Genomic DNA, 222,192 nt, shown 5'->3' with positions numbered 1-222,192 from the left:
CTCTTTGAGACTTCTAAAAAATTCTGTAATTTCTCCAGTGAGATGGAGAATTACTTGCTAAAGAGCACGGGACGGTAAAGAATCTGCCTGCAATGCGGGAAACGCAGGTTCGATCCCTGTGTTGGGAAGATCCCCGGAGAAGGAAATGGTTACCCACTCCGGTACTCTTGCCTGGGAAATTCTGTGGACAGAGCAGCCTGGTGGCTGCAGTCCATGGGGTCACAAAGGGCGGGACACGACCGAGCGACTAGAGCTTCTCAAGAGCACGGGAAGAGGAAGAAGGCGGCCGTAGAGACGTCAGTAGCTTTACCTGGTGTGACTCCACACCTGTTCGTCTCCTATCCATAAAGAGTGTCTCTTGGGTTCTCAGGTTTGGGTGCTGAAGAGTTTCCTGAGACCCTCAGCAGGGCCCTCTTCATCCAGACTCTCGGCAACGAGCTAGCAATTCCCCCTCCACTGGCGTCACCTTCTGGCCTCCAGGAGATTTCTTTGGCTTGGAGGCCAGGTCACATATAATAGAAATAAGTAAGTGTCACCCTGTTTTCCTTAATGTCGACCTTCTGTGCTATCATTCTGTTTTCGCTTCTGTAAGAACACTACCTGTTTATTCTGGGGCCCCTGGATCTTGTTGAAAGAAAAGAAAGAAAGGGAAGTCGCTCAGTCGTGTCCGACTCTTTGCGACCCCATGGACTATAGCCTACCAGGCTCCTCTGTCCATTGGATCTTGTTACTCAAATCGAAGTTGCAGTCATTTGGGTACCACTTCTCAATTTTCGCCTCATCTTCATATCACCTCTGTTACAATAAACAATCTTTTTTGAACTAATTCCCAATTCTCACTTATTTAAAATGGAAGCATGTCATCACCATGAATGAAAAGCCAGTATCACTGGCTGTAAATAGGGAGTAACTATTACAGGGCAATGGAAACACAGCAAAGACAGCAAGTTCTAGCTAGATACCCTTGTCTGAGGTCTGTGTTTTTCTAGTTAGAAAGAGAGATTAGTAAAATGAGAAATAAGTTAAAGGCCATTGGCATCAAATCAAGACTGCCTTCTTGATGTAATCACAAATGAAACCTAGCTCCAAATGGACCGCCTTTCATTACACTATTTGAAATAATTAAATGACTCTCCATGTATCACCTAGACTTACCTCCTGTTCCCCCGGGAACAGAAGATCCCCCCTGGCCTTTGGGAAATCCCACTCCAATTCAAGGATCAATGATCTGGTCCCTTGGGAGTAAGACACCAACACCTAAGAAAATGTGTTTCCGGCTCAAGGCCGGAGGCAGTGTACGTTGGCTCTCCACATTTCAGCAATTTCAGTGCAGAATTTTAGCGTTTGGCAGGCACACTTCACGGTTTGTGGTTTGAGGTTTTGAGAGTTTCTTTGCTTCATTAAAAGTGGGGCTTTTTCTGTGTTTTTGCTTTGCTTTGCTGTTCGTTGCTTCCGGATTTGGGTGTGTGTGTGTGAGCAGGAAGGGAGTGAAATGTCTTGGCTAACTTTAACTGGATCTGTTTGTGACGTGCATGCCTCTACGGCCTCTCCCAGCTGTGCACGGGTTGGCACAGGTCCACACAGTTGGATCTCAGACTCGATCCTCAGACTCAGTCAAGGCCTCCGTAGTGGCCTCATTCGGAGGGTTCAATATGGGACACCCGGAAGTAGCACGAGAAACTGTCTCAACGCTCTCACCCCATCACAGGATTTCCTTCCTAGCTGCGAACTCCAGGTGTGTGTGGCTTCCCAACCTCCTCGCTGAGAACAGCGGCAACATATCCATTCCAGCGGTGGCTGGCCGACTTCTGAGAGTATGGATGTCAGACTGCCTGACTCTGTCGGCCTCTGCACCCACAGAGAGCCCCTTAAATGTCCCGAGTCTGTGTCACACAAGGAGGTTCTGACAGAGCCAAAAACAGAATCGAGATGATGACAACGTCACTTTTTGTTTTTGTAAAGAGGTTCTTCCCAGGTGGTGCAGTGGTTAAGAATCCACCTGCCCACGCAGGAGGTCCAGGAGACGTGGGTTTGATCCCTGGGTTGGGAAGATCCCCTGGAGAAGGAAATTGCAACCCACTCTAGTGTTCTTGCCTGGAAATGTCCACGGACAGCAGAACCTGGCGGGGTACAGCCCATGGGGTCATAAAGGGTGTGAGGTGGTGAGACTGGAGATTCCCAGTTCTTACAAAGTCAAAGATGATGCAGCTCACACTGTGTGAAAATGGGCTCGCTAAGTCTTGAGGGCTTACACAAGCCAGGCTCTCCGCCGCCGCTGTGCTCAGTCCTCCCGAGCCCCGTCTAAGGGTAAGAGGCCCACACGGCAGGATGCCACGGACGCAGGCCCACAAGACAACAGGCTGAGCGGGGGAGCCCCATTCCAGCACCGAGTACCAGCAAGCCTGGTGGAAGGCCATTCCTAGGGGAAACAATCCTATTTCCAAGCTTATGCTTCTGTCACTCTTCCCAGCCTTGGCAGAGACTTGACTTTCTCCCGGATGCCCTGTCCTTCCCAGCCCTGTCATGCACGGACCTGCTTTCCCTACCCGTCCATCTCTCAGGGCAGGAGGGGGAGCTGCGCCCAGAGCCCTGTCCACCATCTGACTCCTCCTCAACATGCTTCCTCCTGTGACCCCAACCATCCGCCCACTGTGTGTACGCTCAGTCGCTCGGTTGTGCGACTCTGTGACCCGATGGACTGTAGCCCGCCAGGCCCCTCTGTCTGTGGGATTTCCCAGCAAGAGCGCTGGAGCGGGCTGCCACTTCCTCCCCCAGGGCGTCTTCCCCACCCAGGGATTGAACCCGAGTCTCCCGTGTCTCCTGCGTCAGCCGCCTGCGGACCCTCTCGCGTCGCTGCCTCGACAGGTGAGCCCCGCCCACCCACTTTACTTGGCGTTTCCAGCCACTGATTTTCAACTTTCCTCCCCACTCTATCTGGCATCATCGCTACCTCTGAACAGTTGCCGTTGTTTCCAAACTTCGACTTGTTCTTGCTTACCGTCCTCTGCCCTAATGGCTGCACGTTAGAGCTGCACATTGCAAGATTGGTTCTACCTTATAATCATTCGGGAGCTTATAGAAGAACAATAGTAAAGTCCAGGCTTCAGAGCAACTAACTTACACTTTCCAGGGATGGCAATGCATTATATATATTTTAAGCATGCCAGCTGACTCCAGTGTGCAGCCAAGCCTGGGAAGGGCTGTCTCGCTCGGCCCTGTCAGCTCCGGCTGCTGGTCTCCAGCCCGGGCTCCCAGGTGAGCAGTTCAGGGCCGGCTGCACTGCCCTCTCAACCAGGTTGTCGCCCAGCTGCCCGTCTCCAAACCCTGCCTGAGCCGCCTGGGCTAGTCAGCGATCACCCAAGCTGTCCCATGGCATCTATTTTCTACAGTGACTGTTCCAAACTGTTTCCACTATCCTTAAATCCCAAATCCATCTCATCCCATCTCCCCTGCCCCTCAGCACAGGGCTGGACTGTCTGAATTGTCTGTCGGAAATTTTTGCTACGTGTGCACGATTGTACGGTTTTTAGCTATTTACAGGTGGGGTCAGCTCACGGAGCCTATTCCTGCTTTACTGAGATTATATCCACAATTAGCGAGCCTTTTTATACCTACTCTGTATTTTTAAAAACTTATCTATTTTTAATTGAAAGATGACTGCTGTATGGAATTTTGCTGTCTTCTGCCAAATGCCAACATGAGCCGGCCACGGTGCGCCTACTCTTTAGAGGCATGCTTCCTGCTTTCCCTCCCATTCACTTAACAGACGTTCACTGAAAGCCTCTGTTGGGCTCAGCCCATGTGAGATGCCAGGGATGCTGAGATGAGAGGCCCGAGATGCCCTCAGGTCCACAAGCTGGTCCAGGCCTGCCTCTAGCCCCAGTCCCCTCTGCCTGCCACCGTGAAGGACGTGTCACCTCCTCCCATCAAAGGCGACCCTCGCAGAGAGCTCAGGCTCCAAACCCCGTCCACTCTCAGAGAGATTTTCTTCGTTGGTTCTCCAACCTCTCCTCCGTCCGAGGCCAGTGGCGGCCGGGAGGAGATACCCCACGTCCGTGGTCAGGGGCGGCCGGGAGAAGCCACCTCATGCCCGAGGCCAGGGGCAGTGACCCTGAGGAGCCATCCCGAGCCTGAGGCCAGGGCCGGCGGCCGGGAGGAGCAACCTGAGGAGCGGTGGCTGAGCAGGCACGGGAGGGCCCAGGGGAGCTATCCCACGTTGAAGGTCAGAAACGGTGGCAGTAAGGAGATACCCTTCGTCCAAGGTAAGGAGCAGCGGCTGTGCTTTGCTGGAGCAGCGGTGAAGAGATACCCCACGCCAAGGTAAGAGAAACCCAAGTAAGATGGTAGGTGTTGCAAGAGGGCATCAGAGGGCAGACGCACTGAAACCATACTCACAGAAAACTAGTCAATCTAATCACACTAGGACCACAGCCTTGGCTAACTCAGTGAAACCAAGCCATGCCTGCGGGGCAACCCAAGATGGGCGGGTCATGGTGGAGAGGTCTGACAGAATGTGGTCCACTGGAGAAGGGAATGGCAAGCCTCTTCAGTATTCTTGCCTTGAGAACCCCATGAACAGTATGAAAAGGCAAAATGATAGGATACTGAAAGAGGAACTCCCTAGTTCAGTAGGTGCCCAATATGCTACTGGAGATCAGTGGAGAAATAACTCCAGGAAGAATGAAGGGATGGAGCCAAAGCAAAAACAATACCCAGTTGTGAGTGTGACTGGTGATAGAAGCAAGATCTGATGCTGTAAAGAGCAATATTGCATAGGAACCTGGAATGTCAGGTCCATGAATCAAGGCAAATTGGAAGTGGTCAAACAAGAGATGGCAAGAGTGAACGTCAACATTCACGAACTAAATCAACGAACTAAAATGGACTGGAATGGGTGAATTTAACTCAGATGACCATTATATCTACTACTGTGGGCAGGAATCCCCCAGAAGAAATGGAGTAGCCATCATGGTCAACAAAAGAGTCTGAAATGCAGTATTTGGATGCAATCTCAAAAACAACAGAATGATTTCTGTTCGTCTCCAAGGCAAACCATTCAATATCACAGTTATCCAAGTCTCTGCCCCAACCAGTAACGCTGAAGAAGCTGAAGTTGAACGGTTTTATGAAGACTTACAAGACCTTTTAGAACTAACACCCAAAAAAGATGTCCTTTTCATTATAGGGGTCTGGAATGCAAAAGTAGGAAGTCAAGAAACGCCTGGAGTAACAGGTAAATTTGGCCTTGGAATGCGGAATGAAGCAGGGCAAAGACTAATAGAGTTTTGCCAAGAAAATGCACTGGTCATAGCAAACACCCTCTTCCAACAACACAAGAGAAGACTCTACACATGGACATCACCAGATGGTCGACACAAAAATCAGATTGATTATATTCTCTGCAGCCAAAGATGGAAAAGCTCTGTACAGTCAACAAAAATAAGACCAGGAGCTGACTGTGGCTCAGATCATGAACTCCTTATTACCAAATTCAGACTTAAATTGAAAAAAGTAGGAGAAACCGCTAGACCATTCAGGTATGACCTAAATCAAATCCCATATGATTATACAGTGGAAGTGAGAAATAGATTTAAGGGCCTAGATCTGATAGACAGAGTGCCTGATGAACTACAGAATGAGGTTCGTGACATTGTACAGGAGACAGGGATCAAGACCATCCCCATGGAAAAGAAATGCAAAAAAGCAAAATGGCTGTCTGGGGAGGCCTTACGAATAGCGGTGAAAAGCAAAGGAGAAAAGGAAAGATATAAGCATCTGAATGCAGAGTTCCAGAGAATAGCAAGAAGAGATAAGAAAGCCTTCTTCAGTGGTCAATACAAAGAAATAGAGGAAAACAACAAAATGGGAAAGACACGAGATCTCTTCAAGAAAATTAGAGATACCAAGGGAACATTTCATGCAGAGATGGGCTCAATAAAGGACAGAAATGGTCTGGACCTAACAGAAGCAGAAGATATTAAGAAGAGGTGGCAAGAATACACAGAAGAACTGTACAAAAAAGATCTTCACGACCCAGATAATCACGATGGTGTGATCACTAATCTAGAGCCAGACATCCTGGAATGTGAAGTCAAGTGGGCCTTAGAAAGCATCACTATGAACAAAGCTAGTGGAGGTGATAGAATTCCAGTTGAGCTGCTTCAAATCCTGAAAGATGATGCTGTGAAAGTGCTGCACTCAATATGCCAACAAGTTTGGAAAACTCAGCAGTGGCCACAGGACTGGAAAAGGTCAGTTTTCATTCCAATTCCAAAGAAAGGCAATGCCAAAGAATACTCAAACTACCACACAATTGCACTCATCTCACATGCTAGTAAAGTAATGCTCAAAATTCTCCAAGCCAGGCTTCAGCAATACGTAAACTGTGGACTCCCTGATGTTCAAGCTGGTTTTAGAAAAGGCAGAGGAACCAAAGATCAAATTGCCAACATCCGCTGGATCATGGAAAAAGCAAGAGAGTTCCAGAATAACATCTATTTCTGCTTTATTGACTATGCCAAAGCCTTTGTGTGGATCACAATAAACTGGAAAATTCGGAAAGAGATGGGAATACCAGACCACTTGACCTGCCTCTTGAGAAATCTGTATGCAGGTCAGGAAGCAGCAGTTAGAACTGGACACGGAACAACAGACTGGCTCCAAATAGGAAAAGGAGGAGTACGTCAAGGCTGTATATTGTCACCCTGCTTATTTAACTTCTATGCAGAGAACATCATGAGAAACACTGGACTGGAAGAAATATAAGCTGGAATCAAGATTGCCAGGAGAAATATCAATCACCTCGGATATGCAGATGACACCACCTTTATGGCAGAAAGTGAAGAGGAGCTAAAAAGCCTCTTGATGAAAGTGAAAGAGTAGAGTGAAAAAGTTGGCTTAAAGCTCAACATTCAGAAAACGAAGATCATGGCATTCTGTCCTATCACTTCATGGGAAATAGATGGGGAAACAGTGGAAACAGTGTCAGACTTTATTTTTTTGGGCTGCAAAATCACTGCAGATGGTGATTGCAGGCATGAAATTAAAAGACGCTTACTTCTTGGAAGAAAAGTTATGAGCAACCTAGATAGTATATTCAAAAGCAGAGACATTACCCTGCCGACTAAGGTCCGTCTAGTCAAGGCTATGATTTTTCCTGTGGTCATGTATGGAGGTGAGAGTTGGACTGTGAAGAAGGCTGAGCACTGAAGAATTGATGCTTTTGAACTGTAGTGTTGGAGAAGACTCTTGAGAGTCCCTTGCACTACAAGGAGATCCAACCTGTCCATCCTAAAGGAGATCAGCCCTGGGATTTCTTTGGAAGGAATGATGCTAAAGCTGAAACTCCAGTACTTTGGCCACCTCATGCAAAGAGTTGACTCATTGGAAAAGACTCTGATGCTGGGAGGGATTGGGGGCAGGAGGAGAAGGGGACGACTGAGGATGAGATGGCTGGATGGCATCACCAACTCGATGGAGGTGAGTCTGAGTGTCTCCGGGAGTTGGTGATGGACAGGGAGGCCTGGTGTGCTGCGATTCATGGGATCGCAAATAGTCGGACACGACTGAGCGACTGAACTGAACTGAACTAAAGTGATCCTCTCCTCCATGACCATCCCACCACCATCCAAACACGTTCCAGTACTTTTCACCTTAAAATACAACTGAATAGAAAATTAACAATAGAAATATCATAGTCATAACTGCTGTAAGCAATGTCTACCAAAAGATGCTAAAATCAGTGGGCAGAGGTTTAAAGAGAAACTGGGTATTTGCTTAGTCTAAAAGGATCCCACTCGCCTTTCCAATATTTATTAATTACAGCGGGAAAAGAAGAACTTCAGAGGAATCTGGCAAACACCACCCTTCACCCGGTGTTCAAGGGTGACATCACAAGCAATAAGAATATGAAGTTCTTGTACCCCTGACTGGGCTTCCTTGGTGGCTCAGATGGTAAAGAATCTGTCAGCAACGCAGGAAACTCAAGTCCAATCCCTGGGTACCCCTGATATGATGAATTGACACAGCATGTTCCATCTCGGTGGGACTCTTGCCAAATATGCGCAACCTCAACTCAACTATAAATAAAACATCAGATAAATCCAAACGGAAGGTCATACTGCAAAAGTACATAACCAGTAGTTTTCAGAACAGTCAAGGTCATGAAAGGCAAGAAAAGACTAAAGAGTCCCGTGGACGGCAAGGAGATCCAGCCAGTCCATCCTAAAGGAAATCAGTCCTGAATGTTCATTGGAAGGACCGATTCTGAAGCTGAAACTCCAATACTTTGGCCAGTTGATGCGAAGAACCGACTCACTGGAAAAGACCCTGATGCTGGGAAAGACTGAAGGTGGGAGGAAAAGGGGATGACAGAGGATGAGATGGCTGGATGGCATCACCGACTCGATGGACATGAGCTTGAGTAAACTCTGGGAGTTGGTGGTGGACAGGGAGGCTTGGCGTGCTGTTGTCCATGGGGTCGCAGGGAGCCGGACACGGCTGAGCGACTGAACTGAACTGAACAGAGTGGAGACTAAAGGGTCAGGGTTAGTGTAGGAAAATGGACTGGCTTCTGGCCCACTGACATTTAAATGTCACACAATCTCCCTATATCATGGCAGTCCCTCTTACTTTAATGCCTTTTCAATCATTAACAAACATGGAAACCATTTTTATGAAAAAAGTGAAATCTGTAGCGTCTATAGTGTATTTAGCAATATTGTACCAATGTTGATTTCTCAGTTTTGATGACTGGATTATAGTATGCAACATATTAACCTCAGGAAAACCTAGGCGGAGGATATGTGGAAACTTTGTAATATATTTATTTTTTTGCAAAGAAGTGACAGTGAAAGTCGCTCAGTAGCGTCCGACTCTTTGTGACCCCATGGACTATACAGTCCATGGAATTCTCCAGGCCAGAACACAGGAGTGCTGTTCCCTTCTCCAGGGGATCTTCCACCCCAGGGATTGAACCCAGGTGTCCTGCACTGCAGGCCCCCGAGAATAACTGGAGTGGGCAGCCTATTCCTTCTCCAGTGGATCTTCCTGACAAGTGATTTGCAATGTAAAAATTATCTGAAACTAAAAAGTGAAAAAAACCCAGATGAACCCCCTGGGTGCTTCCAGCTAGGGCCTTCCTTTCTTACTCCCTTCAGAAGCGGATTCCTGGAGAAACACGTTTGCGCGCAGTTTCTCTCCTTTGCCTCCCACCTGCTTTACCAAAACTGCATAAGAAATGGTCACCAGTGGCACTCAAGCGGCACATTTATGAACTCTTCCCCAGATTTTGTCTTATGTGACCGCTCAGGGCATGGAACCCACCTGACCGCTTCCTCCTTCTTGAAACACCTTGGCTTCCAAGATAGAAAACTTTCCGGGTTTTTCTTCTGCACTTCCAACTCGCCCTTTCCAACGTCATTGTTGAAATTCCTAGACTTCAGTCCTGGGCTTCTCTTCTCTTCCCTTCACATTCTCTCCCCCTTAATCTCATTGATGCCTCTGGCCTCAAATACCATCTATAGGTCAGTGATTCCTAAATTCCTACCTCTACCCTAGACCTCTCTGCAGAGATCCAGACTCATCCAGACACATAGCTACGTACTATAGGCATTGAATGTCTCAAAATTAAACTTTTTTAAATTAGAATTCTTTCTTTTTAAAATTGCGGTAAAATACACCTGACATAAAATTCACCATTCTAACTACTTCAGGTGTGCAGTTCAGTTGCATCAAGTCCACCCACGGTCGTGTGACCATCCCTACCATCCGTCTCCAGAACTCTTCATCTTACGAAACCGAAGCTCTGTACCCATCCAACAATAACGTCCTACTCCTCCCACCCCTGCCTGTAACCGCCAGCCCACTTTCTGTCTCAGCACTTCAGACAAGCACAGTCATACAGAATTCGTTCTTTCGTGGCTGGCTTACTTCACTTAGCATAATATCTTCAGGGTTCATACATGTTGTAGCGTGTGTCAGAATTTCCTTATTTTTCATTCAGTTCAGTTCAGTTCAGTCGCTCAGCCGTGTCTGACTCCTTGTGACCCCATGAATCGCAGCACGCCAGGCCTCCCTGTCCATCACCAACTCCCGGAGTTCACTCAAACTCACGTCCATCGAGTTGGTGATACCATCCAGCCATCTCATCCTCTGTCGTCCCCTTCTCCTCCTGCCCCCAATCCCTCCCAGCATCAAAGTCTTTTCCAATGAGTCAGCTCTTTGCATGAGGTGGCCAAAGTACTGGAGTTTCAGCTTTAGCATCATTCCTTCCAATGAACATCCAGGACTGATCTTAACTAATTTTTCTTTGCAGTATGGTTGCTTTCTAAATTAAACTCAGTATTTCCTCTGTGCTGTGCCCTTCCTTCAGCTCACCCCTCATTCCACAGTGCCACCTTTCTCTCCCATCCACGCAGTTGCACCTGCTAGAAACTTTGATGTCATTTCAGACATCCCTTCTACCCTCGTCAATGAAATCAACCCTCCATGAAGTCTAAGATATGCATCTGGACGCCTTCCCTTTCTTCTCCCTATCTATAGCACTGGCTATCACCTTTCACCCTGACTACTGTGATAACTTCCTAACTGGTCTCCCTGTATCCCTCCTGCTCCTTCCAGCCCACTCTCCAAATACTAACCGCACAGTACCTTGTGGAAATACTTCCTCAACTCCATCATTCCCGCTTTTGACTTCACATGGGAAAAACTCCCAAACTATTAATAGGCTTGCCACAGACTTAACCACCAAGTCTCTTTCTGCCTCCCTCACCCCATCTCCTGCTTACCCTGTTAAGGGAGCCCCATCTGCTTTCTCTCAAGCTCTAGAACACAACTGCTCCTTGCAAGTCTCAGAACTTGCATCTGCATCTTCCTTTGAATCCTCTCCCCGCAGCGATTCCCTTCTGCAATTGTCAGGGTAGGCTGGCTTCTGCTTTGGTAGCAAACAACCCCGTCATCTCAATAGGTGGTGCCTAAAAAGATTTCCTTATTGCTCACATCTCAGTCTGATGGAGGTCAGGACGGCTCTTCTTCACATGGAGACTCGGGTTCGGGGCTGGTCTAAACTGTGGAATGCCCACAATTCAGTTGCTGCGTAAAGAGAACAGAGCATGGATGACTACAGACGGGGCCAGGCCTGGAATGGCACATCACGCCTGCCCACACCCCACTGGCAGGATCATAGGCACATGACCCCAGCCCGGCTGCAAAGGGAAAAATACATTTTTCCTGTGTGTCCAGGAAGAGGAAATGAGATTGGTGAGCATCAGGCCAGGCTCTGCCACATCCTGGTTAAAATCTACTCATCTTTAAAGAATCAGTTTAAAAGACACTTCCTTATAGAGGCCTCCAAGCTCCGAGCTCCTCTGACTTAAATAGGTGCCCCAGTGTACCCTATTGTGGCACGCTAGTTTCCCTTTATAGCGTGACTGAGTCGGGAAGTTCACACCCCTCTACGTGGGCATTCTGTGCTCCTTTCCATTCTGAGACTCTCTGCTCCATAAGAGCAGAGACTGCACCTGCCTGGCTCCGCTTGTGTCTCTAGCCTCCATCACAGAACTTGGTTTGTAATCGGCATAAAAGTTGCTGAGTGAACAAATGAACAGTTGCACACAGTCATTTCCTGGCTCCAAAGAGCATACTACTTGTGGAAAAGAAAGACGAGTAAGTAGACAGTCGCGGTTTAGTGGGAGGAGTGTTCCATGCAGGTGAGCCCAGGAGCTGAGGGAGCCACTCAAACGAGCTCCTGTGGCGTCTTGGCTTCTTTCGGTGGCACTTTAAGCCAGGAGTCTGCAAACTATGGCCTGCAGGCAAATCTGATTTCCTATGTTTTTTTTTTAATGGGCCAAGAGCCAAGAATTATTTTTATATTTTTGGATGTTTGAAAAGAATTAAAAGATTATATAATCATGTGAAAATTATGTTAGATTTAATTAGTGTCCATAAAGTTTTATTGGAACACAGTCACATCCACTAGTGTGCTTGTTTATGCTGCTTTCACACTGAAAGAGCAGAGATGAACAGCTGTGAAAGAGACTGCGCCAGCAAAGCCTAACATAACTACCTACTATCTGGCTCTTTATAGAAAAAGTTTGCTGATCTCCCCCTAATCCAATCCTGCTTGGTTTAAACGTCCACTTTTATGTGAACCCTATCTAGGTGTCCATCTTTAATTCCCTCCTTTTCCCATTCTCAGGCCCACGGCCGGAAATCCTGGTGAGCGCTAACCTTGCCGCAGTATTCTTGCTGTGCCACGTTTTTCCTCCTCCCTCAGGCTGTCTTCTCACTACGACCGAAGCTAACGTCCAAGAGAAGAGCTCTGACACCACAGGTACTCTTTGGGGCTCCTCATCCTGTCCTAAACAAAATGTGCACTGCCTAGTATTGTAGTCAAGATTCTCCCTTATTGTGCCAAGGCTTATCTTTTCAACTATGTTCCTAACATCATATCTCCACCCAGCATTAGCAATCATAACTCACCCTTGTCTTCTCTACTTCCAAGCCGAGCTCACAGTTACTATCTCTGTATGAGATATCTGCAGCTGGTGCTTCTGTTTCATCCTTTGAGTCGGTTATCTCAAGTGCCTCAGTGCCCTAAAACCCTTCCTCAGTTCCTTCACTGAGAACAATTATTGGCATCTGTGCAATTCTCTAGGGTTGTATAAATGTTTTATTTCAAATCCTGCTTTAAAGTTTCCTGTATATACACAAAGATTGTTTCTCATGTTCTACTGAAAGCTGCTAAGGGACAGGATTTGTATTCTATCTTATTAATTTACGTAGTCTTTTGGTGCCTGAAAAGAAAAAGTATTAGTTGCTCAATCGTGTTGGGGACTCTGTGCAACCCCACGGCTGTGGCCCGCCAGACTCCTCTGTCCGTGGCATTCCCATGCAGGGATACTGGAGTGGGTTGCCATGCTCTTCTCCCGGGGGATCCTCCTGACCCAGGGAATGAACCCAGGTCTCCTGCATAGCAGACAGATTCTTTACCGTTTGAACCAGTACAAAATGAAAATGTTTATCCACTGCAAAAGTCCTCAAGGAGAGCTGGGATTGTGAATTTTTGAAATGTCTAAGAACTACCTGTTCTCAAGCACGAACTCCACTTTACTTTGTTCAGAACTTACTAGGACGAGCAACATCTTTTAGAGACACACCGAGGCCCAGCAGGCGCAAACCTTGGAACGCTTGAGGCCTTGAGGTTCGAACACCTGCAAACACGTGCGTGAGAAGCGCTTTCTTCCAGGCTCCTCCTCTGTCCATGGTGATTGACGGACCAAACTGTCCAATCAGCCCTCCCCGCCTCTTTCAGCAACAGCCAATCACAGGCCCCGAGCGCCTCCAGACTACGAGACTGTTTACTAACATCGGAGCTGGGGGATAAGGGGCGTGGCCGTCCTGGGAATGTCGGGGACGGGAAGGCTCCGACTGCGCGTGCGCAGCAGCGCGGGTGGGCGGAGCAAAAGCCGGCCTCACCAATCGGATCGCACGCGCTCCTCCCTCGCCTGCCGCCCGCGAGCAACAACAGTTCGAGCCGCGGGGCGGGGCGGCTCGCCTCGCGTCAGACAGCGCTGCCCAACGGGGCCCGGCGCTGGCGGCGGCGCGCGCCCCGCGCCCAATCGGCGACGGCGACTCGCAAGGCCGCCGACCCTGCTGGCTGTGGGCGGGGCGGCTCCGGGGGAGGCGGGGAGCGGGGCGGAGTGGCTGCGCGGGACTCGCGGCGCCCGCCGAGGGGAGGCGGCGGGAGCGGGAAAGCGGCTCGCCCCGGCGTCCGGGCTGCCGAGCGGCCGCGCCCCGGCTCCGGGGGCCGCGGCGGGAGCTGAGGCGCCGGGCGTCCCGGAGCAGCCCGCGCGCTCGGGCGAGGGGAAGATGGAGGAGAAGGGCGGCAGCGGCGGGGACGCCGGCGGAGAGCAGCTCCGCGTCGTCAAGCACGAGCTGCGGACGGGTGAGCGGCCCGCCCCCTGCCGGCCGGGCCCGGCGCGGGGCTGCGCGGGGCGGGGCGGGGCGCCCGGCGGGCGGCGGGCGCGGGGGGCCCGGGCGGCGGGCGCGGGGGGCCCGGCGGCGGGCGCGGGGGGCCCGGGGAGCGCGCCCGGAGCCCCCGGGGAGCGCGCGGCGCGCCGGCCTGGGCCCGCGGCGCTGACTGGCCCAGGGGTGCTCGCGCCCCGTCCCGCCCGGGGACGCACCTGCCCCTCGCGCGTCTGGGAGGCGCGCCTTCCTCGCTGCGGGGGGAGCGACGCTTGGCTCGGAGCGCGGCTCCCCCGCTCTCGCCTCCCTGGAGGGGCCCCTGAGGTGCGGGCTCCTGGGCCCGGGGAAGGGGCGGCTGTGCCCCGGCCGCGTGCAGTCCAGCCGCAGCGCTGCAGGCGCTGAGGGCTTTACGAGGCGGCACAGTGAAGTACCGGACGTGGCCTGGAATCTCTGTCAAAGGTCTTCTGAGGAGGCTCAGTAAATTCAAAGCTCCGGGTAAACCCGGCTGATTAGCCCCCTTACGGCGCTCACGCGCTGATTTTGGGGTCTCTCCAGTCGACTCAGGCTTTATACTTGTTACTTTAGTCCTCGTGGGTCTGGGTTGTTCCTTATGGGAAACGCTTCTTCCGACTAATCGGTGTAGATTGGGTTCATATTTGTGGAGTCCAGTCCCCTGTTAGAGATCCTTTTTCATTTCTGAACAGATAATACATTTTAACGAGTTGCTCATTATTTACTAATAAGTATTTCTGTGAGGGTTAAGAATTTCGATTCAGCTTCTTTGGCATCTTGGGATATTCTTTTATTGTGTGGGGACAGAGCTTACGTAGCAGGTTTCAGGTGTGTGCCTAGCACACCTTGGTATAGTTTTGAACAGATTGCAAAGTTATATCTGTCGCTTGTTCTTTTAGTTTTTGTTGTTGCTGGTTAGCATTCCATTGAGCGCCAGTGTGGTGACTTAAGAGGGATGTCAATTGCATGCTTACTTATTTCAACATTAACATTGGCTTAAAACTTTTTTTTTTTTTTTTGGTCAATATGAGTTTGTTATGTATCTTGAGCCAGTTACTCCATAATTTTTTGGAGTTCCTAATGTAACTTGTGTGGGCTTGTTTGGTTTTCCTGTCTCGGTTTAATAGACAACTGATGTTTTCACAGGGCTATTCAATACTTTATTCCATAAGTTTTTTACTTTATTCTTTTCTGTTAACATCTGATTTGTGCCAGGCTCAGTGTCAGGCGCTTTCTGGTGTGGAGATTTTGAATTTCTTTTTCTTTTCTTACGTAACGATTCACTGATTCATATATGTAGCCTCATGCTGTGCAGCAGAAGCTGCTTGCGGCCCTGTGTCCTCATGGCCGTGTGACCACGGAGCGATAAGCAGCTTTTTGCTGACTGGCCAAGGAGCAAGCTGCTTGATTAGTAGTCGACCAACTGCTCAGTTTCTGGGTTTTGCAAACAATGCTAGTTTTGTAGAAAACAATGAGTACTGCTTTATTTTCCCTCCTCTACTAACTCTGAATCATCAGCTTCAAGCTTGCATTTTTAGAGGTTTTTCTGATGGCTGGTGAAATTGTACTGAATTCATTAGTACTGTTAACTGTCAAAGGAACAGAACAGTCACTTTGATTTATTGCTGAACATTGAAACAACTGACCAGATACAGTGGTCAAAAACACTTAAAATACAGCTTGAGAGGTTCAGTCATCCTCAGGCAGCCGGGCTCCTGTCAGCACACGGGGCTGTAAGAGGCGCTGCAGTCGCTTGGTCTGACGTGGTCCCTGGCTTCTCAAGATGTGGACAAGCATGTAGTCCTCTCAGGTCGGCAGCCGGTGACTCCTCGGCCGCGCTCGACACTGCGCTGTCTGCTGTAGGATGAACAGAAAGGCCACACACGTGACGTGGGAAGGGACGGAAGGGGTCCCAGTGGTGTGGGCCGAGCAGCGCAGCGGGCCTGGGTGTGGAAGTGAGGCCGGCCCTCTGGGACTGTGGACTGCAGCCCGCCAGGCTCCTCTGTCCATGGGATTGTCCAGGCGAGAATACTGAGAGCGGGTTGCCATTTCCTCCTCCAGGGGGTCTTTGTGATCCAGGGATCAAGCTCAAGTCTCTTGCGACTCCTGCACCGCAGGCAGATTCTGGACTTTGTTCTGAAGCCGAGCTCTGCCGGTTACTAGCCGTGTAGACTTGGGGAGGTCGCTTCACTCTTTCGGACTCACTCATCTCACCTGCAGAATAGAAGACTGAAGGAGACTCTGTTGGAGAAGTGCTAAGCAGTTTGCTTGGCACATAATAGGCCCTCAGGAGCTGTTGGTTTGTGTACGTCCGAAGATCACCCAATAACAGCGTCTTTTCTTGGAGCGTGCGGGTTGCTCGAGTTCAGGGTCCTCATTCGGCGCCCGCCCTGTGCTGTGCTGCTCAGCTGTCATCTCTTTCCGTGTATGTCTTGCCTTCTGAAGCCGAGTGTAAACCCCCGCGATCCCCACTGCTTGGCAGTCCGTGTGTCTCTTCAACAGCATTTAACACACAGAGCTGTAATAGTTAACTTGTCTGTGCTGGACTGTAAGGTGCTACCATGTCCTTTGTCCATTTTCAGCCCCTGGCATATAGTAAGTACTCAAATGTTGGGTGAATTCACTGAATGCATGAAAATCCAGGACAAAATCTGTTTATTGTAGTCCCAATATCTTGTAGATGTTAGGTGGTTGGTTAATGGATGCCAGCAACCATGGAAGCTAAAAATGAAGAGAAAGGGATTGATTAGATCAGTTAAATGCACATTTCCTGACACTCTGTTTTCTAGGCTAAATGGTACTAATGACACACAAAAATGAGAAGGTATCTTGGCCTCTGCTGGTCGGGGAGGAGGCAGGTAAACCAGTAGTTAGCGCATATTGTCACACTGTGAGAGACGGGCGCACAGAGCATACAGACAGCAAAGACGAGGGTTAGGGCGTTTAGGTTTCAAATAATCAAATCTAACTGTCGGGCAGCAGCAGCAAAACAGGGTTCATTATTGGAAGGATATTGGGTTATCTCATTTGTTCCGCATTTCGTTACCGCTTATGTACTGAGTTCCACGTTGTATTCTGGGGTTACAGGACACGTGTGGTCTCCCCCTGAAATGACAGGGTTGCGTCAGACATCGCTGGAGGCAGGGACTGGTGCGTCTCTGTTGTCTCCATCCTGAGTCTTCGCTTGTCTCTGTAACGGCCCCCTTCACTGCTGCTCGCCTTTTTCCACGTGGGCAGGAGCTCAGCTGTTGATGGACTCTAAGCTTTAGGTCTTACAGCTCTAGGTACTGGATCAGGTTCAGGCATGCAGATCTTGGGGAAGGACTTCAGTAGCCTGGCTTTGGTCAGCTCAGGCAGGGAGTGGCGTCCTGTTCTGCTAGCATGAGAGCTACCCCGGGGAACACATGGACGGGGTGAGACTAAACTCCTACCAGAGGACGGACTGGTGGGTACACATCTCCGTAGAGTCCGCCATTAGGAGAGAGAGCCTCACGCTGAGGAGAGGGTCAGGAAAGGGCTGTTAGTTATCTCTTGCTGTGCAATAAATGACCCCCAAACTTAGTGGCTTAAAGCACCGTGGTTCCTGCGGCTCAGGAATTCGGGAGCCGCTTAGCCTGGTGGTGTTGACTCAGGGTCTCTCTCGGGGTTGTAGTCAAGGTTTTGGCCAGGACCGCGTCCACCTGAAGACTTGTCTGGGTCAGGAGATGCCCTTTCAAGACAGCTCACTCGCATGTTGTGGGCAGGACGCTTCAGGGCCTCAGTCCGTGGCCCTCTCCGTGTGGCTGCCTGCGTGTCCTGCTGGCGTGACAGCCGGCTCCCCGGGACAGGTGATCGCAGGGAAGGGGTGTGGACGCTGCCGTGCTTCCCTGCTGTCGTTGAACAGCTTTTTTTGAGATACAATTTACATACTATGAAGTCTACTTGTTTTTAGTGTACAATTCAGCCATTTCAAGTATATTTATAGTTATACAACCGTCACCACAATCTAATTTTAGAACTTTCCATCACTCTAGAAAGAAACTTCTTACCCTTTTTTCGGTCACTCCACATTCTCACCGGGCACTCCTCAGTCCTGGGCATCTGCTAAGTCTGCTTTCTGTCTGTGTATTTGCCTAGGGACATGTTACATTCCGGAACTTCGTAAACTGTGATCTTTTTCATTCTGAATGTGTGCTTGCTCACATCTGCCTGTGCGGGTCTCGGCAGCTGCTGCCTCCCTCCTCTAGTCGCAGAGAGCATGGCTTCTGGTCGTGGAGCTCCGGCTCTGGGAACGAGGGCTCAGAGGCTGCGGCTCCCAGGCTCTAAAGGATAAGCTCAGGGGTTGTGGCAGATTGGCTTGTTGCCTTGTGGCTACAGGACCTTCCTGGACCAGGGATCGAGCTGTGTCCTCTGCGCTGGCAGGCAGAGTCTTCGCCACCGGGTCGCCAGGGAAGCCCGGTGTGTGATCTTTCATGGCTGGTTTCTTTCACTAAACGTGATGTTTTCCAGATCCATCAGTTTCTAGTGTGTGTCAGCACTTCGTTTTTTAAATTGACAGATAATGTTCCATTGTATGGATATACCCTGTATGTTTGTCCATTCATCAGTCGACATTTGGGTTGTTCCGACCTTTTGGCCATTGTGAATGCTGCTGCTGTGTGCATTTGTGTGCAGAGTTTTGTGTGGACCCGAGTGTTCTTTTCTCTTGGGTAGATGTTAAGAGTACACTTAGTGGATCACGTGGTGAGTCTGTGTCAACCTTTCAAGTTTTCAGCGTGGCAGCACTGCTGTCTAGTCCCGCCAGCAGGGTGCACAGGTGTTCTTGCCTGGAGAGTCCCAGGGACGGGGGTGCCGGGGGGCTGCACCTGTGGGGTCACGCAGAGTCGGACACGACTGAAGCGGCTCAGCAGCAGCACTGCTGTTTAGCCCGCCAGCAGGGTGCACAGGTTCCAGTTTCTCCACGTCCTTGCCGTCACTTGCTTTTCTTTTTGCTTATAGCCAGTCTCGTGAGTATGAAGCGGTGTCTCCCTGTAGTCTTGGTTTGTGTTTCCTAATGACTAGCGACAGTAGGCATTGTTTCATGTGCTCATGAGTGCTCTGTGTATGTTTGGAGAGATGTCTGTCCAGATCCTTTGCCCATTTTTAAATTGGTTAATTTATTATTGAGATATGAATTCTCTATGTCTTGTAGACATAGATCCCTTATTAGTATAGTTTGAAATATTTCCTCCCAGTTTATAGGAGAAAATTATCTTTTTTTTGTGTGTGATAACCTTAGAAGAAGTACAGTCTCTTAATTTTGGTGAAATCAACTTTTTTACTTTGTTTCTTGTGCTTTTGGTGTTGTATCTAAAAACTCTCTGACTAATTTAAGGTTACAAAGGGTCTTTATGATTTTAGCTATTACGGTTAGAGTTCTGATCTATTTGTTGGAAGGCTGTTCTTTCCCGTTTTATTTTCTCGGCGCCCTTGTCAAAAATTAATCAACTGGCAATGTATGGATTTCTTTTTGGACTCTCTATTCAGATCAGACGATTGTTTGTGTCTGTTCTTAAGCCATCACCACGCTGTCTTGACGACTATGACTGTTTTGTAAGTTTTGAAATTGAAAACGGTCAGTTTTCCAACCTTGTTCTTTTTCAGAATTATTTCGGCTATTTTGGGTCCCTTGAGTTTCCATATGAATTTTAGAACTAGCTTGTGAGTTTCCATAAGGAAGCCAACAGTAATTCTGGTAGGGATTGCCTGGAACCTGTAGATCAATTTTGGGAGTATTGCTACTTTAGCCAGAGAAGGCAATGGCACCCCACTCCAGTATTCTTGCCTGGAGAATCCCATGGATGGAGGAGCCTGGTGGGCTGTGGTCCATGGGGTCGCTAAGAGTCGGACATGACTGAGTGACTTCACTTTCACTTTTCACTTTCAAGCGTTGGAGAAGGAAATGGCAACCCACTCCAGTGTTCTTGCCTGGAGAATCCCAGGGACGGTGGAGCCTGGTGGGCTGCCGTCTATGGGGTCGCACAGAGTCGGACACGACTGACACTACTTAGCTGCAGCAGCAGCCACCTTAGCATATTAAATCTTGTGATCCATGAACGTGAAATGTTTTTCCATTCATTTACATCTTCTTTCATTGTTTTTTTTAACAACATTTTGTTTTCAGAATGTATATTTACACTTTTGTTAAATTTATTCCCACATACTTTATTTTTTTTTGGTGCTACTTTAAAAATTATTTCCTTAGTTTAAGTTTTGGATTGTTCACTGAAAACATATACAACTTACTTTTATTAGTCTTGTATCCTGCAGCCCTGCTAAACTAGAATATTAGCTTTGGTCTTTCACTGTTAAGTGTGAAGTTAGCTGTGGGATTTTCATAGATGCTTTTTGTCAGATTGAGGAAATTTTCTTCTTTTCCTGGTTTGGGTGTGTGTTTCCTCTTTCCCAAGGTAGCTTTAAAACAAGTTTTTTTAAATGAATTTTTACTGGAGTGTAGTTGCTTTACAGCGTTGTGTTTGGGTGTTTTAATCATGAAAAGGCGTCTTTTTTTGCATTTATGGAGATAATCGTGTTTCTGTTTTGTTTTGTTGATGAGGTGTATTATATTAATTTTGGGGTGTTAAGCCAACCTTGTATTCCTGGGATAAATCCCACTTGGGCAATGTGTATAATTCTTTTTATGTACCACACTGGATTCAGTGTGCTAGTGTTTTGTAGAGAGTTTTTGTGTCTATATTCACAAGAGGCATTTGTCTGTGTGTGTGTGAGAGAGAGAGAGAGAGTGGACAGTGTCCCTCTGGCTCCCCCAGAATGTGTGTGATCGATTTCTGCCGCCCGTTAAAGGCTCCAGCCATTTGGTTGCTGCCATTCTTACTTAGCGCCTCTGAGTAAAGGCGAAGAGAGGTCGAGTAAAGGTGCTCTGTGGAATTTCTATGGAAACCTTGGTGTAGACAAAAGTCAGGAGTGGTGATTTACTTTAAAAGATAATTCTGTTTTGCCAGAGGACCCATGATTGAATCCCATTGAAAAATAATTCTCTGATGCTCTTTAAATATGATCCCATTTATAATGATTTAATTTATACTTAGCTTTTTAGGAACATAATGCTTATCTACAACAAGATACTTTGGCTGACAGTCTTGGTTACCTGTGAGAACAGTGCGGCGCTCCTTTCTGTATCACGCGTGTGTAGGCATGCACTGTGTCTGTGTGTCCATACGTTTTTTACAGTGCTTCCCCCACTTTGTTTTTTAGCTCCCTCACCTTAAGACGGGCAGGTATAACTTGTGCTCTATCTTTAGCTTTATAGGGATTCATTGGGAAGGTCAAAAGCATAAATAGGATATTGATAGTACCTGATTCCCTGGAGCTTAGACCTTAAAAGAAAATCTGTTCTTAAGTTTCTAGCACAAGTTTTAGAGATTAAGAAAATGATCTATTTGGGCAAAGGAAGTGGAATCTCAGCCCTTAAGTCTGGGGGGATTCCAGTGTATTTTGTATTTGCGGCCCATAGTCAGGGAAAACCTTCTTAGGTGGCAAGTCAGCTGTTGTATAAGACCTACCATTAATCTCTATACTGCAAAGCAGAAAAGAATCCTGAAACCTCAGATTCCTGGAGACACAAGTGATCTGGTGGGCAGGATTGAATTCCTCCCCTGAAAAAGAAGCTGATGCTTGGTGAAAATTCCTCCGGGGGACATCTGGCATAGTAACATCATGTGTTGACTGAAGCGTCACAATTAAACACGCTTTTGAGAGATGTCAACCCTAAGCTGCAGTGGGAGGGAGGGGTTGGCGCAGCTTTCTCCTTGGAGCTCCTGGAACGATTTCCAGGCTTCGGTGCGCCTCAGGGGTGGGAGCGCCCCTGCCGTGCTCGTGTTCCAGGGAAGGTGATTGAGTCTGAAGGAGAAGCCTGCCCTCGCTGTGTTTGTCTGCCGCAGCGCCCCTCCGGGTTCAGCTGTAGCTGTTCTCCCAGAAGTCACAGACGTTCTCTGGACTTTATCCTACCCAGAGTTGTGAGTAAGCTGGCGCGCTCGCTTTTTTTTTTTTTAATACGCAGTAGGCGTCCTGCCCTGTGGCAGCCGGAATTAGGCAGGTAAAGTTCCCAGATTTTAGCCCAGGGCTCGGAACTGCGACTTGTAAATTTCACACTCAGGGTTTGGTGTGGGTGTGTCTCTTTTTATATAATTAGTGTGTTCCTGACAAAAGATTGTGTAAATAATATTTTTATGTATCAAATTCTTTGGAAGATAGGTGAACTTAGTATTTAAAATAATTCTATGACTAACTCTTGAAGTTAAAGAAAAAACTTTTGAGTTTTCCACTTGTGGCTTTGCTGTACCTATGTAAATTTGGTCTTACAATGTTATTTTTCTGACACCATCCCTGCAATGTGTAAATCGCCAGTATCTGCAGACAAGTAAATTGATGGGGTCTTGTGTGGTAGACTGAGTTAATACACCTCCTCCCCCTAACCTGTAAATATGTCTCCTCACACGGCAGACCTTGCGTACTTAAGGGTGGGGAGTTATGGCACCGGCGCAGTGTAAGCAGAGGTCCTTGCAGGGGAAGTAGGTGGACCCCAGAGGAGGCGTTAGGAGAGTGGAAACGGGCGGCGAGAAGGAGGTGCGGCCGTGGCCGCGGAGCTGGGGCGACGCTCCTGCTGGAGGGGCCCCGAGCCCCGGAGCCGCGGCGCGCACGGCGGAGGCCCGCCAGGCCCCTGGCCTGCCCAAGAGGAGGGCAGCGCTCTGTCGCTTGGCTGCTCTGTGGAACCAGCTTGAGACTTCTGAGCTCTAGAACTGTAATAAGCCACATTTATGTTGTTCATAAACCATGAAGTTTATGTAATCTTTCACAGCAGCAATAGGAAACCAACACATCTTGCTTAAGACTGAACGAGCCAGGAGATGATTGTGCCCCAGGCTTGGGCAACTGCGTAGGATACCAGTGGGAGGCAGTCAGTCATTCAAACAACCAGCCATTCCGTAGAAACTGGTAACGAGGGTCTACTTCTTAGAAGAAATAGGATGGTGTCCCCTCCAGGGGATCCCCAAGAAGACCTTCCTTTCTGATCTTAGTACCCAGCCTGGCTGAGCGGCTGCAGCCAGCGGTTCTGGTTTGCATAGGAGTGCTGTGAAGTGGACCCCCCGGGGCAGGTCTCTTATCAAGTTGGTGGCTAGGAAGCCCCACGTCTCAGGGCTGCATCACATACAGCTCTGGCCTAGCGTGCATCTTGCGGCCTCTTCCTGGCGTCATCTTCTGCCCTCAATCTTCCTTCCTTCCTTACACTTTAGTTAATTTCGATGACTGTCCTAAGTCTTTTCTAGACCAGAGCAGGAGTTAGGTAAGTGTTTCATTAAATAGATGCATTCATATACAAAGCATGAGTAATGCGGACAACGTGGAAAGACGTGTGACTTTCTATCCAGTATCTTGTTTCTTAAATCTTTGTGGCGGTGTTCGTGCTATTTTTATCTTTCTCCTAAGAAGGAAAAAGTAGGTCTCTGATTAATTAATGGCATTTTAGAGTTTTTAAAAAGTATGTAGTGAGAAATCAGTAAAATTGAGGCATACTTTAAAAAACAAATCTTATTGGCAAAATGATGGAGGTTGTACACAGGGCTCTCTTTTCTATGTTAGTGGAATATCCCCTCAGTAATGGGAAAATTCAGGCCACTAAAGCAGTCTGTCCTCTAACCACATCAATACTGGATTGGAATGACATGTTTTTCCTTCAGAAAAAAACTATTTGAAACATGTAATAAGGAAATGTAATTCGTGCCTAAATGAACGGTGTTGCAGTGAAAGGGTGTGAACCCTGAATCTCAGCAGTAGATTTGCGTTCGCCCTTTCCACGTGAGTGTGCCCCTGTTTTTCCTTTATACCAGTGTCCTTTGTTTGTAAGGAAACATCGTAATTGGCTAGAGTAGGACAGATCTAACAGGTACACACAAATCAAACACGTAACCCTGATGTAATTTCTTTGTGTATAAATTGGGCAAAACAGCCACAGTTTTATTCATCCATTAAGGACTTGTTGATTCTTGTGTGTCTGGCACCGTAACAGGTGCTGGATTTTTGCAGGGAACAAATTAGACACGGCTCCTCCCCTTGTCGAACACATCTAAGAGAAAGACCTTCCCTTGTAACCGTACAGTTGACCCTAGGATTGCAGTTGTAATAAGCCATGAGGTCGTGCAGACGCTGTGAGAGAGTGTGAGGGTGGCCGGCCTCCGGAGGAGGGGGGCGTGTGCTGCCGCGGGGCGGCGGGCGGGCAGCGAGGCGCTCCTGCCAGAGGCGGCGGCAGATGGTCCTGGCGCAGGGAGCGCCTGCAGCCCGGGTACCGGGCGGAAGGCCTTTGCGGGCCGAGCTTGCGCCCGAGCGGGAGGGCTGCAGGGGCGCCCTGAGAAGGCGGCCGAGCTGGTGCGTGGGCGCTGTGGGTTGTTCAGGCGTCACCCTGAGTGCAGGGTGAAGCTGCTAAAGGGTTTTTCAGAGATTAGTTTTGCACTGTTAAAAAAATGGCTTCCTCACGTGAGGAACATGGTAGGAAAGAGTGTCTGAGGGGAGACCGGTTCGGAGGCTTTTGCGGAAGTTAGGTGTAAATACAAGTTGGGATTGGGTAATGATTAGAAATTAGGAATTGTGAAAGTATTTGAGATATATTTAGCAGAATATAACAGCGGGACTTGGTGTGGTAGTGATACGAGATTTTCAGGCTGGAACAAACGTATGTTTGAAGGTGCGGCTTGCTCAGACGGTGTATTGATTTTCAGCTGCTGCATGACAAGTCACCACAAGCTTAGTGGCTTCTAACAGCACTTGTTCCTTAGCTTACAGTTCGGTAGGCCCGTGGCTAACGTCAAGATGGTAGGCAGATGGGACTTCCTGGTGATGCAGGGGGCACAGGTCCAGTCCCTGGTTCAGGGGCTGAGATCCCACAGGCCTTGCTGCCAAAAATACCAAAACAGAACAGAAGCAATAGTGTAACGAATTCAGTAAAGACTTCAGAAATGGTCCACATCAGAAATCGTAAAAGAAAAAGATGGTAGCCAGCCGGAGTTCTTGTCTGGAGGCTCTGGGAAGAAATGTGCTTGGAAGCTCGTTGCCGTGGCCAGCAGACTTTCCCGACGTCTGCAGTCTGCGGCCGCAGCGTCCTCAGTGGCGCCAGTGGGGCCTCTCTCGGCCGCAGAGGCCTCCTGCACCCACTTACCCGGCCCCCCGCCTTCGGGCCTCGGAGCTGGCGACAGGCTTCCCCGGCTCTGGCGTGCTGACGTCCAGATCTTCTGTCATCGCTAGGCTTTGTGTAATTAGGTCAGACCTGCCTGAACCATCTTCCCATCGTGAGATCAGCTGATTTGGGACCTTAAGTGCATGAGCAGCGAAATCCCTGTCTCCCAAGAATGGCGTCTCCTCGTGCTCAGGTGCTCAGTGGAGGGGCCGCACAGAGGCTACAGAGGCCACCTGACGGAGGGACGCCGCGTTGGGATTCTTCCTTAGAGCTCACAGAAGGTGAGCCAGGGGTGATGCCCGTGGGGTGGGCAGAAAGGATAGAACCCAGATGTGTACAGATCAAAGCTTGAGATGCCTCTGACATACTCTAGTAGACACGCGTGGTGATAGCAGGCGTGGGTAATGAAAGCTTGCTGTGTGCTGCCGACCTGGTACTTTTATCAACTCATTTAGTCCACGCGGTAACCTTACGAAGTCAGTACCTTTTTTATTATTCCCATTTGACAGATGGGAAACTGAGTCTTAGAGAGCTCGTCGACTTGCTCAGAGTTGCCCAGGAAGTAAGTGGGAAGATTAGTTTTGGAGCCTGAGGGGTCTGGTCCCCTGGCTCACCTGAACTGTTGTGCTTCCATTCATCAGGGCTGTGGGCCTGGAGCCCAGCGAAGGCGTCTGGGCTGCAGGTGACAGTTCCAGCGCCACTGGCCTGTAGATGGCTTTGGAAGCCCAGTTGTGGATGAGATCGTCTCAGGAAAGCTTGTAGAGTGGAGAGAAGAGAGGGGACTCAGAGCTGAGCCTGAACAACTCTAGAATTCAGACGGTGTGTAGGAGAGGAGAAGCTAAGAAGGGATGCAGAGGAGGGACGGCCGGGAGCGGGTCGGGGTGGCAGAGACCTCGGAGAGCTCTGGTGCTGGGGAAGGCAAGGAGAGAAGGTGCTTCGAGGGGCCTGTCAGAGCCGACTGATGACCTTATCGAGAGCAGTTTCAGTGGAGGTTTGAGGGGGAGGCCAGATTGCAATGGACTGAGGAGTGGAAGGAAGTGAATACTTAGAAAAGTTATTTTTCTACATGTACAACACTGCTTTGTTCATTGATTTAACTTGCATTTGGCAGCGCGGGCTGGGCTCAGCAGCCGTGAGGCACAGGCTCCATTTCTCCGCCACGCGTGGGCTCTGCCCGGGCCGGGGGCACACCTGTGTCCCCTGCATTGGCACGCGGATTCTTATCCGCTGTGCCGCCAGGGAAGTCTGCAAGTAGAAATGGAAGAGAGGCTTGGCTCCAGAGGGGATGAGAGAGAGACTTAGCCAGAGGGGAATGCGGGGTTCCGCTGGGGCAGGGGCAGCTTTTTTTTGTTATTTTAAGAGGAGTGATGCTAGAATACGTTTAGTGTGAATCCATTATAGGGAGAGGGAGGGAGAAAGAAAGAAAGCTATTGAAAATACTCAAAAAGAGGGGATAACTGAAGGCATGAAAAGAGAAGGCCCGTTACTTCTCTTTTTTTTTTGATAACAATTTCTTTCTTTTTTGGCGATGCTGGGTCTCAGTCGCAGCACACGGGGCCTTCGGTTTCCATATGTGGGCTCTAGTTCCCTGACCAGGGATCGACCCTGTGCCCCCTGCTCTGGGAGCACAGAGTCTTAGCCACTGAGCCACCAGGGAGGCGCCCTCATCGCTTCTGTTACGATGAGAAGCGGGAGAGGATCAGATTCTTTTGTAGATTTGGTGGCAGGAAGATATGGGAGTTTCCAGGCCGTGCTTTTTCCCCCCCCTTCTCTATGAGTTGTGAAGAAGGGCAGTTCTTTATTCAAGAAGAGAAAAATAGTTTTATTGTTTTAAAAATTGTTCTTCTGGTCTTTAAAAATTCTTAGATATGGAGGAACATGCAAACAGTAGACAGAACTCACACGCCTCAGACGAGCGTTTATAGGAGAGCTTTGTGAAGGGCACACGAAGAGGCTTCGGATGCAGCCGCTGCCGCGCTCCTGCGCTCTCCACGGAGGCCGTTCCCTGGACGTGGCTTCTGGGTCGTGCCAAAATTCTTCGTAAGCATAATGCTCTTTTTCTTATTTCTGAAGTGTTACATTTAGTTCCCTTCTTCTGAGTTAAACTTGTTTGGTACCGTGTATTGGGGGAAAGGCTGCTTGTTACTTGTTTACAAGCCTTTGTTTTCGTATTGACTCAGTTTTCACATGGGCCCCGTCATGTGATTCCAGGATCAGTTGGATAAGTAAACACTGCTGTTTCAGACACTGAGCGCGCAGTGAGTCTTAAGGGCCAGTGACCCGGGCAGTAAGAGGAAAGTGGGCAGCGCTGTTCTGAAGCACACAGACAGTGAATGTAGCTGGGATCTGCCTCCTGCAGAATGTCGTCCAGAGAGATGGTCGGAGGCCCAACCGCAAACCTAAACAGCTTCAGAGCGGCTTACCACCTGGCACTTCAAAGGAACCGAGCGTGCTGGCTGCTCCGCGTGGCCGCCGTTCTCACGTCGTCCCCAGGATCAGACTGCTGGACTCTGCAGATGAAGGCTCAGTGTGTTTAGGTTTCAGAGTTTTGGGCGCGCTGGACGCCCCCAGAATTAGAGTTCACCTTGTAAACTGCTGTATAAATGATTTATTTCCCCTTGACAAAAAGGGAAAAAAAACCGAAATAGCAGAGAACGAGTTTTTTCTCACTGCATACAATTGTCACCTTTTGACTGAAGCTAAATTAGTCCCAGAAGCTTATGTTTTTGCAGCGTTGAGTAAGAAAAGGCAAGGCTTTACAGGAAAAGTTCTTTTACGACTTCGTTGGTCTGGTCGCAGTAAAATAGATGCTAAATCTGTGCTTCTCAGTTGGTGGATCAAGAACAGACCCAGGCGTGTTAAATAAGCGTGACTGAGTCATGTGGCGCTCTCACACCTCTGTTTGAGATATTCCATTTCCGCAGAGAACCTGCCCCATTTTCTCCACTTTCCCTGGTCCTTAGGCTCCTCTTCCCGCATAGCTGAACCATCTTATCAGGGGAAAAAAATTCCTCTGTGGCCCTCTAGTTTTTTCTGTCTTCCCCTTTCCCACCAGAGGTTGAAAGAGCAGTCTATACCAGCTGTTGCTGCGGCTTCATCGCCTGTTTAGTCTTTGACGCCCCCCAGAAGCGTGCTCTCTGCAGTTACTCGTGTCCCCCTGTTCTAATCTGGGAAGAGCCTCCATTTAATCCTCCTCGGCCCCATTAGGGCTGGCGGCGCACGAGTGTGGGCTTGGTGTGGCCTTGCTCTCCCCGGGCCGCCCGTCCCTGACCGCCTCGCCGCCCTCTCCCCTTGGCCTCCTCTGCTTGCCCTTTAGATGTTGGTAGTCTGCCGTCAGCCCTCTTTCCTCTCACTCTGCACGGTCTTTCCGGGAAATAAGTATCACGCCTGGAACTACCATCCGAATCTCTCTCTTCCACTTGGATCTCTTTCTGGGATTCCTTACCAGTTACTCTCAACTACCCGCCGAGCAGGAGGCAGCTGGGCACCCCTCGGGGCCCACTCATGCTCAGCTCGAAGGCTGCCTCTTCTTCCAGCTGGCCGTGGGCTCAGTCGCCTGGCAGCGGTGAGTGTGTCCGTGTTCCCGCGGTGGTGAGCGTGTCCGTGTCCCCACGGTGGTGAGCGTGTTTCTGTCCCTACGGTGGTGAGCGTGTCCGTGTCCCCGTGGTGGTGAGCGTGTTTGTGTCCCCGTGGTGGTGAGCGTGTCCGTGTCCGTGTCCCCACGGTGGTGAGCGTGTTTCTGTCCCTACGGTGGTGAGCGTGTCAGTGTCCGTGTCCCCGTGGTGGTGAGCGTGTCAGGACGGTCGGCTTGCCTTGTCCTGCCCCTTCCCAGTCTCAGCCTCTTGGGTCCGTTTCTTCTCCTTCCGATGTCGTGGCCTGTTTACACGTCCTTTGTGGATGCTCTCCTTTCTGGAGGTGCTTAGGGTCAGACACCCCCTCCAGTGCTCTTGCCTGGAGAATCCCAGGGACGGGGGAGCCTGGTGGGCTGCCGTCTATGGGGTTGCACAGAGTCGGACACGACTGAAGCGACTTAGCAGCAGCAGCAGAGTCAGACAAGTGCAGCTGTTGTGTTGGGGGGTTTGTGTCTAGCCAGCCATCCGTCTACCTACCTGTTCATCCGTCCATCCGCCCAGCCAGTCCCCGAATGGTAAAGGTAAGTGCTCAGCTCAGCTCAAGTCGGTGGTGGAGCTGGAGTTCTGAGTCCATCTGAAGCCAGAGCAGGTCTCTTCTCCCTTGATGCACCGCCTTTCCCCTCTGAAGATGCCGTCAGCTCGTCTCAGGGGGCTTGTCCGGCCTCGTCCTCCGGGAGCTGGCCCCCCTGCCAGCGCGCAGAGGTGGTTGAGAGACCCCCGTCTACGGTGTGCCGGGAGCGCGCCCGGCCCTTAGAGAGACCCCCGTCTGCAGGGTGCCGGGAGCCCGCCCCTCTGCAGTGAGCCCTCCTTCCCCTGTACCTCAGTCTGGGGGCGCTCCCCTCATGGTCTTTTACGGGAAGGGTCTCCTTTTTGCTGTTTTTCTGAGGTCGGCCGCCTCTTGGTGCCTTGGGTCCTTTTTTGGTTGTCTGTTTGCTCATCTCTGGCCTTAGTCTTGTGTTTCTGCTTCAGGACTTTGTTTTTTCCGCTCGTCTCTCGAGCACTTGTGTGAAGGTTTTAATTAGGTTTGGAGTGTTGTGTCGCTGTTTTCTTCAGCTTTTGGCTTTCCTTTCGGAGGGGGACGGGTTCGTCAGTGGCAGTGCTTTTATTAGCAGTTTCTGATTTTGTTTTTAACAGTAGTTTTCTGTGTCCGTGGCCTGCTTTCTGCGTTTGTGCGTGTCTGTTCACCCCTTCTTGGAGAATTCCGCAGTGCTGTCCTCCGCGCTTGTTGGGAGGTGCTGGGGCGGGGAGGGCCTGTTCTCTGCTGGGACGCTCGCCTTCCCTCCTCTCGGCCCTTGCCCTTGGCTGCCAGTTCCCTGGGCACCGCCCCTTCCCCAGCTGGTCTGCCTCAGGAGCTGTGCGCGCCTGGTTTCGGTCGGATCCACTGGCTCTCGAGCCTCTTTCCGAGCCGGCCCTTTCAAGTACCGAGTCCTGACTGTGTGCAGTACTCCAGCCTTGTCCTTGGGCCTTCCTGGGCGCGATTCTGCTCTGTCTACCCTCTGCCCTTTCTCAGTGGCTCTCAAGTACCCCCCCACCTCTGAACCTGCAGTCTCTGTGGGGTGGGTCTGGTTTTCAGCCACAGGCCGCTGGGAGTCTGTAGAATTCTGCCTCGTGGTACTGCTCCAGGTGTGGGTCATGTATGGCTTCCCTGCGTCTTTGCTGATTTTATGGTGGTGTGTATCTTGTCTGTTTTCTATTGTGGGCCTGTTTTTAAAGTCTCTGTTGACTTCGTTACAGTGTTGCTTCCATTTTGTGTCTTGGCGTTTTGGCTGCCAGACCTGTGGGCTCCTAGCTCCACAGCCAAGGATCGAACCAGCACCGCTTGCGCTGGAAGGCCTAGTCTTAGCCGCTGGACCGCGAGGGAAGGCCCTATTTTGTCTTTTTTGTTTATTTACTTTTGAGGGTGAATGAGGAAATTTGAAATCTGGGGCCTTCATTGTCCCCTAAACCCGGAAGTTCCTCTGTTCTTTAGGCTCAGCTCAGGCTCCACCGCCGTCTCTTCTCTGGAGCTCCCGGTCCCCATGCTCGGCACTCGCTGCTTCCGTGCCTTCCTGACCTTTTGCCTCTCTCTGATTGCATGTGCTTTACTGCACTGGAGTCAGACGCTTGCCTCCCCTCCCCCGTCAAATTGTGACTGTCTCTTCAGGGCAAACTTTGTGTTTCTTTCTGGCGATCCGCAGTGGCACCCACCGACTGGATTGATTCACTTAGAATAGAAGCACAGTCAGTGGATGGAAGTCCGCTCTATCCTCTGTGAATAATGTGACTATTTCTGGATCGTAGTGACCTTCAGTTTTAAAAGAAGAGAAAAACTATTGAGTAATGATCAGGTTTATGTTATGATCAGTTCAGTCGCTCAGTCATGTCCGACTCTGTGACCCCGTGGACTACAGCTCGCCAGGCCTCCCTGTCCATCACCAGCTTCCAGAGGTTGCTCACACTCATGTCCATCGAGTCAGTGATGGCACCCTACCTTCTCATCCTCTGTCGTCATAATACTAAAGTTTAAGATAATAAGATTACTGCTTTTTCCCACAGAGCTTAGAATGTTAATTGACTTTTGCAAATAGAAATATCTTTAATAAATATCTTTTCTAATATTGCTGAATAGTTAAAAGTCTAGAATCTGAAATGATTCATGGTTTTTTTTAAAAAAAAATCTGTGAAAAGATTCTGCAAAATTACTGGGTTTAAAATTTTTTTAATTTATGAAACTATGATAGTACATTTATAGGAGGCTTGGAAAATACAGAACAAGATTCCATATAGTTCAACTATATATTACAATTATTTCTTTAAGTTTGTAAGTTAAGATTTTTAGTTGGAGTTTCAATATCAAACTCTGAAAAATTAGTAGAATGAATATACAGAGAAGTAGAAGAATATAGTTGACCCCAAGTTACAGTTTTTAATGGATCATTTTAAGGTTCAAGTGACTTTCTACCTTTTTGCTATACAAGACGTGTTTAGGTACCATGTGGCTGAACTTCCACATACCAGTGGAAAAGACAAAATTGGATTCTTACGTGCACAGTGCTGAGTTACCTGATTGAGTTTGGAAATAGGAGTGCCAAAATTCATCCTCTGCTCAGTTTTTGCTAGTTTTTAGCACCGTATAAAGATCTTGCTTTTGCTTAAAAAAAATGGTTTGTTTTTAATTGAGGGATAATTTCTCTGTGCTTTTTTTGAATTGGCTTTGAAATAAAGAATTTGACAATATGGGTGTACATCCTTAAGAAAACTAGGTATGTGAAAATGAAGACCCTTCACCTAATAGTTAAGTATTTTATTGATACAAATTTGTTCTTTTTTCCTGCCCAACTGTAAACATTTTTATAATGAGGGCTGTTTCTTCTCAGACCAAGAGATCCACTTAACCCATTTGTTCTACATTTGGTATTATGGGCCATGATTATTAGATACAAAAATCAAGTAAGATTTTGAAGATTAAAAAAGAGATCTGTAGGACTGCATTGCAGGATTTCCAAACAACCCCTGTCTCATTCAGAATTCTCTATAGAGAGGTGGTGTTGTAAACAGGCATTAGTCAGCATGGGACTGCATCAGTTCACTCGTGTACAGGTCAGAAGGGAAATTTGCCTCTCTAGATGAGTTTGTTCAGAAAATGGATTTGTTATTTTTTACATTCTGAAACTAGAAAGGAAAAAAGACGAAGGGAACATAATGGACGGTCATCTGATACTTGTGTGCCATAAGGAGTAGCATTCTTTCTAGCGGTTTCTAATCGCGAGATCACTTTCTTTAGTTCCTCTAATTGTGTGATAACTCTTGAATTGTGCTAGTCTGTATTTTGACTGTGTGTTTGCTCTTTTCAAAAGAAACGGTATACAAGCCACATGGCACTAGAGCTCTGGAGGAATTTCTTTGGAAACATTCTGGTTGCAGGTGGACATTACAAGAAGACATTTGACCCTACTATTCTCAGCAGTGTTCCCTGTAAGCCATTCAAAAGATTGTGAGCACAGATACGGAGAACAAACCAGTGGTTCCCAGTGGAGAGAGGGACGGGGAGGGGCAGGAGATGGGTATCAGCTTAAGAGGTACAAACTGCTGTGTGTAAAATAAATAAGCTGCAGGGACGTATTGTGCAGCACAGGAAACTATTAACAGTATTTAATAATAAGTGTATGTGGAGTATAATCTGGAAAATTTTAGAATCACTGTGTTGTACACTCTGAATCAATTATGCCTTAATTTAAAAATGTAAATAAATGAATATCCATCTTATTAAAAACTTTTTAAAGATTTGTGAGCGGACCACTTTGATCCTGAGGCTGGTCCTGAGGCTTCTGTGCTCTGACTCAGCTGTGGTCGCTGGGTGGCATGAGTTCGGTGGGTGCTCTTCCTGTGTGCTCTGCTAAACCGCCAGCGACCCTGTGTGTGCCGCAGGCTGAGAGGAGACCAGGGTCAGGGGCTTCACGCCACTTCACACGGCTTGCAAGTGGCAAAACCGGGTGTGAACCTAGATATTTGCCCTCCAGCAGCTGCCCTGCCTAAGCCTTTGTTTCTTTGTGGCTGATTTTTCACGCGTCCTGAGAAGAACGTGCCTTGATGTACTGGTTTCTTTATTTCCCATTGCGGGGGTGGAGGGACAAGGGTGAGGACGGTGAGGGTTGCTTTCAGGAACTGTCCGATTCTGTAGTTGTGAGAGAGGCCAGCTTTAAAAGACGGGTCTTTCTGGTGTGTGTGCAGAGCAGACACCCGTGAGCCTGCCCACTGGGGCTGTCTGATCTCACTGTTTTGTGATGCTGGGTTCGTACCTTTTTTTCTGTTTCTGCTGCGTGTATTGTCTGTTTACTTGCCTGCTCAGCTGTGCCAGGTCTTAGCTGAGGCGCGAGGGAGCTCTGTCCTCCTCGGGGCGTGAAGGGTCTTCAGTGCCGCGTGCGGGGCTTCCGCCTAGCCGCACACACTCTGGCACGCGGCGTGTTGGCGCTCCTGCCTCACCGGGACCGCACTCCGGCTCCCGGCCCCGGGAGCCTGGGGCTCAGCCCCTCGACCACTAGGAAGCCCCCGTGTCCGTCTTTTTCTAGAAGCTGTTACTAGTTCAGTTGAACCTTATGGAACCGTGATCCTGAATGCAGGCTTTGTCATCCCAGTTGTGGTTTATGCTTTCACAACATAAGCATGTGTGCGTAAGTCACAGCACGCGATGATACTTTGCGTGTCTCTCTCTGCGTGTGTGTGTGCGCTCTCTCTCTGTCGTGATCCCACTTTGCGATCCCACGGGCCATAGCCCACCAGGCTCCTCTGTCCATGGGATTTTCCCAGCAAGGATACTGGAGTGGGCTGCCGTTTCCTCTTCCAGGGGTCTCTTTACATAAACACGACATCATGTAATACACACGTCCTTAGGAAACACACGCAGGCCTGTTATGTGTCTCCTTCGCTGCTGCATTAAAACTGAGCGCTGTTTGCTTGGCCGTCTGTAACTTCTGTCAGTTTAACTTCGTTGCTCCTTGGTGTTCCCTTGTATGACTGTATCATGGTTTCCTGTGCATTGTCCTGTGAATGGATGCTCAGGGCTTTATTTTCCGTCATGCAGGGGGCTGTGTGTGGCATGTTCACGCACCCACTCCCACGTGTGCAGGAGTCTCTCTATAGTGTATACCTAGGGTTAGAGTCGCCGCTCTGTGGGTGTGCACAGCTTTCATTTCACTCAGCGTTGCCAAACTGCTCTCCAGACCGACTGTGCTGGCTCACGTTCCCACCAGCGGGGCGCGAGAGCTCATCTCGCGGGTCGCCTCTTGGCTTTACATCTTTAAGCTGGTCTGATGGGGGAGAAGGCGTCTCTTTTTGCAGAGTCATTTCCCTGAACACTGATAGGCTTGATAGGGCTCTTGAAAAATGTAGATGAAAATGAGGCAAAACAAAAATATAGGAGACTTGTCGACCATTTGGTTTCCCTCTTTTGTGAAACTGCCCTGTCATCTACCCCTCACTTACTTTTTTTTTTAATTGGGTTGCTTTTCTGTGTTTGAAAGGAGCCCATTCCTGTGATTACACGCCCTGTGTCCCTAACTTCTTAGACAGTATTTTGGATATAATTTAGCCCTTTTAAAAATGCCTGTGAACAGCATTGCTGTGCTGTCTAGATGGCCGTGCGGAAGGTGTGTGAGACTGCGGGTGATGGGTCCTCAGTGGCTGGACTGCTGTGCCTTTTAGAATTGCCGTTTACTTGCGAAAGTACTTCCCTGTTCTCCTCGCTGCTTCTCTTCTCTCGTCTCCCTCTCGGTGCTCCCGGTGCCTCTCGTTGCTTCTCTGCTGTCTGGTTTTAGATAAAATGATCTGGGTGAGGCTCCCAGAATTGTGTGTCTCATGGGGAGTGGATGTGCTGTGACGAGCTGCTTTCCTCAGATCTGGGGAGCCCCTGAGGTTAGTCCCAGTTGTATGTGGACTTGGACTTGGACCCTGGGTGAGCACATTTGCTGAACAGTGACTTCTGGGTTAGTGTGAACATGGCTCCATCCCAGCAGAAATGATGAGCGTTTGAGACTGGCAGGTATTACTGTAAATCCACATGAAAATTATCTTTTAAAATTCTAGATTACAAGTTTTCAAGAGTAAAATTTTTTTTCTTTTGGGTTTCTCAGTGTTGCTAGAACATGAAATGTTTCAGACGTTTATGTGTTTGATCGGGCCTCCACTGTGGTTAACATTGCTTGCCAACTTTTTAATGTTCCCACTGGCTAATCTGAAACATTCTTTTATCCCCCTGTTGCTTTGGCATTAACTTCTGTGAGGACAGAGACTCTGTCTGTTCTTCACAACTGTATCTGATCACTTAGAGTAGTCTGGGACACGGTAGACACGCAGATTTTTGAGGGAATGCCCAGTGGGGTGGATTCCACTGTCCCTACTTTTTCAGTAGCAAGCCCAGCTAGTTGACTTAGAAAGATGAATAGGATTATTTTATATTTGTTTCAGTTACTTTCTTTCTGCCTCAAATCATGTACCTGCTTTTCTGTCTTGTCTGTTTCTTTCGTACTGTGTTAAAGGGTGAATCTGATCCAGAGTGTACCCCATGTGGTGAAAACGATTATCTAAACTATGGAATAGACTAGAAAATTAAACAGTGTGTGTAAAGCATCAGGAATAATGCTGCAACAGTCCTCTGAGAATCTCTGGCTCTCTATCACAGACACTGGGTTGGCCACAAAGTCTGTTTGGGCTTTCACAAGATGTCGCAGGAAGACCTGAACAAACGTTCCAGCCAGCTCAGCACCGTGTCTCCCCAGGGCGGCAAGCCCGGGAGCTTATGTGGCTGGGAGTAGAGGATAGGTCTTTTTAGCTCAGGAGCACGTGCTCTCCTCGAACACTCTGTGCTGCCCTCCACGTCTGCTTGTAGCTCCTCTCTTCAGCTTGAAGTCGCCGATTGACACTGTTGCGTTGGGTTCGGGTGGACAGCGCAGTGCTTCAGTGGTTTCTACAGCTTAGTTCCTTTACGGGTGACTGACTCTGAGACGCCAGGACACCGTTCCCTGTGCTCTGTCCTTCTGAGTCTAAGGCGTTTCAGCCGTGCCGGACTCTGTGCGGCCCCGTGGGCCGCAGCCCAGCGGGCTCCCCCGCCGCCGGGGCTCCCCAGGCCGGAGCCCTGAGCGGGGCCGCTGCCCTGACCTTGCTGCCCGTCTGCCTCACACACAGTAGTTGTGTCTGTCGCTGTTGGTGGTGTTTAGTCCGTCACTAAGCACGTCTGACTCTTCGAGGCCTCCTGGACTGTAGCCCACAGCTCCTCTGACCGCGGGGTGTCCCAGGCAAGGACTCTGGAGGGGTTGCCATGTCCTTCCCCAGGGCGCCTTCCTGACCCAGGGGTCAAGCCTGGGTCTCCCTCACTGGCAGGCGCATGTTTTGCTGCTGAGCCACCAGGGAAGCCTGTGCCAGTTGGTCCCATACCCGTAACTTGTCCCTCCTTCCTGCCCTCGCTCCTCCGGTGGCGACGAGTTGGTTTTCCGCATCTGCAGAGTCTGTTTCTGTTTCGTGTGGTAGTGTTTTAATGTGGAAGGGACATTTTCGTGAAAACTCGCTCAGTTCTGCAGGGCCCATGGCAGCCAGCGGAAGCCGTCCTGCGTGTTTCGGCTGGACGTGATCTCTCCTTCCTCTGACGGCCCCACATTTTGACGGCAGTGCGTTTCACTGGGTGTTTTGGTTCTCCTTTGGCAAAGTTTACTCTGTTGGATAGTAAGCTCTGGGGGAGCTGTTGTCTCCGTCTTGGTTTCCTAGTGCCTGTCATAATTAGCATGAGAGGACTGGTCCCCAAGTCCTCTTATAATAACTGGTGGGAGAAGACTCAGCGTCAGTGGTTTCAGAAAAGGAGGTGGAGGAGACAGCATGTAGCGAGGGCTGCCCGCGCCCCGGGGCGTCCAGGCTCCTGCTGGCCGCTCGGCAGGCCGCAGCCTGTGACCTCTGGCCTCACTGCCGACAGCTGACGTCGACTGTGCAGACTCAGACAGGAATGTGGGGCAAGAGGGACGGACGTTCTGTCTGCGAGGTGTTTGCTTCCTGTGTAGGATTTGAAATCCTCCTCAGGAGACGTTGTTGTATGTTTCTGGCTTTGGCTGCGCAGTTTCACGCGGCCACCCTTCTGCAGGGCGGCTGTGAGACTGGATGTGCGTTCTCAGCCTCTCAAGGCGCGGGAAGTGGTGATTGAGAACGGCGGTGAGCGACCGGTATGCAGCATCTGCCATAAAGAGGACTTGATGAACACTCTATTTATTTAAAAAACTTTATCAAAGGTGACCCACACATGTGCTTAGCGAGCACTGTGCAGCGCGGTCCGCGGCCTGGCCCCCGCCCGCCGCTCCCTCTCTGCTTCCTGCCTTCCTCTGTTACAGCAGGTCTGCCAAAATGGCACTGCACGGCCCTTCAGTCAGCAGTCTCAGAGCTCCTTGTTTTATTTGTTCATCTGTTTAGCAGGCTTCCCTGGTGGCTCAGGTGGTAGAGAATTTGCCTGCAGTGAAGGAGACCCGCATCCTATCCCTGGGTCAGGAAGATCCCCTGGATAAGGAAATGACAGCCCCCTCCAGTATTCTTACCTAAAGAATCCTGTGGACAGAGGAGCCTGGTGGGCTAGTCCGTGGGTTGGCAAAGAGTCGGACCCGGCTAAGCGACGTACACTTTCCCTCCCACTTAATGGAGTCACAGTTCTGGCTGAACCCATATGCAGTCTTTAGTTGCTGTCTAAACAGTCATAGCTGAGCCAGGAATTTGTTTCCTTCTTTGTATAATTTTTTCCCCAGAGTTAACTTACCCCGGTCTTTCCATTCAGTTACTTTTCTTTGAGTCTCTCAGTGCCCCACCTGTTCCAGCAGCTCTGTGAATTCCTTTTCTGTGTGATTTTCTGTAGATGAGACAGCCCTTCTTCCTGGAGACCTTCCTGCTGAGCCCTCTGTCCTCATCCCCGTGGACTAGTTTCTCTCAGCTGCTGTGTGATTGTCACTGTGGGACTTTCCTTCACTGTCATCTCGAGAATGATGCGCTTAGTCCTGTTTTCCCCCAGATCTTGTGGCTTCACCTTAAAGATTTTTTTGATCTACAAACGTCTTGATTGTGTTCTCGTATGTGTGACAACGTTACTAGTTTACCTTATGGTTTGGGAGCATCTTTTTATTTTGGAAGGCCAGGATGTAGGCGCGTTTTCCCTGCCGTGCGTTTGGGATCCGCAGGTGGTTTCTTCCCAGTGGCCCAGGGCGGCAGCGAGTGCACTGTGCCCTTCCTCTCTGTGTTGCTGTTGCTTACTTGCTGAGTCGTGTCTGACTCTTTCGAGCCTCCATGGACTGTAGCCTGCCAGGCTCCTCGTCCATGGAATTCTCCTGGCAGGAATACTGGCGTGGGCTGCCACTTCCTTCTCCAGGGAATGCTTGTGACCCTGCATTGTGGGTGGATTCTTTACCGCCGAGCCACCCCAGGGAAGCCCTGTGTGGCATCACCCTGAGTGGTTCACGCTCATTGTCTTGTTTAGTCAGTACGATATCTCGTTTGGACCAAACACTGCGTTTCCTAAGGATTCTGAATTTTTTACCTCTCTTCATCCCCAGAGCAGATCCTGTAGGGCCAGTACTGTTAATGTCCTCACTTTACAGACGGCGGTACAGGGGTTCACAGAGGGAAGTTAGGCAGCTTGTCTGAGAATGCACAGCTGGAGATGGTGCCCAAACCCTAACCTACACAGTGAAGTTCTAGGTCACTGCTGTTCTAGACAGCTCTACGCAGTGCCTACGTGTAATTAGAACTGGTTAGATATTTGTAGGATAAACATTTTAAAGTATACTCTGGGTTTTCATTTTTTTAATTAAAATGTATTTTAAAAGATATACTTTCTTGCTTAGCTGTTGACTACTTCTTTTCTTTGTGAAATTTTAATATTTTTTATTTTCCCATTTTTTCAGAGTCAATTTCAATATAATAAAGGAGGACAGCTTCATAAAGTGGAAACCTACTTTTTAAAAGCTAGTATGTTTTCACCCACATTTTAATGGTTATAGAAAATGGAAGGCAATAATAAAGCAAATAATGGGAAGGCAAAATTGAATTTTTAATGTCATTTCCCATGAGGAACATATGGGTGTCCAATTTTTTATTCTTGTAATATTCCTTTAAAAGGTCCTCTTACAGGCATACAACAAAGAACAAGTAAGTCTTTTCTACAGTTAATCTTTCGCTATGGATGTCCTTGAATTTTTTAAAAAGGATTATGCTTGTCAGTGTACTGTTGTTCAGATACTGTAGCTACTTTAAAGCTTGCCTTTTTATCTTCCAGGTGTATAGCCAAGTTAGAGAACTATGACAAGTGCAAATTGAATGAATATCCTGCTCTGTATTTACCACCCCATCAGCTGTGCTGATGTTTTCGTGCTAAGTAAGAAGGTAAATTAACAACATCTAAATATATGTTTGGACTTCCCTGATGGCTCAGCCTTGTAAAAAGTCCACCTGCAGTGCGGGAGACCTGACTTACAGAAACATCTGAGTCTATAAATGTAAGCCTAAGTGTGCACGTATTTGTTGCTCCTTTTATTAAAATCCAGGCTTTCCTGGTGGCTTAGATGGTAATCTGCCTGCAGTGTGCGAGACCAGATCTGATCCCTGGGTCAGGAAGACCCACTGCAAGAGGGAATGGCTGCCCACCCCAGTATTTTTGCCTGAAGAATTCCATGGACAGAGGAGCGTGATGGGCTACAGTCCATGGGGTCGCAGAGAGTCAAACATGATTGACTGACTTAACACTTTCACTTACTAAAATCTGGGGAGATTCTGATTCTGTTCATAAGGATATTAATGGACACAGTCATCTTCCATAATTTAAAGTCGGCAATAACTTGCTTTGGCCACAGCTAAATTTGTTTGATGAGAGCTCTAATTAAGGCATTTTCAGTTCAGTTCAGTTCAGTCGCTCAGTCGTGTCCGACTCTTTGTGACCCCATGAATCGCAGCACGCCGGGCCTCCCTGTCCATCACCAACTCCCGGAGTTCACTCAGACTCACGTCCATCGAGTCGGTGATGCCATCCAGCCATCTCATCCTCTGTCGTCCCCTTCTCCTCCTGCCCCCAATCCCTCCCAGCATCAGAGTCTTTTCCAGTGAGTCAACTCTTCACATGAGGTGGCCAAAGTACTGGAGTTTCAGCTTTAGCATCATTCCTTCCAAAAGAACACCCAGGGCTGATCTCCTTCAGAATGGACTGGTTGGCTCTCCTTGCAGTCCAAGGGACTCTCAATAGTCTTCTCCAACACCACGGCTCAAAAGCATCAATTCTTCGGTGCTCAGCTTTCTTCACAGTCCAACTCTCACATCCAGTTGCTGTCATTTAGCCAACCAAAATATTGCATATATTTGACAGGTCTTATTTGGATTTACTACATGTCATTTGAATTTCTTAGAATGTGATTTCTTTGATTTTAATATTGAGTCAGTCTAGTTTTCACATGCTAAGAAGTATATTTGCTTATTGCAGTTAGCAGAAATATTTAGAAATATTTCAGGTTTAAGATGAAGCTTCTGTTATACAGATTTCTGGTTCTCCTCTGGCACAAGGTAGGTCCATTTGTGCTTGGGTAGAATCATTTGACTAGTTTTGGCCAACAAAATTGATCAGCGGTTCTGTGTAAGGCATTTAACTTGTGCATTTAACTGCCAGTGTGACGCCCTTCCAACACTTTACCCCACTGCTTCCTCAGCTCTTGGTGCTTTAGGCAGCGGCTTCTCTGTGATGCTGGGCACCGTGGTGAAGAAGACGTGGAACAGAACCCTGGGAGACCACAGTGGCCGTGCGGGGTAAGAGAGAGACTCTTGCTTTCAGCCGCTAGGGTGATGCGTTGCTGTGACAAAACTCAGATGACTGAGTGGTGAAGTTCACCTTAGGGAAAGTCTCGCATGAGACCTCTGAAGATTCTAGGGCTGTGAAGCAGCAAGGAATCCATCGCTTTTTAAGAGGAAAAGGGCAGTGGCATTTAACTTTCCATTGCTGGTCAGGTGGAGCTGGGGTTGAAGGGTTTTAAACTTAGGTAACATCCTCTGAGAGACTTGCAGGCCAAGCTGGAAACTGTGTTTGCCTTGAGGATTTTTTGTTGTTATTTTTGGAAACTCCAGAAATGATACTTTAACAGTGAACAAGAATAGATGTTCTCTGTCTGGTAGTGACAGTTGCCTGATTCCAAATCTCCATATACCGCGCCCCCCCCCCCCGCCAACCCCCATATCAGTAAGAAGCTCAAATAAAACCGCCTGTGACCGCACCTCCAACTTTGCTGGGAGAGGGAGGAGCCGTCATCTTCAGGTTACGGCACAGTAGGGTGGGAAAAGGCAGCGAGTCCCCGTGGAGGTCCTGTTGCCGCAGTCCCGTGGGGGATGGAGTGGGGGAAGGTCGTCTTGAGAGGCTCTTGAAAGAGAAAGACAGCGGCACAGAAAGCAGACAAAACGCAGGCGAAAGGTAACCTCAGAAAGAGAAGGCGTCAGCAGCACGTGCAGAAATGCTGCTCCCCACCGGGACTTGGTAGGCCCTGGCTCTGGCTTAGGAGAAGGGCGTGAAAGTGAGCAGGATCAGAAGGGCAGTGGTGAAGAAGCTTTGCTTCTAGAGGAGAGTAAATGCGGAAAGGTTAGTCGCCTTGGGAATGTGGCCGGTGAAGAGAGAAAAGAAGCGGAGAAGGTTACAGACCTCGCAGAAGCAAGAGTCGCCCGTAGTCCCTCCCCATCGTCCATGAAGCAAGGTGGCCTCCCTAAACTGATGGAGAAAGCCCGTGCCTCAAATACACAGGAGCAGGAAAGAGGAATACAGAGCTTCTATGAAAATAAAGCAAAATGCAAATTACATGTTCCAGGTGGTGCAGAGTCTCCCGTGCATCCACATTATGCAGAAGAGAAGCTGGCATGAGCACTCCCAACTGAGGCAGTGTCTTTAGCAAAGCGCCAGGGCGACTTCCCTGCTGGTCCAGCGGCTAACATTCCTGCTTCCGCTGCAGGGGGCTAGCTTCAGCCCTCGATTGGGGGAACTAAGATCCCACATGCCCCACAGCACAGCCAAAAGAAAGAAAAAAAGCCTTGGTAATGTTGAAAAAATACCTTGAATCAAATATTCAAAAATTAAGAAAGAAACGGACCAGAAAACAGAAGGAAGTGCAGTGAGAGCTGATTGAACTCAAAGGAGAAAGAAAAAGGCAGACTCGCGTCGGAGACGAAGACTAACCAGGTCCCAAAGGAGAATAGAGATTGAACTCAGGGGGAGAGAAAGAAAAAGACAGACTCGCGTCGGAGACGAAGACTAACCAAGTCCTGAAGGAGAATAGAGATTGAACTCAGGGGGAGAATGGAGGAAAAGACAGACTCGTGTCAGAAACGAAGACTAAATAACCAGGTCCTGAAGGGAGAATAGATCAAAATGAAAATCTAACAAGTATTAAAGGAAAGCAAGGAAGCAACGTTTTCAAGTTAGACACAGCAAGAAAAAGAGGCCTGAGAGAGAGTAGTTGAAGTGAAAGACAAAGTTGTAACATGTACAGCTGGCGTTCTTACAGATAAAACTAACTCATCCAAGAAATGCGATTCCAAAAATAAAAGAAGACTTGAGTCTACACATGGAAATGACCACTGGGTACTGGGAAAAGCTAGTCCGCTCTGAGACATGTCTATTACACTTTAAAGATGCATGCTCAGAGCTTCAGCCCAAAAGATGAGCTAAATCGTACACTGGTAGGAATATTAGCTCATGTCAGACTTCTCAAAAGTGGCATGAAGGCAACACTGGAGCAATTTCTTTTTACTTTTAAAGGAGCTTAAGGAAAGAAGGTGTGAATCAAGAATTACATTCAGCTTTAAGATTAAAACTGTAAAAAAGGTTTGAGTTTTCAAGAACTCAGAAAGTACCTTACATAGGGAGTCTTCCTGAGGAATGTGCTGGACAGTGAGTTCATCTAAAGAGGTGGAAAAAGCTCTGACTAATGAGCACTCACTGTTCAGTTACAGAGCTGAGACTGAGTCAAAGAGGGGAGCCGCAGATAGGACGGCTCGAGAGCCTTGAACCCTATTGTCTGTGTAAGTGCTTGTAATCTCTGCTGCACAAGCAGGCTTAGGCTGTAAGCGTGTATACGCGCGTGCTCCCAGTTTTGGATTCCGTTTCAGCTTTACTTGAGGTCACAGTAGAAGTGCAGTTCTTTGAGCTGTAGCAGAACTCAGAACCCCTCGCACCACGGACACGCTCACCAGTGAGCTGTAGCACACGGAAGCGGAGCTCAGAACCCCTCACACCATGGAAGTGTTCGCCAATCCCAGCCGTTACTTCCGGTCGTAAAAGGTGATAGGAAATTGGTCTAGGACCTGATTCCTTAAATCCTTAGCCTCTTTTCTGCTTCAGCCGCCACCAGTATCCTGTAGTTGCTGACATCCTGATATTTACTGGAGGACACAGGGAGCTGAGTTCACAGGTTGTTTGAGGACACGTGGCTTAGTGACGGCATGTCAGTCATCTGGGGACGTGGGCAGTACTGATGTGCTTCACATTCCGTCTGCTCCACACTGTAACATTTGGGCTTCATCATTCGGAGTTAGATCGTTACTCTGGTACTTCCTGTAAGTTGACTGTATGCTTTTTGGTTGATTTGTGGTGACTTAAACTAGCTTTTCAACTGTGGTGTTCGAGAAGACTCATGAGAGTCCCTTGGACTGCAAGGAGATCCAACCAGTCCATCCTGAAGGAAATCAGTCCTGGGTGTTCTTTGGAAGGACTGATGCCAAAGCTGAAACTCACCGTACTTTGGCCACTTAATGCGAAGAACAGAGGTCACAGAAGTCTTTACTTGAGGTCACAGTAAAAATACAGTTCTTTGAGCTGTAGCTGCTGCTGCTGCTGCTGCTAAGTCGCTTCAGTCGTGTCCGACTCTGTGCAACCCCATAGACGGCAGCCCACCAGGCTCACCCGTCCCTGGGATTCTCCAGGCAAGAATACTGGAGTGGGTTGCCATTTCCGTCTCCAATGCATGAAAGTGAAAAGTCAAAGTGAATTCGCTCAGTCGTGTCCGACTTTTATCGACCCCATGGACTGCAGCCTACCAGGCTCCTCCATCCATGGGATTTTCCAGGCAAGAGTGCTGGAGTGGGTGCCATTGCTCAGAACCCCTCGCACCACGGACACGTTCACCAGTGAGCTGTAGCACACGGAAGCGGAGCTCAGAACCCCTCACACCATGGAAATGTTCGCCAATCCCAGCTTTTACTTCCAGTCGTGAAAGACCCTGATGCTGGGAAAGATTGAAGGCAGGAGGAGAAGGGGACAACAGAGGGTAAAATGGCTGGATGGCATCACTGACTCAGTGGACATGAGTTTGAGCAAGCTTTGGGACTTGGTGATGGACAGGGAGGCCTGGCGTGCTTCGGTTCATGGGGTCGCACAGAGTCGGACCCAACTGAGCCACTGAACTGACTGACTGAAGCTAGTAAATAAGAAATAAGCTCAAATAATTTCACGTACAAATAATTCTTGCAGGCAGAGATTGTAAGGAAATGATCATACACCAGTTGAATGAAGAATCCCTGACAATATTTTGAAACATACATGTCACAAACGTGTAAAACATGTCTTTGTACAGTATAAGTTCTTATACAGTGCAAGTACTTGCATAGCAGATTTAAGTATGTGTGTGTGTATCTATCTATATAAAATGACATGAGCATTTATTTCCTGGTTCTGCCCATGGAAGAGCCTAGAAGGCAAGATGGGCCGGTAGCAGTGAGCACAGCTGACACCCAGTGTTGGTTTCTGATGCCATTTGCACTAAAAGGAGTCAAGGCGACTTCAGAGAAAGCGAGGAAGTGCTTGGAAAGGAAGGAAAGAAAAGGAAGGAGCTGAGTCTGAAGGGCAGAGAAGCCAGCCTGCAGCTGTTTCCACTGACCAAATACGGGTCAGCAGGGCAAGGATGAATTTTAAGTCATTGAAAAACCAGTAATCCATGGAGAGTCTGGTGATAGATAGGATGAAGGGAGGATTCTTTTCAGTCTGGTGCTGACTGGTCAGTGTGGAAGGAGTGGAAGGGTGAAAAGTTATTATTTTGTGATGATGATCGTGCGCAGGCCGGGGAGCAACGTGAGAACTGGGCGTGGAACAACAGCCTGGTTCCAGATAGGAAAAGGAGTGCGTCAAGGCTGTATACTGTCACCCTGCTTATTTAACTTCTATGCAGAGTACATCATGAGAAACGCTGGGCTGGAAGAAGCACAAGCTGGAATCAAGATTGCCGGGAGAAATATCAATAACCTCAGATATGCAGATGACACCACCCTTATGGCAGAAAGTGAAGAGGAACTCAAAAGCCTCTTGATGAAAGTGAAAGAGGAGAGTGAAAAAGTTGGCTTAAAGCTCAACATTCAGAAAACGAAGATCATGGCACCCGATTCCATCATTTCATGGCAAATAGATGGGGAAACAGTGTCAGACTTTTAATTTTTTGGGCTCCAAAATCACTGCAGATGGTGATTGCAGCCATGAAATTAAAAGACTCTTGCTCCTTGGAAAAAAAGCTAAGACCAACCTAGACAGCATATTAAAAAGCAGAAACATTACTTTGCCAACAAAGGTCCGTCTAGTCAAGGCCTTGGTTTTTCCATTGGTCATGTGTGGATGTGAGAGTTGGACTGAAGAAGGCTGAGCGCCGAAGAATTGATGCTTTTGAACTGTGGTGTTGGAGAAGACTCTTGAGAGTCCCTTGGACTGCAAGGAGATCCAACCAGTCCATTCTGAAGGAGATCAGTCCTGTGTGTTCATTGGAGGGACTGATGTTGAAGCAGAAACCCCAATACTTTGGCCATGTGATGCAAAGAGCTGACTCACTTGAAAAGACCCTGATACTGGGAAAGATTGAGGGCAGCAGAAGGGGATGACAGAGCATGAGATGGATGGCATCACCGACTTGATGGACGTATGTTTGAGTGAACTCCGGGAGTTGGTGATGGACAGGGAAGCCTGGTGTGCTGCCGTCATGGGGTCTCAAAGAGCAGACATGACTGAGAAGCTGAGCTGAGCTGAACCGAGGGCACCTTAATGGCCCCAGCTGTTGCCTGCATGATGGAGAAGCTGGACAGTTCTTTGACTAAGTGAGCAGACAGACATCGCCGGTGAGCAACCGGCCGACCTCGCGCGCTTCTGGTCGTGACGCCTGAGACGCACACGCGATCTGAGAGGGGTTCAGGCTGTCACATGGAACTTGAATCACGAGGAAGTGTCGGTCAGACAGAAAGTTCTGTTTAAACAAGCACCTCTGTTCTTCAAAAAAAGTCAGTTATAAAAGACAAAGGTTGAGGACATCTTCAAGATTAAATGAGATTAAAGAGATAAATACAACATGTGATTGTATACTGGACTTTGTATGCAAGAAAAAATGCTGTGAAAGGATGTGTTAGGGTTCTCCAAAAACCAGAACCAATGGAATATGTGTACACAGAGAAGGAGACTCTTCAGGAGTAACCGGCTCACGCGACGTGGGGCCAGTCTGGAGTCTGCAGCCTAGGCCAGCAGGCTTGGGATCCAGAAGAGGCTCTGTTCCCGTCAGAGAATCCTCTCTTCCTTACGGGAGGCTGGTCTTTCTTGTTCTATTTGGGCTTTCAATTGATTGAATAAGACCCATCCACGTTATGGAGGGCAGTCTGCTTTACTCACAACCCATGGATTTAAATGTTGAAAACATCATCATAGAGACACCCAGAATAACATCTGAATGGCCAAATATCTGGACATCAGTATGCATCCCTTAAACCATACTTAAACCCCAGATAAAAACAATAGTAAGGTCATACTTGCAGCTGCTACTTTACACTGTCCTGTGTGCAGTGTGAAACACATTCAGCCTTTCCTCAGAAGAGGATTCGAAGTCCCCGCGTGGTGGTGGTTCTGCTCCTTGACATCCTGTCACTTAAATACTGTGAAATAAATTTAATACATCACGTTACACAAAGGGGTTAAGAGAGGGAAGAGAATAAAGATGCTTGTTTTATACACACACTCTTCCCCACAAACATATTATTAATAAGGTAAGAAAACAAGGAAGAAACAGCACGTTACTAATCACAGAGCAGAGCGAGGCTGGCGAGCACAGCCTTCGCGTGTGCAGTGGTCGCGTGGCCTCATCGCCGCTGCCGCCAGCAGTGTCCCAGGAAGGCACCGCAGCGCTCCGTGGCTGGCTGCATGGCCTGGAGCCGTCGGTAGAGAGGCCTGAGCCTCGCCTTCTCTGTCTGCCGGTCTTAGGGGGCTCCCTGCGGGCCAGCGCTGCAGGCTGAGAGAGGGCGGTGGAGCAGGAGGGGCTCGGGCGTGCGAGCCACCTCTGCACAGAGCGTAGCAGTGCCTTCAGCACCTACTCAGTCCCAGGCGCACGCTTGTCACTTCCTTCTGATGATGGAGCGCTGCTGTGCGCTCGTGCCTTTATGGAGAGCAAGCTGCTTTACCCAGAGTCCACCGATTTAAATAGTAATCTTATCCCACAGCACCATCACGGAAAGACTTGGAATAGTGTTTGACTTAATATCTGGGCACTCTGTGGTCCAGGCAAGTTGACGCGTAAAATTAGCCATCATAAAGGACATCAAACACATCAGAACAGGGACCACGCGTCCATGCTCAGTCACCCAGTCGTGTCTGACTCTATGACCCCATGGACTGACTGCAGCCCGACAGGCGCCCCTGTTCGCGGGATTCTCGAGGCAAGGATACTGGGATGGGGAGCCGTTTCCTGCTCCAGGGCATCTTCCCAACCCAGGGATTGAACCCATGTCTCCGGCATTAGCAGGTGTTCTTCACCCCTGAGCCATCTGGAAGCCCAAAGGGACCGTAGCTTATTTTATCAATATCAAGCTTTCTGAATTTGGTAACTGTGCTGAGGTCACTTAGCAGGATTTTTAGGAAAAGCACTCTGAACTACTAGGGTTTCCCTGGGGGCTCAGACCGTGGAGAGTCTGCCTGCAGTGTGGGAGACCTGGATTTTATCCTTGGGTTTGGAAGAGCCCTTGGAGGAGGGCATGGCAACCCGCTCCAGTGTTCTTGCGTGGAGAATCCTGTGGACAGGGGAGCCTGGTGGGCCACAGCCCATGGGGTCACAAAGAGCTGGACATGAGTGAGTGACTAACACTTACACTTTTCATCCTGGACTACTCAAATGTAGGGTGCACGCTGTGTGCAGACGACTCTGAAGTAGATCATACAAGAATAAGGGGTGTGTGTGTGTGTGTGTGCGTGTGCGTATGGGTGAGACAGGAGACAGATGTGGCAGAATGTTAAAGATGAGTGATCATGAATATGGGAGTTGGCTGTTTCTGCAGCTTTGGATTTTGAAGCCACTTTAAAGTAAAAAGAAAAATGTAAATGATAGGGTACGTTATTAAGAGGCCAGTCTGTACCTTTTTCACGGCAACACAATTATGCTCAGACCCTTGTCATAACTGCTCAACTTGGCGTCAGGAAAATGGGATACACACCTCATCCTTGAGACAAAAAGAGGGGGTACAGGGGCGCACCTGCTCTCGAGATTTGGTGTCTGTGAGTCCCTCTAGAGCTGCCCGGGACCTTTCTTCCAAATCACAGATGTGGGGTCGGAGCGTGGCTGCTTTGAAGAAAACAGTGAAAGCTGAAATGGAGGGAGGATGGGCCAAGGCAGGATGACTTTAGCTTCTTTGATCTCCAGCGTTCGTGGCATTAAATTATATAGTTCACCATGAATTAAAATTAACGTTTTTAGAAGGTGGGATTGTGCTTGAAAAACGAGTTGGCGGCAACCCTGTGAAAGTCTATAGCTGCGAGCAGATTCCTGCCGTCTGATGTGTGGCTCTCGGCTGCCGCAATTTGAGTGCTGATGAAAACGAGATTGGTACTCTTAGCAGCATGTAGTCTGGAAAACAGAAAAAGGAAAGGGTGTTGATAAAGTCCTTTGTCACAATAGAGTTAAATGCAGAGGTGACAGTACACTTCGCCAAAGATGGAGAAGCTCTAACCGTCAGCAGAAACAAGACCCGGAGCCGACTGTGGCTCAGATCATGAGCTCCTTATCGCCAAATTCAGACTTAAATTGAAGACAGTAGGGGAAACCACTAGATCATTTAGATATGACCCGAATCAAATCCCTTACGATTATACAGTGGAAGTGAGAAATAGATTCAGGGGATTAGGTCTGATAGACAGAGTGCCTGAATAACTATGGACGGAGGTTCATGACATTGTACAGGAGGCAGGGATCAAGACCATCCCCAAGAAAAAGAAATGCAAAAAGGGAAAATGGCTGTCTGGGGAGGCCTTACAAATAGCTGAGAAAAGAAGAGAAGCTAAAAGCAAAGGAGAAAAGGAAAGATATACCCATTTGAATGCAGAGTTCCAGAGAATAGCAAGGAGAGATAAGAAAGCCTTCCTCAGTGATCAGTACAAAGAAATAGAGGAAAAGAACAGAATGGGAAAGACTAGAGATCTCTTCAAGAAAATGAGAGATACCAAGGGAACATTTCATGCAAAGATGGGCTCGATAAAGGACAGAAATGGTCTGGACCTAACAGAAGCAGAAGATATTAAGAAGAGGTGGCAAGAATACAAAGGAGAACTGTACAAAAAAGATCTTCATGACCCAGATAATCATGATGGTGTGATCACTCACCTAGAGCCAGACATCCTGGAATGTGAAGTCAAGTGGGCCTTAGAAAGCATCACTACAAACAAAGCTAGTGGAGGGGCTGGAATTCCTGTTGAGCTATTTCAAATCCTAAAAGATGATGCTGTGAAAGTGCTGCACTCAATATGCCAGCAAATTGGGAAAACTCAGCAGTGGCCACAGGACTGGAAAAGGTCAGTTTTCATTCCAATCCCAAATAAAGGCAATGCCAAAGAATGTTCAAACTACCGCACAATTGCACTCATCTCACACGCTAGTAAAGTAATGCTCAAAATTCTCCAAGCCAGGCTTCAGCAATAGGTGAACCGTGAACTTCCAGATGTTCAAGCTGGTTTTAGAAAAGGCACAGGAACCAGAGATCAAATTGCCAACATCTGTTGGATCATCAGAAAAGCAAGAGAGTTCCAGAAAAACATCGATTTCTGCTTTATTGACTATGCCAAAGCCTTTGAATGTGTGGATCACAATAAACTCAGGAAAATTCTTGAAGTGATGGGAACACCAGACCACCTGACCTGCCTTCTGAGAAACCTGTATGCAGGTCGGGAAGCAACAGTTAGAACTGGACATGGAAGAACAGACTGGTTCCAAATAGGAAAAGGAGTCCGTCAAGGCTGTATATTGTCACCCTACTGATTTAACTTCTATGCAAAGTACATCATGAGAAATGCTAGGCTGGATGAAGCACAAGCTGAAATCGAGATTGCTGGGAGAAATATCAATAATTTCAGATATGCAGATGACACCACCCTTATGGCAGAAAGTGAAGAAGAACTAAAGAGCTTCTTGATGAAAGTGAAAGAGGAGAGTGAAAAAGTTGGCTTAAAGCTCAACATTCGGAAAACGAAGATCATGGCATCCGGTCCCATCACTTCATGGCAGATAGGTGGGGTAACAGTAGCAGACTTTATTTGGTTCCAAATATTTGGTTCCAGCTTATTGGTTCCAGAATCACTGCAGATGGTGACTGCAGCCATGAAATTAAAAGACGCTTACTCCTTGGAAGGAAAATTATGACCAACCTAGACAGCATATTAAAAAGCAGAGATGTTACTTTGTCAACAAAGGTCCATCTAGTCAAGGCCATGGTTTTCCCTGTGGTCATGTATGGATGTGAGAGTTGGAGTATAAAGAAAGCTGAGCGCTGAAGAATTGGTGCTTTTGACCTGTGGTGTTGGAGAAGACTCTTGAGAGTCCCTTGGACTGCAAGGAGATCCAACCAGTCCATCCTGAAGGAAATCAGTCCTGGGTGTTCTTTGGAAGGACTGATAATAAAACTGAAACTGCAGTACTTTGGCCACCTGATGCGAAGAGCTGACTCATTTGAAAGACCCTGATGCTGGGAAAGATTGAAGGCGGGAGGAGAAGGGGATGACCGAGGATGAGATGGCTGGATGGCATCACCGACTCAGTGGACGTGGGTTTGGGTGGACTCCGGGAGCTGGTGATGGACAGGGAGGCCTGGCGTGCTGCGGTGCTTGGGGTCTGCAGGTCCCCAGGCAGGCCGTGTTCTCCGCCTTCGGGTAGGCTGTGTGCTGCCCTTCCGTGCCTGGCCTCCGCGGACACTGAGCGGGGCCGGTGCCCCGTCGTGCCCCTCTCCCTGCCCCTTACTGCTCCGCCTGCCCGAGTGGCCGCCCTGAACCCCGTGCCCCTTGATTTCAGAGTGGGTGTGCTCGCCAGGGCTTCATGCAGGATCGGCTCCAAGGAAGCCTTCAGAGTGTTTCTTCAGTTAGCAGACGGTGAGGTACCCTGGAGGAGGGCATGGCAACCCGCTCCAGTGTTCTTGCCTGAAGAATCCCAGGGACAGAACAGCCTGGCATGGGGTCACAAAGAGCCGGACACGACTGAAGCAACATAGGCCGCATGCTCGCACAGAGACCGGCGCCTACGTGGCAGCCTGTGAATAAGCAGGAGGAGCCAGGCCTTACGGCCGCAGCGGGCACCGGCGCCCCTGGCATGGCAGCGAGTGCCCTGAGGTCACCTTCTGCCCGGGCCCCCCAGGGCTGTGAGTCCGGGTGTTACCCGGCACTGAGGGGCTCAGAGTGGAGGAAGCTGCTTGGTAAGAAACAAGGGACCAGATCTGCTGGTTTTGTTCCTGATGAGGAAGGAGGGAGGAAAGGAGGGAAGTGAGAAAGCTGATGTGAGACCAGGGGATGGGCGAGGTGACGGCCTCCCGAGGGGTGGAGGGAGGGATCGGGGGTGCTCGCGGTTCCAGTTCCTGCCTGTTGCTGCCGTGCTTGCTGCCCTCTGGCTTCGCCGACGCCTTCGCTCAAGTCTCCTGTGCTAAGGAAGGCTTTTTCTGTGTGTTTGGGTTTTGCTTTTGTCTTTCATTCCCTGGTGGCTCAGATGGTAAAGTGTCTGCCCACCACGCGGGAGACCCGGCTTCAGTCCCTGGGTCAGGAAGGTCTGGAGAAGGAAATGGCAACCCACTCCCGTATTCTTGCCCGGAGAATCCCATGGATGGAGGAGCCTGGTGGGCTACAGTCCAGGGGGTCGCAAAGAGTCGGACACGACTGAGCCGCTTCACTTTCACCTTTGTCTTTCATCAGGTGCAGAGAAGGACCCAAACCTTGTTTGGCTGGTTGCAGTACAGAACCGCGATGGCCCTCAGTGGCTTGGCGGGAGCTGAGGGCGTCTGCTGAGGACCTCATGGAGCCCTGGGCTGGGGGTGTCTGACTGGCACAGGTTGAGGGTCTGCAGGACTCGGCCTGTCAGTCTAGATTCTCAGGAGCTGACAGGCCTCTGCTGGTAACGGGGATCCGCCCTACCAGCAAAGGAGCAGAAATGAACACACAGTGCGGCTGGCTAGGGCCAGGGTGTGGGATCTCAGGCGGCCCGTCCCTGAGCCTTTCTCGGTCACGGCTCCTAACAAAAGAAAGTTTTAAAAAGAGGAAGGTGCCCACAATGTCGTGGTGTGATCTTGCTCACACCGGCACTTGGAAATTGGAGGTTAATGTTGATGTCTTTACTACTGAAGGTGCTGGAAAGGGGAAGCTGAAACTAATTAATGAGGAATAGGGAATTTGGGCCAGGTCTGAAAGTCTTGTCTTCACCTAAAACAGGAACTTTTTCATTAACTTGTTAGTTTTTGTTTCCCCATTTTTTTTTAATTGAGTTAATGTCTCAAGGAAAAAAAATCAGTTAAGTATCTGAAAATTGGCAAAATTTCATGTTGACCGTGTGGAAGTTGTAGAGGTTGGTGTTACTCTGTAGGTCACAGGCTTATGACGAGTTACAGCTGCATTATTTGTTTCGTCTGCGATAGACGGGACGTTTCTCTGCTTCCTTTCGCATTCAAAACTAAACCTCAGCTAAGTATTGCTTTTTGTAATAGTTCTCCTTTTCTTCTGACATGAGAAAAAGTCAGAAAGCCACTGACAGGGGTCTGCTGCTGAGTCTTGTACGTATGGCTGTTAATTAAGTGTTCCTTGCTGGTGGCAGATAGGGTTCAATGTTGGATCGTTAACGCTGCTGTGTTTTCTCTTCATTCTTCGATTTCGTGCATCTCGTTGTAGTTTTCATCACAGAAGACTGATGCAAACCCCGGTGACACTTCACCAGCTTACAGTGGGCAACACAGGTCAACCAGTGCGTGACATACCTCTGTGTCCTTAATTAGTGCGTTTTTGTTTGGGGGTAAAGGTATCGAGTGAAGATTGGTTTGCTTGGGGGAGCATGGAATTAGGAGAAAAGGGGAATGGTTGTGTGTTCTGATAGCTAGACGGAACAGCGCGAGAGCACAGCACAGCCACCTGAGGATAGGGGTGTCCCTCCTGGGAGCCGGGGTCCCAAGCGGTCGGCGAGGCTGCTCGCGGGGCGTGCTGCGGCCCCGCCCGGCCTGGCCCCGGCCTCGGCGCTCCTTCTGCCCAGCCCCCGTGCGCTCGGCCTTTGCTGCCCTCCTCTTACGCTGTAGCTCTTCTGAGTGCCGTGTGCTGGCTTCAGCTGTGCCCACTGTTGTGCCGCCCCAGGGACTGCAGCTTGCCAGGCGCTGCCCGTGGCATCTTCCCAGCAAGCACACTGGGCTGGGCTGCCGACCCGGGGACTGAACCTGCCTCTCTCACCTCTCCTGCGTTGCAGGTGGACTCTTGCCTCTGAGCCAGTGGAAGAAGCCTTCGGATCCTCTGCTCTGCGGTAGACCTCACTCCGTTGTCTGCTGTGCGTTTTAGCTGATTTCCGAGGCGTTTGATTCGTTTCGGGGCACTGCTTCTCTGGCGGAGGCCATTTGCGCCCGTTAGGCCACGCAGAACCCTTTTTCCAGCCGCAGCGCCGTGACATGCCCTTGTCTCCACCTCTGCCCTTCAGTCCTCCTCTCTGGCCCTTTCTGACCAGCATCCCGTTGTTTATCACTTTCTGAGGGATCTGCTCGCTGAAGCACCCCCCAGCCTTTCTCGTGTTCCCTTTGTCCATGGGCTTTCTCATTCATCTGCCTTCCAGGCTGGAAAAAAGTTTCATGGGGTTCTTTCCCATTTCCTCAGTTCCTTCCCTTTAATCTCCAGTTCTTGAATAAAACTACCTGTATCCATTACTTTTCAGAATATTATTTTGTTTCTCCACCCCCAGCTTTGTACCTTGACCTCCCTGTGTAGTTTGGAGGCTCGATTTATTTAATTTACTCATACAACTTTCATTTCTTCATACAGCGGCAACTCAGGATCACAGGGAAGAGGTTCGCTGGGCTGGGTATTTGGGATGTGGGAGGTGCCGAGAAGTGTGGAACTTCCTAGAACTCTCAGGGAAGATGCCGTCCCAGCCTCTGTGTGTGTGCTTCAGCCCAGAAGCTCTCTGACCCCCAGGCCCTGTCGTTTAGGGGTCTTCAGGGATGTTTCTTCACAGGCGTGCTGGATTGAATAATGGCCGCTGGTGATTAACTCACTGTCCAGCCCCTCTTCCCGCCCCTGGGGTGGGAAGGCGGAGGGTGGGTCCAGAGTCCCTGGTGTCTGGCACCGCCCCCTCCCTCAGTAACTGACAAGACTCTTAGCACTCTCAGCAGCTTCCTAAGCTATTAGGACTAAGACCAAATATATGCATTTATCAGTGTATCACAGAGTGACTACCCTGCCGGCCAGTCTTCAGCTGGCGTTTGTCTTCCCTTGGATTCTACACTTTATTCGTTTTCTAGCCCTTTCTCTCCTTGCGTCCTAACTCTTGGTCGTCATCAAAACTTGCCCTCTTTTTGTGATCTCCTGAGGGTTTTCTTCTTAAAACTTTAGCCTTTGTCCCCTTCTAAAAACCTTGGGTGTTGTAGGGGAGGAAAGAAGAATGCTTTTTTCTTTACTCTTCTGAATTCTCAACTTGTATTCCTGTAACAGAAGACAGTTAGCAACAGAGAAGCATACAAATTGATTTCATGTAAGTTTTATGTTACTTGGTGGCCTTCATGAGGAAATAAAGTCTTAGAGAAATGGTTAAACCTGAGCTTTTTAATGTTAGGTTTAATGAAAAATGGAACCTCATGGGAAAAGGGTGTGGGTCGTGAACTGGGGGAAGCTTGGCAGATCTGTCTGTTCCGATTCCTCTCCGTGTCCCTGACTTGAAAGGGAAGGATGCTCCTTTCCTCTGGGTGAGCGGGGAGGGCGCCTTGGCACGGGAGGGGCTGTGGCTGACTTCAGGGGAAGGTCAGAGAGTCCTTGCTTGCGCTGTTTCTCAGATCCCTTCAGCTTAAAATACTCACTCTACCAAGGTACTGTGCTTTGGGGCAGCATGTCCTGAACCCCATCCACGTGCGGTCTGTGCGGAGCTGCACTTCCTTGCCTAGAGCTCCCCGCATGATAGCCCTTGGGATGGTGTGCCGCCACTTCAGAATCAGTGCTGAAGCCCCAAGCCTCCCCTCCGGCTTTCCCTTCCAGCTTCCCCTTCCAGCAAGACGCTGTCAGCAGCTGCCATTTGCCACGGTTTCCTGTGCCCAGATGTGGGGTCGCTGGGGGGAGATGGCGTGGCTCAGTCAGCTCATCTGAAAGTGGGGGTCCTGTCCTGGTTGCTTCTGTAGTTTCAGCTCCCAAGTCAGGTGTTCAGCAGATGCTTCCTGCAGTATTTCAGTGATTCTACACACACACACACTCACAGACTCACACACACACACACTGCATACTTGTGCTTGCCTGGGCCGGGTCTCCCTTGCTGCGGCTTCTCTCTAGTTTGGGCGTGTGAGCGTCTCGCTGCTCTGGTCTGTCTGGTTGTGCGCCACGAGCACAGGGGCCCGGGGGCTTCGGGAGCTGTGGCTCCCGGGCTGGGCTGCTCTGCGGCAGGGGCGCTCCCGGACCGGGAGCTGAACCCGCGTCTCCTGCGCTGGCAGGCGGGTGCTTGGCCGCTGAGCCGCCAGGGAAGCCCTGTCTCGGTGAGTCTTGGGTTCACTGTTCCCCTTCCTTTCAGGTTCTGTCCGTGCTTGGACTCGGTCCTCTCAGCACTCATCTAGTCTGTCGCAGCGGCCTTCCAGCTTTTCGCATTCGCTCCCCTTGCTGTATCCACACGGCAGCATGCTGCTGCTGGGGTAGTTCTCCTGGAGCCGTACTCCGGTCTCGTCAGGAGCTGCTGTTACTTACGGATTCAGTAGTTTTGGTTCAATTGAAGCTAGTCTGGCATTCTAGGTTTGGAACCAGCGCGTTTCTCGTATCTATTTTATGTCATGCTTTTACTGGTTTTCCCGCGTGTTTCTTACAGCTGATATTCTCTGGTGGGAAAATACTTATTCCTACTTATGCTTTTGTTCCATCCCTTCTTCTGGTCCGGAATCTCCCAGCCATTCTCTCGTCTTGGCTAGTTTAAATCCTGTACTTGTTGGCTGCAGACCTAACACTTGGTTCAGGTATTAGGAGGCACTTGGTAAATGTTTCTTAAATGAGGGAATCAGTTCAGTTCAGTCGCTCAGTCGTGTCCGACTCTTTGTGACCCCATGAATCGCAGCACACCAGGCCTCCCCGTCCATCACCAACTCCCGGAGTTCACTCAGACTCCCTTCCATCGAGTCAGTGATGCCATCCAGCCATCTCATCCTCGAGGACCAGTAATTCTCAATAAGGCTGTCTGGTAGCTTCACATGATGCTGATATTCCCTTTAATGTCCACAGACTCCGTAGTCTTTTCTATTAAACTCCATTTTCAGAGCTTATTGCGAATTTAATAAGTAACTAATTCACTGAATAAAATCTAGTATATGAGTGTCTTAGTCATAGACCAAGAAACCTACTTCAAATGGCTTCAGAAGCATTATCCTCTTTATTTCTACTTTAATTGTAAAAGTGCTGTTAAATTAAGCCTTTCACGTTAGCATAAGTGAATCATTGGATCTAATAAAATGATTTCAGCACATCCTCTGTGCAATTACATGTGTGCAGCTTAGCAGAAACTATGGCAACAGAATAAAATGTGTTGTTACTGATTCTTTTCCTCCGTGAGAGTGGGATGTTCCAAGTTAAATATCTCACAACCTAAAAAAAATATATATATATATAGATTATGTGCTTTACAAATTACATTTGATAATAGAATTGCCTAGAAAGTTAAGAAGCATTTATCAATCGTTTGTTTGTGGCTAAAATCCTAGAAAAACATGCCAAAGATTAACGATAGTTATCTTTGAGTGGTGGGGCTGTGGAGATTTTCAGGGTCTCTTTAGAAAGCCTGTTTATACTATTTGTCGTCTTAAATTTTGAACATGGATTGTTTTATAGTAAAAAACAAAAATGCTCTTTGAATTTGGGAGAAAAGACAATGATCTTTTTAGTCTAAATTTATTATTTTAAAAGTTTTGTCAGTCATGTTTTCCCACCGTGCACACATCTACATTAATATTTAGGAGAAGCTGGAGGGATCCACTTACAGCGTAAAGAATCAAGTATTTTATATTCATTGTATAATACAAGATTTTTCCTTTAAGAAGTGTTCATCAGACTTTTCTAAAGAGAGTTTTTGTATTAAGTGAAATTTATCAGAGTTGCAGCAAACATATTTTTGAAAAATCCATTGACTTCTTGTAAAGGGTTTAGTTAAGTTTAGTCTTAACAGTGACTTCCTGACCAGTAAGAGCACAGCATAGGGTGACAGCACTGGTCAGGGGGGAAGGGCTCTCTCTATGAATTCGCCAGCTCACCTTCGCTGTGCCCTGCAGGGCCCTTCGTTGTGGTGCAGATTCCTTGGCTGCGGCACAGGCAGGCGGGCTCTTAGTGCCCCACTGGGACTGAGCCTGTGTCCCCTGCATTCATAAGGCAGATTCTTAGCCCCTGAGCCTCCAGGGAAGTCCCAGGAAGGGACGGATCTTCAGTGGGAGAGTTCCTAATATTTTAATAAGAAAAAAAATTTGTTAAAATTGCTTTGTAAAGCATTAAAAATTATTCACACCTGTCCTTTCTAAATGATTGATATTGAATTAGTATAAAAAATCTTCAAATTCTTTTGATGAGCGGAGACTACCTTAACTAATAAAAGAGGCCTAAAGTAGGCCTTGAAAAGTTTAGAAATGTTTATTGTTTTAGTTGACTTTTGCTAATATTTAATAACTCATATGATGTGGGCATCAAAATGGACCGCAAGGAGATCAAACCAGTCAATCCTAAAGGAAACCAGTCCTGAATATTCATTGGAAGGATTGATGCTGAAGCTGAAACTCCAATACTTTTGGCCCCCTGCTGAGAAGAACTGACTCATTGGAAAAGACCCTGATGCTGGGAAAGATTGAAGGCAGGAGGAGAAGGGGACGACAGAGGATGAGATGTTTGGATGGCATCACCGACTCGATGGACATGAGTTTGAGCAGGCTCCGGGAGTTGGTGATGGACAGGGAGGCCTAGCGTGCTGCGGTTCATGGGGTCACAGAGTCAGACACGACTGAGCGACTGAACTGAGCTGAATGAGCAATGATACGATCATACTGTGTACCAACTAAGTAGCTCTAGACGACATTTTTAAAGTTTGTTGATATTGTTTGTTATTTGGGTATTTGTGAAGAGTTTCCATAGGCATTGTTTCTGTGGGAGTTCATTCTTTTATATAGGATTCAGGCGCTGAGGATGAGATTTTGGTGCAATTAAGCTGTTACAGCTGGAAATCCAGAAGTGCCCAAAGTCTGCGCAGCCATATCACTCTTAATTCCTCAAGAGTCATGAGGGAGCTGTCTGCAAGGAACAGCAGCTGGTGGGACTCTGCACCGCATTGTCTGTAAAAGCTGAGCAAGCTTCCGATAGGCCAGTGCAGAGCTCTTCTTAAAGCGGCATCGGCGCATGTAGTTTACCTAAGTGAGAACTCCTACGTCCCTCCCAAACCTGTCTAACCGTAATCTTGGGACCAGCATGTTGAGCTGTGTGACCTGCAGGTTAGAAAGAACACACAATAAGTGAACACTAGGTCCCAAGGGAACCTCCACATCCACTTACTAACCATTCTGTACAGTGAAAGGAGGCATGCAAGAGAATGGCCTTCTCAAGAGGTCAGGCCAGGCCAGAAGTTTGAGCCAAAAAAGAAAAAGAACAGGCCTTGGGTGGAGACTGTTCTTAACACAGAGACTCCGCTTGCTACTGACTGTCCCCAGTCAGAGTTTAGACTCTTCAGTAACGAGTAACTTCTTTCTATCTTTGGGAAGAGCTAGACAGAAGCAGGCCTGGCGCAGGGGGAGGAAGCGCCGTCTCCTTCCGCACGTGAGGACAGGCAGCAGACACTTCTGTCTCTCAGGCACAGGTCTGCTTCCGGCCCCATCTGGTCCCAGACATCCGGGCGGCTGCAGGTCACCTGACATGTCACTGTGGACTTTGCTGAGGCAGGTAGAGGACTCAGAAGCACAGGCTCCTCTAAGGGGCTGCTGTGCAGTGTGCCTCTAGGATGAAGTAAAACGCGTAAATATTTAAGTCTTGTTCTAATGACATTAGTAGCATTGCTGGGAAGGTTGGGCTCTTGCTCTTAGGTTGGCAGTTTAATTAAGAGAGACGTAGTTTATTTTTAGACTTTCATGCTCAAAGACTTCTGATTACAGTGAAAAATAATGCCGGAGAAATGAGAACCATTTAGACTCCTAGACTCAGTGCTTGGATATCTGTTTGCCACTGCTTGGGTTCTTACAGCATCGTATTTTTGTTTGCTTTTATGTGTTTTGTCATTAACACAATGAAAAAAATCTTTTTAATTAACAGTATTCCCCAGCGCCTAAACGTGATAGAGTCCCCTGTAGATTTGCTTCCATATGTGTGTCTAACAGATACGATGTAAAAGAAAGACTCATATGGATATTAAGTTCATGATCCCTGAGATGGGCCTATATTGTATCACCTTTAAGATTTTATTTGCTCTTTGAAGTTAATTTCCAGGGGTAGTAGTTGAAGTGAAAAGCAGAAACTGCTATTTTATTTGAATGTTGACTTAGGAAGACCATTATTTCTTGTAATATCAAAATAAGACCACCTTCTAGAGAATTAACTTTGCAGAAAGTAGCTGTGAACACTGGACTTAATAGAAGAAAGCAATGTTTAAGGCCCTTGAGAGTGGACAGAAGCAGGCCCTCAGGGAGAGCACACGGTGGGAGGAGGCGGGGAAGGCCGCATCGCCGTTCCACTAAGTTTAGCTTCAGGGTGAGCACAGGTCATGTTCTTTGGACTCTGATGAAGAAACAATGGTCTCTGGTCAGAGAAACTGGGAAACTAAGGTCAGAGAACCTTGGCCACTGAAGATAGTGGAGGAATCCCTAAAAGAAAGAGAGCAGCCTCAGAGGAGGGAGAGTCCTCAAATTTTGTGTACGAAAATTTGTGCATTTACTTCGAACCATGCATGAAAACGACAGTCTCAGAACAGCTTGACTTAAAAAACAAATCTGAAGTGGCCTAGAGCTGCCTTCTAAGAAACTGATTTGTAATTCAAGTCAGTCCAGGCAAAACCAAGATATTTGCTGGCTAAAACAAAAGAAACTCTTGCTGGAGAGAAATAACAATCTTAGAGTTTTCACTAGTTAGCATTTAAGGATTAATGTTGAGAGTACAATAAAAAATTATCCTACATAGGAGGGATCAAGGAAATGGATTATATCCCAGGAGGAAATAAAAACAGCTGAATTCCAGCCTGAGATGCACGAGATATTGGCAGTAGCAGACAAGAATTTTAAAACGTCTCTTAAAATATCCTCAGTGAAATAAAGCAGCATGTTCTCTGCGAGTGAAAAAATAAAAAATCTTATCTGATAAATAGAAACAATGAAAAAGAACCACATGGAATTTCTAGAAATGATGAGTCCAGTGTCTGAAATGTAAGAGTCTGTCGGATGGGTTTAACAGTTGAATAGAGATGTTGGAAGGAAGTGTAAGTGGACTTGAAGGTAGAACAGTGGGGATTAATGTGAAGAGCAGAGAAAACATTAGAAGAAAATGAATAGAGTCTCAGGGACCTCTTAGTATCAAACAATCAAACATATGTGCAGTCGGAATCTTAAGAAAGTGAGGAGAGAGGGAATGGGATAAAACAAACATTTGAAAAATTAAGGCAAAAACTTCTCAAATTGGATGAAAAACAGAAACTCGGAGATCTAAGATACTTGGTGAGTGCCAGGCCAGGTGACCCCAAAGAAGGCCACAGCCTGTCTGGAAGCGACCTGAATGTCCATCAGCGGGAGAGTGGGTAAAGAAGGCCCACCGTGTTTACAGTGGGGTATTGCTCAGTCACGGGAAAGAATGGGATGATGCCATTTGCAGCAACGTGATGGACCTAGAGGTGTTTTCAGGCAGAGAAGTGCAAATATTATATGATATCACTTGTCTGTGAAATCTAAGACAAGGGTACAAGTAAACTTACTTATACAACAGGAACAGTTATAGGTGTAGAAAAACATCTTACGGTCACTAGGGGCAAGAGGGGGAGGGATAAATGGGGAGTTCGGGATTGACATTCACAGACCACTGTATGTAAAATGGATAACTGATAAGGACCTGTCGGTTAGCACAGGGAACTCTGCTCAGCGCTCTGTAATGACCGTTACGGGGAAAGAATCTTAGAAAAGGGCTCGGCTCAGTTCAGTCGCTCCGTCAGGTCCGACTCTGTGTGACCCCATGGACTGCAGCGCGCCAGGCCCCCCTGTCCATCACCAGCTCCCGGAGCTTTGTCAAACTCACGTCCATCACGTCAGTGACGCCATCCAACCTTCTCATCCTCCGTCGTCCCCTTCTCCTCCCACCGTCAGTCTTTGCCAGCATCAGGGTCTTTTCCAATGAGTCAGTTCTTCGCATCAGGTGGACAAAGTATTGGAGCTTCAGCATCAGTCCTTCTAATGAATATTCAGGACTAATTTCCTGGAGGATGGACTGGTTGGATCTCCTTGCTGTCCACAGGACTTAAGAGTCTTCTCCAACACCCCAGTTCAAAAGCATCAATTCTTCGGCTCTCAGCTTTTTTTACAGTCCAGCTCTCACATTCATACATGACTACTGGAAAAACCATAGCTTTGACTAGAAGATGGACCTTTGTTAGCAAAGTAATGTCTCTGCTTTTTAATATGCTGTCTGGGTTGGTCTTAGCTTTTCTTCCAAGGAGCAAGCATCTTTTAATTTCATGGCTGCAGTCACCATCTGCAGGGATTTTGGAGCACAAAAAAATAAAGTCTCTCACTGTTTCCATTGTTTCCCCATCTGTTTGCTAACAAGTGATGGGACCGGATGCCATGATCTTTTTTATGTTGTGATTTAAGCCAACTTTTTCACTCTCTTCTTTCACTTTCATGAAGAGCCTCTTTAGTTCTTCACTTTCTGCCATAAGGGTGGCGTCATCTGCATATCTGAGGTTATTGATATTTCTTCCAGCAGTCTTGATTCCAGCTTGTGCTTCTTCCAGTCCAGTGTTTCTCATGATGTACTCTGCCTATAAGTTAAATAAGCTGGGTGACAATATACAGCCTTGACGTACTCCTTTCCCAATTTGGAAGCAGTCCATTGTTCCATGTCCACTTCTAACTGTTGTTTCTTGACCTGCATACAGATTTCTCAGGAGGTAGAAGAGAGTAGATATATGTATTTGTGTATCTGATTCACTTTTGGGTACAGCAGAAAGTAGCACAGCATTGCGAATCAGCTATACGCCAATAAAAATCAAAATAACAGCAAGAAAAGGACACAGCATGGCAACACTGTTGAAAGCCAAAGGTAAGCACTGTTGAGAGCAGCGAGGGAGAAATCGCACGTTTCAGACAGAGGAGCGATGCCCCGTGTGATGACTCACTTTTACTCTATGAACCAGGAGAGTGGAAGGACGTGTGAAGTGCTGGAAGCAAAGGGAAAAGAGCCTGCCATGCAGAGTTCTCTATCAGAGGGAAATACCCGCCAGGAATGAGGGTGGTTCTGATGGTGAGGGCACCACCTTGTGAGCACACTGAAAGCCACTGGATTATATTCTTGTAAAGGGTGAATTTATGACATGTTAATTATGTCTCAATAAAAATTTAAACCAAGGTAAAAGCATGTCTCTTTCAGATAAAGTAAAACTCAGAAAATTCATCACTGGCCCTACAAGACAAGGCAAAGGATGTTCTTCAAGGCTGAAGAAAAGTGGTACCAGGTGGAATTTTGAATCCTTGAAAAAGAAACGTCATCAGAAACTATAAGTATCTGGAGAAGCGCAGAAGTCTCTCGTTATTCTTTATTTCTTTATAAATTATATAAGCGAAACTCATAACATTGTGAAGTTTATAACACGCGTGGAAGATATTATAGATCCCATACAATGTGTAGTGGCTGTAGCAGGAAGGATGCTGCAGAGCTTTTGTATTTCATGTGAAATGGCACTGTTTCCAATTGTCAGAGAAGTGTGAATAGTCAGAGAGGTGCATATTGTACTCCTCAGAGCAGCGACTGTGCAAATAGTGCAGAGAAGGGAAGGTGAGATGTGAGTGTGGAAATGGAAATGAAATTCTAAAAAAATTCAAATAATTTTTCAAAAGTCAGGAAAATACAAAAATGGAACCATACAACAGAAGTGACAAGTTAAAAATTAATAATAAAGTGATAGACCCAAACCCAACCATATCAATAATTATATTAGATTGCTAATAGATTAAACTATTAACCCAGTAGTTTAGCTGAAAATAAGTGTTATAGATTAAACACTCTCGTTAAAATCCTAGCAGGCTTTTTGGGGTAGAAATTGAAACCCTAATTCTAAAATTTATAAGAGAACACAGGACAGTCTTGAAAATTGTCTAGACTGGAGGTTGTATCGCCTGATTCAAGTCTCATGGTAACTGAGGCAGCGAGCCTCTAGCATAAGACTGCACATAGAGCGCTGGAGCAGAATAGGGTCCTGAAATAAATCCACACTTAAATGGCAAATTGGTTTTTAACAAATGAACCAACATAAATCAATAGTAACGAAAAAAAAGGTTTGTTTGTTTTTTTTAAAAATGGTACCAGAACAACTAGACATCTATATGAGGAAAAATGAGTCTTGAACTTTACCCCACACTAACAAGAAAATTGACTCAAATTGGATCATAGGCTTAGATGCAAGAGCTAGAACTATTAAATTTCCAGAAGAACATTTCAAAGAGCATCTGTGTGACGCTGAGCGGGCAGCAAGAGTCCAGGAAGCATAGGCTGCAAAAGAGAAAAGTCACAGCTTCATCAGAAAGCTTAAAACTCACTCTTTAAAAAGACGCAGTTGAATAAAAAGCCAAACTATAGAGTGGAGAATGCCTTTGCAAAACATGTGTCTGTCAAAGCACTTCTACTTAAAATATGTGGAGAACTCTTACAACTCAACAGTTAGACAAATAGTGCTGCAAAAAATGGGCAAAGGATGTGGACCGTTCACAGACACAAAACTGTAAATGACCAGTCTATCCATGAAGAGATATTCAACATGTCATGAAGAAAATGCAAATTAAAAGCATGTTGAGAGTGTGGAAAATTTGAAAAAAATCAATGTTAACAGCAACAACAAAAACCCTCCTGATACACAAGCAGTTACAGTCTTATTACAGTTTTAGGACACAGGATTAATATACTTCATCTGCTTCCTACCAGCAATAAACACGTCGGATTTGAAATTTAAAACAATACCATTTAAATTTGCACACACACACCCCAAAATGAAATACTTAGGTATAAATCTAACAAAGCATGTATGAGATCTGTGTGAGGAAAACTGCACGGCTCTGTTGAAGGCACTGAAGAAGAGCTAGACAGATGGAGAGATGGTCTGTGCTCATGGATAGTAAGACTCAGTATTGGTGAGATGTCAGGTCTTCCCAACTTGGTCTACAGATTCAGCGCAGTTGCTATCAAAATGCAAGCGCACGTTATTTTGTGTAGATCAGCAAGCTGATTCTAAAGCTCCCGTGGTCAGGCAGGAGGCGCAGAATGGCCAACATGGTGTTAAAGGAGAAGGGCGGTTGAGAGACTGGCACCACACTGCTCTCAGACTCACGGTCAGGCTTACAGGCAGCAAGACAGCGTGCCACTGAGGATGGAGTCGGCAGATAGAGCAGGGGAGCAGGCTGGAGAGCCCGGAGGTGGACCTGGACCGATAGAGTCAGGGGGTCTGCGACAGCGGGGCAAAGACAGCACGGTGGAGCTGTCTCGGTCCTGGCAGCGGGTGATGCTGGAGCAGCCGGACACCCCCGTGTGAGACCCGGACCTGGTGAGCTAGCTTGCATCCTCCACAGAAGTTAGCTCACAGTGTGTTACAGACTGCCGGGGTCCAGCCCCGGTGGATCCAGGGTGATTCGAAGGTGGGGACGGAGTCGACGTCTTTGGAAAAATACATATTTAATCACAGATATAGAGAGATTAGAAATGGATAGTGTAGTAGGAAGATTAGTGGAGAAAAGGAGGCTGAATAACTTGGATTACGTGGAATAGCATCCATGCTCCAGATGGGAATTCAGCCAGAAAAACGGGAGCAAGAAAGATGCGACATGGGGGAATCAGTCTTTCCGGAAACTGATCCGATTTCTTTATTTTGGGGTTTGCTTATATACCTTTTGTTACACACAGGGATGAATACAGAGTCACGTGGGAGTCAGCAGTCCTGACCTTTGTCAAAATCAGGTGCTTCACATAAATGTATAAAAAAAAGGTCTTAGGGATATTACATCATCTTCTGGCCATGAGTGAGACCTGCTGACATTTAATGATCCTTTCTTTCTGATAACCAAAAAACTTATTTCTTCCAAGGGTGTTTTTTCTTAAACCAGGCACCATCCTCCAAATAAAGCTGCATTCCTATAGGGTGAGGGTGTAGTGAGCTACAATCAAGAAAGGAATTTATTTAACTCAAGGTTAACATGATTAGTCTTAAAGGTTAATACTTATTTTTCCTATATGCTTAAAGGTTAATACTTATTTCTCCTATATGTTAGTTATATTCATTATAAGGGTAGGGAACATGGAGATTTAGCAGCAAACATCAGCCCGACAAATGAAAATCCTTTCACCAATGCTCCCCTTAAGATCTATTTAGTCTTACGATATGATAAAGTTACATTCTTACATAGCAAGGACACAGTGATTTATAACAAAGTACAGTGATCTATTACAAAAGAGAAAATCCATTAACTCAAAAAGTCTAGTATTGCTAACATCAAAAACTACCATATTTCCTTTGCTATATTCCAAATACATTGATTAATATATTCCCAGGTGCCTAAGGATATGGAGGCCTGGCGGCAGTCATTGACTCAACAAGAAGAAAAAGTCCTATGCTAATTAAGACTCTCAAAATACTCCAAAACTCTGTGTTGTTTACGGTTGAGAGGTGGTAAACATGTGGCAGGAGTACGGATAATCCTGTCACACAAGCTAGTCTGTCAGCAGAGAGGTTTGACCTGAGACATCCTTGTCCCACCCAGAGCAGGGAATTAGTAGCAATTATTGACACAACAAATGAAGAACCCTTCACCAATATAATTCCTAACCAACACACTATACTAATAATTTCCAACTCCCCAAAATAATTTGCCTTTAGTAAGTCTAAAACATCTCGTGCCTCTCAGGTTGGGAGGCTGTAAACAATCACATGTGGCCGGACGAACCTGCACAGGTGGGCAAGATAACCTTCAGAGGAGTCCGTAAGCTGAAACACTCTTGTCACGCCCAAGAATTTTTATCGCCTTGGAGCTGCACGTTTGCTCCTTCTCAGAGAGAAACGGTTATGGGGGAGAGCCCCCCGTAAAGTCAGAGGTGTAGGTGAGAGCATAAAACAGACTCTGGTTTGGGGGTTAGATGCTCGGGAACGGGGTTTCCTGAGGCTTGATCACGCCTTTGCAAATGCCAAGCCTCCTTCCTCATGACCTTTGCCATGGGCGGAATTCCTCATGCTGGCACCCAGCAACAGACCTCAGAGTGAAACACAAAACTTTCTAGTCCTAGAAGATAGCAGAGAGAGACAGCCTAGATGGCCTCGGGTGTGGTGATGGCTTTTAAGGTGCGACTCCAAAGGCATGATCCGTGAGCAAGAATTGACAAGTGGGACGTTATTGAAATTGTTAAAATTCAAAAATTCTGCTCTGTAAAAGTCAGTGTCAGGAGATTGAGAAGACAAGTCACACACTGGAAGAAAATACCTAGAAAATACATTATCTGATAAGTGACTTATCTGAAATATACAGAAGCTTCTCACAACTCAATAAGAAAATAACCTGATTTTTAACAGTGGGCCAGTAACCTTGACAGACATCGCTCTGATGAAAATACACCCGTGGCAAATAAGCGTATGAAAAGTTATGTGTCATCAAGGAAATGCCGGTTAAAACAACAGTGAGATGGCCATCGAACAAGTAGAATGACCAAACCTCAGAGCACCGAGGAAACCAAGTGTCAGTGAAGACGTGGGGCAACGGGGACTCTCATCTGCTGTTGGCGTGCGTGCAGAGTTGCTACAGCAACTTGGGAAGACTGTCTGGGCATTACCTTGGATATGAAATACGCGTCTTGCCCGTGGGGCGAGCCGTCTCCTGCCGAGGGCGGTGTTTCTCGGGTGGCCCTGGCGTTGCTGATGGAGCTGCCTGTTCCTCTCTAGCATCGCGTCGGCTCGTCGTAACAGGCGGAAGCACCTACGCTTGTGGTAGGGTGTATTCACCTGTGTCAGCTTCGTGGTCTGAAGCGTTGGCTGTAAAACAGATTCTTCACTAAACCGAGTCTTTTGTCACTAAAGTGTTCTGAAGTGTGTACCTTGGTGTTCAAAAGAAACACTCGTTAAAGCAGCTTTTCATCTTCTGCGATCTACTCTTGAAACCTTTCAGCCCCTGTGGTTCCAGACTGCATGTGCCAGGCCTCTGGAAATGAAGTGTGTTACACTGAACCACCTTGATGGGAGTCCTTGTCCATACGTCAAAGTGAAAGTGTCAGTCACTCAGTCGTGTCTGACTCTTCGTGACCCCGTGGGGTGTAGTCTCCCAGGCTCCTCTGCCCACGGGATTCTCCAGGCGAGAATATTGGAGTGGGTTGCCATTCTCTTCTCCAGGGGATCTTCCTGACCCAGGGATTGAATCCAGGTCTCCTGCATTGCAGGCAGATTCTTTACCATCTGAACCACCGGGGTTGTCCATACATAGGGCTTGTTTTCAAAGAACAGTGTTTAGGGCAGCAGAATGATAAGCCTGTCCAGGCATGTCGCACAGCCCTTGTAAAAGTAACTCGAGCGAGTATTGTGAACGGAAATGTGATGCTCAAGTCACATTCTGCTTTAAAGTTGTAACAAATTCAGATGAATTAAAAAGAAAACTTGAAGGTAAGCTTAAGCACGACCCAGCAGCTGTGCTCTTAGGCATTTACCCGAAGGAGCTGAAGCCTGGTGTCTGCCAGAAGCCTGCACAGAGGGTGCTCGGGGCAGAGCCTCCTCTGGACGCTGCGACGCACTGCAGTGGCGGGAGCGTTTGTCCAAAGCCTCGGAGCGAAGGCGCACCAAGAGTGAGCCCCAGTGTGAGCTGCGAGCGTTGGGCAAAAGCCCTACTGCAGGCACATCTGCTTGGGCCCCAGTGGGGGCTAAGACAGGGCAGAGTAAAGCGTTTTGAGGGGCTTGCTCTCTGGCCGTTACAGTGAATCCTTGACCTGGGTGAGCTCCACTGGGCCACGGGGACTCTCCTCTAGAGCAGATGCTCCCTCCAAGCTTGTTCACTGGAATCTGAGCATTCTCAGTTAACGACAGGCCAGGAAAGATAAATTCCCAGAGAAACTTAAGGTGGATAAAGTGTGTTGTTATAAGCCTAGGGCTAAATGCTTTTCAAGCCCAGCATTGTTGAGTTTTTCTAGATCCTGGGGTTTGAAGTGTGAGGGAGGGAAGACCCTCTCCCAAGTTCCACCTTAGCTCACCAGGCACACAAAGAGTAAATAAACTTGTCAGCAACTAAGGCCAGGAGAGGAGATTCTGAAGAGAATTCTAAAAAGAAGAAAGCAGAGCTGACTGACCTCACCTCGTGGGGAACCTGGACCCCAGCGACCACTCAGGCACAGAGGCGTCCTGCTGCCCATTCATCATGAGCTCTGCCAGTTCCCTTTCCCCCAGGACTGGAGACTGGGGAAGCCTTGAGCCCTCTTTGCAGGCAAAGTTTAATCTGTGTCAGGAACCAAAGAATAGAGACAGTGGATTATGAGTGAAAACAGGCCTCACAGGCCATCTGAGCCGCGTCTGTGAGAGACGAGGGCTTCCTGGATGGCACGCTTTGTAGTCAGTTCAGTTCAGTTGCTCAGCCGTGTCCGACTCTTTGTGACCCTGTGAATCGCAGCATGCAGGCCTCCCTGTCCATCACCAACTCCCAGAGTTCACTCAGACTCACGTCCATCGAGTACGTGATGCCATCCAGCCATCTCATCCTCGGTCGTCCCCTTCTCCTCCTGCCCCCAATCCCTCCCAGCATCAGAGTCTTTTCCAATGAATCAACTCTTTGCATGAGGTGCCCAAAGTACTGGAGCTTCAGCTTCAGCATCATTCCTTCCAAAGAAATCCCAGGGCTGATCTCCTTTAGAATGGACTGGTTGGATCTCCTTGCAGTCCAAGGGACTCTCAAGAGTCTTCTCCAACACCACAGTTCAAAAGCACCAATTCTTCGGCACTCAGCCTTCTTCACAGTCCAACTCTCACATCCATACATGACCACTGGAAAAACCATAGCCTTGACTAGACGGACCTTAGTCGGCAAAGTAATGTCTCTGCTTTTGAATATGCTATCTAGGTTGGTCATAACTTTTCTTCCAAGGAGTAAGCGTCTTTTAATTTCATGGCTGCAGTCACCATCTGCAGTGGTTTTGGAGCCCCAAAATAAAGTCTGACACTGTTTCCACTGTTTCCCATCTATTTCCCATGAAGTGATGGGACCGGATGCCATGATCTTCGTTTTCTGAATGTTGAGCTTTAAGCCAACTTTTTCACTCTCCTCTTTCACTTTCATCAAGAGGCTTTTAGCTCCTCTTCACTTTCTGCCATAAAGGTGGTGTCATCTGCATATCTGAGGTTATTGATATTTGTCCCAGCAATCTTGATTCCACCTTGTGCTTCTTCCAGCCCAGTGTTTCTCATGATGGACTCTGCATATAGGAACCAAGTGTAATTAATCTATGACCTCTTGCTGATTTCCTATGAGAAAAATTCTGTGGTTAGCGAAAAAAAGGCTGAAGTGACTGTGTATCAGAAGAGTTCCTTACCTCCCTTAGTCCAGCTGCAAATACAGATATGGGAGAAATAGTATATGTTTTGCAGGAAGGGGGACCCCTTCCAGGGCCCGAAACTGGGCTCCTGTCTAACACTAGAAAATGAGTTGTCTGAGGAGACACATGTGCTGACCGTGCAAGGAATTCTACTGGGAGAGGGGCACCCGGGCGGAGGGCAGAGGGTGAGGGGCTCCGGGAGGACCGCTCTGCCACATGGCTTGCAGGTTTTATGGTGATGGGGTTAGTTTCTGGGTGGTCTTCAGCCAATCATTCTGACTCAGAGTCCTTCCTGGTGGTGCACGCCTTGTTCAGCCGAGATGGAGGCCGGGGAGAAGGATGCTGGGAGGTGGTCGGACGTGTGGTGTCTCCTTTTCACCTTTGCCGAACTCTTCGATTGGTGGTGGCTCATTAGCTCTGTGTTCCTTACCAGGACCTCCTGTTGTAAAACCACTCATGCAGACGGCTACTTTGGCACCTGTCCGGGCGGGCGGGTCCGGGCGGGCGGTCCGGGCCGTGTGCTTCCCCTAACACGTGGACAGTGCTTTCGGAAAGCTGGGCCATCACACACCTTGTAAATAAAAGATGATGCCTAATAGAATCGGGAGTAGTAACTTCTAACATGTGACTCGCTAATGTCTTCAACTTTTCAGAATTTTTTTAATAAAATGACAGAACTTAGCATTCAGTTACAGCAATAAATAACAGAACTTTTATTGTTCATTTAGAGCCAGCTCATTATTGCAGAAGTGATGGTTTCCTGTGAGCTTGCTTTTTCTGTAGTCTGTGACATACTACAGGAGGGTATGCTGTTTTATCGTATTGATGTTAAGATACTGCCTTGGGTATTCATTTTAGGTTTTTACTGAAGCCAGTGTGAACTTGAGGCGTGGACCACGTACACTGGTTTGGTCTCACTATGAAAGTATGCGCTGATAGTCAAACTCTTCGGAACCAAAAATGGGATGGTGGTTTCTGGAAGTTTGGGAGAGGGAGAAGAGGCGTTGTTGAGTGAAATCCGTTTTGCACAGTGGAAGAGTTGTAGAGCTCTGTTGTGCACCACGTGCCCGGAGTTGACGGAATAGTGCTGTGTGATGTGCTCGAGACTGAGAGGGCAGCGGTACCCACTTCAGTGCTCTCGCCTGGAGAATCCCACGGACGGAAGAGCCTGGTGGGCTGCAGTGCATGGGGTTGCTGAGAGTCGGACACGACTGAGCAACTTCACTTTCACTTTTCACTTTCCTGCATTGGAGAAGGAAATGGCCACCCACTCCAGTGTTCCTGCCTGGAGAATCCCAGGGACAGGGGAGCCTGGTGGGCTGCCGTCTATGGGGTCACACAGAGTCAGACACGACTGAAGCGACTTAGCAGTAGCATATGCTTAAAAATGGTTAACATGGTAAATTTTGTTCTGTGGTTAATTGTGACCACAATTTAAAATACTTTTTTAAGTTAATGCATTTAGTTAAACTTCAGAAAGATGCTGAAATTGCTTTTCCCTCTGAAACTTTAAATTCTAGTTAAAAGTTCTTAGTCTAATTTTTAAAAAAAATTATAGTCCCAAAAGTGAAAGTGAAAGTTGTTCAGTCATGTCCCCAGCTCTTTGTGACCCCATGGACTGTAGTCCGTGGATTCTCCAGGCCGGAATACTGGAGTGGGAGCCTTCCCCTTCTCCAGGGGAGTCTTCCCAACCCAGGGATTGAACCCGGGCCTCCTGCATTGCAGGTGGCTCTGTCACTGAGCCGCTGGTGAGCCCTTCTTTATCACGTATCTGTCCATTCCTGTGTTCTCCCGTCAGTCCATCTCTTTGAAACACGTTTGAACATGAACTGCAGGCACCAGTGTGCTTTGAGGGCAGCCTGTTTATTCCCCATTTCACACTAGAGGGATCGGAAACACAGAAAAGTCAAGCAGTCTGTTTAGATGACAGAGCTTTTACGCGGTAGAACTAGGGTTTGAGCTAAGCCTTTCTTAATCATGTCTTTCTAATCTGCTGGCTCACACAGTACGGATCGGTATTACCATAAAAAGTCACTTGTGGTCCAGTGAATTTGACAGATGTAAGTGTCTCAGTCTTGAAGCTCCAGATGTGTATTTTCACAGTGTAGTGTCTGTGAGGTTCGGCATTAAAGAAACTTGTGAAACTTTAAGCTGACTGTTTCCAGATTCATTTCAGCCTGAGCACTCTGCCCCACCTTCCCCCAACATCACACTTCTTAACTTCTTGTAGAGTGGGACCAGAATTCAGTGGGGTACACTGGAAGGTACTCATTGTAAGGTATCCTCATTTTGTTTATTCCAGAATGTGTTTTTGAAGAGGTTTTGGTTTTCGGCATAGCTCTAGAATTTTGGACTGGCAGAGGTCTTGGGCTTCACTGAGATCAGCGCTTGCGCATCGGGGCCGAGGGAGCTGGGGCCCAGCCTGGTCAGGCGCTGGTGCAGGCTGCTCGGGCGCTTGGGGCAGAAGTGGGCGTGGAGCACAGCCTGCGGCCTTGGAGGGGCTTTTACAGACGGTAAATGTTTGCTGAATAAATGAATGCATCTTCTGAATCTGTCCAGTTTTCTTTCTGCGTATCTGTCTACATATTAGAATTTGTGTTCATTTTCAGTTTATTTGGTTAGTAGAAAGTCATATAGCACTTAATGGTTGACCTTCGATACAAATGATATATAGTAACAAAATTCTAAAAAGAAGTTGTAATATATGAGGTATAGAAAATTACATGAGCATAGCTGTGCTGTTTAACAAATAGTGATCAAGTGAATCCTTATTTACTGTTCCAAGAAATGAACACTGCGGTACATCAGAAGCCCCAGGGACTGTCTCCTGTTACTCATCCCCTTAATTGTTTATTTTTTCTGTTTCTTTTTTTAGCTAATTTAACAGGACATGCAGAGAAGGTGGGGATTGAGAATTTTGAGCTCCTGAAGGTCTTAGGAACTGGAGGTAAGTCTTTAAGTTAATTCTTTCTTTTAAGAGAAAAAAAAAAAAAAGCACTTGATACCCCTATGACAAAGGATTGGCATCTCCAATACAGAAATCATTAAAATTTTAAAACAATAAGGAATCCGTTAGGAGAACTGTCAGAGAATGTGAACAGAGCGTTTCTAGAAGAAATACATGGTATAGATGACCTTATTTGCAAAACAGAAATAGAGATGTTCTCAGATGTAGAGAACAAACGTATGGACACCGAAGGGGGAAAGAGGGCATGGCGAGATCCGTTGGGGTTGACAAGTGTATACCATTGGCGCTGTGCGTGGAACGGGTAACTCCTACACAGCAGCCTGCTGTGAAGCTGAGGAAACCTGCGTAGTGCTCTGTGGTGACCGAGAGGGGAAGGGGCTCCAGGGAAGAGGGGATGTGTGTACACGCGTGCCTGATTCACTTTACAACAGAAACTAAACTGAAAAAGAGAAGAAATACAAAAGGCAAAATTTAAAAGAATTGGTAAGGATCAAAAAAAAAAGTCTCTCTTACCCTGCTTTTGGGAGTGTAGATGAATTCAGTTTTTACATGAGACAGAATGCTTTATAAAGCCACTGACATTTATGGAGAGTTTGTGGCCTGCCAGGCTCTCTGTGAGTGTGGCTTACACTGATTGCTTCATTCAGTCCACACTCAGCTTTTTTCATGGCCCGTGCTCATCACTTTTGAACGTGAAAAGCTCAAGACTCTTCGGAAACCTAACAATATGAATTTGCTTAAATGACCATGTAACTGTATGTTCTGTTACCTGTACAATAGGATTGAAGTGATCTGTGTTCACTAAAGGTTTTGGAAGCTCTCCCTAATATAGTAAACTTGAAAACAGACTGTAGAAGAGAATGTGCAGTATGCCACTCCCATAACATGGAACTCGTGTGACTGAGCATCTTCATGTAACTCTGTAGAAAAGTTTCTGATCCGTGCATCAAGATGGTGAGAGTGTGGCTGTCCCTGGGTGGGAGATGTTTCTTGGTTTTCTGATTTCTGCTTCCTTCTGCCTTCAGGATGTTTACTGTCACTGTCCTTGCTTATCTGAAGTCAGGGCCTCATGGGCATGTGGCTTGCGCAGGTGCAGAGATCCCCACGCTAGAAGAGCCTCATGTTTGATTTCATGCCCTACCCCTCTGGAATCCTAAATAACTTGCGAGCAAGGCGCCCCACGTTTTCATTTTGTAGTGAACCTGCTCATTGCATGGCATGTAAACTCATCTGATCAGAGTCCCAGAAGGAGCAAATAGAGGGGGCAGAGGTAAATACCCAGAGAGGCGGCAGCTGAGTGTTCTCCAGGATTGATCAAATGTGTGGATTTGTAAATTTAGGAAACAGAAGATCTCAGACAAGTGTTACTGTGAAGGGATTCTTACACGGATACATGAGAGGAACTGATGAGCACCAGAGACAGAGAGACCCCCAAGAGCTGCCAGGGAGAGGAGACTGCCTTTTGGAGAAACAGCGAATAGATGAGCAAAGGGCTTTCCAGCAGCGACCACGCGAATACCACAGCCGTGTGGAAGAATGTCCAAACAGTCCCCAGAGAAATAACTGTCAATTCAGAACTGGGTTCCCCCCAAACCTGTTTCACAGAAGGAAGGGCAAAATAGAGATTTTCAGACTTAAGAAAGCTGAGTGGGTTTTCTCTTGATCCAGTGCATCCTTGCTAAAAGATACAATTTTAGGGAGAAGGAAAGTGATCTCAGGAGAGATTCTGAGATGCAAAAACTGTTGGTGAATCAAGATCTAAACAGTGTTGACTGTGTAAAACCGTGGTCGGAATGCCTGGATTTGTGGGGTTAACAACAGGAAAACTGAAACGTTGGACAGAGATGGCACATAATTTGGGAAGCGATAGGAATTTAGTGGTCTGAGGTAGTGTTTCTCCAGTGTTTACATGCACATGAGTTTTGAAATGTGTAAAACACCAAATTGATTGAAAAAAGAATAGAAAGCCTGAGTAGTCCTTTAATCCCTGAAGAAACTGGTCAGTGAGTAAAAATCTTCCTGCTGGGAAAACACTTGGTACAGTTTTTACATTTGTTTGTTCACGTCTGTGTGGCTGCTCTGGGTCCTCACTGCTCTCTCCGGTTAGGCAGCAGGCGGGCTCCTCTCTGGCTGCAGGCCGTTGGCCTCCTGTTGCCGAGTGCAGGCTCTGGTGCTGAAGCTCAGTGGTGGAGTGCACAGGCCAGGTTGCTCTGTGGCATGTGGGACTCTTCCCAGACCAGGAGTGGACCCTTGTCCCCAGCACCGGCTGGCAGATCCTTAGCCACTGGGCCATCAAGGAGTCACTTGGTGGTTTCTAGAGTGAGTTCTGCCAAGCACTCAAGGCACAGATAATGCTGACCTTTGACAAACTCAGAGAACAGAAACAACGGAACTATTTCTTCCAGCTCGTTGTGTAAGGCTAGCATTACCTTGCTTCCAAAAACACGTGAGTATGAAGAAGAGAAGTTATAGGCCAGATTTTAAAACAAACTTTGGATGGATTTTCTATCAACATATTTAGCGCTTTGTCTCATTATTTACCTCGGCTTTTTGGAGCAGCTTGACCGTAGACAGGTCTTTAAGATAGTTCTGCAAAGGTGAAAAAGAGTGTAGGGCAGGGCTTTGCCTGTGCTTCCGAATGACGGTTCTTCCTGTTCGGGCTGTGTCACCCACGGCTCCTGCTCTTCCTTTTCGTCAGCTGACCGAATCCTGCTCTTGGGAGAAGATGGAATCACTGCTAGGTGTCATTGTAGGTATTTCTGTATTTAAAATCACAGTTTTGATGACTAAATGGAGTAGGTGGAAACTTTCATTATGATTATAATAAAATCTCAATTTTTACTCAAAAATTTTACCACTGATCTTTCAGTTTCATTACCTTTTTAAGATAATTTTCCCCCAGAACTACTTAGGATAATAGAAAAGCCTCATCAGATGCTTTTCATGTGTCCTGTCAGGCTTTCTTTGGCAGTGGAACCGAGAACTCTGCTGATGATTTAATTTTGTGTACTTTGAACCAGAAAAAATTCTATTCCTTCAATATCTTGAAGACTTCGTGGAATATTGGAAAATGAAATATTTACTTTTCGATCGCATATTTAAATACATGTGATATTTATGGGGGGAAAAAAAAGACCTTTTACTCAGAGTATTGATTTCTGTTTTCAGCTATCTTATTTCTTTTAATCTGTTGCTAATCTGCTAGTGAGTTTCCTAAGCTAGAAACTTGCAAATAATACTTGACCCTTCTCTATTTTGACTTTTTTATTTCTTATTTCTCACAAAAACCCTGTGATTTTTCTTCCAACATGACCCTTGGGTTTGCCCTTCGTGTTCTCAGTGCCCTGGCTTGTATCACCTTATACATGGATTGTTGGTGAGGTTTGTTTTTTACGCTGGACTTTCTGCAAGCTCTCTCTCCATTTCATGCATTTTGTACGTATCCTGTTGTAATAGTATGCGGCCTCATTGGAATTCAGCATTATTGTGCTGTTCTTCTGCTTCAGAACTTTTAGTGCCTTTTTTCTAGTTAATTCTTCACGTCCAGATTCTTTGCTTGCTTTCAGGCTTAGCTCTGCTTTCCCCTGTCTTTTTCTCCAGTTACCTCGATATTCCACCTGCTCACAGTCTGGTTGGTTTTCACTCCCCTATGGTTATGTGTCTTTCCTGTTCCCTGAGGCCCCACGTTATCTCCTTCCCCACTGTCAAACTTCTTCTCTTTCCCACCCGTGCAGATTCTGCGCAGTTGCTTCCTTCTCTGAACTGCGGCCCTGGAAGTCCTTGGTAGGGAACAGGGCCCTGAGCGGCTCTCTGCACTTTTGTTCACAGAGGTAGGGATCAGGGCCCTGAGTGGGATTTTCGGCATTTGCGTTCACAGCGGCTATTTTTCTTCTGGACTGTGGACTCTGAAGGTCTTCGTCCTCTGTGTCTCCACCCCTGTTGCCCTGCTCCCTCCCCACGGCCGGTAACTGTGGAGCTTAGCAATAGGCTAGTAATTCCGCAGCTCATGTGTGTGTTTCTAGGGTCCTCTGGAGATTGACACTTCAGATGCAGGAAGTATCTTTGTTTCATGATGAAATTTTGGACTGTTTGTGGGAGTAGTGATTCCAGTTTTTCTTTTTACCTTTTCTGTTGCCTTCCTTTTGACCATTGTGCTTCACCCAAGTATAGAAAAAAATCTGTAAATGGACTCAGATGACCATTACACCTACTACTGCGGGCAGGAATCCCCCGGAAGAAATGGAGTAGCCATCATGGTCAACAAAAGAGTCCGAAATGCAGTACTTGGATGCAATCTCAAAAACAACAGAATGATCTCTGTTCGTCTCCAAGGCAAACCATTCAATATCACAGTTATCCAAGTCTCTGCCCCAACCAGTAACGCTGAAGAAACTGAAGTTGAACGGTTTTACGAAGACCTACAAGATCTTTTAGAACTAACACCCAAAAAGATGTCCTTTTCATTATAGGGGACTGGAATGCAAAAGTAAGAAGTCAAGAAACACCTGGAGTAACAGGCAAATTTGGCCTTGGAATGCGGAATGAAGCAGGGCAAAGGCTAATAGAGTTTTGCCAAGAAAATGCACTGGTCATAGCAAACACCCTCTTCCAACAACACAAGAGAAGACTCTACACATGGACATCACCAGATGGTCAACACCAAAATCAGACTGATTATATTCTTTGCAGCCAAAGATGGAGAAGCTCTATACAGTCAACAAAAACTAGACCAGGAGCTGACTGTGGCTCAGATCATGAACTCCTTATTACCAAATTCAGACTCAAATTGAAGAAAGTAGGGAAAACCGCTAGACCATTGAGGTATGACCTAAATCAAATCCCTTATGATTATACAGTGGAAGTGAGAAATAGATTTAAGGGCCTAGATCTGATAGATAGAGTGCCTGATGAACTATGGAATGAGGTTCGTGACATTGTACAGGAGACAGGGATCAAGACCATCCCCATGGACAAGAAATGCAAAAAAGCAAAATGGCTGTCTGGGGAGGCCTTACGAATAGCTGTGAAAAGAAGAGAGGTGAAAAGCAAAGGAGAAAAGGAAAGATATAAGCATCTGAATGCAGAGTTCCAAAGAAAAGCAAGGAGAGATAAGAAAGCCTTCTTCAGCGATCAGTGCAAAGAAATAGAGGAAAACAACAGAATGGGAAAGACTAGAGATCTCTTCAAGAAAATTAGAGATACCAAGGGAACATTTCATGCAGAGATGGGCTCGATAAAGGACAGAAATGATATGGACCTAACAGAAGCAGAAGATATTAAGAAGAAGTGGCAAGAATACACAGAAGAACTGTACAAAAGGATCTTCACGACCCAGATAATCATGCTGATGTGATCACTAGAGCCAGACATCCTGGAATGTGAAGTCAACTGGGCCTTAGAAGGTGTCACTACGAACAAAGCTAGTGGAGGTGATGGAATTCCAGTTGAGCTGTTTCAAATCCTGGTAGATGATGCTGTGAAAGTGCTGAACTCAATATGCCAGCAAGTTTGGAAAACTCAGCAGTGGCCACAGGACTGGAAAAGGTCAGTTTTCATTCCAATTCCAAAGAAAGGCAATGCCAAAGAATGCTCAAACTACCACACAATTGCACTCATCTCACAGGCTAGTAAAGTGATGCTTAAAATTCTCCAAGCCAGGCTTTAGCAATACGTGAACTGTGAACTCCCTGATGTTCCAGCTGGTTTTAGAAAAGGCAGAGGAACCAGAGATCAAATTGCCAACATCCGCTGGATCATGGAAAAAGCAAGAGAGTTCCAGAAAACATCGATTTCTGCTTTATTGACTATGCCAAAGCCTTTGACTGTGTGGATCACAATAAACTGTGGAAAATTCTGAAAGAGATGGGAATAGCAGACCACCTGACCTGCCTCTTGAGAAATCTGTATGCAGATCAGGAAGCAACAGTTAGAACTGGACATGGAACAACAGACTGGCTCCAAATAGGAAAAGGAGTCCGTCAAGGCTGTATATTGTCACCCTGCTTATTTAACTTATGTGCAGAGTGCATCATGAGAAACCCTGGACTGGAAGAAGCACAAGCTGGAATCAAGATTGCCGGGAGAAATATCAGTCACCTCAGATATGCAGATGACACCACCCTTATGGCAGAAAGTGAAGAGGAACTAAAAAGCCTCTTGATGAAAGTGAAAGAGGAGAGTGAAAAAGTTGGCTTCAAGCTCAACATTCAGAAAACAAAGACCATGGCATCCGGTCCCATCACTTCATGGGAAATAGATGGGGAAACAGTGGAAACAGTGTCAGACTTTATGTTTTTGGGTTGCAAAATCACTGCAGATGGTGACTGCAGCCGTGAAATTGAAAGACGCTTACTCCTTGGAAGAAAAGTTATGAGCAACCTAGATAATATATTCAAAAGCAGAGACATTACTTTGCCGACTAAGGTCTGTCTAGTCAAGGCTATGGTTTTTCCAGTGGTCATGTATGGATGTGAGAGTTGGACTGTGAAGAAGGCTGAGTGCCGAAGAATTGATGCTTTTGAACTGTGGTGTTGGAGAAGACTCTTGAGAGTCCCTTGGACTGCAAGGAGATCCAACCAGTCCATTCTGAAGGAGATCAGCCCTGGGATTTCTTTTGGAAGGAATGATGCTGAAGCTGAAACTCCAGTACTTTGGCCACCTCATGCGAAGAGTTGACTCATTGGAAAAGACTGTGATGCTGGGAGGGATTGGGGGCAGGAGGAGAAGGGGACGACCGAGGATGAGATGGCTGGATGGCATCACGGACTCGATGGACGTTAGTCTGAGTGAACTCTGGGAGCTGGTGATGGACAGGGAGGCCTGGCGTGCTGTGATTCATGGGGTCGCAGAGAGTCGGACACGACTGAGCAACTGAACTGAACTGAACTGTGCATTCATTGTTAGCCGTTCTGGTGTTTAATGACGTGGAGCATGTATTCTTTTTGAATTTTCCTTATTCATCATGGTTGATCTGTATTTCAGAGATTTTTTGTCATTATGGCAAAAAAAAAAAAGGTAAATTTTGTCATGGAACTATAAGGGGTACATTTGAGTTGATTTCTAATTGTGGTGCATTCGTAGTTGTGAGGTACTTGGCTATCAACGATGACTTGGAAGACTCAGGTTTGAATCTTGACCTCACCATTGCCTACTTGTGTTCCTTGGGTAAATTACCTGAACTCTGTGAGTGTAAGTCCCTATTGGCCAAAGTTAATGGTACCTATCCCACTATGTTGTTACAACATCAATGAGATAATCGATATAAATCGCCAATTGCTAGATAACCGCCAGTTATTATTTATTCAACAGGGGGTTCTACTGTAAAGCTGTACCCTAAATTAGAAATGCAATTATTTAGGACTTCTTCGTAAGGACAGATTATCAGTTCTTTCTTGTAGTCACTTTGTTAGCATATCTGGGAGTAATTCCAACTAAAGTTATATTTCTAATACTACAAATCTAACAACAGGCATTTCGTAAGTGTTATTGGTAGCTGACATCCTGTCAGCATTTCTGAGGGTTGATTTGTGTACCGTGTGTGCGTGTGCTTAGTTGCTTAGTCATGTCCGACTCTTTGAGCCCCATGAACTGTAGCCCACCTGGCTCCTCTGTTCATAGAATTTTCCAGCAAAAATGCTGAAGTAGAGTGCCATTTCTCACTCCAGGGAATCTTCTCAACCCAGGGATTGAACCCACGTTTCTGTGTCTCCTTAAAAATAAAATGCCAGATGAAGACTGTGTTTCTTTGCTTCCCTCTTTAGCTTTTCAAGCGCCCTAGGTTTTGAGCAGCCTTCTGCGTGTTAGGCTGACAGTCTTGCGCTGAAATGTGCACGCGTGTTCAGTTGCTCGGTCGTGTCTGACTCCTGGCGACCCCGTCAGCTGTTGGCAGCTGGGCTCCTCTGCCCAGGGAGTTTTCCAGGCAGGAATACTGGAGCGGTTGGCATTTCATGCTCCACGGGACCTTCCTGACCCAGGGATCGAACCTGAGTCTCTTTCATCTCCTGGATTGGCAGGCAGATTCTTTGCATTGCACTACCTGGGAAGCCCCCAGATATGCATAAAATGAGTAATGAAACATCTAGATTGCCTGATACCTAATACATGCTATATAAACTATATATGCATCTGAAAGGGAAAGAAGCCTAGAGTTTAAAAGAGCTCGTATAGCGCATTATCAGGGTCTCAGGTCATTAGCTTGATACGTAAGTGATGGTCATCTTCTAACAAATACTTTATCGTGAAACCAAAATATGTCCAGCGGTAAATAGGGACACGTAACCACCAAAAGATCTTAAGTTTCAGGCTGTGCCTTCCTGGTCTTTCTCTGACTACAGCCAGTCTTCTTTCCTAAATGTAAGTGTGGTCACGTTCACAGCCGTTCACGTCATTCCCATTGCTCTGGGGGCTCATTCATTCACATGCATTTGTTGAGAGGCAGGTACTGTGTTGGGTGCGGGGAAGAGAGTGGTGAGCATGTTCTAAACTGGAGTGCAGTTGCTTTAAATGTTGTCAGTTTCTGCTGTACAGCAGACTGAATCAGCTGTGTGTGCACATATATCCCCTCCCGCTTGAGCCTCCCCAGTGAGCACTTTTTAAAAAAGATATATTACACACAGACTTGCAAGTTGAAAAATGTGATCTTCATTTAATGTTTGTTTCTGGGTTTTAATCTTCAAATGAGTGCTGATTGAGTATAGAGATTCAAAATGCCTTGCCTCCAGTAATATCTAATGAGCAGCACCCATTTCTGTCTTCCTCAGTCCCTGGTGCCCTCCTAAGAAGGTTGCTTTTTTCTTTTACTCTTTCTTTTCTGGAGGTGACGGGCGGGGTGGCCATGTAATCGGCAGGTCCTACAGGCTGTCCTGAGGGAGCCACCCGGTGGAGGGACGGCCGTGCGCCCTTCACGCAGCCGCCAGTGCCGCCCTCGGATGTTCATGCTGCTGGTTCTTTGCTCTTTGGTGTCAGACTCTGGGCTCGCCAGGTGGCTCGGTGGTAAAGGATCTGCTTCCCAGTGCAGACGTGGCGATCCCTGGGTAGGTAAGATCCCCTGGAGAAGGAAATGGCAACCGAGTCCAGTGCTCTTGCCTGGGAAATCCATGGACAGAGGAGCCTGGCGGGCTACAGTCTATGGTGTTGCAAAAGAGTCCAACACGACTTCACAACTAAAACAACAAACAAAACCCAGACTCCATGGGAGTCATCCCTAGCAGGACAGCCTTGTGAAATATATAGACATTTGTATTTTTTTATTGCAGACTTTTCAGAAACGCTTCTCATTTATTGATAAGACGGCCTTTCTTCTGGATAATCTGCCGCTGGATGGTGCTAGGAAGCGCACCGGGCAGCTTGAAGACACGGCCACTCTTTGGCCTTACGATGCAAGGGAAAAATGCTTGATTGAGTCATGTACAGACTGTTTCAAAAATGATGACTTAGTCATCGTGTAGGGAACAAGGTATAAGGAAGGTTGGGAAGTGCTTGCAAACCAGACTCTCAACCAGGGCTGAACATTCTTGCAAACGAGATGTTCAGCTAAGAATCCTATTTGTTCCCGTGGGAAAAGAGCATTTCTTGCACACAAGGATGTTTCTCTGATTCCTCAAAAGGAACAGACCCAGGGACAAAACGGATTCTAAGTTGATAAGGAAGTTCCCCCAAACAAAGTCTTAGCTGCAGTAAATAAGTTAAGGTAAAGGTCATCGCGCCCCGCGCCTGCGCGCTGTAGAGTCGCTGAGTTATGGTGTTTGGCAACTTGCCCTGTAGATTGTTGTGCAGAAGATACAAAGTAAAGCAGCTGCAAGAAGCAAGGGTTAAAATACAAAGATTCAAACCCCTCTGCAGTGTTGGTGTTTCATTCCGTCGCTAGCATCATCGTTTGTCATTTAATTCCCTTTAGGTGTTTGGAAAGTATTGTATCAAAATAGTGCTTTTAAAAGCCTGTATTCGTTAAATCGCCAAAACCGGCATCTTAAAACGTTCATAGTTTCGCATCTGTGTGTGCCCACTGTTCCTTGCGTTTCAGTGTGAGCCTGCAGTGCTGAAGGAGGTCTTAGGGGTTCAGTATTTGCGGTGCTTAATTCTGGAATCACAAGACAACTCCACTTAGGGGTGTTGGTTGACATCACCTCCCTAGTGTAGACACAGTCTGACTCCTCGCTGATGCTGCCCTAGGGCATGTTTGCTGGAATGGAGTGCGCTTGACTTCTGCAGGAATGCTCAGAGAAGAGTGAGGGTGGCAGGGCAGAGGAGGAGCCTCAGCAGCGTGTGGCCGAGGCTCGGGTCTGGGTTCAGCCTGAACCTGGGAAGTTTTGGCGCAAGAGAGAGGAGGCAAGCGTTTTAAACCCAAACAGCTCATCTGTTGTGATTTCCTGTATTTTCCTTTTAGTGGGTCCTTTGGTAATCACCTTCCACGGGTGATCAGTTCTAGTCTACTCTCTCCGTGGAACGTGGCTTCCTTTGCAGCTTTTTCTCCTTTCCTGATGGGTCTTTGGTTTTCAAGCCATTTGGGACCAGGGATACGAAATACCACGTGGTTTACACGGGTCATCCGTGGGAGACAGTCGGGAGATGGCCGCGCCGCGTGCTCGCTGCAGTTGTTAGGGGGCTGGTGCCCGCGGCGTCGAGCGCTGTCTCTGGAATTGAGCAGTGCTGGCCTGGCAGGTGCCGTGCGCTCAGCCGTTAATTAGTCACGCTGGCCTGGCGCGCGCACGCGGGACCCACAGTAGGCATTCCGGAAACTAGTGTTTATCGTCAACTCTCTCACACAGTGAATCTCTTTTTCAAAGAAGCTGACACCATCCATGAGAAGATGCATTGGTTTTGTGGTCTCGATTTCAGCTGAGCAACTGTGTTTGACCATTTAAAGTAATCCACTGAATGAGTCACCTTTGACCCTGGTTAGTTTAAAAAATTAATTGGATGATATGTAGAATGCTGATGCTTTTATTGTCTTCCAGGTCGTTGGTGTTGTATATCTTCTAGAGAGGATATACAGGTTTATACCTAAAACAAATAGCCTGTCTCAGTCTCTTGCATAAAAAACTACTGCCTACGGTTTCATGTGCTTTTACGGTGTCTCGTTTGCTTTTAGCGTCTGTCTATGTATGAGGCGTTGTTTGGGTTCATAGCTCTTTGTATGCTAGAAGAATCTATCTCCTGTTTGCCTTTAGCATCTGTCTATGTATGAGGCGTGTTATGGGTTCATAGCGTGTTTTGGGTTCATAGCATGTTTTGGGCTCATAGCTCTTTGTATGTTAGAGGAATCTATCTCTTATTTGCCTTTAGCGTCTGTCTATGTATGAGGCGTGTTTTGGGCTCATAGCGTGTTCTGGGCTCACAGCTCTTTGTTAGAAGAATCTATTTTAATCTGTCTATCTTCATTAATCTTAGATGTTTTGTTTTTATTTTAAAAATCCTGGCAATAGTGACTAACTTTAAAAATGACTGAATTAAATGGCTCAAATTCTCTGTTTCTATTTTAAAATTATGTTGAAATACTAAGTTTTATAGTTGCAATACTAAGTTTTATATAGTTATGTATTTTTTAAGACTTGGAATTTAGTGTGCAAATAAGGTATCTGTTCTATAAAGGAATTTAGGAATCAGTGCTTCTGTTTGATAAATATGTAAAATCAAGTGCATTTTATTTTAAATGTATCTTAAAATGTACCAATTTTCAAATAGAGATTTAAGGGCATTTTCAAAGATACAATAAAAAAATAAGGAACTTTAAACGAAAGATGAAAATAGAGCAAAAGTCAGATAACAGGAAAGTGAAATAGATGGTGTAGAAATCTGGGCTGAGACATTCATTGTAATTGCGTCTTAAGTTTAACCCTGAGGTTACTGAGAGATGGATAGAAAGGGAAGATTCTTTGGCCTACATAATTTGCCTTTTTTTTTTTTTAAAGGAAAAGCATATAAGTTCGTCTAGAGCTGTAGCTTTCAAGGCTTTTGGACTATTATGCATAGGGCAAAATAGGTGTATTTTGTGTGGCAGTTCAGTATGTGTGTTCATGTGTGTACGTGGAAACAGCAACAGCGTGTGCAGACACACAGGCCTTTCCCGCTAACATCTGTGCAGTGCTTGTTACCTGCCAGGCCTTCCTTTGAATCTTACTTTAATTTCTTTAATTTCTTAAGTCCCCAGACCATATGGTGTAAGAACTGTTGCTGTCCCTAATGACGAAATTGAGGCACGGTTCTGTTGCCTCTTGTGCCCAGGGATACACAGTCTGTGCTTCCCTGGGGGCTCAGACGGTAAAGAGTCTGCCTGCAGTGCAGGAGACCTGGGCTCACTCCCCGGGTTGGGAAGATGCCCTGGAGAAGGGCATGACTACCCACTCTAGTATTCTTTCCTGGAATATTCCAGGGACAGAGGAGCCTGGCGGGCTGTAGACCATGGGGTTGCAAAGAGTCAGACATGACTTAGCGAATAAACTTTCACTTTCTTTCACACAGTTACTGAACAGCATATCTAGGAATCAAAGCTGGGCAGTCAGGCATCAGAGCCTTGCGTTCTTAACCATTGTTCTGTGCTGCCCTCCTTTCCCTCTCGTGTGCTTGGACTTGTTTACATTCACGTGTACCCACCCATGTGTGCCTGACACGGTGACCTCTGATGCGCAGGTGACACCACCCTTATGGCAGAAAGTGAAGAAGAACTAAAGAGCCTCCTGATGAAAGTGAGAGAGGAGAGTGAAAAAGTTGGCTTAAAGCTCAACCTTCAGAAAACAAAGATCATGGCATCTGGTCCCATCACGTCATGGCAAATAGATGGGGAAACAATGGAAACAGTGTCAGACTTTATTTTCTTGGGGCTCCAAAATCACTGCAGATGGTGACTGCAGCCTTAAAATTAAGACATTTGCTCCTTGAAAGAAAAGCTATGACCAACCTAGACAGCATATTAAAAAGCAGAGACATTACTTTACTGACAAAGGTCCATCTATTCAGAGCTTTGGTTTTTCCAGTAGTCATGTATGGATGTGAGAGTTGGGCTATAAAGAAAGCTGAGCACTGAAGAATTGATGCTTTTGAACTGTGGTGTTGGAGGAGACTCTTGAGAGTCCCTGGACTGCAAGGAGATCAAACCAGTCAATCCTAAACAAAATCAGTCCTGAATATTTATTGGAGGGACTGATGCTGAGGCTGAAGCACTAATACTTTGGCCACCTCATGCGAAAAACTGACTCACTGGAAAAGACCCTGATGCTGGGAAAGACTGAGGGCAGGAGGAGAAGGGGACGACAGAGGATGAGATGGTTGGATGGCATCACTGGCTGGATGGACCTGAGTTTGAGTAAACTCCAGGAGTTGGTGATGGACAGGGAGGCCTGGCGTGCTGCAGTCCATGGGGTCGCAAAGAGTCAGACACAACTGAGCGACTGAAATGAACTGACACCTCCACATGTTCATGAAACACTGTTTAGTATGTTCAGTTCTTTTTTGAGTACTTTTGTTCCAAAATGCCCATTGAACCCAGTAAATTGGTATTGTTGCCCACTAACAAGTCATAGCCCACAGCTGAAAAAAAACTGGTCTAGAGAGACTGGCATAGGGAAGGCAGATGGATTGATTGTCAGTGTCTGGGAAAGGGAGAGATCTTTTCTCAAGCTAAATCATATATGAGGAAGGGATGTGGCCAGGCACTGTAATCAGTTCTTACGTAGTTGAGGCAGGTTTACAAAGCAGTAGCCAGAGAGAGATGACACCATGTTAAGATACTTTCCTTTCCACAGTGTTGGCAGCTAAGTTTCCTGAGCTAGTGTCCCTAGGGAATGTTGTCAGGCGTCATACATAATCCCACATTAAAAGGGTTGGGGATTTCCCTGGTGGCTCAGACGGTGAAGAAAGTGAAGTGAAAGTCGCTCAGTTGTGTCCAGCTGTTTGCAGCCCCATGGGCTATGCAGTCCGTGGGATTCTCCAGGCCAGAACACTGGAGTGGGTAGCCTTTCCCTTCTCCAGGGGATCTTCCCCACCCAGGGATTGAGCCCAGGTCTCCCGCATCACAGGCGGATTCTTTACCAGCTGAGCCACAGACGGTAAAGAATCTGCCTGCAATAGAGGAGACCCAGGTTCTGTCCCTGAGTCGGGAAGATCCCCTAGAGGAGGGCACGGCAACCCACTCCAGTATTCTTGCCTGGAGAATCCCATGGAGTAGCCGGACAGGCTACGGTCTGCAGGGTTGCAAAGAGTCAGATTTGACTGAATGAGTAGCACTGCTTTCTTTCCTAAAAGTGATTTCTGCATGAAAGCCCACTGTTCCCGCTCAAGGGGAAGGGTCGGCGCGCTCGCTCTGCCGTGGATTGGCATTGTTAGTTTCTCTTCCTAAAGACTTCCTCCACCTTGAAGTCAGGCTTGTCAGTGGAGAAGGGTATTTGGCCGTATGCTGCAGAGGTTTTGCTTTGTTTGCTCTCTATTTTTGTTTTTCACGCATTCAACTTTGAGTTTCCCCAGCGTACCGGCTCCAGAGTTCGCTAAGATACAGAGTGAGTGAGACCAGAAGTGAGTGAGACCAGGCATGGTCCGTGGGCGTGTGGGGTGTGCAGCCCAGAAAGCTGCACCCGGCTGAGTGAGAGCTCGTTTCTGACCGTTCCTGCGACAGTGCTAGCGGAGTGTGGGACTGGAGGAGCTGTGCTGGTCTGGGGAGTCAGGAGAGGCTGTCACGTCTGAGGGAGTGAGTAGATGACGGTGAGAGGTGGAGCGAGGCGGGAGGAGGCGCGTAGTTTAGGCTGCAGCAAGGACTCTCACTATCTGAGGAGTCGTGGGAAGCCAAGTGTTTTGAGCCAGAAGGGTTATTTTTTTAGCAGCGATTTAGACGACAGCAGAATAGGCATGTTTACTAGATGAGGATGCGTGCAGACTTAGAGGAGGAGTCAGCGTGGTTGCTGGTGAAGTCACCGTCAACAAGACTCCAGTGTTCTGGAATGGGGAGGGGGTGAACTCCAGGGACACTGACTGTGATCTCCGAGTTGGTGGGAATCTCTCTGCGATTACATCACTGGTACTTGGCGGTTAATCAGAAAAAGCTTGTTCAAGTGGAAAATTGTTTTAAAAGGATATATAAATATGTACTTTGAACATACTACTTTTCACTTAAAACTTATAAATACATATTCATTTTGCATGCAGGCACAAGAGTCTTTGAAAGTAAGTTCTTAAACAGTGGTTTAAGAACCACACTCCTAACACGTCGTCTACAGTCACGTTTCCAGTTCTTTAAAGTGAAGTGGGAACCAGATGCATCTGAAGTGATCTGGGTAAAGGTTTCCCTCAGCTTCTATAGCTACTTCACCCACGCCTACGTTTTTGACAGTCTTGGGGTTTGTTTTTCTCCCCCAGGTGTCTTGCTTTTTGTAGCTCTTTGAAAGCTCGTAGCCTCGGTTTTTCTCTTTTCTTTCACATTTACATTTCCGTGGCTTCTGCATACGTAATTAAATTATGTAAGAACGACATACAGGGCAGGCGCACGCCAGCCAGGCAGTGCGCGCCGGCGGCTCGCGGGAGGCGGAGCAGCACGGGCGGCGGCAGCAGCGCACGCAGGGCCGGCCGGGGTGGCGGGCTGCAGGGCTGTCTCTCGGGTGGAGAGGCGAGTGCCCCTAGTGTCGGGAGCGTGCAGGTGGGAGTCCCCAGGAGCGCTTCTGCAGTATATATATATTTTAAAGCAATAGTTCCAGTACAGAAGTTACAAGATTGGAATAAACCCCAAGTGTGGCATGACTGGGAAGCCAGAGTGTACAGTGTATAGTGTTTAAAGCAGCATTAATAAAAGTTTGAGTGGCAGGAAACGGTGCTCTCACAGAGTGTCAGCATTCGGATCCCAGGGGGATCCAGTGTGTTCTGGGTGAGCAGAGGACTGAAGGAGTTAATCCAGGCGCCGTCTAGTTCTTAACTGTTTTCTCCAGAACAATGCATGTAAACGTAGACAGATTCTCCTTGCATTTAATCATACGGCATTGTAAGCTGATTGCATCCACAGACGGACCGTAAAAATTTTTTTTTTTAACAAATTGATCACATTTTAATGCCAATACTTCCTGAATTCAGATTTTACAAATAAAGTGAAGAGATCTGTTTAATTGTGCTCAAGATAAATCTCAGCAAGAACGCTGCTTTTGTCTAGCTTGAAAAAGTTGTTGAAGCTGCGCAGCAGCTTCCGCTGTGACAGCACGCAGGGCACCTTGCCTGAAGCCATCGTCCTGCTTCAACTTCTCTGCGTCACGACTCACGCCAAAAGCCTGGCTCGTCATGCCCACTGCGGCCGATGGGGTCAGAGTCTCAGCTGTGGAACAGCAGGCTGAAACCTGGGCCGAGGAGCTAGACGTTTCCCCTTGACGCTGCGCGTAGCTCAGCTTACGTGACTTCCTTCATCATCAAGCCGTGGAGACCACTGTCAGCGAGGTCTGCAGCACTGCGCTGTCTGTGTCTGGTCGAACAGGATGCTGAATCCGTATTTCAGTTTGAGCAGAAATGACCTTCATAACACATCTGTAGTTTGCCCCCAACCTATGGAACTCCTCCTCCAGCTTGGAAGAAGCTTATGTGGTTGTCTGGATGCAGGCTTCTCCTTGGAGGCAGCCACCGTACCCTGTCGGTGTGGGAACACACAGCAATGTCCGTCGAACCTTAAAATGAAAGGTGCGCCTCGTTCATGTGGTCAGGCGTCTGTCAGGCACAGGCAGGAGTTAATTCTGACTATGCAGCTTGAGACTCAGCCCAGGGCCCCAGCAGTGAAGTTGCAAAGCCCTAACCACTGGCCCACCAGGAGCCCCGCTCCTTGCTGCCATTCGGTTCTGAATGCAGTTAGTTGGTGTAGTCACTCAGTCATGAGACTCCTTGCAGACCCTGTGGACGGTGGCCTGCCAGGCTCCTCTGTCCCTGGGATTCTCCAGGCAGGAGTGCTAGAGTGGGCAGCCATTCTTCTCCAGGGGATCTTCCCAGCCCAGGGATGGAACCCAGCTCTCCCACGTACCTACTGAGCCACCAGGGAAGGCCTTTTGGAGTTTGCCTTCCCTCAGTCGCTCAGATGGTAAAGCGTCTGCTTACAATGCGGGAGACCCGGGTTCGATCCCTGGGTGGGGAAGATCCCTGGAGAAGGAAATGGCAACCCACTCCAGTACTCTCATCTGGAAAATCCCATGGACTGAGGAGCCTGATAGGCCACAGTCCATGGGGTCGTGAAGAGTCGGACACGACTGAGCAACTTCACTTCCCTTCCCTCGGTCTAATGAGCAGAGCTTCAGCGTCGTCTCACCAAGCGCTGCTAGACTTGATCTCTGGAAAACCTGTGAACTCCGTGTCTTCTTGCGCTGACGTTGTAGACAGAGTATCTTGGAAAGGCCCTTTCTCCGGAGAAACTGGTAAGATCAGACCGCTGCACAGGCCTCTGTGGAGCTTGCTGGCAGTGCACCTGAAGCCATTTCATGCTGGTGCAGAGACTAGTTATGCTGAAGCCTGAAGCTTTGTCTCGGCCCAAGCTTCAGATCCCAGCTGCGCTGCCAAGCATCTGTTGTAGGGCTCCATCTGAGCACAAGTACTCTTGCTGACCTTTTTTGGCCAGAAGAGTTTTCGCCATTGGTTGCTTTTTATATTTTCCAAAAGATGCTTTCAGAATAGGCTCTACCACCATCAGCACACAGTGAGCGAAAGCCAGGAATTAGCTTCACTGCAGGGCAGTCATTCGTCTCACTGGAAACTAAAAGGCAGTGAGACTACCACCAAGTTCAGTTGCAGTGGCCCCTCTTAAAACTCTGGAAGACACACAGGCGGTTCTGGGCTGGATGGCACTCTTCCGCGGGAGGCCGCCTTCCTCCCTTGCTCGGCACTGACCTGCAGACCCGCTCAGTCTGGGCAGGTGGCTTCTTCAGGTCCCTCCAGCAGTGGGTGCTTTCTTCCTCCTTTGCGAAGCGACCAGCAGCCTTACGGCGGCTTCAGAAAGCAGGGCGGTTTGGAGGCAACTCTGTTTTTCTTAAGCAGCCTACTCAAAAATAAGATCTTCTTTGCCTGAAATACTTGTTGTTTGAAACATTGTAAGGCACTTCTTGAATTTTATTGCTGTAAGCATCTATTGGCATGTACCATGTGATAGAAGTACCATAGCTTCAGTTAATCGTGGCAGTTATAAAAGTAAAAACTGAAGACTTGTGAGCATCAGCATACTTTTTCCCCTGACAGTTTCCTGAGAGATTAAAAACAATGCTGATGGCAGGCTGTGTCTCACCTAGTGGAGACCTTCTGGTCACCGCCACATGGCAGGAGGGTGACTGTCTGTTATTTGGCCACGCAGTGTGTGACATGGCATGAAGGGCAATTATATGTTATTTGCCCGCCTACATTAGCATCCGATGCTGTCTCACTTTTATTTGAAGTGAAATATGACATTGTTTAAAGGAACAAAAAAAAAAATCAAAGAAAAATTATTTGCAAATTCACAGTGCACCTCAAGGGAGCCTCCTAGTGGCACAAACTCTCCCCCTCACTTACTTTTAGATGGCTTAGCGAACAGGGACATTTTGCTTAGATGAGATGGTGCGACTGTATTTTTAAACATTTAAAAGGTCATTTTCTAGGAGATGAATAGTGCTCTGGTTTGTAGGTCCAGAAGGTGTAAGGACTACTGATGAATAAGGAGAAGGACCTGGTTCCACTCAAGGTGAGGCACGCTTTTGAGTATTTAGGTCCCCCATCCACAAAATGGCCTACTTTACAAAGCCTCCTCCGCTTGGAAGTGTTGCTGCTGTGTCTTTGCCATCATGGAAACAGCTGACCTGTATTGTGACTTCTGTTTAATGTCTGGTTCCTCATTTCTTTGTCTGTGAGCTCATTCACTTTAGGGAGGTGCTGGAGCGCTGCTCGGAGTGGGGCCTTAGGAGTCACGCCAGAGGGGGGACTGTGACCTTGAGCCAGGGGCCCAGTTCTCCGTGCTCCATTTCCTCACCTGTAAAGTGGGGGTCACCCCTCACCCCCTCGTGGGGGTGCTGTGGGAGCCTCAGGGTTTGTCTCTGAAGACCAGACCCTCTAAAGTGGGGGTCACCCCTCACCCCTTCTCGGGGTGCTCTGGGAGCCTCAGGCTTTGTCTCTGAGGTGCAGGCCCTCAGCAGGCCGGCGCTCACACCCTGCGTCTGTCTGCCGTGTGAGCGGCACCCGGGCTGCAGGACGTGCGTGAGTGCTGGGAAGGGCTCCATGGCCATCTTCCAGCGATGCTGTGGAAAGAGTTTCCTTGTTGGAGAAGACAGACGGCCAGCCGTTTCTCAGGACCATGAGAGTCTGGAGACAGGAATCTCAGGACAGACATTTCGGGCGGCGTCTTGTGTGTGTGGGGAACACAGAGACCTGGTCCTTGTGGAGGGCTTGACTTCCTTCCAGAAGTTTCTGTAGCTTATTCCATGGAAGGTGTAGTAAGGACTCCTTGTTAGAATATTCTCCAGCTTCATTTCACTGCTTCTGAATAGATTGCTAGGTTCTAACAATCCTTTGACTTTTTTTTTTGGTTCACTTTTGCCTTACTAAACTCTTAATTTGTAATCATTTCATTTTCGATACAAGACACAGCCCATTTGTTAACTTCTGCTATAGTCCAGAGTATGTTCAGTATGTTTACGTATAGAATCCACACCATCCAATTTCTAGTACTCATGAAGCATGTCTCTTTCTAAAAAGAAATCACTGCGGCTAATTGAGTAGTCCTTGGAGTCACACGGCTTCCATTTGAATCAGTTCTGCCACTTTTTACCCAAGTACTCTGGCCACTTCTTTCGGTGATTCCATCTTGCACTCCCATCTGCAGAGTGGGGTTACTGACAGTGCCAGCCTCACTGGCTGCTGAGCAGCGAGCGAGTGGCTGTGTGGAGTGTGTTTATCACAGAGCCTGCATCTCCTGGTCCTCACTGACTATTCTCTCTCGCTTCTTAGGGACGTTACCACCATTCTCTGTCCATTGGGTATCACGAGTCAGCACTCACTGACTTCCTCACGTCCTGAACCGAGCAGTGTCCATGGCGTAAGAGCCCATCCCTTGATGCTGCTGCTCAGTGCTCAGTCGTGTCCAGCTCTTTGTGACCCATGGGCTGCAGCACACCAGGCCTCCCTGTCCTTCATCTCCCAGAGCTTGCTCAGACTCATGTCCATTGAGTCGGTGATGCCATCCAACTATCTCATTCCCTGTCGTCCCCTTCTCCTCCTGCATCAGGAGTCTTTCCCAGCATCAGGGTCTTTTTCAATGAATTGACTCTAAGCATCAAGTGGCCAAAGCATTGGAGCCTCAGCTTCAGCATCAGTCCTTCCAGTGAATATTTAGGCCCTTCCCTTAAAACTGCCTTACTTGTGGGTAGGTTAGAACAGGATTATATGCTAAACACTGTTGAGGTGTGGACAGAGTCTGAGGAAGCACGGATCTGGATCAGAACTCAGACCAGCTCCAGAATGGTCTTAATGAAGGCCCTTCAGAAGTGGGACTGGGCTCAACCATCCCAGGAGGTGTTAAATTTTGAGAAGGGAAGAGACTTTATACCCTGTAGGGGTGAACTGGGGACCTACTCCTTCCCTTTATCAGTTTTTTTGTCTGCCTTCCTCCTCCTCCTTCCTCCCGCCTCTTCCTGGCCTTTCCCTGCTTCTCTAGGTGAATAAGCACAGATGTCTGCTCTGGGCACAGTATCCGGTTTGGCCGCAATGCCTCCACATAGAGCAGAGTAGCCCTGCACACAGGATTTTCCCAGCTGAGCCCAAACTTAGGGAACACGTGGCAAGGTTCACCTACTAACTTGTGAACTGCCAACCAGAGCTGTCAAGGGGATTCTGTTGGTATTGCTTGCTATTTAGAGTCTTTCAATGGCACCCCACTCCAGTACTCTTGCCTGGGAAATCCCATGGATGGAGGAGTCTGGTGGGCTGCAGTCCATGGGGTCGTGAAGAGTCGGACACGACTGAGCGACTTCACTTCACTTTCACTTTCACAGGCTTCCCTGGTGGCTCAGACGGTAAAGAATCTGCCTGCAATGCAGGAGAGACACACCCAGGTTCGACCCCTGGCTCAGGAATCTGAGGGTCTCTTTCGTTTGTACCAGGTTCGACCCCTGGCTCAGGAATCTGAGGGTCTCTTTTGTTTGTACCAGGTTCGACCCCTGGCTCAGGAATCTGAGGGTCTCTTTCGTTTGTACCAGGTTCGACCCCTGGCTCAGGAATCTGAGGGTCTCTTTTGTTTGTACCAGGTTCGACCCCTGGCTCAGGAATCTGAGGGTCTCTTTCGTTTGTACCAGGTTCGACCCCTGGCTCAGGAATCTGAGGGTCTCGTCTGTTTGTGCAGGTCAGCTCATGCTGCTTTAGACTTTTCAAGGTGAGCGTAGAGGAGCACTTGAGATGCTTGAGTCATGTATGTATGCGCCTTTTTTTTTTTTTTAGATTCTCTTTAAGAACTATTTATATTTGTTTACAGCAGTAGCAAAATCTAGAGGTTTTATGTGACCTCTAACATGTCCTGGTTGTTCAGAATTGGACTGTGGTTAATTGGCCGTGATAACAGTAGTTACCTACAGCTAATGGCACCCCACTCCTGTACTCTTGCCTGGAAAATCCCATGGATAGAGGAGCCTGGTAGGCTGCAGTCCATGGGGTCGCTGAGAATCGGACACGACTGAGCGACTTCACTTTCACTTTTCACTTTCATGCATTGGAGAAGGAAATGGCAACCCACTCCAGTGTTCCTGCCTGGAGAATTCCAGGGACGGGGGAGCCTGGTGGGCTGCCCTCTATGGGGTCGCACAGAGTCGGACGCGACTGAAGCGACTCAGCAGCAGCAAGCATACTGAGGTGAGAACAGGAAAAGGGCGAAAGCCTTCCCTGGTCAGCAGTGGTGAGATACCTGCATTTGCGGGTTAGACCTAGAGAGATGTCTGGCATAGACTCGAAGAAATGTGTAAAAGAACCATCAGAAACGGCGCTAAGGGTCCTTTTTCATTCAGAGAATGTGCCTTTGTGCACTGTTAGCCTTCAGCCTGCACTCAGTTACCTCTCTGCCTGGGTAGCCTTTTAATAACTCGTCTGACTTTTCCTTTCCATTCCAGCTTACGGAAAGGTGTTCCTCGTGCGTAAAGTCAGCGGCCACGACGCCGGGAAGCTGTACGCCATGAAGGTTCTGAAGAAGGCCTCCATAGTGCAGAAGGCCAAGAGCGCGGAGCACACGCGGACGGAGCGGCAGGTGCTGGAGCACGTCCGGCAGTCGCCCTTCCTGGTGACGCTGCACTACGCCTTCCAGACGGAGACCAAGCTCCACCTCATCCTGGGTGAGTGCCGCCCCGCGGCCCCTCCCGCTCTCCCGGGCCTTGAGCTGTGACCTGCCCCGAGGGCAGCACACCGCAGGCTTAGAAGGGTGGAGTCTTGGGACGTCCTGGTGGTCCAGTGGTTAAGACTTTGCCTTCCAAACAGGGAGTGAGGGTTTGACCCCTGCTCGGGGAACTGAGACCCCACGTGCCTCACGGCCAAAAAGATAAGAACGTGAGCAACAGGAGCGATATGGGGACACGTTCAATGCAAGCTTTAAACTGGTCCACTTCAAAACAAAAAATCTTCAAAAAACAAAAGGAGAGACGAGATCTTTTGATTTCCGTTCTTCTTTCCGTGGTGGCGTTTCCTTGAACATCAGGAATTGCTCTGGATTTGGGACCTCCCGGCCTGAAGAAATTTGTGGGCCTCTTTTTCACGCTCCTTTTTAAGCTTGAACACAGGAGACATTTGTGTGGCTGCTTCCCTGGGCGGTAAATCCCATTCAGATGTGAGGAGCTGAGTGGGAAAGTGGGCCACAGTTCTCAGGAACACACAGGTGAGATCCCTACGAGTCAGTCAGCTCTCTGCTCACGCCCGCTCCCACCCACAGACGCTGTCTGAATCCTTTCCTTCATGGACTGCAGCCCGCCAGGCTCCTCTGTCTGTGGAACTTTCCAGGCAAGAATACTGGAGTGAGTTGCCATTCCCTTCTCCAGGAGATCTTCCCAACCAGGGGATCAAACCCTGGTCTCCTGCACTGCAGGCAGATTCTTCACCACTTGAGCCGCCAGGGAACCCCTGTCGGACAGAGCTGGACCGCTGTGAGCATGTGGACCCGAAATGTCCTCTGTGCAGGTGTGAAGTCTGGCCAGGTTTCTTTTCAGGAAAGTCGTGCCGTCCTCTCTTCCTGCTGGGAGTAAATGGCAGTGCTCCTAGCATCACTCTCCTCCATCCCAGAATCTGTTCTGCTACGGCTGCAGTCCCACCCTGTGAGAACTTTCACTTACGTACTACAGTACCCTGGTGCTGGTCTCCTGTGGGGACTGAGTGAGGTGGAATTTCACACGCGGTGCTCTGTGAGCGTAGCTGGCTCTCTCGTCCCTTCGGTGTGCGGGCCCTCTGCTCGGTGCTGTCCTAGGTATCACTAACCCCCACAGCAGCACTGCCTCTCGCTAGAGGTGCTGAGGTGCTGGGAGCTGCATTTCCTGCAGCCGCTTACCTCGTATGAGCTTGAGAATAAAGATCGGAACTCAGGTCTGAACCGTGACGTCTGTCCAGCAGTGCCCCTTGTTTGCTCTGATGATTAGTGGCACAAACAGACTTTTCAAATGCTCTCATTTTGAAAATTATACTTTTACTAATGCTGCCTGTAATTGCTTTCCTTTCTTGAGGCCCAGTTTGCAGTGCTTGGCATGCCCTAACCATCCCAAATCTTCTGTACCCGCTAGCGACAGTCTCCCTGTCTGGCCAGGGTCCCGACTCCAGCGACCATCTGCCTGGTGTCTCAGGCCTGTACTCTCCTGTGTGTATCTGTTCAGCTTTGCTGTTCACTGATTTTTAAATGCAGTTCCTTCTGTATTTTCCCCAGTAGCGTGTAATGGACAGGGCATCGTAATGCAATGGCTTCAAGATCTTTAGCATCGGAGCCCTTCCCTCAAGTGCAAACACAAGCCTTCAGTTGGAGGGCAGACAGAAGTGAGGAGCGCTGCTTGAGTCTGAGCTTCAGGGCACCGAGCCCTACCGTGTGTTTCTGGTCCTCCCCCAGTCTCAGTAGCCACGGGAAGACTCGCTGTAAATGATTCTCCTGTTCAGTGAACAAGTTTTTTCAATAAACTGGCTCATGACAGTTAGATCAGATGCCTGAGCTCATACAACCAGCGCGAGCCCCACGGGAGAGCCGGACTCCTGGGCTCTGCGCCCGCTGCCCGCCCGCCGCTCTCCTCTGTTCCCTGACCGTGCTGTGCTCCAAGTTGTCTATTGTAAATAGTGCAGTTTTTATAAATAGTACTTTTAACCTCAAAGTAGATGAGTGGCCTGTTTGGTTTTGATTTTTCTGTTGCTTCTTTGTTACTTTTGCTCGTTGTCAGCGGCCCACAAATGAACAGAGAACCCCGAACGAGAAGGCCCGTTTCTTCTGGCAGCTCGGGTAGAACGCAGCCGGGACCGTGGACTTGTCCCTCGTGGGCGAGGCAGGCAGTGCGTTCAGAAAGCCTGCCCTCCGCCTCCTTTCCCCTCAGACGCCTTTCCTCCCACCCTCTGTGTGCATGTTTGTAGTTGCTGTTTGGCTTTAAAGACAGAGCTTTTCAGAAGTCTCGAACGGGGCTCCACTGAACCGGCTCTGTGCTTCTGGTTCTGTCACCTGTCTCGTGCTTGGAGCGCATGCCAGGCCGGCCCTCCAGTGCAGTCGCAGCCTGCCAGGGCCGTCAGGACAAAACATAAGGCCGGTGGCTCACTGAGCAGAAGGGTCTTCCTTCTCGCTTCCGGTGCCTGGATGTCCAGCACCACAGCGCCAGTGGGAGTTTGCTGTGCGGGCTGTGCGCAAGGGCCTGGCCCAGCCTCGCCCTGGCTCGCGGAGGCCCCGCTGACCGCCCCTGCACGTGGCTGGCCCCCTGCAGCCACACCTCTAGTGTTGCTTCTTGTATGCGAACCTTCTCTTCTGGGGAGGACTCGAATCAGACTGGACTAGCGCTTCCCCTGGTGGCCTCATTTTAATAGCTAGCTACCTCCTTAAAAGGCCCTGACTCCCAATGCAGTCACCTGCTGAGGTACTGGTGCTAAGACTTCAGTATGCGAATTTGGGGGAGACCGTTTCAGCCCATAACTGTCTTTAAAGGTGTATTGATTAACTTTATCTAGGTTTTGTGTACTGTTAGAGATTAATGGCAAGTGTTCACATGTCAAGCAAGCTTTTCAGGGATCCAGCTGGCTGACCTTTGTTCTGGTGAATAAACAAACATTATAGACCCTTTAAAAAACTTCATTTCTACTACAGAAGCAGATACATGCATGTAGAAACTGTGGCAAAGCAAAAACAAGAAAACCCTTTCAGGGCCCAGAGTTTCCCCCCGGCACCTCCCTCTGCTGCCGCCTCAGTGCTTCTTCCAGAGCCTTTTGTCTGTGTGTCTGCACACAGGTGCGCATGCCTTTCAAGATGAAGTCGTCCTGAACAAAGGATCGGTGACCGGCTTTGTTTTCTGTTGGTAGATTAATGATATATGTTTTTCCTGGTTAGTAAATTTTCACTTCACTTAATATCTGGTGATACTCATTGTCTGTTGCCGCGTAGCTCTTAAAATTTCATTGCTTAAACAATAACATGTTCTCTCGTGATGCTCTGGGTCGGCTGGACTTGCTCATGTGGTAGAGTGGAGGGCTGGCTGGGCTTGAGGGCTGAGCTGGTGCCATTCCCGTGTCTGAAAGTTGCTGCTGCTCTGGCTCAGACCCTCTCTTCCTCTGCACATGGCTCTCACCCCGCAGCGCGGCAGGTCAGCTCCTTCCCATCGTGGCCGCCTCCGGGCAGCTTGTGCAAACAGCCAGGAGGGCGAAGGGAGGGGTTGCAAGGCGCTCTGAGGCCCTGAAGCTCACACAGCCTCACTTGCAGCACAGAACCAGCCTGGGGCTAATGAGTGGGGAAGCAGACTCAGCTTCTCGCCATGTCTTTTCTTTAAATAATATTTTCTTATTCCTGATGTTCAAGCTGGTTTTAGAAAAGGCAGAGGAACCAGAGATCAAATTGCCAACATCCGCTGGATCATGGAAAAAGCAAGAGAGTTCCAGAAAAACATCGATTTCTGGTTTCTTGACTATGCCAAAGCCTTTGACTGTGTGGATCACAATAAACTGTGGAAAATTCTGAAAGATGGGAATACCAGACCACCTAACCTGCCTCTGGAGACATCTGTATGCAGGTCAGGAAGCAACAGTTAGAACTGGACATGGAACAACAGACTGGTTCCAAATAGGAAAAGGAGTACGTCAAGGCTGTATATTGTCACCCTGCTTATTTAACTTCTATGCAGAGTGCATCATGAGAAACGCTGGACTGGAAGAAACACAAGCTGGAATCAAGATTGCTTGAGGAAATATCAATAACCTCAGATATGCAGATGACACCACCCCTATGGCAGAAAGTGAAGAGGAACTAAAAAGCCTCTTGATGAAAGTGAAAGAGGAGAGTGAAAAAGTTAGCTTAAAGCTCAACATTCAGAAAACGAAGATCATGGCATCCAGTCCCATCACTTCATGGGAAATAGATGGGGCAACAGTGGAGACAGTGTCAGACTCTGTTTTTTTGGGCTCCAAAATCACTGCAGATGGCGACTGCAGCCATGAAATTAAAAGACACTTATTCCTTGGAAGAAAAGTTATGAGCAACCTAGATAGTATAATCAAAAGCAGAGACATTACTTTGCCGACTAAGGTCCGTCTAGTCAAGGCTATGGTTTTTCCAGTGGTCATGTATGGATGTGAGAGTTGGACTGTGAAGAAGGCTGAGCGCTGAAGAATTGATGCTTTTGAACTGTGGTGTTGGAGAAGACTCTTGAGAGTCCCTTGGACTCCAAGGAGATCCAACCAGTCCATCCTAAAGGAGATCAGTCCTGGGATTTCTTTGGAAGGAATGATGCTGAAGCTGAAGCTCCAGTACTTTGGCCACCTCATGTGAAGAGTTGACTCATTGGAAAAGACTCTGATGCTGGGAGGGATTGGGGGCAGGAGGAGAAGGGGACGGCCGAGGATGAGATGGCTGGATGGCATCACGGACTCGATGGACGTGAGTCTGAGTGAACTCCGGGAGATGGTGATGGACAGGGAGGCCTGGCGTGCTGCGATTCATGGGGTTGCAAAGAGTTGGACACGACTGAGCGAGTGAACTGAACACACACATATATAATTGACATACAACATTATATATTACAATCGGCATACAATATTACTGTAAGTCAACTTCAGATGCACCACATAATGATTTGATATCTGTACGTATTGCAGAACAGTCGCCGCAGTAAGTCTGGTTAACAGCCATCGCCCCCATAGTTATAGAATTGTTTGCTGTTATTGTGGTGAGAACTGTGAAGGTCTCCTCTTCTGGGAATTTTCAAGTATGCAGCCCAGTGCTGCTCACCGTCGCCACTGTGCCGTGCATCGCTTTCCCGTAAGCGGTCTGTCTTTGCCTGGAGGCTTGGCCTTTGACTGCCTTCGCCCGCCTCGCCCGCGCCCCCGGCTCCTGCCTCTGGCAGCTGTCAGCCTGCCTCTTCTCGTTTCTTCCTTTGAGACTCCGCCTGTGAGGGAGATCACGCGGCGCTTGTCTCTGTGCCTGATCTCACTTGGCGTGACGCCCTCATGCCTCACCCGTGATGTCGTCGGTGGCAGGATTTCATCTTCATGGTCAGATGATGCTCCGTTTTATGTGCGTGTAGAAATGCACGCAGACGCGCGCGCACAGACCACGTGCTCTCTGTTTGGTCGTTCATTCGTTAATGGGCGTTTAGGTTGTGTCTCTGTCTCCCGTTGTAAGCAACGCTGCGATGAGCACGAGGGCGCACGTGTCTTTTCAAGTTAGTGCTTCTGTTTTCTTCAGAGGAACATTCAGAAGCGGGGTTGCAGGATCGTATGGTGGCTCCATTTTTTATTTTTTTGAGGAACCTCCGTACTGTTCTGCATCGTGGCTGCACCAGTTTACATTCCCACGAACTGTGCACAGGGCTCCCTTCTCTCCACATCCCCAGTAGGCTTGGCTTCGTAATGTGGCGACTGCGGAGAATTTGTGGCCATCTCCCACACAAGTGTGTATTCACATTTCACTCACTGTCCCATAAAATCCTTTGCAGCTGGTTTGTTCAAACCAGGAGGACTCACTTGGTTGTCTGCTTGAAGACTCTCAACGTGGAGTGCTCCCTTTTTTATATCCTTGGTTTATTGATGTGAAAACATATAGTGACTTTAGCTTATTCCTCTGCTGAATTCCAGCATTTGAGAAATCGGAGCTCAAGTCTTGATAAATGGACATTAGATATGTTTACTGGAACACACCATATCACAGTGCAGAAACCAACGATCTGGTTGTTAGTGATGCTCAGACTAAATTACAGAGGTGATCATCCGCTCTGTTTATAATAGAGTTATGATTTTTTTCCCTTAGAAGTGAAAATAATCTGTGATGTTTTGATACTTTATGGTTTTAACATTTAACACTTCGTAATTCATTGCTTAAATCAACTGTTTCATCGTGAGTTACAAAATGGTTTGTTGTTGTGATGAGAATGTTAAAGGCTTACTCTCTCAGAAACTTTCAGATGTGCAATCCGGTGTTACTGGCTGCAGCCGCCCTGCCGTGCATCACGTCCCCGTGACTGACTCGCTCTGTGATGGAGCTCGAACCTTGTGACTAAAGGGTGATTTTCTAAGCCCGCCCTTCCTTCTGCATCTGTCTTCTGAAAAAGTATGGCTTTGTCTCATCCACTGTAATTTTTTGTTTACCCTGAGATCCTGAGATATAGTTTCTAATGGAAAGACCAGATGCTGTCCCTTTAATTGCCAGTATTCCAATAAAGCAGTTGAAGAGCGTTCAGATGGGGCTGTGTTTCAGGATGCCTGATAGTCAGTTGTCTTCAGCCATAACCAGAGGCGGCCTGCTCTAGACACTGCCTGGCCTTTCTTGTTTCCGCTTCACAGTGTGTCCTGGGGCTCACTCTGCGTCCGTTCGTAAAGCTCTTGCCCATTCTTTCTTGTTCCTGCAGAGGTTTCCATTCTGCTCCATAACACACCCAGTCAGTCCCCTAGGGTGGATCCCCGGGTTGTCTCCAGTCTTACCCTTTGATCCAGAGCACACAACTCGTACATGTCATCTCCCACTTGCGAAGGAAAAGAGTAGCCTTAATTCATGGGAAGAGGGTGCTCGGTCTGTATTTTTGCATCTTCGATTTCACATATACCTTTCCACCGGGGTTTTGCCATTTACACCCCCACTAGAACTGTGCTAGAGTGCCTGTTTCTCCACAAAGCATACATAGTCTCAAACTTCGGGATATTTATCTGTCTCATAGAGAGGTGGTGTCTCAGTGTAGGGTTAATTTAAATATTTTTAGTGGGGTTGAATATCTTTTCTTATGTTTAAAAGGTCATTAGTCTTTTTCTGCAAATTGTCTGTCTGTGCCCTTTGCCCGTTTGGTTTCATCTCAGTTTTCTAGGAGCTTTTAGGTTAATCATTTTAATAGTCATAGTAAACCCTTTCCTGTTTTCCACTTTTGACTTTATGATGTTTTACCATGTCAAACTTAATTAAATTTTTATGGAATAGAATTTGTTTAAAAAGATCTTTATGGCTTAGGGAGTTTAAGTCAGAGTCAGAAAGATCGAAGATTCCCGAGGCTGTAAGGAATCCACCAGCGTTTCTCCAGTGCTTGCATGGTTTTATTTTTTGCATGGAGAACATCCCAACACCATATACTAAAAAGTCCAGGCTTACACTGACTTGAGGTGCTGCCTTTTATGTGCCTTAAATTCTCTGCGTCTTCACGTCTCTCCTGACTGACTGACCTGTTTTGTCGAGTCATGTGCCATTACCAAACCGCTTTAGTTTATCCGAGTTTTGCAGCATGGTCTAATACTCAGAAAGTCTAGACCCCCTTGTCTTTCATTTCTATTATTTTTCAGAGTTTTTGGGGTTCCGACATGTTTGTTTACTTTGGATGTGAACTTCAGAATCAAATTGTCTAGTTTTGGAGGGGGACTTGTTCGGGTGTTTTTAATTGCTGTTGGTCTTAAATTTTAAAAAAGTAATTTCGGGAGAACTGGCATTTGCATGATGCCGGTCATTCCTGTCCAGGAGCATGCTGCGTCTCCTCCTGGGCTGGAGCCTGCTTCCCTTGTTTCCTCCTCTCCACATCTCCTAAGTCGGCCTTAGGCAGTCGGTCCGCTGTTGCTGCTGTCGGGAGGGCCATTCTTCCCGCGGAGCCTCTGGCTGTGAGTTTCCGTGCGCCCGCTGCCCGCTTGGTGTCAGCTGTCTTCGTGCCCGTGCTGTCTCCCAGCCTGCCTGCAGCGTGCCGTTGGCAAGTGTGCACTTTCTTAGGCTCAGAGTTTTGGTGAGGGAGTGGGTCGTGGAGATTCACAGGCATCCTTTCTGCTCTTCACGATGTTTTGGGAGCAGACATGGAAATCCAGGGCCAAGTCGTCCTCACGCTTCTTCTGGGGTTCCTGGCTCACTGGGGATTACCAGGCTTGTTCCTTTGGATGAACGGTGCTTGTGGGCACAGGCGTCTCCACATGCTGAGCTTACCGCCTGCGGGCACGAGCGTCTCCACGTGGTGAGCTTACCACCTGCGGGCACAGGCATCTCCACGCCCGGGCTTACAGCCTGCAGGCACAGGCGTCTCCCCGCAGCGAGCTTACCGCCCGCGGGCACGGGCGTCTCCCTGCCTGGGCTTACCGCTGTCTTGGGCGCTTGCAGCTGCCGCCCCGTCTGTCTCTGCAGGCGCCGCGCGGTCGCCCCCGGAGTGCGCTCTGCTGCGTGTGACGGCCTCCACCCATTTGTGTCCGCGTGCTGCCCTCTAAGTCAGGGGTCCGCGGCAGTGCGCTGTTTGGTCTCTGGACTATAATTTGTTGGCCCCTGCAGTGAGCGCATCTAAGTCGCATCTGTGTTTTTCTTTAAACTCTACATCATGAACGTCAGGCTTTGTTTTAATCTATATCTGATGGCATCATGCAGATTGGTGGGTTTTTAAAATATTTTTTTAGCCTCTCCAAATCTTACAACATGGAGCCCATTCCTCTTTTTATAACTTTTTCTTTTTATCTCTCTGCCTGGTTACAGCAAGAAATATGAACATATTTTCATCTGTTCTCTTTCTCTCTCTTAAAACTCATATTCATTTTAGCTGTCAGTGGGAGGGAATTCTATGTAGAAAATAATTTGGGAAAACAATTTTTCTTTGTCAGTTATAATTTTGTCAGAATACCAGCTGATCTGTGACTGTGTAAACTGTCAGATTAATCAGTAGAGTTCACAAGACACTGAAGAGGCAAATCACGAAGGTCCTTATAAAGGTGATGCTGAGGAGCAGTCTCAGTGACGAACGCCGCCCCACCTGCCTTCCAGACAGTTCTGTCGTTGTGAGTCACCCTTTCAACAAGAGCTCAAAGGCATTTAAGACATTGAAGTTTCACTTTTGAGTATTAATTTCATCTCAGAGATTGCAGGGGTGAGGATACTTGCTGAGATGGTGACAGTGAGAACGGTCCGTGATCCAGCTACAGCGCAAGCGAGACAGACCGCAGCTGAAGGAGCTCCTTCACTGGACACAGCTGACGCGTAGCACTGGGCCTCATTCAGAACTTCATAGTGATCCTGATGCCCCGGATGCATTTGCAAGAGGTGCCGCCAGAACATTGAGCTAAAACCGGAAGAAAAATTGAGATGACTCCGGCATGACATGGAAAGAAATTGCCGTCAGGTGTGTGTGAGACGTGGCATGACGCCTGCCCCTGAGACTCAGGAGTGAAAGGAGCAGTCAGGCACCGTTCAGGGGAGGAAGCGCAGGGGGAGTGCAGGCCGGACGCGAGGGGTCCAGGAGGAGGAGGAGAAGCTGTGTGAAGGGAGAATAAGATGGAGAGCAGGACCTGGCTGGGGATGAGGAGGGCCTGAATGGTGTGAGATGCAGAATAATGGCAGTTAGCTCTTTGGAAGTTGCTACCATAAGAAATACAAACCAGAGAAGTTCTGAAGAGGATTTGAGATGAAAAGGCTAGATGACTGGAGATGGGTCAGAGTGTTGCTAGGTCTAAGTAGGTGTTTGGAGGCTGAAAGTGAAGCAGAGACACTTTCTTTGGACGCAGGAGACCCAGGATTTGGCCCTTCTTTCTGTCGGTTTACTGGCCGCTTCCTCTCCTGCCAGCAGATTTCCACGCGTTTGTGTGAGCTAGGCGGAGCCTCGGAGAGCGGGCCAGGCCCTTCCGTGGCTGCCCTGCGTCCCCAGTGGAGACTGACGCCGTCGGGTGGAGAGCGGGCCAGGCCCTTCCGTGGCTGCCCTGCGTCCCCAGTGGAGACTGACGCCCTGCGTCCCCAGTGGAGACTGACGCCGTCGGGTGGAGAGCGGGCCAGGCCCTTCCGTGGCTGCCCTGCGTCCCCAGTGGAGACTGACGCCGTCGGGTGGAGAGCAGGCCAGGCCCTTCCGTGGCTGCCCTGAGTCCCCAGTGGAGAGTGACGCCCTGCGTCCTCAGTGGAGACTGACGCCGTCGGGTGGAGAGCGGGCCAGGTCCTTCCGTGGCTGCCCTGAGTCCTCAGTGGAGAGTGACGCCTTGCGTCCCCAGTGGAGACTGACGCCCTGCGTCCCCAGTGGAGACTGACGCCGTCGGGTGGAGAGTGGGCCAGGTCCTTCCGTGGCTGCCCTGCGTCCCCAGTGGAGAGTGACGCCGTCGGGTGGAGAGCGGGCCAGGTCCTTCCGTGGCTGCCCTGCGTCCCCAGTGGAGAGTGACGCCCTGCGTCCCCAGTGGAGACTGACGCCGTCGGGTGGTGTCTGCAGTTTTCAGTGACACTCCAAGGCTCAGGGTCTCCGCTGGACCCCGGGTTCTCCATCTGTTAACAGAACGTGTGTATCTCTGGCAGAGCTTCCCTGTTGGTCTGGGGGCCAAGAGTCTGCCTGCCTGTGCAGGGGACGGGTGCATCCCTGGTTCAGGAGGATTCCCCACGCCACAGCCACGTGGCCCTCGTGCCATATCCACCGACCCCGAGTGCTGCAACCACTGAGGCTTGAGCCTGGGGCCTACGGGCCGCAGCAGGAGGGGCCCCCATTCACCACAGCTAAGACTCAGAGCAGCCAAAAATAAATACATCAAAATAAGTACGTTAACAAAGAAGAACCACGGCCAGTGGAGAGGTTCGGCTTGAAGTCGGGTTAGATGCGCAGCCGGAACCATCCCCAGCTAGCTGACAGTGTCTTTCTTCTCAACAGAGTGAGTGTTTCCATGTTCTTAATGCCCTAATACAGTGATGTTAATAGTGTGATCAGGAAAAGTTGTTGCAGATACTTAGAGGTGGCTTCGAACACCTAATTGTTTTGTTTTGAAACGTAAATAATATGTACTTTAAAATCAATAATTTTGATTGAAACAGATGTTGTTTGTCCTAATGTTAATTCCATAAGATATGTTTGCCTTAGTCCCTTGGACTGCAAAGAGATCAAACCAGTCCATCCTAAAGGAAATCAGTGCTGAATATTCATTGGAAGGACTGATGCTGAAGCTGAAGCTCCAACACTTTGGCCCTTGATTCAAAGAACTGACTCATTGCAGAAGACCCTGAAGCTGGTAAAGACTGAAGGCAGAAGCAGAAGGAGACAACAGAGGATGAGATGGTTCAGTGGTATCACCTACTCAATGGACATGAGTTTGAGCAAGCTCTGGCAGTTGGTGATGGACAGGGAAGCCTGGTATGCTGCAGTCCATGGGGTCTCAAACAGTTGGACGTGACTGAGCGACTGAGCGGAACAGGTATCTGACATGTTATGCTAGTTTAAAGTACCCAATCTGCTGTATGGATATAGGGCTTCCCAGGTGGTGCTAATGGTAAAGAACCCGCCTGCCAGTGCAGAAGACAGAAGAGACACGGGTTTAATGTCGGGAAGACCCCCTGGAGGAGGGCGTGGCCCCCCGCTCCAGGACTCTTGCCTGGAGAATCCCATGGACAGAGGAGCCTGGCGGGCTGCAGTCCATGGGGTCACATAGAGTCAGATACAACTCAGCAACCAGGCACGCATGCCCGCAGGGCAGGCCATACAGGGTCTTCAGACACCAGACCCAAAAGGACTCGGATTTAAGTTTCAGCTTCATCTCTTAATAACTGTGAGAGCTTGAGCAAGTCACTTGGTTACAAGCATGATCTACAAATTACTGATGTATCTCTTGGCCTCTTCCGCATAGCAGACTACCGCACGTTAAATGGCGTTGATGCTGGGCTGGGCCGCTGAGGTGTTTGCTGGGCCATCTCGCTTTGCTCTCCTTGCAGTATCCTTTCTCTTGGTTTGCAAACTGAAAAGTGTCCGTTTACTTTAGTGACGTAAGGTTGTTTTAAACCCTAGACTCCTCTGCTGTGGGGTGGAAGCTGCACTGCTCTGTTCAGAAGTGAGTGGAGGCTCTGTTAGGCAGGATGACAGCCATCCCAAGACGCCGAGAGTCTCTTCTTCAGAACTTGTGAGCATGTTGGGTTACATGCCAAACAAATTAAGAGAAGTAAGGTTGCAGATGGAATTAAAGTTATTAGTCAGCTGACCTTAGAATAGGGAGATTATCCTGGATCGCCTGGGTGGGCCCAGTATAAGCACAGGGCCCATAAAAGTGGGGAGGAAGGGAGGAGAGAGTCAGGTGGAGTGCGCCTGCAGGAGGGTCAGAGTGATGTGGGATTCAGCCGCCTTGCTTGCTCGGGCGATGGAGGGGAGGGGCGGCACACGGGCCACCTCTTCAGTGCTGGAAAAGGCAAGGAAGCCGCCTCCCCTGAACTCCCCAGAATAAACGCAGCTCCGCGAGCGCCTGATCTAGCCCAGTGATGCCTGCACCAGACTTCTAACCTACAGCATAAAGCAACGAGTGTGTCTTATTAGGCACCAAGACTAGTGATTTGTTACAGCCGCAGTGAGGGGAGAACAGAGAGTAAGCAAGGAGCGGGTGAGACCTGTAGACCACTCTCTAAGGAGCTTGTGCCGGGAGAGGAGAGGAAAGAGAAGGCGGGGTGTGCGGGATTCAGGGAGGATGCTCTCTAAGGAGCTTGTGCCGGGAGAGGAGAGGAAGAAGAAAGAGGAGACGGGGTGTGCGGGATTCAGGGAGGATGCTCATGTTTTAAAGTGGGTGAGATTTTGCGACTTTGAATTTTCTCATTATTTGTATGATGTCTGTGTTGTTTTTATGCTTCTTAAAAGCACACTCCAGCTACTGCCACATAAAAGTCTTTAAAGGCGATTTATTCGCATCTGAATAAAAGCAGGCTGCCTCTGCAGTCTTGAGGCTTGAGGCTTGCGCTAAACATCAGTTGCTTAAGAAAACTTCTCTTTTGCTTAATACTGACTAACACTAATTAGACCCTGTGGTTCTTTCTAGAAATATACGTTAAACATTTATAAGCTTTGAAATTATCCTTACATTGAGAGAACAGATGTCAGGACACCATGTATTTGAATTTTATTTTGAAATTATTATAATTAAATATGTCATTGTTTTTTAGTTCTATAAATTGTAACTTATGTCTGTAAATAGTAACAGTAGTTAATAGTCATTTTAAAAAAAATGCTCACTGTATGTTTGGCCCAAGTTTCAATAGCTCATTTAATCCCCAGGACAGTCTTATATATGATGGAATTATTTGTATTCATATTTTATAGATACAGAGTATGAGCCATTCTGCATATAAAGATCATCACTTAGCAACTACAAATGAATTGAAATATAATCATTTCCATATAGGAAGTTCCCTGTAGTTTAATCAAGGAACCAGTAGTCTGTACAGGCATCATATAAGGTATTCCATTGTATGGGCTGTAAGTAAATCTCAGTATGATTTTAAGTTGGTAAATGTTTTATAAAAGTCACCTTGTTGAAATGTGCCTCACTGCTCCAGAGAACATATCATACTTACTCACTGGTTTATTTATAATTATTGTCACGAAGACATGCTGTTGATGGTCCCCTTCTTTTCTTCTGTTACGAACAGAATGTATTTTGAGACTTATTCTGAACATTTCCAGGAGGGAAGAGATCAGAATTTAAAGAGAGATTAATCAGGAAAGGTGTTTTTACCATATGACTGTTGTTGTTTAGTTGCTAAGTCACGTCTCTCTTTTGGGACCCGATGGACTGTAAGCCCGCCAGACTCCTCTGTCCGTGGTATTTCCCAGGCAGGAATGCTGGAGTGGGTTGCCATCTCCTCCTCTGAGTCTCTGGTATCTGCTGTGTTGGCAGGTGGATTCTTTGTCCTTGAGCCACCAGGGAAGCCCTGTAAAGTTACTGTCGGTTCCATTTTCCTTTCCAGGACAGTGGTCCTGTCCACTGGTCCATCTAAATTGCAGTTTTTAGCTATTACAATATGTAACTCTTTCTTTCTTTCTACTGTTCCTGTTAATAAACTCAAGATGACAAATCCACCCTCGTTCTCCTGTGTGGCTACAGCAGCCGGTAAGCAGAGCATCGCACGTTTACTCAGTTCACGCGGCCAGTATTAATGAGTGCTTGACGCTTGCTGGTGCCCGACCCTGTGCGTGGCCGCGGGAACATTGCCTGGGACTTTGGCCTGTCTCAGTGGTACTAGGTGCGGCGTTGGGCTCTGTCAGGGCGCACTGAAATTGGCTTCTGGAGTGAAGAGTGAGGCACCCGGTTAGAGGGGTGTGGCTGTGTGTGTGGACTGTGCTCTCTGTGAAGCTTAAGTTTGCATGAGTCTACTATTGTAGGGGCTTTGGCGGTTTGGGGTTTTTTTTAATATCTTTAGGATTTTAGAATTATTCTTCCCCTACTTCAGCCTCATTCTCCCCCTCATCTTCCTCTGCTGACCCCTCCATTGTGCTCTATGAATAATCCCGTGTGCACAAGCTCCCTAAATCTTAACTAAGTGTGCCTTACTTATCTAAAATCAAGCCTCCTGTCCTTGGAGGATGGTACTTCTCCAGCAGGCCCTTTCACAGAAGACCACCCACTGCCCCGTTCTAGTCCTTAATACTCAACAAAGTGATGATGGTCAGGTGCCATTTAGAAGCTAACTGGTGCCTGGATGTGCGCCTGCCTTTCCCAGCGATTAGCCATCAGGGTTAGCTGTTCTTTCCTCCAGTTTCCTTCCATCCTCTCCAGTTTTAGTAACCATGTTGATAGCCAGTTCCACACCATGCCAGAGCTCTTTCTAGCAAACATGCTAGCTTTTGGCTGTGCTGGTCTTTCGCGCACGCTTTCTCCAGTTGCAACAAGTGGGGGCTACTCTTGAGTTGCGGCTCACGGGCTCAGTTGCCCCACGGCATGTGGGATCTTTCTGGACCAGGGGTTGAACCAGTGTCCCTTGCGATGCAAGGTGGATTCTTAACCACTAGAAGCCTAACCATACATTGGGCCGTATCACTCAAACCAGCCCCTGCTGAGACCTCAGAGTCCGGTGTCTTCCTTGACCACAATCCTCCATTCCTCTCTTTTCTCACACTCCCTGAGTCTGTTCTCCAGGTCTCATTGACTCTGCCTTTCCCTGAGTCTTTCCTGCCCGTTTCCCGGCGCTGCCTTTGGGTGGTGGGTGCGTTCCTCACTGGCCTGAGGTCTGCCTGGTCTGGCACACCGGCGTCGCTTGCTGAGTTAACCTTCCTCCTCGCCTGACGTGGAAGTTGCTTTTATTACTCTGCAGATTTTTTCCCAGTACCAGCTTTCTAAGCGTTCCTCATGTGTCTCCAAAATGTGTCAGCGGGGCCTGGCATGAACTTCGTGCTGGAGTCGGGGGTCCGCTGGGGTCGAGTGCCTCTCCTGTGAGTTTCCTCGCCTCTCGCGCCTCCCAGCCCTGCAGCCCCTGCCGCCAGCCCCGTTTGCTGATGCCGACAGGGATTGGGCTGCCTGCTGCCGACGCCCAGGTTTCCTTCCCCTCTCCTTTCTTCTGCGCCTTCAGGACTTTTGTATCTTGGAGTGTGCCTGTCACATTGGTAGAAATTAAAAATGACGGTAATATCAGGAGTTGGTGAGGGGCTTCCCTCGTGGTCCAGTGGTTAGGACGCCACGCTTCCAGCGCAGGGGACTTGGGCTCGAGCCTCGGTCAGGGAACTAAGATCCCACATGCCACGCAGCCAAAAGTAATAATAAAATAGTGTTTAAATTTTCTTTTTTAAATAAATGTCAGTTTTAACAAAAGAGTTGAGGAGAACTTTGTTTTCTGAGGCATCCATTCAGTGTTGGTGGGGAATATAAATAACCTTTCTGAGGAAAATACCTGTAACAATTGACAGCTATTATTAAAATTAAAAGGTGCTTATGTTTTGACTTAGGGTTGGAGACTAAAGCGCTCTGATATCTAATGTACATGTGATCTGAAGCCAGATCCTGGGCCGAGGAAGAGTAGTTAAAAAGAGCATTAGTGGGGCAAGTGACAAATTTTGAATAGAGAGTATAGATTAGATAACAGTGTTTTTATCATTAAGTTTCTGATATTGATAATTGTCCTGTGGCTGTATGAAGGAGTGTTCTTTTTTTTTTTTTTTTTTTTTTAAGTATTTGCACATTGAAGGACTTAGGAGCTTGACATGTCCAGCTTATTCTCAGTTGGTTCAGGGACATTGTGTGCACGCATGGAAGCACTCAGAGAATACTAGCGCAAATGCGTGAAACGTCAGCGATGGGTGAATTTGCAAAATGGATGTATAGAGATTCCTTTTGCTGTTCTTGCAAGTATTTTTTGTACGTTTGAAATTGTATCAAAATATTAAAAAAATGAAACCCACAGGGAAGGCATTATGGTCTAGGAAAAGCGTTATAAACCAGGCCCAGATATAATGGACAGTCTTTACCAGCCTTCCTTGACCAAGAATGCAATTCCAAGTTTCCTGCCACTCTCCCTTATGATGTAAGCCTGCGGAGCAAGATTAGAGACTAATGTTTCCAAAACAGTGTTATCCCAGTTTATACCTTTGTTTGCTGCAAAGTTTGCCCTTTGTCTCAAGTCACTGCAGTATAACGGGAAGGGTGTGTGGGTTACCTTCACTGTCCTGTGCGTATTATTTCTCACAGTTGAACAGATGGTGAGATTTGGGCTGCACACAGTTGGAGGTTCTACCCTCTGGCAAGAACCTAGAGTGTAGCTCTTTGTTGCCAAATTCAGATCCATCTGCTTTAACTGGCAAATGAGTTGAGATGGTAACTGCAGGCAGGAAGGCCGAGGACTTTTTTGGAGAAAACAGGCCTGGGTCCAGCCCTGCCGCTGCTGCTGCTGAGTCGCGTCAGTAGTGTCCGACTCTGTGCGACCCCAGAGACGGCAGCCCACCAGGCTCCCCCGTCCCTGGGATCCTCCAGGCAAGATCACTGGAGTGGGTTGCCATTTCCTTCTCCAATGCATGAAAGTGAAAAAAGTCGCTCAGTTGTGTCCAACTCTTAGCGACCCCATGGACTTCAGCCTGCCAGGCTCCTCCATCCATGGGATTCTCCAGGCAGGAGTACTGGAGTGGGTTGCCTTTCCTTCTCCGGGGTCCGGTCCTACAAGATAGAAATGGACTTTCTTAAGTTCTGTGTCCGGAGAAGGCAATGGCACTCCACTCCAGTACTCTTGCCTGGAAAATCCCACGGACAGAGGAGCCTGGAGGGCTGCAGTCCATGGGGTCGCTAAGAGTCGGACATGACTGAGTTACTTCACTTTCCCTTTTCACTTTCATGCATTGGAGAAGGAAATGGCAACCCACTCCAGTGTTCTTGCCTGGAGAATCCCAGGGACGGGGGAGCCTAGTGGGCTGCCGTCTATGGGGTCGCACAGAGTTGGACACGACTGAAGCGACTTAGCAGCAGCAGCAGCAAGTTCTGTGTCAGAAGTATGTCAGTGATAATCTTAGCTTGGCACATTCTCAAAAAAAGTTGAAAGTCATTGTTTACTGTGGCCATTGAAAAGCAGTCTTACTACAGACTCCTAGGAATGTCTCCTTTTGAGTACTGTGACATTCTCATGAGCCCTCCAGAATTTAACCATGAAAACATGTAAAATGGAGAAATTTTATGACCAAAATATATAGAATTATGGGACCCCAAACCTTTTAGATATCTGAAGGACAGAATAGGTGATTTAAGACTGTTTTTCTGACAGTGATTAGCAATACCAGTTGGGAATTCCAGGAGGGAAAAGGGCAGCTCTATGTAGCATTGTAAAAAATTCCTGTTTTTAGATGTAGAGAATAGACTTACGGACACGGAGAGAGGGGAGGAGAGGGCGAGACGCGTGGAGAGTAACACGGGAACTTACGTGACCGTGTGCAAAGCAGATAGTCAACGGGATGTGCTGCACGGCCCAGGGAACTCAAACAGGGGCCCTGCACCAACCCAGAGGGGCGGGAGGGGGCTCAGAAGGGAGGGGGCGCAGGTAAACCGATGGCTGAGTCACGTTGAGGGGTGACAGGAAACCGCAAAATTCTGTGAGGCAACTATCCTTCAATTAAAAAATAAATAAAATTTTTAAAATTCCTGTTTTTAGAGTTAGACTGCCTATGTTCATAATCCTTATTCTTTCACTTAAAAGATTATGCAGCTGTGGGTAATTTTTTTTAACCTCTCTGATTTCACTGTTTTCTAGAGATTAATTTACTTTCTCTGGGAGTTATACTAGTATTTAATAGCACCAGCTTCGTAGCATTGTTTTTGAGTATCAGATTTGTTATCGTATCTAAATAAAACAGGCACATTGAAAGTGCCCAGTGTCTCTAGCTGTTACTAGGTCGTTGTCTAGTCTTAAAAGCAGTGAGCTGTGTTAAGATACAGATCTTAAAGGGAGTCAGCCAGAACTCTGTTTTACGTCACTTTAGTTCTTATCTGCCGGGAGCCCTTCCCCGCTCACCGTGACGAGCCGGGGCTACTCAGGTGCTGCTTCCGCACAGACAGCAGTGGCCAGCGGTGTAGACGGAGCCAGCACCGCTTGGTCCCTTTTCACTGTTTGTCCACAGAGGCAGACAGCCTCAGGAATATCAGTAGAAACTGAGCATTCTCGTGCTGTTTGTTCCCATAAAGAGGATAAAAACTGTCAGCATCGGCTTAAACAAAAACCAGCCGTCATGCTTGCAGTTCGTTGTGGAAGAAATTGGCGGACACAAAGAAATCTAATTTCTAGAATGCTAATGCATGTATAATGTTTGAAAGGAAAGTTATTCATGGTAGATAAGTTGGCATGGACCAAGGCCCCCCAGGCAGAGTCGGCCTTAAACAACTCTGATAGTGGACAGTTTCTACTCAGGTGCTTTATTCCATCTGAGCTTTTCAGTACTTTTTTTTTTTTTTTAATGGAGGAATGTAATTTATGCCCAGTTGGCAAGGGGTGGGAGTGGAGGAGAGGAATGGGGGGCTCCTTGACTTATAAAGCTGAGAAGAATCTTCCTCTCAGATGTCAGTAACAATTTGGGTTTTCATGATATCTCTGACTGTATTCCCACCACTGCTGACTCTCCCAGAATCTGCCTGCATTCCTGATTCCATTGTTCTAAGAGAATAAAAACTTTATAATTCAATTCAATTTAATAATAATCCTTGTAGTCTTTTCTAAAGTTTGTTTTATATGTTGTCTCACTGCCTGGCTAAGCTGTTTTTAGTCTCAAGAGCAAGCGTCAGCGTTCCCCTCTCCAGAGTTGCTGGCTCTCTGGATAAACGCAGAGGTGTAAAGACATCAGAGTGCAGGTCCAGCACACCCTCAGAAGTCAGAAATCTTGTTGACAACGAAGACCCGTGCTCCATTTCACTTTTGTAAGCTCTGAACCTCATCAGTCCAATTCCAAATACAAGAAGCTCCAGGACAGCTAATGCCAAGCTAGGCTAGAAGTCAGGGATAAGCGGTCTGAATGCTCAGAAACAGTGGTGCTGGGCGTCTGCGCTGCGATGATGCGGTGCTTGTTTGCTGCTGGCTAGCTGGAGGACGCTCCTCTCAGATGTGTCCCTTGTGCCGGCAGTCCACGTTTTGGTTTGTTTATAAATAAACTTGATTGGTGTGTTTCCATTCAGGTTTAGAATGCTGTCTTAAGAGTGATGTTCTGAGAACTGTTCTGGCTGGCAACTCCCTGTAGAATCTAAGAGAACAGGTGGCCCCTCCCTTCTCAGCGGGAGGCACAGATGCTCACAGATGCTGGAAAAACTGCGCATAACTTCAGGGAATTTACAAGGAGCCGCCTCTTGATGATCTGAAATTTGCCTTTCTCTTCGGCAGCCCACTCCAGTACTCTTGCCTGGAGAATGCTATTGGACAGAGGAGGCTGACAGGCTACATACACTCCATGGGGTTACAAGAGTCTGACGATGGGGTGACTAAGCCACCACCTTCCTGAAAGGATTTCAGAAGGGCTCTCTGGTCCCTTTTCACAGTCTGACAATGTGTGATTCAAGATGGGGATGATGATAAGCACCGTTTACTGAGCTTTCTCTATTGGTTAGACACCTGTGTGTCCTCCTTGCCGGAAGTGAACTCCGAATCGCCGCATTCACATCTGCCCTTGCCGCAGGCTTGCGCACGCAGCTGAGGCTCCGTCCCCGCCTTCCCTGTGCTCTGGGCGGGCTGGGCCCTGGCCCCCACTGCTGCCGCCCTCCTCGCAGGCCCCGCCACCTCTCCTTGTTTACTGCAGGCGGGCCTCTCTGCTTCCACTCTTACTGTTCTCAACGAAGAGCCACTCACTGATCTGTCAAAACGGAAGCCTTGGCATACCGCTGCTGTGCTCAGAGTCTTTCGAGGCTGCTTCTGTCATTCAGAGTGAAAGATGAGATCCTTAAAATGACCAGAGCCTCTGCTGTCCAGTGCCAAGAGAAAGCCATAGAAAAAGTAAAGAGAGCTGAAAAATGATACACGGGGAAGCTGAAGTGGCAGACTGTGGATATGCACTTACTCTCTTTCCTTTCAGCCTCTTTGAAAAGCATAAAACTATATCTGGTTATAATTATAATGTATTACTGAGATTGTAACACATATAGTTGTGCTATATATAACAATAGTGTCTCAAACAGGAGGAAGAGAGAGTAGGCCTGTCTGGGAGTAATGTTTGTGTATGTCACTGGAATTAAGTCGGTATGAATCTCACACTGTTTGTGATAATATATGGTAAGCCATAGAGTAACCACTGAGAAAATAACTTTTTAAAATGTTTGCTTAATGAAAAAGAAGTAACGAGGAATAAAGGAACAAAGATATGAAATATATAGAAAATAAAAAAGTGAGATAGCAGACGTGAGAAGAACAATACAGAAAAGACCTGAATGGCCCGTGAGGGTGTGATCGCTCACCCAGAGCCAGACATCCTGGAGTGCGAAGTCAGGTGGGCCTTAGGAAGCATCACTCCGAACACAGCTTAATGGAGGTGATGGAGTTGCAGCCGAGCGGTTTCAAATCCTGAAAGATGATGCACTTAAAGTGCTGCACTCGATGTGCCAGTAAATCCGGGAAGCTCAGCAGCGGCCACAGGGCTGGAAAAGGTCAGCTTTCATCCAATCCCAAAGAAAGGCAGTGCCAAAGAATGCTCAAACTACCACACAATTGCGCTCATCTCATAGGCTAGCAAAGTAATGCTCAAAATTCCCCAAACTAGACTTCAACAGTACATGAACCGAGAACTTCCAGATGTTCAAGCTGGATTCAGAAAAGGCAGAGGAACCAGAGATCAAATTGCCAGCATCCACTGGATCATTGAAAAAGCAAGAGAATTCCAGAAAAACATTTATTTCTGCTTCATTGACTACTCTAATGCCTTTGACTGTGTGAATTGCAACAAATTGGAAAAATCCTTCAAGAGATGGGAAATACCAGGCCACCGGACCTGCCTCCTGAGAAACCTGTATGCAGGTCAAGAAGCAACAGTTAGAACTGGATATGGAACAACAGACTGGTTCCAAATCAGGAAAGGAGTACGTCAAGGCTGTATGTTGTCACCCTGTTTTTTTAAATTACATTCAGAGTACATCATGCGAAATGCTGGGCTGGATAAAGTAGAAGCTGAAATCACGATTGCCAGGAGAGATACCAGTAACCTCAGAAATGCAGGTGACAGCACCCTTACGGCAGAAAGCAAAGAGGAACTAAGCCTCTTGGTGACAGTGAAAGAGGAGAGTGAAAAAGCTGGCCTTAAAACTCAGCATTCCAAAAACTAAGGTCCTGACATCCGGTCCCATCATTTCATGGCAGATGGATGGGGAACCAGTGACAGTGGTGAGAGACTTTATTCTCTTGGGCTTCAAAGTCACTGCAGGTGGTGACTGCGGCCACGAAATTAAAAGAAGCTTGATCCTAGGAAGAAAAGCTATGACAAACCTAGAGAGCGTGTTAAGAAGCAGAGACATTACTTTGCCAGCAAAGGTCAGTATAGGCAGAACTATGGTTCTTCCAGTGAAAGTGAAATGAAAGTCGCTCAGTCATGTCCAACTCTTTGCTATATAGTCCATGGACTTCTCCAGGCCAGAATACTGGAGTGGGTAGCCATTCCCTTCTCCAGGGGATCTTCCCAACCCAGGGATTGAACCCAGGTCTCCCAAATCACGGTGGGATTCTTGACCAGCTGACCCACAAGGGAGGGCCTCGTGGCTCATACCGGCTTTTCCAGTAGTGATGCATGGATGTGAGAGCTGGACCATAAAGAAGGCTGAGTGTCAAAGAATTGATGCGTTTGAACTGTGATATTGGAGAAGACTCTTGAGAGTCCCTTGGACTGCAAGGAGATCCAACCAGTCAGTCCTAAAGTTAATCAATCCTGAATATTCATTGGAAGAATTGATGAAGGTGAAGCTCCAGTACTTTGGCCTCTTGATTCGAAGAGCCAACTCATTAGAAAAGACCCTGATGGTGGCAAGATTGAAGGAAGGAGGAGAAGGGGATGACAGAGGATGAGATGGTTGGATGGCATCACCGATTCAATGGACGTGAGTTTGGGTAAACTCTCGGAGTTGGTGAAGGGCAGCGAAGCCTGACATGCTGCAGTCCACGGAGCTGCAAAGAGTCAGACACGACTGAGTGAATGAGCAACAGCAAGTCCAGCTGTGCCAGTGATGACATTCAGTGTGAATGGGTTAGTAGATGCAGTCAAAGACGAGAGATTGTCAGAGGAGGGGAAAGACTCAACCGCGTACTGCCTGTAGTGTATACACAGTAGGTTCAGAGGCGTGTTGTTGTTCAGCTGCTCAGTCGTGTCCAACTCTTTGCAACCCCATGGACTGCAGCCTACCAGGCTCTTCTGTCCATGGGATTTTCCAGGCAAGAGTACTGGAGTGGGCTACCATTGCCTTAAGATGGCAGTACTCCCCAAATTGATCTGTAGTTTTAACAACCCTCTCTCAAAATCCCAGCTTATTTTCTTATGAAAATTGACAGTCATTCTAAATTTTATATGGTAAAATCAAGGAACCTTAGAACAGCTAAAACAGTTTTGGAAAGGAAGAGTTAAGTAGCAAGACGAACACTTTTAAAACCTGCTGCAAAGCTACAGCATCAAGAAAGTGTGGCACCGGAACAAAGAGAGACAGGAGAGGACTGAGAGTCTGGACATAGACCCTCACACGTGCGGTCAGGCAGCACCGGAACAAAGAGAGACAGGAGAGGACTGAGAGTCTAGACATAGACCCTCACACGTGCGGTCAGGCAGCACCGGAACAGAGAGCGACAGGAGAGGACTGAGAGTCTAGACATAGACCCTCACACGTGCGGTCAGGCAGCACCGGAACAGAGAGAGACAGGAGAGGACTGAGAGTCTAGACATAGACCCTCACACGTGCGGTCAGGCAGCACCGGAACAGAGAGAGACAGGAGAGGACTGAGAGTCTAGACATAGAGCCTCACACGTGCGGTCAGGCAGCACCGGAACAAAGAGAGACAGGAGAGGACTGAGAGTCTAGACATAGACCCTCACACGTGCGGTCAGGCAGCACCGGAACAGAGAGCGACAGGAGAGGACTGAGAGTCTAGACATAGACCCTCACACATGTGGTCAGGCAGCACCGGAACAAAGAGAGACAGGAGAGGGCTGAGAGTCTAGACATAGAGCCTCACATGTGCGGTCAGGCAGCACCGGAACAAAGAGAGACAGGAGAGGACTGAGAGTCTAGACATAGACCCTCACACATGCGGTCAGGCAGCACCGGAATAAAGAGAGAAATGAGAGGACTGAGAGTCTGGACCCTCACACGTGCGGTCAGGCAGCACCGGAGTAAAGAGAGACAGGAGAGGACTGAGAGTCTAGACATAGACCCTCACACGTGTGGTCAGTCAGTTTTTTGGCAAGGATGCCAGTGAGGAAAGAATAGTCTTAAACTAACGGTACTGGGACAGCTGGAAAGCCACATGCAAACACGTGAAGTACGTTTGCAGCAAGCCCTGGAGAGATGCTGAATCCTGTTTTATTCAGGAAATTGCAAGACCATGATGACACGCGACGACGCACCAGACAGACCTACCCTAACTCACAGCGCCTCAAAGCGTGGCTCAGAAAGGGCCAGAGGCGAAAAGTGAGGCTGAGCCTGTAAGTCTCTTAGAGGAAAACATAGGGGTACATTTTTTGACATTGGTTTTGGCAGTGATTTCTTAAATGTGACATCAAAAGCAAAAGCAGCTAAAGAAAAGCAGATAAATTGGGGTTTCTGGGAGGGAGTGTGTAAAAATATTTTAAATTTGAATCTATAGTGATGGTTGCACCAGTCTTCATATGTGAAAAACCACTGAATCTTACACTTCAAACTGGTGGATTTCACAGTATGTGAATTATACTTCAGTCAAAATAGAAAAAACCAAAAGGGGCAAGGAAAAAAACCCTTAATAGATGTTTCACAAAAGAAGGTATAGGAAAAAAAAAAAAGGTATAGAAATATCCAGTAAGCCAGGGAAAGATACTAAATAATGTTGTCATTCAAGAAAATGCAAATTAAAACCACAATGACCCACCAAACAGACCTACTAGGGTTATAACGACCGAGGGTACCGGACGCTTACCTTACAGAGACTCCCGCTAACCTTACGTCCCTGCCGTGGATGAGGGCGTCTGTTCCGTAGCGAGGGTCCAGACGTCGTAGCTGCTGCTGTGTTGCCCGTTGGCTGCCTCTCTACCTGCCTTCCCGGTGCTGAAGTCTGGACCGCCGGGTAGAGCTGGCGGTTCACTTTCTGCAGTGTGCAGCCCTGGGCCTGCAGATGAAGCCTTCATGTGTTATGGACGCAAGCCTGCTCCCTGGGCCCCTGGCCTGCTCTACAAGTAGGAAAGCTACTCAGTGTTGTTTCAGGGTTGTCTTCTTAGGTCTGTAGTTAGTTCTTCTTAGTCTCCCCAGTAAATGAAAGGAAAACACTTTTTTTGTGCTCTGAGCAACAGTAACCTGTAGTAGTTCTGATTCCCGTTTTGTTAAGAACTGGCACTGAGAGAGGCTTCCTCTGCTTAGGGCAGGACACAGTGGAGCCGTGGTCTGTGTGTTAGTCACTCGGTTGTGTCTGACTCTGTGACCTGGTTCAGGTCTCTTGATTATAAAGCCTGAGTTCTTTGGATTGTATCAAGTTGCCTCAAAGACAGGAGTACACTGGATATTTTTTTCCCCCACAACCCACTTGCCTTTGAGTTTCAGAGTGATGTTTTCAGACTCCAGTATTTATTCCAGTAGAAAGGATTTGTGTTCAGTTAATACAGCACTAAGCATCTGTTGAGTGCATACCGCATGGAAGCACTTGTTGGATTTTTTAAGATGAATACATTGATCGCGACTTTAAAAGGCTCAGAACGCAGCAGAGAAAGAAAGCATGCAGGTATTTTCAGCGCAGCGAGATAATCGATGTTGTGTGAGTCTTAATAAGCAACTAATCCCCGCTGCTTGAGAGGGGATTGAAGAGGAATTGAGTAGGACACTCACGGATGCGTAGGAGTTCGTCATTCAGTCAGCTAACCTATGAACACCTACTTCTGGGCCGTGACAATTTAAGTAACTACTTAGAGGCAGAAAATATTCATTGTTAGTTTGCAGGAATGCTGTGTTCCTTTACACCTTTTTAATAATTAGTTTGTGTTAGGATATAATTAAGTGCAGCAATCGGAAGTATCTGGCAAAATACAGAAGTCTTAGAAGGGCGGTGCTTTTTGCTGTCTTGTGCTTTGTAAAATACGTTGCAACGCAAGTAGCTTTTAGAGCCCTTTCATTCTGTGGAATCTGCTGTTTGGAATTTAAAGTTAAATGGGCAAGATAAAAATTTGTGAGTTTGTGAAGATTTTCCTTTGGTCTTTGATCAGATTGTGGTAAACTTGACAGACGGCTCTCCCTGGGGCGTGTGCTCTTCTCAGCCCTGTCCTTTCGGCATTTGTAGCCCACGCCTGCAGCTATTTTCCGAGTGTACGTTGTTTCTCGCACACAGATGCTGTCCAGGGTGGTGGTTAGTTTCTGATCAGACTGTTAGCGCTGTGTCAGCAAATGGCGCCTTAGACCGATCATGAACTCTGCTGTGGCTTGCTATTATTCCGCTCCTTGTTTACTTTTCACTGTAGCTTTTCTGTCTCTTATTTCATTATTCCTCGTGGGATAAAAAGGGCAAATTGAAAGGGAAACGGGCATCTTTTCGTTTCAGGTTTTGATTCAGCTGTGTACTCCTGCTTTTACTCTTGAGTTACATGGCACAATAAGGCTACCTGCTACTTAATACACAGTTTTGGAAGGACTTTCCAGACAATTCTGAAAAACAGGGAATCTGCTAAAAAAAAAGTGGCTGGCCGTTACGACAAGGCCATGGCTGGGACTCCTGTTTGTCTTGCTCCGTTCATCGTGCTTTAGCTGCTGTAGTGCTTGGTGATTTGGTACTCTACAGAAAGGTAGGGTTGCACGGTAATGGCACAGGTTTCTGATATGCTGCATTGGGGAAAATTATTTAAATATATGCAGATTTCACATCATAGTTTTAATAACAATATTCTATGCTAATTCATTTGATTGCATTTTAGGGTAGTCATTAACTTATAAAACTGTATTTATATAAATTTAGTAATATTTTCTATATGAAACTATATACTAAGAATTCTGCCAAAATAATATGTTAAAATCAGTGCCTTATGGGTAATCCAAAGTGATTAAAAGGAAATACTTCCTTTAGTTTATGAATACAAGTCAAAGACAGAAAAACTATATTTCGTTTTTAGATTATATAAATGGTGGAGAGCTTTTTACTCATCTTTCTCAGAGAGAGCGCTTCACAGAGCGCGAGGTGCAGATCTATGCTGGAGAGATCGTGCTTGCCCTCGGACACCTCCACAAGGTAAGACGCTCCACTTCCGGGATTTGCCTTGAAAAATCTGGTGACTGAGGTGATGGTGGGATGAGGAGCGCTGATGTGCTGGCACGGCATCGTCCCCGGGGAGACGGTGGAGGCGCACTCTGCAGACCGCAAGCGGGCTCAGTCTCACCCTTCCCTCTTTAAATGGCTCTTTCCTTCTGTGGTTCCTGGGATGCAGATTAAGAAGGCAGAACCTGAGCACTTTTTTTTTGGTTTTGTTCATGACAAATCCTAATGCTTATTACCCAGTACCATTAGAATTTTTAAAAAATTGTTCTTAAAGTAACCTTCAAGATTAGACCACAAGTCTTAATATGTGCTTCCTTAATTGTGGCTTACTGCGCTGCAGACTCTGCCCATATTTCTTCAGGGTACGTTTCCCTGTTAGCTTGAGACAGTTGAAAGAAGCACTTACCTACAGACCCAGCTATCCCACTGCCGGCTATGGCCCAATTTTCCGTTTGTTTTGCCCCGAGGTCCTCTCTTGCTCCCCTCCATCCCTCCCACTCCATGACCTTCATTGACATAAGCTCAGTTACTAAAAACTTTAAGTGGTATTCATGTATGTATGTGAGTTTGAATTCTATAAAATCAGCTTCAACTTTAAAAAATTATTTCAGATACTGTTAATCTTGATCCAAGATATTTTGACTAAAAACTTTTTTTTAATGAGGACACATTATTGTAGAAGCAAACAGTCATTATGTGGATTAGGTTTGTGTGTTGCCTAAGAAATAGAAAGTACTAGAACACTTTTTATCATAATTGTGTGAGACCACAAGGAGCATGACCTGAATCACTACATTTGGATGATATGAGTACGTCATAAAGTCACTGTTTTTCTTTGTTATATGCTCATGTTCTAAACTAGATTGCAGATAAAAAGAGATGAAAGAGCTGATTATGCAGCACAAAAAAGAATGGAGAGAAATGAGGGGAAAAGATGAAACTTTTAAAGGGGCAGGGAGATTGGGATTGCAGGATGGGAGCAATGGATGGGAGAGGCTGTGAGGAAAGATGAGAAGATACGGGAAGGAAAGGATGGAGAGATGGGTGAGTCTGGGTCAGGCAGAAGCATAACCGGGCAGGGAGGCAGGGACAGGGTCAGAACAGGAGGCCTGAGGGGAGTGAAGGGAAGGGCGATGAGCAGGAAGGAGCGTGAAAGTGGCTCTGGGGCGCGCAGGGCTGCAGGGCCTTAAAGCAAGGGGAGCCTCGGGTGGGAGCTGAAGTGCTCAGCTGAAGTGTGGGAAGGGGCGTCCGTGTTCCTTCTGATAGAATCCATGGTGTGGAGGTGAGCTTTATGCCTTTAGTTACTTTTGTGGGATATGTACACACACACACACGTTATTATATATATATGTATACATATAGTACATGCATCAGATTGGGCCTAGGAATAGGCTGAAAAGTTTTGTTTTATGCTTAGAGGAATCAGATGTAATTTTTATAACATAAAATCACCATAAATAGAAGCGTAAACACGAAACGCAAAGCTCCAACAGATAAGCTAGTAAATTCGGTTTAATTGTATGAAAACTGTTAATTCTGTTTATTAAAGGGAAAATCCGTCAACTTTCACTATTGTTAAAACAGGGTAATCAGAAGCAGAGAGGTAGTGAATACGAGGATGCCAGATGTAAACGTGATTGATGTGAAAAGTGTGTACAGATTGGATCTTCGTTCAGTTTCTCTTAATCTCACCTTGAAAAAGAGAAATACAAGGAAATAGAGCACAAAGCCAGAAATGTTAATTTTGGTGTGCTCATTTTGAATTTCTCAGGAGGGACAAAAACGGGGAGTTTTCTTGGAACTGATGTGGTAAAGCAGGTGCTAAATGACTTATTCCTAAAATCTTTTCCAAAGAGGCTGTTTGGAAAAAAAGCCATCCCGGTTGCTGGGCGCTTGTGGGCTGCAAGCCAGATGTCCCTTCAGCAGACAGTGCGCTCACGGCCGTCACGCTTCCCAGTATGGGGGAGGGATCTTGAAAGGAAATGCCTAGTGTGTCTCCTTGTATAACCCTTCAACTTCAAGAGAGCATCAAGAGTCTTCTTTTGTGTATACTTGGTGTTGATGGAAGCACACAGTCTTAAGTTTGCTGATGCTCAGTGTGAAAGGCTTAGAGCATTCAGTCCAGGCTGACAGGACAGGAAACGCGGAGTTCATATTTGTCAAGCACTGCTTGTCTAGCTTGGGCAGATTTATTTATGTCATACAATTAAGTTGTTTTACAATAAAACTTACATACAAAACAAAACGGAGGGATAGGTAGAAAAGTACAATGTGATTATAGGTGCTCTATGGGAAAATAAAAAAGGCCAGTGCAGGAGCTGGTTAGCCAGGAAGGCCTTCGTGAAGCCGTTAAGAAAGGATGAACATGAACTGGCCAAGAAAGCCCCTGAAGATCCTCTGAAGGGAGGGTGAGCTCCATCACGAAGAGTAGCCCAGGAAGGAGCGGTCGTCAGAGCAGACCCCAGAGAAGCTAGTCCGAGAGAAGGGCCCCTCCTTACGGGGAGCGTGGTTCCAGAGGCCCCAGGAGCCCGGCAGATAAACAGGCACAGCACCCTGAGCAGGGGAATGCCATTTTTGGTTTGTTTTCAAGGTTCATAATAAAGACTTTCCTAATTTACTTTTTGGAAATTGTTATTTTAAAATGCATCTTTGTTTGTTTTTACAGTTGGGGATTATATACCGTGACATTAAGCTTGAGAATATTCTGCTTGATTCTGATGGCCACGTGATGCTGACAGATTTTGGTCTGAGTAAGGAGTTTGTGGCTGACGAAGTGAGTATCGTATTTTAATCTGAAGTTAGTAAAGCAGAGTGTAAGCGGTGATGAAAATTAGCTGTAGAAGGAGCATTTAATGGGATGGTACTAGACAAATTGTGGACTTTTGTACAAGTTTGCCCAGAGGGACATTCTGACATGAATGACTGTAAGGGTTTTAGTCTGAAACCACCATGAAAGCACCCTGTTAGAAGTGACCCTTCCATGGACGCATCAGAATTACAAGACCAAGTTATACACTTAACTTTCTCCGTAAAATATGACTGGAATTTTTAAATAACGCTTTGGGCCTTTCAGGAGAATCATAGCTTAGACAGTAGCCAATGAAACTCACAGAACGGGGGCTTCCCGGGTGGCCCAGGCATGAAGACCCCTGCTTCCAGTGCTGGGGTGCAGCTCTGTCCCTGCGTGGGGAGCTGAGACGCGCGTGCCCCCAGTGTGGCCAAAACCAAAGGGCTGCAGAGCAGAGCACACGCAGTTTACGCTACACGTACAAAGTGGGGCATGTCGTTATGGCCCTTTGAGCTCATTTGACAAAAATAGCAAGGATCTACTTATTAGACCTAAGTTTTTAATAAACTTGTGGTTTTTTGCTCGTACAAATTAAAATGTAATAACTGATATACAGATTTTAAATATGGAGGACTGCATTTTCAGTATTGATTAAAACTTATTATCACAGATTTATTTAATAACATTTAAAATTATACATTTTTAGTTGTGATTAAATAATACTTATGTAGCAATTATAAATTAAAAGTATGTTTTATACTACTAGTCTTTCAAGAGAGCTAAGTAAACTGGAATGCGAAACCTTGTTATAATATACACAATTACGGTAAAATTTTTGTAGTAAAGGACTTTGTTGTTGTGAAACACATCTTGGATTCTAGATTAGGTGTATCCATTTCTGATTGTTCACTTATTAGAATATTTCCAAAACAGTCTTAGGTGAGCTAGATAAGTACTAGAAGTATGAAAACAAAGGCTCCCAGTTTTTTTAAATCATATCTATCTCATTCAGTCACTTGTGAATAAATTTTTCTTGACCTCCTCTATTGTGCTAGGTATTGGGTAATACAGTGACAGATTAGGGGAAATGGTCTCCACCTTCATGAGCCTGAGGATATAACAATATATGAGTTATCTTTGATAGGAAAATCATAGTTATAAAGCAGATGAGATGAACTTTTGAGGAATTTACTTCAAAGTTTGGTTTTTCAAACTTTTCTTCTTTGTTTAAAAATTTAGTAGCAACTTAAAAAATGTGACAGGTGAAATACGCTCATGGTTGTTTCCTCACTAAACCTGCTGCTGCTGCTGCTAAGTTGCTTCAGTCATGTCCGACTCTGTGCGACCCCATAGACGGCAGCCACCAGGCTCCCCTACAAGGAGAAGAAAAGGAGTGAAATAGGCGTGCACGCAGAAGGGGGAGAGGATCCCCGAGATGAAAACCTGACGACCAGCGGTGCTTTCAGGGAAAGGTCCAACTCAAAAGGGGCAAATCTCCAGGAAAAAACAAACAAACCAACCAAGAACCTCAGTCAAGTCCTGGTAGGAGGCCAGAAGGGGGAGTTTCAAAGACTGAGAGGAAGGAGGAGATGTGTCTGTTTTCTTAGTAAGAACTCAGCCAGTGAAAGGCTCGTGATCCAGCCAGTGAAAAGCTATGGACACTGGGTTCGCCGTAGCCCTCAAAACTGCCTTTTCCCTCAATGAACACGGTCTGTTCTACACTCTGCCTGAGGATTTTCTTGTGGCTCACAATAGGTATGGGTCCCAAATTGCAGTTCTTTGTGGATTCCCAATAAACCCTCTTTCGTAGAAGAAGAAAAAAATGTGGGAGGTGGTGGGAGGGAAACAGCAAGCAGATTCTGGGAAGTGGACGGCAGAAACACTAGTCGCCGTCACCTTCCACCCCTGAAGCATCTGAGTCCTAAGCCAGCGACAAGGAGAAGCCCCAAAGCAGGCTGGTCTGCACCTCTCACCCCCAGAAAGGCTCAAGGATTAGTCCTCATCCCAGGCGTGCAGGACACAAGAGGATCTCTTGAAAGTCTATGTAAGACACAGATGCCTCCCCTGCCAGACCCCATGTCTGCACTGCTGCGCAGGAAGCCTTGCTCTCCGGACGCTCGTGGAGAGCTGCGAAGGCTAAACAGGCAGACTGGACTCGGGGCGAGGGCCGCAGGGGAGGGCGAGGACACCGGCGACGCCAGGAGGCAGCTGGAGGACGGACCCTCACCGTGGGACTGCCGAGGCCTCTGCTGCCCCCGCACTGGGAGACAAGAGTGGGCAGGACTCCTCTCTGAGAACAGCAGTCTGCAGGTGCTGGCGCCTGGGGCTCTGCCCGTGAGGTGGTCCGGCCAGACCTCCCGAGTGACACCTGAGGCTCGACCACAGCCTCGGCCACAGAAGCGCGTTCGGGGCGGCGTCGCGCTTTGTCCTTTGCTTTGGTCTCCGTGTTTGTCTTAGTGTGCTCTGTCCTGCCGTATTTTCAGAAACACTCTGAGAAGGGCTCTGGTGACTTCCGTAGAGCACCAGAGGGTCCTGGCGTGTGAAGACGGAGGACCTGCCTCTCCCCCCACAGAGAGACCTGGTGATCACTCTTTCCTCTGTCCGTGGAACCGTCCACATAGTCACTCACTCTCTCCGGCTGCCTGTTGAGAGCCTTCTGCCTGCCAGTCTTCAGGCTCGGTCCTGGTGATAGGACAATGAGAGGATCGCTGAGGAACCCTGTGTTTCTGGACGTGCGCTTCTGGGTTTCTGGTCGTTTGGCAGATGGCAGAGACAGACTTTGGCCCTTTTTGTTAGAAACCAAAGCAAAAATAAATAAAAATCAAGCATGATCAGAGGTACTGGGCTTTAATACAAATGAGTCAGAGCTGCTGAGTGACTGAATCAGCTGTGTCACTTTTCACAGGGGAGGCTATGTTTTTTTCTGGACATGTCAGCAGCTACTCCTCAAGGGAATGAAGGGGATTCTTACTGGATGCCAGTGTTTGAACCTTTTGTTTAGGTCCGAAAATGGAATGATTCAGTCTGGAGTGGAGAAGCGGTTCATGGGTTCTCCGGTTGTTCACCCAGTGCAGCCTAGCCGCGTCTTGTGCAGTCAAGTCTCAGTGGCGTGTGCGGCTGAACCTGGCGGTTCCCTCTCTCCTTCCCCTCAGACGGCCAGCTTTCTCTTGCTCTAAGCTGAAGAGGACGATACCGCTCTGCTAGGCGTTGGGTTTAATTCTCAGGGCTCAAGGAGGAAGCTTCTTTTTCTGAGTCCCCTAAACCTCAATCGAATGAGCCTACTAAAACTTGATCTGATGAGCCTGTTCTCCTGATTCCGCCTGCATCTGCTCATCAGGTTTCCCTGCCTGGCCTCTTACACCTCGACAGGACTCCCACCCAGCGACTTCTGTTTCGGTTAGCTAGCATTCCTCTTTGGCCTCGTGTGCCAGCCTGACGTGTCAGAGTGCCGTCTTCCTTGGAAGGAGCTGCTGCGGGTGTTGCTCTGCGGCCTCCGTGGTTTTCAGCGTAAGCTTCGCTTTGAAGGGTTTCCTCCGTGGTCGCCAGCTTGCAGAGAGAGGTTACGCATCTTTGTCTCTGGCTGACCCCTCTCCTTTTCTACCCTTTTCTTCTTCCGCTTGGACGGTTCCTATCACCATTTTAGCCTAGTCTCTCTTGCCTTAAATTTTTTAGAAGGGAGAGGTGAGTGAGTGGATGGACTGAGTGCGAAACAGCGAGCAGTCTCAGAGTCCCATGTTCCCTTTCAGCTCTGGTCGTGTGTCCTCCTTTGTAAGTATTTGTATAAATGCCTGCCTGTCACTCACTCCCTAACCTACTCCAGTGAGACTCGCACCTCCCACCAGTTGACTGGGCCTGTTCTTGCCACGGCCGGTGCTGACTTCCACTCGGGGTATTGTCGAGTCCTCCGCTGACTTGACTGCCTTGCAGTGTGGAGCTGGCGATCGCCCCCCAGCCTAGCTGCTGCGGCTCGCGCTCCCCGCCGTGCTTCCTCAGTATGCATGGCCTGCGCTGGTGCGTCTCCCCGACTCTCTCCTAGATTGCAGAAGCTCAGCTTCTCTAAACCTGAGTCACCATTCCCCCGCCCAAACCCACTTCTCTTGGTTTATCAGCTTCGTGTTTTACAAATTCTGCTTTCACTGAACCTAGGAAATGTACTTTTCTATTTAATTTTCAGGATTTTACTTTGTTTGTTTGACAAGTCTTTTTTATTTTTTTATTTATTTTGATTGGAAGACAATTGCTTTACAAAATTGTGTTGGTTTCTGCCATACATCAGCATGAGTCAGCCGTAGGAATCCTCACGTCCCTCCCTCTGGAACCTCCCTCCCACATGTTTGAAGCTTCTGTTCGTTGCTGGCTGCACCGTGTGGCGTGGCGGCTCTTAGTTCCTCGACCAGGGATTGAACTCACGCCCTCTGCAGTGGTAGCACCAAGTCTTAAACGCTGGACTGCTGGGGAAATCCTTGTGTGTTTATTAATTTACTATTCAACAAATATTTGGTGAGTACTACTGTGTGCCAGGTATTGTGCTGGACTCTAGAAATACTGCTGCTGCTGAGTCGCTTCAGTCGTGTCCAACTCTTTGCGACCCCATAGACGGCAGCCCACCAGGCTCCTCTGTCCATGGGATTTTCCAGGCAAGAGTACTAGAAGTACAGTAGTGAACATAACAAATTTCTGCTCTCGTGAGCCTCAATTTTAGAGGTATTCATCACTACGTCATATAATTTCTAGATTGCAGCTTGCTAACTAAATTGTATAGTGGATAAAATTGGTTTATCTTAGAAGCCTTAATAATATTTTATATGATAATGAACAGTTTACAAATTTGGTTCTTTTACTGATACGTTTTGTCAACACAGAATTTGAAATTCTGAAAAGAAAAAAAAAGACATTTCTAAATATCTGCACGCTAATCTATGCTCATCACAGGATTTTACGGAGGCAGTTCAGCAAGCCTTTCCCAGATTCCACTATGGGTCAGTCTGCAATGAACGTATGGTTTTTAACATTGAAGACAGGAAAGGAGTACGTCAAGGCTGTATATTGCCACCCTGCTTATTTAACTTATGTGCAGAGTGCATCATGAGAAACGCTGGACTGGAAGAAGCACAAGCTGCAATCAAGATTGCCAGGAGAAATATCAATAGCCTCAGATATGCAGATGACACCACCCTTATGGCAGAAAGTGAAGAGGAACTAAAAAGCCTCTTGATGAAAGTGAAAAGTTGGCTTAAAGCTCAACATTCAGAAAACGAAGATTATGGCATCCAATCCCATCACTTCATGGGAAATAGATGGGGAAACAGTGGAAACAGTGTCAGACTTTATTTCTGGGGGCTCCAAAATCACTGCAGATGGTGACTGCAGCCATTAAATTAAAAGACGCTTATTCCTTGGAAGAAAAGTTATGACCAACCTAGATAGCATATTCAAAAGCAGAGACATTACTTTGCTGACTAAGGTCCGTCTAGTCAAGGCTATGGTTTTCCTGTGGTCATGTATGGATGTGAGAGTTGGACTGTGAAGAAGGCTGAGCTGTGAAGAATTGATGCTTTTGAACTGTGGTGTTGGAGGAGACTCTTGAGAGTCCCTTGGACTGCAAGGAGATCAGCCCTGGGATTTCTTTGGAAGGAATGATGCTAAAGCTGAAACTCCAGTACTTTGGCCATCTCATGAGAAGAGTTGACTCATTGGAAAAGACTCTGATGCTGGGAGGGATTGGGGGCAGGAGGAGAAGGGGACGACCGAGGATGAGATGGCTGGATGGCATCACGGACTTGATGGACGTGAGTCTGAGTGAACTCCGGGAGTTGGTGATGAACAGGGAGGCCTGGCGTGCTGCGATTCATGGGGTCGCAAAGAGTCGGACACGACTGAGCACCTGAACTGAACACATAAGATAAAAATTACCATCTTACAGAAAGAGAAATATAAATACCGTATACTGACACGTATATATGGAGTCTAAAAACTGGTACTGATGAATTTATTTTGAGGGCAGCAAGGGAGAAGCAGACACAGAGAACAGACCTGCGGACATGGGAGAAGGGAGAGAGTAACGTGGAAACGTACAGGACCGTGTGTGAAACAGATAGAATGGGAGCGTGCTGTGCGACTCGGGGAGCTCAGGCTGCAGGCTGGGGCGGAGGAGACGGGAGGGGGTCCAGGAGGGAGGGGACGTGGGTGTGCCTGTGGCTGATTCTTGCTGAGGTCTGACAGAACACCGCAGAATTCTGTAAAGCAATTATCCTCCAATTAAAAAAATTTTTTTAGTTGCCATCTTAACCACTTTTAAGTGTACAGGTCAGTGTGTTGACTGTTCACATTTTATGCAACAGATCCCTAGAACTTTTTCAGCTTACAGAACTGAATTCTCTCCCGTTGAACAGCTCCCCATTTTCCCCTCCTCCTAACCCCCAACAGCCACCACCACTTGTGTCTCTGTCTCTGTGAGTTTGACTGGTTTAGATGCCTAGTAAAAGTGGGATCATGCATGTATCTTTTGTGACTAGCTAACTTCAGTTAGGGTAATGTCCTCAGTGTTCATCCATGCTGTGGCGTGTGACAGGATTTCCTTCCATGTTGAGACTGAATAACGTCATTCTCTGTATGAACCGTATTTTGCTTGTCTATCCATCCTCTGACGCTGTGCGTCGCTTCCACTCACGGGCTGTTGTGGGCAGCTCTGCGGTGCGCGGCGTGTGCAGATGTCTCTCTGCGGTGCTGCTCTCAGTTCTCTGCCTGTGTGCTGGGCGTGGAGCTGGGCGTGGACCCAGGCATGGCGTGGGGCGTGGCGTCAGGCGTGGAGCTGGGTGTGGGGTGCTGGTGTGGAGCCGGGTGTGGAGCGAGGCGTGGACCTGGGCGTGGAGCCGGGTGTGGACCTGGGCGTGGACCCGGGCGTGGGCGCTGGCTCTCGTGAAGGCTCTGTTTCCAGCCTTTGAGGAGCCTGCACGCTGTTCTCCGTTGTAGCTGCCCCACTCTGCATTCCCACCCGCAGGGCACAAGGGCTCCAGCTCCTCCGCGTTCTCACCTGTGCTTGTTATTTCTGCGTTTTGATCCTGGACTTCCTCATGAATATGAAGAGAGATCTCATTGTACGTGTGATTTGCACTTCTGTAATAATTAGTGGCGTCTTTGCATGTGCCCTTAGCTGTTTGTATATCGTCACTGAATGAATGAATGTTGAAGTCCTTTGCCTGGTTTTTAGTCAGATTTATTTACTTTTTTGTTGTTGTCAGAGTTCTCTGTATATTCTGGATATTAGCACCCTGTCAGATACATGATTCAATTTTTTCTCCTATTCTGTAGGTTGTCGTTTTTCCTTTGCCTGGTTCCTTTGATGCAGGGAGGTCTTCTGTTTTAATGCCAGCCTGTTTGTCTGTTTCTGCCTTTGCTGCTGTGCTTTTGATGTCACATCCAGGAAGTCACTGCCACATCAGCATCATGAGGCCTTGCCTCTGGTTTCTTCTAGGAGCTTTATACTTTCAGGTTTTACATTTTGATCTTAAATTCATTTTGAGTTAGTTTGTGTATCTGGATTGAGGGAGGATCCAACTTCCTTTTTCTGTGTTTATGAACACCCAGTTTGCCCAGCATCATTTGTTGAGGAGAATGTCCTTTTCCCATAGGCATCCTTGCAAAGATCATTTGACCATGTGCCTAAAGATTTGTTTTTGGGCTCTCTCTTCTGTTCATTGGTCTGTATGTTTGTCTTAAATATTTAAGTCGAAAATGCTTTGATTGCTGTAGTTTTGTAATGTGTTTTGAAATCAAGAAGTATGAGACCTCCAAGTTTGTTCCTTCTCTTTCAAGATTGTTTTGGCTTTTAAGGGTCCTTTGAGATTAAATATGAATTTTAAGATTTTTTTTCTATTTCTGCAAGAATGTTATCGGGATTTTGATGGGGTTATGTTTACTCTGTAGATCTGGGTACTGTGGATATTTTGACATTATTGTCTTCCAGGTTCTGCCAGCATGAAGTGCCTTTCCATGTATTTGTGTCTTTTTACATTTCTTTCATAATATTTTGTAATTCCAATGGTCCAAGTCTTCTGACCCCTTGGTCACGTTAATTTCTAAGTATTTTATTATTTTGGATGCTCATTATAACGAGGTCCCCCCATTTCCTTTTAGAAAACCTCACTGTTAGAGCAGAGACACGCCTGACCCTGCGTGTGGCTCTTCGTACTGTAACACTGCTGGCCTCTCTTATCCTGACGGGGCTTCGTGTGTGCAGTCTGTAGGGCTTTATCCTGACGGGGCTTCGTGTGTGCAGTCTGTAGGGCTATATTCTGATGGGGCTTCGTGTGCGCAGTCTGTAGGGCTTTATCCTGACGGGGCTTCGTGTGTGCAGTCTGTAGGGCTTTATCCTGATGGGGCTTCGTGTGCGCAGTCTGTAGGGCTTTATCCTGACGGGGCTTCGTGTGCGCAGTCTGTAGGGCTTTATTCTGATGGGGCTTCGTGTGCGCAGTCTGTAGGGCTTTATTCTGACGGGGCTTCGTGTGTGCAGTCTGTAGGGCTATATTCTGACGGGGCTTCGTGTGTGCAGTCTGTAGGGCTTTATTCTGATGGGGCTTCGTGTGTGCAGTCTGTAGGGCTTTATCCTGACGGGGCTTCGTGTGTGCAGTCTGTAGGGCTATATCCTGACGGGGCTTCGTGTGTGCAGTCTGTAGGGCTATATTCTGACGGGGCTTCGTGTGCGCAGTCTGTAGGGCTTTATCCTGACGGGGCTTCGTGTGTGCAGTCTTTAGGGCTTTATTCTGATGGGGCTTCGTGTGTGCAGTCTGTAGGGCTTTATGATAATGGGGCTTTGTGTGTGCAGTCTGTAGGGCTTTATTCTAATGGGGCTTTGTGTGTGCAGTCTTTAGGGCTTTATCCTGACGGGGCTTCGTGTGTGCAGTCTTTAGGGCTTTATTCTGACGGGGCTTCGTGTGTGCAGTCTGTAGGGCTTTATCCTGATGGGGCTTCGTGTGTGCAGTCTGTAGGGCTTTATCCTGACGGGGCTTCGTGTGCGCAGTCTGTAGGGCTTTATCCTGACGGGGCTTCGTGTGTGCAGTCTGTAGGGCTATATTCTGACGGGGCTTCGTGTGTGCAGTCTGTAGGGCTTTATCCTGACGGGGCTTCGTGTGCGCAGTCTGTAGGGCTTTATCCTGACGGGGCTTCGTGTGTGCAGTCTGTAGGGCTATATTCTGACGGGGCTTCGTGTGCGCAGTCTGTAGGGCTTTATCCTGACGGGGCTTCGTGTGTGCAGTCTTTAGGGCTTTATTCTGACGGGGCTTCGTGTGTGCAGTCTGTAGGGCTTTATTCTAATGGGGCTTTGTGTGTGCAGTCTGTAGGGCTTTATCCTGATGGGGCTTCGTGTGTGCAGTCTGTAGGGCTATATTCTGACGGGGCTTCGTGTGTGCAGTCTGTAGGGCTTTATCCTGACGGGGCTTCGTGTGCGCAGTCTGTAGGGCTTTATCCTGACGGGGCTTCGTGTGTGCAGTCTTTAGGGCTTTATTCTGACGGGGCTTCGTGTGTGCAGTCTGTAGGGCTATATTCTGATGGGGCTTCGTGTGTGCAGTCTTTAGGGCTTTATCCTGATGGGGCTTCGTGTGTGTAGTCTTTAGGGCTTTTTCCGTACAAGCTCATGTTACCCGGAAGGGGACACAGTCCCACTCCTTCCTTTCCAATTCGGATGTCTTGTATTTCCTTTTCCCGCTTGGCTGCTCTGGGTCAGCCTCCGGTGCTCCGCTGGACAGGAGTGCTGAGGGGAAGCTGCCTTGCCTCGTTTCTGCTCTGGGAGGAAAGCCTTCGGGTTTTCACGGTTGAGTGTGATGTTTGCTGTGGGCTCTTCTTACGTGGCTTTGTTATATTGAGGTGGTTTCCTTCTATTCCTAGCATGTTGTTAGTGGTTTGTTTTTCTTTAATTATGAAAGGTTATTGAGTTTTGTCAGATACTTTTTCTGTGTCAGTTGAGATGATCACATGGTTTTTGTCTTTCTGTTAATGTAGTGCATTACATGGATTGATTTTTGAATCTTGAACCATTCTTGTGTTCTGAGATCTTACTTGATAGTGGTGTGTAATCCTTTTTATGTGCTGTTGAATTCAGTTTGCTAGCATTTTGTTGAGTTTATATTAGTTTCCATCAGAAATATTGGACTATAATTTTCTCTTTGTTGGTAGTATCTTTCGCTGGCTTTGGTTTCCGGGTAATGCTTAACTCATAAAATTAGTTTGAAAGTGCTCTTTTCAGTTTTTTTAGGGAAAGTGTGAGAAGGAATGATCCCAGTACTGTTCCAGATGCTTTTAAAGAATTACCCAGTTAAGCCATCTTGTGGGTGGCTGTGCTTTTCTTTGTTGGGAGATTTTTGATTCAGTGTCCTTACTGATTATGGGTCTGTTCAAATTTTCTGTTTCTTCATAATTCAGTACTGGTAGAGCGTATGTTTAGAAATTCATCCATTCCCAAATTATTCGATTTGTGGGTGTATGGTTTAGTTTCTTATAAGGCCTTCTCTTTAATCTCTGACTTTAGCTGAATCTTCTCTCATTTTTTCTTAATCTGAGAGTTTGTCAGTTTATTGGTATTTTCAGAAAACTAACTCTAACCAGTCCATTCTGAAGGAGATCAGCCCTGGGATTTCTTTGGAAGGAATGATGCTGAAGCTGAAACTCCAGTACCTTGGCCACCTCATGTGAAGAGTTGACTCATTGGAAAAGTCTCTGTTGCTGGGGGGGATTGGGGGCAGGAGGAGAAGGGGACAACCGAGGATGAGATGGCTGGACGGCATCACCGACTCGATGGATGCGAGTCTGAGTGAGCTCCGGGAGATGGTGATGGACAGGGAGGCCTGGCGTGCTGCGATTCATGGGGTCGCAAAGAGTCGGACACGATGGCGCGACTGGACTGAGCGAGCTCTAGAAAAGCCTGTTGGCTCCTTGCTGCGGACACGACGGCGCGACTGGACTGGACTGAACGAGCTCTAGAAAAGCCTTGTTGGTTCCTTGCTGCTCTCTGCTTGTTTCTGCTTCCATCTCTGTCGTTGTCTTCTCCTCCTGCTCACTTTCGGTTCAGTTTGTTCGCTTCCTAGTTCCTTTGGGTTTAAATTAGGCTGATGGCAAACATTATCCTCAATGGTGAAAAATTGAAAGCATTTCCCCTAAAGTCAGGAACAAGATAAGGGTGTCCACTCTCACCGCTACTATTCAGCATAGTTCTGGAAGTTTTGGCCACAGCAATCAGAGCAGAAAAAGAAATAAAAGGAATCCAAATTGGAAAAGAAGAAGTAAAACTCTCACTGTTTGCAGATGACATGATCCTCTACACAGAAAACCCTAAAGACTCCACCAGAAAATTACTAGAGCTCATCAATGAATATAGTAAAGTTGCAGGATATAAAATCAACACACAGAAATCCCTTGCATTCCTATACACTAATAATGAGAAAGTAGAAAAAGAAATTAAGGAAACAATTCCATTCACCATTGCAACGAAAAGAATAAAATACTTAGGAATATATCTACCTAAAGAAACTAAAGACCTATATATAGAAAACTATAAAACACTGATGAAAGAAATCAAAGAGGACACTAATAGATGGAGAAATATACCATGTTCATGGATCGGAAGAATCAATATAGTGAAAATGAGTATACTACCCAAAGCAATTTACAAATTCAATGCAATCCCTATCAAGCTACCAGCCATATTTTTCACAGAACTAGAACAAATAATTTCAAGATTTGTATGGAAATACAAAAACCTCGAATTGCCAAAGCAATCTTGAGAAAGAAGAATGGAACTGGAGGAATCAACTTGCCTGACTTCAGGCTCTACTACAAAGCCACAGTCATCAAAACAGTATGGTACTGGCTCAAAGACAGACATATAGATCAATGGAACAAAATACAAAGCCCAGAGATAAATCCACACACGTATGGACACCTTATCTTTGACAAAGGAGACAAGAATATACAATGGAGTAAAGACAATCTCTTTAACAAGTGATGCTGGGAAAACTGGTCAACCACTTGTAAAAGAATGAAACTAGATCACTTTCTAACACCGCACACAAAAATAAACTCAAAATGGATTAAAGATCTAAATGTAAGACCAGAAACTATAAAACTCCTAGAGGAGAACATAGGCAAAACACTCTCAGACATAAATCACAGCAGGATCCTCTATGATCCACCTCCCAGAATTCTGGAAATAAAAGCAAAAATAAACAAATGGGATCTAATTAAACTTAAAAGCTTCTGCACAACAAAGGAAAATATAAGCAAGGTGAAAATACAGCTTTCTGAATGGAAGAAAATAATAGCAAATGAAGCAACTGACACACAACTAATCTCAAAAATATACAAGCAACTTATGCAGCTCAATTCAAGAAAAATAAACGACCCAATCAAAAAATGGGCCAAAGAACTAAATAGACGTTTCTCCAAAGAAGACATACAGATGGCTAACAAACACATGAAAAGATGCTCAACATCACTCATTATCAGAGAAATGCAAATCAAAACCACAATGAGGTACCACTTCACACCAGTCAGAATGGCTGCAATCCAAAAATCTGCAAGCAATAAATGCTGGAGAGGGTGTGGAGAAAACATCCTACACTGTTGATGGGAATGCAAACTAGTACAGCCACTATGGAGAACAGTGTGGAGATTCCTTAAAAAATTGCAAATAGAACTACCTTATGACCCAGCAATCCCACTGCTGGGCATACACACCGAGGAAACCAGAATTGAAAGAGACACATGTACCCCAATGTTCATCGCAGCACTGTTTATAATAGCCAGGACATGGAAACAACCTAGATGTCCATCAGCAGATGAATGGATAAGAAAGCTGTGGTACATATACACAATGGAGTATTACTCAGCCGTTAAAAAGAATTCATTTGAATCAGTTCTGATGAGATGGATGAAACTGGAGCCGATTATACAGAGTGAAGTAAGCCAGAAAGAAAAACACCAGTACAGTATACTAACACATATATATGGAATTTAGAAAGATGGCAATGACGACCCTGTATGCAAGACAGGAAAAAGACACAGCTGTGTATAACGGACTTTTTGGACTCAGAGGGAGAGGGAGAGGGTGGGATGATTTGGGAGAATGGCATTCTAACATGTATACTATCATGTAAGAATCAAATTGCCAGTCTATGTCTGACGCAGGATACAGCATGCTTGGGGCTGGTGCATGGGAATGACCCAGAGAGATGCTATGGGGAGGGAGGTAGGAGGGGGTTCATGTTTGGGAATGCAAGTAAGAATTAAAGATTTTAAAATTAAAAACAAATAAATAATAAAAAATAAAATGAAATATTAAAAAATAAAAATAAATTAGGCTGATGATTTCTTTGAATCTTTCAAAAGGAAACCTATTCCTGTCTCAATGCACTAAGATATTATCTTTTGTTTTCTTCAAAGTGAAATGTTTAATTTATTAGGAATTAATTTTTATGTATTTTTGAGGTAGGGACCTTATTTTTATCTCTTTTTATATAGATAACCCAGTTGACTAAACTATTCATTTAATAGTTAATCCCTTTCCTGCTGATTGGAAATGCAGGTTTTGTCATATGCCAAATTCCTGGGCATGCCTGTGAGTCTATTTCTAGGCTAATTAAAATTCTTTTTGTCTGCTTGCCTCTGCCTGAGTCAAAACCAAAAAATCTGAAGGACCATAGCTTTATGGTTCATCTTTAACCTGGGCAGGTGAGATCTTTCTTCTCTTTACGCTTATCCTGTGTTTCTGTTTCTTATTCCTAACTTCCCTCCTCCCTCACCACTGTCTTCTGCATTCTTAGTCTTCTGTTCCTCCATGTGAATTAAACTTATAAATTAATTTGGAGAAAACTGATCTTTGGATATCAAATCTTCCAATATGAATTTGCATAAATATTCATCTTTTCCCATTTATTTCATTATTTTTCTTTCAATAATATTTTCTAATTTTGTGATAAATTTATACATGTAGTAGATTTTCTATTTTTAAAAATTAATTTATTCAGTTTATTTGGAGGCTAACTGCTTTACAATATTGTAGTGGTTTTTGCCATACATTGCATGAATCAGCCATGGGTGTATATGTGTTCTCCATCCTGAACCCCCCTCCCACCTCCCTCCCCATCCCACCTCTCAGGGTCATCCCAGTGCACCAGCCCTAAGCACCCTGTCTCATGCATCGAACCTGGACTGGCGATCTGTTTCAAATATGATAACATACATGTTTCAACACTGCCCTCTCAAATCATCCCACCCTCGCCCTCTCCCTCAGAGTCCAAAAGTCTGTTCTTTACATTTGTGTCTATATTGCTGTCTCGCATACAGGGTCATCATTACCATCTTTCTAAATTCCATATATATGCGTTAGTATACTGTATTGGTGTTGTTCTTTCTGATTTATTTCACTCTGTATAATAGGCTCCAGTTTCATCTACCTCATTAGAACTGATCCAAATGCATTCTTTTTAATGGCTGAGTAATATTCCATTGTGTATATGTACCACAGCTTTCTTATCCATTCATCTGCTGATGGATATCTAGGTTGTTTCCATGTCCTGGCTATTATAAACAGTGCTGTGATGAACATTGGGGTATAAGTGTCTCTTTCAATTCTGGTTTCCTCAGTGTGTATGCCCAGCAGTGGGATTGCTGGGTCATATGGCAGTTCTATTTCCAGTTTTTTAAGGAATCTCCACACTGTTCTCCATAGTGGCTGTACTAGTTTGCATTCCCACCAACAGTGTAAGAGGGTTCCCTTTTCTCCGTACCCTCTCTAGCATTTATTGTTTGTAGACTTTTTGATAGCAGCCGTTCTGACCGGCGTGAGATGGTACGTCATTGCAGTTTTGATTTGCATTTCTCTGATAATCAGTGATGTTGAGCACCTTTTCATGTGTTTCTTAGCTATCTGTATGTTTTCTTTGGAGAAATGTCTGTTTAGTTCTTTGGCCCATTTTTTTTGACTCGGTCGTTTATTTTTCTGGAATTGAGCTGTAGGAGCTGCTTGTATATTTTTGAGATTAATTCTTTATCAGTTGCTTCGTTTGCTATTATTTTCTCCCATTCTGAAGGCTGGCTTTTCACCTTGCTTAGAGTTTCCTTCGTTGTGCAGAAGCTTTTAAGTTTAATTAGGTCCCATTTGTTTATTTTTGCTTTTATTTCCATTACTCTGGGAGGGGGGTGTTAGAGGATCCTGCTGTGATGTATGTCGGAGAGTGTTTTGCCTATGTTCTCCTCTAGGAGTTTTATAGTTTCTGGTCTTACATTTAGATCTTTAATCCATTTTGAGTTTATTTTTGTGTGCGGTGTTAGAAAGTGATCTAGTTTCATTCTTTTACAAGTGGTTGACCAGTTTTCCCAGCATCACTTGTTAAAGAGATTGTCTTTACTCCATTGTATATTCTTGCCTCCTTTGTCAAAGATAAGGTGTCCATACGTGTGTGGATTTATCTCTGGGCTTTGTATTTTGTTCCATTGATCTATATGTCTGTCTCTGTGCCAGTACCATACTGTTTTGATGACTGTGGCTTTGTAGTAGAGCCTGAAGTCAGGCAAGTTGATTCCTCCAGTTCCATTCTTCTTTCTCAAGATTGCTTTGGCAATTCGAGGTTTTTTGTATTTCCATACAAATCTTGAAATTATTTGTTCTAGTTCTGTGAAAAATATGGCTGGTAGCTTGATAGGGATTGCATTGAATTTGTAAATTGCTTTGGGTAGTATACTCATTTTCACTATATTGATTCTTCCGATCCATGAACATGGTATATTTCTCCATCTATTAGTGTCCTCTTTGATTTCTTTCATCAGTGTTTTATATTTTTCTATATATAGGTCTTCTGTTTTTTCAGGTGGATTTATTCCTAAGTATTTTATTCTTTTCGTTGCAATGATGAATGGAACTGTTTCCTTAGTTTCTGTTTTCTAATTGTTAGTGTATAGGAATGCAAGGGATTTCTGTGTGTTGATTTTATATTCTACAACTTTACTATATTCATTGATTAGCTCTAGTAATTTTCTGGTGGAGTCTTTAGGGTTTTCTATGTAGAGGATCATGTCATCTGCAAACAGTGAGAGTTTTACTTCTTCTTTTCCAATTTGGATTCCTTTTATTTCTTTTTCTGCTCTGATTGCTGTGGCCAAAACTTCCAAAACTATGTTGAATAGTAGTGGTGAGAGTGGACACCCTTATCTTGTTCCTGACTTTAGGGGAAATGCTTTCGACTTTTCAACATTGACGATGTTTGCTGTGGGTTTATCTTATATGGCTTTTATTTTGTTGAGGTGTGTTCCTTCTATTCCTGCTTTCAGGAAGGTTTTTATCATAAATGGATATTGAATTTTGTCAAAGGCTTTCTCTACATCTGTTGAGATAACCATATGATTTTTATCTTTCAATTTGTTAATGGGATGTATCACATTGATTGATTTGTGGATATTGAAGAATCCTTGCATCCCTGGGATAAAGCCCACCTGGTCATGATGTATAATCTTTTTAATATGTTGTTGGATTCTGATTGCTAGAATTTTCTTAAGGATTTTTGCCTCTGTGGTCATTGGTGATATTGGCCTGTAGTTTTCTTTTTTTGTGGCATCTTTGTCCAGTTTTGGTATTAGGGTGATTGTGGCCTCATAGAATAAGTTTGGAAGTTTACCTTCCTCTGCAATTTTCCAGAAGAGTTTGAGTAGGATAGGTGTTAGCTCTCCTTTAAATTTTTGGTAGAATCCAGCTGTGAAGTCGTCTGGTCCTGGGCTTTTGTTTGCTGGAAGATTTATTATTATAGTTTTAATTTCCATGCTTGTGATTGGTTTGTTAAGATTTTTGGTTTCTTCCTGGTTCAGTTTTGGAAAGTTGTACTTTTCTAAGAATTTGCCCATTTCTTCCAAGTTGTCCATTTTATTGTCATATAGCTGCTGACAGTAGTCTCTTACGGGCCTTTGTGTTTCTGTGTTGTCTGTTGTGATCTCTCCATTTTCATTTCTAGTTTTGTTGATTTGACTCTTCTCAATTTTTTTCTTGATGAGTCTGGCTAATGGTTTGTCTGTTTTATTTATCTTTGCAAAGAACCAGCTTTTAGCTTTGTTGATTTTTGCTATGGTGTCCTTTGTTACTTTTTCATTTATTTCTGCCCTAATTTTTAAGATTTCTTTCCTTCTACTAACCCTGGGGTTCTTCATTTCTTCCTTTTCAAGTTGCTTTAGGTGTAGAGTTAGGTTATTTATTTGACTTTTCTCTTGTTTCTTGAGGTAAGCGTGTATTGCTGTGAATCTTCCCCTTAGCACTGCTTTTACTGAATCCCAGAGGTTTGGGGTTGTTGTGGTTTCATTTTCATTCATTTCTATGCATATTTTGATTTCTTCTGTGATGTTGGTTATTCAGAAGCGTGTTGTTTAGCCTCCATATGTTTTTATTTTTAATAGTTTTTTTACTGTAAGTAAAGTCACTCAGTCGTGTCCGACTCTTTATGACCCTGTGGACTGCAGCCCACCAGGCTCCTCAGTCCATGGGATTCTCCAGGCAAGAATACTGGAGTGGGTTGCCATTTCCTTTTCCAGGGGATCTTCCCGACCCAGGGATCGAACCCAGGTCTCCTGCCCTGGAGGCAGACACTTGTAGTCGACATCTAATCTTAGCGCATTGTGATCAGAAAAGATGCTTGGGATGATTTCAGTTTTTTTTAATTACCAAGGCTAGATTTATGGCCCGGGATGTGATCTGTCCTGAAGCAGGTTCCATGTGCACTTGAGAAAAAGGTGAAATTCTTCCTTTAGGGGTGAAATGTCCTATAGATATCAATTAGGTCTAACTAGTCCATTGTCTCCTTTAAGGTCTGTGTTTCCTTGCTAACTTTCTGCTCAGTTGATCTGTCCATAGGTGGGAGTGGGGTGTCCACGTCTCCCGCTCTTGCTGTGTTGCTGGTAATCCCCCCTCGTGCTTGTTAGCATCTGTCTTACACACTGCAGTGCTCCTACGTTCAGTCCAGTCCAGTAGCTCAGTCGTGTCCGACTCTCTGCGACCCCATGAACTGCAGCACGCCAGGCCTCCCTGTCCATCACCAACTCCCGGAGTTCACTCAGACTCACGTCCATCGAGTCTGTGATGCCATCCAGCCATCTCATCCTCTGGCATCCCCTTCTCCTCCAGCCCCCAATCCCTCCCAGCATCAGAGTCTTTTCCAATAAGTCAACTCTTCACATGAGGTGGCCAAAGTACTGGAGTTTCAGCTTTAGCATCATTCCTTCCAAAGAAATCCCAGGGCTGATCTCCTTTAGAATGGACTGGTTGGATCTCCTTGCAGTCCAAGGGACTCTCAAGAGTCTTCTCCAACACCACAGTTCAAAAGCATCAATTCTTCGGCGCTCAGCTTTCTTTATGGCCCAACTCTCACATCCATACATGACCACTGGAAAAACCATAGCCTTGACTAGATGGACCTTTGTTGGCAAAGTAATATCTCTGCTTTTCAATATGCTATCTAGGTTGGTCATAGCTTTCCTTCCAAGGAGTAAGCATCTTTTAATTTCATGGCTGCAATCACCATCTGCAGTGATTTTGGAGCCCCCCAAAATAAAAGTCTAACACTGTTTCCACTGTTTCCCCATCTATCTGACATGAAGTGACAGGACCAGATGCCATGATCTTAGTTTTCTGAATGTTGAGCTTTAAGCCAACTTTTTCACTCTCTTCTTTCACTTTCATCAAGAGGCCTTTTACTTCCTCTTCACTTTCTGCCATAAGGGTGGTGTCATCTGCATCACCTCTATATCTGAGGTTATTGATATTTCTCCCAGCAGTCGTGATTCCAGCTTGGTGCTTCTTCCAGCCCAGCGTTTCTCATGATGTGCTCTGCATATAAGTTAAATAAGCAGGGTGACAATATACAGTCTTGACGTCCTCCTTTTCCTATTTGGAACCAGTCTGTTGTTCCATGTCCAGTTCTAACTGTTGCTTCCTGACCTGCATATAGGTTTCTCAAGAGGCAGGTCATGTGTATATATATTTATAATTATTATATCTTCTTCTTGGACTGACCCTTTGATCATTATGTAGTGAGCTGCTTTTTCTCTTTTCACTGCCTTTATCTTAAAGTCTATTTTATCTGATATGAGTATTGCTACTCCTGCTTTCTTTTGGTCCCGATTTGCATGGAATGTCTTCTTCCAGCCCTTCATATTCAGTCTGTATGTGCCCCTTGGTTTGAGGTTGTATCCATTCAACCAGTCTTTGTCTTTTGGTTGGGGCATTCAACCCATTCACGTTTAAGGTAATTATTGATAAGTATCCCGTTGCCACTTACTTTGTTGCTTTGAGTTTGAGCTTCTGCACCTTTTCTTTGTTTCCTGTCTAGAGAAGATCGTCTAGTGTTTGTTGCAGAGCTGGTTTCGTGGAGCTGATTTCTCTCAGCTTTCGCTTGTCTGTAAAGCTTTTGATTTCTCCTTCATGTTTGAATGAGATCCTTGCTGGGTACGGTAATCTGGGTTGTAGGTTTTTCTCTTTGATCACTTTAAGTATGTCCTGCCATTCCCTTCTGGCCTGAAGAGTTTCTGTTAAAGATCAGCTGTTATCCTTACGGGAATCGCCTTGTGTGTTATTTGTTGGTTTTCCCTTGCTGCTTTTAGTATTTGTACTTTGTGTTTGATCTTCGTTAATTTGATTGATATATGTCTTGGGGTGTTTCGCCTTGGGTTTATCCTGTTTGGGACTCTCTGGGTTTCTTGGACTTGAGTGGCTATTTCCTTCCCCATTTTAGAGAAGTAAAACAATTTTGAAGAACAGCTTTAGATGTTTCTCCTAAGTTACAATAGATAGCATTTTTACTATTCATTGTGCTTTTTTCCTTGGGCCATGAATTTTTTAGAAATGGGTTCTTAAGTTTTCATGTTTATAGAATTTTTGAGTATTCTTTTTGTAAATGATTTTTAGTTTTATTGCTTTCTGTTAGGACAAGAAAACATATATGGCTTTATTTCTGTGGTTTTTGAGATTTGCTTTGTTACCTATTATTCGCTTAATTTCTGTGAATTTGCCTCAGATACCTGTAAAGACTGTGTGGTCGTTCTCTCAAGCGTCAGATGTCAGGTTTTATTTGTTCTCATGAGTGTCGTGCTTGTCTTCCGTGGCTTCACCAGTTACCTTGCTGCTTGGTCGGTCAGCTATAAAAGAGATATGTTACAGTGCCCACTGTGATTGTGAATCTGTCCATTTCCTCTTGGAGCTCTCACCATTTTCGTTTTGTGTAATTTAAGTCACTTCAGAATTTTTTGAGTAGAGTATATTAGTCTTGGATTAGTGTTATTTCCTAGAGAAATATTCCTTTTATTATGTAGAATGCTAAGTGTGTGCTAAGTCACTTCAGTTGTGTCCGACTCTCTGTGACCCCGTGGACTGTAGCCCGCCAGGCTCCTCTGTCCATGGGATTCTCCAGTTAAGAGTCCTGGAGTGGGCTGCCGTGCCCTCCTCCAGGGGAGCTCCCTGACCCAGGGGTCAAGCTGGCGTCTCTTCTGTCTCCAGCACTGGTAGGCGTGCTCTTCACCACCAGCGCCCCCAGGGAAGCCCATCGTTTTACAGTGACTCTGCCTAATTTTAATAATTTTTTAGCCTTAAAGCTGATTCTGCTGCTATGGATAAGGACACTCTGGCTTTCTGTTGGTCAGTGTTGGTCTGATGTATCTTTTGCCATCTCTTTTCTTTCAGTATCTCTTTGCCATTGTGTTCCGTATGTGTCTTTTGTAAATAATATGTAACTGGATTTTGTTTTTGATCCGGAGAGTTTCTGTCTTTAAAGTGGTGACTTAAATCTGTAGTTGTAAGTGCTGATACAGTTCTATTTCTCTTTTCTTGCTGTGTATTTCTGTCATAATTTCCTCTTTACTTTTTTCCCTTCTTCCCTGTCTTCTATTTAAATGATTTAGATTTCTTCATTTTTCCAGTGGTCTAAGAGTTATATATATTTCATATCTATTCTTTGAGGGGTTATTACCCAGAAATTTCTAGCTATGCCAGAGTACCATGGAGATACCTTGGGTTCGTTGCAGACCGCCACAACGTCAGCCACGTGAGCGTTTCGGTTTCCTAGTGCACATAAAGGTTATATCTACATTCCACTGCAGTCTGGCAAGGGCTACAAATACCATTATGCCTAAAAAAGGTACATATCTTTATTTAAAAATACTTTATTGTTAAAAACGCCAACCGCTGCCTAAGCCCCCAGTGAATTGCAGTCTCATAGCTGGTAGAGGATCTTGCCTCAGTGTTGACGGCCGCTCACTGGCCAGCGTGCTGCTTGCTGGAGTCGGGCTTCCTGTGCGTCTTGATGAGAGAGCAGTGGAGTTTGTTGCAGCGGTTGACCTTGCATTTCACAGATGATTTCTCTGTGACATGCAATGCTGTTCAGTAGTAGTTTACCCAGAATAAAACTACTTTCAAAACTGAAAACCTCTCAGATCCTGCAAGGAGACCCAACCAGTCCATCCTGAAGGAGATTAGTCCTGGGTGTTCATTGGAAGGACTGATGGTGAAGCTGAAACTCCAATACTTTGGCCATCTGATAGGAAGAACTGACTCATTGGAAAAGACCCTGACGCTGGGCAAGACTGAGGGCAGGAGGAGAAGGGGACGACAGAGGATAAGATGGTTGGATGGCATCACTGACTAAATGGACATGGGTTTGGGTGGACTCCAGGAGTTAGTGATGGACAGGGAGGCCTGGCGTGCCTCGGTTCATGGGGTCGCAAAGAGTCGGACATGACTGAGCGACTGAACTGAACTGATGTAACATTCTAAATCTTTTATTGTTATTTCAACAGTATTCACAGATCTTCCCCAGGAGTAGATTTCAAGAAACCACTTTCTTTGCTTGTCTATTAAGAAACAACTCATCCTGTGCTAAAATATAAAAGTGCAGCAGTTTAGTCACGTCTTCTTCCCAACAGAAGGCTGTTCTGTCCACACTGGAGATCTCTTGGTTTTGTAGACACCTGCGTCATTATGTGAGCTAGATCTTCTGGATAACCTGCGGCAGCTTTTGTATCAACACTTGCTGCGACAGCTTGTTTCCTTAAACCTCCTGAGCCAGCCGTTGCTAGCTCCACTTCTCTTTTGCAGCTTCCTTGCCTCTCTCAGGGCATCATAGAATTGAAGAGTTAGGGGTTGGCTGTGGATTAGACTTTGGCTTTAGAGAGTGTTGTGTGAAGCTGGTCTGATTTATCCGGACCGCTGAAACTTTCTCTATATCATCAGTAAGACGATCTCGCTTTCTTATCATTTGTGTGTTCCCTGGAGCAGCACTCTTAGTTTCCTTTGCATTCACAACTTGGCTAACTATTTCATGCAAGAGGCCTGTGTTTTGACCTTCTAGGCCTTTGACATGCCTTCTTTGCTGAGCTTAATTATTTCTAGCTTTTCATTTAAAATGAGAGCCTCAAGACGTTTCCTTTCACTTGAACCCTTAGAGGACACTGCACAATTACTAATTCGCCTAATTTCAATATTGTTGTGTCTCAGGGAACGAGGGGTCTGAGATAAAGATGAGAGTTGGGGGAACAGCCAGTTGGTGGCAGGTTGCATATAACATTTATTGATTAAGTTTGCTGTTTTATATGGGCCCAGTTCTTGGCACCCCAAAACAATTACAAGAGTAACATCATCAAAGATCACTGATCACAGTCTACCATAAGAAATGTAACAATAATGAAAAAGTTGGAAATATTGCAAGAATTAACAAACTGTGACCCAGAGATGGGAAGTGAGCCAATTGCTGTTGGAAAAACGAGGCCAACCGCCTGGCTTGTCTGGGGTAGCACAGGCTTCAGCCTGTAAGAAGCCCAGTGTCTCCGAGACACGGTAAAGCAGGCACAGCGAAAGCAAGCGTGCCTGTGCGCCGGCCGCACGGAGCCTGAAGCGGCTGTTGTGTCTGTGTGGTCACGACCATCACTGGAGTGCTGGAACGCTGTGGCCCCAGCTGTCCAGACGGTTTCACTCACTGTTACTCACTGGCGAAGGCAGGGGCACCCACTCCAGTGCTCTCGCCTGGGAAATCCCAGGGACGGAGGAGCCTCGTGGGCTGCAGTCCATGGGGTCGCTAAGAGTCAGACACGACTGAGCGACTTCACTTTCACTTTTCACTTTCATGCACTGGAGAAGGAAATGGCAACCCACTCCAGTGTTCTTGCCTGGAGAATCCCAGGGACGGGGGAGCCTGGTGGGCTGCCGTCTCTGGGGTCACACAGAGTCGGACACGCCTGAAGTGATTCAGCAGCAGCGTTGTTGCTACTACTTTATAGTCTCTCCTGTGTTGTATTTCCCCATGCTGATTATCTCCCTGTGTTAATAATTATTATTTGTGTAATTATTATTTTCATTTTATAAATTCAAAACTTGTGTAGATTTTCTCAATTATTTACTCATTGTTTCTACTCACTGTTGCTTTTTACATTGTACTCTTCTTGTGAGTTCCGTTTAGTTCTGAAGCCCACCCTTAAATGTCTTTTTAAACAAGGATGACTAAATAGTGAACTCTGTCTTTGTCTTGCTGCTGCTGCTTAGTTGGTTCAATCAAAATGGTTTTATTTTGCCCTGCATATTGAGTGGTAATTTAGCTGGATGGTTTCTGTTTTGGGTATCTTTTTATTGTAAAATAAAATTCATACCGAAAAAACAAAAGCCTAGCTTGGTGAACTATGGTTATTATTACAAGGCAGACCCTCGCACACTGCCGCTCACGCACTTGCCGCCCGTGTATCTGTTCTTATTCAGTCTGCTTGGGGCTCTTGCAATATTCAGGACGATTTTCTCAAACATGTCTGTACCTACAGTTCTCTTTCATTCTGTCTACTCTGTTTAATCTATTTTTACTGCATTTTTCAACTGGGCAACCCACTGCATCAGCTCTCCACACGTTGCTAGCTGTCCCTGCGCGTCTGTGTTGTTTTGCGGATATTTTCCTTCCCTTATGCCGCTCACCTTTCACAGCATCACTGCTGTTTTCTAGATGGCCATTCTAGTGTTTCGAGTAATCCTCCTGTTTTATTTACGCAGTGTAGCAGTTCACTGATTTGTAGCTTTGAGACATTCCAGGGCTTTATTTGTGTGAATCCCGAGGCAGCCAAGTTGTGGGGACTCCTCTGGCTCGGTCGTGTTTTCTAGAGCATCGCCACCTGGGGCCAGATTGCGCACTTTCTTGCCCTCAGTTCAGTTCAGTCGCTCAGTCGCATCTGACTCTTCACGACCCCATGGACTGCAGCCCACCAGGCCTCCCTGTCCATCGCCAACTCCCAGAGTTTACTCAAACTTATGTCCATTGAGTCAGTGATGCCATCCAGTCATCTCATCCTCTGTCGTCCCCTTCTCCTCCCACCTTCAATCTTTCCCAGCATCAGGGTCTTTTCTAATGAGTCAGCTCTTCACATCAGGTGGCCAAAGTATTGGAGGTTCAGCTTCAGCATCAGTCCTTCCAATGAACATTCAGCACTGATTTCCTTTAGGATGCACTGGTTGGATCTCCTTGCAGTCCAAGGGACTCTCAAGAGTCTTCTCCAACACCTCAGTTCAAAAGCATCAATCTTTCTGCACTCAGCTTTCTTTATGGTCCAGCTCTCACATGACCACTGGAAAAACCATAGCCTTGACTAGACAGACCTTTGTTGGCGAAATAATGTCTGTTTTTTAATATGCTGTCTAGGTTGGTCATAGCTTTCCTTCCAAGGAAATTTTATGGCTGCAGTCACCATCTGCAGTGATTTTGGAGCCCAAATAAATAAAGTCTCTCACCATTTCCGTTGTTTCCCCATCTATTTCCCATAGAGTGATGGGACCAGATGCCATTATCTTAGTTTTCTTAATGCTGAGCTTTAAGCCAACTTTTTCACTCTTTTCTTTCACTTTCATCAAGAGGCTCTTTAGTTCTTCTTCGCTTTCTGCCATAAGGGTGGTGTCATCTGCATATCTGAGGTTTTTTCTATTTCTCCCGGCAATCTTGATTCCAGCTTGTGCTTCTTCCAGTCCAGCGTTTCTCAGGATGTACTCTGCATAGAAGTTAAATAAGCAGGGTGACAATATACAGCCTTGACGTACTCCTTTCCCAATTTGGAGCCAGTCTGTTGTTCCATGTCCAGTTCTAACTGTTGCTTCCTGACCTGCATACAGATTCCTCAGGAGGCAGGTCAGGTGGTCTGGTATTCTCATCTCTTTAAGAATTTGCCACAGTTTGTTGTGGTCCACACAGTCAAAGGCTTTGGCATAATCAATAAAGCAGAAGTAGATGTCTTTTTTTGGAACTCTCTTGCTTTTTCAGGGATCCAGTGGATGTTGGCAATTTGATCTCTGGCTCTTCTGCATTTCTAAATCCATCTTGAACATCTGGAAGTTCTCAGTTCATGTACTGTTGAAGCCTGGCTTGGAGAATTTTGAGCATTACTTTAGTAGCGTGTGAGATGAGTGCAGTTGTATATGAGTTTGAGCATTCTTTGGCATTGCCTTTTTTGGGATTGGAATGAAAACTGACCTTTTCCAGTCCTGTGGCCACTGCTGAGTTGAAACAGCTCCACTGGAATTCCATCACCTCCACTAGCTTTGTTCATAGAGACGCTTTCCAAGGCCCACTTGACTTCACATTCCAGGATGTCTGGCTCTAGGTGAGTGATCACACCGTCATGGTTATCTGGGTCATGAAGCTCTTTTTTGTACAGTTCTTCTGTGTGTTCTTGCCACCTCTTCTTAATATCTTCTGCTTCTGTTAGGTCCATACCATTTCTGTCCTTTATCGAGCCCATCTTTGCATGAAATGTTCCCTTGGTATCTCTGATTGTCTTGAAGAGATCTCTAGTCTTTCCCATTCTGTTGTTTTCCTCTGTTTCTTTGCACTGGTCACAGAGGAAGGCTTTCTTATCTCTCCTTGCTAGTTGGAACTCGGCATTCAGATGGGTATATCTTTCCCTTTCTCCTTTGCTTTTTGCTTCTCTTCTCTTCACAGGTGTTTGTAAGGCCTCCCCAGACAGCCCTCTTGTCTTCTTGCATTTCTTTGTCTTGGGGATGGTCTTGATTCCTGCCTCCTGTACAATGTCATCCACCTCTGTCCATAGTTCTTCAGGCACTCTGTCTATCACATCTAATCCCTTGCATCTATTTCCCGTTCTAGCGGGAAAGAATAAGTATAGGTCCCAAATCTATAAGAAGCACAAGCCTCGGGATTTCAGCAGAAGAACACTTATTTGTTTGTTTTTAAACCTAGGGCTCAGACAGAAACAAACCTATGCTGCTGGATGAATTTATTTTTTCTAGACTTTGCTTTCACTGAGGTTTCAGCTTTCTTAAATTCCAAGGTTTACACAGGAGTGGCAGTTGCAGTCCATCTCATCTGAGCCGACGGCCTCCTCTTTTGTCCGAGCGAAAGTGCTGAAGTTCAGGCTTCTGACTGTGGAGGTCTGGAACGCTGCCCGTCCCTCTCTTTGCTGCTGCAGCCACCTCCTGCGCTGCCCTTGGCCCTCGGCACCCGCTCCGTGGCTGGCACCAGGGCTTGACCTGTCTGTCTTGTGAGCAGAGACTTGGAGGATTAGCAATGCCATGTTTCTTCTTAAAATTATAACATTTCTACATAGACTCCTTGTGAGGAGATGTATCGAAATTCAGATGGGAAAAAAGAGCATGGGGGAATAAGGTTTTCTCTGGTAACTGTATATTTAACTCATGAATTTATCTGTTATAAGCAGGTAAGATCAGGATAAAACATTGGCAAATAAAAACTAGGCAGGATTTCGTCTAGTGTTTACTGAGAAGCACCTGAGAATCTGACAGTTGAGTCCCTGAGAAGGAAACCAGGCCTTTGCCCAGTGTGATCTGGTCCTTCTCTCAGGCACAATGAAGCCTCCTTGATCAGCTGTTGCTTAGACACCGCTCCGTGATATGTGCCAGGGTGGTGCACACTGCTCGGCATTCTCACATCGGGTGAGCTCTCCTGCACAGTCTGAACCCTGCTGTAACTTTCATACTGGTGTTGCTTATAAAGTAGCGTGAACGTACAGGCTGATTGCCTGTCTCCTTGAGAAAAATGTTAATTTCTAAGTGAATAAACAGTCATCTTAATACAGTTTAGCTATACTATCCTAGCCTTTTTATAAAATAGTGCACAACATATTACCTTGAAATCTTTTTGCCCCTACCAGAAATATTCCCCTGTCATATTTCATCAGTTTAATTTCTGGGCATAGTGATTTGAAAGGCATTCAGCATACACTCTGGATAATAAGCACCTTCCTAGGTAGATAAAGACAAATTCAAAAGTAAAATTGGGGCTTTTTTTTTTTAAACGATGAAAGATAGTCTTAGGAAATTCAGACTGACACATTAGAAGCTTGAACCTGGAGGGAGTAAGACTTCCATTTGGAACAGAGAAAGAGAAAACATGCAGAATTGCAAGGGCTATAAATGGCAATGTTTCAAAGTAACAGAGACACTTAAGAAATGTTTTATCTTTGTTTACTGCTATTCCTCAGGGACTGGAAGTTCTCATTACTTGAGCTTAATTTTTCTGTCTCTTAGAATTTTTGTAAAATAAATAATTATCTCAATTATTTATTAGTGTAGACACTACCTACATCCCCCACTCCCTCAAAAATAGCTAAAGTGAATTTTGAAAGAGCTCAGAAATCTAATGAAGAACATAGAAGAAATACCTTTGAGGGTTTGTGTGGTTCTGAGGTTCCTGTATGTCAAGACCCTGGAGAACTGAGCTACATTATGGCACAGTTCTCGTTGTCAGATAAAGAAGAAAACAGACATGGGAAGTGGCGCTGGCTCTCAGGGCTTTCCCGCAGCGATCGTAAGATCCACATGCGTCACACTCATTTCACGTGAAGCCGATGAATAGCTAGCATTTGCAGAAGAGTGCGGGTTTCTGTGACTTTTAAGTTGTAAGATGTGAACATTGTTGCGCACTTAAGATATACGCAGCTCCAGAACGGCTTGTAACACGGCTGTCATCGTCTAGTCCCTAAGCTGTGACCGACTTTTGCAACCCCATGGCCTGTACCTCACAGGCTCTTCTGTCCATGGGATTTCCCAGGCGAGAATACTGGAGTGGGTTGCCGTTTCCTTCTCCAGGGGATCTTCCCAACCCAGGGACTGAACCCACATCGCCTGCATTGGCACTCAGGCTCTTTACCAGGGAGCCACCAGAGAAACCCATATATATTTGAACGTACGTGCTTTGCTGTGCACCTGAAACACTGCGGATCGACTAACTTCAATTTAAAACGTAATTAATAAGACAGTTTACTGGAATTTGCAAAACGAGATGAGATTAAATGATAAATACTCTGACTTAGCAATTTTTACTTGTTTATTTTTCTCAGCTATGTAACGATTTTTGCTTAATATTCCCAAAAGGGCTATTGCATGATAAATAATATATTGCCTATTTAATAATACGTTGGTGTATAAATGTATATTTATATTGTATAAATATCAGCAACCTCAGCAATACGAAGGACGCCACTCTAATGGCCAGAAGCAAAAAGGAACTGAAGAGCCTCTTGATGAGGGTGAAAGAGGAGAGTGAGCAGGCTGACAAAACTCAGCATTCAGAACCCTAAGATCGTAGCACCCGGTCCCATTACTTCTCGGCAAATAGAGGCGGAGAAAGTGGGAGTGGTGATAGATTTTCCCTTCTTGGGCTCCAGGATCATTGCAGATGGTGACCGCAGTCATGAAATTAGAGGATGCTTGCTTCTTAGGAGGAAAGCTATGACCAACTGAGACAGCACAGTAAGAAGAGAGATGCCACTTTGCTGACAAAGGTCCATCAGCCAAAGCTGTGGTTTCCCAGTAGTCACATGCAGACATGAGAGCTGGACCATAAAGAAGACTGAGTGCCAGAGCGTTGATGCTTCTGGACTGTGGTGCTGGAGAAGGCTCTTCACAGTCTCTTGGACAGCAAGGAGATCAAGCCGGTCAATCCGAAAGGAAATCCACCCTGAATTTTCATTGGAAGAGCAGATGCTGAAGCTGAAACTCCAATACTTTGACCAGCTGATGCAAAGAGCTGACTCATCGGAAAAGACCCTGATGCTGGGAAAGGCTGAAGGCAGGAGGAGAAGGGGGTGACAGAGGATGAGATGGATGGATGGCGTCACCAGTGCAGTGGAGGTGAACTTGGGCAGACTCCAGGAGATAGTGAGGGACAGGGAGGTCTGGCGTGCCGCAGTCCGTGGAGTTGCAAAGAGTCAGACGTGACTGAGCGACTGAACAACGAAAACTATCAATAGAAACGCGATGTATTTATTTTTATGAAGTTGGGGTTTTTTTAAAAAGTAATTTTGTAGTATTTGTTTTTTAATAATTCAGTGATGAGATGAATGCCTCCTAATGCACACTTTCTTCAGTCTAAGCATATCTAACAAACTGTTTCCAATTATTTTATCACTTTCTATACTCAAATTTATATGAAATCAGTTTTGTTTAGCTTTAATCTTTCTAGTATTTTGTTATGAAATTAGTATTTGGTACTAAAGTGATGAAGCAGAGAGATAATGACATTTGATGTCTGGTTTATATTAGCTGTTCAGTGAGATTTTATTCTGCCAGCTAACAAGAAAATTTTCTCCACATCTAAGTATAACTGAATTATTTCTTTTAGTTTCTTGGGGAATAGTAATCTTTCAGTATATGTCTTACATAAAAAGAAATGAGTCATAAACCATATAAAATTACACAATTATTTTTATTTATATAAAATTATTGACCTACATGTATCATAACCAGGTAGTTTCAGTATATTTGTTATCACGGTCTAAATAAATTCATTACCGTCATTATCTCTGAGCTTAGTTGTTCAGCCAATAAAATCGGGAATTTCTGTCGCTTCTGTGTTGGAGCTTCCCAGATGGCTCGGTAGTAAACAGCCCACCTGCGATGCAGGAGGCACAGGTTCAGTCCCTGGGTCAGGAAAATCCCCTGGAGAAGGAAACGGCAGCCCACTCCAGTACTCTTGCCTGGGAAGTCCCATGGACGGAGCACCTGGTGGGCTGCAGTCCCTGGGCTCGCAAAGAGCTGGACACGACTCAGCAACTAAACAACCAGAGCCATTTCCATGACGTTGCTGGGGTCGTGTTCTTTACATTTAAAATTGGTAAGTAGGAAGAATTTTTAACGGACCCTTGCTGGTGGTAGAAAAATAGAGTGTAAATTGGAAGACTTTCTCTAAAATAGTTGTGTAATGTATTTTAATGACACCCACATGTAACCCAGGAAGCAACAGTTAGAGCTGGACATGGAACATCAGACTGGCTCCAAATCGGGGAAGGAGTATGTCAAGGCTGTATACTGCCACCCTGCTTATTTAACTTACATGCAGAGCACATCCTGAGAAACGCTGGGCTGGAGGAAGCACAAGCTGGAATCAAGACTGCCGGGAGAAATGTCAGTCACCTCAGATATCATTATGGCAGAAAGTGAAGAACTAAAGAGCCTCTTGATGAAACTGAAAGAGGAGAGTGAAAAAGTTGGCTTAAAGCTCAACATTCAGAAAACGAAGATCATGGCATCCTGTCCCATCACTTCATGGCAAATAGATGGGGAAACATTGGAAGCAGTGGCTGACTTTATTTTGGGGGGCTACAAAATCACTGCAAATGGTGACTGCAGCCATGAAATTAAAAGATTCTTGCTCCTTGGAAGAAAAGTTATGACCAACCTAGACAGCATATTAAAAAGCAGAGACATTCCTTTGCCAACAAAGGTCCATCTAGTCAAAGCTATGGTTTTTCCAGTAGTCATGTATGGATGTGAAAGTTGGACTGTAAAGAAAGCTGAGCACCGAAGAATTGATGCTTCTGAACAGAGGTATTGGAGAAGACTCTTGAGAGTCCCTTGGACTGCAAGGAGATCCAACCAGTCCATCCTAAAGGAAATCAGTCCTGAATATTCATTGGAAGGACTGATGTTGAAGCTGAAGCTCCCAGTACTTTGGCCATCTGATGCAAAGAACTGACTCATTAGAAAAGACCCTGCTGCTGGGAAAGAGTGAGGACAGGAGGAGAAGGGGACGACAGAGGATGAGATGGTTGGATGGCATCACCGACTCAATGGACATGAGTTTGAGTAAACTCCAGGAGTTGGTGATGGACAGGGAGGCCTGCGGAGAAGGCAATGGCAACCCACTCGAGTACTCTTGCCTGGAAGATCCCATGGACGGTGGGGCCTGGTGGGCTGCAGTCCATGGGGTGGTAAAGAGTCTGACACAACTGAGTGACTGGACTGAACTGCCTTTAAAATTTCAGATGTAGCCAAATGAATGTATATTATTAGAGAAGAATTATTTTTCCCCTATTTAATATATCTGCATAAAAATTCAGATACTTTTCTTCTATATTATACTGTGATATGATGCAGTTGGTCATTTTTTTTAACTACTTGATTTTTTAAAGTATATTTTCAAGTTGATATATTAGCCCTTTTCGAAGTAGTACAAAAGAGGAACAACTGCCTTTAAGAGACAGCGCTCTTTTAGGACATCTCTGCTCATCAGCACTGAGCCCACCGGTGGCTGTGCCAGACTGGAGCGTGATGATGAGGCCAGAAAGCGTCTTCACACCCTTTTCCGTCATCGGGTCCCGTTTTCCCTTCTTAGCATTCAATCTCCCTTTTCCCTTAAGATTCCCAGTGGTTTTCCAGTGTTGCTGATCTGGAAATAAAATCATTCACACTAAAAGTTTGGTGTTAGTGGTGAAGAATCAGCCTTCCAATGTAGGAGACGTAAGAGACATGGGTTCAATCCCTGGGTCGGGAAGATCCCCTGGAGGAGGAAATGGCAAACCTCTCCAGTACCCTTGCCTGGAGAATCCCATGGACAGAGGAGCCTGGTGGGCTGTAGTCCACGCAGTCGCAAAGAGTCAGACATGACAGCGTCTGAGCGTATAGCTACGTCCATACAGTGCCCCTTCTAGGGTTTTTGTCTTCTTACAGGGACAGTTGTAAAAAATCAGTGATTGGAGTATATACATGTACAGAGAAGAAGAGGGGATGCATGGCTTCACGGATGGGTGGATTAATGAATGATTGCAGGGTTTCAGGGTTTAAAAGGTTTACCCGTTGGCCCCATACCGCTGGGGTGGCCAAAACATTTGTTTGGATTTTTCCGTAAGAGAGTAACCCAAAAACCTGAACGAGCTTTTTGGCCAGCCCAGCATACAGATGTGTAGACACTGGTTTGTCCCGATGAGACGAGTCTTCCAGGTAGATTCTGCCACCGCTTTCTACTGTGGTATATCTTGACATTGCCATGTGGTGTTAACTCTTTTTGTCAATTTTCATGCCAGCTTAAAATACAATCTCTCTTTGTTTGTTTGATTGTTTTAAGGCTGAAAGAGCATATTCCTTTTGTGGAACCATTGAATACATGGCGCCAGATATTGTCAGAGGGGGAGACTCAGGACATGACAAGGTGGGTTCTGTTTCTGGCACTCCCTGATGCACCTCCATAAAACGCATAAGAACCCTGCTTAGACTCTCACTAGACCTACTCCCACAGCAGACGTCTTCAACTGGCAAGGTTAGGACTAGCAATAAGAAGGTCTTCCCAGATCCAAGCCCACAATGTAGTCTTAAGATAACAAGTACATAAGGCCCTGATAAGGCCAGTGAGTGGGGCGCTCTCCCTTCGGATCTCTGTGTCAGAGGCTTTCTCTGTCCTTTTTATACTTCAGGAAAACTCTGCTACACACACACATATACAAAGAATCCTACTTAGTAATTTAGGCTCTTCTGGTGTTTCCTTTTTTTTCCCCTTTCCTTTGCATACACAAGCATATTATGATATCTAATATTTTGGAAGAAAAAGATAACAGAAAGCTTAAGACATTCTAGATTTCCCTTTTTTTTCCAAGTTTTGTTGATGAGGACTATTTTTTTGTTGTAGAGAGTAATACTCTTGTTAAGGGAAACCACAAAATCAACTGATTCTTGAAATAATAATTTTCCTGTTATCTCCATCATGTCATGTCTTGAGCATCAGTTGTAACCCTGAATGAAACAAAGAGCACTTTGGTTTCATGTGATCTGGCCCTTTCGGACACAGCTGAGCCACAGTGCAGTACAGAGGGGTCACGGACGCCCAAACAGCTCATCCTGTTCCCGCTGGAGTCATGCAGCTCTGCATTCAGGATGGCCTAAGTTTGTTTTCCTAAGCCCTCTAAGAAAAAGCTTGTTTTTTTTTTACTTTCCTCGCTTCCCTTTGAATGTGCAGAGTGAAAAGTGTACATGAGGCATTCTGAGTAGTTTTAAAATCTAGGTCAGATATTTTTTCTTCCTATAATGGCAACGCACTCCAGCATTTTGCCTGAAAAGTCTCATGGGCAGAGGAGCCTGGCAGGCTGCAGTCCAGAGGGTCACAAAGAGTTGGACACGAATAAGCACAAAGACTTGGATTAAAGGGTACAGATTTGTTAGATTTGTTCAGTTCCTTCTTAACACTTTTGCTTTATTAGTAACATTCTGAAAATAAAGAACTCGGCCCTTTTCACTCCTCGTCTCCCCATCTCCCACATCCCCTTTCAAAATCTCACATATACAGTGGGAATGTCTTAAGGGTGGAGAATCAGGGGCCACCTTGCTAATGACCAGTCGTGTATTTAAGAGCCCTTAGGGGTTCTTCAGGTTTGTGTGGTGTTGGCTTTAGGCCACGACTGGGAATCTGGTGACGGATCTGCATAGTTTGTGAGCGCAGTTCGTAGCCAGCGTTCTGTGGATCTTGACTCAGATGGCAGTAAAACTGCTTGTCTAAAGAATAAACAACTGAGATTTGGTTTAGATGTTATTGTTACATATTTTCTTTAACATAACTCTGGGCTCACCAACTTTACGTCATCTCTCTGAAACCTTGGCCCTGAAATTTGGGAGCAGAGGGTTTAAAATTTTAGCTTCAGTTAATTTCTCACTGGCGTCAGCTCATGTATTCAGCAGTTATTGAACTTGATTCACCTAATTGTCAAAGAACTAATTTTCAGTATATCAAGATTCTTTGAATTTAGTAAACATATATATAAATTGCTATATGCAAATTAACTATATAATTTGCTATGCTCTCAGTTAACTGGTTTTATAAACTGTTTTCTAAAGTAGACCGCATTTTATAGTATTTTCAGCATTTTCATTCCTCCCACAAACTAGAGACTGTCAGATTTACGTGATGTGTCCCACAAGAGGAACTGATTTAGGTGGTTATGTAAAAGAACTCCTTTTGATGGGTTATTTTTCATTTTCATTCTTTGGCTTTAAAAATTTTCATATTTATCAGAACTGAATAATCAACAAAAATGCTGATTAATACTTTTTTGCCCTATTGTCGTAAGTCAGTTTTGCTTAGTTAAAATTTTAAAACTTCACTTTTAAGAAAATTTTTGAGGGAGACAAAGAGGGCAGATTAGGAGTTTGGGGTTAGCAGATGCAAACTGTCACGCCTGGACTGGATAAAAGCAGGTCCTTGTGCACAGCGCGGGGAGCTGCGTTCAGTACCCGCGGTAGGTCGCGATGGGAAAGGAGACTGAAGAGAGTGGGTGTGTGTGTGGGGGGGGGTGTACATGTGTGTGTGGTGTGTGTACATGTGTGTGTGGGTGTGTGTACGTGTGTGTTGGGTGTGTGTACATGTGTGTGGGTGTGTGTACATGCGTGTGGGGTGTACATGTGTGTACATGTGTGTGGGTGTGTGCATGTGTGTGGGTGTGTACATGTGTGTGGGTGTGGGTGTGTGGGGTGTGTGTACATGTGTGTGTGGGTGTGTGTACATGTGGGGTGTACATGTGTGTGTGGTGTGTACAGGTGTGTGTACGTGTGTGTACATGCGTGTGTGGGGTGTGTGTACATGTGGGGGTGTGTGTACATGTGTGTGGGGTGTGTGTACATGTGTGTGTGGGTGTGTGTACATGTGGGGGTATACATGTGTGTGGGGTGTGTACAGGTGTGTGTGTACGTGTGTGTACATGCGTGTGTGGGGTGTGTGTACATGTGGGGGGTGTGTGTACGTGTGTGGGGGTGTGTGTGTGGGTGTGTGTATAAAACTGAGTCACTATATAGCTTTATTTTGTTTTTTCATCTTTTATAAGATAATTAGTTAATATTCAAGAAAATGAAATGTCTTTTACTTTATAGGCAGTTGACTGGTGGAGTTTAGGTGTTCTAATGTATGAATTACTAACTGGAGCATCTCCGTTCACTGTTGATGGTGAGAAGAACTCCCAAGCTGAGATATCGAGGTAAGACCTGACAAAATAAAATAAATGTGTTGTTTTCTCAAAGGACCTGATCAAATTTCTACAATCTGGCTGATACAAAAAATAATTTTTTTAATGGCGTAGACAAAAATGGGGTAAACAGTAAACTGCCAGTTATATTTCCATAGGATGCAGCTTTATAGCCTTTATATCTCTTTATGCTTCAGATGCTCAGTTAGACCTTACTTTTCATACTGTTGTAACTTTGTGTGCTCCAAAGCATTTACCATATTGTCTTAAGAAAAAAAAGAAAGTGAAGTCACTTAGTCGGGTCCAACTCTTTGGGACCCCATGGACTGTAGCCTACCAGGCTCCTCCGTCCATGGTATTCTCCAGGCAAGAGGACTGGAGTGGGTTGCCATTTCCTGCTCCAGGGGATGGAAGCCGGGTCTCCCACGTTGCAGGCAGATGCTTTACCCACTGAGCTACCCGGGAACACAGCCTGTGTTTACTTGCTGGGGGCTTTTTCCCAGTGTATGCATCATGTAAGTTCTTTGTGACCTCAAAGAAACAGGAGTTATTTTTCAGATCATGGGTATAAGCCCAGGAGAAACAGATACCCTGGGATCACCGTCGTGTAGGCTCTCGTGGCCTTATTCTGTTCCTTTCCCGCGGAGCAGTCAGCACAGGGCAGCGCTGCGTCTTTGCTTGTGTTATCTGACGAGTGTCTCTCCCCCTGGGCTGTGAGCTCCGAGAGCCGGGCGACTCTGGCTTTGGTCCTCACCATGGTGCGCTTGGAGGGCTCACCACGCAGCGTCCAGTGAGTGTTTTCGGAATGCAGTGAGCTGATGACCAAATGAGCGAGGCGTGATGAAGCAGTGTACTGATTACTCGTTCTGTTTTTGTCCAGTTTTTACTTGAATTTTGTAACTTTGAGAACAGATTTGACATTAACCATTGAGACTTCCGCCGATTACCAAGATGGAATAACAGGGACCAGATTTACTTCCCTTCCTGAAACAGTGTTTTAAATGGGCAAAAATATATGAAACAACTGTATTGAAGGGTTTGAACATCCAGCAGTGAAGCCCAGTGAACGCTGAGAGACGGGAAATAAACGAGGTGAGCCCCTTTGACTGCCGAGCTTAGGCCTCAAGAGAGGATGCAGGCTGCATTTCTGGGGGGAAATGCCGTGGAGCTGTGATGGAAATGACGACTCAGCAAGGCCGGCGAGGCTGGGGTCTGCAGAGCAGAGCTGGAGAGGAGGAGGCTGCAGGAGAAGTCTGGAGCTCTGTGGGGGGAATCCTTCAAGTATTAGCTGGTTAAGCACTGATAAGGACTTGTATGAGGAAACTACTCAATCTACTTACCTAAGATGTTATTTCTGTCCAAATTGATGTAACAGAGTCAGCACAATTAGAATCCCAACAAGCTTTTTTGTTTTTAGTTGAAATTGACAACTTGGGTCTAAATGCATAGGCCTGGCAGAGCCCAATCACCTTTGAAAGAGTAGACCAAATTTGATTTGAAGACTTATAAGCTACAGCTACTAAGACACTGTCGTGTTTATATCAAGGTAGACAAGTCACTGATGAAGTAGAATAGAGAGTCCAGAAATAGAACCACACAAATTTAGGCAACTGACTTTTTCTTTTATGAAGTTCAGTGTCAGTTTGGTGAAGAAAAGATAGGTTTTCAACAAATGATGCTGGAACCATTGGCTATTGTATGGGGAAAAAATGAACTCTGCTAAATACTGTTTGCTATAGGAAAATTTTAAATGGATCACAGGCCTAAAAATCCAAAAATTAAAAAACTTCTGAAAGAAAAATTTTTGTGGCCTTGGGTTAGGCAAAGGCACAAAATGTGCGATCTGTAAAAGCAAACATTGATAAATTCGATTTTATCAAAATTAAGAGCTTCTGCTCTTCCAATGAAACTGTCAAGAGGCTGGAAAGACAAACCACGGACTGTGATAGGATTACACATTATGTCTGTTGATAAAGAGCTGGTATCCAAGATACATAAAGAACTCTCAAAACTCAAGGGAAAAAAACCCTCCATTTTTTTTAAAAAGGGCAAAAGATTTGAACAGTTCACCAAAGAAGATACATGAGTAGCAGAAGAGCACATCGTTAGTGACCAACATCATTAAAAGTGACCAACATCGTCAGTCTTCTGGGAAACGCACCTCCAGCCTCAGTGAGGTAGCTCTGTACGCTCCCCGGAATGACTCAACAATAAAGCGACTGACCGTATTAGGGCCTCCAGGGAAAGAGTACCAGCGGGATACACACACACATAAATACGGAGTTAGCTCACCCGGCTATGTCAGCCGAGAGGCCCGTTACCTCCCTCTGAAAGCTGGAGGCCTGTGAGAGCTGCAGCAAGTCTAGTCCAAGCCCGACGGCCTTCGAGCGAGAGGAGCCAGGGGCGTGAATCGCAGGAAACCAGTGTGTCCAAGCCCGACGGCCTTCGAGCGAGAGGAGCCAGGGGCGTGAATCGCAGGAAACCAGTGTCCCAGGTCGAGCAGGCACGCCGGAAGGCCCAGACCCTCTTCTCCGCGTTCCTTTCTGTTCAGGCGCCTGTGTAAGTGGCTGGGCCGCCATATTGGGAAGGAGATTCGAATACCAGCCTCATCCAGACATACTTTCTCAGACACACCCAGAAATAATGTTCACTCTCAACCAGTGGCCCAGTCACGTGACACTTCGAGTTAAGCATCACAAGCCCGTCCCCATCACCTTGACCGCCATTTGCATCTTCTTAAACTATATTTGATCTCCAAATAAAGATAATAACAAGACTGTAATTCCACCTAACATAATACGGCTCTACTGCCAACCAGCTACCCTTCCCCAGAAGAGAACGCAAGTCCTTGAGCGGTACGGTGATGCTCGCTCTTCCCTTTGAAATCCCGTAACTTAAATACTAGAGTATAAACTTAAAATACTTAAACACTGTGGTACAAAGTCAGCGGATCTTATTGTATATATGAAGGAATAAGGCGGGGGAAAAACAAACACCTATTTGTACACACACATAGTCGTAACAAAACAGCGAAGAAACACTCCTGTCAGTAAAGCCCCCATTTCTGTAGCTGGTTGCATAGAGACGGGGTCCCTGTCACCGGTCTGTAGAGTCTGTGTGACCTGGGGTCATAGCTGGTATCTGTAACTGCCGTCTCCCACCACCCACCTTGCATTCCCTGTGCGCTCAGCAAGTCCCTCAGATTGTGGGATGACCGCAGCCTTCATTCCCAGAGAGTCTGGGCCGTTAGTAGTCCTGGCTGCGCTGAGCTGTGGTTGTTTTCAGTGGACCATCACAGGGCATGGCGACAGCAACAGCGGCCCTGATGTGCCTCCTGTGTCCGGGCGTGCCCTTCCTGGCCTCCCGTGTGGAGTAGTGGCCCAGCAGCCCGTGGTAGCAAGGGCCGTTCATCCCAGCCGCTGGCACAGCCCCCGCCACCTCTGCTTCAGAGGCGTGAGGAAGCGGCTCGGTGGCCATCTTAATTTCCAGTTCAGTGGAGTCACTGCTAAATCTCTTGGAGGAAGCATTACTTCCCCTGGAACTAAGACCTTTAGGCCAGCAGACCATAAAGGCCTGGGAACAGAAAGCAGACATTCTGCTAGTGAATCACTGTGGGTAAGGTAAGTGGCCCCACTCCCACATCTGCTGCTTGATTTCTGGACCCATGAATCCTGGCTATGAGAGAAATGGCACCATGTACTGGATGGCGATTCTGAGGTTTTCGCCTTCTGGAGACACTTGCCACCCTAACTTGCACGGTAACTGAATCTTCAAATGATCATTCCACCATGATATCAAGCCAGCTGCCTCAGAAGGCTGCGGAACATGGTTGAGACCAGTGAATTCCATGAGCATGGCCTGTTGCTGTACTTTTTTTTGCTGTGAAGTGAGTTCCTTGATCATAAACAGAGCTCTCCAGACACCATGATAGTGCACAGGGAACTGTCTAAGCCTGTGGGTCACAGTTTTGGCAGAAATATTGCTCGTAGGAGAAGTCCACATCCGTAGTGCCTGCTCTAGTTAGAGTGAAAATCTGTCCCTTTTATGATGACAACAATCCGGTGTAATCAGCCTTCCCCCGGAAGCTGGCTGCTGACCCTGGGCGCTGGCCCAGGCAAGGTGCGCAGTGTTGGTCTCCAGGCAGCGGCCTGAAGCCCGATGAGCCTTGGGGAGTGGGGATTCTGCTGCTGAGTCCAGACCTCAGCTCCAGCCTCGCCTCCGTGGTCCCTGTGCCCATGAGTCCACTGGCTGACGACGGGGTTTGCTGGAGAGAGGCCAGCATATGCATTTGACTGGTAAAATCCTGCGCTGCTCAGGTCACCCTGCAGTGACCACTCACATAGTACACAAATACCTCCCATTTTTGCCCAGAGAGGTCTGTCAACAAAGCTTTCCCCCACACACCTTTGTCAGGTAGATTTCCTTGTCACCAACTTCCCATTCATACTCCTTCCAAGTCCCTGACCAGCCAAATTGCTGGCCACAACCCATGAATGCATAGAAAGCACACGTCTGGCCGTTTGTCCTCGCAGGTGCAGTGAGTGACTAGGTGCACTGCTTGGCGTTCGGCCCACCGGGAGGGTGTGCTCTCACCTTGCATGTCGTGCAGAGCTGTTTGTGAGCCAAGCCTGAGTCTTCTGCCCCTCTCAGCCACGGCAGGGTCTCCCGGTGTGGCCATCCATAGATGCAGACTGGTGGAGAGAGGGCGGCAGAGCCGGGAAGGGGGCCGTGAGCATTCAGGCCGCTTCTCCACGCGGCGCATGGCTGCTTCAGCGCCTGCGCAGTCCAGCCTCGTGTTTGCTGTTTCCACTTGATGGTGGAGTATTGCTGTGCACTCCCAACTCCACAGCTTGATGGACCAGATAAGTGGGCATCTCGGGTGGCGTGCAGCTTGGGGGCCCAGAGTTAAATGTTCAGGCCAAGTAGTGGACCAAGAGCTCTTTCTCAAAAGGGGAGTGGTTATCCTCAGAAGATGGCAGGGGTTTGCTCCAAAATCCTTAGTGCTCTAGTTCACCACTCAGGGCTGGCAAAGGCTCCAAACAGCACCTGTCTGCCACTTCCAGCGTGCCTGGACCTGCTGAAGCAGAGGATCCAAGTGAGAGAGCAGCTTCACAGTGGCCTGGACCTGCTCTTCTTCTGGACTCCACTCAACAGCAGCTCTTCAAGTCGCTTGGTAAACTGCCCGGAGTAACACACCCAGCGATGAATATGCCGCTTCCCACATCCTGAGGCCTGCCGGGCATCATGCCCCTTGTTTTGGTGGTGGGAGAGGCCAGCTGCACCAACACCCCCTTCACCTTGGCAAAGCTGTCTCGAGGTGCCCTGCACCGCTGGACTCCTAAAAACCCACCAGGGCGGAGGAGGCCCCTGGATTTGAGGCAGATCCACCCCCACCCTGTGTCACTCACGGGCTCACCAGTAAGTCTCAAGATGTCGCTACTTCTTGCTCACCAGGCCCAGTCAGCCTAAAGCCGCCGATGCAGCGGGCCAGCGTGCTTGTCTGTGAAGAAGAAAGGCAATCGAGAGCTTTGTGGACTGAATTACGACATAGGGCTGGAGAACGGCTAAGCCTGGAGGCAGGATGGTGAGGGTACATGGCTGGCTTTCCCAGCCGAGAGGAGTGCCTTTTGGAGGGACTGATGGACAGGGTGGAGAAAAACCAGAGCTTGTATTTATTTACTCAAGCAATGAAACCACATCTGGTCCAGCAGCTGCACCCAGAGCTCCCAGCTGGCTAAATCTATAACGATCCGCTGTCTTCTGCTCGGGCCAGGCGGGCGTCTAGTCCTCGCTGGCAGCGCGAGCCTCAGCAGCCCCAGAGGTCCCGCGCCGCTTTCTGACTCGCCGTTTCCCCGGGTGGAGGCGGTTCTGATGGCCTCCGCTTGGCCCTTCCTGCAGGAGCCGCCCTCACTCGGATCGGGGCGCCAGTGTGGGCTCCCGCCAGCTGCGGAGTTTCTGTCCCAGCTACGCGTCCGACCCTGGGGCGGGAATCCCAGGATGAGGTCAGGGATGGCTGCATCCACTGTGGAGATGGACCTGCGCTAGAACTGGCCCATTCTGAAGGAGATCAGCCCTGGGATTTCTCTGGAAGGAATGATGCTAAAGCTGAAGCTCCAGTCCTTTGGGCACCTCATGCGAAGAGTTGACTCACTGGGAAAGACTCTGATGCTGGGAGGGATTGGGGGCAGGAGGAGAAGGGGACGACAGAGGATGAGATGGCTGGATGGCATCACGGACTCGATGGACGTGAGTCTGAGTGAACTCCGGGAGTTGGTGATGGACAGGGAGGCCTGGCGTGCTGTGATTCACGGGGTCGCAAAGAGTCGGACACGACTGAGTGACTGAACTGAACTGAACTGAAAGCCTCTCTCTGGCTGATGGGTCTCCGGGAATTCATGTCGGTTCAGGGCCAGAGGCCAGAGGCCCGGGAAGGTCCGACGTTCCCCTTTCCCCGGGAGCGGTTACTCTGCGGGAGGGCTGGGAGGAAGACGCACAGTCAGCTCTCAGGGTCCCTCCGCGGGGACCCACGCTCCCCTCTACTCAAGAGGCTGTGGGCGTGTAAACTGGCTCCAGTGCGGGAATTGACGGAGGGGCTGGATGGGGGAGGGTGGGAGTGGCATCAGGGACACAGGAGCCTCGGAGGTGATGGGGGCGGCCGTGCCCTGGGCGGTGCGGGTGGGCTCACAGCTGTGTGTGTGTGTGTGTGTGTGTGTGTGTGTGTGTGCGCGCGCACGCGTGTGTGTGAGTGTGTGTGCATGCGTGTGTGTGTGTGCGTGTGTGTGTGTGTGACTGCAGTTATCAGATTGTGCACTTTACATGCTGAGTTTGTTATACCTCAATTTTACTTCAGCAAAACCGCTAAATTTTTTAGAATGTGCCTTTTACAGGATAGATTAAGAATTAAATAATTTTTCACTATTCTGGCTTATTTAATATCAGAACTAAGTGATGAGAAATATTTGTTAAAATCAAATTTAAATCGTGCCTATTATTAAAATTCTCAGCATGACTTTGCTTATTTTAAATGTGTTTTTGGACCGTTTGAGAATGCCTCCGAAGTATAGGAAACCTTGACCGCAGTCTTGATGATTTAGGTCCCGTGCGAGGCCGCACCTGTCGTGGTGGTGCACAGAAGGGTGCAGCTAACCTGACAGCGTCTGCTAGCGGCCCCTCCGACTGGCGCCCTCTTTGCTTCCGCGCGCACAGTCAGTCTTCCCTCTTTGCTTCCGCGCGCACAGTCAGTCTTCCCTCTTTGCTTCCGCGCGCACAGTCTTCCCTCTTTGCTTCTGTGCGCGCAGTCAGCCTTCCCTCTTTGCTTCCGCGCGCACAGTCAGTCTTCCCTCACAGGGTTCGTTCCCACCACAGCTCTGCCTCTAAAGAGACAGCGTGTTGCTGGTCTCTATGGCAGGAGTGTTCCGAACCAGATGATGCTCAAATTTAAATTGTTTTTATTGCCGTTAGATCAGTTAGTTGGCATTCTGATTGTAGCAAGAGAAAGAGTCTGAATCAGATTATCTAAAATATTAAAACTAGAGTAGATTTCTCAAGAATTTAAATAGGATTCCTTCCCTTTAATCCATTAATTATTCACTTTGTCTTGTTATTAACAATTTTATTCAAAGCTTGGTGCTAACCTGTGATCCATGGGGTTTTGGTTTTGTTTCATTGCTACACCTTTACAAAGAGTGTAATAGCTGAATTACCGTACATTACTTTTTCCTCCCAAGATAACCATTCTGACTGTCTCTCCTGGTGTAAAATCTTTCAGGAATGGTCCGTTCTTTACAAAATGTGCACCATGCAGATGAGCGTGTCGCTGCCTTGCCTCCAGATGTCTCGGCTGCCAGTGCTTTTTCTGGCCGTTGAGCCCCTCCGTCCCTTACTCACTGCACTCCTCCCCCATCTCTGCCTGCTTCCTTCAGTTTTTATTTGAGATGCTTCAAAATAATGTATTATCCAAATTATCTGTTTGCCTGTTGTTATCTACAGGTAGCCTAAAGTCAAGACAGATGTGTTTTTCTCGTTATCAGATTGCAAACTACGATAAGGATTTAGAATGAGGTGAGCGCTTTCTCCCTGGCATAGGAATCCCTTCACCACTTACCCAGATGGTCATCTCTTTTCTGTCTGAGCCATCAGTGAACAGATAACACTGTTGTATAAGGTATTTTCAAGGAATCCCCTTCCTTTTTTTAACTTTGGCAGGTAAAATTTTTCCCTCCTTAAAGAGAAGTTGAAATTAGCTTCCTCTAACCTCTGCACGTTGGAGAAGGCAGTGGTATCCCACTCCAATACTCTTACCTGGAAAATCCCGTGGATGGAGGAGCCTGGTGGGCCTGCAGTCCATGGGGTTGCTAAGAGTCGGACACAACTGAGCGACTTCACTTTCACTTTTCACTTTCATGCATTGGAGAAGGAAATGGCAACCCACTCCAGTGTTCTTGCCTGGAGAATCCCAGGGACAGGGGAGCCTGGTGGGCTGCCGTCTATGGGTCGCACAGAGTCGGACACGACTGAAGCGACTCAGCAGCAGCAGCAACCTCTGCACGTAAATCTAGTCCTGGGCCACGTGCACTAAAGAACAAAGTAATCCTATAGTTTCTTCCAGACCTTGCGTGAGGCCTCGGACGCTAGTTTTATGTAGGGTGGGTCTTGTTCTCTTAACTGTTCATGTGAATCATTTCTAGCTGCTTCACCCCTCGGTACCGTTTGAGTAAAAGTTAAGCTTCCAGCGCCCAGATCTGGGTGCCTGCTCTGGCTTTCCTGTGCATCTGCTCTTCTTTCTGCTTCACGCATGTAGCACGTGCTTTTCTGACACGTGTGTTTCCCGCCGCTTTCACTGCCTCTGTGTGGCGCCGCCTCATCCAGGCGTGCATTGCTGCCCCACGGGTGCCCTCAGCCACCGTCTCCTGGCAGTTTTTCTGCCTGCCCTGCAAGCTCCCTTGCCTGGAGCTGCGTAGGTCAGGATAGTTAGGCCTCCTCTCACCTGGGCACCAGGCCGTGGCGTTCTCTCGGCAGCTCTTCTGTCGTCTCCGGCAGCGTTGTTTCTGTCTCACTCTCTCTGACTTGGACATTTACAAACTATACGCCGGGAGATGTTCCATGTGTTTTTTATTATCCGCCAGTAAAGTGTATTTTATTCATGTTTCATTGTGCTGTTACAAGCATATTTTCATATAAATTCAGGTCTAAGGGTTATCAAAATCATGGTTTAAACAGACTCTAGTTGTGTTGTTTAAGTCAGGGGTTGGCAAACTATAGCCTGCAAGTCAAATCCATTCAGCTCCCTGCTTTTGTGTGGCCTGTGAGCTAAGAAAAAATGAAAAGGTGAACAATACTTTGTGCCATGTGAAAATGATGTGAAGTCTGAGTTTGGTGTCCATCAGGAAAGCTTTATTGGAGCGCGGCTCGGGTGTCCACTTGCGTGTCCTGTCTGGCTGCCTCTGTGCTGGAGCAGCACTGAGGAGCTGCCCCGGAAGCCCTGCAGCTTCCAGAGCTGGAAGGATGCGCTGTCTGGCCTTGTTATTACTCGGCACCCAACTCCAGTACGCTTGCCTGGAAAATCCCTTGGACAGAGGAGCCTGTAGGCTGCAGTCCATGGGGTTGCTGAGGGTCAGACATGACTGAGTGACCTCACTTTCACTTTTCACCTTCATGCAAATGACCTCAAAACCAGTGGCTTAAGACAGCAAACATTTATAACCTCAGGGTTTCTGTGGATCAGGAATCTGGGCACAGCTTAGCTGAGTCCTGCACGTCAGGGTCACTCGCAGGCTGCAGTCGGAGTGTTGGCTGGGCTCTCAGTGTCTCAGGGCTCACCCGGGGAAGGGTCTGCTTCCAGGCACAGGTGGTGGTTCCCAGATTCGGTTCCTCTGGGTTGTAGGACTGTGAGCCTCAGTCCTTGTGGTGGGGGCCCCTGCAGCCCGGCAGCTTCTTCATCAAAGCAGGCAGCGGAGAGTCTGCTGGGAAGGCGGGGTGTTCTGTTGCCTGATGCTGAGTGCACCATCTCCCATCTTTGCTATACGTTTGTGGTTGTAACAAAGCCGCCGGGTCCAGCCTGCACGAGGCTGTGGATACATGAAGAAGAGCGATTGTTGGGATCTTGGGCGTCTCTCCGCCATGTGCCTTTCACAAAAAAGTTTGAAGATCCCTGGTTTAGGTAAAAATTTGTCCTTCCAATGAGTGTTGGAGCCCGGGCAAGGGCACCAGCCAAAGAATCTCATCTTGTTCTTCTTTTTCTTTTTTCTTTTCTTTTTTTTTAGCATTTGTTTATTTGGCTGCACCGAGTCTTGGCTGCTGCCCACGGGGCCTTCAGTCTTCATCGTGGAATACGGGGCCTGTGATTGCAGCGGGTCGGGTCCTTTTTTTCTTTTCAGTTGTGACATGTGAACCCTTAAGGTGCGGCATGTGCAGTCTAGTTCCCTAACCAGGGACGGAACCTGGGCCCCTGCATTGAGAGCCCCAGGGAAGTCCTGCATGCGTTATTCTTAATTATCCAGCAGACGTGGCCTCTGGAGATACAGGGTAGGAGGGTCAAGAAAGAACTCCGTAACAGGCAGAAGCAAGTGGTGGTGTGGGACGGTCCCCCCGGGGCAGCCAGCTCCGTGGCCCTGAGAAGGCGTGCTCCTTTGGAGTCGTGGGCTGAGGGCCCCCGAGGCCAGCCCCGTGCCCAGTCACCTGCGCCGTGTCCTTGGGCCCTTACAGCCCTGAAAGGTCGGTCGCAGCACGAGCTGTCTGCAGGCAGGTGAGAGACCGGAAGTGGCGCTATGCTCCCTCCAGGGTGGCGCTTGGTTCCCTGAGGCTGTGTCCTTTCCTGGTGAGGCAGATGCTCGTTTCTGGTGAAGGATTGGGAAGGGCTGGCCTGTAGACAGCAGTAGGATTGATTTCATTCATCTCTGGAGTGTTCAGTGAGTGATTTTTCACTCCTGAGAGGAAAAGAAATAGAAGGACATAGTTCTTGCCCCGAGAAAACTTACGTGTTATTTGGGAAGATATGGAATAATTAGATGACAGTTGATAATGGGAGACGGTGTTGACTGGGGGCCGAGTGGAAGAGGAGTGCTGTGGGAATCCAGGGGGCACAGGGCCTGGGGGTTTGGGAGCATCAGGGATGCCCTGATCGAACTGCAGGGTGGCCTGGAGTGTGGGTGAGGGGACAAGCCAGAGCCTGGAGGCCCCGTGGAGTCCTCGCCAGCCTGTGGACGGCTGTCTGCAAGCCCGTGACCTTGTAAATGAAGGTCGTTTTACTACTCCTAACCTAAAAGGAGTGTCCACTGCCGTGCACAGCATGCCTGAGGAGAAACAGAGATGAGAACGCCCAGAGACAGCACGGCTGAAGCGCTTCCTGTCCACCTCCTCCACCTGAGTGATGCTCTGCTCGCGTGGGAAATGCGACTTCCCGTTTTGCAGTGTTTGTGTAGGTTTCTGAGCATTCTCTAATGACAGACTCTTGGTGAGCGTGATCTTGTACTGGCTATGTGTCATTCCATTGAGTAGACGCTTTACTGTTCCGCTCATGTTGAACAGCAGTTTAGAGTGAGTGGAGTGTAGCGAAGTCTTTCTAACTCAGGTAGGCACGTAAGTGATTCTGTCATTTTGGGACCACTGGGGACCCAGAAAGTGAAAGTCAGCAATGACATGGGGAAGACTGTGAACTTATAGACAGCAAACAGAAATAATCAAGCGGTCTCCTGCCTTCTGCAGAAGCAGTTAGGAGGTTATCTGCAAGCCTGGCTTGAGTGGCAAAGAACCAGGCTTGATCCTGGTTTGGGAAGATTCCCCTGGAGGAGGAGATGGCAGCCCACTCCAGTGTTCTTGCCTGGGAAATCCCGTGGACAGAGGAGGCTGGCGGGCTGCAGCCCATGGGGTCGCACAGAGTTGGACTTGACTGTGCACACGCGCACTGATTGAGACTGAGGAAGAAAGCTCCTGGTTTAGTAAGTGGAGAACAGTTAGGCGTCTGTTGCTACAGTGAAAGTTTGTGCAGGACTTGCTTTGGGCCAGAGCAGCGCTCTTGGCGCCACAGAATGAAGGAGTGAGGAAGACTGCTTTTTGGAGAGAGATACCACTACTCCCGCTGAATGCACATGTTATTTGGGAGAGATAACTGATAGATAGACATGTGATGATCTGCAAATTCCATGAAGAAAGATAAAGGGAAAGTTAGAGTGTGGGAAAAGCAGCAGTCTTATGGACGTGGGCGATGGGGTGATGGGGGCCATGGGGCTGATGGGGGCAGTGCGATGGGGCCGATGGGGGTGATGGGGGGATTGGGGCGATGGGGCCGATGGAGATGGGGGAATTGGGGCGATGGGGAGATGGGGGAATTGGGCTGATGGGGGCGATGGGGGTGATGGGGGGATTGGGGCCATGGGGGTGATGTGATGGGGGAGATAGGGGATTGGGGCTTTGGGGGCGATGCGATAGGGGAGATGGGGGATTGGGGCTTTGGGGGCGATGCGATAGGGGAGATGGGGGATTGGGGCTTTGGGGGCGATGCGATAGGGGAGATGGGGGGATTGGGGCTGATGGGGGCGATGAGGGCAACGCGATGGGGCCGATGGGGGGATTGGGGCTTTGGGGCTGATGGGGGCGATGCGATAGGGGAGATGGGGGAATTGGGGTGATGCGATGGGGGCGATGGGGAGATGGGGGGATTGGGGCAATGGGGGTGATGCGATGGGGCTGATGAGGGAGATGGGGGGATGGGGGGTTGAGGCGATGGGGACGATGGGGGTGAGCACAAACCACTGTCCTGCAGGCCACTGAAAACTTGTAATCGGGCTAGCTCTCGGCTGTCACGGTTTAGTAGACACAACATGCGCAAGCTCCCTGGTTTTACTGCTTCCGTCACGCTTTATTACGGGAAGTTTCAGGTACTTGCTACGGTGGACACCCGCATACTGCCCTGATTCTACCATGAATATTTTACATCCTTGCTTACTACATATCTGCCCGCCTCTTCCTCCATCACAGGTTTAATTTTAATCTTGATGTCCTCACCCTTTACTCCGTTAATTCTTTGGCTGATTGGTTATGGATCTTTTGTACCATAGGGGTTTTTAGAAACTTAAACATCCGTAATCGGAACAAATCTTATATTCATTTCTATATAATAGATTTTCATGTTGCTTCATTTGGTGTTTACGTGTGATTTCTTGATCCACTGGAGTTTACAAGGCAGGGCCCTGGCCTTGTTCATCTCCCTCCCAGAAAGCTGGCTCCCTGGGGCGCGTGCCACGTCATGCCCGCCTTTCCTGTGTTGGCTGGTCGTTTTTTAAAAACAAGTAAGAAAGAAAAACAATGTGCCTTTTTGTTTATGCCTGTTTTCCCAGTGGCATCTTCTGTTCACTCAATACGGCTGTTAACTTAGTCTCCCACCGTTTCATTTTCACAGTTCCGTAATACATTTTCACATGTAGTTAGGCAAATTCTCGCACTAGTTTTCAAATTTTTCTTAGCTGTGTTATCACTTATTGTTGCAAATGAATATTAGTATTATCCAGACTCTAAAATATCTGGTTGAAATTTTAATTCATAGGTATATCTTTTCTTTCCTCATTTGAGAAACAAAGATATTAAGAACCTTTTGATGGGATTGTTGCCTGGATGAAATGATAGGACACTACACCTGGAGTGTCTGACGTGCTTTGTTGGTTCAGAGCCGGTTCTGGTTTTGCAGAGGGCTCTAAGGTTCATTTAGGAGCAAGAGGAAACAGTCCTGGGCTGTCAACCAGTTGAGACGCCCCAGGACCGGTGTGCCTTCACCAGTGAGGTGGGTGCAGATTGGGTCTCGGGGGTAACTTCACAGCAACCACACACCTGATGCTTCACGTCCGTCTTGACCTGAGCACTCCAGGGAAGCTGTGTTAGAGGAAGGCAAGTCCGAGGTCACCCTGCCACAGGCGGAGGGTTGAGCCTGCCGTCTCCTTCCCTACCCACCCCCATTTCTGGCCGTCTCCAGGCCCTCACAGCGTCCCCGCCTCGCTGAGAAGCCCGTCCCACTGCGCTTCCCGCAGGAGTGGTCCTCCGCCGCCTCCAGGGAGGCCCCCGGGCCCGCTCCTCACCTGGCAGGTTGCCGACCTGCTGCCCTCACTGGGGAAGGATGGCTGTGAGTTCTGCCTGTTGCCCATCACCTCTGCCTTCGGCAGGGATTCCTGCAGATCTCCACTCGTTTCCTCCCGATCTGATGCCCTTCTCACCCCATCTAGCTGCCCCTTCCCTGCATGTGGCCCCCGGCCCACCCGTCTCGGTTGCACACCATGCTGTTTGTGTGTCCAGACCGCTGCCCTGAAGTGTGCACGCGCCTCCTGCTGCTCCTCACAGGCTGGGCATCTCGGTGGGGCCGTGCCTGTCGTCAGGGCTCACTCCCCTCTCGCCAGCCCTCTTTCCCTGTGAACCCAGCATGGTCAGCAAGACCGACCATTCCTTCCCCCAGCACCTGGCATGGAGCAGACTTCCAGTGAACGTGGGTGACTCAGGAGTCAGGCCCCTCCGGAGGAGTCCGCAAGGCGCTTCCTGCTGCACCTGGTTCACTCCTCAGCAGGGAGTCCGGAGCCTCGTCCTTCCACGCGAGAAGCTTGTGGCTGCAGAAGGAGGGTGGAGACGCAGGCAGGCTAGGCTTGCCTTCCCTGAGGGACAGGGTGCCCGCGCCGTATGTCCTTCGAGGGGACCCTCTCTCATGCTGCAGCCCTGACGGGCAGGGGCCATGAGAAGAGGGGGTGTTGCTGTGCTTCTTAAATTGTATCTGTGTGGCTGTGTCGGGTCTCGGTTGCGGCCTGCAGGCTGAGTCATTGCTCCGCACTGTGTGGGGTCTTACTTCCCTGACCAGAGATCAAGCCTGCACCCCTGTGTTAGGAGCACCCTTAACCACTGGGCCCCCGGGGAATCCCTCTGCTGCGCTCTGCTTGTTTTTCGCTTGTTCTTTCAGCAATATTCTAGGTCCCAGGATGGAGTGTTAGATGAAGAGTGAGCTTTGAAATGAACAGCGCTGTTGGAATGCTTAGTTGGAAGTGACCGTCTCACCGTCACTCCCCGAGCTGCAGGCCGCCTGTTTCTCGGGGTCCTTAGGTGAGGGAGGGGGCAGGGAGGAGCTCGCGTCTGTCTGGCGTCTGCCGGGGCTGCGCCAAACACCACGCGCTAGGTGCGCACTTGTGTCGGCAGTGATGCCCGTTTTAGGCAGGTCCTGCTGTTGAGAAAACAGTTGTGGAAGCTCTGGTATGAGGACACTGATGAACTGTTCCAAGGTCACACAGCCAGTGCTTGAACCTGACCCAGACGGGCTCCAGAATTCTTGCTTGTATTGCACTGTAGCTGTCTCTTAATTATCTTTTTGTTCCAAAACAGTGTTACTATTCCGATGCACAACAGGGGATCTTTTTCCAGCCCAAATAATTGAGAAAGTGTTTATCTCCACATGTACTGTGTTAAGCTTCCTAATTTCCATCAACCCCTCCCATTATATTTTTCTCATTTAACTGTTGCTCCGGCTCTTAAGAGGGACAGAGGTACATTAGGATTGGATTGGTTTCTTCTGTGACCTTAGAAGAATTTAAAATATGATCACGTTAATTTATTCACTTGGCCGTACTGTCAGTGACGAGCAGAGCCCACTCTGTCCTGCAGCACCACGTGCCTTCCGGGGCTCCCTGGTCTGTTTCATCGTCGCCGATCATGAGGAGGATGCTCTCGTCCGTGAAGAGCCCCCAGCTCTGATGCCCCTTTTCAGACACTGAGGCTGAGCCTCCTCCAGGTGGCTCTGCTCCCTGTCTGGGGCCCCTGCCCTCCGCATCCCGCTGGCACCTTCTGTTCACTGGCACACGGGGCAGGGGAAGCGAGACAGGGTGGTTGGGGTTTCACTTGTCCTTGCAAACCTGAGTGCCAATTTTCTCTGCTCTGAAATTTATTAAAGTTGTTTCCATTGTGAAAGCTTTCATCATAGACTCTAGTCCATAGATAGGAGAGCTAACCCAATTCCAAGCCTTTTTTATTTTCCCCCTAATTAAATATTTGAATAGTAGTTTCCCATTATGGACTTACTTTGTGGCTCAGACGGTAAAGAATCTGCCTACATTGCAGGAGACCCAGATTCAATCCCTGAATCAGGAAGATCCCCTGGAGAACGGATTGGCTACCCACTCAACATATTCTTGCCTGGAGATTCCATGGACAGAGGAGCCTGGTGGGCTACAGTCCATGGCGTCCCAAAGAGTTGGACACAGCTGAGCAACTAACACTTCCCATTAGGATTGACATACTGGAAAATAATCCAGTACTTTTTGTTTCTGCTTCTTTAAGTTTCAGAAATTTGATTTCATGGGATCTCAATTTAAATATTCTCGTCTCCATTTTTCACATATAGTTAAATTTCAGAGTGCGTCGCACCATAATTCTTTCTGCAAAGAACATGGTCACTGTAACCTCACCCTCTGTTTGTTTTAACTGCAAGTTTTATCTGCCTACAGGAGAATATTAAAGAGCGAGCCTCCATATCCCCAGGAAATGAGTGCTGTGGCCAAAGACCTGATCCAGCGTCTCCTAATGAAAGATCCCAAGAAGAGACTGGGCTGGGGTCCGCGCGACGCAGATGAGATCAGAGAGCACCCCTTCTTCCAGGTGAAGCACACTGAGCGGGTGGCTTCCGAGCCGCCGTTTCCAGGGCCCTGGGCCTTCTTGGTGAGACGCGTGGCCGCGGGCATTTCAGGGTCGTTTTCTCTCTGCTTCCGTGTGTCATCCCTGTTTAAGATGACAGAGCCCTTTAAGAAGGATTAGGATTCTACTGGTAAGGACCGCTGTAGTCTTTTTTTCTCTTTAAATGGAGTGAGAATGGGGAGGATCCTAATAACGGTTGGTTTCCTACGTGTTAATTGATTAGCGTTTCTAAGTATTGGTGTCCACTTGTGATCTGGAAATGGAGGCATCTAGACTGAGGAGACTTGCACCAAACTTTTCAGCCTCGGTTCATGAGCCGCCACTGCCACTGTGCTACGCTTCTTAGACAGTCGTCTCCTCTCTCCTCTCCCAGGAGAGACCTGGGGCCATTCAAGATCGGCCTCCTTCTCAGCTGACCATCTGTGATCTGTGAGAATTACTCGGTGATTCTCACTGGACTTGAGACAGTGCTCTTCCTATCCTGCGAAAGCCTGGTGAGCCTGCTCCGCAGAGCCCCAGTGTCTGCTCACCCTGGCTTGCTCAGTGCAGTCAAAAAAAAGCAAGCCGTAGCTTCCGATGGCTGGAAAAAATGGACTGAGTTGGCTAGTTATTTCAATCTAAATAGTCAATCTGAAATATAATGACCTTGATTTCTAAAACTCTGAGTGTATGACTTTTAAATGATTTAATACTATCAAGAAACATGACCTAAATATTTATATCTAGAGGGACCATCAGAGTTTTATTTTGCAAACTGAGCTTTCACATTATCACGAAAATGAATGAAAATATACCAAAACAAACCACTGCAGAGTAAGCTTTCATGCTTAATAGAGAAAAACATAGTAATTGAAAATAAGAATCTTATATGTGAAAAAAGGACACATTTATTTCAGTTTGAGCCATTTTAGAAAGTATTACTATACTTTTAGAGGTTCAGTAGCATAGTGAGAAATACATTTAGAATAAAATTCTCAGTATGTACATTTCTTAGATTAAAAGGTTAACATTTGAACAAACTATTTCAGATACCTTGTTCAGAAATTTGGCTCAAAAATTAACAACAAACTGTGGAAAATTCTTAAAGAGATGGAGATACCAGACCACCTGACCTGCCTTCTGAGAAACCTGTATGCAGGTCAAGAGGCACAGATAGAACCAGACATAGAACAATGGACCTGTTCAAACTTTGGAAAGGAGTACGTCAAGACTGTGTATTGTCACCCTGCTTGTTTAACTTCTATGCAGAGTACATCAGGTGAAATGCTTGGCTGGGTAAAGCTCAAGCTGGAATCAAGATTGCCGGGAGAGATATCAATAACCTCAGAAATGCAGATGATACTACCTTATGACAGAAAGCAAAGAGGAACTAAAGATGAAGGTGAAAGAGGAGAGTGAAAAAACTGGCTTAAAATTCACCATTAAAAAAAATAAGATCATGGCATCCGGTCCCATCACTGCCTGGCAGATAGATGGGGAAACAATGGAAACAGTATTTTCTTGGGCTCCAGAATCACTGCAGATGGTGACTGCAGCCAGGAAATTAAAAGACGTTTGCTCCTTGGAAGAAAAGCTATGACCAACCTAGACAGCATATTAAAAAGCAGAGACATCACTTTGCCAGCAAAGGTCTATCTAGTCAAAGCTATGGTTTTTCCAGTGGTCATGTATGGATGTGAGAGCTGGACTATAAAGAAAGCTGAGCGCCAAAGAATTGATGCTTGTGAACTGCGGTGTTGGAGAAGACTTTTGGGAGTCCCTTGGACTGCAAGGGGATCCAGCCAGTCCATCCTAAAGGAGATCAACTCTGAATATTCATTGGAAGGACTGATATTGAAGCTCCTATACTTTGGCCACCTGATGCCAAGAACTGACTCATTGGAAAAAACCCTGGTGCTGGGAAAGATTGCCATTTGGATGGCATCACCGACTCAATGGACCTGAATTTGAGCAAACTCCAGGAGACAGTGAAGGACAGGGAAGCCTTGTGTGCTGCGGTACCTGGGGTCGTGAGGAGTCAGGCACGACTGAGCCACTGAGCAGCTCAAGCGAAATAGCCCGAGTCGTGTCTTCCTGGAACCTTCTCCCCACAGTTCCCTGCACTCACGAGTGTTGCAGTTTAGCTTTCACATCCGAGCGATTTCCTAGAGCTTAGAGCAGTGGGTTTAGGTTGTTTAATTGCCTTGACTCTGTGAATGACAGGGACACTGCTGCTGCTGCTGCTGCTGAGTCACTTCAGTCGTGTCTGACTCTGTGTGACCCCACAGACAGCCCACCAGGCTCCCCCGTCCCTGGGATTCTCCAGGCAAGAACACTGGAGTGGGTTGCTATTTCCTTCTCCAATGCATGAAAGTGAAAAGGGAAAGTGAAGTCGCTCAGTCGTGTCTGACCCTCAGCAACCCCATGGGCTGCAGCCTGCCAGGCTCTTCTGTCCATGGGAGTTTCCAGGCAAGAGCACTGGAGTGGGGTGCCGTTGCCTTCTCCAAGGGACACTTCAGGAAAGACCAAAATTCTACTTGCAAAGGCCCAAATGGAGTGGAGGTGGAGAGGACTGTAATAGCATTCAACTTTCTACATAGTAAATGTTGTCCTGCTAAGAACAGATGTCTTTAAGTTACCCCTTTACTTAGAAGCTCCTCTTAACCCACGTGCAGTAGCCAAGCGCAGACCATGTGCTCGTAGTGGAGAGCACTGCAGCCGCAGGGAGGGGGGAGCACGAGCTGCAAGCCAAGAGGCGGCCCTTCCGCCAGCGGATGTCCCGGTGAGAGGGTCCTTCTGCTTCCCAGGCTCCAGCTTCCCTCTGGATCAAATGAAGAGGATGAGCTGAATGACCTTTAAAACCCCTTCCAGCTGGGAAGTTTGAGGATCTGTAATTTAGTGACTGCGCCTCCATCGCCTCCACAAGAGGGCGCACTAAAAACATTTCACGTTGGCTTTGCTTCCTGACTGTCATCACGAAGAGCAAGTTCCATGTTTCACGGTCCCCGAGATCAGCATGCAGCTTTCAGCGGGCAGGATTTTGCTATTCTAGTTGGTCATGCCTTTTCTGTCTTAATGGTGTGTAAAGTAAGGGCGTATCTTACTGTCAAGGATGACGTCTTAGATTCTAGGAGAAATCCACTGATATTATATGTCTGTAGTACAAATCCATCGATACTATATATATATATACTGTGGGATTCAGCTCAATAAGTATTATATATTATATATCTGTAATACAAATCCATTGATACTATATATATATATACACACTGTGGGATTCAGTTCAGTAAGTATTATATATTATATATCTGTAATACAGATCCATTGAGACTATATATATATATACTGTGGGATTCAGTTCAGTAAGTATTATATATTATATATTTGTAATACAAATCCATTGATACTATATATATATATATATATATATACTGTGGGATTCAGCTCAATAAGTATTATATATTATATATCTGTAATACAAATCCATTGATACTATATATATATACACACACTGTGGGATTCAGTTCAGTAAGTATTATATATTATATATCTATAATACAAATCCATTGATACTATATATATATACACTGTGGGATTCAGTTCAGTAAGTTTTATATATTATATATCTGTAATACAAACCCATTGATACTATATATATATAGATATATACTATATATATATATACTGTGGGATTCAGTTCAGTATTATATATTATATATTTGTAATATAAACCCATTGATACTATATATATACTATATATATATATAGTATATATATATATATATATACACTGTGGGATTCAGTTCAGTAAGTATTATATATTATATATCTGTAATACAAATCCATTGAGACTATATATATATACACTGTGGGATTCAGTTCAGCAAGTTTATCAGAGACTGGAGACAGGAGAACAGCAACAAAGAAGAGCAGAGGGTGGGGTTTGGATCATGTAAGAGAGCAGTTTATCAGACAGCTGGTGACTGACATGGTGGGAAGGAGGCCTGGATTACGCCCTGCGGGGGAGAAGAGGCCCTGTTGAAACCTGTGAATACAGTTGAATGAGAAAAGAAGGGTCACATCAGTCAGACTTACAGACAATGAACCAGTGCGTGGATTAGGGTTTCTTTTCTGATCTGTCTAGATGGCCAGGAGGAAAGCTAGTTAACACTGCCTCTTGAAAATAGGGCTGTTCCTTTAGAGTTAATAGTCACATCCATTTTAAAGCCGTTTATTGCAGGCTAGGTTTGGTTTTGTTTTGGTTTGGCTTAAGCGCCCTTCTCCAGGCACAGGACAATGACTCTTGATGTCCCCAGGGTGAACTGGGGTGTCCTGGTGCCCCGAGTGGCCAGGACGAGACCCCATGGCAGTGGGATGGAAAGCCGTCTCACCTTCCAGTCCAGGCGTCAGCTGGAGTTGTAAACTGCAGTCAAAAAACAGTCAGTACAGTCAGCACCGTAACTGACTCAGTCAGCCTTGAGACATCCAAATGTTTTATAACGATAATACAAAAATTTCCACAAACTGATCGCATGTATGAAACTGCCCCCCCCATAAAAAACATGCTCCTGTTTGTAAAGAAGAAATTGTTTTTAATTGTTGGTTGGAAATAATGTGCTTTACTGTCTCTTGCTCCATGAAAATTACCTACCTTTGTTATTTTTCAAAAATGTATTTCAACTTTGTTGATTTCTACTTTGTACCAATTTTCTTTCTGTTTTAGAAAATAAACTGGGATGATTTAGCTGCCAAGAAAGTGCCCGCACCTTTTAAGCCAGTCATCCGAGATGAATTAGATGTGAGTAACTTTGCAGAAGAATTCACAGAAATGGACCCCACCTACTCTCCTGCAGCTCTGCCCCAGAGCTCCGAGAGGCTGTTCCAGGTAATGGCGAAGGGCGCACCGTGCTGCTTGGCCACAGGTGCTTTCAAAGAAAAGATTGATGTTCTCATATGAAATCTTTTTGGCCTTGAAAAACAGGACTCTGATTTCTGTAAAACGATTAAATGCAGAGATATGGCAGATTGGTAACTGAAGCTTGTGGTTTGTTAAATAGCAGACATCATCTATGTGTGTCGTCTTTTAAGAGCTCTCTTTATATGTCTAATTATTTTTGGCTGTGCTGCACAGCACGTGGGATCTTAGTTCCCACACCCCCTGCACTGGAGTCTTAATTGGACCACTGAGGAAATCTTCTGTGTGTTTATTTTTTATGTAAATAACTATTAGACTTAACACCTGAAGTTTTATTTCTGTTCAGGCTCTTTTGTAGAAAATGCAGTACTTTACCTCTGTTCAAACAAAGTATTCTTAATATTGTGTGAACAGTGTTGTCTGATTTTTTTATCTTCAGTGAATAATCTGAACTGTTTCCCAACTCTTGAAAAAGATTTAGAAAGGATTTTATACTCAGGAAAGCATCTTTACTCAGACTTAAGATAAAATATTCCTACTATTAAATGCACTGTAGCTTCATTTCTCTGACCCCCAGAAGCACCCCAGTAGTAAGGTTTACCTGTCTCTGGACACAGGCTTGCCCTTGGCTGGGCGCATAGCAGGTGGAAGGAATGTTTCTTGAGGGTTCTCGTTTGAACAGATTATCATCCGTCATTATACAGATGGTCCCCAGTTCACAGCGGTTCAACTGAGGATTTTTTGACTTCATGGTGGTACAAAAGTGACCCACATTTGATGCAGAGCACACTTTGAAGTTTGCTCTTTTCTGGAATGTGGGTGCGCAGTGGGATCTGTTCTCAGTGCTGGGGGCTGTGGTGAGCCCTGGTTCCCAGGCAGCCATGTGGTCCTGCAGCGACCAGCCAGTGCAGCCAGCGTCCAGTGACATGGTGCCCTGTGAGCAGCGAGTGTGGCCAGTGACATGGCACCCTGTGAGCCACGAGTGTGGCCAGTGACACGGCGCCCTGTGAGCCACGAGTGTGGCCAGTGACACGGTGCCCTGTGAGCAGCGAGTGTCCAGTGACACGGCGCCCTGTGAGCAGCGAGTGTGGCCCTGTGAGCAGCAGCGGCCAGTGCAGTTGCTCTGGACACACAGCCTTGTGTTTCACACTCAGCGCAGCAGTCAGTAGCTGACATGATCAGGCAGCACTTACTGCAAAGCAGACTCTGTGTTCGATGATTTTACCCAACTGGGCTCCTCGAGTGTTCTGAGCACGGCTAAAGTAGCCCAGCCTAAGCTGTGGCGCTTGGTGGGTCAGGGGGTCAGATGCGTTTTCTTGTACTTGTACTGATTTCAGTGTGTGGCGAGTTTATCAGGACAGAACCCCAGTGTGAGGCATGGAGGATCTGAGCCACTTTTGGTTCGGCACATCATTCTGCCGCTTGATTTCATTGCTTTTTGATTTCACCGGTGGCTCAGCAGGTAGAGAACCCGCCTGCAGTCCAGGAGACACAGGAGATGAGGGTTCGATCCCTGGGTCAGGAGGGTCCCCTCGGGAAGGAATGGCAGCCCACCCCAGTATCCCTGTCTGGAGAATCCCATGGGTAGGGGCGCCAGCTGCTGACTGAGAAGCTGACTGGGGTGAAACTTGCTGTTTTGCTGGTTTGAAAACCAGTAGCATTTCAGTCACATTTAGTTCCTTAACTGTACCTTTTTTGAGAAGTTGGTTGTGTTTAGAAGCAAATTTTTATCAGCAGTGCAAAAGAATGATAGCTATAGGGAAGTGTTTTTCTGCCTTTCATTTTAAATCGGTTGAGTTCTGCCAGAAGATGGCATTATCGCCTTCTGAAAAGCATTATTCTCTTGATTTGAAATGACCTTGTGTTTTGGATTGCAAATAAAGTAAAACTAGGTTTGTCTTAACAAAAATCCGAACCTTTTCCACTGGCCCTGCCCCATGGCGTGTGGGGCCTTGGTTCCTCAGCCAGTGGTGGAACCCACGGCCTTGGCCCTGAAAGCGACGAGTCAAAGGAGAGAAACGACTGCTTCCTCTGCTTCCTTTCCTTTTTAAGGGCTATTCCTTCGTCGCCCCTTCCATCCTCTTCAAGCCTAACGCGGCCGTCGTGGGCCCGCTCCAGTTCCACGTGGGGGTGGACCGCCCCGGGGCGACGCACGTCGCGAGGAGCGCGATGCTGAAGGTACAGGCGCGGTGGTCGCGGGAGCGCTCGCGGTTTAAATGCCAGCGCCCGGCGCCGTTCTCAAGTCCCGTGACTCTGGACTAGACTTTCCATTTGACTCAAACCTAATTTTAAAAAGTGGATAAATGGAAATAGCGATGTTTGCCCCAGAAAATTACCAACGTCCAATTGAAGGAGCAGGGAGCTCCTGTTTACAGTTTAGTAGAAAATGGTGCGTTTAAATAAGTGATAGAGATGCTAGACACGAGCTAATGATGGTTTTAAAGATTATGAGTGTCGTCCAGCCCTGCTTATCACATGCATAACGCCCTGTGACTCAGCAGTTCTGTCTGTCCCTGTGTATGCCTGACATTTTCTTAAGTCAAATGGTGTTGGTTTCCCCTCAGGACTCTCCATTCTACCAACACTACGACCTAGATCTGAAGGACACACCACTGGGAGAAGGGAGTTTCTCAATCTGTCGGAAGTGTGTACACAGGAAAAGCAACCAGGCATTCGCAGTCAAAATAATCAGCAGAAGGTGCGCCCTTTCCCATACGCTGGTCCAGTCGGTGGATTCTCTCAGATCTTTATTAAAGAGGAAAGTAACAGTATGTTGTAAGGTTTTTAACCACGGTTTTAGCCGTTCAGCTCATCAGTTGATCCATTATACTTCTAGCTCTGAGACAGTAATCCACTTTAGACATAAATCATAGTGTGATATGCTTTTGAGGTTATTAGGAGAAGACTTTCTTATGGCGGTGTTACTTAAACAGACTTGCTTAGTGAGTTCAGCAGCTGTTGCCATTCCTATTACGTGTTATATTTGAAATATTTTTTCTGAAATTATTACTATTTACCAATCCACGAGTAGCTTTGAGAACTAGTCGTTTTGGTGACTGTTACCTCCATGATGGTTTATTCTTATGACCGAATTGTCAGGCACATAGGGCATCCATTTCTTCATATGATTAAGCACTTTCCTGACTCGGAAATAATCGTTTTTCTCAAGAATAATGCTTCACGTGTTCTGGTGGGTGTATGACTCACTGCTTTCATGAAAGCCTCCTTCTGACACTTTGACACTCACATTCTGAATATGCTGTAAATAAAAACACAATTAGGGCTGGGGCTGTACTCCCAACAGCCTGGGGAAGAGGAGTGTGGACACTGACCGCTTCATCTTTCAGGATGGAAGCCAGCACTCAGAAAGAGGTGACGGCGCTGCGACTCTGCGAAGGACACCCCAATATCGTGAGACTGCACGAGGTTTTCCATGACCAGGTAGCCCGCTTTTTCTGTGTGTGCTCTGCGCCCGAATTTGCAGGCAGCGCCGCCTTTTCGCCGCTTTCTCAGTGCTTCTGGCGCAGAGCCAGGGATGTGGGCCGCGGGCGCAGGCGCTCAGCCGCTCGAGAGGTGAAGACCCCTCTGCACACTCTCACACCCCGCAGTCGGCGCCGCCTCCGCTTCTCTCGGTCGTGTGCAGGGCGTGGACAAGGGCAAGCCCCGCCCCCTGCGCTCCCTGTGGTCCGGCTGCCGCCCCCAGCTCGTCCCTGCGGCCTCTCAGCCCAGGTATACTCGCCTTCAGCCTGATGCTGTGAGTCTGAGAGTGGGGCTGAGCCTGAGGCCTCGTTGTTGCTGTTTTTGTTTAGTTGCCAAGTTGTGTCTGACTCTTTCGTGACCCCGTGGACTGTAGCCTCTCTGTCCATGGAATTTCCCCGGCACGAATACTGGAGTGGGTGGCCATGCGCTTCTCAGGGGATCTTCCTGACACCGGGATCAAACCCGGGTCTCCTGCATTGGCAGGCGGTTCTTGACACTGAGCCCGCGGGGAAGCCTCGTTAGTGCAAGGTAAAGAGCAGACAGGAACAGAAGAGCAAGGATGCCCCCATCCCTCTTCTCATTCGAGGGGCTCACGCTCCCCACCGCTCTCCCCTCGCCAGTGCCGCTTTCCGTCAGGACCCTCACTCAGGGCTGTCTCTTTGGACACGGGAGGGACGCTGCTGTGCCAGGTCCATGCCCTCTCCTCCTCTGCAAACATCGCTCCAATACAGTCGTCTCTCCTCCGGGACTGGGCAGGGTGGCCCAGTTGCACGCAGGACGGCATGCCAGGCAGCAGAGCCAAAACCAGCCCTGGGTGTGGTTGGCCCCGACTTTGCCAGTGAAGAAATTGAGGTTCAGAAGGGTCAGGAGGGTTTTCCCACAGTGGGGGAAAAAAAGAATCATGAGATTTATCCAGCCAAAGTCACATAGCAAGTCAGTGAAAATCCCGCCTGTCTCTGGTTCCGGGCTCCCTCCAATGAGCTGCTCGGACATGCACGCCGGCGGGAAGCCGTGGCCCAGCCCTCTGCCACACTGAACTCCCCGGAGCGCCCAGGGCCCGCAGGACCCACGGCAGAGAGCCCGGTGGCGGAGGAGCAGCGTCACCGCGATAGCTGCTGCCTGTTACCATGTGCCGTGCCTGGCCCAGGCATCGTAGCTCTCATTCCGCACGCATCGTCTCGTTCAGTCCTTACTGTGACTCTGAAGTGGGAAAAGCAAAACTCACAGAAGGTAGGTAATCGGGTTTCCCCATCTCTGAGTGGTATTTCTGGGGTCTGCACTGACACAGTCCAGCTTCAGAGCAAGCGTTTGATTGCCGTGTCCCCTGCCTCAGGGGAGGCGGATGCACTGACTGGTTTTCCTGTCGCGTGAGTGAGCACCCAAAAAATGACAGTCTGCTTGCTGCCTGGTGCTTCTAGTCAGAAAAGGAAGACCTCTGAATCAAGGAGTGGGGGAACTGGTCTCCCCGGCTCCTTCGCAGCCTCCCCTCGTTGCGGTACTCAGCCGTAATGCAGGAGGTGAGTCCCTGTGCCCTAGGAGTGCCGAGGAGGAGACCGGACGGCTTCCTGTTGGAGACGATTCGCACGTCCGGAGAGGGCTTGGTGGATGACCTTGACACGCCCCTCCGTGGTTGCAGCTGTGCTCCGGGCTGCTACTCCCCCCCAACCCCCCGCAAGACTGGGTCCCTGACCTTCAGGCCACCGTCACATCCCGGGAATTACAGCCCTAGTATTGTGTTCATGCGGCAAATGAACTTGATCGTCTGCTGCTGTTATATTCAAGAGTTACTAGAATAGACACCATCTCATGGGGAACTCTGCTGGCGTGCAGTGGTTGGGACCCCACCTTCCAGTGGCTCGGTCTCTGGGTGGGGCGCTAAGATCCCGCTGCTCAGAGCAGCTGGGCCCGCGTGCTGCCGCGAGAGAGGCCTCCGCACCCGGGCGGACGCCCGGCTCGGCCGGCGCGCCGCCGCGTGGCGTGCTCTGCGCGCCGGCGTAGGTGCGCGGTGCTCTCGGGCGCGGCCGCCGTTCTTGGGCTGCTGCTTCCCCGTGATGGTGACACGGTTGCCCGCCTCAGGCCACGTCCCACAGTCTGCTTTCCATCTCAAGATCCTTAGTCACATCTGAGAAATCCCTTCATCATGCAAGGTAGCGTCTTTAGGTTCTGGGGGTTAGGATGTAGACACCTTCGAAGGCCGTCATTCAGGCTGCCATAGACACGTTTTTCACCATTGTCTACATTTTTATTGGTAAGGATGCTAAAGTTCATGGGGGTAAAGTAACATCCACTGGGTCGTAAGTAAGTCGCAGAAGTGGCGTTCGGATGCAGGCTCGACTGAAGCCTGTCTCTTGTATCACTCTAGCTACTGCCTCTCGTCTGTTGGAAGCTTGCTGGCGCACACTTGCAGCATTTAGCTTTGACCTAATTTGGCTGATGTAGAAATTCAAGTTAGCATGTCTCTAGTAGCCTGGGAGCAATTCTCTTTTTTTAAAAAGGGTTATTCACCTTCTAGAATATGCCCATTGTGTGCAGGATAATATATTTATAACCATCTGTTTTATGAGGCAGTTTTTCTAGACTTTGCTAATTCAAAGGGAAGCCTACTTTCTGTTTGTTGAGTGACATGGGTGTGATAAGGCATAGTATTTGACTCTGATTATTGATAACTTTTTTAAACCATTTGTGTTCATTGGAGAGCAGATATAATTCCTTTGTTTTTCGATAGCTTCTATGTTATTTTCTTGATGGAAATGTGTGCAAAATATAATAAGTATGTAACTTTTGATACTGTTTAATTAAGATAATGCCTTTGGGATCAAAAGCAATTTGTCTTTAAAAAGCCCAAAGTGAGTTATGGGTGTTTGCCGTGGGAATTAACAAGAACCTGAAACTAATCTGTTGAGCCCTAAGAGAAGATTTAGAGTGACATCATCCAATGATGCCTTTTTTCAGAAGGTAAATTTGCCGTTAAATGTGTGTGTCAGGCCTCTGGGCAGCATGTGCCATCAGTAATCGTCTATCTTATTTAAAGCAGCCAGTTTCACATAATTGTCAGTACGAGGTCACACTTTAAAAAGAAACATATGTAAGCTCGATAGAGAGTTGGAATGCAATTCAGCTGAAAGAATTCATCAAGGAAAGGAGACGTAGGATTTCACTGCAGTGCTTGAAACTTTCCATTACCGAAATAGAACTCTAAAAAAGACACATTATCCTTCAGCTCTTTCCTCTAAAATGCAAGGACCACCGCTGATTATTCTGTCAAGGGACTGTTTAAATTCATCGGTTACAGTTCATAGTCAGTAAATGTTTTATGCGTTGATCAGCCTCTCCTCTTCTTCAGTAAGGCCCTCCACGTCGTTGTTCTGTCTTTTCTAGCTTCACACGTTTCTCGTGATGGAACTTCTGAACGGGGGAGAGCTGTTTGAACGCATTAAGAGAAAGAAACATTTCAGTGAGACAGAAGCCAGCTACATCATGCGGAAGCTGGTTTCAGCTGTAAGCCACATGCATGACGTCGGAGTGGTCCACAGAGATCTGAAACCTGAGGTATAAAATCATTTGTCGCAGTCTAGCATCATTATTAAATGTCCTCTAGACACGTGTGGGCTTTTTTTTGAGGGGGGGTTGGTTTTTTATTTTCAGGGCTTTTTTTCTAAATAGATACTTGCAAATACCATGTTTCTTGGATTTTTTTCCTTGTCTATTTCAGTCTAAAATAAATCTGTCTTTTCTTTTTTTGCCAGCTGATCATCTCGAGGTTATATTTATAAGTGTGAGAGCCTTTTATGGAAGAAATACTTTATGCAACAGTTGTGGACTAAAAATAGCAATGGAAATTTTTGTAGCAGAAAATAATATCCCTCCTATATGTATACCATTTTAGAGGGATTTTTTTTTTAATGGTGTATTTTGAAAGCTTATCTTTCATTTTCATAATCAAATTGATTAGCTCATGAATAGGCACATATATAATCCTGTTTGGAATATTTAAAGCATTGTCTTGGTTTAATTAGTTATGTGATCTTCACGTGTGCTTTTCTCTGCTCATGTGCTGCAGTATTTATAGAGCTGTGTAGCAGTGCAGAAGTAGCAGCTTTTCATATATTTTTTTCTTTCAAAAGGTTAAGAAGGGTCTAGCTCTAGAATTATCCCTTTTTAGTATCAGAAATATGAAAATTCTTCCCTTTTAGAAAATCATCAAAATAATAATGCAAATTTTAAAACCCAGGACTTTATAAAAGGATAACAATGGATCATCCTTTACCATAGGCAAAATTACATATATTTACTTTCTAAAATAGAATTTCAGTTTTAATTGCTATGTGATTGTAACGCATTTTCAAGTATATTTAAAATAAAATTTAGTGTTTATTTTTGTGTTAGACTACAAAAAAAAATCTCTCAAAAAGCACCATTTATGCCTTTTGGTTAAGTACCTTAGGTTATTGGTAGGAAGAGGATGTTTTGAAAATGGGATTCTCTGTCTTTGGATATAACTGACTGATTCCTAAAGGGGTTAAACTTCTGTGTACTTTCTGTCGTTGTTATTCCCATTACTCGTGATTAATCAAAAGCGAATTGTGTTTCATGAGCTGGCAGCCCTGGTAGCTGCCCCTCTGCTTCCCGCATCACAGTTCTCACTCTCCCACACAACGCCCGCTGAAAGTATGGCGCTCCGCACATTGGAGAGTAGCTGTCTATTTTTAAATGTGAGCACATACCACTTAAATGCTTTTTTTGATAGACAAGGAACAAGCATGTAATTTTTTTAATTGAAAAGATCTGTTCCATGACTGTCTAGAATTCATTTTCACATGTTTTATTCTTTGATAACTGGCCATCTGTCCCTTCATGGGTCTCAAACGATGCAACTGTCCTCTCCAACAGAATTTAAATTTGCGTTCCGAGTTTACTGGTTAAAAAAACACTCACATAGCTTTGTTCTTATCTGTTAAAAAGATTCTGATTCAAGTAGGCATTTGAAAAGAACTGTCTCATTATGTGGGACATCCTGCTACTGTGCCAGTCCTAAGCCCGCGTGTTCTGGAGACAGGGATGCGCCCTGGCACTGCCATTGTGGGTGGCTTTTGCTTTGACTTTTAAGTGGCTGATTATATTATTTTCAAGCTAAAAGTTTAATCCCTTTCACCCTGACAGCATTTTAAGATCTGTTTATGTCTCTTTTGATAGATATTTATGTGGTATTCATATTCTACACAGGCAAGATAATTTCTAGGTGGTGAGAATCAAATAAATTTAGAAGCTGGCTGACATTCTTTAGTAGGCTGCTTTGTATTTTTCAAGCTGATGCCCATGTTCTTGAAAGATTGAGAAGATCGAATTAGTTCCTGGCACAGCTTGAGACAAGGATGTAAGTGGTTTGAGTGGTGACTTCCTGCCACTCCTGACCATGTGCGCCCAGCTCCACTTTGAGAATTGGGAGAGGAGTGAAGAGGGGAATGCCACACCTCCTCCATTTCAAGATCTGGGAACAAGGCAGTCCTTAGGCGGTCCTGGTAGAGGAGACACTGAAGTCTTTTCCAGAGACTTACAGGCTCAGTGGGGACAGGCCGGCTGTGCCGCAGCCCAGCGCCTCCTGCCACAGGGGAGCCCAGGGCTGTCTTCCAGGCCCTCTCCAAGTTCTCCTGCCTGAACTCCAGCATGACTACAGCAGTGGCGCGGCCTTCCGTTGAATTACACTCACATTTAAATTCCATCAGAAATTCAGGATTAAGCATTTAGTATGATAGAAAATTTAAGAAACCCTTTCAGCTAATTTTTTTTTTAGCTGAAAAAATTCATTCATTTTTAACTTTTGAGAGGGGGCCTAGAATATTTTTCTTCTTTATATCAGTGAAGCCTTCTATGATATATTTTCTTTCACTTTGAATAATATTAAAAAGCAAATGATGTTCTAGAGCTGGGGGAATAATTTAATGATCAAAAAGGCATACTAGATTTTGTTAGGATGGCTAAAGACACTATAATCAGCTTCATTTACCATGGGTACTAGTTTGATGTATTAATGAAAATGATGATTTGCACACCAGTACAGTTGGATTGTTTAAACAAGTGATAAATACGAGAGTAATCAGGGACTACTCCGGCAGCCCAGTGCCTAAGAGGGGGCCTCCCAGTGCAGGCGCGCGGGTTTGATCCCTGTTGAGGAACTAAGATCTTGCAGGCTGCATGGTGCAGATAAAAAACACAACAAATAATCAGTAAAACCTTACGATTGAGAAGGCTTGGAAAATGATCCAAAATAATATTTTCTGGATGATAGAGGGATAATCTCCATAAGCATCAAAAAATGTTCAAGTATTAACTGTTTTGGAAAAAATATTTCTGAAATGCATGGCTCCACCATGCATTCTTTAATAGGTTTTACCAAATACTGTTAACTGTTTTGCTAGATATTATATAACTATTTCATTCGACTTCATTCAACAGACGAATATTTACCAAACCACCTGCTACACGAGAAAGCCATGAGTAAGATAGACGCAAGTGTTGGCCTCGTGGGATGGTGGTCTGATGTGGGTGAGGACGTTGGACTAATGGTGCAGAGCTGATAAATGTCAGCAAAGAGCAGCACACGCTAGAAGGAAACGCAGTCGCCTCCACCTTCAGTTTGGCGGCGTCTCTGAAGTAGGGCTAGAGGCCTGGGAGCCGGGCTGGAAGGGGGGCTGGTGGGAGACCTAGAAGACAGACGCAGCGGAAGACGAAAGACGAAGAAGGCGGGCGGCCCCATCGGGAGTGTCCCTGGCGCCCTTGTCAGCTCGAGGTGGTCCCGAAAGCTGGAGCAGAGAACAGCGGATGCTGGGGTCCCGCTCGCAGCCTCCGCGTCAGACCTCTGTGTCTGAGTCCAGTGTAAATGTTGGTAGATAACGTTGCAAAATGCCTCTCCAAGGCCCCTGACGTTTTAATGAGAAACTTTGTATCTTGCAGAATTTACTGTTCACTGATGAAAATGACAATTTGGAAATTAAAGTCATTGATTTCGGGTTTGCACGCTTGAAGCCCCCTGATAATCAGCCTCTGAAGACGCCCTGTTTCACTCTTCACTACGCTGCCCCAGAGCTCTTGAATCACAGCGGCTATGATGAGTCCTGCGACCTCTGGAGCTTGGGTGTCATTTTGGTGAGTTCGTATCAGCCACGCCGTCCAACCCAGGCAGCTCTCTGTCCTCTGCATCTCTCTGTTCGCTGTCCTTTTTCGCTGGAGTATAACTGCTCTGCAGCGTCACGCTAGTTCCCGCCATACAGTGAGGTGGACCAGCTACATGAGCACACACGCCACCCTCCCTCCCACACCCCCGTCCCGCCCTCCAGGCTTTTCTCAAATTCATGAAAAAAATGGCAAATCGGTTTCTTTTCTGTACAAACGGTAAAAGGCCCGACCGAAGACTGTTTCCCTTTCTTAAAGTTTATAGTGGAGAAAATGTAGGAATTTTTATTTTGGTTTATTAGTAATATTTAAGGCAACTGTGTTTTATGTGAATTACAGTTATATATACGTATTTTTAAAGAAGCAATAGTCTCTTCATAAGCTGTGCATATTGGATATAACATGAAACCAGCAGAGTGACTCATTAATGAAAAAATAGTTGAAAGCATATTCATTCTCTGAGATTTTCAACCTAGAAAGCAATTGAGGAATATCACTTAGGATAAATTAACAAATTAATAAATAAAATTTAAAATATTTATAGTAACTTATAGTAATCATGGTAAGCATGCTTTTCACAAAATCTCCTTGGCAGCCAGGATCAGAAACAGAACATGAGCTAGAAAAATCTCAGCATGTTTTTTTTTTTTTTTCTCAAAATAGCTTGTATTTTTTCTGCATACAGTTTGTAATGCATAATCATAGGGGGAAGTTTTCAGACAACAGAGAAAGATACAGGGAACAAGGTGGAATCGCTCGTGGTCCCCTGATACAGAGATGGTGTTGCCTAAGCTCTTCCCCTCCGCCCACCCCGCCCGCATATTATGTATACTGTGTATCTTTCTACACGGTTTCCTATGTGTTTGTATCTATATTCAGGTTTTTTAAGCAGATGAGATAATGTGATAGGTAGTTTGAGTCTCCAGAGTTTAACATTTCTTTACTAATGAGCAGTTAGCATTTCCTAGCCTCTCACTAATTATAAGCTACACAAATGAATATTTTTGATATATGTACTTGTGTTGATCTCACTATTTCCTTAGACTAGACTCCTAGGAGAAGGGTATATACGTCCTTATTTTTACATACATGCCTGTATTTCCTTCTAGACGCTTTCCAGATCATGTTCTCATCAGCTGTATGTGAATACATTGGATGCTATCGATTTCAGTCTAAATTAGTTCCTGTGGTTCTCATGATTCGAGTGCATTTTCCTTGACGAGTATCCAGTGTGTGCATCCTTTCGTGTATTTGAACATTTCAATCTTCTCTTTTATGAATTGCTGTTTATGAGCTTTACCTGCTTTCCCGTGGGAAACCTTTCATATTGAAACTCACAGCTCTGTTAAGGATTTTAATCCTTTGTCAGACATTAACATTGGAAATGTTTTTTTCTGGTTTGTCATTTTTTTGAAAACTTTGTTCACAGTTAGATGAGGTTTTAATTTTGTTTTTAGAGAGATTTAAATGAATAAACTTTTTATTTTTATGTTTTAATGGAGAAATTAAAAAAATTTTATGTTACAACATAAAAATCAAAAAACATATCTATTAAACCCGTCTAAAAGCAAAATTCAAGTATGTTGGGCTTCCCAGGTGGCACTCGTGGTAAAGAACCCCCCTGCCAATACAGGAGACACAAGAGACGCGGGTTCAGTCCCTGGGTGGGAAGGTCCCCTGGAAGAGGGCAGGGCAGCCCACCCCAGTGTTCTTGCCTGGAGACTCCCTCGGACAGAGGAGCCTGGCAGGCTACCACCCATGTGGTCACAGAGGCGGACGCGACTGAAGGGACTTAACTCGAGATAGGTCAGCCTTTCCCTTTCTGGCTTTCTGGCTTTGATGTCAGCTTGGCACTCCGCCCCCAGCCCACGATCGTGACATGCTCTCTTAGACCTTCCGCTGGGGCTCTATTCTCTTTCGGTGCCCGTGCGCTCCATCTGAGGTTTATTTTGGTGGCAGTTTGTTTTCCCCCAGTGGCAGCCACTTGTCCTTGCAGGATGGTTCTTTTATTTTTAAGCTAAAGGTTTTTATTTCAGCAGTTTTAAGTCATCATTTATAATTTGAAAATCAAATTACATATTTATGAGTATGATTTTTGAATAAGAAACAGCTAACTTCTGTAGATTTGAGTTTTGTTCAACTTAAACTGATTACAGTAGCACTCTCCTAAAAAATTCATCTAAATAAAAAAGAGCCTTTCTTTTTTAGAGATAATACAAGATTACCCCCTTGTAAAGAGCCTTTACTTAAATACAGGCCAAATGTAATTATCATGCTTTTTAAGGTTTTAAAAGGCATTCTTAGACATGCAGACAGGTATTTTAGAGCCTCCAAATGCCTTGTCTATGGAAATAACCTTGTATAATGGCATGGAGAGAAGCCAGGCTTCTCTCTAGATGTAATTGTCAACTCTTAAACAGGAGCAGGAAACAACAGATTAAACGATACCACCAGTGTATAATCAGAATGTCCACACTGCGGGAATTCTACAGGACAAACAACGAAGTTACTTCAGCAAAGCTGCAAGAAAAACGAGGCTGGGGCCTCAGAGATTAAAAGACGCTTAAGAAACGATATTTGCGTTTCTTGAATTCATTGTACTTCAGTTCAAACAAATCCTAATTTTAATTCTGTTTGTTAAATTCAAACTCTGTCATACAAATGTGGTTGTAAACAGTGTGTATAGCAACGCACTCCAGTATTCTTGCCTGGAAAATCCCATGCGTGGAGAAGCCTGGTAGGCTATAGTCCATGGGGTCGAAAAGAGTCGGACACGACTGAGCGACTTCCTTTCACTTCATAATACAGTTGGGGAAATTTGATTATTGACCGGATATTGGATGATACAAAGGCATTACTGCTAATGGTTTTTAAGTGCAATCATAGGCTGTGGTTGTGGGATTTTAAAAACCCTTGCCTTTTAGAGACACAAAGTGAAATACTGGGTTGGCCAGAAATTTCATTTGAGCTTTTCCGTTACAGCTCATGGAAAACCCTAACGAAGTTTTTGGCCACTCAGTACTTACTTATGAAAAGCTAAGTTAGCCCCTGCGTTAAACTGTCCAGGAAAAAAAAGAATGCCTTGTAAACTTTTCCGTATAAATGAGTGCTTCTCTCCAGAGGATCTAGATTTGAGCTTTCCCATAGTAGGCACAAAATTCATTTGGAGTTGTTTGCCTTAGAAATCTGTGCCCCTTTGACATGTTGCCTGGGATGAACACGAATAGGGACACTTTAATGTGAAGATGATTCACGTCATCGTCACTGGGTAAGCAGACACTTGAGAAAGATGCATCACGTCACACACGTGGCTTTGATTACAACTCAGTATACCCCATGGGTGAGCAGTTCACTGGAAACATTCGGGACTCCAATTAAAACAGAGCTTACACGGTGATCAGTCCGCTCAGGATCACTGTGACGAAATCCCGCAGACTGGGCGACTTGAACAACAGAAATGTATCTCACAGTTCTGGAGGCCGGGAGGCCCAGTGCCAGGGTGCCAGCCGGTTGGTATCTGGTGAGGGCTCTCCCCTGTGGTTGCAGACAGCCGCCTGTTCACGGCGACCTCACGTGGCCTCTCCTCGCACGAGCTCAGAGAGAGAGCAGGTAGCTCCCTGGCGTCTCTGTGAGGACACCCTCATGGGTGAAGCCCCCGTGTCCCCATCACCTTTACCTCCACAAAGGTCCTGTCCTCAAGTCAGCCATGCTGGGGTGGTGTGACTTCTCAGTACATGAATTTTTAAGGCACGCAGTAATTCAGAGCTTAACAGACAGTGTTTAGAAAATGTAGCATAGGATTAAATGCTATTCCACAGGTATATATAGCATACCCAGGGGATGGAATATAATAACAGTTAAAACATATTTCTCCCAAATGTTTTATTCGAGGTTTCATATTTTTTCACTTTATTCAGGATTTCTTATTTTTTCACTTTCTTCTCAAAATTTTATTTTGAAAATTTCAGACCTAGAGAAAATTTGGGAGAATGACACAGTGAACATTTAGCATGTCGCCCCATTTGCTTTTGCTTTCTCCCCAATTCCACACACAGACACACACACACACACACACAATCTTTATGTGTATAGATACTTATCACAACCTTTGCCAACAGTTTGCAGACACAGAATTATTCTTAACAGAAGTTGATTCCTGGATAAATTCAACTAAATTCTAAGATCTTGGAGTTGAGAGGAGCCTGAAGTTGTCTAATTCTAACTCTTCCAGAAAAGGGATCTTTCCATAAAGTCCCCATCACCGCTCTCCTTTAAATATTTCCAAAGATGGTGAATTCATCTTTCCACCCAACAGCTTGATGAATTATTACACAGCAAAGCAAGAAAACTCTAATATAAAGGATACTTTTTTATATTTAGTCATAAATGTATGTGTTAGGAAGTGGGGTAAGATTAAGAAGGGGAGCAGATTTTCAAAAACTGTTTGGCAGTATCTATGAACACACAGACCAGATGACCCGGCAGTTTCCGTCTCAGGGATGCAGCCGACAGGAATGCCTGCTGCACCAGAGAAGCTGTGCCCGGAGACGCACGCAGAGCAGCGGGAAGCATTTTAGCCGGCTGCTCTCACTGGCCCCAGGCATCCTTGCCCGGATGTTCAGTCTTGAGTTTCAGATGAGTGTTGCCGTGGCAGTAATGTCCCCGTCAGGCCTCATGCCCCACCGGCCCACCCTAGTTCCTCGTCTTCAGGATCCCTTCTGTTCTGTATCCCTGGCCCCTCCTGGGCTATTTTAGCCAGGGCCTGCAGTTCCTCTGGGATATGCACATTCCCCTGGTAATGTCACCTTTTGAAATGATTAGATTATCTCTTTTTTATTCCTATCCTGAATATAGCTATAAAAATGGTTTAAAATCTTGATATCATAATAAGCCATTTCTTTTTATATACAAGTCTGAGGTGGATTGGTTGTTTCGGTGATCGAAGTCATGTAATCATTTAAACTTAGTGATCATAATTGTAGTCTTTGGGAAATCACGCTGATGAAGTTAGTGATGAAATCACCAGAGCGGCTTTGATGGCGACTTTGGCAGACAGTCCGTTTTGCTCTTTTCTCTCGATAGTATACGATGCTGTCAGGGCAAGTTCCGTTTCAGTCTCACGATAAAAGCCTGACGTGCACCAGTGCAGTGGAGATCGTGAAGAAAATTAAAAAGGGAGACTTCTCCTTGGAAGGAGAAGCCTGGAAGAACGTATCCCAAGAGGCTAAAGACTTGATCCAAGGTAAGAATCTAATGGAAAATTTTATGTGATGTGTAGCGATCGAAGTGGAGCCATACCTGTGACACATGTATTTGTTTGTGAATTATTCAAGAATCCCTGTGTGTTTAAGGGTTCCGGCTCCTCTGTTCAGCTTCAGCTTCGTGTCTGGATACCCTCTGTCGGCAATCTCATCCACGTTCACAATCACACCTTCAAAGAGAACCGCTTTCTCTTTCCTCTCCTTTCCCCCAGGCACGTGCGTGCTCCTCGCTCCCGCTTGTTTCCATGGCCAAGACCCTGGACCCCCACCACCTTCCTCGCCTCCCGCAGCCAGGCCCTGGGTGCTGGGGTTCAGCCTCACTGCCAGCCACCCTCTCCCCATCCTCATGGCTCTCATCTGAGGTCTGGTCAGAGCTCTCTCCTAAAATCCACAACATGCTTTCAACTTACCTACTTGCCCTGGCTTTATGTGTCTGTCGTCCGTCGGCTCAGTGACCTTCCTAATACCCAAATGCACTCATGCCTCTTCTCTGTTGGTGGCTCTTGAGGGAAGGCCAGTGAGCTGTAGGTCAGACCCCCCAAGTGGAGCCTTCACGGCCTGGCTCTGCCTTCCTCTGTTTCCTGGCACCCTCGCTCCAGCAGCTGCTGCTGCTGCTCTGTCGTGTCCTGCTCTCCGAGACCCCGGGGACCGCAGCACGCCAGGCCTCCCTGTCCATCACCATCTCCCAGAGTTTGTCCAAACCCGCATCCATTGAGTCGGGGATGCCATCCAACCATCTCGTCCTCTGTCGTCCCCTTCTCCTCCTGCCTTCAATCTTTCCCAGCATCAGGGTCTTTTCTAGTGAGTCGGCTCTTCGCATCAGGTGGCCAGAGTACTGGAGCTTCAGCTTCAGCATCAGCCCTTCCAGTGAACACTCGGGGTTGATCTCCTTTAGGATGGACGGGTGCTGTGGGATACCTGCATTTCCCACCAGGTGGCCAGAGTACTGGAGCTTCAGGCTCAGCGTCAGTCCTCGCAGTGAGCACCCGGGGTTGGTTCCATCAGGCTGGACGGCGCTGTGGGGTGCCTGCATTTCCCATCGCCCTTCCAGTGAGTGCTCAGGGTTGACCATCAGGCGGGACGGCGCCGTGGGGTGCCTGCACTCTTCAGATGTGCTGCGCTTCTAGATTCTGCTCACCTTTACTCGAGCTCGCCCTAATCCTGGGGCTCACTGTGTCGTCGAGCCCTGCTCATCCCCCAGGACCCATCTCCTGGAAGCCCCCAGGGTGCCCACCCCCCAGGGGGGAGCCCTGCCCGGAGCCTTCTGTGCACGTGTCCTCAGCCGGGGTAAGGCCTCGCGCACAGCTCCTCCCGGGGTTCATCTGCACACTCCCTGACCAGCGGAAGATGTTTGTGCATCCAGTAGATCTCGGCGCTCTCCGTTTGGAGGGGGCTTTCCTGGCCCATGGTGGGAGTTCTTGTTTCAAGTGGTGGTTTTCCCCAGACTGGAAAGCCCCACGAGCCCGCAGCCTCCTGGAAACAGGCTGCTGTGGGCTTTATTGTGAGCAGCCAGCGCTCACCAGGGAATCTCAGTGTAGATGGGAATGGAGGTAATTATCCTTGTAGGAGGTTGACGCCATATCGAAACCATCATGTCTTGTGAACATAATTGAGAATCTCTGAGGTTGATTTTAAACTATGTTTGAAATGACAGCTCATGAAATAAAAATATCTTATTTATTCCCGCAGGACTTCTCACAGTCGATCCAAACAAAAGGCTTAAAATGCCTGACTTGAGATACAGTGAATGGCTTCAAGATGGCAGTCAGCTGTCCTCGAATCCTCTGATGACTCCGGACATTCTGGGCTCTTCAGGAGCTGCGGTGCACACGTGTGTGAAAGCCACCTTCCACGTGAGGCTCTGGCTCTGCGCTCCTGGGCGGTCTGAGAGGGGCTGGATGTCGTTGCTCTGTAACCTCAGAGGCTCACGCTCAGGCCGACAGGCTTTAAACGAGTTCTTTTAATTTCAGATGTGCTCCCTTCACGACACACGGGGCTTCCCTGGGGGCTCAGAGGATAAAGCGTCGGCCTGCAGTGCAGGAGACCTGGGTTCGATCCCTGGGTTGGGAAGATCCCCTGGAGAAGGAAATGGCAACCCACTCCAGTATTCTTGCCTGGAGAATCCCACGGACGGAGGAGCCTGGCGGGCTAGAGTCCACAGGGTCGCAAAGCGTCGGACACGACTGAGCGACTTCACTTCCACTTTCATGACATAAACACATTTCTAAACAGAAAGGGCATAGGGACCGGAGCCACCACAAATCCACACAGCATTTATTTGACATTTGAGTTGAGGCAGTAGTCTGATACTTGGGTAGTTGAAGTTTTTCGGTTGCTAAGGAAAGTACTATGCATATTACTAGAGCTTTTTCAAAAATGTTATTTTGTTGAAGGTTAGTTGATTTTACAATGTTAATTTCTGCTGTACGGCAGACTGATTCAGTTATACTTACGTATAAATACGTACTCTACGTATGTTCGCACATCCTTTTCTATTATGGTCTATCACAGGATATTGGATCTAGTTTCCTGAGCTGTACAGTAGGAGCTTGTTGTTTATTGAATTCTGTATGTATAGTAGTTTGCGGCTGATAAACCAAAACTCCAGTCCGTCCCTACCCCTGCCTCCTTCCCTCTTGGCTACCGTAAGTCTGCACTAGCGCTTTTTCTCTCAAATAAGCTGAGTCACTGTCCGTGGAAACTATGAATCAGCATTAGAAACTAAGGCACCTGCAAAAGTCCGCCCCTTCAGCGTTCATTTCGTGCATGACTTTATTGTTCTAGAACCTAAGGGATAAGAAGTAGGCTGATTAGTATTGAGTAACTGTTGTAAACTTGAAAGGCTGAGGCTCCACAGTAGTAAGTGTAGATTCTGGCGCGCTCGTGGCGGACAGACGCGAGTCCATTAAGGGAGCTGTGCGAGGAGCAGGGGAGTCGGAGAGAAGCGCCGTCGCTTCTGAGAGGGTGAGCTGAGGGAGGAGACAGGGCAGCATCTCTCGGCTGCAGAAGTGGGTTGAAGAAGCTAACGGACTGGGGTCTGGTGCGGCGTGAGGAGGCTGACTGCAGGCGTTTGCAGATGCTCCAGGCCTTCTCAGTGGCGCGTGAGGCAGGGTTGGCACCTCAGCAGTGCCTACGCCCGAATCTGAGAAAAGCAGAGACGGGCTGCTGCGAGGAGGAAGCCAGGCTGAGGTCTGTGGAGCTCATCTCTGCGTATTATTGTGTCCAGCATGCACCCAGACTGCACTGACGTGGGCGTGGAGGTCAGGGGCTCTGTGCTGGGGCTTAAAGCTCAGGATGAGTGAGGTTAATGGGGGGAAGGGGGTGAGATTGCTGACATTCTCCAGGAATTTCCAGTCAGTCGGTGGTTCCTGTAATTGAGAGGGAGCGCCCCCTCTTCAAAAGATTGACTAGAATTGGGACTCCTGCACAGCCTTGCTGGCGGGTTTCAAGAGGGCCTCAGAGACCCTCCCCCGGCGACTTCTGTGCCCTCCTGGCGTCTCGGAGGCGGTGGTCGGAGGACCATGTTCCTAGGCTTCCCTTGTGGCTCACCTCGTGCTCAGTAACGAGTCCGCCCACAACCCCGGAGACCTGGATTCCACCTCTGGGTTGGGAAGATCCCCTGGAGAAGGGAAAGGCCACTCCCTCCAGGATTCTGGCCTGGAGAAGTCCGTGGGCCGTGTCGTCCATGGGGCCGCAAAGAGCCACACACAGCGGAGCGACCTTCGCTCTCACGCCCCCAGGACGAGCTGGAGCTGCGGGTGCCGCCTCGCACTGTCTGCCGGCCGTAGCTGCGAGGGAGACTGCAGTCCTGTCGCTTTGGGGGCGGTTCCCCCGTATTTTTCCTTCCCTTCTTATCCAGTCTCCCGGTCGTGTCCACCTCTCTGTGACTGTGTAAACTGCACCCTGCCAGGCCTCCCTGTCCTCCACTGCCTTCCAGAGTTAGCTCAAACTCATGTCTATCGTGGAGAAGGAAATGGCAACCCACTCCAGGGTTCTTGCCCGGAGAATCCCAGGGACGGGGGAGCCTGGTGGGCTGCCGTCTGTGGGGTCGCACAGAGTCGGACACGACTGATGCGACTTAGCAGCAGCAGCAGCAGTAGGTCCACTGAGTTGGTGATGCCCTCCAGCCGTCTCATCCTCTGTCGCCCCCTTCTCCTCCCGCCTTCAGTCTTTCCCAGCGTCAGGGTCTTTTCCAGGGAGTCAGCCCTCCGCATCAGGTGGCCAAAGCATCAGCATCCGTCCCTCCAGTGAGTGTTGAGGGTTGATTTCCTTCAGGACGGACTGGTTTGATCTTGCTGTTCTCCCCTAGGCCTTCAACAAATACAAGAGAGAGGGGTTCTGCCTTCAGAACGTGGATAAAGCCCCTCTGGCAAAGAGGCGGAGGATGAAGAAGACCAGCACCAGCACGGAGACGCGCAGCAGCTCCAGCGAGAGCTCGCGCTCCTCGTCTTCCCACTCCCACGGCAAGAGCACGCCCACGGGGGCGCTGCAGCCCGGCAACCCCGCCGAGGGCGGCGCCCCCGAGAGCCTCGCCCCCGAGAGCCTCTTCCAGTTCTCGGACTGAGAGCCCGGGGGCCTGGGAACCGAGCCGGCTCCGCTGTGCCTTCAGCGCCCTCGGCCTGCCTGGAGGCCAGGCTGTGTCTGAGAAGCTGCATCCCGCTGATCCCGTTGGCATCTGCCCCGCAGGGGATTTTTCCAGGAAAACCCAACTGGTTATCCTCATCCAGAAGCACCGGGCAGAGAATGGGACTGTGAGCAGAGCACGCGGGATGCGGTTGGTGACCTGGATGACGCCCGCACGACTGTTCCTGAGGGCACAGGTGTCTGTCTGTCTGAGTGGGGGCCGGTGAGGTTTGAGCCGCTGACAGTAAGTCACAGGGTCGTCAGAGGTCCGCCAGCAAGAGCCCCTAGGACTGTGATGACAGCTGCTGCTTTGCCTTGTGGGTATTGCGGGGTTTAAGAGAGATGCGCCCTTTGAACAGTGATTTATCAGCAAAAAAAAAGAAAAGGTCTAACTGTTTGCCAAAAGATTCTGTCAAGAATTTTATGTGTGGTGTATACTTATCTCTTGAGAGAGGATTTTAACTTATTGTTTCTGTCTTATGGTTACCCATGATGATGACCTCCTGTTACTAATCTTTTTCTAAAAACGAAACTGAAAGGCATACGAAGGCCCCACGCTGCGTGTCAGGGGCCTCTGAGCTGCATGCCAAGCTACGTATGGTTTAGTTTTGCACTGCTCTTTCCTCGCAGTTTGTTTTCATGGTTACTGCGGAATATTAAGGTACATGTCTCTGTTTTAAGTACTATTGCACTTTATTAAAAGCATGAATAAAGCAGGCTGTTTATAAAGTGCACTCTTTAGAGCATATGTGCGGTATCCTTGCCCTCTTTTTTCCGCATCACCCACTTTAAATTTGCCCTCACATCCCCCTTCTGCTTAGGATGCGGCGTGGAAGGGGCTGTGTTGCATGGCGCAAGCACTGGCCGCTGAGGCGCTGCTTGAGGAACCCTGGACGGAAGCCCCATTAGACACGGTGCTCGTGGGCACGCTGTGCTGAGCTGCGGTGAGGCTTTTCCTCCTGTAGCCAGATACTATGTACATAATATTTTAGAATCATTTCTATGACTTGTTTGGAAGTTTTTTTGTTTAATTTTAAAACCAGAAAGCATATTTTATAAACTTATGCAGAGCACTTGTATAGCTCGAAAGTTCTGAGTTCCTAACCGAGAGCAAGCGCTGTGTGCTAAAGACATTTCACTGAATGATCGCTGCGTTTTGGAATATGGTTAATTCACTCCCTATGCAAAAGAAGAGGTGGCAGGATTTGTGTGTTGTATTTTTTTTAAGCCATCACACAAAATGTCAGGACTGAGAAAAGTGATTTTTTGCTATGTTTACAGGAATCATGTTTAAAAAGGTAGTGCCCAGTATGTTTATGTTACCAGTTTTGTTAACAACAGCCTCTTGAGCATTAGTTTGGAATTGGGCATGGTTTTTATTTATTCCTTTCCTGAGATAACAGCAGCATTAAATTCAGCCAGTTATGAATACTAAAGATATTGCACTCTGCGTAACAGCAGCATATTTATTACTGAACCATGTATATATTAATGGCACAGGCAACAAAAATGGCAAATATTAAACTATTTTCAAAATGTATTATCCTGTCCGCATTTTTGTTCACAGTGATTATCGGAGATAACTTTTATACTTTTCAGTGGCCCAAATGGCTGCATAATTCTCAAGTCAATGAAAATTGTGTCCTTCTAGCTTTTGGTCCTTCTCGGTAATGGTGGTAAATCTGAGGTGCATTATCACCAAACTCAGGCTAATTCACGGACTGTGATTCCATCAGGCACAGAGTTAAAATAACCAAGAAAATGTCCATTTATATCTATAGTAAGATCGACTATATCTAGAAATGTGTGAGTTAGCGCCATACATTTTAAAAACTGTTCATTCTAGGAGAAAAGATGAATAAAGGGTAAACTACGGAGGCTTTGTTGCAAAGGGAGGATGATCCAGAAGGGTAGTCGGCACACCCTCGTGATTGACGGCATTGGTGGTGCAGTGTGAGTTTTGGAAATTCGTGGGTTCCACCTACGTTTATTACCTTTGCCACTTCTGCAGGACTTGACAAAATGAAACGGTAAAATGGTGGGCAGCACACGAGGAAGGAACGAGAAAGCCGGTTTATCAGCTGCTGGGCTTTCCTTCATAACCTTGAGCGGCCTTGTGGAGCGCTCGGAGCAGGGCCCACAGGGCGCGCCCCCCTCACGCTGCAGGCCGTCGGTGTCTGTGAATGGCGCTGTAAAATTCATGAAACTCTGATGTAGTCGCATCAAAAAACCTAAAATATACTTCATACGAAAATGTTAAAAGACTCCCCTTTGAGAAGAATAGAAGTAGGTTTAAGGCAGACAAGCATGAGCGTTAGGCCCTCTGTGTAATAGTTTTGGGGACAGGGCCGAATCGCCGCTCCCCTCCCTCCTCCCTTGGCCACGCCGTCGGGTTCGTGTCACGACGCCTCTGGTTCCTGGATCTGTAGCTGCCCGTGGCTGCCCGTCGGTGTTCATGTCACGATGCCTCTGGTTCCTGGATCTGTAGCTGCCCGCGGCTGAGAGGCAGGAGTGACACAGCAGGAGCAGCAGAGGAAAGACACGCTGGAAAGCTGGTCTAACTGTTGCGCCGGATCCGGTGCTGAGTGAGGTGAATCAGCTGCTTTAAAATTCATTAGTTCTTCCAACCCTTTACAGAATAATAAGCCACTGAACCACTGGAACAGAAAATCAAGTCTCCAGAGTTAATTTCAATATTCTGGGCTCTCTCGGAATTGCAGATTCACTTACCCATAAGAGACCACCTTCTATTTATTTTTTTGTACTACTGCTGATTTCTTAAATATCTGTGGTATGCTGAGAACGTAAATAACTGTGTGAATGGCTTTGTATAAGGCAAGTTATTAAAAGAAAAAAAACACTAGGGTAGCTGTGACTTTTTTTTAACAAGAGAATTCCTTTTGTATCTCAGTTTTTTTAAGTATGTTCTCAAATACTTTATACAAGTATACAGTTTGTCTACTTACTTACCTTACCCTCATTCCAAATACCTGTTATTGTCATATATGTGAAGAACGGGGTACCAAAACAGTGAAGATTTCTACATTGTTGACCTTACAAGTGTGTGAGACCACCTGATTACTTTGTGTGTTCTCCTAATGATCAGTAATAAGAACACGATTTGGTGATTGTGCCATCATGCTTTTAACATTAAGATCTAAGTAAATAAGTTAGATTCAGATATGCTGCTTACACCACAGCAGTATAATTATAGGTGATTTACTGTAACACAGTGAAATATCTTTAAAACTGTTGAGTTTCGGACCCTCAAATATCTTACACTAGAACATCCCAATTTCTGGCCTTTAATTTATTTACACCATGCAAGAGTCAACCTTTATTTAATACCTTTATCTGGCATGAAAATGTTATGTGGCAGGCTTCAATAAAATTCAGAATTTAAATTCAAGTTATTGTCAAACTCAAAGAAAGTAAAAGTGGTCATAAAATAACAGATGCAGGGAAGTTTTTAAGTAAGGTATATCCAAAGAAAGTAGCTGCTTCAGCGGCACAAAGGTTTTATTTGCTGTCATGTTAAGGAACTCCAAATTGTGATATTTCTTAGAATGTTTTCCTAAAAGGTAGTTATTTAAATTTTTTTTATATGGGGGAAAAGTGTATTTTCAAGGAGGCAGCATTTTTCATCTTAAGAACATTTGCTTCGTCTCATTTCTTGCCTTTGAGCTTTCAAGATGTTTCTCCTGAGGCCCTTTGTTTGTGTGCCCAGCTCCCTGTTATGTAATTAGGCAATTAATGCTTTCATTCCCCAAGGCAGTTGTCCCCTTTTTAGTTCATGAATTTGTGAATTAAGCAGGTATCTGTATTTTACATTCACCTACTATTAGACCAGAGGTAAAGTGGCTCCCGTCTGTCTCGGCTTCACGTTGGTGCAGAATAGGCTCCCCCATTGGCAGCCATTCCCTCCCCCTCCCTCCTGCGCACGCGGCGCAAGCCGAGCTGGCTGTGTCTAGAAGGAGACTCGAATTAAAAGGCAGGAATCTTGGTGTTTATTCATCAGGCATAATTTTTCTGGTGTATTTCTGCCGGAATAGGTAGGAGGACATTGTGTGACATTTCTCTACTTACTAATGTAGTAGTGTGTCGGCTGTTGTGAGGAGCGCGTCGGCTGTCGTAAGGAGTTGGACACTTCAGATCGGTCAAGTGGTGTTTAATGCAGCAGGTTCTCCCCAGAGCACAGGAAACTGGGATGATTCTTAGCTTTATGTGGCTTCCGTTAGTCTTTAACGTTGTATGACATTGTTAATTTATACAGTTTTACAAAATTTGTCTCTTCACTTAAAAAATTAAAATTCCATTTTCATTCTTGTTCCTTTCCGTACAAACAAGAACAGTTTTGATCGTTCAGGTTTTGAAGTCCTGCTATGTAGAAAAAGAAGAATAAGACAAAAGAACAACCCTCCAAAATGTCGTGACTTAGAAAAGGAAATTTAAGTTGTATGCATAGAATGCTACAGGTTTATTTCCTGGCATTTCTGCTTGTAGATAGTTTGGAAAATCATTGTTGCTCATGTGTTATTTGTTTTAAAATTCAGTATGGTTGAGGAGCTTGGCATTCTTAACTGCGGTTTTATTTCTGACTTTGTAAGAGCCTGATCGTGTAACTGGGTGCTGTTGGGTTGGGATGGTGTGTGATGATAATCCTCGTTGAACACCTGCTGCCCTGGTGGACGTCTGATCCTTCGTGACAGCTTATTCTAGGTCCTGCAGTGCTACCCTGTCTGCTCAGATCACAAATACTGACAGTGCTTGGGATTCTCCAGGCCAGGACACTGGAGTGGGTAGCTCTTCCCATCTCCAAGGGATCTCCCCAACCCAGGGATCGAATCTGCATTGCAGGTGGATTCTTTACCAGCTGAGCCACCAGGGAAGCCCAAGAATACGGGAGTGGGTAGCCTATCCCTTCTCCAGCGGATCTTCCTGACCCAGGGATCGAACCGGGGCCTCTTGCATTACAGGTGGATTCTTTGCCAGCTGAGATACAATGGAAGCCCCAAATATTGGTAAAAGGAAAGGTTAAATGCATAATAATTCTCATACTTCTGATGGCTAAGAAGAGGAATATAGAGGTGCTACATCACATATAAAGTTACTGCTTTAGTATTAAAATTTTGAAAAATACCATTAAGAACTTGATTGCATGAATTTTAAAAAAGAGGAAACCACATTTACTCATACATAAAGGAATTTTGTAAAGGCTGGCATTTTAATTTATAATTTGTATCAGTTCAGTTCAGTTGCTCAGTCGTGTCTGACTCTGCGACCCCATGAATTGCAGCACGCCAGGCCTCCCTGTCCATCACCAACTCCCAGAGTTCACTCAAGTTCACGTCCATTGAGTCAGTGATGCCATCCAGCCATCTCATCCTCGGTTGTCCCCTTTTCTTCCTGCCCCCAATCCCTCCCAGCATCAGAGTCTTTTCCAATGAGTCAACTCTTCCCATGAGGTGGCCAAAGTACTGGAGTTTCAGCTTCAGCATCATTCCTTTCAGAGAACACCCAGGGCTGATCTCCTTTAGAATGGACTGGTTGGATCTCCTTGCAGTCCAAGGGACTCTCAAGCACCACAGTTCAAAAGCATCAATTCTTCAGCACTCAGCTTTCTTCACAGTCCAACTCTTACATCCATACATGACCACTGGAAAAACCATAGCCTTGACTAGACGCACCTTTGTTGGCAAAGTAATGTCTCTGCTTTTGAATATGCTTTGTAGGTTGGTCATAACCCTCCTTCCAAGGAGCAAGCGTCTTTTAATTGTATACTTCTGCCTAAAATGGTAATGGCGCCCCACTCCAGTGCTCTTGCCTGGAGAATCCCATGCACGGAGGAGCCTGGAAGGCTGCAGTCCATGGGGTCGCTGAGAGTCGGACACGACTGAAGTGACTTCACTTTTCCCTTTTCCCTTTCCTGCATTGGAGAAGGAAATGGCAACCCACTCCAGTGTTCTTGCCTGGAGAATCCCAGGGACGGGGGAGCCTAGTGGGCTGCCGTCGATGGGGTCGCACAGAGTCGGACACGACTGAGGTGACTCAGCAGCAGCAGCAGCAGCCTAGCATGGCAGTGCATCTTTCGGTGTGGAACTGAACACTTGTTGAAAATAAGCTAAGCTGCAGTAATCTATGTAACTATGTAAATTCTTCCACAACTTTACATAAAGATAAGACTTTTTCTCCCTAGAAAGTAAATGGAAGAAAAAGATGAAAAACATTTTTTCCCCTCAGTCCTATGTGGACACCTAAGAGTAAAAGCATCACCAAGCCGCAGCTCAAAGGACAGCCGTCCGCGTCCACCGCAGCCTCTGCCGTCGTCATTCACTGCAGCACTGGTGCTTCTCTTGCACTGGTCTTGTTTTCTGGTTTCGTGACTACGGATGCACATTAATGTATCCCTACCACTGGTATTTATTTTCTTAGGCTCCAAAATCACTGCAGATGGTGACTGCAGCCGTGAAATTAAAAGAGTCATGCTCCTTGGAAGAAAAGCTATGATCAACCTAGACAGCGTTTATTAATAAAGCAGAGACATTACTTTGATGACAAAGGTCCGTCCAGTCAAGGCTATGGTTTTTCCAGTGGTCATGTTTGGATGTGAGTTGGACTTAACTGAGCACCAAAGAATTTATGCTTTTGAATGGTGGTGTTAGAGAAAACTCTTGAGATTCCCTTGGACAGCAAGAAGATCAAACCAGTCCATCCTAAAGGAGATCAGTCCTGAATATTCATTAGAAGGACTGATGCTGAAGCTGAAGCTCCAGGATTTTGGCCACCTGATGGCGAAGAACCAACTCACTGGAAAAGACCCTGATGCCGGGAAAGACTGAAGGCAGGAGGAGAAGCGGATGACAGAGGATGAGACGGCTGGATGGCGTCGCCGACCCGATGGACAGGAGTCTGAGCAAGCTCCAGGAGTTGGTGATGGACAGGGAGGCCTGGAGTGCTGCAGTCGATGGGGTCACAGAGAGTCGGACACGACTGAACTGAACTGCACTCATCTCACACGCTAGTAAAGTAATGCTCAAAATTCTCCAAGCCAGGCTTCGACAGTATGTGAACCATGAACTTCCAGACGTTCAAGCTGGATTTAGAAAAGGCAGAGGAACCAGAGATCAAATTGCCAACATCCGCTGGATCATCAAAAAAACAAGAGAGTTCCAGAAAAATATCTACTTCTGCTTTATTGACTATGCCAAAGCCTTTGATTGTCTGGACCACAACAAACTCCGGAAAACTCTGAAAGAGATGATGGGAATACCAGACCACCTGACCTGCCTCTTGAGAAACCTGTATGCAGGTCAGGAAGCAACAGTTACAACCGGCATGGAACAACAGACTGGTTCCAAATAGGAAAAGGAGTCCGTCAAGGCTGTGTATTGTCACCCCGCTTATTTAACTTCTATGCAGAGTACATCATGAGAAACGCTGGGCTGGATGAAGCACAGGCTGGAATCAAGATTGCCGGGAGAAATATCAATCACCTCAGATATGCAGATGACACCACCCTTATGGCAGAAAGTGTAGAGGAACTAAAGAGCCTCTTGATGAAAGTGAAAGAGGAGTGCCGGGGGCCAGCGTGAGGAATTCCGCCCATGGCAAAGGTCATGAGGAAGGAGGCTTGGCATACGCAAAGGCGTGATCAAGCCTCAGGAAACCCCTGTTCCCGAGCATCTAACCCCAAAACCAGAGTCTGTTTTATGCTCTCACCTACACCTCTGACTTTACGGAGGGCTCTCCCCCATAACCGTTTCTCTCGGAGAAGGAGTGTGCAAGGCAATAAAAATTCTTGGGCGTGACAAGAGTGTTTCAGCTTACGGACTCCTCTGAAGGTTATCTAGCCCACCTGTATAGGTTTGTCCAGCCACATGTGATTGCTTGCAGCCTCCCAACCTGAGAGGCACAAGATGTTTTAGACTTACTAAAGGCAAATTATTTTGGGGAGTTAAAATTATTAGTATAGTTGGTTAGGAATTATATTGGTGAAGGGTCTCTTCATTTGTTGTGTCAATAATTGCTGCTAATTCCTGCTCTGGGTGGGACAAGGATGTCTCAGGTCAAACCTCTCTGCTGACAGACTAGCTTGTGTGACAGGATTATCCTTACTGCCGCCACTAGGCACATGACTGTTTACTACCTCTCAACCATAAGCAGCACAGAGAGTTTTGGAGTATTTTGAGAGTCTTAATTAGCGTAGGACTTTCTCTTCTTGTTGAGTCAATGATTGCCGCCAGGCCTCCATATCCTTAGGCACCTGGGAATATATTAATCAATGTATTTGGAATATAGCAAAGGAAATATGGTAGTTTTTGATGTTAGCAATACTAGACTTTTTGAGTTAATGGATTTTCTCTTTGTAATAGATCACTGTACTTTGTTATAAATCACTGTGTCCTTGCTGTGTAAGAATGTAACTTTATCATATCTTAAGACTAAATAGATCTTAAGGGGAGCATTGGTGAAAGGATTTTCATTTGTTGGGTTGATGTTTGCTGCTAAATCTCCATGTTCCCTACCCTTATAATGAATATAACTAGCATATAGGAAGAAATAAGTATTAACCTTTAAGCATATAGGAGAAATAAGAATTAACCTTTAAGACTAATCATGTTAACCTTGGGTTGAATAAATTCCTTTCTTGATTGTAACTCACTACACCCTCACCCTATAGGAATGTAACTTTATTTGGAGGGTGGTGCCTGGTTTAAGAAAAAACACCCTTGGAAGAAATAAGTTTTTGGTTATCAGAAAGAAAGGATCATAAAATGTAAGCAGGTCTCACTCATGGCCAGAAGATGATATAATATTCCTAAGAACTTTTTTTTTTAATACATTTATGTGAAGCACCTGATTTTGACAAAGGTCAGGACTGCTGACCCCCACGTGACTCTGTATTCATCCCTATGTGTAACAAAAGGTATATAAGCAAACCCAAAAATAAAGAAATCGGATCAGTTTCCGGAAAGACTGATTCCCCATGTCGCTTCTTTCTTGCTCCCGTTTTTCTGGCTGAATTCCCATCTGGAGCATGGATGCTATTCCACGTAATCCAAGTTATTCAGCCTCTTTTTCTCCACTAATCTTCCTACTACACTATCCATTTCTAATCTCTCTCTATCTGTGATTAAATATGTATTTTTCCAAAGACGCCGACTCCGTCCCCACCTTCGAATCACCCTGGATCCACCAGGGCTGGACCCCGGCAGAGGAGAGTTAAAAATCTGGCTTAAAACTCAACATTCAGAAAATGAAGATCATGGCATCCTGTCCCATCACTTCATGGCAAATAGATGGGGAAACTGGAAATACTAACAGACTTTATTGTGGGGGGCTCTAAAATCACTGCAGGTGGTGACTGCAGCCGTGAAATTAAAAGACACTAGCTCCTTGGAAGGAGATTTATGACCAACCTAGACAGCATATTAAAAAGCAGAGACCTTACTTTGCCAGCAAAGGTCCATCTAGTCAAAGCTATGGTTTTTCCAGTAGTCGTGTTTGGATGTGAGAGTTGAACTGTAAAGAAAGATGAGCACCGAAGAACTGATGCTTTTGAACTGTGGTGTTGGAGAAGACTCTTGAGAGACTATTTCTTAATATGTTTTGACTAGCATTTATAGGTCATAATTAAGATCACATAATTAAGAGCTCTGCCCCTTGATTGGGGCAGAGAAGTAAATTTGGGGATGGAAATCGGGGATGGAAATCGGACAGGAATAAGGAAATGATGATGCCCGTGAGGAAGCGCGCAGCCGCACCACTCTGCGATGCGAACGTTTGGTGTGGATGTGGAGAGCGCTACTGCATAGCAGAGCTCTCGGTATTTCAGTGACCGTATGGATAAACACCTTTTAATAATTCTGTCTACTGTGTGGATAAACTCAGTAAACATGTTATGTACAGGCTTTGTAAGGTGGCTGTCTTCCTTTCAGGGGCCTGTCGATAACTTTTTGCTCTGTTTCCCTACCTCCGTCCTTCCAGACTTTTCCTCCTGCCTTTTGCTCAGACCCCTGGCATTCTGTGGCCGAAAGGATCAGTCACACTGGGGCCGTAACTCTGCATGAGCAGTGATCATGGTTTTCACACCTTTTAATGCAGTGTCCTGGGACACCCTTCAGTATCTTTGTTAGCGGTTTGGAGATTGCCTCTTGTTAAGCGCCTGTTCAGGTTGCTTGTCCGTATTTAGCGGGTTGTCTGTCTTTTTCCTGCTGATTTGCTGGGATTCTTTACGTTTTAGTGATGGTGAGGTTTTAGTGATATATTATTATAAATATCTTCTCTTTGGTTGGCTTTTCCACTTTCCAAACGGTGGCCTTTGGTGATCAGAAAGTACTAGTTTTTATGAGGTCCAATATACCAATCTTTTCTGTTATGGTTAATGATTTTTGTGTCCTGTTTAATAAAGCTTTACACCAATCTTATGAAAATATTCTTAAATTTTTTTAAACGCTTGTTTCATCCCTCACACTGGGCGCACAGTTAACCTCGTGCCGGCGTTTGTATGTGGTGTGAGGACGCAGCCAAAGTCACTTATTTCTGTGAGCGTCTTCCCTTGGCCCAGCCCAATATACTGAGCAGCTCGGTGAGTTGCAGCTGGAGTTGTTAAGTCTTCGCATATGATAATGTAGGACTTCTGACACCTCTGATCTTCTTCCCGATGCTCTTAGCTACTCTTGACCCTTTGAATTTTCAGCCACATCTTAGTAACAGGGTCTCAGTTTCCCTAAGGGACCGTGTAGATGACCTTAGGGTTTAATTGATACTGCATTGAAAATACAGATCAATTTCAGGAGAATTTATATCTTCTCGATTTCGAGTTTGGCAATCCATAAACGTGGTATATCCCTCTATTTACTTGCCTTCTTGAATTTGGCTCAGCAATATTTTAAGATTTACATGTACAGGTTAGATTTATTTCTAGTTTTTTTTTAAATTTCTAGATGTTGGTGTTTGTATTTTATTATCTAATTCTTTTTGTTAGCATATAGAAATAAAATTAATTTTTGTATTGTCTTTGCATCCAGCAACCTCACTAAATGCACTTCATAATTCTGTAGATTTTTTGTATCCTTTCATGTGCATATACCACCCTATCTATTATTTATAGAAGATGTGTTGTATATATACATGGAGAGACACTGGGGTGGGTGGTCCTCCTCCAGGGAACCGCCCCACCCCAGGGGCCCGACCTGCGTGTCCCACGCGGGCAGGCGGGCTGCTCTCTGCCCGGCTTTGCTTCCTTTGTGAATTTTCAGTTTCTCCAGAGAAGGCAGAATGAGCAGGAGCTGCCCCCCCTGTGCTTCCTTCTTTTAGGGGCCGCAGCTCCTCAGGGTCTGCCTGCACTGGTTTGCTCCTTGACGTCCATAAGCAGGTTCCATGCGTTTTGTCAAGCTCTCATGCTCTTTTCGCTGGGAAGTTAGTCCCGGTCCCAGGCTGCTCCACTGCGGCCGAAACAGAGGCTGGGTGATCGTCGTCTGAATCACTGCTGTCGCCTCCTCGCAGTGGCTCCTGGCAGTGAGGACTCGGTTGTCACAGGCTCACCTGTGTTCATTTTTCCCTTCATGCACGAGACAGTTTTGGAGCTCCTGCTTCAGGCCAGGTACTATTTTAGAAACAGGTAATATAAGAGTAAATTAGATAAGATCTCTGCCTCTTGTTTTAAATAAAGGCTACTTAATGGCTTCTGTGTCATGCCTGCACTAATTAAAGACTTTGTTCACATGTAGGTAAGAGAAAGATAGACTAAGATCTTTTGGATGACAGCACCTTCCTATTTGATAGGAATGTTTTTAGCCCTTTAAAAAGTCCTGCTGAGACTGATTCAGCTCACGGGGCACACGCAATGCGCCAGTGATGCTCCGCCCCTGCGCAGGTAGGGCATCATGCGTGATTCTCTGCCTGTGAGTCTCCACATCATGCAGACAAACGTACAGAACTCAGTTTGAAACATGGTTATACGAGTTTGAGCTGAAGCTCCAGGAACTGACTTATGGAGAACAAATCTAAGTCTGAGATTGCCTTTCCGTGAGTGTCGCCGTGCGTCTGATAAAGAGCCAGCCGCCTGTCCTTCCTCACTTCAGTTCTCACGCGCGGCAGAGCACTCGCTAAACGCTCCGGGAGACTGGGAGGCGGCGTGGCGTCCTCACTCCCGCAGGACAGCTCCGGCGGCACTGAGGAAGGTCTAACCGGGCGCGTGGCACTGTTAGGGTGCTGCGGTCAAGTGAAAAGGTCGCTCCTCTGTCCTTTGCTGTCCTTTCCCACTTCGGAAATTTTACCTAATGGATTATTTTCTATCCCAAAGCCACGTTCCAGAGACGACCCTTTGCACCTCCACCTGCAGTCCATGTTCACGGGATCAGAGAAGCTCTAGAAACCGAAGTGTGGTCAGGGGCAGGCCAGGGATCCTCAGCAGCGTGGCTTGGTGTCCGTGGAATGACTGCCCTTTTGGAACGGTCTAAGAACCGCCAGTGGAGAGGACGAGCAGCCCGGGTCCCTTTGCTGTTCATCTGAAACGACCGCAGCACTGTTGATCCGCTGTGCGCGCCCGGTCCCTCAGGCGCGTCCGACGCTGTGACCCGGGGACATAGCCCGCCAGGCCCCTCTGTCCGTGGGGTTCTCCAGGCAAGAGCACTGCAGTGGGCGGCCAGGCCCTCGTCCAGGGGGTCTTCCCCACCCAGGGCTCGAGCCCTCGTCTCATGTTTCCCGCACTGGCAGGCGGGTTCTTTACCATTAGCGCCACCTGGGAAGCCCCAGTTCCCCAGTATAAAATAAAAAGGTTTTTAAAAAAGTAGAAGCCAGACACAAGAACCCACATGTTGTATAATCCCAATTATGTGAAATGTTCCAATAGGCACATCCCTAGACACAGAAGTAGGTCAGCGGTTCCCGGGGATGGCGGGGTGGGACACGGGAGTGACTGCCTGTGTGTGGGCGCCAAGGTCTGGGGACGGTGAGAACGCTTGGAGTTAGATAGTGGTGATGTCTGCGCGCAGTTGTGACCACACTAAAGGCCACCGGGTTGTCCGCTTAGCACATTGTTGACTGGAGATGTGTGATGACCACAGGCATTAGTTTCTGCAGAACTCCCTCAGTCAATAATGTGTTCAAATGGTGAATTTTATGTTCTGTGAATGTTATCTTAATTTTTTCAAAATCACATACACCTAAAAGAACTACCAGCTGGAGAGGAAATAGTTACTTTGGAGAAGCCAGCTCTAACACCTTGCTACTCAGAGATGCCCTTCCCAGCCGTCCTTATCGCAGCAGCCACTCGATTTGAAACACAGTCGATACTGGTTGGAAAGCCTCTTGGAACAGAACTTAAGTTCTTGGGTTCCAAGTGAATGTGCTTCTTGCTGAAACCTCAAAAACCCAGCCTAGCAGAGGGCACCTCCTTCGGACCGTGTTTTCCCAGCGTTGGGTGGTGGTGGATGGGTACCGACGCGCCCTATGTTTTACCAGCAATTACATACAGCTTCTCGTTACCGTACTTTTATCTGCTCTGAGGGTCAGTCCCTCACTTTTGGCCTCGTCATAAGGGGGCCACCAGCCCCGTGTTTTACATACATTTTCCTTTGGTGAATGCTTTTCTCAAATATCTAATCCTACTTATGTTAGCTTTCTCTCAGAAGCAGATTCATCTGTGCAGCAAAGTGTTTCCTTGAGTCATGAAGTCATTTGGAGCAGTCGTTTTTTTCTCAAACACAATTCCCCTGAAGCGCCAGAAACTCATGCTACTCAAGACTGCCTTTTTACTGAGAGTACAGTTGGCCCTTGAGTAGCACTGGTTTGAACTGCGCGGGTCCACTTATATGTGGGTTTTTCCAATAGTAAACCCTCAGGGCTTCCCTTGTGGCTCAGCTGGTAAAGCATCTGCCTGCAGTGCAGGAGACCTGGGTTCAGTCTCTGGGTTGGGAAGATCCCCTGGAGAAGGGAACGGCTACCCACTCCAGTATTCTGGCCTGGAGAATTCCATGGACTGCATAGTCCATGGGGTCACAGAGTCGGACACGGCTGAGCGGCTCTCACTCTCACACATTGCCGTACTGTGCTGTCCTGGTTGCCTGAATCAGGACACAAAAGGTCTTCCTCTAGAGGAGGGCCGGCCAGCAGTTACACGCAGGCTTTTGTCTGCATGGAGCGTTGGCACCCTTAAACCCCCTGTGCAAAGGTCTACTGTGGTCAGAGGTTATGCTATCTCAACTCCACTGTATGCATTTCAAATATATTTAACCTTAATAATTTATTTATACTCATAAAATGCAAAGATTTTATCCACATGAGAGTGAACCTTTTTATTCACCAACTGAGATAGCACAAGAAACTTTTGTCCAAGCAAAGATATGAACTATTTTGAAGAAAATTAATTCAACTTTAAAAGTGTCAAAATGCTTTTATAGCAAATGCAAATAAAGGTGTTTCAAACCACAAATTGTTGTACATACAATCTTCATGGGGAGAATATGTATTGCAGCACAGTAGAGTCGTGCTTTTTATGGACTTTGGTGAATGTTTTGAAAGTATTTTTAAATGGTACATTAAAATTTTTTCTTGAAATATTTTTAATATATTAGAATAAAGCACAGCTATAATGTAGTACGTATAGTTTAACTATTTTATCATTAATTGCATATGTGTTTCAAAAGTGGGCTGGGAAGATAAAAATTATTTGTAATAAGTACACTATTATTTTACTGAGTAATTCTGTCTTTTAGATATTTAAGTAAAGTCTACTGGCAAGGTAGTCCAGATTTTTTTAAATTTTGGCTGCCCTTGCTTTTGGGACTCTTATTGGCTTTCTAATGTCAGAAAAACCCTACTCCCCTAACAACTCAGGAAAGTTTTTCTCATGGTAAACACATACAGTGAAAAACTCAAGTCTTTCAAAATTCTAATCAGTGTTTAAATTGACTCGTTTGAGCCATATGTATGTTGCTGCTGCTGCTGCTAAGTCACTTCAGTCGTGTCCAACTCCGTGCGACCCCATAGACAACAGCCCACCAGGCTCGCGTCCCTGGGACTCTCCAGGCAAGAACACTGGAGTGGGTTGCCATTTCCTTCTCCAGCGCATGAAAGTGAAGGCTCTCAGTCGTGTCCGACTCTTCACGACCCCATGGACTGCAGCCCACCAGGCTCCTCCGACCATGGGATTTTCCAGACGAGTGCTGGAGTGGGCTGCCACTGCCTTCTCCGATGTGTACGTTATGAAAGCTAGAAAGGAAACTGTTTGTGACTCTTCTCCTTAACGTATAATCGTTCAGTCCAGTCCAGTCCAATCCAGCTGCTCGTTTGTGTCGGGCTCTGCGACCCCATGGACTGCAGAATCTCCCTTATGTGGGCTCTTTAAGTTAGTTTCTGCAGTGGTCTTATGTTAATTTTTCAAACATGAGCAGATCATGGCGGATGTAGTAACGGGTTTTGTTTTAAATCTGGTAGCATATTTAGGGATCATTAAACTATAAATTACAATGTCAACTCTTCATACTTGCATTATAATTACTTAAAATTAGTCTGCATTAATAGTCTAAATAAATAGTTTGGAGGGAAAAAATACTATTCTGTTGTCTAGTTACTTAACAATTCACTTGTCGCTAGTTACTGAATAGTTCAGTGAAATGTATCTGGGGCTTGTAACACCTAATTAGTAAGACTCATTCTTTAAATGGAGTGCTTTGCTGGGATCCTAGCCTATGCTGAAGGACTCTGATACCAATGATCAAAGCAACCATCAAATATGAGATATCTGTGCAGCGTTTGTTTCTTAGTAAATGAAAGAGAAGGCTATACATAGTTAAAACTACTAATACCAGCTTGGTTTCCTAAGAACTAATATAGGGACTTCATGGTGGTCCAGTGGTTAAAAGTCTGCCTAGCGATGCCGAGGACACGGCTTTGATCCCTGGTCAGGGAACTAAGATCCCACGTGGGGCGATTAAGCCCGTGTCCTGCAAATAAACAGCCTGCACGCCACAACCAACACCCGATACAGCCAAGTAGATAAATGGAAGTAAACATTAAAAAAAGAACTAATAGAGCTATAGCAGGTGACAACATTCTAGAGTTCTGGGATTATTTTAACATAGCTTTAAAGATGGCTAGAATTTGGATTTAATACAACAACTTCAGAGTCCTAAACTTTGGTGTTTAAAACACCCAGAGATAGGTATTTATTTTTTGAAGATTAGGTAAAGAATACATTTTATTTACTTGGTTGATTTTTATCTAGACTTTATAAATGTGTGTTTTTTTTGTTTTTTTTTTTTTTAGCTATTTCATTGGTGCATTCATGGGGAATTTTAGTTTGGTTAGTCAACTCTTTCCACTGAGTTTTGGGTATTTGAATTTTTAAAAAAAATTTTTTGTTTGTTTGGTTGGTTGGTTTGGGGGTTTCTTGTGGGGGAGGGGATAACCTAAGGAGTTTCTGCAGCAGAAATATCATGAAACTATACATGTCCCTTATAAAGCTGTGGCGTTTAGAGGAGTTTTTCAAAGCCTATGTTGGGAGGTAGGCAAATTGAGCAGCATCATAGTGAATTCTTTTTTCCACAGTGAATTCATCTCATGTATAGAAAGACAAGCATGTTCGGCAGTTTTTGCTAATATTCTGGGATTCTTTTCATTGTCACTCTTTTGCAAACTTAATAATGTTCCTTTCTGATAAGAGGCTGGCTGGAATTTATTTGTATTTAAAGAATATTTTTAATGTGGAGAAAATAAAAGCTGCACATATGCCTCTCGTACGGCGACTCTAAATCATCATTGCTCCATCGCCAACCATACTACCAGCTTGCAAATACATAGTTTTTCATTAAACTTAGCACTTTACATTGAGCATTTTAAAATTTTATTTGGGCAGATTTCATATGATGGGAGTAATACATAAACATTTTTTCCTTTTAAGGTATTTAGACATTGGAAATTAATGGTTTGCTCATGAGCCATAGATTTAAGGAACAGTTGTAGATGAAATTTCCATTCTTTTTTTGTAGATGAATTGCTTAGGTATAATACTATATTTCTATATTCTAGGACTCTTACCAAATAATAATTATTTCTTAATATTGACCAACATGTTATTAAATTAGCTCTTTTTGTTCAAAAGAGCTCTGACGTGATTAGGAACACAGTGCTGAAGTTGGATGCAAAGTTGACTATTTTTCACTGAGCCTCTTGGGAAAACCGAAGTCTCAGGAAGCCGTGAGCAATGTAGCATAAAGCCCACGTGTGGCTGAGTCAGGGCCCTGGCTTTGTTCCCTAGTGTTCAGTTTTTAATAAATACACTTATCAGCGTCTTAAGCACGTTTGTCCTTTAAAGGACAGCAGGGTTACCAGAAAAGAGCTCACTTTCTCTTTTTCTTTCTCTCTTTCCTGAACTGTTGGCTTCAACTGAAGAGTAAAATGTATTATATTGGACTCTCCATGAGTATTGCTGATGAGTTTGCAAGAAACAGGTGGGAAGGCAGTTAAGTACTGTATTTCCAGATGGCCAGGCCCTCAGCCCCTGTGTGCCTCCTCCCCCTTCTGTAAAATGAGAATAACTATACTTGTCCTCCCCTGCCTCAGCAGCACAGTGAAAGGTCAATTAAAGTAGAGGAAAAATCTCTAAGGTGCATTGATCCCAAAGATGGACAGAACATGGACGTAGCTGTTATTTAATAATGACTTTGTTGCACAGCAATTTAGTCGTATCTTTGCTTGATTCTGTATAGTGAATATCAGCATTTTGAAGTGGAAATTGATAATAGGGAGTTTTTTAATTACATAGGTTTTTAATACTTAAGGTCATCAAATAGTATTGGGGGGAAATTTTGAGTGTATACTATAGATCTAAGTGTGGATTTAGAACGTAAAACTACACCCAGCTAATTTGTAGACTGCCTTGCTATTTGAGCTGGCTTGGTTATTTCAGAGGCCTGCACAGTTGACCAGGTCAAAGCATCACCATGGCAGTATTTTTAGCATATCCCAGAACCTCAGAATCTAGGAACCTTGGCACTCATCCAGTGCAATTTCCTGCTGGAAGCCACGCTCCTTCCTGGTGACCTCGCTGCTGCGTGCTGGCGCAGCCTCTTCCTGAAAATGGTTTGGGGCAGGAGGGCTCTGCTGCCTCCTCACTGCTTCGATGTGCCCCTTTCGTTCAAGAATTTCCTAAAACTTTGGAACTAGTCATGTGTTACAGTACAGTGCAAGCGTTTGCAGTTTTGTATTGAACCCCGTCCTTATTTAAAGGCCCTGGGTTGGCATCTTTTTCTGGGTTTTGTTTCATTTTTGTTTTCACCGTGGTTTTCCCCATTGTTTTCGACCTGGTTTCATCATTGATTGGGTGGTTTTCGCCATTTTCTTAATAATTTGACCATATATTCTTCCCCTTTTATTTGTGTCTTCTTCCACTTGGCATTTATGGTGAGCAAGGAGGGAAGGGATGTCTGGTTTTTGAATGGGCTAAACCCCTGACTTCTGTCCTTGGCTTCCTGTGGCCGTTGAGTTGATAAGCACCTCTTATTTTAAAAGGTCCTTCAAAACTAGAAGCCGTGCCTTTCAGGGCAGTGCCTGGGAAGCAGCGTCAGGCAGTCTGGGGAAGGGGAGCTGAGCGGACCTCAGAGTAGACTGTCCCAGCGCCCTGCAGCCGAGGCTCCTCCGGCGCGCGCTTCCGAAGACGGGAGAGGCGTGGCGCTCGGGTGTGGCGCCAGCTGCCAGGCAGGGCAGCCCGAGACGGTGTGTCCATCTTGCCTCAGCAGGTCAGGTTTAGGACTTACCTAGTTCTGGTATTTAAACCCTCCATTTGCCCGTCTCTGGGGAATGGCCGTACCTTGGCTTTGCTCTCTGGACCAAATGTGCGTCCGTAAATAAATCACTTCAGTCCTGTCTTTCCATTTGGTTTCTCTGCTCCTCTCTCTCCTTTCACACTCTCCTCCTCTCCCCCCGCGGGATCCCTCTGCTTTGTCCCCACCTTCTGAAGGAAGCTGTGCTTGCCCTTTCTGGCCTCCAGGTCACCACCTTGCCAGCCTCGGGCTCCAGACCCTCTACAGAGCTTATCAGTGGGTGGCCACCAAGTTAACTCTTTTAGACACTTTTAAACAACTTTTGCCGTCCGGTCACATCAGCTATGCAGCAGTCTAAGGCGGCCCTTCAGGCAGAAGAATCGCCAGCCAGCCGTGAGCTTCTAAAATAAAAGACCTGTAGTTAATGACCTCCTTCAAAAAAACTTCTCTTTTCAGACATATGGGGGCATGTTCATCCCTGGTCAGAATTTTGTTTGCAATTTCAAAAGGGTTGCTTCTGAAGGTCTCTTGCAACCTTTTGTTGCTGGCTCTGTCCGCTGCCTGATAAGCAGCGGCTGAGTCACCCTCCCCTGAACGCAGAGGAGGGGC

The 222,192-nt window shown here is 46.8% G+C and overlaps 1 protein-coding gene across 15 annotated transcripts; it reads left to right on the top strand.

Moving 5' to 3' along the window:
* The first annotated feature begins 13,710 nt into the window (after nt 1-13,710).
* On the top strand, nt 13,711-204,356 carry RPS6KA5 (ribosomal protein S6 kinase A5). 15 transcript variants are annotated; one of them, XM_042252872.2, is made up of 20 exons: nt 13,711-13,945; nt 27,050-27,223; nt 39,587-39,693; nt 41,004-41,100; nt 73,422-73,493; nt 95,573-95,791; nt 122,570-122,685; nt 125,378-125,485; nt 157,858-157,941; nt 160,644-160,747; nt 177,199-177,349; nt 182,091-182,252; nt 184,335-184,460; nt 184,847-184,980; nt 185,630-185,723; nt 189,141-189,311; nt 192,714-192,905; nt 198,015-198,174; nt 199,883-200,046; nt 202,503-204,356. In XM_042252872.2, exons 6-20 carry the CDS (start codon nt 95,635-95,637, stop codon nt 202,755-202,757), a joined length of 2,178 nt encoding a protein of 725 aa, XP_042108806.1. In that variant the 5' UTR covers nt 13,711-13,945; nt 27,050-27,223; nt 39,587-39,693; nt 41,004-41,100; nt 73,422-73,493; nt 95,573-95,634; the 3' UTR covers nt 202,758-204,356. The 15 variants fall into 15 exon arrangements, with proteins under 15 accessions (XP_042108806.1, XP_042108805.1, XP_042108809.1 ...); XM_060418497.1 differs by lacking the exon at nt 13,711-13,945 and adding an exon at nt 25,304-25,464; XM_042252871.2 differs by lacking the exon at nt 27,050-27,223.
* The last annotated feature ends 17,836 nt before the right edge of the window (nt 204,357-222,192 follow it).

This window comes from Ovis aries, chromosome 7 (genome assembly GCF_016772045.2).
Source record: "Ovis aries strain OAR_USU_Benz2616 breed Rambouillet chromosome 7, ARS-UI_Ramb_v3.0, whole genome shotgun sequence".
Taxonomy (NCBI): domain Eukaryota; kingdom Metazoa; phylum Chordata; class Mammalia; order Artiodactyla; family Bovidae; genus Ovis; species Ovis aries.
Note: the sequence above shows the minus strand (reverse complement) of the source record. Positions and strands in the feature narration are given on the sequence as shown.

Excerpts from the sequence above, each read along its gene's own strand:
- RPS6KA5 (XM_015097232.4), top strand. The coding sequence starts at position 13,870 with ATGGAGGAGAAGGGCGGCAGCGGCGGGGACGCCGGCGGAGAGCAGCTC. Across the intron at positions 73,494-95,572 it reads GAAGGTCTTAGGAACTGGAG|CTTACGGAAAGGTGTTCCTC; the intron begins GTAAGTCTTTAA and ends TTTCCATTCCAG. Across the intron at positions 185,724-189,140 it reads ACGAGGTTTTCCATGACCAG|CTTCACACGTTTCTCGTGAT; the intron begins GTAGCCCGCTTT and ends TGTCTTTTCTAG.